Genomic DNA, 288,358 nt, shown 5'->3' on the forward strand with positions numbered 1-288,358 from the left:
GATTCTAAATAACCAACATCTTTGGTCTCTGTCCTATCCTTCACTAGAATTGCTGTACTATACACAATTTCTTGGGTTACATTTTATACTGCTTTAAAAACCAGGAACATGTAAGTTTTTAATATTAACTCTATGAACTTCATGTCATTCTGTAACCTACTTATGTCGAGCATAGTTATATTATATGTTTGTTCCAGTCATTCAGTACTTCAGTGGTAGTGAAATGGCTGAAAGTATTTAGACTGCCAACTTCATTTGGCACTCACCCAGTTGTTTGTAGCTGTGTTGTTGCACTTATAGTTTCCACTTCATGGATCTCCTCCATTTCTAGGTCCATATGTTCTCCAGCAACATCTGCCCATTGGTATTGATTGTCAGACCTGGTATGTCCATACTGAGTTCTGTCATTTCCTTCCAGTTTTTTTTTTTTTTTAATCTTGTTTGTAGTACTTCTTACATTGTTGATGTCTGCCTGACTTGTTATCAAAAGCATTGTTTCCTTGTCTTCTTCCATTGCATGGTCATCCTTTTCTCATTAACTTCTGGTTAGTTGGTGATTTCGTTGGAGATCACAATGAGAACTCCATTGGCGATCTCAAAGGCAATGTTACTGGTGACTACTTTCCATATTTCCTACGTAATGTGTAGGCATCAAAGGACTTTTCTCTCATGTAGATGGGTCAATATTCTGTACATTTTGTACTTCTGTTCCTTTGCCTTGGTTCAGTTCATGTTCTTTTGTTGTCCCTTTTCTGGTTCCTTTTCTCTGTTTCTTCATATACCTTGTTAAGATCAGGTAATTCTGTTCTTATTAACTGGTTTTCATTTGAGAACCCAGCTTGGGATAGATTTCTTGCAGTACCCTGTACTAGGAGCAGCTGCTCAGTTTAATATTCATGCTGGGGATTCATTACAGTCCATTTTGGTGAGAAAGGAAGCTGTAGTACCACTGATGTTCATTGTATTCAAGGTCTGTTGTAAATTTTATGCAAATTCCTTTACATCTTGTAATCATCTTTCAGGTCTGTTGATTGTTGTTCACAGAAATTTTGGACAGCTGTTGGATCTGCATAGGGCTGGTTGTAGGGCTTTGGCTTGGAGCCTCACCAGGGGAAATCTGTGTCACCTGCCTGCTAATCTCTCAGCATGAATGTGATCAGTAGAATTACACAACACATAGGTTCGGGCTGTCTGTCATACATTACTAGTGTGCAGTACCCACATACATTTATGAAAGATGGAGTATGCTTTTGTAGTTCTATCTTGACCGCCAAACCCCATTAAGGACAGAGAACATATACGGCTGAGACTACTTTTCTGCAAAATTCGAAGTGATTAATTCATCAGCAGGGATTTTGGCAAGGAGTTCACAAATTCTAATTGTCCAAATATCGAACCAAGCAAGATACATAGTAACAGCACTAATTGTTCAATCAGAGTGAATCAACTTAATTACACCTCAACACTGCCCATAATGCAACAGCTTAATGTCAGTGTTTAAAACAAACATAAATGAATGCCCACAATATTATGCTCAAGTATTTCAACATTTTTTTACCAACATTTTGATCTACATAGCCTTAAGTCTTACAAAATTTGGGTCAAAAGCAAACTTCTTGGTATCCTTTCATTAATAATTCAAAAAAACTCATTTTACCTTTTCCAAAAGAATGTGGTGAATCACACAGAGCAGCTACTGGCTAACCTGGTAGACAGTGACACAACTGGTGTTAACATGTGAAGATACCCATCTTGGCAGCTGGTTCACAATCACATTTTGGCTGTCCATGCATGCCCTCAGATTAACCCAAGCATCCACATGTCACATAGTCTACATGCGTATGCCACATTCCAGCTGATTCTCATCAACATAATTAACATGATCCCCATGTCAGGGAGAATGGTACTGTGAGGAATCGAGACCAGTGTAGTTGGGAAAAACGGCAATTTTCACTAGGAACTTTATTTCGTTGAATGACGCTATCTTTTTTTGTAACAGTGGGAGACCATATCTTGGAGATAAATTAATGTTAACTTCACAGTGCAAAACATTTTAAATTAAGTTAGTGAACTTGTGTGTTGACGTGGTGGCAATTTTCCGTAGGCCTACAGTGCAACTACATTTTATGCATCTCCTCATTGTCTGGAACGCTCAAAAACAATTTTTCACGAGTTTTTATAGGTGTATTTGTACAGTACGCTACTGCACGTCATTTGTAACCCATTTTCCGAAACGTAAATTCCAAAACTAGACGACACCTGTGAATTAGTATTATGACAGTATAAGCAGCGAGCTAGGCAGTGACGTCACAGGTATCACATGACTCGAATGGATCGTTTTAGAGGGCTGTCAAATTATTTGAATTTCTATTTCGTTTTCATAGAAGAATACTTAAATCCAAGAGGAAAAACAACCATGTTAGAAGCATAAAATGAAGACAATTTCCAGAAGACTGTCAAATACCCTATTGTTCGTGTCTCGGAGCCAGAACCGTAATACTGCAGTGGTTTGAGGAGCCTTTCAGTGAACTTACTTTGATGTCTCGGCGACCAAATTCGTCTGATGTAAATCCTATCGAACACATCTGGGTCGCTATCTGGCGCCATCACCGCTTACTCAAATCAGCAGCCCATTATTTATGCGAATTACATGACCTGTGCGGAGACACGTAACGCCACGTACCTCCGCACACCCACTAACAAACTGTCGGGTCCCTGATACGCAGAATCAGCGATGTATTTCGTTCCAATGTCGGACATGCAAGCTGTTACGCAGGTGGACATAATGTTTTGGCTCATCAGTGTATGTTGTTATTCTTTTGGTGATTGTGTTTTTAAGAAGTTTGTTTTGAAACCTCCTTACTGGTTTCAATTTTATTTTCTTGTCTATACTATGAAGATGATTTGTGCGTGTGTAACTTGTTAATGGGAACTTTATTAATATAATTTCCTATGTTGCAGGGAAACATGGGATTACTAATTTTTAATTGTCATTGTCTATGCTATGATGATGATTTGTGCGTGTGTAACTTGTTAATGGGAACTTTATTAATACAATTTCCTATGTTCGAAGGGAAACATGGGATTACTAATTTTTTAATTGTTATTGTACGTAGATGGCGAAGCAGTCCAAATGGGAGCCTCGATGTATAGTTCTACGTACTGCTATCAAGGGCTATAGTTGACAAATAATTTAAAACAAAGAGCCGCCTTGATGCACTATTTAATTTCTGAATGCAGTAGCTAATAGAGATATCTATCTACTTTTTTCAAGCAGCTGGCCAGCTAGTTAAATTTGCACGTTTCTACTGTATTTTTTGAATGCTTGAGCCACATTTTTGGGGTGGCCCGACCCTTTTTGATATTACCGCCATTTTCTGGTTTTATCGGTTATTCTGCCTCCCCCTCCTGCCCCAATGAGCAAAAATTAATTTAAAGATTTTGCATTTACTGTTTCTGCCCCTTCAACTTCACTAATTGTTTATTTTCTTTTATGTAATTGACAATGAAGAATTTCTTTTTGTTTTCAGAACTTTAATTTGCTTTTTGCTGCAAAAGTTTTACTTGATTTTTTAATTTGGTGACAAAAGGCATTTTACTTAAATAAATCGATTGTACGTGGACGTTGATGGCGGTTCCTTTTGGTTAAAGAAACTAAAATAAATCTTTACTGAAACTGTCGTGAGACGGTTTTCAGTCTCTAAATCTAACTAGCCACCTTCGGTGAATTTGGATCTAAAATTATTTTTCTTATACTCGGTGGGCCTCGTCTGTACTCTAGTCTGGCATTCTATGATTGTTAAGTACAATTTTGAGGTGCCCCACTTACTGCAAGCTATTAATTGGCTTTTGGCGGTAAACATTGTTTTTTAAATTATTATTTATTTGTTTACCTGTCAGAAGGCCTTGATCATTTTCAAAATTTTTGAATTCTATGTTTCCTTAATATTTTCGTGAGAAGTTTCCGTTTGTTATTAAGCTTTGTATTTGTCTGCGGCGCTAAAAGAACAGTAACCAAATGCCTTTCTAAATTATTTCTCGGTGGAAAATTGTGACAGTTACTTATCCTGCCTCGCTAGGCGTTTTCTCGAGAACCTTAAGAGCTGCTACATTAAGTGTTTACTATTTGTTTATTTAGTGACTCCTAATGTTAATAAATTGTTGTTAAAATTTTATATGCCTTTATTGTCCCAGCACCTCACCACTCACTCTAGCAGCTGCCTATCGCTTCAGTTAGCACACTGGTCTCTCATTCTGGAGGATGACGGTCCAAATCCGCGGCTGGGCATCCAAGTTTAGGGTTTCCGTGATTGTCTTAAATCTCTACAGTCAAATGCCGAGAAGGTTCCTTTGAAATGGCACGGCCAATTTCCGTCCTCATTTTTGAAAAACTCCGAGCTTGTGCTCCGTTTCTAATGACCTCGATGTCGATGGGAGGTTAAACCCTAATCTTCTTTCCCTCTTTCCCTTTCTTCTGATGTTTGTGATTGCGTGCTGATTTGAATTTTCTACTACGTGTTGTGTTGACGGAGTGTCATACATTAAAGATGCCGAAAGTGACGACAGTCTGGCCTTCCCTGGTGACACTTCAGAGGTTGAAGAAACACACCATGGCGAAGAGTTTTCACCCTGAAACTCCTGCCAAGGCAATGGTGAGGGTTTTAATTCGACAGTTCCCACAAACGTTGGAGATCCTCATAAAGATGCCAACATGTCATATCGAACAAGATCAACGTTGAATCTCTCACATTCACAACAGCCTTCTTATCACCCTGAATTCCTTGTAAATACCTTTGTTTTGGTGAAGTACAATGCCCGATATTAGCCTGGGAAGATAGTCGAAACCGATGAAAACGAAATTGTGTCTCCACCATGGTCAAAAGGGGGGAAATCTGAAGATGGCTAAGAGGATCATTTAGTTGACAATGAGCAAAGTAAGATTGTGTGGAAATTGATCCTTGTGTTCAAATAAACGAGTACCCAAGTCCTACATTTTCAACTGATTTAAAACATTGAGCTAATTCTGCTTGGTCAGCAATCATTAGTTATAATAATAATTAGATTTTATTTTTCTTGAAGAATTCATTTTTTGTTGATAGTTTAAGCTGATACTGTTGTTTATTCATTCAACCGGAATTTATTTTTGTAGAAGGATTATTTCCTCATGAGCAGTTTCTTTTTTGAAAGATTTAATGCTACGGAAGTTACTCCAAGTTTTGATAAGATAGATTGTTTTTCCTAGAACATTGCTATGTTCTGCCTGAGTATTCCTATTCATATCAGCTTATGCAAACTGACACCTGCGGGTACGCCAACTAACCGCACACTACGTTATTTTGTCGTAAAAACGCTAAGCTACCTGCAGCATTTACCTGAATTTCACCAAAAATTGCACAAAACAATAGAAAAGTCAACAACCAAAATGTATGTCAATTACATGCGGTCTCCCCTGTTTGGTGGAAATTCCACTGAGTATTGATGTAGCGTTACAGATAACAGCCGCTTGGCTCCCTCGACGCAATGCTGTGTTAATGTGTCGCATGTGCTGCATTAGATACACCGTGAATTTATTGTAGTGATTCTTATCATATAGTGTATACATTACTCTGTGTTCAGTTTTCTTTTCGCATTCTCGCTCTTCGTTTCTGATGTAGGACGCTTTCTTATTTGACACTGTTTGGAGACATGATGCTCTACGTGACATTCATTCGTTGCACCTTTCAACTTTCACACCCTGAGTACTAAACTCATATCGGGTGTTTGCTTGAAGATCGTGATTTTATCTACGAAATACAATTTAATCTTTTAACAGCTGCACGACGCATACAAACATGTGATTATGCAAATGCGACCGTAACCAAAAACAAGCTTTCACTAGTGTTGTGACGACCATACAGCAACCCTAAGGTTGGTTTCAGGCACTTCTCAATGCCGGTCACTTGCTAACTATGCTTTCCAGTGCATGATAACTTCTACGTCTTGTGTCATCAACACTCTGCATCCTGGAGTAACTTCTAGGTAGTCGCAATTGGCACCAACAATTCATGTCCCCAACCATTTCATCGTTCCATTACGTTTAATGTATAATGTAATGTAATATAAGAGTCTGATTCTTCATTATTCTTGTGCGAGATAGAATACATTACTGAGGCAGGACTGTTTCAAAGTCGTCCCATTCGATTTTCCTGTCGCAGAAGTCAGCTCTTCGCCAGTTTATGACAAGGTGCATTGTCATGCTGATGCAAATCGCCTCCGAATTGTTTCTCTACTGTGCATAGTACACAATGCTGTAGAATGCGTTCATAACATTCCAAATTTAAGAGGACCAAAATGTAATCACGAGAAACCCTCCCATACCGTAACAACACCTCCACTGCACTTCACTACTGGAACCACACATGATGGCATCTAACGTCCTGCAAGCATTCGTCAAACCAAAACCCTTCCATTTGATTGCCACAGGGTATATCGGGATACGCTACTCCAAATCACACGTTTTCAGTGTTCCACTGTCCAGCGGATATTTACTCTTTACAACATCTTGAGTGACATTTAGCATTCATTACAGTTAAGGTGGCTTAAGAGTAGCTGCTTAACCATTATATTCCATTCCTTTTATTCCCTATACACAATAGTGCTGTATCAGTGGGCATTTTGGAATGCCAAAGTCAGCACACTTCAATGTAAAATTACAGGTGATGCAATTGTGCTTTTTATATTGAAGGTCACTAGTGGGTGGGGGGGGGGGGGGCGCAGGGGAGCAGAGGGATTGGGAGAGGTGCAGAGGTTAAGGGAATGAGATTGACCAATCACATCATCATACTGGCAGGGATCATTTGAGGCCCATGCCATGTAATTAATTTGCTCAATTGGCATGATGACTGCAAATGCGTCCATTCTTATAGAAAAGAGACATGCAATACAGCTGTAACTGTACGATGTAAATAATCGTCCGTCTGACATTAAGAAACCAACAAATTAATTCCAATGCTTCCTTTTACCACACGTCGCACACATGTTGTCGCATGCACGTTGTACACCCGTTGCATGCCATCTCGCTACACTTTATGCGAGTTTTTATCTGCCTATTGAGTAAATTCGTCCAATTTATCAATTATGAACTGTTATCCTCGGCCAGTAACCGCGAAGCTTTCCTGCTCTTGGCCAATAGGGGTAATTCGTTTATGGGGTTCTACATGCATTAATAAGTAGCTGAAGGGCTGAGAAGCGATTCTTCTCTGTAATGTTGTAGCCCCGAGTCCTTTCTCAGAGCCGCTAGATCTCATGTGCTCATTTGACAAGATACATTTTGTTGATCAAGGAAGACTTTAACAACTGCATTTCCTGTAAACATCCATCAGGTAAATGCATTCACAGGCTTCTACGCCAGGAATTGGAAGACAGGATAATGGAAGAGCGTATAACAGATTATTCGGAATCAAGACATGTATACAGAGGAATATTGTTCACACCTAACAGTAATGCAACAGAATGGCAAAAATTGTACCTAGCTGCTGCCACACAGCGTGCCTGCCTGCCCAGACAAGACTACGCTCTTATGAGCAAGCCTCTCTTGGTGACAACGGCGACCTTCATCACGCAGTACACCGCTGTCATTAGAAAACAAATGTACAGCCTGCTTCAGTTTTAGGCAGATGTAAACAGCATCAACTACACATCGTCGGCTTATAATGATAAACTCGTCCCTATTGTTAGGCAATCATAGTAAGGGAGAAAACCACGCATAATTTTTCTGAGATACTAGGTTTTCATTCTACGCCTCTTCAGTCCCAAGCACATATTAAAAGTACAAGTGAGATACATTTGTGTTAATTGCATCGTGTTAATGCTAATCAGTAACGAATGACCTTCAAAATTTTTTGAAACAGTAGTGAATATTTTGTAGATAAGATACCTTGGGACTTCACCAGGACAATTAAACACACAACTATACAGATGGATGTTGCTTTTTTACCGAAAAGCTGTCATAAACATCACGCATATTGTTCATATTTGCTGGCCATTACAACATATGTCCAACTACACACTTGGCACCACAACTTCCATTAGCTGTAAGTCATCAACTAATTTTAGAATAATCATTAAGAGATAAAACCTCTCCCTTTAAAACATTGTCTGCAGTTGGTGGATACCTATTTTTCCTCTGCCAGCACATTCTTACTTGTGGTACACCTAAAAGTTCTGCAAAAATACTGACTCCCCAAAACTTCTGCTTTTCTCCTATGGTAGAATGAAGTAATTTTCCTATTCTACCGAAATACCTAATATTTGTGAACTGAGTCATATCCTCAAAACATGAACGAAGAAAGTCTATGGAAAATATTCAAATGGCTTCTTGAGTTCCTCTGTGGAAATATTCTGGAGGCATTCAAATGAGAAAGATTAAGAGTGCTATTAAAAGAGTTACTGTCTTCCAGTAGGTACTCCGCTGGACAGTGGAACACTGAAAACGAGTGATTTGGAGTAGCGAATCTCGATATACCCTACGGTTTGACGAATGCTTGCAGGACGTTAGATGCCATCATGTGTGGTTCCAGTAGTGAAGTACAGTGGAGGTGTTGTTACGGTATGGGAGGGTTTCTCGTGATTACATATTGGTCCTCTTAAATTTGGAATGTTATGAACGCATTCTACAGCATTGTGTACTATGCACAGTAGAGAAACAATTCGGAGGCGATTTGCATCGTTGACGCATTTTGGAAAAAAATGTCCATCATGTTTATGTCCCACACCTGCACCCAACTTTTCGTAAGGTGCATATGCTGATCCCCCACAGAGCGAAAAGCAGCGTGCCTCGAAACCTTCGTGTAGAATATGACCAAAAGTATCTGGACACCTGTTAGTAGACATTAACATGGGGTGCGACCAGCTTGAATTCTTCTGGAGACGCATTCAATGAGGTGTCTGAATACCTGTGGACGAATGGCAGCCCATTCTTTCTCTAAAACCGGATAAAGTAGTGATGATGGATCTGTGGTTGCTGAGTTGCTGGCAGCAGTATTACACTGGAGGTTAGCAGAAGTGCCACCCATACGAAAACTGAAAAGGCAAATAAGTTTTCTGAGTAAAGTACCTACTGGAAGACAGTAACTCTTTTAATAGCACTCTTATTCTTTCTCATTTGAATGCCTCCAGAACATTTCTTTCTATGATCTGAGCGTGAAGCACAGTTTCCTCTTCTGATGCACTTTCTTCACTTTGATCTCTTTGCGCGGCTCGGCAGTAGAACGAACAATTGTGATTCCATAAAGCCCAGTGCCTGTTGTACATGATACCACAGGCCAGAAAAACTTCAGCTGCCTACGCACCCGAGATAAAACCTGGAGATATCATATGTGATACCACTGGGCTGAAGAGGATATGAGATTGTTAGCAGAAATAGCATCAAAATCTTTCGCTTAAAATATTACAATAATTTCGCATGTTTACTGATACGTTAAACTCCAGTTAACCCTTCTGTAAAGAGAAAGGGATGTAATATTCAAGCCAGAATCGCAATTTTTAAGCGATTCTCCAGGTGCATTGTAATTCTTTACGTTGCACATAAAGCTTCCAATACCTCCAGCGTATTTCTAAATGGTACTGTCTTCTGAGGTTTAACGTCAGATGGACCTGTGAGGCATTTAGCTCAATGTGATAGTAAGAAAGATGGACACAGATCCGGGACGGCTACCCCCTCAAGAGATGCCTGGTATTCTCTTGCTTAGGACTGTGGAATCATTGAGATGGAGAAGTGTTGTTTGTGATTTCGGTCAGTCGATTTTTCTTCTAAGATCACAACAAATAGCACGAAATGTGGAAGACTATCCGTTTCCGATTAATGAAAGTCTCGTCAGGCTACATACGAGGGTTGGAACTTAAATAGTGGCAACTTTTTATTCACAACCGATACAAAAGCGTTACATGTTTGCACCTGTTACTGTCCTTCAAAGTAGTCACCAGCGTTGTGTAGAACTCGTTGCCAGCCATGTGAAAGGCGTAGTATACCGTCAGCAGAGCCTGTTCTCTCCAGCTGCTGCATCTGTGAGTATAGTGGCTTTAATGACAGTATTTCGCATGGTTTTCATCTACGAACAGGTAGGACTACGAAGTTAGTAATCAACACAGCTTTTCTGTTTTATCTTAATAATGACTGCGTAAAGGAAAACAAAGACGCACATTTTCACAGTACAGCGTGCATATTGTTTCTCGCAGCCGGTTTAACAGGAAGTTATTATTGACTAACATGTTTATATCTCTCTTGGTTTAGTCTCAGCGTCGGCAGTCTATCAATCTTAGCCAAGAATGGAAATCAATTAAATGCTTGCAACACACCAAATTACCACGAACTGATATCAATTCAATCCTTGCAACGCACCAAGGATATGATCGCCACCGCAGGATAACGCGCTGAAATGTTACTTTGAATTCTATTCTCCTTCACCGGCCGGGGTGGCCTTGCGGTTCTAGGCGCTTCAGTTTGGAACCGCGTGACCGCTACGGTCAGAGGTTCGAATCCTGCCTCGGGCATGGATGTGTGTGATGTCCTTAGGTTAGTTAAGTTTAAGTAGTTCTAAGTTCTAGGGGACTGATGACCACAGATGACCCATAGTGCTAAGAGCCATTTGAACCATTTTGAACTATTCTCCTTCGAAAAATATCAGCATTCAATGCGGAATTTGTTCTTGTTATGAAAACATGCGACAGCAGAACTGTCAAACTGAACGTCACCTGTTTCTGTTATGAAAACGTGTGACAGCAGAATTGCCAAATTGACTGTTACATTTCTTTCACTGAGATTTTCGTATAAAAATACTATACATATTTCCGACATCTCCAGTGGATTAACCAAAAGTTTTACTTCATACAAACTTTGTCCTGACAGTTACGAATAAAACAAAACAAAATAAATGAGCCATATCGGTTGAGTCATTCTCAAGTGATGATCTTCCATGCATACGATAACTGGTTTTTTTGTTTATTTAGATCGACGTGTTCCGTGCTGTTAATGCTCTCCGGTAGTTCATTCTTGATAGGAGGTGTCATCAGAGACAAGTAGAACAGTTTTTCGGTAGTTGGCCAACAGTTTACAACTTTCTTCCAGTGGTGAATGGCTTCGGCATGCTCGAGAGCATAGGGAGGTGTATATTTGTTAATGCAATAGCGCTGGTTAAGTAAACTCCAGTATTGTCACTGAACCTGTCCAGCTCTTGAAGTAGTTCTGCTTGACAATCAGTTTGGCTTCTAAGGAGCGTCATCCCAGGTGAAGCGGTGGTTCTAATGTTTCCAGTAGTGGGGTGTTCAAAAATGGCTCTGAGCACTACGGGACTTAATTTCTGAGGTCATCAGTCCCCTAGAACTTAGAACTACTTAAACCTAACTAACCTAAGGACATCATACACATCCATCCCCGAGGCAGGATTCGAACTTGCGACCCTAGCGGTCGCGCGGTTCCGGACTGTAGCGCCTAGAACCGCTCGGCCACTCTGGCTGGCTCCAGTAGTGGGGTGTGCGTGAGTTCGGTATTCTCATCCCTTCACGATACACAGCACTTCGTGCTGTTTCGCCTATTTTAGAGAGGATATAGTGCGTCACCGAGACGCAACAGAAACTACCATCATCTGCTGTGGTTGGATTACGGGTTTGTAACTGGTCGTGGACGTGAGGGTATAGCACTGTCGCAATCCATACACAAACACTGGAACTGAACGTATGGGCTAAGGTTTAGCAAGAAAATTCATAACTAAATCTAATCACGCCCGTACAAATCGAATGATTGTTTTTCAGATCAATTTTTATGACTACCATTAAAAAGATGGAAATAGATTGTACTAAAGAGGTTCGTTCATCCAAAGTGGTTCAAGAACATCGGCAGTAGATCGATGCTATTTACACGGATATTAAAATAGACAAGGATTAATTTAGACGATTAAAAAAGTTATTGCCTAGAGATTTACATCTTCACCGATAAATAGGGTCATATCAGCTCAGAAAATGCTACCACAGAATAAAACAAACTGTAAATACAAGGGACAGTCAAATGAAACCGAACACCCGCCACATTTTGACTGTGGAATGGTCCCACTCAAAAGTAATCACCACATGCCTTAAGATTTATCCCACTTGAAGATGAATCGATCAATTCCTGCTTCGCAAACGCTGCCGGTCACTGACGGATCCACAACCGCAGCCACTCTTGCACTTCCTCATCCGACTGAAACCGACGTCCACGTCGTAAAAATGACACGGTGAAAGATCGGGCCTGAAAGGAGGATGTTACAGTGTTTCCCAACCAAACCGATGAAGCACAGCCTCCGTCCGATTGTGTGCGGGCGTTATCGTGCAGTAGGATGATTCCGTCCGACATCATTCCGGGGCATTTTGATATCATGGCGCGACGCAGTTTCTGAAAAGTGTCTTCACAGCGCTGCGCGTTGATTGTGGTTCCACACTCGAGGAACTCGACGAGCAGAGGGCCCCTGCAGTCCAAGAAGAAGGTCAGTGTGACCTTATCGGAGCTTGTGTGAAAAGCTTTCTTCGGAGGGGGGAGATGTGAGATATTTCCGCTATTGGCTTTGCCGTATGCCCTCGCGCTGTTCGGAATGCTGCCGCGCGGAGTCATACTGTCGCATGATAACGCCCGCCCCCACACTGCCAAACGGACGAAGGCTATGCTTCAGTTATTTGTTTGGGAAACTCTGCAACAAACTCCGTACAGCCAGGATCTTTCACCGCGTGATTTTCGCATCTTTGGTGACCTGAAAGAGACATGCATGAACATCGGTTTCAGTCAAACGAGAAAGTGCCAGATTGGGTGCGGTTTTGGATCCGTTAGCGAGCGACCGCGTTCTGCGAAATGTCTTAGCGCGTGTGGTGATTACTTTTGAATGTAACTATTCCCTGTTCTCGATTGGGAATATCTTCGGTTTTCATTTGACTGCCCCTCATAAAATGGACTGACTATTAAATGTGGCATAAACAGAAAGGGAACACCTTTCTCCCAATGTTAGTGCGTATAAATGCAATCGTGATCTGTAATATGCCATTGTACAAGGAACTGTTCACTTCGAACCCCTACGGTCGGTGGCTGATGTAGCTACTCTGACTTTGTTCTTCGTTTCGTTATTAAACGAAATCCTGCACGCCACTTAACGTTTGTGTGAAACGTCATGAATGGTCGTTATCCAAATTAAAATAAGAAATCAGTAGTGCTAACTACTAAAATGTTTTCCGTTTTACTTTTTATTCTTGTCGTATTATAATACGTAATTTTGTATCAACATACAGATGAACTATCCACCGAAAACATATCAACGTTCAGTTGCCCAAATAACAAAGTAAAAACCAAAGAAAGTAGATATTCTTTGGCCTAAAGAGTGTGCTTAATCCAATATGTTTCTTTGGGCATTCATCCACATTGTCGTATCCAGTTCTTCACTCTGTAATCATCAATAACGGATAACTTCATCACTTTTGTAAGAGATAGCGGAATTTACTGTGGCAAGGTCGAGTCAAAGTCATCTTATTCGACTTTCCTGCAGCAGAATTCAACCCTTCGACGTTCAGGCGACACACCGCTAATGGCTATCACATTTCTTGGTCTTTTGAGAGATGAGGAGCGCAGAGTTGATAGCACCGCCACAGGCTGCACAGCCAAAGTCTGGGTCTCCCGCGGCGTCTCCGTCAACGGCAGACGCTGCCGACGGCGGCGGCGATGAGGAGGAACACGAGAGCCGCAGATAGAGGTCGGTGTCCCGCGGACATGGCAGCATGGAAATCGTCTTTGACCACTGTAACATGAGACCTTTTGTTTACAAACTGAAACTAACACGACTAGAAAGACGCAGGCCACAGTAGAAGCCAACGGCCATTGGGCAGGGCGGATCAAGTAGAAGCAGATGTACGAGGTTCGAACTTAATTCCTAGGTGGAAGCTGTGTGTGCTATAGCCTCTGGCTAGCAATGTGAAAGCAGGTAATATTAAATTCCGATTACAATGTTACCCATGTACAGGGTGATCAAAAAGTCAGTATAAATTTGAAAACTTAATAAACCACGGAATAATGTAGGCATAGAGGTAGAAATTGACACACATGCTTGGAATGACATGGGGTTTTATTAGAACAAAAAAAAAAAAAAAAAATGGTTCACAAAATGTCCGACAGATGGCGCTGGACAGAAAAACTGCTACCGTGACGGGAGAGAGATATGGCGCTAAGTTACAGAATCGCATCATACCCAGCCTGGCTGATAAACACCTGCTGGAACGTACGATGTTTATGCAGGATGGCGCTCCACCCCATATTGCTTGATACGTGAAAGATCTCTTGCGCGCGTCGTTTGGTGTTCAGCCGCCACTTTCGTCATGCTTGGCCTCCCAGGTCCCCAGACCTCAGTCCGTGCGTTTATTGGCTTTGGGGTTACCTGAAGTCGCAAGTGTATCGAGATCGAGCGACATCTCTAGGGATGCTGAAAGACAACATCCGGCGCCAATGCCTCACCATAACTCCGGACGTGCTTTACAGTGCTGTTCACAACATTATTCCTCGACTACAGCTGTTGTTGACGAATGATGTGTGGACATATTGAGCATTTCCTATAAAAAACATCATCTTTGCTTTGTCTTACTTTGTTATGTTAATTATTGCTATTCTGATCAGATGAAGCGTCATCTGTCGGACATTTTTTGAACGTTTGTGTTTTTTTGGTTCTAATAAAACCACATGTCATTCCAAGCATGTGTGTCAATTTGTACCTTTCTATCTACATTATTCCGTGATTTATTCAGTTTTCAAATTTATACTGACTTCTTGATCACCCTGTACTTTGATCTATTAGGTTGTTGCAGATGTTCGTATCGTTTTTGTTGTCATGTTGTTATTCCATTGTCAAGTATTTATGTATCGATTGCCATTTTTTTATCTGTAGTTCACTGTTGCTATTTGAATTAACATATTGTCTTTTTCAGATTTACAGATAGTTAGTGAAGCCGTGGACGCTAGAAGATGCAGTCCCAAGTGGTGCGATCGGAACATTTCCGACGTTCTTCTGTTTGAGTGCAATCGAAGGGAGAAAAATCAGAGGAAGCTACACACATTTTCTCCTTGTATGGGGCGTTGAACAGAGCATGGCAAGAAAATGGTTTTCTCTTTTTTAATGAGGTTTGTTTTGACGATAGTGACTCTCCACCTTCAGGAAGACCTTCACGGTTTGATGGAGATCGTTTAAAGGCATTAACCCACAATGATAGATGTCACTGTACTCGAGAACTGTCTAATGAGATGAAATGTAATCATTCCTCCATCATGTGACATTTCCATGCAATGGAGAAGGTTGCGAAATCGGGTCTATGGGTACAACACGCTCTAAGCCACGATGACTAAAACCGGCGGGGTGGCTATATGTGGATCTCTACTTGCTCGACGTCAATGGCTCGTGAACAGCACCGACCATTCCTACCACGTATTGTTCCTGGTGACGAGAAATGATGTCATTAAGCTAACTAAATACAGCACCAAATAGGGTAACGCAGGAGTAGGTTTAATAATGAATAGGAAAATAGGAGTGCGGGTAAGCTACTACAAACAGCATAGTGAACGCATTACTGTGTCAAAGATATATACGAAACCCACGCCTGCCACAGTAGTACAAGTTTATATGCCAACTAGCTCCGCAGATGACGAAGAGATTGATGAAATGTACTATGAGATAAAAGAAATTATTCAGACAGTGAAGGGAGACGAACATTTAATAGTCATGGGTGACTGGAATCCGATAGTAGGGAAAAGGAAGAGAAGGAAACGTGGTAGGTGAATATGGAATGGGAGTAAGGAATGAAAGAGGAAGCCGCTTGGTAGAATTTTGCACAGAGCATAACTTAATCATAGCTAACACTTGGTTCAAGAATCATAAAAGAAGGTTGTATACATGGAAGAGGCCTGGAGATACTCGAAAGTTGCAGATTAAATAATGATAAGACAGAGATTTGGGAACCAGTTTTTATATTGTAAGACATTTCCAGGGACAGATGTGGACTCTGACCACAATCTATTGGTTATGAACCGTATATTAAAACTGAAGAAACTGCAAAAAGGTGGGAATTTACGGAGATGGGATCTGGATAAACTGACAGAACCAGAGGTTGTAGAGAGTTTCAGGAAGAACATTAGGGAACGGTTGACAAGAGTGGGGAAAGAAATACTGTAGAAGAAGAATAGGTAGCTTTGAGGGATGAAATAGTGAAGGCAGCAGAGGATCAAGTAGGTAAAAAGACGAGGGCTAGTAGAAATCCTTGGGTAACAGAAGATATATTGAATTTAATTGATGAAGGGAGAAAATATAAAAATGCAGTAAATGAAGAAGGCAAAAAGGAATACAAACGTCTCAAAAATGAGATTGACAGGAAGTGCAAAATGGCTAAGCAGGCATTGCTAGAGGACAAATGTAAGGATGTAGAGGCTTATCTCACTAGGGGTAAGATAGATACTGCCTACAGGAAAATTAAAGAGACTTTTGGAGAAAAGAGAACCACTTGTATGTATATCAAGAGCTCAGATGGAAACCCAGTTCTAAGCAAAGAAGAGAAAGGTGGAAGGAGTATATAGAGGGTCTGTACAAGGGTGATGTACTTGAGGACAATATTATGGAAATGGAAGAGGATGTAGATGAAGATTAAAGTGGAGATATGATACTGCAGGAAGAGTTTGACAGAGCACTGAAAGACCTAAGCCGAAACAAGGTCCCGGGAGTAGACAAAATTCCATTAGAACTACTGATAGCCTTGGGAGAGCCAGCCCTGACAAAACTCTACCATCTAGTGAGCAAGATGTATGAGACAGGCGAAATACCCCCAGACTTCAAGAAGAATATAATAATTTCATTCCCAAAGAAAGCAGGTGTTGACAGATGTGAAACTTACCGAACTATCAGTTTAATAAGCCACGGCTACAAAATACTAACACGAATTCTTTACAGACGAATGGAAAAACTGGTAAAAGCCGACCTCGGCGAAGATCAGTTTGGATTCTGTAGAAATGTTGGAAGACGTGAGCCAATACTGACCCTACGACTTATCTTATAAAATAGATTAAAGAAAGGCAAACCTACGTTTTCTAGCATTTGTAGACTTAGAGAAAGCTTTTGACAATGTTGAATACTTTCTTTCAAATTCTGAAGATGGCAGGGGTAAAATACAGGGAACGAAAGGCTATTTACAATTCTTACAGAAACCAGATGGCAGTTATAAGAGTCGAGGGACATGAAAGGGAAGCAGCGGTTGGGAAGGGAGTGGGACAGGGTTGTAGCCTCTCCCCGATGTTATTCAATCTGTATATTGAGCAAGCAGTGAAGGAAACAAAAGAAAAATTCGGAGTAGGAATTAAATTCGATGGAAAAGGATGCAGGTTGCAGTAGGTACTGGGAGATGAAGAAGCTTGCACAGGATAGAGTAGCATGGAGTGCTTCATCAAACCAGTCTCTGGACTGAAGACCACAACAACAACAACAACAAAAACTTATTCACTGCTTTCCTAATGAAATACATTTAACTAATAGTGACTGGAGATAGATAATTGAATACAAAACACATGACTCATAATTCATCCTGGATACCAACATATAAATGTTGTCAATCACAGTGAAAACTTTACGCTACAGTAATTACTCGGCTTGCAAGTAAAACTCACTGTACATTACCTTTTTACAAAATTTTCGTCTCTCTACAAGATCCTCTCAAATTCGTCCCATTTCCTCAGTTACACACTAGACAGCCTCTTAAATAAAACGCTGCACGTCGGCCAACCAGGCTCATTACTCAGCCACGATCCAACATTCTCTCTCTCTCTCTCTCTCTCTTTTTCCGCAAAGGACCCTCTCGTTCGCCTGAGCTCTGCCCAGTCCTACAATCTCTGGTAGCAAAGAATACGCATCACTCATTTGTTACGGCATGCAAAGATACTTATAATGGCAAACAGACCAAAAAACTGATGTTTCTTATGATATTCACATCTTTCATAACTATTTCTTGTGATATGTGGACCTTTCAGATTCGAAAATAAAAGAAGGTGGCTAGCGGCGTAGTATTACATCTGTTTACAGAGTGTGAGTACTCCTGACCGCGGCAGCTGTCAACACTGCAGACACTCTCCAGGTCGAGATCCAGATGAGTATCGTAACCGTGCTGACTGTACAAAACTGATTGACACGGCGACCGCGACACTATAATCATATACGAGAGAAGTGCAAAGCCTTGTACAACCATTCAGATAAGGGTTGTCTGTTACTTAGATAAAATGATGATGGCACAATCTTGGACAGTTGCTTTCAATAACCAACGAAAGATTTATAACATTATCCTCACTCATTACAAGCTTGTGCTCCATCACTGACCTCGTCATCATTGGGTCATTAAACCCTGCGTGTAGCGGTCCGCACTGAGTTATTAACTCTACCCATATCACTTATGGACAATGGAATGATGGTTGCTTTGAAGAATAATCAAGCGATTTGTCAACATATCGTTGGCCATTCTCATCTTGTTCTCCATCTTTGGTGACATGATGAAGGGAAGATCAACCCTTATTATCCCTTATTGTGTTTGTTTGCAGTGATAGCCACTGAATTATGTCAAAATGTTTTCCTTTTTGTTTATTTCTAAAATGTGATATAAAAATTTAGGGACCAGAATACGTTACAAGTCTTGTAATAAATATTTTTGAGTAGCTACCTTTATCATGCCCCCTATGACCCCACTTAACATTTTCAAATAAAATATTTACGTTCATCTACATCAACAGACGTGTTTACAGTAAACGGCGGCATCCCGTGCAACTTTATAATTGACACTGTTATTTCCCTTATAACCTGCTGGAATTATCAATGCTTGAATATAAGTAGTTTAAAAAATGTGTGATTAATGAAATATGTTTTAAATTTTCTTTTTGATTTGTATGCATTCTTCATTTTTTATAATAGCTAGTAACTTGCTAGATACATTTGCATCAGAACATACACAATTCCACTCTGAACACCGCACAAGGAGACAAAGTCGAAAGGAAAATTATTTTTGTGTCTTTACTGTGATTACGATGATAAATTTCCAGTCAAAATTTGTATCTATTTTAAGCAGTATAAAAATTAACTATTAAATAGACTTAAAAGTGAGCGTAAAACTTCCAAAGCCTCAAAAATATTTCTGCAAGGTGTTTGGTTATCTACTCTACACAATATTCTTCCTGCTTGCTTATGCTGAATAAACACTTTAATTTAGACGCCAGTGACAGAAGGCAACTAATATACCCATCCTGATAAAAGAATTACACACATAACCAAAAATTTTGCATCACCCCGGTTCCCAGAACTCCATAAGATAGACGTTGACTTGGATATTGTATCACAAACACAGTCCCTTTGACTGTTCAGAGATGTCACTAAACCCGCCCAAAGATGTAAACAACCATGCATGAGCAGCGCCTATTAGACGGAGGGGATCCGACAGCCGATCAGTTCCAGTCATTCCATCAGGAAGGAGGTACACGGCTCGTGTTGCATGTAGTTCAACCGTACCTAGAAGGTCAATACCGCGGTTCGATAGCGTCCGCATTGTTACTTTGTGCCAGAAAGGCCTCTCAACAAGGGAAGTGTCCAGGCGTCTCGGAATGAATCAAAGTGATGTTAGTCGGACATTGAGGAGATACAGAGAGACAGGAACTGTCGATGACATGCCTCGCTCAGGCCGCCCAAGGGCTACTGATGCAGTGGATGACAGCTACCTACTGATTATGGCTTGGAGGAACCCTGACAGCAACACCAGCATGTTGAATAATGCTTTTAGTACAGCCACAGGACGTAGTGTTACGACTCAAACTGTGCGCAGTAGGCTGCGTGATGCGCAACTTCACTCCCAACGTCCATGGCGAAGTCTATCTTTGCAACCACACCATACAGCGCGGTACAAATGGGCCCAACAACATGCCGAATGGATCGCTCAGGACTGGCATCACGTTCTCTTCACCGATGAGTGTCCCAAATACCTTCAACCAAACAATCGCCGGAGACGTGTTTGGAGGCAACCCGGTCAGGCTGAACGCCTTAGACACACTATCCTGCGAGTGAAGCAAGGTGGAGGTTCCCTGCTGTTTTTGGGTAGCATTATGTGGGGTCGACGTTCGCCGCTGGTGGTGATGGAAGGCACCGTAACGGCTGTACGATACGCGAATGCCATCTTGCGACCGATAGTGCAACCATATCGACAGCACTTTGGCGAGACATTCGTTTTCATGGACGACAATTCGCGCCTCCATCGTGCACATCTAGTGAATGACTTCCTTGAGGATAACGACATCGCTCGACTAGAGTAGCCAGCATGTTCTTCAGGCATCAACCCTATCGAACATGCCTGGGATAGATTGAAAAGGGCTGTTTATGGACGACGTGACCCACCAACCACTCTGAGGGATCTACGCCGAATCGCCGTTGAGGATTGGGACAATCTGGACCAACAGTGCCTTTATGAACTTGTCGATAGTATGCCACGACGAATATAGGCATGCATCAATGCAAGACGACGTGGTACTGGGTATTAGAGGTACCGGTTTGTACAGCGATCGTCCCCACCACCTATGAAGGTCTCGCTGTATGGTGGTACAACATGCAATGTGTGGTTTTCATGAGGAATAAAAAGGGCAGAAATGATGGTTATGTTGACCTGTATTCCAATTTTCTGTACACGTTCCGGAACTCTCAGATCCGAGGTGATGCAAAACTTTTTTTGAGTTGTGTATTTACTAGAAAAATTGGCTGTAACATGGACGGCTATTAGAATGAACTCGTCTCAGAGTCATACAGATGTGGTTAGGTAGTTAAGTGATCGTCCTGTTTTTGTCAATACATTGTGCAAGCAGTTTATCACCGCAAGTTTGGCATGCAGATGTTTCATCCGTGGACGGTAAAGTGTTGAGGCTGATACTTTTTATTACTCAGCCTAAGCTATAAGGTCGTGTCGGCATCCTAGGTGAAAGCCAACCAGCAATATGTATACCTTTCTTCACAAGAAGCAGCGTTTGCAGTGCGCGGACCACCATACAGTGTGGACTGTCTATCAATGAACAGCCGTTACAATACGCCCAGTTTTTATCTGCGGAGTCAGCAGCCGCGAAGTCGAATGCACAAAAAATGGTTCAAATGGCTCTGAGCACTATGGGACTTAACATCTGAGGTCATCAGTCCCCTAGAACTTAGAACTACTTAAACCTAACTAACCTAAGCACATCACACAGATCCATGCCCGAGGTAGGATTGGAACCTGCGACCGCAGCAGTCGCTCGGTTCCGGATTGAAGCGCCTAGAACCACTCGGCCACCGCGGCCGACTGGAATATACACGTCAGCAGTTTGTTTCTAGACAGTATCTACCTAAGTATTTGTTCTCAACTGTTGCTCTAAACAAGTGGATAGTAACTATATATCTGACTGTGTTAACTACTGTTGATCAACTCATTCTAAGTATCTGTGTATGTTTCGAGCATTAGTGTCGCATGGGCTGACTTCGGTGCATAGTGACAACCAGAAGCAGCGTAGCAGCATTGCTTACAGTTCATCTGGTGACTACTTTGGCTAGTATTATATTCCAGGCTGCATGGATAAACACAGATTAAAGATGGATAGGGACTGCACCTGTTGACAATGGACACAAGAGGAATTGACAACTGTCCGGAAACAGTTGGTAGATGGAACTGACAGAGGAAACAGAGTAGATCCAAAGAAGAGCAGCGCGTTGAGTTACAGGTTCGTTAATAAGCGCGGAAGTTTGTCGGAGATACTGAGCCAACTCCACTGGCGGAAGCTGCAAAGAGGCGTTTGGCATCACAGAGTAGTTTACTATTAAAAAGGCCAAGAGCATATGTTCGTAGCAGAGTTAACCAATATGAACTGTCTAGGCACATTAATGTGGCCACCTGTCATAACCGTGAATAACCATCTGTTGCAGCGCGGACCGCTGCAAGACATTCAGGAAGAGAATGAATTGGGTTCTGGAAGGAACCGACAGGGGTGAGAAGACAAGCCCACTCCCGTCCCGTGGCCAGCTGAGTTAGGTTTGTCGGTTGAGGACCCATGGCGCTTACAGCCCGATCGATCGAGGTGGTCCCACAGATTCTCGGCTGAGTTTAAATCCGGGGAGTTTGGTGGCCAGGGGAGAACGGTGAACTCATACTGGTGCTCTTCGAACCACGCACGAGCACTTCGAGCTGTGTCATACGTTGCATTGTCCTGCTGGTAGATGGCATCGTTACGAGGTAAAAGAAACTGCATGTAGCGGTGGACATGGTCCCGAAGGATAGATACTTACTGACCCATTGTGCAGGGAGTGGCGTAAAAACATTCCGGAGATGCTCCCTCCTCCAGCGTGGACCATTCCGACGATCGTTGCATGGTGTTTGCTTTCAAACGTTTAACGCCGTACACGCGAACGGCGATGGAGCATAAAACGTGATTCATCAGAAAAGGCCACCTGTCGCCACTCAGTAGACGTCCAGTTGAGGTATTGGAGCGCAAATTCCAGCCTTCATCGACGATGAACAGCAGCCAGCACGGGTACAATTCCAGCCTTAATCGACGATGAACAGCAGCCAGCACGGGTACGTGAACCAGGCGCCTGCTGCGGAGGCCCATCCTCAGCAACGTTCTCTGAACAGTCGTCGAGCAGATACTGTCGTTAGCCCCTTGGTTCATCTGGACGATCAGTTGCTCAACAGTTGCTCATCTATTCGCCCATACATATCACCCCTGTCATCTATGGCCTGTAATGCATCGCAGTGGGCTCGTGCTGGTTTTGGATAGCGCCACTGTGCCGTGGATGGCATACTTTAACCGCGTAGGCACGGGAACAGTCTACAAACTTAGTCCTTTCGGAAATGATTCGACTCTTAGCCCAAAGGCCAATGATCATGCCCTTTTGGACGTCAGATAAATGGCTCCGTTTCCGCATCAGCGTCTGTTGATCCATTGTGGACGTGGGACAGAGGCTGGTCAAGTATTTAACAATAATTCGGCAACAGCGGTGCAGTTGAGAAGTTATATTATTTTATTTTGTTTTTGCTAGCAGTTTTGGCATTCCATTATGACATCTTCGGGCCGCTGCATAATAAAATAGTATACTTATAGTGTATATCGAGGTGTACTCCAGGAATCTTTACAGAAAGTAACGGTTAATAAAAACACTTAAAGATATAAAATGAAAGTAGCAGAGTTAAGACAAGTCTCTGTGTACATCCAGCACAACAGAATAAAATATGTACAGATACTTGTTAGTCGTGTAACTATTTGACATCACGCATTTATAAGAGAACATGCAAAACATTAAAAGCCCAGAATTAAACAGTATACAATCAGAAGCTCCACCGAACAAAGCTTGTCTCTTTTTTTTTTTTAGTACAAAGATCCTGTAAATTTCTTATAGGTGAGAGAATCCCTAGTATATAGAAGGACCTATCCTCATTTAAAGTAAACAGTCACACTGTAATCTATGAAGTACAACAATGTGCATGTCTAAGTACTATCACACCTGGTGATGGAATCAGTTTTCACAGCAGCAAAAATGCAACTTGACCCAAAACCCGAAAAAACGGACTTCAAAGAGCACGCGAAGAATAATCACAGATATCTTGCGAGTATTCGTTATACGCCAAATCGAAGTAAAAAGATATAACTTACTATCCTTTATATCACTTAACAAGCGGGCACTACCATGTTGAAATAAACAAGGATCTTAAATCCAAGTTAACTTAAGGGGAATCTTCCTAGTTCTCAGCCGACAACGTCATATTATTTCCTGGTAGTATAAGGCATCACCCTGAGGACCTATCTATCAAACGACGAACCCATAGCAAGTTATATCGCGATAGGAATGTGAGTGTTGGTAAATTCCATTGCTAAAAACCATTGCACAGCTTCTCATCTCCATAACCCCTCCGACACGATTTATATAGGCTCTCCCGGCTGGTGCTGCCACCTGCCATCTGTGTGTGTTTACTGCAAGTTGACGTCGACGTGACGGTGAGACGTGGAAAACAGTGGAGTGGATGTCCTAATGCGGAAATGGAGCGCTTTGTCTGACATCCAAAGGGCATAGGACTGAGATACATAAACGGTTCACTCATATTAATGTCAATGGGTCGCGTATATACGAATACACTCATGAGCCACAACATTATGACCATCTCCTTCTTAGCGAAGTACATCGGGATCAGATACATTCCAACGCCACCGGCAAATATAGTGACATGTACAGAACCTTATTACAGCAAATAAAAACCGGGACTGGCGCCAGACCTATACACGACTCAACGCCACCCTCCCTATCAACTCCTCCAAGTACTGGTCCGTCTTCCATCGCCCTACTGGTTCCCATTCCGCACTCAATTACTCACTTCTCCTTAACGACCGCCCCTTCCCTGACAACCTCAGTAAGGCCAACCACTTCGCTTTCCACCTTTCAGAGGTCTTATCCGTCCCTGATGATCCACACTTTGATTATTCTCTTTTTCCCCACCGTCATGGAACGCGCCGATACCTCAGTCGCTCCACTTGCTCCTAGTCTCCAGTACTTGGGGCAGTTGCACCCCTCTGACATCAACACTCCAATTAGAGCACAAGACATTACACTTATCCTCTGGTCTAAACGCAACTCGGCCCCTGGTCACGACTGTGTCACCTACCACCACCTTAGAGAAAGCCCCTTCTCGTTCCTGACTTTCCTTGCCCGTTTCTATAATGTCATCCTCTCTACCGGCTTCTACTCCGACCTGTGGAAGACTTCCTGCGTCCTCTTATTCCTCAAACCCAACAAACCCCCTTCTGCAGCCTCTTCCTACCGTCCCATCTGCCTCACCACCGTCTTCAGTAAGGTATTCTAATCCGTCCTCTCCCATCCCATCCATCAGCACCTTAATCAACACCACCTCATACCCCTTAAACAGTGTGGCTCCTGAGCGTCTTTCTCCGCTCGAGACCAACTCCTTAACCTAGTTCACCTCCTCTACTTTTAGCTTAACTCCCATCTCTCCACCATTTTTGTTTCCCCCGACCTCCAAAATGCCTACGACTGCATATGGCATCCCAGTCTCCTCTTTAAACTCCAAACCTACGCTCTGCCTACCAATTTTGTCCGTCTGGGCGCTTCTTTCCTCTCATACCATCCATCCCATGTCACCCTCCATGACACCAACTCCCATCTTTTATCTCACTGCTGGCGTCCACCAGGGCTGTGTCCTTTCCCCTCTCCTCTATCACCTCTATACTGGCTATATGCTCAAGCCACCCCCTCCTGTCCACCTCCTCCAATATTCTGATGACACCGCCTTGCTGGCTCTCTATCCTACCCTTCAATGGTCCCAACGCGCCCTCCGAACCCACCTTGACCAGTTCAATGCTTGGTGTAACCAGTGGTTCCTTTGTATCAACTCCTCCAAAACCCAGCCAATCATCACAGGCCGTACCACCCTCTCCTTCCGTCTCCACGATGTCTACCTCACCATTTATGGTCATACCATCCAGCTCACCCCCACCCTGAGATACCTTGACCTCAACCTCGACTGTCACAAACTCCTGTCTGGCCGGACATGGGGATTGCATCCTTCCACCATCCTCCACACTTACAAATCCCTCGCGCAGGCTATGCCACCGACCCATCGTTCCTTGTCGAGTTCACACCAAAGGTTTCGTCCGAATGTGAAGTGCGCAAGTGCACAATAGTGTTGTATCACACTCGCTGTTACACGTTGAGTGGGGCATGTTCCAACAACTTTTACAGAGTTTTCCGTAGCCAGATGAAGTATTAGTTTGCGTTCAGTCGACAGGGGGAACATGTAGGGACCAACCAGAGTATCGCCTGCGAAGCCGGCCCAAATGGTGACAGCGAAGCGATCCTGGTGACCACGAACAAAGGCGGCGAGCGGATTTTTCCGTGCCCATACGTGTTAACTGTGGCTGTTGAACCCTCTAGTCTAAAGGATGCCCCATTCGTAAAATGTACACGGTTCTGAAAGTCCGGTTGAATGGCATACTTTTGCAAAAACCACTGAAAGAATTCGTCTAGGGCGTGGGCCTACTGAAGGTGTACGGGTGCAAGTCATCTTCATGCTACGCGCGCCAAATTATGGAATGGCTAACACCCATTTCCCGTGAAACACACCGCGAGCTTGTTGAGGGTGTGTGTTTAAGCAGTGCTAACGCCTCCTCTTCAAGCCCCAGTGTACGCACTGTGCGTTGACGACCGCGTCCATGAGGCCCTCGCAAAATGAATACACTGCGTTTCGAAGTAGATCTTCAATGCGCAAGTGCCACTGCGAGAACGTGCCAGTGGAAAGCGTACCTCAGGTGAAGCTGTCTCTTTTAGGGACCTTAGGATGGCAGTAAATGTCGGTCTGGCGCTCGACGATTTGGAATCCGCCGAACTTACACACGTTGGGAAGCGTGAGCATTTTCATCCTCCTACCCGTAAACATACCGCATGTCTGTCCGTTCCTCCCAAGAACAGTGGTCCATTTACTGTCCGCCCATACAGTAGAAATCACAAGAACACCCACATTTGACGACGAACTGACGCAGGGCGAACCGGACTTCGCAGTGTGCACAGATGCTGCGTTGACATCCCTGCAAGAGGCACATAACACCTAGTGTTGTCCCGCCTGTAATATACGTAGCTATGTCGACTACAGCGTATGCAAATTAAGGTCATGGAACTTCAACCCGACGTCTCTTTTACCTTGATCTCACAAATGCATTGAAATTGTTGCCCTGCAGACCTGCTACATTGACAGCTCGGATGGCATGTTGCGTTCCTACCCTCTAGGCGGCGCGCGACCATGTTCAACGACGCCCAGCGCCGTACTCTAATGGGTGCTGGCATGGCTTGTTACATGAAATATGCTTGTTATGACCTTCTCTACCAACCCTCTCATTTTCTACGTTAATTTTCGATACACCCTGCTTGCGTGTTTCCTATATTTGTGTATTAACAGTCTGACGCATAAGTTCTATCAATAGCTTTACTATCAATGAATTGTACCTCGAGTATAGATTCACTAACTGCAGTGGAAGAGCGGCACAACAACGCTGTTCTGAACTATTCCCGCACCTATGGCAACAACATGACAGCGCTTTTGTATTTGTCTCACGGTTACTGCATTATACTACACTACTGGCAATTAAAATTGCTGCACTAAGAAGAAATGCAGATGATAAACGGCTATTCATTGGACAAATATACTAGAACTGACATGTGATTACATTTTCACGCAATTTGGGTGCATAGATCCTGAGAAATCAGTACCCAGAACAACTACCTCTGGCCGTAATGACGGCCTTCATACGCCTGGGCATTGAGTCAAACACAGCTTGGATGGCGTGTACAGGTGCAGCTGCCCATGCAGCTTCAACACGATACCACAGTTCATCAAGAGTAGTGACTGGCGTATTGTGACGAGCCAGTTGCTCGGCCACCATTGACCAGACGTTTTGAATTGGTGAGAGATCTGGACAATGTGCTGGCCAAGGCAGCAGTCGAACATTTTCTGTATCCACAAAGGCCCATACAGGACCTGCAACATGCGGTCGTGCATTATCCTGCTGAAATGTAGGGTTTCGCAGGGATCGAATGAAGGGTAGAGCCACGGGTCGTAACACATCTGAAATGTAACGTTCACTGTTAAAAGTGCCGTCAATGCGTACAAGAGGTGACTGAGACATGTAACCAATGGCACCCCATACCATCACGCCGGGTGATATGCCAGTATGGCGATGACGAATACACGTTTCCAATGTGCGTTCACCGTGATGTCGCCAAACACGGATGCGACCATCATGATGCTGTAAACAGAACCTGGATTCATCCGAAAAAATGACGTTTTGCCATTCGTGCACCCAGGTTCGTCGTTGAGTACACCATCGCAGGCGCTCCTGTCTGTGATGCAGCGTCAAGGGTAACGGCGGCCATGGTCTCCGAGCTGATAGTCCATGCTGCTGCAAACGTCGTCTAACTGTTCGTGCGGAGTTGTTGTATTGCAAAACGTCCCCATCTGTTGACTCAGGGATCGAGACGTGGCTGCACGATCCGTTACAGCCATGCGGATAAGATGCCTGTCATCTCGACTGCTAGTGATACGAGGCCGTTGGGATCCAGCACGGCGTTCCGTATTACCCTCCTGAACCCACCGATTCCATATTCTGCTAACATCATTGGATCTCGGCTAACGAGAGCGATACGATAAACCGCATTCGCGATAGGCTACAATCCGACCTTTATCAAAGTCGGAAACGTGATGGTACGCATTTCTCCTCCTTACACGAGGCATCGCAACGCCGGTCAACGGTGTTTGTGTATGAGAAATCGGTTGGAAACTTTCCTCATGTCAGCACGTTGTAGGTGTCGCCACTGGCGCCAACCTTGTGTGAATGCTGTGAAAAGCTAATCATCTGTATATCACAGCATCTTCTTCCTTTCGGTTAAATTTCGCGTCTTTAGCACGGCATCTTCGTGGTGTAGCAATTTTAATGGCCGGTGGTGTATGTTTTGTATTGTACATTTTGCTAATTACATGTAACAGGCATCTTCACTGCTGTGAAGGTATTTTCAGAGAAACAAGCGTCCCTGTGCTAACAAACCGAATGAATCATTATTACATTATTCTGTAATGAGTCGCCAGAGACCGTGGGTCCCTAAGTCCAAAGTACTTAGAAGGTATCTCTGAAGAACATCTGTTTTTCCCCTGTAGAAATGTGTCGTTGACAACGATATAAGTATAAAGTGTGATCATCACCTTGCATCACTTTTATTTCGACGCTGTCACTGCTGCCATTGGGGAGTTTGCAGGTGTAGGTCCCGGAGTCCGTTGGCTGGGCATCCTCGAGCAGCAGTTGGCTTATTGTGGAGGTATCCGTCTCTGTAATGATGGTGATGCGGGAGTCGTGGTCTGCGTGGATGACCTATTGATGAAAATAAAAAAAAGAAATCACATTTTATTGTTTGTGTTAACCACCGAATAGTGAATAGTACAGTACTGAATTCTAAGTTACCAATTGAATGTAGTGATTCTTATTTCATTCATCGCTGTTTACACAGTCACAAACCCTCTCACAACCCCTTTACTATAACACAGCATGTAAGAAAAATGTACACTTTACTGCTGTACATAAGCCTCATACGAACCACATGTGATGTTTGTTTATTCTTAATGCTCATATTATTCCTATAACCCAATTTGCAAACATTCAAAGCTGATGATGCAGCTAGGTATCAAGATTAGTCTTTTATACTGCAATGCTATTTTCACGTACTGTACATGCTCCGATTGGCGATAATTCATTCGCTACGTTGTAATTAACGATTTACACATGTAAGAATGTAATTAGATGTAGATATATAGCTTCGTTTTTTTAAATATCTGTCCTGACATTAAGTTATAGATACTGACATTGTTTTATACTACTCTGTCACATCATTCTCATCGCCTCCTACCCCCCTCCTACCAAATACACCCCTCCCCCAAATTGAATTTCGACTCTGTATTTTCTGTATTCTTGTGAAAGTGTTTAGTTGAAACGAAGCCTAAAATGTGATACCCGTCGACGCTTTTAAAGAGCTTTCGGTATGACGTTTCCTGCCCACTACTATTAGCATGAACTATGAACACCTTGTGATGTCTTCAGTTTACATGGTTAGATTTACTCGCAGAGCGTTGTTGTGAACACTTCCCAGTTGTTATCTTACTATGATTTAAATCGATTTAAAACAAAATAAATACTGGTAGACAAACCGTAATTTTGCACCATGAATAGCCAAAATAACATATTAGTGAAATATCTCTCACATTTCATGGCGTTTACGATTATAAACATTTATGCCACGACTATTGCAATGTGAGACTGAAACGGCTAACTTAACCGACCAGCTTAAATTTACAGGAGTTTAGAGTACGTTGTTCATTTTGAGACGTTACAATTCCATACAGAACATAAATCCAGTAAATAAATAGTTGACTGGTGAACGTATACCCCCAGAAGAAAGTAGTACATTTTGATTCTATGGCAGCTTATGCGACCTGGAAGACATTAGATCCATCCAGCGTCGCCCGCCAACAAATATCGTAGTATCGTCGCTAACAGAGTGCCATCTGTGTCTACCCTTAAACAGAGAATCCTCGCAGCCAGAAGATTCAGTGTGGTGCAGCGTGTGAAGCACGCAGGGAACCACGCCACAGAGAGACACTCGTGCTTCCTGCAGCCAACGGTGGGAGTGTGAAAGCGGTCATTTTGTGGCTCAAATGGTTCAAATGGCTCTGAGCACTATGGAACTTAACATCTGAGGTCATCAGTCCCCTAGAACTTAGAACTACTTAAACCTAACGAACCTAAGGACATCACACACATCCATGCCCGACGCAGGATTCGAACCTGCGACCGTAGCGGTCGCGCGGTTCCAGACTGAAGCGCCTAGAACCGCTCGGCCACACCGGCCGGCCATTTTGTGGCCTTCTGAGTGACGGGGCGGTCTTTTCGGAGAACTGTCGCTCAAGTTGGTCTTGTTATGTCATTTATGCAACGATGCTGGTATCATTGGTCGCGTGGACATTTGCAGACCCGTAGACGAGGTTCTGGATGTCCACGCACCACAGACGCCCGCCAGGATCGTCGTATTGTGATAGCAGCAGTGGCAGATCGTACAACTGCCGCAGCACGGATAAGAGGGCTTGAGATCCCAGACGTGTCAAAAAGAACTGTTGGGCACTGGATATTAGAAGTAGGACTAGGGGCACGCACACATCTAGCCCGCCTTCCATTCACGCAACGGCAACGACGCGCACGGTTAGGCTGGTGCCTTCAGCGGATCACTTGGAACATGGAATGGCGCGCCGTCGTCGTCAATGATGAAAGTAGATTCTGCCTTCATGCAAATGATTGTCATTTGCGCGTACGACGTAGGTCTAGTGAGTGCTGTCTCGTAGAGTGCATTGTTACAAGACACACTGCCCCCCCTCCCCCCCCCCCCCCCCCCCACGCCCCACCCCCCTAATGGTCTGGGATGCAATAAGCTACAAACCTCTTTCACCTTTGCTGATCGGTAAGTGCAGAAAATTGTTAGACCCGTCCTCTTGCCCTTTTGGACAGGAAACTGATATGTAGTTCCACCAGGATAACGCTCGCCCACTTACTGCCCGTGAAACTCAACGTGCACAGCAAGACGTGCAGCAACTTGCTTGGCCAGTACGGTCTCCGGACTTGTCTCTAATCGAGCACGTGTGGGATTTGATGCGATGACAAGTGCTTCGTGTCGCTCGTCAAGTAACAACTCTGACAGAACTACGCGAACGGGTCGAACAGGCCCAGAATAACGTATACAGTATTAGCGATGTGTACGATCGACTGGATGCCAGACTCAACACCTGCATAGCCGCCCGTGGAAGCTACACCACATACTAATATGGTTGTTTCAGCATTGGTCGATACCTGGTACCTCAGAACTGCTTGCTCTGTTGATCTACAAAGGTAATCATTTCATGCACTCGATATTCATTGTTGCAACAATAACTCTTGAGTAAAATGGCCACCTCTAAAAGGGTTATTAATTTTTGAGACAGCGTACTTGGTAAGGTAGATGGTTGCTGAGTACTCATGCCAGATTTGATGCTTTATGAAGAGAGAGTCACATCGTCAAGCTCATCAGACCTGAGCTCATGACTGCCACCTTTGCACGTGTGAAAACTACCTCTTTCTTTCTTTCTTTATGATTTTAATCGTGAAGCAACTGCAAAAAGACCATCCAGGAGCTTCTTTCTAAAATGTCACATGTCTTTCACTGTTAGATTAATCTTCCAATGCGTCACTGGGAGATGTATATGTGATGGAGCAGCAAATATTCGGTATCATATTTGATAAAATTTACTTTGCATCGAGTAACTCCGGTTTAAAGTTTCATTTCAAAGTCCGACAATTCATGTGTTCAGTCTGATACCTGTCGCTGCATCATAAGAATCTTAGTCACTTGCGAAAGATTACCAGTGGACAAATGGCATAAGCTAACTGGCCATTCTCCTTCTTTTTGTCTTAGCGCCTTGGCTCAGTGTTTGACGCTTTGTAGTCAGCATTCTTATTCGGAAGGAATGCTGTTCAGGCCTCATATGGCTAACCGTTTCAGGATTTTCGTGTTTCCACTGAAGCGCCTCAGACAAGAAAATGGATAGTTGCTTAAACAAGGTCAGCGATATCTTTCCCTGTCCTTATGCAGCTGAGCTATTACTTCATCAGATGTAGCCGACGACGCAAGTACTAGACTTTCTTATTTCTTTACCGTCCTAATTAGCTAATGAGCACGCAGAAACTAAAACCGTTGGCGTTACAACCCACCAAATCGTCGCGCATCCACAGGACGGTATCTTCTGGCTGTCGCCGGGACTGGACTACGCACGTCAGGCTGAAACCGCTGCCTTGCCAGTGCGTTCTAAAAGGCTCACCCAAAATTGTCGTCTCCGGCTCTGAAAATCAGAAACAGAATAGTCTATTACAATTAAGTGTTTAGTAAGCACCACCGTTGTATAACTCTAAGGTTCTCGTGGCCATTGTCAAAGAAGGTAAAATCTTGTAGGTTATTCGACAGCGTCATGCTCCTCTTCAGTTTCTTCTGACATAATCGACGTTTCTGTCCCTGTGCTCCGGTCTTCTTCAGGATCTTCCGGTGTTCGCAGTTATCTGAACATTCTCAAACATCGGTCACAGCTACTTGTAAAAGTGTGTTTCCTCGCGCTTACTCTGAAGAAGTGGTGTTATTGGGTGAAATGTATCTGCTATTGGTGGACCACCGTCACTGGTTAGGTAACAAAACAGGCAGGGAAGGGGAATAATTGTGAATTACGATATTGCAGTGCTTGTGTCGTTCAGAAATAGGATGCAAAGTTGTTTGGGACGTCCATGCAAGCGACTTACAATTAAAATGTCTCCCCTGTACGGGAATATACACGATGTAAATACGAGAGCAGATTGTACACCAGGACCGGCCAAGGTCTGTCGACTTCATGTTTCAAAATCGAAATGCCAGCGCTGTTTAGCCTTCGCTATTTCTTCGTGATAAGAAAAAAAATGGTTCAAATGGCTCTGAGCACTATGGGACTTAATATCAGAGCTCATCAGTCCCCTAGAACTTAGAACTACTTAAACCTAACTAACCTAAGGACATCACACACATCCATGCCCGAGGCAGGATTCGAACCTGCGACCGTAGCGTGATATGAAGGACGTTGTTTGCACAAAAGAACGCAATCTACCGATCTATCGTCTTAATCTTTTTCAAATTAATTGGAATGACTGGAGAGAGGGATAATAATTCCTGATGCGTATTATGCAGTCGCATAAGCGATGGGTACCCCAAACCTGCTGTAAACAACATTACAATACCATGCAAAAAGAATTTAAATATTTAGTTGGCAAAAAATAAATAAAACATTACAGGGATCGACAAACTGGATTCATTGTTCCTTACAACAAGAATCAATCTGTGCTAAATTTGCAGGCGTGGAGCACGTGAAGAAATTGGTGGTACGAATAGTGAAGTCTCTGAAGACGCACAAATTATTGCACTGTCAGTTGCAACAGTTTTCGATTGAATGGAGACTTTATATATTACTGCAAACTACGTTGGTTAGGTCAAGGCGCATACCTGGAACAATTTATCGATTTAAAACTCGCCGTTGTTGAATGAAGAACGAGGAAAAGAGTGCAGAAACGAAAATTAGAATATCCAGAATGGATTGCAGACCTCGTATTTTTAGTGTACTTGATTACACACTGCCCACAGTAAGGCACTGCAGGATGAGAAACCACTACTTTCTGGTTTAATGGGGATGCATTTACAAAAAGAAAATGGCGTTTTAGAAGGGACGTATTCTGACAAACACAGCCCAGTTCCCTAAGCTTACTGGCGTTAAAGAAAACTCGAGATTGAAAGAATTGCAAGGATAGTTTTAGGGCACTGCTGGTCTTACATCTGTTTCCGAGCTGTTTTTGAGACCATTTGGCGTTTCAGTTTAAAGTGCCCCTATGCATGTACAGATGTAGCTAACTGATCTGTAATGTAATTCCCGTTTTAAAGACAAATCTATTTAACGTTAGAACTGTTCAGGACATCTAGATTGCTTTCCTCAAGTAGTTTCCACGTCTCTATAACGAGGTTGCGAAAGAGCTACAATATTTCGAATAACGTATGTGTGTGAAAGACGTTGTTTGGATTTCCAAATTAAATAATTCATGGTCACATGGCAACCTGGGCGTGGAAATCTGTAGAATTGTCTGCCCGTATGTGGACAGATTGTATCAGATAAAAATTACGTCTTCAGAACGCCAAAAAGGAATTAATAATACCGAACATTTGCTTTGTTTTTTAACTATATTGAGAAATATGAAATATAACACGAAGTTGGCGCAGTGTGGTTGTATTGTCATTTAAATGCGGCGCGTTCGCTACGCTCAGAAATGGTGGCGTGGCGTGACGGTGGGGAAATGGGCGAGCCAGGCTGAGCGGCATGGCCCTCGTGCCGGGGCACGGCCCGCGAACCGAAACCTAAGCCACTCCTGTTACAGACATATGGTTGACGGCGTATGGAAGTTTGGCTCAGAGAGCCTTATGGCAAGGCGACCGCTCGCGATAAGCGGGAAACGTGGATTCGAGTCCCAGTCTGTCACAAATCTTCGTTGTCATTCCATTACACAGTTGTTTCAAGTGTTTATTAAAATAATGCCGTGCCGCAGAGGTGGCATCCTGGTCGTTGCATGTATTCCTCACCCACCTTGGCTGCGTATTTACTTCCTTAATGCTGGAAGGTCACTAAGCTGGAAGCCTCTGCCGTCATATCTATTGAAATTACTTTTCTTCTTAGCAATCACAACAGCCTCTCGGACTTTGCCTTTATAAATCTTGCATTCCTGACCGACAACAGTATGCGGCTGAAATTTGTGTCTAGGCCGCAGTTCTCTTGATGTTCCACTACCGCACGTTTCACAGTTTAATCTGTCGTTTCAGTTTCACCTGCATACACTTTGGCTCAGCCACACTTCACTTCACAGGTTCTCCCAGTACACAGGTGATCATTTGAATCCGTTTTGCGGCGGAAAATGTCTTTTATTTTGTTGTGACTGAAAAGTGTGGTTTTTATGCCATTTAACAGAAGAATTCTGCTTATGCGTCCAATAATTCTAGAAACGAGCGGTAACCTAACACAGTGAGAAGGCAGTTCCTACTTCTTATTGTCACAGTTAATAATATTTAGTCTGGAAGCCCTGCTTATGGACAAACTACAGTAGATTTGGCTTTCAGTATCTCTTAAGTACTCAAGCTCTAATTCCAGGTCATTATTGTCACTAATACGGAAGAAAAGAGTAGACAGTGTATTGAGCATTGCTCGATTCTGTGATCGGTGGTGATACAACGTGACAAATATACATCTATATGTGTTTGTAGGCTTTCTGTTTAGTGTCCCAGAATATTGCCATATCTTCTATTGATCAACACATCTCGAATGGGGGATCTACCTCCAGAGTAGCTGATTTAGGGATAAATATCGTTTAAGAAACTATAAAACCTATAAACCTCTTCTGTACTGTGTTGCCATATACAGGGGATAGCCAAAATAATGTGAACATCTGTACTTAGTTGGTTCAAAAAATGGTTCAAATGGCTCTGAGCGCTATGGGACTCAACTTCTGAGGTCATCAGCCCCCTAGAACTTAGAACTACTTAAACCTAACTAACCTAAGGACATCACACACATCCATGCTCGAGGCAGGATTCGAACCTGCGACCGTAGCGGTCGCGCGGATCCAGACCGAAGCGCCTAGAACCGCTCGGCCACAACGGCCGGCTGTACTTACTTGGGAATGGTTTATTAATAAGAGGTTGGGTTCCCATTTGTCCGTAATACAGCTGCGGTTTTTCTTGGAATACTGCCATATAATTATTGTATAGTCTCCAGTGGAATGTTATGCCGCTCTTCGATAAGAACCTCTTCTAACTCCTGTAGTGACGAGGGATGCGGAAATCTACTCCGGAGTTTGTGTTCCAATACCGCCACAAGCGTTTGTTAATGTTCAAGTCCGGGGACTTTGCTGGCCAGGGAAGACGCTGCATTCCAGCTGCGTGCTCCTCATACCACGATTGTACTGTCCTGGCTGTGTGAATGGGTGCATTATCGTCCTGAAATATGGCATCGTTGTTGGGGAACAACATTAGAATCATGGGAAGCGCCTGATCACCTAAAATGTTCACGTAACCGTTGGCTGTAACACGGTCTTTGAGAATAATGATGGGACCAGCAGAATACCATAATATGGCTGCCCGCACCATCACACTTCCACCTCCATTCGTAACCGTTGGAATCAAGCAATCAGCATTGTAGGCTTCTTTTGGCGTTCTCCAGATGTAAACCCAGCCCGATGTTGGGAATAACGAAAACGTTGACACGTCGGACCATATGACGTGTTACCACTGATCAGCCGTCCAGGATTTATGCTCCGGACATCATGTTTTACGCTTCATTGCGTTGGTTGTCGTCGCTAATGGTTTCGGTATAGCAGCCCATCCATTAATATTCGCTTTACGGAGTTCTCGACTGACAGTGTCGATAGGTACGGGGTCTCGAAGGTTCGTATTAGTGTACTACGATATCTGTCAATTATGTTAACGTCCTACGATCTCTGTCAATTAGCTTTGATTTGTGCCCACTACTAAGTTTTCACGATGATATCTTTCCAGCCGCGCGGGATTAGCCAAGCGGTCTGGGGCGCTGCAGTCATGGACTGTGCGGCTGGTCCCGGCGAAGGTTCGAGTCCTCCCTCGGGCATGGGTGTGTGTGTTTATTCTTAGGATAATTTAGGTTAAGTAGTGTGTAAGCTTAGGGACTGATGACCTTAGTAGTTAAGTCCCACAAGACTTCACACACATTTGAACATTTTGAACATATCTTTCCATGTTTTGTGTAAGCTGTCATGGCTGTGAAAGAGTTGTTCTTGAAATATTCAATAAATTGGCTGTCCTGGTTACTGATGCTCCAGCTAATCGGGCCCCCACAATCTACATTCTTTGGAACTCTTTTAGGTCTTTCATTGCACGTCGACCTCGGCCCCCGGAATGCAAATACGAAGTGTGCACTACTCGTAAACAACCTGAACACGCACAGCACAGCGCGATACGTGCCTTACCTGCGTTGTTGACCGTCAGACGCAGCCATCCCATTAATACCACCGTTCAAATTATTTTTCCTATCCCCTATACCTACTGTATTGCATTGTGAAGATGTCCGAGAGCGCCATTCTAACAAGCTTCGACGTGAAATATTTATTTACTTACATCCCATTAGCAGTTACTATGGAGATCATAGGGGCCAAAGTTGCTCCAGACGTGTGTGACCTGGTAGAACAATTTCTATGATTGAGCTATTTTAAATACAAAGGAGAATTTTATCAGCAATATGATTGTTGCTGTGGGTTCGCTTTTGCAGGCGGCAGCAGCTGACATTTGTACGGAAAATTCTGAATCACACGCATTAAGTAATGCGCCGCCACAGCCTTCTTCTTAGTTTCTTTAAGTGGATGACACATATGTTACTTGTAAACACTTTAGCACTTTATGTGTACCAGAGACCACTCACCTTAAAGCAGAAGTGTTGAACCACCGAGGGCACACTAAAAAGATAAGGAAGAACACTTCAAATGGCTCTGAGCACTATGGGACTTAACATCTATGGTCATCAGTCCCCTAGAACTTAGAACTACTTAAACCTAACTAACCTAAGGACATCACATAACACCCAGCCATCACGAGGCAGAGAAAATCCCTGACCCCGCCGGGAATCGAACCCGGGAACCCGGGCGTGGGAAGCGAGAACGCTACCGCACGACCACGAAATGCGGGCGAAGAACACTTCCTAGCTTTCGGAACGAATCCTTTCTCATTGTGTGTTCAGCCGGCCGAGATGGCCGAGCGGTTCTAGGCGCTACCGTCTGGAACCGCGCGACCTCTGCGGTCGCAGGTTCGAATCCTGCCCCGGGCATGGATGTGTGTGATGTCCTTAGGTTAGTTAGGTTTAAGTAGTTCTAAGTTTTAGGGGACTGATGACCCCAGATGTTAAGTCCCACAGCGCTGAGAGCCATTTTGAACCTCTTTGTGTGTGCCTGTCGACGACACAACGCTTCTGTTTTTCGGTGAGTGGTCTACTTTACTCCTAAGGTATTTACGTTATAGAGAACCTTCCTACTACATTTGTCATTTGGCCACACGGTAAAAAAGAGCGTCATAGATTCTACAATTTCTTAAATGACATTTATCGTCACAAGACCATCACTTTCGAAGTAGAAAGTAAGATTGGTCTCCCGTTCCTAGCCGTGTTGGTCTATTGAAGATCTGGCCATAGTGTAAGGCACAGAGTGTATAGAAAACCCCACAGACACAAATAGCTATTTAGGTGCGACTTCGTACCACTACCTACACAGAAGAAAGCAGTGCTCAACTCTTTTGTCTTCGTGTGATTTCCATCTCAGTGACAATGACGGTTTGTAATCTGAGTTGAATTCCTTAAAGGAAACACTAGAGCCAACGGCTAAGATGGTTTGTCCATCTTACTCTGTTTCGTTAGGTATCCAATGATGATGGCCGCCAATACCAATCGGAAATTTTCAGTCAAAACTTCACTTCTTCGGAACATGGGCGGGAAAATACCTGTTTACAAAGGAACGCGACACTGGTCTGTGACATTGTTCAGCTAACGGGGATCGAGACGTTGATAGCGTATGAAAGTGAAGAGGTAGATGACGCGGCCGGCCGCGCTGGCCGAGCGGTTCTAGGCGCTTCATCCGGAACCGCGCGACTGCTACGGTCTCAGGTTCGAATGCTGCCTCGGACATGGATGTGTGTAATGTCCTTAGATTGGTTAGGTTTAAGTAGTTCTAAGTTCTAGGAGACTGATGACTTCCGATGTTAAGTCCCATAGTGCTCAGAGCCATTTGAACCATTTTTTTTTTTTTGTAGATGACGCTTGTAACAACCCAGAAGATTTTACCCTGAACAACAGTTATTATCAGTGAATAGAAAAGAAGGAAGGTAGATTAAAGATTAATGCCCTGTCGAAGAGGTCATTAGCTCGGCTTGCGGGAAAGGATGGGGAACGAAACTGAGAGTGTCCTTTCCAACGGAATTACCCCAGAAATTGCTCTAAGGTAAGTGATTTAAGGAATTTGAGCAAAATCAGAATCTGTATGACTATTCGAGCTGCCATACTCCCGAATGTGAGCCCAGTAATGATCGTTCACTCTCTAAGGATGGCTGAATGTAACAGTTAATCACAGTAATTGTAAAAGGTGAAGCCGTTGGAGTCAGAAATGTCACAAAAATTTGTTAATGAGCTGTTAAATTTTATTGATATACTTATTTCACTTCATTAAAAGGTGGTATATTTCGCCAAGATGAGGTTTCCCGTTCAAAGAAAGCTCTGCAGAAACTAGAAAGACGCCTCCGAGAATCGGTTTTTTGAGTTTCTATCCGGTTTCTGCAAGGTGACAAAATTCCCTCTTCTCATCAGATACCTCGAACACCTCCCATAAGTTGAAAGATCAAAGCCCCATTGTATCCTCAGTTCTCCACAATTCTGAGATGCAACTGCACCTGCAACAACTCACCACTTGCACCCTCTGTATTTTATACCAAGGAAAATACAGGGTGGAGTACAGCAACATGCTTATTTAGAAATTCAGTTAAAGAAATTAGTGCAGATGTATATTCAATTCTTTGAGGAGCGTCAAGTGCACCATTTAAATTTTACTTTACACAGTTTTAAAGATGGTATCAGGCAGATGGCGTCAATTGTTCTCAATATACTGCGTTAATGGAACGCTGAAGTTTCGTTCGACTCTTTCCATAATATCGATGGATATGTTCGCGATAGCTTGACGAATGCGGTTCTTCAGCTGAGCCAGGGTGCTAGGACGATCTTTGTAAATAAGTGATGGTTGACAGCCTCCTAAATAATAAGTCGCAGGGGCTAAATCAGGCGACCCTGCTGGCCTATGCATGTCGCCCCTCAAGGGCGAGGCGAGACCTCCTGGGAAGTGTTGCCTCAAAACAGTCATTGACACACGCGCTGTGTGTGCCCTCCTGCTGGAGCCATACAGTTCCCAGGTGCACTTCATTGAGTTTCGGCTGGAAAAACACCTACATAATGAGGACATAACGGTCTTAAGTGACCGTAACTGCCCATCGTTTTCTCAAAAATCCATGGACCAGTTATTCCATCTCGTGATAGTGCACACCAAACAGTCACACTTTGTGACTGTAGGGGGAGCTGATGAAATTGTCTGGGGTCTCAAGGCTCCAACAGCGCATGTTCTGCTTGTTTACACATCCTGAAAGATGGAAGTCAGTCTCGTCTCAAAAGAAAACGAGTGTGTCGTGAGATACGCCAAAGTGCGCTTCATATGCATTTTCTCGCGCAACAAAATCACGTGCATTAAGCTGCCACACCACCGGCAATTTTTAGGGTCGAAATCTCTGTTCTTCATGAAGGATTCGCCTGACAACCCGGCAGCTGCTGCACGTTTATAGACAGAGCGCTGAGAGGGAGCCTTACCATGCCAACGTTTTGGGGCGACCTTACTTGTACTGGAAGCCCACGATTCCTTTTCTTCACATCACCAGTTTCCCTGAAGTTGTTTGCCTGTGAAGCAATCGACTCATGGCTAGGAACACGATGACGGGTCCAAGTCCGCCCCGGTAGCTGAGTGGTCAGCGTGACAGACTGTCAATCCTAAGAAGCGTATTGCCCGGAACGTAATCTTAAATATCTCATGGAAGCATGAGCCAATGATGGCGTTTTATTGGCAGAACACTTAGAATGCGACTCAGATCTACTAAACAGACACTACCCGTCAGTCATCTTCTGTAACATTGCACTGTGTGGAATTCCTATCACTTAGAATTTATGGCTTCTGAGAGATAAGTACACGAACGATTCAACTCTCCAGCCTAACACCGCTGTAGTTTGTTCACACCTCGTGACAATTAAATGATCGCGTACATAATTCCATGTGTTGACACTTATATGCCTCTTCCACTAATGCGATTTGAGACTGATGAGCAGTACCAACCTGCCATACGGTTCTCCTTATATTCTGTTTATGTACTCACGCCAGTTTGAGGTTGTTCCAGATGGTGAGTGACAGACATTCTTACGACTGAAACTTCCTGGTAGATTAATACTGTGTGCCGGACCGAGACTCGAACTGGGGACCTTTGTTGGCAAATGCTCTACCGACTGACCTATCGAAGCACGACTCACGCCCGGTCCTCACAGCTTTACTTCTGTGCTACCCAAATACGACTCACGACCCGTCCCCAAAGCGTCATTTCTGCCAGTACCTCGTCTCCTACCTTCCAAACTTCACAGAAGCTCTCCTGCGAACGTTGCAGAACTAGCACTCCTGGAAGAAAGGATACTGCGGAGACATGGCTTAGCCACAGCCTGGGGGATGTATCCAGAATGAAGAGCTTCTGTGAAGTTTGGCAGGTAGAAGACGAGGTACTAGCAGAAATGACGCTATGGGGACGGGTCGTGTTTGGGTAGCTGAGTCGGATACCGGCACGGTAGCTCAGCGTGTTCGTTCAGAGAGCAGGCTCGTCTCTGTAATAAAAAAACTGAATGAAGGAATCAACAACAAACTCCAACGGATGTCATGTGACGTCCGCTACGACCAAACACAACGAGGAATAAGGACCAAAAAATTAATCAAAACAATGTCGGTAGAACACTTGCCTGGGAAATACAAAGATCCTGAGTTCGAGTCTCGGTCCGACACACAGTTTTAATCTGCACTCCGCTGCAGAGTGAAAATTTCATCCTGGATTTTTTCGACTGCTGTATTTCTATTGATTTGTCGTCAATAGTGTTATCGTACAGTACTGGATTTCTCGGCCTATTTATGCACATCACGCTACATTTTCTTCCGTACCCTCCCTATTTTCCATAGTTTTTCACTGAATCCCAGTTCCATAAAAAAGAGCTAGTTTTAGTGCAGTGCACCCATGTTTAGGAACTCAGTTATCGTATTGTTATTTGTTCCTACCAACATTACATTATTGGCACAGTCCTCTACTCGCTATAGTTTGTGGAACTTGCTAGCTGAATATATGTTGAAGGATTGTTGGATGATGTTAGTTGCTTATTTTGTAGTATATTCGACACAAGATCCAATGTTCTCGGTTCAGTATTGATTGAAGAAAGTATCAGTTCATACCAAGGGAGTGAGCTTATTTAGCTCGAGATTTCATTGAATTTCGTATTATATCCGCTATTTGCATTGTTGTCACCGCAGTATTCGTTTTAAAAGCGTTAGATTACACACCTTTTAAGGTGAGGTCTATCGATACAATATTCGTTGTAGCAAGAATGAGTCTCGCACCTCAACAATACACGATGGTAATATCTCATGCAGCAAATGAGTCTTCGTGTTTACTCTGTCACTTCTTTTTTAAATAAATGAACTGACATTTCAGCAGTTGAGCTGTTAAGACTGGCAACCCTTAGACAGACTCGCAGTTTGTTATCTGCGTAAACTTCCTCCACCATCTGTTCCTCCACCATCTATACAGCAGGAATGGCTCTTTTCCAACACCAACATCCCTCAATGGTTGTGTGTGTATATCCTTCCTGGAGCAGGTGTTAATCACCTACAGATGTACATAGAGCATTGCCTCCAAAGAATTCAATTTAGATGGATGTTCCTAAATAACAGAGATAAAGACAACATTCTGTGAGGTGAGTGAAATACCTTATCTTTCCACAGTATATTAGAATACACTCACTCACACACACACACACACACACACACACACACACACACACACACACACACACAAAGCTGTAATTCGCTACAACGGAGCGCCTGAAACCTCTACTAGACAGCCTTCAGACAGTTTACATGAAAAAGTAGAATAAACACGAATTATGACGGTTTATAACCACATGCAGCGGTCGAGGCCAGCATGTGTGGACACAGCTATCCACCTGTCCAGGACAGAGCATTCGGATCAGCGCACAGTGAAACGACTAGTATAAAGATCCGTGTGTATCTACATCTACATCTACGCAGAATCCCCGCAAGCCACCGTGCGGTGCTTGGTGGAGCGTACCCTGTGTTACTACTTGTCATTGCCCCCCCTTCCCCCTCCCACCTGTTCTACATCTACACCTACATTTATACTCCGCAAGCCACTCAACGGTGTGTGGCGGAGGGCACTTTACGTGCCACTGTCATTACCTCCCTTTCCTGTTCCAGTCGCGTATGGTTCGCGGGAAGAACGACTGTCTGAAAGCCTCCGTGCGCGCTCTGATCTCTCTAATTTTGCATTCGTGATCTCCTCGGGAGGTATAAGTAGGGGGAAGCAATATATTCGCAAACAGAGCGAGGGAAAAACGACTGTTTATATGCCTACTTATGAGCCCTTATTTCTCGTATCTTATCTTCGTGGTCCTTACGCGCAATGTATGTTGGCGGCAGTAGAATCGTTCGGCAGTCAGCTTCAAATGGCGGTTCTCTAAATTTACTCAATAGTGTTTCTCGGAAAGAACGTGCCTTCCCTCCAGGGAATCCCATTTGAGTTGCCGAAGCATCTCCGCAAACTTACGTGTTGTTTGAACCTACCGGTAACATATCTAATAGCCTGCCTCTGAATGGCTTCTATGTCTTCCTCCAATCCGACCTGGTACGGATCTCCAATATTCTAGCAGTACTCAAGAATAGGTAGCACCAGTGTCCCATATGCAGTCTCCTTTAGAAGTGAACTACTACTCTTTCCTGAAATTCTCCAAATAAATCGAAGTCGACCACTTGCCTTCCCTAACACAATTTTCACATGCTCGGTTCACCTCGTATCCCCCAGATATTATTTAAACGACTTGATTGTGTCAGACTGGACACTGCTAATACTGTATTCGAACATTGCAGGTTTCTTTTTCCTACTCATCCGCAGTAACTTACATTTTTCCACATTTAAGGCTAGTTGCCATTCATCACACCAACTGGAAATTTAGTCTAAGTCGTCTTGTACCTTCCTATAGTCATTAAACTTCGACACCTTACCCTGCACCACGGCATCATCAGCAAATAACCACAGATTTCTGTACAACCTGCCGCCAAATCATTTACGTTTATAGAGAACAACAGCGGTCCTATTCGCTTCCTGCCGGCCGATGTGGCCGAGCGGTTCTAGGCGCTTCAGTCTGGAGCCGCGCGACCGCTACGGTCTCAGGTTCGAATCATGCCTCGGGCGTGGATGTGTGTGATGTCCTTAGGTTAGGTAGGTTTAAGTAGTTCTAAGTTCTAGGGGACTGATGACCTCAGATGTCCCATAGTGCTCAGAACCATTTGAACCTATTCGCTTCCTTGGGGCACTCCTGACTATACCGTTGTCTCTAGATGAACACTCGCCGTCGACTACAATATACTGGGTTCTATTGTTTAAGAAGTCTTCGAGCCACTCACATATCTGTGCACTTATTCTATATGCTCGTATCTTCGTTAACAGCGTGCAATGGGGCACCGTGTCAAACGCTTTCCGGAAATTTAAAAATATCGAGCCTGCCTGCTCCCTTTCATCCACAGTTCTCGGTATATCGTGAGAGAAATGAGCAAGCTGAGTTTCGTACGAGCGATAAACCATGGTGGTTTGCGGACATAAGAATCTTAGTCTCAAGAATGTATATTATAATCGAAATGAGAACATGTTCCAGGATTCTGCAGCAAACAGAAGTCCGGGATATTGATCTGTAATTTTGCGGGTCCGTTCTTTTACCACCTTTCTTATGTATTGGAGTCATCTGCGCTTTTTTCCAGTCGCTTGGGACTTTGAGCTGGGCGAGAGATTAACGATAAATGCGAACTAGATAAGGGGCCAATGCCGTAGAGTACTCTTTGTAAAATCGGACTGGGATACCATCCGGACCTGGTACTTTACTTGTTTTCAAATTTTTGTTTCTTTGCGCCAGGTATCCTTATTTCTGTGTCGCCCATACAGGAGTCTGCCTGGTGGCCAAATGACTGTATGTTTGTACAGTTCCCCTGTATGAAGGATTTCTTGAACGTGAAATTTAAAGCTTCAACTTTTGTTTTGCTGTCTTCAACTGCCACACCAGACTGGTCAACAGCGGACTTAGGCCCGTTTAGCGATTTTACATACGCCCAGAATTTTCTCGAGCTCTCTGTCAGATATTTTGTTAGGTTGTGACGGTGATAGTTGTTGTATGCTTCGCGCATAGATCTTTCCACAGATGCACGAATCTACTAACCTTCCCTTGTCGTCATTTGAGCTTCCCCTTTTGAACCTAGAGTGCAACAGCCTCTGCTTCCTCAGCATTCGCCGAATTTCGTTATTAAACCATGGTGGTTCATTTACATCCTTTATGCACTTACCAGGCACGTAGCTCTCCAGCCCACGACTTACAATCTCCTTAAACTCTGATTTATGCAGCACATATTACTCCAGTGTTTTTCCTACATGAGGCCACCTTAGCCAAGGAACACTTTCAAAGAGTGCTGGCAAATCCAGAACGTTTAAAAGCAAGACGCTGTTGACTGGTCAGTTCTTCATCTGTGACGGATACTCAAGTATTTCTCTATTGTTCCAGGGGGCCAGTCTTTCTTCGTTTAACGGCATGCCGTAAACGTCCTGTTCTTGAGACTTTTCTCCAATTGTGCACGACACAAAGCTTTACGCCTCGCATGGGCCCATCAACACTGACATTGGACTGTTGATGTCTGGGAACATGTTGCCTGGTCGGAGGAGTCTCGTTTCAAATTGTATCGAGCGGACGGGCGTGTACGGGTATGGAGACAACCTCACGAATCCATGGATCCTGCATGTCAGCAGGGGACGTTTTAAGCTGATGGCGGCTCTTTAAGGGGGGGGGGGGGGGGGGGGTAGGACGTCAAACGGGCCGACTTGGAGCAGGAGAGGCACCACAGGACATTTTAATTTCTACTGTCTATACTTTTACAAATAAATTCATAAAACTTTGTCGGCACGACCAGAAGGATTGAGGACTCACACTAATAGCAGTGGAAGTTCAAAAACGTAGCAAAATATCTTTTTTTTTACATGTGAAATTTCATCATTTTTTTCACTTACTAATGCCTGCATTTGTTTCTGTAGGTACACTTTTCTTCCTAAGTAAGAGAGATTCTTTGATGAATTTTGCACAGCATACAAGCAGTACTTACAGGTGTATGAAACTCTAGAATTTTCCAAATCTAGTAAAAACTGTGGTAAAAATTGAGACAATAAACTATAAAATTTGAGTTTTTTCTAAACATGAAGTTTAAAATGTAACAGTTTATTCATTTTTTCATAAATTAAATAAACCCTAGAGTTTCATACACATGTAACTACAGTTTGTATGCTGTGCAAAATTCATGGAAGAATCTCTCTTACTTAGGGAGAAAAGTGTACCTGTAGCAACAAATGCAGTCAGTAGTAAGTGAAAAAATGATGAAATTTCACAAGTAAAAAAATGTGTTTTGTTACGTTTTTGAACTTCCACTGCTATGAGTATGAATCCTGAATCCTTCCTGATCATGCTTTCAAAGGTTCATGAATTTATTTGTAAAAGTATAGACAGTGGAAATTAAAATGTCCTGTGGTGCCTCTCCTGCTCCAAGTCGGCCCGTTTGACCTCCTACCCCCCTTAATGGTGTTGGGCGTGTGCAGCTGAAGTGATAAGGGACCCCTGATAATTCTAGATACGACTCTCACAGGTGAGACGTACGTAAGCATCCTGTCTGATCACCTACATTCATTCATGTCCATTGTGCATTCTGGCGGAGTTGGGCAATTCCAGCAGTTCAATGCGATGCCCCACACATCCAGAATTGCTACAGAGTGGCTCCAGGAACACTCTTCTGAGTTTAAACACTTCCGCTGGCCACCGAACTCCCCAGACATGAACATTATTGAGCATATCTGGGATGCCTTCCAACGTGCTGTTCAGAAGAGATCTCCACCCCTCGGATTCCATGTTAGGCAGGTGTAACAGTTTCTTTCGCTCTTCAGTGTAGTAATTAATAAGGCCCCATAATAGCAGATCCCAGTAGAATATGTCGTTCTCGTTAGTACGTAAACACCCAGTTACGAGTTTACAGGCTTAGAAATGAATATCATCTGCTGATCTGAGGTGGCGAGCAAGCTCAGAGTGGGCCATCGGTTCTAGGCGCTACACTCTGGAATCGCGGGACCGCTACGGTAGCAGGTTCGAATCCTGCCTCGGGCATGGATGTGTATGATGTCCTTAGGTTAGTTAGGTTTAAGAGTTCTAAGTCTAGGGGACTGATGACCTCAGATTGTTAAGTCCAATAGTGCTCAGAGCCATTTGAACCATTTTTTATTAGCAAGCTCAGACCTACCCTCGTGACGTCACGCCGCAGCCTGCCTTTCTCGTGGGCCTCGCTGCAAACTAGGATGTGCGGCACCGCCGTGGAGCACCCCAGTCGGCCCTGCTGGTGCTAAACGTACCCGCATCCGACGCTCGCTAGTACTCCGTGGAACGGTGTCTGACGGTACGGAAAAGCGTAGTTGTACGGTAGTATCATGTTACCGTATTCCGCAAACGCGTAGTTCACCATGGTCAAAATCGATGCACTAAAAACACTATGTGATCAAAAGTATCCGGACATCTTCAAAAACATACATTTTTCATGTTAGGTGCGTTTGTGCTGCCCCCTACTGCCAGGTGAGCCGTGCGTGGCTCGTGTTCGTGCCATATCTCATTTGACATCCTGTTCTTACTGTACTACCACCTCGTTATGTTAACATCGAGTATAGATTTAAGTGTCAGGAAGTCGTTTCTGAAAGTATTTGTATGGAGTGTAGCCATGTATGGAAGTGAAACGTGGACGATAAATAGCTTAGGCAAGAAGAGAATAGAAGCTTTCGAAATGTGGTGCTACAGAAGATTAGATGGGTAGATCACATAACTAACGAGGAGGTACTGAATAGAATTGGACAGAAGAGAAATTTGTGGCACAACTTGACTAGAAGAAGGGATCGGTTGGTATGGCATATTCTGAGGCATCAAGGGATCACCAATTTAGTATTGGAGGGCAGCGTGGAGGGTAAAAATCGTAGAGGTAGACCAAGAGATGAATACACTAAACAGATTCAGAAGGATGTAGGTTGCAGTAGGTACTGGGAGATGAAGAACCTTGCACAGGATAGAGTAGCATGGAGAGCTGCATCAAACCAGTCTGTGGACTGAAGACCGCAACAACAACACGTTAATTTCAATTACTGGTGTCACTGAGTTGCCGCCTTGCCTGCCCGTGAGCGGCAGCAGCAGCGCTTATCGATATAGGCCCTGCCGTATTATCTTTGCTGACTGCTATTACTTCCCGGTTGTCGTGTGTTCGGAGTGAGTTCGGATCTGCCAGTGAGTTGGGAGACGCTAGCAGTCCAGTTCAGACCTGGCAGTGTTTGACTTAGGACGCGGCAGAAGTTCAGTCAGGGAGCAGCTGCAGTGAGGTCCGGACAGCCATGACTCGCCCGACGGTTGCCGATACGTATCACCTGAGTGCGGACCACCTTGGTTCATCGTCGGTCGGTCGTCTTGTCGACGACGTGTATGTTGGCCGGCGATGGCTTATGGGTTGCCTGCGTGTGCCGACTCGTGATTAGTCCTTGTTATTGCACAGTCACTGCCGTTAGTATTGTGTAGTCCTTCGTGCAAGTGTTCGTGTAACTGTGTGTAGCTTGGGATGTCGACTGCTCAGTTGTTTTAGTGCTGTCTCCGTGCTGATGTGTGACAGTCGGTCAGTTGGTGTGGGTCGCGCGGGATTAGCCGAGCGGGCTAAGGCGCTGCAGTCATGGACTGTGCGGCTGATCCCGACGGAGGTTCGAGTCCTCCCTCGGGCATGGGTGTGCGTGTTTGTCCTTAGGATAATTTAGGTTAAGTAGTGTGTAAGCTTAGGGACTGATGACCTTAGCAGTTAAGTCCCATAAAATTTCACACACATTTGAACATTTTTTTGAGTTGGTGTGGATGAGCCGAGAAATCTCCGCGCGGCGCAGTGGGCCGGGCCCGCTGGCGGTCTCTACTCAGTGTCGGAGTGTGTGGGAGCTGTTCCGATTGCTACGGGGTTCGCGGCTCACCGACTCAGGACATCAAAGTTGAGTGGTGATTTAATTACCGAAGGCAGACTGTTCACATTGTGCCGTTGGTTTTCATGGTTGGCTGTTGGGAGTATCCTGTGAGCAACAGCGAGTGTTTGAATCGGCGAAAGTTTGGCCACCATCCAGTGGAGTTTTACTGTATTTTGGTTATTTGAAGTCCAAGTGCACCAGCGGAATTTTCTGCCTCGAGGCCGTTAGCGTTCCGGTTACCTGCCCTGGCAGCTGACGTAAAATTCAGGCAGTGTCCTTTCCTCACCGTGTTGTCGCTGTCCAACACGTGTGTGTAGTTTTGACAGCTGTGCATACGTGGTTGTGGGCGCCTACGCCTTTTACGTTTTGACTTTCGAGTTCCTTGAGCACTAGTCAGGTGGAAAGCAAGTCGTCTTGTCGGCGGGTCCGTTGACTGTCTCTTGGTTGGGTTGCCGGTGGATCAGATATAGATGGGCCGACTACATGTCTCCCCTAAGCGAACGTTAATATTTCAAGTGCAGAGCGATCTCCAGGAAACTTCTGAGCGCAGCTGGCTGTACTGCCTTTTCTTATTGGTGTTTGATTGTGTATTTTAATGGCTTACAGCCGATGGTTTGAATTTGTATGCTTTTAGTTGGGTTTTAAATAATGGGCCTTCAGCCTCTTTAAAACTGAAAGTTCCTTACTTGTCAAGTCTTGCATTGTTTGGGCCTTCAGCTTCATTTAAAATATTTTTTTTTGGATAAAGCTTTGGGCCTTCTGTCTTTTGAAAATTTATTGTAGTTGTGTTTTTCAATAATGGGCCTTCAGCCACTTTAAAATTTAAATTCCTTACTTGTTAAATCTTGGATCGTTTGGGCTTTCAGCCTGTATAAAATACTGTTTAAAGATAAAGCTTTGGGCCTTCTGTCTACTAAAAATTATTTTTATTGTTTTAAGTAATCGGCCTTCAGCCGTTTTTAAATTAAAGTTCTTGTCTTTCGAGTATCAGACTGTGTGGGGCCTTCAGCCTAAACGAAGATAAGGCCTTCTGCCTTGCGTTTTGGTTTTAAAATTAATTTTACCTGCAGTCTTAAATCATGGGCCTTCAGCCGTCTTTAAATTAAACTTGTTTGCTTTTCAAGTGTTAGATTTGTTGGGCCTTCAGCCAAGTTATAGAACTTACTTACGTGAGGCCTTCTGCCTTCTAAATATTCTGTTTTGAGTCTGAATTTTAAGTTAATGGCTTTCAGCCGTCTTTAAATTTAAGTGGTTGTGCCCTTAAGGCATAAGACAGTGTGGTCTATTCACCCGATAACTAAGTTTAAAAAGTTTTGCTGTATTGTTTGGACAGCTAAATAAAGTTATATGTGTTTGAGTGTAACTGACAGCCACATTTTGGCCCCTTTCCACAATTCTACTACCTGTTCTGTCCTGCGGACTTAAGCAGAGAGTTTCACCAGGTACTCCATATCAGCGACCTCAGTAGTCATTGGACATGGTGTGAGAGCAGAATGGGGCGCTCCGCGAAACTCACGGACTTTGAAAGTGGTCAGGTGTTTGGGTGTCACTTGTGTCATACGTCTCTATGCGAGATTTTCACACTCCTAAACATCCATAGGTCCACTGTTTCAGATGTGATAGTGAACCAGAAAAGTGAAGGGACACGTACAGCAGAAAAGCATGCAGGCCGACCTCATCCGTTGACTGACAGACCGCCGACCGTTGAAGAGGGTCATAATGTGTAATAGGTAGACTTCTATCTAGACCATCACACAGGAATTCCAAACTGCAACAGGATCCACTGCAAGTACTATGACAGTTAGGCGAGAGGTGAGAAAACTTGGATTTCATGGTCGAGTAAATGCCAAACGACGCCTCGCTTGGTGTAAGGAGAATAAACATTGGACGATTGAACAGTGGAAGAACGTTGCGTGGAGTGACGAATCACGGTACACAATGTGGCGATCCGATGGCAGGGTGTGGGTATGGGGAATGCCCGGTGAACGTAATCTGCTAGCGTGTGTAGTTCCAACTGTAAAAATCGGAGGCGGTAGTGTTATGGTGTGGTCGTGTTTTTCATGGAGCGGGCTTTCACCCCTTGAGGTTTTGTGTGACACTATCACAGCACAGGCCTACATTGATGTTTTAAGCACCTTCTTGTTTCCCGCTGTTGAAGAAGAATTAGAGGATAGCGATTGCATCTTTCAACACCGTCGAACACCTGTTCATAATGCACCACCTGTAGCGGAGTGGTTACATGACAATGACATGCTTGTAATGGACTGGCCTGCACAGACTCCTGACCTGAATCCTACAGAAGACCTTTGTGAGGTTTTGGAACGCCGGCTTCGTGCCAGGCCCCACCGACCGACATCGATACCTCTCCTCAGCGGAGCACTCCGTAAAAAATGGAATGCCATTCCCCAAGGAACCTTCCAGTACCTGATTGAACGTATGCCTGCGAGAGTGGAAGCTGTCATCAAGGCTAAGGGTGGGCCAGCACCATATTGAATTCCAGAATTACCGATGGATGGCGCCACGAACTTGTAAGTGATATTCAGCCAGGTGTCCGGATATTTTTGGTCACAAGGTCTACCTACAGCTTCATCCTGTACGGTAGTAAACAATTACTATTGTATAGAAGTGTAGTATGAACAAAGATTTGTTGATTTGGGGGAGGGGACCAACGTGTGAACAAAGACCACAAGAACAGCAGCAGGTACAATTCCCTCTGGGCAGATCACAAACCCAAATGAGTGGCATGTAAAGAAAGCTGTAATGCAAATAGAACATCAGGTGATCAAAGAATGATGTGCGTAATACCCTACTCAGTGACGCCGAAAATGCGGGAGATTTGAACGTGCATTGTGGTATTTTGCGTGTAGCGAGAAATCGGTACGTTTACGGACATGAGTTCCTATACTGAACTTACCGGTATTGGTCCTCATACAAGTCGTCAACATCCGTAAAGCGAATTTAGTTCCACACTTATTTACTATACTCTTTTATATAATTTTTAGAGATGTAATTTTAGCTATTTAGTTGCATAATGGATTTTTAAATGATTGCTTACTGTAGTAATCCAAAAACTCTTACATCTCTGAGGAAACATAAAAATGCAAGCCAATGGCATTATAATCATTATTCTCAAAGCATTCCACGTTCAGCATATAACTTTCCTATCTGAATACTTGGTTATTATACAGGATGGTAATAAACGGACTGAAAAGTTTAAGGGAGTTGTAGGGTAGGTTGCGCTGAGAAATAATCGTTAAGGAAAAAATTCGATACTTTACGCCGTTTCTGACTCAATTAGCTTTGAAGTTAGCCAGTCAGGTCGTTGCACGTGCCTATTCAAACAGCCAGCCAAGGACGGTGTTGCCAAATGTGTTCTTCGTTTGATTTCCTAAAACCGAACAAGAGAGTGGTCCAAAATTGGACGTGGAGCGGTAGCAAAGATTGAACCCGCGCCAAAGGGAGACCAGTGTCGTGCGCTGTCACCTACGCTAAGAAATCAACTGACACTGATTGGCCGGCCGCGGTGGCCGTGTGGTTCTAGGCGCTCCAGTCCGGAGCCGCGCTGCTACTACGGTCGCAGGTTCAAATCCTGCCTCGGGCATGGGTGTGTGTGATGTCCTTAGGTTAGTTAGGTTTAAGTAGTTCTAAGTTCTAGGGGACTGATGACCACAGCAGTTGAGTCCCATAATACTCAGAGCCATTTGAACCATTTGACACTGATTGTAAAATGTGGCAGGCTCTTTGAGTTTTCACGTAAAACAACCTGATCGGTTAATTTCCATGATAACTAAACGGGAGATGGTGCAACGTATCTAATTTTTTTTCTGAACAGTTATTTCTCACCACAGCCCACCCTGCATCACTCTTACAAGCTGTTTCTCACCACCCTGTATAACTGTTAGGGGGCTCTTATGTGTTTAGAAATTAAAGTATTCTGGATCATACAATAATAAATAAATGAACACATATGTACAGTGAAATAAGAACATAGGTAGACGCGTAGGGTGGATAAAGTCAAATATAAATAAAAGCAATAATTTTTTTTCCTACTTTGGCCACACCATCTGTTTGCCCTTTACGTCGGTTCCTGCTCAACGCTTTGAGTTTACCTGTGCAGGACATACACCCGGCAACAACTACGATATTATGCCGATAACCTAAAAGTAAGTGCGGTTAAACAACGTCTCTTAGGACGCAGGATACTACTTACCGGAAACAGAGAGGTACACGAAGCGTCGGATGGGCGGTGTGCTGTCAACCCCACAGATATACAGTCCCGAATCGGTCTTCCGAACATTTTTGATCGTCAACAAACAGACGTCATCTTGATGCGAACAGGAAGCTCCGATGCGGTCGAATCCCGTGGACTCTTGCCTATAATGTCTCAAGAATACTTTGTCCGCCTCCTGCCGTGCCCAGTACACCTGTATACAATGGTCAGACAAATACGCATAAAGGATGAGGCCTCAGAGTCTCGTTACTATGCTCCAAGCATAATGAACAGAAGCTGTTGAACAAAAAAAGCTTCCTTCAAAGTATCACTAAAAGGAAAGCTCCTCGAATAGGTTAAATACACTCCTGGAAATTGAAATAAGAACACCGTGAATTCATTGTCCCAGGAAGGGGAAACTTTATTGACACATTCCTGGGGTCAGATACATCACATGATCACACTGACAGAACCACAGGCACATAGACACAGGCAACAGAGCATGCACAATGTCGGCACTAGTACAGTGTATATCCACCTTTCGCAGCAATGCAGGCTGCTATTCTCCCATGGAGACGATCGTAGAGATGCTGGATGTAGTCCTGTGGAACGGCTTGCCATGCCATTTCCACCTGGCGCCTCAGTTGGACCAGCGTTCGTGCTGGACGTGCAGACCGCGTGAGACGACGCTTCATCCAGTCCCAAACATGCTCAATGGGGGACAGATCCGGAGATCTTGCTGGCCAGGGTAGTTGACTTACACCTTCTAGAGCACGTTGGGTGGCACGGGATACATGCGGACGTGCATTGTCCTGTTGAAACAGCAAGTTCCCTTGCCGGTCTAGGAATGGTAGAACGATGGGTTCGATGACGGTTTGGATGTACCGTGCACTATTCAGTGTCCCCTCGACGATCACCAGTGGTGTACGGCCAGTGTAGGAGATCGCTCCCCACACCATGATGCCGGGTGTTGGCCCTGTGTGCCTCGGTCGTATGCAGTCCTGATTGTGGCGCTCACCTGCACGGCGCCAAACACGCATACGACCATCATTGGCACCAAGGCAGAAGCGACTCTCATCGCTGAAGACGACACGTCTCCATTCGTCCCTCCATTCACGCCTGTCGCGACACCACTGGAGGCGGGCTGCACGATGTTGGGGCGTGAGCGGAAGACGTCCTAACGGTGTGCGGGACCGTAGCCCAGCTTCATGGAGACGGTTGCGAATGGTCCTCGCCGATACCCCAGGAGCAACAGTGTCCCTAATTTGCTGGGAAGTGGCGGTGCGGTCCCCTACGGCACTGCGTAGGATCCTACGGTCTTGGCGTGCATCCGTGCGTCGCTGCGGTCCGGTCCCAGGTCGACGGGCACGTGCACCTTCCGCCGACCACTGGCGACAACATCGTTGTACTGTGGAGACCTCACGCCCCACGTGTTGAGCAATTCGGCGGTACGTCCACCCGGCCTCCCGCATGCCCACTATACGCCCTCGCTCAAAGTCCGTCAACTGCACACACGGCTCACGTCCATGCTGTCGCGGCATGCTACCAGTGTTAAAGACTGCGATGGAACTCCGTATGCCACGGCAAACCGGCTGACACTGACGGCGACGGTGCACAAATGCTGCGCAGCTAGCGCCATTCGACGGCCAACACCGCGGTTCCTGGTGTGTCCGCTGTGCCGTGCGTGTGATCATTGCTTGTACAGCCCTCTCGCAGTGTCCGGAGCAAGTATGGTGGGTCTGACACACCGGTGTCAATGTGTTCTTTTTTCCATTTCCAGAAGTGTATTTTCAGTTCCTTGGCTAGTATGTGATGGAAAACGGAAACTATGTGGAGGAAATAAGAAGACTAGCTAGGGGTAACATGTTTTTGCATAGGAATCAGACAGAATTTTCGTAGAGCAAAGAAAAAAGATTCACAAATTATTTTATCTGGAGTTTACAATTATATGGTTGCAAATCATGGGCAATAAAAAGGCTTCTATAGTTTTGAAGTTTGTGGAGAAAATTGGTTAAACTGACAAGGGCAGATGGAATGAGGACCACGGAATTAGGAGAGAGGACTAATGGAAACGATAAAAGAAAGAGAAATAGCCGCTGATTTAAACATTACAAATAAATTGCCTCCTGCGACGATTCAGCGAACGAAAGGTTGCAGGAAATACTGAGGTAGAAGCCGGAAGTTTGGAATGATGGACTACATAAAAAATGGATGAAGGTATCGGCAGGTTAAGGAAGAAATGAAGGTAGTAGGAAAGCGGAGAGCTTCTAAACATTGTGCTGACAAAAGTCTTGGGACGGCGATGTACACATATATACCACGTGATCAAAAAGTCAGCATAAATTTGAAAACTTAATAAACCATGGAATAATGTAGATAGAGAGCTAAAAATTGATACACATGCTTGGAATGACATGGGGTTTTATTAGAACCAAAAACAAAACAAAGTTCACAAAATGTCCGACAGATGGCGCTAGACAGCAAAATGTCAGTGACTGCGCATGACAATCGTGTATATAAGGAGCTGTAATGAGAGAGAGAAAATCAGATGCGTCAGCAGTCGCAGCATGTTGACGTCACCTGAAATGGTGCTTTTAGTGAAGCTGTATTATCAGAATGGGAATGTGCTAGTTCAGCGTTACGATCCTATCGCCATAGGAAGGGGATTCGAACGGGTAAAGGTCCGTTGACAAATGCAGCTGTGGCGAGAATGATTTAGAAGTTCGAAGCCACGGATTGTTTCGACGATAGACCCCGTAGTGGCCGACCGAACTCAAGGCGTAATGCGGCTGAGACTGTTCAGGAAGAAATGGAGACTGTAGCGGGTTCGTCTATGAACGGGGAAGCCAGCGCTCGTGCTGTCGCACGTCGCACCGGCATTCCATACACTACTGTTTGGTTGGCACTTACGCGTACCCTCCGATACTATCCGTACAAAATCCATCGGCATCATGAACTGTTACCTGGCGATTTGGTGAAGCGGAGGGCATTTGCGGTGTGGGCGTTTCATAAGATGGCGGAAGATGACGATTGGTTGAGTAACGTGTTGTGGACCGACGAAGCTCATTTCACGCTCCGAGGGTCTGTCAACGCCCACAACTGCAGAATTTGGGCTACCGAAAATCCTAGAACTGTTGTGGAAACTCCACTGCTCGACGAGAAAATCACGGTATGGGTTGGATTTACCACTTCTACCGTTTTCGGGCCTTTTTTCTTCGAGGAAATACGTGGTTCTGGTTTTGTAACTGCTACCGTGACGGGTGAGAGGTACGGCTATATGTTACAGAATCGCATCATCCCCAGCCTGGCTGATAAAAACCTGCTGGAACGTACGATGTTTATGCAGGATGGCGCTCCACCCCATATTGCTAGACGCGTGAAGGATCTCTTGCGCGCGTCGTTTGGTGATGATCGTGTGCTCAGCCGCCACTTTCGTCATGCTTGGCCTTCCAGGTCCCCAGACCTCAGTCCGTGCGATTATTGGCTTTGGGGTTACCTGAAGTCGCAAGTGTATCGTGATCGACCGACATCTCTAGGGATGCTGAAAGACAACATCCGAAGCCAATGCCTCACCATAACTCCGGACATGCTTTACAGTGCTGTTCACAACATTATTCCTGGACTACAGCTATTGTTGAGGAATGATGGTGGGCATATTGAGCGTTTCCTGTAAAGAACATCATCTTTGCTTTTTCTTACTTTGTTATGCTGATTATTGCTATTCTGGTCAGATGATGCGCCATCTGTCGGACACTTTTTAAACTTTTTTATTTTTTTTTGTTCTAATAAAACCCCATATCATTCCAAGCATGTGTGTCAGTTTGTACCTCTCTATCTACATTATTCCATGATTTATTCAGTTTTCAAATTTATATTGACTTTTGATCACCTGGTAGATGGCAATAATATGGCTACGGAAGATACCAAAGGGCACTGCATTGGAGGTACTGTCATTTGTACTCAGATGAGTAATGTGAAAAGCGTCCCGACGTGATTATGGCCACATGCTGGGATTAACAAACTTTGAACGCGGAGTGGTAGTTGGAAGAAGACGAATTGGACAGTACATTTCGGAAATCGTAAGGGAATTTAATATTCCAAGATCCACAGAGGCGAGAGTGTGCCGAGAATACGAAATTTTAGGCATTACCTCTCACCACAGACAACGCAGTGGCCGATAGCCTTCACTTAACGACCAAGAGCAGCGAGTTGTCAGTGCTAACAAACAAGCAACACCGAGTGAAATAAGCGCATAAATCAATGTGGGACGTAGGAAGAACGTATCAGTTAGGACACTGCAACGAAATTTGGCGTTAATGGGCTTGGCAGCAGACGACCCACGTGAGTGCCTTTGCTAACAGCATGACATCGCCTACAGCGCTTCTCATGGGCTCGTGACCTCATGGGTTAGCCTGTCAGATGAGTCTCTATTGCAGTTGGTAAGAACTGATGGTAGAGTTAGAGTGTGGCGCAGACCCCACGAAGTCAATAAGGCACTGTGCAAGGTAGTGGTGGCTCAATAGTGGTGTGGGCTGAGTTTACATGGAATGGAATGGGTCTTCTCGTCCAGCTGAACCAATCATTGACTGCAAACGGTTACGTTCGGATAGTTGGAGACCAGTTTCAGCCACGCTTGGTCTTCGTGTTCCCAAACAAAGACGGAATGTTTATGAATGACAAAGTGCCTTGTCACCAGGCCAAAATTGTTCGCTATTAGTTTGGAGCCCATTCTGGACAGTTCGAGCGAATGGTTTAGCCAGTCATATCACCGGACATAGATCCCATCGCACATTTATTGGGCAAAATCGAGAGGTCAGTTCATGCACAAAATCCTGCACTGGCAACACTTCCGCAATATGGACATCTATAAAGGCAGCATGGCTGAATATTTCTGCAGGAGGCTTCCAGCACCTTATTAAGTCCATGCCACGTCGATTTGCTGCACTACGATGAGCAAAACGAGGTCCGACTCGATATTAGGAGGTACTACTTTTGTCATCTCAGTGAATATACGTGTCCTAAAATATATGTACCCCAGAAGAAGATGAAAAGGAGGTATAAAAATCATAAGACAGCTATAAACTGAAGCGCCAAAGAAACTCATACAGGCATGCGTATTCAAATACAGAGATATGCAGGCAGCAGAATGCGGCACTGCTGTCGCCAACGCCCATATAAGACGAGTGTCTGGCGTAGCTGTTTGATCGGTTACTGCTGCTACAATAGCAGGTTATCCAGATTCAAGTCTGATACTGCTGCTACAACAGCAGGTTTTCAAGGTTTAAGTGAGTTCGAACGCGCGATGGGAGACAGCATATCAGAGGTAACGATGAAGTGGGGATTTTCCTGTACGAACACTTCACGAGTGTACCGTGAATATCAAGAATGCGATAAAACATCAAATCTCCGACATCGCTGTGGCTGGAAAAAGATCCTGCAAGAACGAGACCAACGACGACTGAAAAGAATCGCGCCCGGGTTCCCGGGTTCGATTCCCGGCGGGCTCAGGGATTTTCTCTGCCTCGTGATGACTGGGTGTTGTGTGCTGTCCTTAGGTTAGTTAGGTTTAAGTAGTTCTAAGTTCTAGGGGACTGATGACCATAGAGGTTAAGTCCCATAGTGCTCAGAGCCATTTGAACCCATTTTTGAAGAGAATCGTTCAAATTGACAGAAATGCAACCCTTCCCTTGCGGGAAAAAGCTAAATGGCAGTTGTTCTGGAAGAATGCAGCTATGACATTTATGTGAAGTTTTGGAAAGGTAACCAGCGGTGATTTGAAGTGATATGGAGTCGCTCGAAGAAATTCATGTTTTGGAGGACAGTTATGACATTGAAGCACGATAGAAACTGGTATAGGCATGCACATTGAAATGCAGACATATGTAGACAGCAGAATACGGCGCTGCTGTCGGCAACGCCTATATAAGACAAGTGTCTGGCGCAGTTTTTATATCGGTTACTGCTGCTACAATAGCAGGTTATCAAGGTCAGTTTGAACGTGGTGTTATTGTCGGCGCACAAGCGATGGGACACAGCACCTTCGAGGTAGCGATGAAGTGGGGATTATCCCGTAAAACCGTTTCATGAGTGTACCGTGAATATCAGGAATGCGGTAAAACATCAAATCTCCTACATCAATGCGACCGGAAAAAGATTATGCAAGAACGGGACCAACGACGACTTAAGAGAATCGTTCAACGTGACAGAAGTGAAAGCGTTCCGCAAATTGCTGCAGATTTCAACGCTGGGCCATCAACAAGTGTTAGCGTGCGAACCACTCAACGAAACATCATCGGTACGGGGTTTCGGAGCCGAAGACCCACTCGTGTACACTTGATGACTGCACGACACAAAGCTTTACGCCTCGCCTGGGCCTGTCAACATCGACATTGGACTGTTGATGACCGGAAACATGTTGCCTGGTCGGACCAGTAACGTTTTATATCTAGTGGATGGACTTATACGGGTATGGAGACAACCTCATGAATCCATGGACACTACATGTCAGTAGAAGACTGTTCGAGCTCGTGGAGGCTCTGTAGCGGTGTGGGGCATGTGCAGTTGGAGTGATATGTGATCCCTGATACGTCTAGATACAACTCTGACAGGTGAGACGTACGTAAGCATCCTGTCTGAACACTGCATCCATTCATGTCCACTGTGCATTCCGACAGAGTTAGGAAATTCCAGCAGGACGGTGCAACACCCCACATGTCCAAGAGCTACAGAGAGGCTCCAGGAATACTCTTCTGAGTTTAAACACCTCCGCTGGCCACCGAACTCCCCAGACACGAACATTATTGAACATATCTGGGATGTCTTGCAACGTGCTGTTCGGAAGAGATCTCCACCCCCCCGTACTCTTACGGATTTAATGGACAGCCCGGTAGGATTTATGGTGTCAGTACCTCCAGCACTACTTTAGACATTTTTCAAGTCCATGCCATGTCGTGTTGTGGCACTTGTCCGTGGTCGCGGGGGCCCCACACGATAGTAGGCAGGTGTACCAGTTTCTTTGGCTCTTCGGTGTGTAATCTGATTGGAAATTGTACGTCTGACTCACAGAGATGCAACGGCTGTTAAGCAGCAACTAGTCATTGAGTAACAAGTGAAGGAAAGTATCTGGAGGAAGTGTGAGCCACATCACCTAAAAAGCTACGATTGCACATGCGAAGGAAATTGGACGTGAAAACATCTCACCAACACAACTAATAAATGGCGCGTTTAGTTACCTACTGGGCATATTTCATTCATAAGTAGTCGTACGAAATTTTAAGGATGTGCATGAAATAAAATTTGTGTATATATGGTCATATTACCATGAGATTAAGAGTGCGGTAACAGCATGAAGGACTACATACCTGGAATGGTGGAACTATACTGCCCGACAAGAAAACTGAAGACCGAAAATGGAGAAGAAAACGAAATGAACACCTGGTGAGAATGTATGTTACGTTATTTCAGTGATCACAAAACAGAGCAAAATTTATAAAGAACTTCTCAGTATGAGTCTACTTATCAGAATGTGTATGTGTGTGTATTGAACCGGGGACCCAGAAACGATGGAGAGACTTTGCCGACCATAGCCCTCAGTGGTTCACAATCCCACAACACGCCACAGCAGTCCACCCACTCCACCACCGCCCCCAGTGGACTACCCCGGGAACGTCTCATACCAGACGAGTGTAGCCCCGAATGTTTGCATGGTAGAGTAGTTATGGTGTACGTGTACATGGAGACATCGTTTGCGCAACAATCACCGACATAATGTAACTGAGGTGGAATAGGGGGAACCAGCCCGCATTCGCTGAGGCAGATGGAAAACGTTCTTAAAAACCTTCCACAGGCTTGCCGGCACACCGGTCCTCGACACTAACCCGCCAGACGGATTCGTGCCCATTCGGGAAGCAGTGCGTTAGACTGCGCGGCTAGCCGGGCGGGCCGTATCAGTACGACTTTGCTACCCCTCCAGCCTGAATGCATTCACTCATTCGGCTGGGAAAGATGTCCTAAAGTAGTTGTATCCTCTCACGAAGCACCAGCCTGAATGCATTCACTCATTCGGCTGGGAAAGATGTCCTAAAGTAGTTGTATCCTCTCACGAAGCAAGCTTTGCCGCAGCTGTTGTAAGGGGTCTTTGATATCACAGATATTGACATTAGTACGGAGTTGACGTCTGAGCCGCTTCCACACATATTCTGTCGGGGATAGATGTGCGGGTCTTCCTAGCAGACGCAGACAGTTCATAAGGCAGGTGCCTTGTGTGAAAGAACATTGTCTTGTTGAAATATGGCCCCACGATATTGTCATGATGTGCGGCAATACATGAGGGTGTAGGATGTCCGTGACGTATCGTTGCACCATCAGAGTTCCCTCAATGACTATCAGTCGTGAAATGAAATCCTACCCTATGGTTTCACATACCGCGACGCCAGGAGCAACGTTACAGTGCCTCTCCATAATATTAGAAGAACGGATCACGTTGCCATGCTCACTGGCAATGGTCATCCTAGGTTGTGAAGAAATGGAATTCATCGCGGAACACAATGCGACTCAATTCAGCAGCAGTACTTACTTTCGGTCACGGCCGTCTGTGTTGCGATGTCAGCGCCTGATGACACAACGAATGATAATTCCTTAGTGATACTCCCGCTAGTCTCCAACCAATGGTGCACGATGATACAGAGTGATGCACAGGGTCCATTACTTGTTATCAGACGGGATGGACAGATGTGAAGGGGTCTCGATGTGCTTGATGCGATCCTCCCTTGTGTTGGTTAGACGTGGTCGACTAGAACCTTGATGACGAGTTCACCTGCTTTCACGTTCCCATGTTGTCCAACATCGGTTTACGGTCACATCCGACTGACCCATAAATTTGGATACTGAACAATTCTAGCAATCAGCCAAATGGAGACCTACTATGAGGCCCCCCTTTCAGGCTCTGAAGTCCTGATAACACCGTCTCACACGAGTACGCGGCGTCTGCGAGTCATTCACAACGATCACTAAACAACTGAAGCTGTTCACGCCCCTTGTATTTCCTAAAACGCACGGTAAGAACACTGAACACGAACAATAGTAATTCACTCTGGTAACACTTCTACATGTCACAGAGAAATGCAACACTAACCATTCACATCCAGACGATGATGTGCACCTGTACGAAACTATACTGACTTCCGACAATGTCTTCTGAGTGCTTCACTCTTTTTGTCAGGCTGTGTATTCAGGAGCGTAATGTTGGGCAACACGTTGTGTAACTAAAGATAAACTCTAAGAAAGACAACACATACCAGGAGGAATTATCCGAATGGGATGGAAATCGGTAAATTTGACGTACATGTATAGACAAACAAATGATAGCAATATCAAAAAAAAAAGTTGAGAAAAATTGGATGAATTATTCAAGAGAAAGAGCTCCACAAACTGAGCAAGTCAGTAACATGTTGGTCCACCTCTCACCCTTATGCAAGAAGTTATTTGGCTTGGCATTAATTAACAGAGTTGTTTAATTTCCTCCTGAGGGATAACGTGCCAAATTCTGTCCAGTTGTCGCGTTAGAACGTCAAAATCCCTAGATGGTTGGAGGATCCTGCCCATAACGCTCCAACTTTCTCATTCGGGGAGAGGTCGGCGACCTTGCTGGCCAAGGTAGGGTTTGGCAAGCACGGAGACAAGCAGTAGAATTACAGGCCGTGTGTAGAATGTCGTTATCTTGCTGAAATGTAATGTAATGCCATGAAGGGCGTAGAATATCTTCGACGTACCGCTGTGCTGTAAGGGCTGCGGTTAACAACCAAATGGGTCCTGGTTGTCGGGCCTTATGACCGGCTACAGTTAGGTTGGTATCCCACCGCTGCCCAAGGCATCTCCAGACCCGTCTTCGCTGGTCACGATGCTCAGTTCGAAGCGTGAGTCATCAGTGATGACAGTTTTACTCCAGTCAATGAGGCTTCAAGTCCCTCTTTCTCTTCAATAAGCATCCAGTTTTGTTTGTCTGTTTATGTACATCACATCTACAGATTTCCGCTCCATTATAATTCCTTCGTGGTGCATATTTCATCGATTTGTAACGCTTAACGAAATTCATGACAGCGTTTATATACCATAGAAGTTTACGAAGTAATATGTATAATGGGGCCTGTGGAGTAAATACCTTCCACAATTTCGACTCAATGGGACTCAAGACTTTGCACTCATCAGCGAAATCATGCATAACTGAAAAATGTATTGCTTTAAGATAGGAATATTCACGATAAAAGGGTGTTTGTTGTGACGTGGAAGGTCTAAAACAGTATGCTATACAATATCAATAAAATTTCTAACAAATTATTCTTTTAATAAGATGAACAATTTGAGCTGGTGAATAGGATGTAAGTACACAGCGAGAGGAAACAGAAACGTTAGGAGAGATGAAGATACTCCAACTACATTACACTGTTAGACCTGATGGAATGTAGTTTATCATCTGTGGATTGGCTTATCACGCTTTTGGTCATGGACCTACAAGGTGATTATCGGTTGGAGAAAGTTTAGTAGACGCCTACCCGAGTTTGACTCAGCTGCTAAATGCACTCTCGGGCACTCTTGTCACACCATTGCTTCACAGGAGATGACATCCTGTTTGTACAGCACTACAAATCTAACACCCTCTGCTCACTGTCCATGCAGTACGTGGTAATGGATTAAAATAATGCACCCACGTATAACTTCAAATACCAATTTCCTGTTTGTGTAAAAGTAATAACTAACAACCACGGAAACTACTCTGAGATAATTATTAAGGCAGTGGACACACTATTTTTGTCTTTGTTTAGTGTTATTAGGTGAAGGAGAGATGTTAATTGTTTCAGGATAACATCAATCGATTTAAACATGGAGGAGAATAACAATTGTAGTGAAATTAAAAAACATATGCAACAAGCTCTACTTACATTCGTGCATTGGTGCACGATATCATTTTAAATTCTGTGCTTTAAATGATGCACCCAGTATAATTTTTTATAATTAATAAACAGAATAAAAAAAATATTTTCTCAAGCAGGGTATTATTACGAATTCGTTGCGAAACACAGGATGTAACAGGTATAAGAGCAGAAATATTTATATGTGGTACTTCATACACACACAGATAAGTGTGTAGGTTTTTTTCTGCATCGTACAGTTTCGCCACAAAAGTTTCACAAACTCTACGGCCTCATGTTTTCTGCATTGGCCGTACCTGCACCGCGAAGTTAACGACACCTATCCGTGCAGACTTATCGTTTTGTATCCACATTTCCACAGCTTAACATCTGACCTGCTGCCTGGGGGACAACATGCGCATTAATGGCGTCCTCTTGCCACATGTACTTGGAGGTACTAACCAACCTAAAAACATGCTATTCGTAATATCTATAATTATTTGTCGGAAAATGCCATAAATATTGATTAGTGTTGTTAAGTACACCGTCCTCAGTCACCAACAGAAATATCTGCACTTATACCCGTTACAACCTACGTATTAGCTTACAAAGTGGCGTGAACAAGAGCACCACTACATAAAATGGCTGCTAGAGATGGTATAACTAATTGAAAATTAGTTATGCTTTCTATGGATCTTAAGTACTCATTTTGTGCGAATTTATATGATATGAACGTAGAAGCAGAAGTAGCATTTCCTCTGCCAGAGGGAAATGTTGAAACGTTTCGTTCCTCTTACACTCTCAGGTATACTAGTGACGTGTGTTCGTAATGGCGACAAAAGGATAAATCGGTGGCACCAATGCAACAGTGGTCATGGCTAAAAATTCATGTCGAAGGATTGGGGACCTCAAGTGCCTAAATTAATTATTAGCCTTTCAAAACTGGACGACGGAAACACACTACTGGCCATTAAAATTGCTACACCACGAAGATGACGTGCTACAGACACGAAATTTAACCGACAGGAAGAAGATGCTGTAATATGCAAATGATTAGCTTTTCAGAGCATTCACACAAGGTTGGCGCTGGTGGTGACACCTACAACGTGCTGACATGAGGAAAGTTTCCTATCGATTTCTCATACACAAACAGCAGTTGACCGGCGTTGCCTGGTGAAACTTTGTTGTGATGCATCGTGTAAGGAGGAGAAATGCGTACCATCACGTTGCCGATTTTGATAAAGGTCGGATTGTAGCCTAACGCGATTGCGGTTTACCGTATCGTGACATTGCTGCTCTCGTTGGTCGAGATCCAATGATTGTTAGCAGAATATGGAATCGGTGGGTTCAGGAAGGTAATACGGAACGCTGTGCTGGATCCCAACGGCCTCGTATCACTAGCAGTTGAGATGACAGGCATCTTACCCGCATGGCTGTAACGGATCGTGCAGCCACGTCTCGATCCCTGAGTCAACAGATTGGGACGTTTGCAAGACAACAACCATCTGCACGAACAGTTCGACGATGTTTGCAGCAGCATGGACTATCAGCTCGTAGACCATGGCTGCGGTTACCCTTGACGCTGCATCACAGACAGGAGCGCCTGCGATGGTGTACTCAAAGACGAACCTCGGTGCACGAATGGCAACACGTCATTTTTTCGGATGAATCCAGGTTCTGTTTACAGCATCATGATGGTCGCATCCGTGTTTGGCGACATCGTGGTGAACGCACATTGGAAGCGTGTATTCGTCATCGCCATACTGGCGTATCACCTGGCGTGATGGTATGGGGTGCCATTGGTTACACGTCTCGGTCGCCTCTTGTTCACATTGACGGCACTTTGTATAGTGGACTTTACATTTCAGATGTGTTACGACCCGTGGCTCTACCCTTCATTCTAGCCCTACGAAACGCTACATTTCAGCAGGATAACGCACGACCGCATGTTGCAGGTCCAGTACGGGCCTTTCTGGATACATGAAATGTTCGACTGATGCCCTGGCCAGCACATACTCCAGATCTCTCACCAATTGAAAACGTCTTGTCAATGGTGACCGAGGAACTGGCTCGTCACAATACGCCAGTCACTACTTTTGATGAACTGTGGTATCGTGTTGAAGGTGAATGGGCAGCTGCACCTGTACACGCCATCCAAGCTGTGTTTGACTCAATGCCCAGGCGTATGAAGGCCGTTATTACGGCCAGAGGTGGTTGTTCTGGGTACTGATTTCTCAGGAGCTACGCACCCAAATTGCGTGAAAATGTAATCACATGTCAGTTCTAGTATAGTATATTTGTCCAATGAAACCCGTTTATCATCTGCATTTCTTCTTGGTGTAGCAATTTTAATGGCCAGTAGTGTATTTGCGAGAGCGAGCTGTAGTGGGCGCCTCACCTCTTTTCCGATGTTGGGCAAGTGGCACATCAGGAATGCCGTCCCTCCGACGCTCGTTCTCACGGTCGACGTGTGACTGCGTTCCAAGTCGGAGTCCTCAGAGACGCCCGTAGCGAACACTGGGTCTGGAAACAAAAGGACGCTGCTACAATTTTCCAAAAACAGACCCTGCTGCCAAATGCACAACATTAGTTTCTATGGTTTTAGCTTCAACAGAAAGCGCCCAGAGATATTTGTAATGTATGATGTTGTCACCAAAAACCTCGAAAGGTTTTTGACGGATTCACTTCAAATTTTTACACAATACTCTAATAAATGTTAGGCTACATATTTGTTTATATATAGTGTGTTCCAGTTCCATTGTGAATCCTTGTGTGAAATTCCAAATTGCAATCCTATCTCGTGGCGAGTTGCGGTGTTACGATCTTTACAGTTTCAAAAACAGCCGTGTAGAAGGTCGAAGTGCTAGCTCACTGGCTCACACTGCCATTAATGATAAACGCCCTTCTACGAACCGTCACTTCATTTGTTCCATCAGATAATATCAGACTGCCCACTGTAAAATTTGAGACGTTTTCTGGAAATATTGAGACTTGGGATCGTCCTTGAGTTCCAGCAGTCGATAGATCAGGAGCCTACGATACCCACCATTCACGAAAATAAATTTTTGTGCTTCTGCTTAGAAGGGGAGCCAAAGTATTTAGTTGATGGTATTGCTGTGATTCCTGATACATATAAAGGAACCAAGAGAATTATCACAACACGCTATGGAGAAAAAGATAGAATTATACTAGCTCACCTGGCTTACTTGAAATCTATTAAGCCCATAAACGCTCCAATCTCATACTAGATTCTCGGGGCGGCGCAGCCCTGTTAGTTTCTAAATTAGAGAAGTGTGGACAAATTCTGTGACTTTTGTCAACGTTTATGGAAGTAATCACTGCTTCACGCTCAGTTAGAGTGAATCCGTTGGTACGTTTTCGGTACGCATCATCATTCGGTCCGTCCGTTCCATCGTTGCGGTTGGGTGGGAACGACGTATGTGTAATCGGAACGCAGTTGGATAGACGTCTCTATGCTCCAGCCTGCTAAGCAGGTATTTTATGTTGGTTCCCGGGGTTTCACATACCATTAAAACAGCCGTCCTCTTTGTTGTGTTGGTATGTGTGTGTGTCTTTGTGTCACTGTGTTTTTCATCTCCACAGTTGTGTTGTTCAGCACTGCAGTACTCAATAAGTTTGACATTGTCTAATATAATTGCCGTGCATCTTTCTTCGCAATTGAACTTTGCTCGTCTCGCATTTGCTTATAGGGCGATTGTTTTTCGTCACACGCATTGTTGCCACTCTTACCATTCAGCTAATCGTTGTTTACCTTCTCCTGTTTGACAGACATGTCGTCAATCGCATCGCTAACTTCTCTGCTGAGTTTTGTTTACATCCGTTTTTCCACATACATTAGTTTTCTTGTCTGTCATGGGTGTGTCCAAGCTTAGATACTCTCCTGATATGAAGGTCACTGGTTTAGCTTATATTTTGATTTTTGCGGTATCGTATACTTTGTATTTGCTTTGCATCTTGTTCGTTGGGATTTGTGGTTCTCCTGTGAGATGCGGTCTGCTCCCCTAGACTCACTCTGGTGGTGTTCTTTAGCTAGCTGTTTGTTTCTCAAGTTCTTCTATTCAGAATATGAGGGTGGTCTGCAGCGTTGCTCATTGATATAAACAGTGTTTCATCTGTATGCTTCTCCGCGTTCTGTTGATCCTGCAAGGCACATCTCCTCGGTATAGTCAGTAATGTTACGAAACTAAAACGAAAAACGTTATTGTGTAATAATAACGTGATTGTGTTGCTGACGCTATTGAGCATTTTCATAGGGAAACAGCATTTGTGTCGCCAGGATACTGTTTGACGTCAGCTTCGCGTTGTGTTGGCGGTCACTTGGCGTGTGTGTCTTCTGGATGGTGTGTTGGTTTCGACGTTCGCGTACAGGCCACGTTGATCTTTGGGATTCGAAGTATTGTAGTGCTGTGTTGAGGTTTGCTTGTCGCGCGACAGTGGTTGGTGACAAGTTGATTGGATGGTCCTTTCCACCAGTACTGCCCCTTTCTCTCGCCTTGGGCCAGAAGGCTAGTAAATTCATATTCCAACCTTCGTTACTCTAGTCCTTCTGTCTTTATCATATGTTTAGTCCGTAGCGTCGCCCATTGATACAGCTCATAATTTCTGTGCTGTCCTATGTTCTATGAGCACTTCATAGGACACGTCTTAAATATATAGTCCTTTGTGTTGAGGAAACTAAGTTGAACGATGTCTCGAAAGACTAGCGAGAGAATTACGCTGCCTTCGATATTTGGCGTTTCTAGAGACAGGCCATGCTGGCGGCGCCAGGACATCGCTCGTCGCCAGCTTGTCGTTCTTGTGGAGGTACATTTGTGTTTGTTTTTGCTTTGAGTTGTGTTGGCTGTGGAATTCAGAATTCGCACCAGGGATTATGCAGTCAACCGTTTTTGAGCTCCTTATTGGTCTAGCAGCCAGTACCATATCTATTTTTTGAAGTTGCCTGGAGTATAGTCGTTTTATAAGTTTGGCAGTCCACTCCTCCATTTTTGTTGCATGATTTTCGTTTGCCTTTTCTTGTGCAGGTATTGCATCCAATGGTGTTTTGTTCTTTCTAGGAGTCTAGCTTTTTATGTTCTTATTCCCAGCAATTGGCGTAAACTACTTGTTTCCTCGAGCTGTCTTTGATTGTGTGCTCAGGATCGCAGAACTTTTTGAGGCAATAGGGTATGGACACAAAGTCCTTGAAATACAGAGATTTGAAACCCAGGAAACCATGTCTTAACCAAGCAGAATGTTCCTGAAGCGAGGGTTGATTTCGAATACGTTTTTTGAAAATCCTTTTCCCTTTTAGCCAGTCTTGAATCTGAATTTGGCTTCTTGTGCGTTTCGTTCTTTGGTCACGTGTTCAGACATGATTAGATGGCATGACCCTTCCGGTAATACTTGTTCAGTTTACGTGTCTGGAAATTATTGTATTGTTAAAGGTGGCTGGCGTTTCTTTGTTCTTTCGCATTTCATGTCCTTGACTTAACTGTCTTTCTCTCAAGTTTCCGGCAATCTTCCTGGGTTTCTGTTTTAATGATCATCACTGTTGGCGTGGTGCGCTCTGCTTTTATTTTCATATTTTCTTTGCATGGACTTATTTGTGTCGTATAGACTTCCCTGATCTGTTTTGGATACTTACTCGTTGTCGATTTGACAAGTAAGGCTGTAGCGTGTTTTGTGTTGGCGTTTTTAGTTTTCTCCACAATTGTGTTCATCCCATTGTTGCTTGCAACTAATGCTGCGAAGAGGCTTGTGGCAATGTCGGCGCGGTTTTGAGCTTCTCTGTTTCTGTCTTTAGCTTTCCGGTTTCCGTCTTAAGTTTTCTGTTTTCCACACAAAGATGGATTTTTTCTAAGTTTAGCCCTTCTACAAGAACACTCCGCCTGTGATTTTCATCTTTTAAAATGTCCATCTGCTACCATTCGACCTGACATACAGTCTATTCTTGTTTCCGCAACAGTGGAAGAACACGTTTCTAGATATGAGACTATACTTCTCGTCGCCACGTAACTACTAGTCAACAATATTTTCATGGACTACTTCGCGTTTGACACAGATGACGACAGTAAAACTCTCTCGAGCTTCTAGAAGGACTTGTGGGAACACGAGTACTAAGATTTTCTGGACAGGTACAGGGTACGACATTACTCTCAGCGACGTAGACGAATGCTATAGTGACGTTAGGTAGGATACGCAGTGATGTTAATCGATGGACGACTTTCACTCTAACAGAGTAACGGAGACAGTCCTAGACATGATAATCCAGCGGATCATCTAACACGGGGACTTCTTGGCAATCAAATCCAATCTGTAGATTTGTGGTGGAAAGAATTGCTACAGCTAGCACGCCCAGGGAAATTTTTGCCATTCAGTACGCCAAATATGCTAACGACCTCTCAGATGAGGAGAGAAACATAAAACATGTGATGACAGCCTCATACACATTTCCAAACTCAGTTCCTATACAATACTAATTCTTACAACTGGGTGGAACCTTTGCTTAACAAATAACATTCGTCACAAAGATAAAGTTGGTGGAGAGTTGGCAGTAGTCGAGATCGTAAACGCACGTACTTACTGCACCAGAATAGTGCAATGACAATGTTTCACACGGGAAGTCCACGCACTCCTAAGCAGTAAACTAATACCGCAAGACTAAAAAATCGGATGGTTTGATTTATTGACTGAAGGTGGACTCCTTCGTCTGGGAGATAGGCTGTAGTTTCCGGACCTCAGCAGCGAGCAACCACAGTCAGTTCTGCATGATGAGTCACAGCACTTCACGAGACTCCTCGGCTTTCAAAAATATATAAAAATAGGCGTGTGTGTGTGTGTGTGTGTGTGTGTGTGTGTGTGTGTGTGTGTGTGCGTGCGTGTACATGTATGCGTATGTGTGTGTGTGTGTGTGTGTGTGTGTGTGTGTGTGTGTGTGTGTGCGTATGTGTGTCTTCAACATCTCCTCCTAAACCAAATTTGGTAGACATACAAATTATTGGCAAGGAAGAAGTTCTGTGGCAGTAAGTTGCAGTTGATATCCATCATCTTAATGTTCGAATTATGTTATCCGAACATCAGAAAAAAGTTTTGGATACATCGAAGGTTGTCAAGCCATTGAAAAGGTCCTGCATACATGTTTACAATGCAATATTATGGAGGCTCCAGGAGGAAAACAAATTGAAGCTGCTCCATCTGCAGATCGAATGAGACCATCCAAGTCCTTTACTGTCCCTGGCATAGGCTTTGCAGGCCCTCTCTACATCAAGTTAGCCACGACCATGGTAAAGGCCTACATGACATTCTTCACTTGCGCAGCAACAAATGCAGTACATTTACAATTCTGATCCATTATGAACACGAACACATTTTTGATGGCGTTACAAAGATTTACTAGTAAACATGGATTGGCACACACGATCTACACCGACAACGCAGAGACCTTTTACACCACAAGTGCACAATTGTCTGAAGTATGAAATTCACTGACTATCTCAGAGCCGCATTGCTTCCCCCCAAAACCAGAATCACTTGGAAGTTCATTGCCTCGTTGACGTCTTGGTGGGCAGGATGTTGGGAGATGACGTGGGTACAGTCAAGCGATGCTTACCCTACAGAAAGTGTTGGGACGATGAAAATTAGTTGCATAACAACTCTCCCCCACCATGGTCAGCATCGGAGCTATGGTAAACTCGAGGCCTGTCCCCCCTGAAGATGACGGAGAACCTGTGTTACCGGCACATTTCCTGGATTGTGATGGACTACTAAACGTGTCCATTGGGCCTAAACATACCATCATACACAAACATACCAAGGTATTGATACTACGTCAAAAGAAAGCAGATGGCCTCCGGAAAAGATTGAGGAAGGAATATCTCATGGAGCATATGCTCTTCCACGTAGTTAGGGGCACGTCTGGTGAATGTGCCGACTTCCGAACTGGTAATTTGACTTTGATGCAAGAGAATGGACACGCGCGATACTTCTGGACGGGAGCGAAAAGAAAAGCATATTGATGACAAGAACAACAAGATCAGGAAGGTAATACTGCGCACTTGAGAAGAACAAAAGATAGCGTTTCAGGTTCAGTTGGTCATCCTCTGGACATTAACAAGGATGGTGGCGGTGGCGGTGGGGTGGGGGGAGGGGGGGTATTGGGAGTTGATGTTAGAAAAAGACACTTTTGAGTTGACGTAATGCTATTGCATACGATCTGATTTATTGTGAACTCCTTGTAACATAAGTTCAGCGATTGTAAATGAGTGACATAAAAGTAGATATCTCAGGTGTTGCAAAACAACTCAAATCACTTGAGAAAGGCAAGTCTTCCGGTCCAGATGGTATACCAATCAGGTTCCTCTCAGAGTATGCAGACACAGTAGCGCATTTCTTAGCAATCATATACAACCGTTCACTTGACGAAAGGTCTGTACCTAGAGACTGGAAAGCAGCACAGGTCACACCAATATTCAAGAAGGGAAATAGGAGTAACCCACTGAATTACAGACCCATATGAATGACCTCAATTTGCAGTAAGATTTTGGAGCATATACTGTACTCGAACATTATGAATCACCTTGAAGAAAATGACTTATTGATACATAACCAACACGGATTCAGAAAATATCGTTCTTGTACAACACAGCTAGCTCTTTATTCCGATGAAGTAATGAGTGCTGTCGATAAGGAATCTCAGAACGATTCCATATTCCTAGATTTCCAGAAGGCTTTTGATACCGTTTCTCACAAGCGACTGTTAATCAAATTGCGTGCATGTGGAGTATTGTCTCAGTTGTGTGACTGGATTCGTGTTTTTCTCTCAGAGAAGTCACAGTTCGTAGTGATAGACAATAAATCATCGAGTAGAACAGAAGTGATATCTGGCGTTCCGCAAGGTAGTGTCATATGCCATACGCTGTTCCCGGTTTATAGTAAAATGATCAAGGTGATAATCTGATCAGCCCCTTAGATTGTCTGCAGATGACGCTGTAATTTACCGTCTAGTAAAATCATCAGACGTTCAATTCCAATTACAAAATGATCTAGAGAGAATTTCTGTATGGTGCGAAAAGTGGCAATTAGCACTAAGCAAAGAAAAGTGCGAGGTCATCCACATGGGTACTAAAAGAAATCCGATAAATTTTGGGTATACGATAAATCACACAAATCTAAGGGCTGTCAATTCGACAAAATGCCTAGGAATTACAATTACGAGCAACTGAAATTGGAAAGACCATATAGATAATATTGTGGGTAAGGCGAAACAAAGACTGCGCTTTGTTAGCAGAACACTTAGAAGATGCGACTAAAGAGACAGCCTACATGAGACTTGTCCGTCCTCTGCTGGAATATTACTGCGCAGTATGGGATCCTTACCAGGTAGGATTGACGGAGGACGTCGAAAAAGTGCAAACAAGGACAGCTAGTTTCGTGTTATCGCGCAATAGGGGTGAGAGTGTCACTTATATGATACGCGAGTTGGGGTAGCAGTCACTGAAACAAAGGCGGTTTTCTTTGCGGCGAGATCTACTTACGAAATTTCAATCACGAACTTTCTCTTCTGAATGCGTAAATATTTTGTTGACACCCACCTATGTAGGGAGAAATGATCATCATAATAAAATAAGAGAAATCAGAGCTCGAACGGAAAGATTTAGGTGTTCATTTTTCCCATGCGTCATTCGAGACTGGAATGGTAGAGAAGTAGTATGAAAATGGTTCGATGAACCCTCTGCCAGGCACTTAAGTGTGAATTTCACAGTAACCGTGTAGATGTAGAAATAAAGGAATTCATACAGCGGACGCACTCCCCACTACCGACGACACGACAGCGTTAACAAACCGCTTCCGGGATTCCAGGAGGCGAGACTGTCTGTCCTCGGTCGAATCGGATCGCGGATTAACGACACGGACTGTTGAGTCTGGCCGCATGGATGTGGTTTTATGCAGTTTTCTACATCCAGGTAGTTTAATATCAAGCTGGTACCTCAGATAAACGATGCATAAATATTTAGAAAACGTTCTCACACTTGAAAATTGAATTCAGTCTAGAAGCAGACAGCTGGGCTACAAAGATTCCATCTTAGGGAGGGGCTGCGGTGGGGGTGGGGGGTGACATCAGGAGGGGCATCCAGTCGCCAACTATCACTAACACTAACATTTCTTCAGTGTGTACAACAATTCCGATCCCACAGAGAACCGGGAAAACACAGGAAAGAAGAAGACACGGCTATTCTTTCCCCTAAGCTTATCAAAGCCACATTTGTTCAAAACATATAAACAGAAAATTTTTGATTTTCTGTACATTGTTGCAGCAGGTATTTCACAAGTTCAGTTCGACGTAGGATATCTCTGGCTGTAATACCTGCACCTCCTGTAGATGGGGCTGCAACTGTTGTTCATATAGAATATTAGTTGAACAGCTCTTGATAGTCATTGAGCCACTGTTCCATTACATCTTGCGTCCCATTACTCAACTACTTCTCAACCTACATTTTGTGCTGTAATGTGACAATATTTTGCCTCCATACAGTTCCTTTGCATACGTTATTCGATACGAGATTGCTATTTACGATGGGGCAAAGGATAATTGATCGTTTTAGTGGTTGATATTCGGTAGCAGCACCGCGTACTAACGTTTCCTGTAATGTAGCATGTCTGGGAATGAATCTGAGTTGGACGCCGATAGCGAGGAGCAGTGACTGTTACGCGGCCGTGCTAGCAGTCTCCCCTCCGGCGAGGCTAGTTAGTGGACGCAAGACGCACCCCTGCCGTTAATAAAATCGACGAAAGCAGCCGGATGTTGGAAGCTGGGGGTGAGGGGCGATATCATCTTAAAGAGAAGGGGGTATACTTTTAGTACGAAGGAGTGTACGGGGATCACGAACAGCGGACGCGAGTTGATCTTTCGCAGACCTTCTCACGGGAGACAGTGAGCGACATTTCCCGCCAAAAAGCAGAGACGTGAATTTCATTATGTCGTAGGTAGAGTTGTAGAATACTCTACAACAGTCTTCTAAATGGAGTATGAACTGCAGGCGATTGGCTGACAGCTACATTACCCATGTAATGGGAGGCACTACTTTTGTAACATGTGCATGGGTTCGTTGTAGCGAGCGCATACGCAGTAGCAGCGAGCCTCGGTGGAAACCAAATGGCGTGTGGCGGACTCCCCTGGAGGTGTCGAAACAGGACACATCACAGGGGCAGCAACTTACTGACTTCAGTGACTTAAGCGTCAGTAAAGAGTCTCGCTTGTAGAATTTGCGAAGTGTCTGTTTCATCTCTAAGAGCGAGTTAAGTCGTTGCTCTGTAAGTAGAGTGGCGATTCTTTGCTTCTCTGTGGAGTCTGAGGCGTACAGAAGTGCTTCTTCATGGAATAATACTTGAGCTCAAATTCTGTTCCTTGCTTATGAGCAAACAGAACTCTTGACTCGTGTTCTATGCTGCACCGAAGTAGTTTCAGCTTTAGGAGTTAACAGGTGGCATATTACGTCCACAGTATAGGTAGAATTTATAGGTACGCATTACACACCATCTACAGGGTGTTACAAAAAGGTACGGCCAAACTTTCAGGAAACATTCCTTACATACAAATAAAGAAAAGATGTTATGCGGACATGTGTCCGGAAACGCTTAATTTCAATGTTAGAGCTCATTTTAGTTTCGTTAGTATGTACCGTACTTCCTCGATTCACCGCCAGTTGGCCCAATTGAAGGAAGGTAATGTTGACTTCGGTGCATGTGTTGACATGCGACTCATTGCCCTACAGTACTAGCATCAAGCACATCAGTACGTAGCATCAACAGGTTAGTGTTCATCACGAACGTGGTTTTGCAGTCAGTGCAATGTTTACAAATGCGGAGTTGGCAGATGCTCATTTGATGTATGGATTAGCGCGGGGCAATAGCCGTGGCGCGGTACGTTTGTATCAAGACAGATTTCCAGAACAAAAGTGTCCCGACAGGAAGATGTTCGAAGCAATTGATCGGCGTCTTAGGGAGCACGGAACATTCCAGCCTATGACTCGCGACTGGGGAAGACCTAAAACGACGAGGACACCTGCAATGGACGAGGCAATTCTTCGTGCAGTTGACGATAACCCTAATGTCAGCGTCAGAGAAGTTGCTGCTGTACAAGGTAACGTTGACCACGTCACTGTATGGAGAGTGCTACGGGAGAACCAGTTGTTTCCGTACCACTTACAGCGTGTACAGGCACTATCAGCAGCTGATTGGCCTCCACGGGTACACCTCTGCGAATGGTTCATCCAACAATGTGTCAATCCTCATTTCAGTGCAAATGATCTCTTTGCGGATGAGGCTTCATTGCAACGTGATCAAATTGTAAATTTTCACAATCAACATGTGTGGGCTGACGAGAATCCGTACGCAATTGTACAATCACGTCATCAACACAGATTTTCTGTGAACGTTTGGGCAGGAATTGTTGGTGATGTCTTGATTGGGCACCATGTTCCTTCACCTACGCTCAATGGAGCACGTTATCATGATTTCATACGGGATACTCTACCTATGCTGCTAGAACATGTGCCTTTACAAGTACGACACAACATGTGGTTCATGCACGATGGAGCTCCTGCACATTTCAGTCGAAGTGCTCGTACGCTTCTCAACAACAGATACGGTGACCGATGGATTGGTAGAGGCGGACCAATTCCATGGCCTCCACGCTCTCCTGACCTCAACCCTCTTGACTTTCATTTATGGGGGCATTTGAAAGCTCTTGTCTACGCAACCCCAGTACCAAATATAGAGAGTCTTCGTGCTCGTATTGTGGACGGCTGTGATACAATACGCCATTCTCCAGGGCTGCATCAACGCACCAGGGATTCCATGCGACGGAGGGTGGATGCATGTATCCTCGCTAACGTAGGACATTTTGAACATTTCCTGTAACAAAGTGTTTGAAGTCACGCTAGTACGTTCTGTTGCTTTGTGTTTCCATTCCATGATTAATGTAATTTGGAGAGAAGTAATAAAATGAGCTCTAACATGGAAAGTAAGCGTTTCCGGACACATGTCCACATAACATATTTTCTTTCTTTGTGTGTGAGGAATGTTTCCTGAAAGTTTGGATGTACCTTTTTGTAACACCCTGTATACAGCGACCAATGGCACCGGCCACATCGATGATGCAGTACAACTTCTTCCAGCGCTGTAATAGGTGATATACGCACCATGGCACGGCAAATAGGGAAAAAAACACATTAAATCTGTTGAGCTCCATCTGTTTTTTCTCTGATCTATTTACTACCAGTGCCGTTCAGTCTGGAGATCTTCTGTTTCGCGGGGCTAATCTGTATCAGCCAACTTAGTGTGCACGGCTAATAAACGGGGGCGCGATTTCTAAGAAATTCACAGATGTTCTCCCAATCTCAGAACTAGATTAAGGTTCAAATGGCTCTGAGCACTATGGGACTTAACATCTGACGTCATCAGTCCCCTAGAACTTAGAAGTACTTAAACCTAACTAACCAAAGGACATCACATACATCCATGCCCGAGGCAGGATTCGAACCTGCGACCGTAGCGGTCGCGCGGTGCCAGACTGACGCGCCTAGAACGGCTCGGCCACTTCGGCCGGCGAACTAGATTAAGGGTATGTTTTAACGTTCTATATTGACTTCATACATTTTTGCATTTTTCTCTTGTTCCAAAATAAATAATTTTATGGTATCTACTTTTATTCATTCTCGTAGGACATGTGTTTAACATGTATGTATATATGTATTAAGCTGCGGACCTAGAACGACGGAGAGGTTTCGTCCCACTGTAGCCGTCAGTGGTTCACAACCCCACATCAGGCGACAGCTGTCCACCCACCCCACCGCCGCCCCCTCACCGAACCCATGGTTACTGTGGTGTTCGGCCCCCAGTGGCCCCTCCCAGGAACGTCTAAAACCAGAAGAGTGTAACCACAAATGTTTACGTGGTAGAGTAGTTATGCTGTAGCCGTACATGGAGACGGTGTCGGACCTCGACACTAATCCGCTGGGCGAATTCGTGCCGGGGACCGGCACGCCTTCCTGCTCGGGAAGCAGCGCGTTGGACCGCACGGCTAGCCAGGTGGGCTCTATTTAACATTATCGATATCCTAGTTGAGCTAGAGCAGAATTCATGATGATTAGATACGTCATCTGCTGCATTCCTCTGGTAATTATTGTAAATGGTAGGGCTGTTTTCAATTCATTTATAGGTGTGATATTTCATTGTGGACACAACATCAGGCAACCACTCACACATGCCGTATGTAAACCAACACCTGGGAGTTTACAGTACGTAAACCAGTACATATTGTTGTTCATATAAAATTCTATGTTCAGCTAACGTAGTCGAAAACAAAACTCGAGACACAACTTACTCGCAGTCGAATACATTTATGTAAAGTCAGAGCCTAGAGAGAAGAGATCGTTTCTTAACACTGAATATTCTTCTACAGCGAGTCGATGAAGTACAGGCTGTTTCAAAATGAATGTACGGGTTTTAAGGCTTTGTAGCATTTAGTACATTCAATTTAAAATTATGAACAAAAAATCAAATAAAAGAGCATCTCAGGCCATTTTTATCGCAATTGTTCAATGTGAGCACCATTTGTCGCTCATCGAGTCGATAGGCGAGCTCTTCCCAAACCTTGATCAGTGTGTCTGGAGAAATTGTTATAACTTTGCTGTCTCTAAGATCGCGTGGATCAACTGGTAGGGGAGACACATACACATGATCCTTCATTAACTCCCTAAGAGAAAAATCACATGGCTTAAGACTTTGTGTGAAAATGGAGGTCATGCAAAACAAGCCCTGTCATCCTTCCACTTGCGGCCAATCAAGCGGTCGGTTACAGCGCCGTTTAACCAATCGCGTACTGAGTCATGGCAGTGCGGCGGCGCATCATCTTGCTGCCGAGTAAAGTTCTGTTGAATTTTCTTTCAGCTGAGGAAAGAGCCGTAGTTCTAGCGTACGGAGATAAGAAACATCAGTTACAGTTGCTTCACCGAAAAAGAAAGGCCCATAAACTTTCTGTCTGGATACGGTAAAAAAAAAAAATCAATTTAGGGGAGTCTCGTTGCAACTATACAATCTCATGGGGATTTGCTGACCCACAGATGCGCGAATTACGTGTATTACCACTTAGGTGAAATGTCGATTCATTACTGAGGACGACACGATACAGAAAATCTTCATCGTCATGTAGCAACATTTCGTTTGAAAAGCTGGCACGTAAATCGTAGTCTGTAGGCTTTAGAGCTCTTAACAACTGCAAACGATCAGGACGTAATTGTAAATGTTTCCTTAAAAGTCTCCACACAGACGTCACTGGAACTACTAATTCACGATTGGCCTTCCGAACTGATTTTTTGGGGCTAAGCGTGAAAGAGTCTCACCCGGTCAACAAGTTCTTCAGGTACTCTTTGTCGTTCCGTACTCTTCACTTTGTGCACAGGCATACAGACAAAACTGTTTGAGTTGTTCTTTCATCTGATGTACTACTTATTAATGTATGTTGAATTTAATAAATGCTACAAAATCGTAAAACCTGTATATTCACTTTGAAACACCCTGTATTACTAACATGACACACATACGGCCTTAGACCAAATTGAAGATAGTGACCAACGAATTACTCTGCAGCCAGACACTCAAGCAAACAATCCGCGGCATGAAAGTATATCGAAAGAGATACGCTGCACACACACACACACACACACACACACACACACACACACACACACACGGTCAACTATATTTTGTCATATCCGGGGCTCTTGAGTTGTGTCCCCAAAGATATTCGCTATGGTGTGCGGGATATTATCGCTGTATTAAGATTCGAACGGGGGGACACGACAGACGGTTTTGGTTGGAGAGTGATCTCTGGTCAGCGACAACGAGTCCCGCTGTGCGCGCAATGGGAGAAGAGACGTGAAGTTGATCTGCAGACGAGGCAGACACAAGAGCGTTTGACTGCGTGCGTGTCTCGATAGCGGGTCCTTGTTGTGCCAAAGAAAGCTTATGGACTGAGTGTCTGCATCGTGAATGAAGAAGATGGGAAGTGGTTGCCGTCTACAGTGTACAATCGTACTGTTTTATGTCCATCTTCGAACTTTTGCTCACAGTCACCGTTCCAGTCTTGAGTTCTGGGTCCCACCAAACGAAGTTGTCATGTTTAAGATCATGATAGGACTGTGTTACAAACGCGTTTTTGTTAGAAGCCTGACGGGATATTGAGATCGTGGTTGATCGAAAGATTTTTGGAAAAAGCTGTTTGGAGGAACTAGTGCGTTCATTTACACATATTTCAATCTAATGACCCTTTGAGGTGTGAACGAGCTGATTCGTACCTTGTGATGTATTGCTAATGGTACAGTGTTGATGGTGAGGTCAGACGGAGGTGACATTAGTAATTTGGAAAGCTTACACATCAAGTGGTGGGGGAGTAAATATTGAGTAAATATTTCTTTGTCCCAGGTAGGATTTGATATAAGTTGTGAGACGTGGAAAAACAGAATGTAAAAAGCTGTGTAAGTTGTTGTCAATTTGTACACTGTGTAGAAGTCTTGCCACAGCCAAGTTTTCTAATGTTAAGTTAGTGATAATTCTTGCCAAAATTGGCTGTAGTTACAGAAAAAGTGTAGGTGGTGTTGTGTGTAGGCGCAACTGATGTATGTTTTTAATGAATGTTATATTATGTAATTAATTTTTCTCAAATTATGATCTGGAAGTTTAAAACTTCTGCGCTTTTAAAATGTTGGAAATTCTGAGCTGCTAAGATGGTAACGAACATTGTAAGTTTTTCATATTAATGATTTATAATTGATAGTGGAAGGTTTCGAATTGTATCTGCCGAAAAATTTTGATGTCTTTAGCTCAAATTAACGTATGATGCTAAAAGAAGCCAAATGTTGGCTATACAGTTCGACATTGGACGCTATTAACATTGTGTGTAGAACTGGTTACATAATGCCTTTGAATTGATTTTGGAAAGTTTTCTGAAATTATGTCCATGAAATATTTATTTTAATTATGAATTATTTTTTAGTTATGACAACCAGTTCCCTTGATAGAGCATTTATGAGTAGAACTGGTTACATAATGCCTTTTAATTGATTTTGGGCAGTTTTGTGGTATTATGTCTATGAAATATCTTTTTTAATTATGGCTGTCAGTTGCCTTGATAGAGCACCGTGTGATTGTTCAGTCACTGGTGCTTTGTGTGTTGGGCTACTGAGTGTCAAAAAGTGGTAAAGTTTCTTTTGGCTTCCAGTATACCAACAGTTCGCACCATCCCACACAATTCCGAATCTCTACGCTATCTATAGCACATACATGTTTAAAAAAATGGCTAGGTGTGAGTAGGACTCGCGCACTGTGGCTTCTGTAAAAACCTGACTATGTATATAGACAGTTCCTCCATTTCGGAAATCGCGAATTGATGATTTTTGCCTTTTATCGACATTGGTACTGGCGAGGTATTGGTCCCAGGGATTCCAAGACTTCCGAGAACGTTTTAATTTACTGTTCGAAGTCGGACAACAAGTGACAAAAGAATTTTTTCATGTGATACAAACACAAATTAACAATTTTCTGATTTTATTCCTCGTTTATACCGTGAAACCTTATTTCTTGCTAAGTTTCTTGATTATACGTCAAGGGGAGGTATCCTATAGGTTTTAATGAGTGAATTTGTGAGTATCAAAATATGTGAGATATATAGCCGTATCTTTTGATTGCATTGACTTAGAAGCTAGAGTTTATTATGCCGCCAAGAGACCATAGATCTCAGCACATGGCCCTTCATACGCCTACTTGCTCCTGAGAAAAAATGGCTCTTAACAGACAGACAGGCTGCTAACAAGTGACAAAATCTTAATAGAGTGATACAGATTAACAATTTTCGGATTCTTTTCTTTTGATTGTAAAGGGAAAACTTGCTTCTTGGAAATTTGATGATGCTAGACCAACGGTGAGTATACTGTAGGTTTTGATGAGCGAGTTTGTGAGAATCAAAGTATGTGACATATTCAGGGTGTTACAAAAAGGTACGGCCAAACTTTCAGGAAACATTCCTCACACACAAAGAAAGAAAATATGTTATGTGGACATGTGTCCGGAAGCGCTTACTTTCCATGTTAGAGCTCATTTTATTACTTCTCTTCAAATCACAATAATCATGGAATGGAAACACACAGCAACAGAACGTACCAGCGTGACTTCAAACACTTTGTTACAGGAAATGTTCAAAAAGTCCTCCCTTAGCGAGGATACATGCATCCACCCTCCGTAGCATGGAATCCCTGATGCGCTGATGCAGCCCTGGAGAATGGCGTATTGTATCACAGCCCTCCACAATACGAGCACGAAGAGTCTCTACATTTGGTGCCGGGGTTGCGTAGACAAGAGCTTTCCAATGCCCCCATAAATGAAAGTCAAGAGGGTTGAGGTCAGGAGAGCGGGGAGGCCATGGAATTGGTCCGCCTCTACCAATCCATCGGTCACCGAATCTGTTGTTGAGAAGCGTACGAACACTACGACTGCTCCAGGAGTGCAGGAGCTCCATCGTGCATGAACCACATGTTGTGTCGTACTTGTAAAGGCACATGTTCTAGCAGCACAGGTAGAGTATCCCATATGAAATCATGATAACGTGCTCCATTGAGCGTAGGTGGAAGAACAAACAAAAATGAGCTCTAACATGGAAATTAAGCGTTTCCGGACACATGTCCACATAACATCTTTTCTTTATTTGTGTGTGAGGAATGTTTCCTGAAAGTTTGGCTGTAACTTTTTGTAACACCCTGTATAGCCATGTACTCTGCACTGACTTAGAAGCTCAACCTTTCTCCACGTCAAAAGACCATACACCTTAATATGTGAGATACATTTCAACTTGATATGTCTACCAGTTCCTGAGAAAAAGGGTTTCGAACAGTCGGACGGACAGACAGATGGACAACAAAGCAATCCTATAGGAGTTCTGCTTTTACTGACTGAACCACAGAATCCTAAAAGTGGATGGTGATCATGATCGTGTTATGTGTGTGTGTGTGTGTGTGTGTGTGTGTGTGTGTGTGTGTGTGTGTGTGTTTTCAGCGTCTCCTCCTGAGCCATTCGAACGATTTCAAGCAAAATTAGTAAACATCTATTTATTGCCTGGAAAGAAGTGCTATGGGGGTAAGAACCAACTAGCTTCCACAGGAGTAGATAGGAGTAGTTGTGGGAGTTTTGTAAGGCCTATCTATGCTTCCCAGCAAGACATGTGCGTTTTGTGGGTAGTATCAAAATACATCCCTGGCACAATATGTGTGGATGGACATGATTGGGAAGGGAGAGATAGGAGAATGAGAGGTGTAGAGAGAGAAGATTGGGTGAGGTGGACATAGAAAGGAAGAGGAGGTAATGTCCCAAAAGAAAGGATAGGAGTGGATGGACAGAAAGAGGGAGATGGGGCAGGAGGAGATGGTTAGAAGAGTTGGAGACGGACAGAGAGGGAGGGAGAGGGAGGTATAGGAGGCACGTGGAAGATCGGTAATGAGCAGATGGGAAAGGAGAGGAGGAGATGGAGAAGGTTGGAGATTGACAGGGAGTGTGGGATGGAGGAATTGGCCATAGAGAGGGGGAGGATCAGACGATAGAGGGCGAGGGGAAGGTGTGATGGATAGAAAAAGGGAGAGGAGGAGACATATAGAGAGAGGTGGAGAAGGAGATGGTCAGATAGGGAGGGTAGGCAGGGGAAGAGCAGGAGGCAGGTGGAAGATGGAGAGGAGTAGTGTGCAGGTAAAATGAGGAAGAGAGAGGAGAAAGAGATGGAATGAGAGAGGAGAGAGGAAGATATGTTAGGAGAGAGAGGGAGGAGGAAAAGCACAGAGAGTGGGGGGAGACTAGGGTACGCAAATAGACAGGGAAGAGGAGGAGATGGACAAAGAGATATGGGAAGAACAAGGAAAGTCATGGACAGAGAGAGAGGAATGTGCAATAGGCAATGTGTCCAAGAAATGTTGTGACAAATTTTAAGGGGTTGTGGGGGATGTCTTGAGCAACAACTCGAGGACAGGAACTCGATTCCGGAAACGTTATCCAACGACGCTACAGAGCATCGAAGTTGTAGGCGCCGGCACTTGCCACTAGGCCAACCCTTCGACAGCAAACGTAACTTTGTATGCTGACGGATCTTAGGCAGAACGTCTCGAAATGTTGACTGTAATTCAGTGATTGGGACTGACTGCCACAATCGCCAGTGGAGAAGACGGAGTTAGCTGCTGCGCAGAAAGGCATTGTCTGCTATGAATACGATACTCTGTTGTCTCAGTACATGACGGTCTCTGACATGGGTTTCCATCTGCAGGGTATCTTTTTCTTGCAATCTTCCAAAATCTCCAATGTTTTTCAGTGTACAGTAGAAAAACTAACTGCAGATGGAAACCCGTGTCCAAAACAGCCATCCACCAAGGCAACAGATCATCGCATTCGTAGAAGACAAGGCCCTTTGTACACAGCATCTAGCCCCTTATTCCCCATGGGCGATCGTGGCAATCGGTCGCGATAAATTAATTACCCCCTACGGTCCGTCAGCGTGTAAAGACACATTTGCTGTATGTGCCGCACGGGTGCGCGAGTGAAGCAGAGGGGAAAAGGCTAGTACATACCGGGTTGTCCCTCTTAAAGCGTCGCCAGGAGCTATTTTCTCTGCTGTTTACTATTTCGTTTTTCGAATGTGCAGCTGAAGTCAGCCCAAACAAATATTGCTCATCACGTCTTTCATGCGACGCCCTGTGTCAACGGTAAGTGCCGGTTGGTTTCCCCTTACATGCGAAATGATTTTTAAAGTGGAAACGACGAAGCGGCCCTGCTGCAGAGCGGTAGCAGTCAGCGCGCTCCAGAGCGGTGGTGGAGTATTAATTATTCTTCGTGTTTTACTGTCCGTGTTAATACATACCGATAAAACGAATATCTCGCTATACTGAAATGGGACAGCTCTATCGAACGCATACAATAAACTCCACTTTAAAAATCATCATGTTTGTAATGGGAAACGAACTGACGCTTTCCGTCTGCACTGGGCGTCACATGAAAGACTTGATGAAGTGTATTTGTCTGCGCCGACATTAGCTACATATCGCAAGAACGAATCTGCAGATATCTGCCGAAATGTCGGACACTCTTGGACACTGCAAATGTGCTGCTCCAGATACGATCAGATTTCACTTATGTCTTACTTGTGCTACGGCCCACCGATGATTGATTATTATCCCGTATTACTCGCGGTGTATAGCTACAAGCTTCACAATTTATTAGACATGCTTCTTTTAACAGCTTCAATTGTCTTGGCCCGCTTAAAATCAATGAGTTTTCCCACTATGTTTCACCTCTGTACGGACAGTTACAAAAGCGAACATGAACCACATCATCTAGCATACTGCAGACTTTTCTCATTTTCTTATGACTGACGTAGAGAATGAGTGCTTTGTGTACTCGTATCGTAAAAAAAGTCGGGTTCGGGCGATAGGATTTTCTGTTACTTTGATAAATATTTGTGTTCAGTTTGTCCAACTTGATGGACCAATGATCCTGTGAGACTCTAAAATATACAGGAGTTCTCAGTTTTAACCTTAGGGTGCAAGTGATGACTTTAACGTGTAGCACTTTCACCATTCGAAACTAATAGATTTAACAATGGGTTTATTTGCAACTTATCTGCATTTAAGATATATAAATTGTATGTATACTAATTCTCAATTTGAGAACATTTGTTTCATTCACAAGATTGCTGGAATTACAAATGGGAGGGAGCGCATTGCGACTTACCTTAATTGAGACACGTACAGCGCGTGGCGCGGCGAGTGGGATCGCGCAAACTGGGACGCGACGCGATGGTGACGCGACTGGCGGCTGCGCGTGGTCGCTTGACTTTGTTGTGGTTGTGGCACATTTTCTCGCGCCGCGCCGCGAGCCACTGCGGGAGGGGTGAAGCGGGGAGCGAGGAATCTGTCCATCCATATCCCCTCTTCACCACACTGTGCAGAGGCAGTGGCGGTTCAGTAGTTTTGGTACAGTACACAAATTACGTAGTGAATGGTGGGATTACCGGTGGTGATGCTAGCATTGATAGGGAAAGAAACACAAAGTAATGTGTATGAGAGGAACTGCGAACCAACGACTTCACTTCGTTTTTTTGTTTGTTTGTTATGCTCATAATTAGAACCGTACATCATTCAGTGCTAGTCCATTGTGTATTTTACGAGTGTTGTCCAGAAAGTAAAATCTGATCGGTCGCGAAATGGAAACCACAGTGAAAACCAGAAACGTTTCATTTGCAACAGTTAGGTACACCTTCCGTCTACTTCTCTACATAGTCGCCGCTCCAACTTCGAGTTTTGTCGTAGTGTTGTATCAACTTTCCAATATCCTCGTCATAGAAATCAGCCGCCTGTACTTTCGGCCAGTTATCTGCACTGGTCTGTCTGTCTGTCTGTGCAAAAATTTTGCCTTCATAGCCAGCGGTTCTTGTGAACAGAGATGAGACTCAGGGGGGAGCCAATTACGGACTATATTGCGGTGATCAAACACTACTCATCGGAAACGCTACAGGAGCGTCTTCATTACCCCTGCAGTGTGCGGCCGACAATTAGCATGAAGAAGGAATTGCTCGACAGTTGTGTTATGTGGGCTGCATGACAGGCGAAATCTCTAACCAGGCCCTCATACTCGGCGGGAGAAGCTGTTCCCTACGCATCTTTAAGTGCTCACTTTTCACTCACAACTGAAAAGAGCGACGCGACACGATCGACGGGGCATACTAGAGACACTACCCAACACATCTGTGCAAAGCTTTACCGGATTTTCCCAGTGGTTTCCATTTCGCGATCGATTGGAACTTACTTTCTGGACAACCCTCGTATATCCTTAGAAACATAAGTCACGTTTTATAAGTAATAAAAATTAGCTGATGTAGTAACTTCTGTGCTTTCACCTAACCAAAGCAGTTATTTTTTATCCAAGCACAGTTTACATACATAAAGGATTTATATAATTATCGTTGTTATATTGCACTGAATCGAACGTTCTTCATCATAATGAGAGACAAGAGTCTTCTTTTATTACTGATAATTGTTTATCAATAACAAAAATCTGTTTTAGATAAGCTAGACGAAGTATTGAAGCGAAGTTTGATGTGTATTTGTTTTGCAGCTTTTTTAATTTGCTTTTCTTTGAGGAAACGGTGTTTTCTAGCGCTTCATGATAAATCTGTATTTTTAAAAAAATTTTACAACGACATCTCTTTTCTTCATGTTACAAACCAACAAATTTCGAAAAAAACCTGAATAAACATTGACAATTTCAATTTTGGTATAAATAATGTTTATTTCTAAATAAGAGACAGGAGGATAACTACGTACAACAAAAATGTTCCATATGTTACGCAGCCCTTTATATATCCTCACTCAGTTTCTAGATACACTCCTGGAAATGGAAAAAAGAACACATTGACACCGGTGTGTCAGACCTACCATACTTGCTCCGGACACTGCGAGAGGGCTGTACAACCAATGATCACATGCACGGCACAGCGGACACACCAGGAACCGCGGTGTTGGTCGTCGAATGGCGCTAGCTGCGCAGCATTTGTGCACCGCCGCCGTCAGTGTCAGCCAGTTTGCCGTGGCATACGGAGCTCCATCGCAGTCTATAACACTGGTAGCATGCCGCGACAGCGTGGACGTGAACCGTATGTGCAGTTGACGGACTTTGAGCGAGGGCGTATAGTGGGCATGCAGGAGGCCGGGTGGACGTACCGCCGAATTGCTCAACACGTGGGGCGTGAGGTCTCCACAGTACATCGATGTTGTCGCCAGTGGTCGGCGGAAGGTGCACGTGCCTGTCGACCTGGGACCGGACCGCAGCGACCCACGGATGCACGCCAAGACCGTAGGATCCTACGCAGTGCCGTAGGGGACCGCACCGCCACTTCCCAGCAAATTAGGGACACTGTTGCTCCTGGGGTATCAGCGAGGACCATTCGCAACCGTCTCCATGAAGCTGGGCTACGGTCCCGCACACCGTTAGGCCGTCTTCCGCTCACGCCCCAACATCGTGCAGCCCGCCTCCAGTGGTGTCGCGACAGGCGTGAATGGAGGGACGAATGGAGACGTGTCGTCTTCAGCGATGAGAGTCGCTTCTGCCTTGGTGCCAATGATGGTCGTATGCGTGTTTGGCGCCGTGCAGGTGTGCGCCACAATCAGGACTGCATACGACCGAGGCACACAGGGCCAACACCCGGCATCATGGTGTGGGGAGCGATCTCCTACACTGGCCGTACACCACTGGTGATCGTCGAGGGGACACTGAATAGTGCACGGTACATCCAAACCGTCTTCGAGCCCATCGTTCTACCATTCCTAGACCGGCAAGGGAACTTGCTGTTCCAACAGGACAATGCACGTCCGCATGTATCCTGTGCCACCCAACGTGCTCTAGAAGGTGTAAGTCAACTACCCTGGCCAGCAAGATCTCCGGATCTGTCCCCCATTGAGCATGTTTGGGACTGGATGAAGCGTCGTCTCACGCGGTCTGCACGTCCAGCACGAACGCTGGTCCAACTGAGGCGCCAGGTGGAAATGGCATGGCAAGCCGTTCCACAGGACTACATCCAGCATCTCTACAATCGTCTCCATGGGAGAATAGCAGCCTGCATTGCTGCGAAAGGTGGATATACACTGTACTAGTGCCGACATTGTGCATGCTCTGTTGGCTGTGTCTATGTGCCTGTGGTTCTGTCAGTGTGATCATGTGATGTATCTGACCCCAGGAATGTGTCAATAAAGTTTCCCCTTCCTGGGACAATGAATTCACGGTGTTCTTATTTCAATTTCCAGGAGTGTAATTCACCACCTCCAGTTTCTGGGGGAGTCTAGTAAGGCACTGATCGCGTACTCAAACACCCAATAGATATGCAACATACGTAAGGTGCGGGTAATGCGCTTACGATCTTATCTGACCCAGCTACAGTCTATGCTTATTTCTGGTTGTCTACGGCAGCCTACGGTAGTTTTGTATCTCTACCTACTATTGAAGTTTATTGTCATTGAGTAGTGTTTCGTTTTTCGCCATTTAAGCTCTCGATCTTTTTGTATTAATACATTATATTCAAAAGTTATTACACCTGTATGGCTTTTCTGTTTTGTTTCGTTATTTTCTTTTGTCAAGAACAATGTGCACTGTCGGCAGTCACTTTTAGTTTATCTAGATAGTTATAAAATACGTCTGAATGGATTTTCATCAAAGATAGTGAACAATACTCCCGACTAACAAGCTTTGAAACACAAAAAGCTCCATTAAAATCGATCCATTAGCTTCACCACTACGACACTACGCACGACACACACACACACACACACACACACACACAAATGCGCGCACAGATGGACATTTCTGTCAAACTTATATAACATTCCTCCATTTTACTTCGGGAATCAAAAATAAAATTGATAGATGCTTGCAAATTTTATAATTCTTAAAATACAGAAAATTAATGTCAGTGTTCATCACATACCTCAAAAGTGCTACCAGTTTTCCTTCACTTACAATCGGGACTTATGCATTACATCCGTTTGAGTCTATGCCGTGTTGTATGAGCGCATGTACTTCATGAAACTGCTTTCTAGTCATTCTGAAGTAATATGTAATATCAGTATCACTCGTCGTCATCGTAGTTTCAAATTGTCCACAGCTTTTCCTTTCAAACAAAATCTATTTACTTGGTGATTTGAATTTTTTATTCGTTAATGAATCAAGCAGCAGTTCCTTCGTCTTCATCATTTGTATCCGAATTTGTTTCAGAACTCGAATGTAACAATAGTGACCCTTTCATTCGCGAATCACACACTGTCAGTTTGGCAACCGTAGGTGAGTGACCAGTACCTGACATGTGTACGTCACTCGTCTTACGCGTCTCAATATGCGGATGTGCGGATGACACGACGAGACGCGTGGGACGTGCACGTCGTGCTGTTAGTGTCACTTCTACGTGTCTCAGTTTGCGATTAGATGGTATCCCGTAAAAGAGCAGCGTTTCAGAAGAGCTGACATCTATCCGAAATCAGTTGTACTGGTTAAACAGTGAAAGCATCGTAGATGTGACTTTCATAAAATTAGTGCCTAGCCACTAGTCAAACAATCATATTATAATTGTTATAACTAGAAAAGTACAGGATAATGTTTATTGGTTTCGTTGTCGAGAGAATACTGGTGACATTCGCACCAGCTGCTGACAGTTGCTTCTTTTACGTATTTAAAATGGATAGACGTAAGATTAGAAGTTACAGTTATGAGGTGATAACTTATGCCAAGTAACTTGTTATTTTTTTAGTTTTTTGAGTAACATTCTGGTTAGTAATTTCATTTAGAATTCATTGTGAGATTAGATTCAAAATATAGGTACCAGGCTAAGATGTTTAAGTAAAACGTAGGAGAAGCGGTACTAAATTAAACGTAACTCAGATTTTTGTTGCATTTCTTTTCGACAGTGAAAGAATAGATTATACTCGTGATTTGTACTGTTGAGAAATGTAAAATTTTGTTTGCTGGTTAAGACTTAGTTTGATCTACGAACAGATTTTTATATTTATTGAAGAAATGATATCACTGAAGGATAGATTGTTTAAGCTTTGTTAGATAGATTAAACTGTCTATTATTGCAATAAACTTTTACAGGCACGCTGTGTGCCATTTTTAGTCAACATATCATGAATCCATGCTAATGGAAGCTTTATGGAAGCAGCTATACTTCTATTATTTACGTTCATTACAGGAATTTGAAAGTAAACCTGCTCTGAATGATCGTGTTGCTGACAATAAAATCAGTCACCATCGGATTTCGAATATTTCTTTTACGAAATGTAGGATCCAAGAGAAAGCCCAAACATAGTAACAAACTCTAAACAGCAATTATCGCTTACAGCAGCCATTTGTCAAATGTTTTGCTTAAATTTTGACGTAAATTTTATTTCGAAAACAAATGAGGTAATAGTAATATGTCATAGCGGTAAAGAGCTACGCTATTACAATTCAAAAAACATCAGATACATTTCTTGCCTATGGATAATTTAATCAAACGACACTAGAGCTATGCTTTCATTCTGTGTGGCAGTCCATTTTCACTCACTCATTCTCCCCACCCATTATCTCTTTGTTTCTCTCTAACTGTCAATGTCTCCTGTCTCACAGCCACAGTGTCCTTCGTTCTGTTCTGCTACTTCTATTTCCTCTCACTCTCACAGTTTCCCTCTTGCTCTCTCTTGCTGCTACTATCTCATTCATTCTTTTCATTCTTTCTTACTGCTACTGTGGCTTCTCACTGTCACCATCCCTCTCTTCCTTCTTATTGTCATAGACCCTGTCCCTCATTATTACTGGTTGTTACCCAATTCCACTTTCTCTTTCGCTTTAATCCTCTCCCACTCGGACTGTCTCCTTTCTTTTCCTAACACTCTTTTGCATCCGGCAACTACGTCACTCACACAGTGTCCCTCTCTCTCTCTCTCACACAATGCGTTTGTCTCATTCGCTCTGTTCGCAGCTCGTGGTCGTGCGGTAGCTTTCTCGCTTCCGGCGCCCGGGTTCCCGGGTTCGATTCCCGGCGGGGTCAGGGATTTTCTCTGCCTCGTGATGACTGGGTGTTGTGTGCTGTCCTTAGGTTACTTAGGTTTAAGTAGTTCTAAGTTCTAGGGGACTGATGACCATAGATGTTAAGTCCCATAGTGCTCAGAGGCATTTGAACATTTGAATCATTCGCTCTTCCTTCAGCACAGCCACTATCTACTATCTTCCAGTACTTACTACCTTTCCGCCTCTTTCCCACTGCCTATGTCTCCTTCTCTCTCAGCATAAAAAAGTGCGAAAATATTCACATACCAAAATTTTTGGATAAAATTTTAAAAGAACTGAGGAAGGCGGAATGAGGCAGGTGATACCACACTTTCTGGTCAGAGTCTCTTAAACAGGAAAATATTTACCTTTCTTGTGCTCCAAGAGGAGCATTTTTCCGCTGATTCCCTTCTTTTTCCTGCCACATCAGGGCATGTCACTCACATGAAAAGAAATTTATTTTATGTGCACAAATATTTTGCATGTGCTTCAACATGGAGTTCCAAGAACCCTTCTGATAATAACAGAGGCACTTTACAGCTTATTTCTCCATGCCATATCACTTTATAAACTGCGTTTTAGTCTCACACCGCATTTTACGTGTACAAGTAAAGTAACTTTGAACATATCTATCTTGGAAATGGCTAAATCTAGCAAGAATATTTTCAAGGTTGTTCGAGATCTGGATCTTGGGTATGTACCGTAAAAGTTCCAGCTTTCTTCTGTGCATAACCGTCTTGGAATCCGCGACTAGTGTTTTATCCGCTGCTGATGGCGACAAAATGGGGAAACACGACTTTTTGGAGTTTCCTAAGTAACCGCCCACGAATTTACGCAAATGCATCATTCGTTCAATCAATAGTATACGCGTCCGTTAAATTAAATCATATGATTGACACTGGTATACCCGTCGTCAATCAACTTATTTAATTTTACGTGCATATTTTATTTTCACGGCTGGGGTAACTTTGAACCCCCTGTATCAGGGGAAGGGATAAACATATAAAGAAAATTTTTAAGGTTGTTGGAGAGTGTGATCTTAAGAATGTATTGTAAAAGTTACAGCCATTTTCTGAGCGTAGCCATCTTGGAATCCTCGACGGGGTTTTGGTCCGCTGGTGACAATGAAGATATAGTGAAAAACCCCTTTTTTGTATTCCGAGGAACCACCCATGAACTAATGGTGCCTTCTTAAGTCCCATCACGCCCAGAGACGACCACATGAAACGCAAAAGGAACCTACCTCTGCAGGAGGGAGGGTGTGATAATACTTTAACCATGGACTATAGGATATTAGGCCTAACACTAAGACGATCATTCCGTTGGGTATACAAATGGCTCCTATCCTATAGAAACAGAGGTATGAGCACCGAAGAATCTCTTTTTAATGCACGACGTTTTCGAACATATTGGTAAGCATGCCATCGTATGGATACCGATGTCTATTGGGCATAGCGAAATCGTGGTCTGATTGAAGTACATATATGAAAAAAAGTTTTGCATCGCCTCGGTTCAGAAAGTTCCGGAACCTGTACAGAAAATTGGAATAGAAATCAACATAAACACCATTTCCACACTTTTTATTCCTCATGAAAACCACACATTGAATGATGTACCACCACACAGCGAGACCTTGAGAGGTGGTGATCGAAATTGCTGTACGCACCGGTACCTCTAATACCCAGTTGCACGTCCTATTGCAATGATGCATGCCTGTATTCGTCGTGACATACTACTCACAAGTTCATCAAGGCACTGTTGGTCCAGATTGTCCCAATCCTCAACAGCGATTCGGCGTAGATCCCTCAGAGTGGTTGGTGGGTCACATAGTCCATAAAATGCCACTTTCAATCCATCCCAGGCATGTTCGATAGGGTTCATGTCTGGAGAACATGCTGGCCCTCTAGTCGAGCAATGTCGTTATCCTGAAGGAAGCCATTCACAAGATGTGCACGATGGAGGCCCGAATTGTCGTCCACGAAGACGAATATCTCGCCAATATGCTGCCGATATGGTTGCACTATCGGTCGGAGGATGGTATTCACGTATCGTACAGCCGTTACGGGGCCTCCCATGACCACCAGCGGCGTACGTCGGCCCCACATAATGCCACCCCAAAACAGTAGGGAACCTCCACCTAGCTGCACTCGCTGGACAGTGTGTCTAAGGCGTTCAGCCTAACCGGGTTTCCTCCAAACACATCTCCGGCGATTGTCTGGTTGAAGGTATATACGACACCCATCGGTGAAGAGAACGTGATTCCAATTCTGAGCGATCCATTCGGCCTGTTGTTGGGCCCATCTATACCACGCTGCATGGTGTGGTTGCAAAGATGGATCTCGCCATGGACGTCGGGAGCGAAGTTGCGCATCATTCAGCCTATTGCGCACAGTTTTAGTCGTAACACGACGGCTTGTGGCTGCACGTAAAGCATTATTCAACATGGTGGCGCTGCTGTTAGGGTTCCCCCCGAGCCATAATTCGTAGGTAGCGGTCATCCACTACAGTAGTAGCCCTTGAGCGGCCTGAACGAGGCATCTCACTGACAGTTCCTGTCTCCCTGTATCTCCTCCACGTCCGAACAACATCACTTTGCTTCATGCCGAGACGCCTGGACACTTCACTTGTCGAGAGCCCTTCCTGGCACAAAGTAACAATGCGGACGCGATCGAACGGCGGTATTGACCGATAGGCATGCTTTAACTACAGACAACACGAGCCGTGTACCTCCTTTCTGGCGGAATGACTGGAACTGATCGGCCGTCGCACCCCCTCCGTCTAATAGGCGCTGCTCATGCATGGTTGTTTACATCTTTGGGCGGGTTTAGTGACATCTCTGAACAGTCAAAGGGACTGTATCTGTGATACAATATCCACAGTCAACGACTTTCTTCAGGAGTTCCGGGAACTGTATTGAATCAAAACTGTTTTTGATGTGTGTATAACGTCGTTTGCTCTTTTTTGCATTAAGACGAAAACTGTAATACTACTCTTACGTTCTTGTTTTTACATATGTATTAACTAATAACTGCAAACGTGCGTACTTTTTCGTTTTGCGGTTGTAAACTTCTAGGAGAATGGAGGCACGCTTAATTTTGATAGGTAAGCATCAAAAACTCACGTGACGTGGAAGGCAATGTATGTGTCCAGTAGTACTCTCTTGGAATCAGGAGTAGTTGACCACTAGGTAATGTCCTTGACATTTGCTAAGCAGTAACTGCCACTTGCTAAGGAATAACTGTCAATTGCTATGGAACAACGAGCAATTGCTGCGGAACACCCGATCAATTATAGTAAAAGAAAATGTAGACGTGTTGTTGTTGTTGTTGTCTTCAGTCCTGAGACTGGTTTGATGCAGCTCTCAATGCTACTCTATCCTGTGCAAGCTTCTTCATCTCCCAGTACCTACTGCAACCTACATCCTTCTGAATCTGCTTAGTGTATTCATCTCTTGGTCTCCCTCTACGATTTTTACCCTCCACGCTGCCCTCCAGTACTAAATTTGTGATCCCTTGATGCCTCAGAACATGTCCTACCAACCGGTCCCTTCTTCTTGTCAAGTTGTGCCACAAACTCCTCTTCTCCCCAATTCTATTCAAAACCTCCTCATTAGTTATGTGATCTAACCATCTAATCTTCAGCATTATTCTGTAGCACCACATTTCAAAAGCTTCTATTCTCTTCTTGTCCAAACTATTTATCGTCCATGTTTCACTTCCATACATGGCTACACTCCATACAAATACTTTCAGAAACGACTTCCTGACACTTAAATCTATACTCGATGTTAACAAATTTCTCTTCTTCAGAAACGCTTTCCTTGCCATTGCCAGTCTACATTTTATATCCTCTCTACTTCGCCCATCATCAGTTATTTTGCTCCCCAAATAGCAAAACTCCTTTACCACTTTAAGTGTCTCATTTCCTAATCTAATTCCCTCAGCATCACCCGACTTAATTCGACTACATTCCATTATCCTCGTTTTGCTTTTGTTGATGTTCATTTTATATCCTCCTTTCAAGACACTGTCCATTCCGTTCTTCCAAGTCCTTTGCTGTCTCTGACAGAATTACAATGTCATCAGCGAACCTCAACGTTTTTATTTCTACTCCATGGATTTTAATACCTACTCCGAACTTTTCTTTTGTATCCTTTACTGCTTGCTCAATATACAGATTGAATAACATCTGGGATAAGCTATAACCCTGTCTCACTCCCTTCCCAACCGCTGCTTCCCTTTCATGCTCCTCGACTCTTATAACTGCCATCTGGTTTCTGTACGAATTGTAAATAGCCCTTCGCTCCCTGTATTTTACCCCCGCCATCTTTAGAATTTGAAAGAGAGTATTCTAGTCAACATTGTCGAAAGCTTTCTCTAAGTCTACAAATGCTAGAAACGTAGGTTTGCCTTTCCTTAATCTATTTTCTAAGATAAGTCGTAGGGTCAGCATTGCCTCACGTGTTCCAACATTTCTGCGGAATCCAAACTGCTCTTCCCGAGGTCGGCTTCTACCAGTTTTTCCATTCGTCTGTAAAGAATTCGAGTTAGTATTTTGCAGCTGTGACTTATTAAACTGATAGTTCGGTAATTTTCACAACTGTCAACACATGCTTTCTTTGGGATTGGAATTATTATATTCTTCTTGATGTTAACCGCAGCAAAGCCTCTGCACGAAAATGATTATTCTTTTACCGTCGCAAAACTAGACTCTAAATTATCATTGCTATTTTATGACTGGTTCAGTACTTTCATTAATGTTGTTATAATCAGTATCTATTTTCCGTAAATGTATACATGGAAATGGGTGTATGCTGCTGAAAATCAATAAATAATAATAAATTACAATTTTGTATATCTGAATATTCCCTTTACAGATATTCCTATTCGATGTTCCCCTTCGGAGTAACTGACTCCAATTAAATAATGTAGAACATCGCTAATACTTTCCCTCAAGGGTGGAGGATACGTATGGGGGGGGGGGGGGGGGCCGCCCGCATTGTCACCCGCGCCGCCCCCGCCAGTCAGCCCGCACGCTATTCGTTCGTTTCTTTCGCCAGTCGACTGAATCGAGTTATCGAGTAGTTGTACTTTCCTATGTAGCATGCGCGTCCGCGTCATCGTATTTTATACGTTTCTGTCTGGCACGTAGATAGCTAACACATACCTACGAGAAAAGTCGCAGCCATTCTAGTGACCTCGATACCTTATTCTGTCTGGCATTTGTTCGAGAAAAATTGCGAATGTTCTACTGTTTCCTTGTACAGAGAACCTTTGATACGTAGAGTCATAAATACGGACTATTAGCCAAATAGGAAGTTAGTTTATATTAACAAACAGAAATATTAAGACTGAAGAATGAATAAGTAAAAAGTCCTAGTTGTAGCAAGTGCAAGTGTGAAGATTAGTCAAGAGTGAGAGTGATCAGTTGATTGTGAAGAGAAACACAATTGTTTTTTATATCATTAGATAGAATTGTCTTGTATATATGTATAATCGTTTAAATAAAACTTTCTTAACCTTTGCACTTGATTATTCTTTATTATGGTAAAAGTAAAGGCAGCACAAGATATCTTTAGCGCCCCCTCCTTGAGGTTTTTCTGTATTCGCCTCTGTCCCCTACTGGTCCAAAAGCATGGTCGGAGTGCAAAAAAAAAGTCCGATTATCAGAGGAACACTTTTATTGGCTCGCAACATCACAATACAGTATAGTAAAACTTTAATTTTCAACTGGGAATGCTGTCTAAAATATTGTTCCATATTAAAAGAGTAGCAAATCGAAAAGGAAACGTCGACACACTTAAAAAATCTTGAACGAATCTGTAATGTAATGTAGAGTCTGGACTATAAAATACGTCTGTATCGTACGGCAAAAGAATGCTGCTGTGAGTGAAAGTTTAACCGGTAGGCATATCTTATTACAGTACCAAAGTGAAACGCAACTAATTTTCAATTAAGTGTTTAAATCTTGAGTCATACAGTAAAAAAATGTTCTATTCTTAAGCAGGAAGAAAGAAATCTATAATCAGCGTTTGCTTAGCAACCAAAAACCTTGATTTTGCCTCGATGTTGCGTCATTACCTGTCCACAAAATGTCTTTCGGGATAAACGTAGAGTATATTTAGATGTATTGAAATACTATATCAGATGCAATTGTAGCATCTGTATGTGATACTCGTGCCATTGGTTTACTGTCTTCGTTGCCGTGATCATCTTTCTCGTTCTCATCGGTTCTTCAGTTTAAAGCGCAATGATATGATCGTCAGTTGATTCTTCTTCCACTGGGCAGTCGACGTCAGATTCCTGATGCACTCAATTACGTCACTGGGCTCAACGATCGATTGTAAGGTTTGCAAATGCCTCAAAATCGCTTGAGTGTCTACGTCTTCACTTTCATCGCTTGTTGCATGGTCTGTTTCATCTTGATTCTCACCAGTCCTTTCTTCTGATGTTTCATCTTTAATTTCATTCATTTTTGGCTACAGTTCGGGTCAAGATATTTCAAGGGTTTATGCCGGCATTTCTTCCCACACTTCGGCAATTGTATAAATCACATCTTTTATATTTATTGATTTCATCGCTTGAAACCAGCTTTTGCCTTCTTTAGTCCTCTCTAAAATTGATCAAATGTATTTTCGACAATATCACTACTTCAGCTACTCACTGACTCCTGATCCATTGGTTGGACTAGATCTATCACGTTGGCAGGAAGAAATAAAGCTTTTATTCCACATTTTAAAATTCAGGTTCACATGGATGAGACGTCGCATTTTCGAGTATAAATATGATAAGTGTATGGAGTTTCTTCTTTGCTTTTAGGTCTTCTGTAACGTCAGGGACTAATTGATCGTAAAACTACTCCTTAAAGAGGCCGAATTCCATCCATGTTGACTCCTGGTTACGATGATATACAGGTAGTGATGCGATATTAATATATTTAACGCCTGTTTTTCTTTTGCATTTCCGATCACAAACAAAGGCATCTTTTGACTACCATTAGCGATACTACAGAGAGCAATAGTAATTCTGTCTTTATCAAGTTTTGTACCTGTTACGAACTGAATACTTATGGGAACATCTTTTAGTTCAGGCCAGACTCATCGGCGTTATACGCCTGGTCAAGGGTCAAGTTAAGCTCTTTAACTAAGTTTTCAAATTTCAGAACTAATTCATTGGCAGCTCTTTAGACAGCAGAAAGCTTCTGGCCCGAAATAATTATATTTTGCATGCCATGGCGTTTTTCGCGCCAATGTAACCAGTCTTCGCTCACTGCAAACATTTCATATTTAAGTAATTTTTCGTACAAGAACAGTACCTTTCCTTTTATGATTTCCCCGAACAACGCTGGTCCTTTTCTCCTCTCCTGCTCAGATCACACTCACAAAGCTTTGTCTCGAATTTCACTTTTAGCTTTCTTCAGTCTTGCGTTTTTTTAGTCCTTTCATGTCACCGACTGTCATTGTATGACTTTCAAGTGTTTTCGTAGTTTTTCCCGTCTTCTACAGTTGTTATGCCAACCTCTGGCTCACACGCAATGTTTTGAAGAGACTCGCCTAACCTAACTTTTTAAGCATTTCCAAATTCTCATCTAAAGACATCGTCACATGATTACGTTTAATACATATCAAGTTTAGTTTCACACGCTTTAGCACGTGAAAAAAGCACTGTTACTAATTTACGAAACAAATGCATTCACAATAAAATTACTGAGCGATTAGAAACAAGTTATTTCCTACTAAAACTTATCGAGCTACCGCACCTATGAGTGGTCAGCTGGCTACTGAACCATGTAGTGGACGATGTGTCATCGAGAAGTCCTGACGAGCACCGGTAAGTATTTGAAAATGTATCGGGATATTAATTTTGTTTCAGGATATATACAAAAACCAGTGCTGTGGAATTATCATTCGGTATCATACAAGCAGAACTTAAACATAAAAGTAGTTTAGCGATGGCCTACGGTGGTGGCCGAGCGGTTCTAGGCGCTACAGTCTGGAACCGCGCGACCGCTACGGTCGCAGGTTCGAATCCTGCCTCGGGCATGGATGTGTGTGATGTCCTTAGGTTAGTTAGGTTTAATTAGTTCTAAGTTCTAGGGGACTGATGACCTCAGAAGTTACGTCCCATAGTGCTCAGAGCCATTTTTTAGTTTAGCGATGGATCGTGGTTCACCTCTGAGACCCCTCTGGAGCCCTCCTTGCACCTTCCGGTAGGGCAGCCTCTAATACTGTACATCTACATCTACATCTACATCTACATCTACATGGATACACTGAAAATCACATTTAAGTGCCTGGCACAGGGTTCATCGAACCACCTTCACGATTCTCTATTAATCCAATCTCGTATAGCGCGCAGAAAGAATAAACACCTATATCTTTCCGTTCGAGCTCTGATTTCCCTTATTTTATCGTGGTTATCGTTCCTCCCTATGTAGGTCGGTGTCAACCAAACATTTTCGCATTCGGAGAAGAAAGTTGGTGATTGGAATTTTGCTAGAAGATTCCGTTGCAACGAAAAATGCCTTTCTTTCAATGATGTCCAGCCCAAATCCTGTATCATTTCTGTGACACTTCTCCTATATTTCGCGATAATACAAAACGTGCTGCCCATCTTTGAACTTTTTCGATGTACCCCGTCAGTCCTATCTGGTAAGGATCTCACACCGCGCAGCAATATGCTAAAAGAGGATGCACAAGCGTAGTGTAGGCAGTCTCCTTAGTAGGTCTGTTACATTTTCTAAGTGTCGTGCCAATAAAACGCAGTCTTTGGTTAGCCTTCCCCATAACATTTTCTAAGTGTTCCTTCCAATTTAAGTTGTTCGTAATGGTAATACCTAGGTATTTAGTTGAATTTACGGCTTTTAGAGTAGACTGATTTATCGTGTAACCGAAGTTTAACGAGTTCCTTTTAGCACTCATTTGGATGACCTCACTCTTTTCGTTATTTAGATTCAACTGCCAATTTTCACAACATTCAGAGATCGTTTCTAAATCGTTTTGCAGTTTGATACACTGCTTGACAAGTGCTAAGGAAAAAATGACACTTAGTAGAATAACTGTCACCTGCTACGGAACAACCGACACTTGCTACGGAACAGTCGGCCAACGATGGTTAAAGAAAATGTAGAAGGCGGGACGAGTTAACTGCAGCAAAGCCTGTGCACGAACGTTCTGCGTACATTCGACAATTCATGCAGTACGGTATTTGACGAAGATTGTTGTGGAACCGATTAGTGCGACATTCCGTGTGGTACGGCAACAAGTCTGCAAGACGTCATTTGACTGCTTACGATCGTGGACGGGCAGTTGGACGACTCGAAGCCGGCCAAAGTGCCACTACTGTGGCCACAGTGATGGGTATGTCCAAAAGTGTCATCTCGCGATAAAAAAAAAAAAAAAAAAAACCGCAGCTGAAAATGGAAATGCAATGTGAAAGCATGTAGGTGGTCGTAGACGGTGTAAGTAGGCTGTTTAGGTTTTTGTGTTGGTAACGCCACGTAGCTCTCTGTATTAAGATCACTGACTTTGCTGTGTGCCGTCTGTGGCTGGTTGAACTCATTGTTGGACTATTCGCTTGTGTAGTGTTGGGCAGTTGGATGTGAACAGCGCGTAGCGTTGCGCAGTTGGAGGTGAGCCGCCAGCAGTGGTGGATGTGGAGAGAGAGAGATGCCAGTTTTGAGAGGTTACTATAAGCGAACGATCTGGACGTGTGTCCGCCAGAGAAAGGAAATATATATATATATATATATATATATATATATATATATATATATATATATATATATATAGGGCTATTACAAATGATTGAAGCGATTTCATAAATTCACTGTAGCTCCATTCATTGACATATGGTCACAACACACTACAGATACGTAGAAAAACTCAAAGGTTTTTTCGGCTAAAGGCGCACTTCAGGTTTCTGCCGCCAGAACGCTCGAGAGCACAGTGAGACAAAATGGCGATAGGAGCCGAGAAAGCGTATGTCGTGCTTGAAATGCACTCACATCAGTCAGTCATAACAGTGCAACGACACTTCAGGACGAAGTTCAACAAAGATCCACCAACTGCTAACTCCATTCGGCGATGGTATGCACAGATTAAAGCTTCTGGATGCCTCTGTAAGGGGAAATCAACGGTTCGGCCTGCAGTGAGCGAAGAAACGGTTGAACGCGTGCGGGCAAGTTTCACGCGTAGCCCGCGGAAGTCTACGAATAAAGCAAGCAGGGAGCTAAACGTACCACAGCAGACGGTTTGGAAAATCTTACGGAAAAGGCTAAAGCAGAAGCCTTACCGTTTACAATTGCTACAAGCCCTGACACCCGATGACAAAGTCAAATGCTTTGAATTTTCGGCACGGTTGCAACAGCCCATGGAAGAGGATGCGTTCAGTGCAAAACTTGTTTTCAGTGATGAAGCAACATTTTTTCTTAATGGTGAAGTGAACAGACACAGTGTGCGAATCTGGGCGGTAGAGAATCCTCACGCATTCGTGCAGCAAATTCGCAATTCACCAAAAGTTAACGAGTTTTGTGTTTAAAGTTTACGGCCCCTTTTTCTTCTGCGAAAAAAAAGGTTACAGGACACGTGTATCTGGACATGCTGGAAAATTGGCTCATGCCACAACTGGAGACCGACAGCGCCGACTTCATCTTTCAACAGGATGGTGCTCCACCGCACTTCCATCATGATGTTCGGCATTTCTTAAACAGGAGATTGGAAAACCGATGGATCGGTCGTGGTGGAGATCATGATCAGCAATTCATGTCATGGCCTCCACGCTCTCCCGACTTAACACCATGCGATTTCTTTCTGTGGGGTTATGTGAAAGATTCAGTGTTTAAACCTCCTCTACCAAGAAACGTGCCAGAACTGCGAGCTCGCATCAACGATGCTTTCGACCTCATTGATGGGGACATGCTGCGCCGAGTGTGGGAGGAACTTGATTATCGGCTTGATGTCTGCCGAATCACTAAAGGGGCATATATCGAACATTTGTGAATGCCTAAAAAAACTTTTTGAGTTTTTGTATGTGTGTGCTAAGGATTGTGAAAATATCTCAAGTAATAAAGTTATTGTAGAGTTGTGAAATCGCTTCAATCATTTGTAATAACTCATATATATATATATATATATATATATATATATATATATATATCTCACGACTTTTGAACATTATTAGGGTAAATTCATTGTTTCTCTACCAAAATCTTTCATTTGCTAACTATGCCTATCAGTAGTTAGTGCCTTCAGTAGTTAGAATATTTTATTTAGCTGGCAGTATTGGCGCTCGCTGGATTGCAGTAGTTCGAGTAACGAAGATTTTTATGAGGTAAGTGATTCACGAAAGGTATAGGTTATTGTTAGTCAGGGCCATTCTTTTGTAGGGATTATTGAAAGTCAGATTGCGTTGCGCTAAAGATATTGTGTGTCAGTTTAGTGATGATCAGAATAAGTAAATAGAGAAATATTTGAGTACGTTCAGTTTTACTCAGCTGTCTCTGTATCAAATAACGTAGAAGTTTACCAGCACAGTAATTTAATTTTTCAAAGGGGACGTTTCAACGGACCACCACACCACGAGAGGACCGACACGTAGTCCTAGTGGCGAAAGGGAACCGACGTTTCACTAGTAGGCAGATTGCTGCAGACGTTGAAACTAAAAAAGATATATGTGTCTCTGGCCGAACTATTTCGCAGCGATTAAATCCGGCTGGTCTGCATGCTCGGAAGCCTACTAAATTCATTCCACTTCAACCACATCATCGTTGAAAAAGAATCCTTTGGTGTAGGGAGCATGTTGGTTAGGACCAGCAACTGTGGTTCTGAGTGATGTCCCACAAATCCGCCGTCACCGTGGCAAGGGATTCTGGCCGACAGTTAGGATGGAGAGAGAGGGGAACACATTAAATATCAAAGAATGTTGACGAACGTCATCAGTATGACATAGGCGTTACGGTGTGGGCAGACATTATGTGCAATGGTCGATGCCACTGCATTCTTTGTGCGAGGTACTGTTACAGCACAGCGGTGTTGCAGGGAGGTTGTTACTCAGGATCATCTCCGTTTGTTTAGTGGTCGGCAGGTCCAGACTTTCTGTTTATTGACGACAATTCCCACCCACACAGGATCGCTGGGGTGTTACACACGCTAGGAAGTTAACGTATTGGAACCACTTCCTCTCCGAGCCGTGAAAGAACTGAAAACCACCTTGAGAGAGGAGTGGGACAGTAATCCGTCAAGGAGTCCTCAAAAGTTTGGTAGCCAGCATGAGTAACACGTGCAAAATAGGTATTGCTTCCCTAGTAGTGCATGTTCCTTACTGAGAGTACGATGTCGACCTTTGTGTCGGTAGTTCAATCTATGTCAAACGTTATCTTTATTTTCATCTACTATCCTGCTTTCCCTCGTGATGAAATCTGTACCATTTCAAGTTATAAATACACCATCATACATGTACATCATACATGTACTGTGTTTGATGTTTTCTAAAGTTGCTTGTGATTATTTCTGTCCAACAATATCCCTGTTCCCTAGCAATTATCAAGCAGTGTACGTCGTCTCTGACCCGGCATTTCAGAGTCTCGGAAGAGATAGCAAGTGACGCAAAATTTCTCGAAACTGCCTGTAGTTAGAGCAAGACAGCTGAGAGGAAAAGAACGTGTGCCGCTTCTCCGAATGGCTCATGTTTTGCTTAGATAACCTTGGAGTTAATCTACAGCGAGCTAGTAATGCACAACACCCACTGTATCGGTTTCCAGGTCGGCTGTGTCAATGGGAGCGGCGCCCCTAAAACGTCTGGTCAAATGCGGCAGTCAAGAAGTTGCATGAGGATTAAATGCAAATGAATAGAGGTCTGAAATATACTAACTGCTTCTCCATCTCTCTCTTTTTCTCTCTCAATTTTTCTATCACTCTATGTCAGGTGGTTATGATCGTCTCTGTTGACGGCAAAGAAAGTGGTAGCTGTAAGCTATTCCACGTCTCTCTCACCACTAGTTCATGGAGACAGTTGAAAAGACGCTATTAGTTTGAAACCTTATGTATTTGGCCATTATGATTAACAAAACGACACAAACAGATATGAACCAGGCAACGTGTTAGTTGTTAGTTGTTCATATACTAAGTGATCTACAGTATCTTTGTATGCCCATAGGCCGCTGACATTTCCATGAGGTTAGCTCGTGGGAACATGTAAGATGGCCGCTGTACATTGTATGCCATGCTCCCCCTGGTAGCGCAGATGTTGTTGTTGGATGCAGTATAAATAAAGTAATGAGTGTTGGGACATTATAGCCATCGGACTATCAACGAAGATAAAATCCCGCCCAAACGGTGGCAATGTTGCTAAAAGACTTCTTATAGAAATAACAGATACATGTGCTCCATCTGGAATAGGCGTATGAACTATTACACAAATATTAATAAGTTTCTAATACGTGTTTCATGTCGTGAAGATTAACCATCATCCGCGCCATGAGTGTTTCAGGAAACGCGAGCAAGCACGAACTTGATACTTGCGTGAGTAATTTCAATGTAATACACAGCGTACTTTAAACACGAATATTTCGCGGGTGGCTGAATATTCGCTTCTCATCATGTCCTGGACATTAAACTCATCCGCGATGCGACACATACGCGCGCCCTCGGCAACAGGAACTGAGTTTAAACAATTATTGTGAACTCTCCACACCAGGACGAAAAATGCCTGTTATAGACAAAACCCCATCTGTGAATAATTTTTATACCTGTATACCAAGTACAATGACGCTCACATGTACGGATGTTGTTTCTAGTCTCAATAGAAGCACAATTTTACCTCAGTTTCACGTGATTATCTGCCCCCCTCCCGAGTAGATATTAATTAGTTGCTGTAACGCATGCTGTTGATAAAATTGTAGTGCCTTGCTGTTTGCAGTATATCAGGTACATGGACATTATAGGTACCGGTCATCAGCGTAGTGAATGAATGCTGGGCACTTATATAGGCCGTTCCAGAAGCGTTGCGACAAACTTCGAGGGACTGTAGAGGGTATTTTGAGGAACAAAACGAGGATAGCTACCCATGTTCGGATACGCCACCTAACGACGCTACAGAGCATCGAAATCTTGCATGCCGAAAAACTTGAGATTTTTTAGGGTTCCAAGAGAAAAATAAATTGCAGGTAGAAACCCGTGTCCGAAACCGTCATCCGCCGAGGTAGCAGAGCATTGCATTCGTAGGAGACAATGCCTTTCTGTACAGCAGCTAGCTGCATCTTCTCTACTGGCGATCGTGCAATCAGTCACGATAACAAAATAACAAACAATATTGCAAGATGTTCCTCCTACAGCCTGTCAGCTACAAAGTCGCGTTTGCTGCCGAAGGGATCGTCTCTACAGCGTCGCGAGATGACGTTTCCGGACACGAGTTCCTATCCTCAATTTGTTCCTCAAGACACCCTCTACAACCCTTCGAAGTCTGTTGCAACATTTCTGGGATACCCTGTATACTTGCTGGGCCACTTACAAGTATCTTGTAAGTAGTGGCTCTAATAATACTCGATCTATCCTCTAGCGGCGTGTAAAAGAAGCAGGCACACTCTTGATGAAGTGGATCAAGGCTTCTTGTAGCAAATGTTTCGTGAGGGTCTCAGCAGGGCTGGTTTAAGGGCGAAGCGCCACAACGGCCGCTTGGGCGATGCGTTGAGAGGTGTTCCACAGACACCCAAGTGCCAAATTTGCTAGCAGGGTGCATTATAATTAGTTGCGAAAACTAACGCTGCTGGAAGTATATGATAATACTTGTCCAAGTAAACTAGGACAACATTACATACGCATTCGCAGTTACCTCGCAAACGGCTTATTTGTGGATCCAAGTTTACTGGCACGTTTTTTCCTCTGTCACTGAATACTTTCAGATTGTCAGTTATCATTGTAACTTGTGATCCATCATCATCACCATCATCATGATCATCATGATTTCCTTTCAGCGAGCCGGGTAAGAACTTTGTGAACAACATGCCTCCAATGATTTCTATCCCAAGTTACTCTTCTCCCCTTGACGTCATTAATCTGACCTGGTCACCCCTTCCTAGGCCGCTCAGTCGATCTTTTTCCTAGTACCCCCACTCCATATACTGACGTGAACAACCCAGTACACATATAATAAAAATATTTCTTTAAACTCTGTTAATGATCTCGAAAAAGTACCTTAAATGTAAATGAATTCTTTGTTCTTCTAATATTTAGCACTGGAATAATATTTAGAATTTTGTTTCTGCTACAGTGGAAAGTTTTTACCGAGGAAGCGATGAAACACAAGTAATGTCTGAGGGAGGCGGGGTTAAGTGTGGGGAAGGAAGGGCGAGAGAGTGACACCAAATGATATGTTGCTGGGGGGGGGTTTCTCGAACCGCCCCTGGGTCTCAGTGGAGTAGCGTAAATTCGACATTCCAAAAGAACTCATTGATGCTCACTCAGATTCAGATCTGGATAATGAGATGATCTTACTATAATCGTGCCCCAGTTTCTATGTAAGGTACCTCGTCGCCTATTGCCACCAGTTGTGAGCTTCCGATCAACATGAGTGAATTATTTCAATCTTAAGTGGCTGCACTTCTATGACTCTTTAACGCAAGGACACCGTCACGATACATTCACGGTTGCTACTTTTTTTGTCTGCGAAAACACAATCTTGAAGATAAACTACTTTGGTAATTTGAACGGCTGTTCTTTCACACGAATTCACGGATGTCCTGATGAGTACGTCATTTGTTCACATTCATACGTGCCTGACAGTTTATTGAACAATGTACGTGCTTTGTGTTACATCATTTATATAAGAACGGACTGCTGATATGTTCCTGTCAGAGCATTACAGTACAATGAGAAATACAACAAAATGCTGAAATAAGCCTGGAAAAGCAAAGATCGTTAAAGTTATCAGAGTTATTATTGTTATAATTTACTATTGTGTTCTGTTTATCTTTCTCCATATCTCGTCAGGTTTTATGCCAAATACGAGTAGTTGTCTGTTGCTGGTACATCCCTAAATCAATGCAACAATTCAAAAGGTACGTATTCAGGGTGATTACTTGATGATGTTACAAACTTTCAGGGACGATGGAGGAGGGTACATTTATCGATCCGGGGTAAGGGACCACCCTGATCCGAAGACGACCAAGTCGAAAGACACGAGCAAAAATCGTTGTCATACCTCTGATGGGAGAATACATGTTCTGGTACTGTCGTTACTAAGACTGTATAGTAGGCAGCTTTCAGAGGTGGCAGTATGGACCAAGACAAGAAAAACATGTCTAGTAAATATGGGTTCTAGAAAGCATACTTTAAGAGCTATGACCACCTGTTCATTTTCTCTATTGTGGAACACATCTCTTCCACTAAACACGTGCAAATAGCTCTTAAGTTATGTATTTTAGAATCCATTTTACTGGACGTTACTTCCTTATTTTGTTTCATATTACCCCCTACAGAAAACAGAAACAAAAGGACTCGCAGTAAAGGAGACGTGTTTGACATTACGTAGATGAACTTGGGCTCGTGTATCTTAAGGTATGCATTTTGGAGATGATGTTTACTAGACGTTTGTTTCTTATTTTAGTCCAGAACACCACCTCTGAAAGTTGACTGCCCAACAACATTAGCAACAACAGTAAGGTACACGTATTCCACCGTCAGAGGTAGCAAAACGGTTTTCGCTTACAGCTTTTGATCCTGTTGTTTCCGGATCAGCGTCCCTTACTACATATTGATACACTTACCCTTCCCATCAACCCTGAAAGTTTGCAACATTATCACGGAATCACCCAATATACTGGACACAACTGAACCTAGAAACTTCTGTGGCAGACTGTACCTGTGACGAAAAGCAGAGCGACGACTAGAGGCGCCCAGGGTATTAGCGAGCTGCGGCCCATGGCGGTCGTGTTGCGACTGACACATCGCGGCAGATCTGCACAGAGGCGCCGTCTGATCCCTCCCTACAAGGCTATCTGCAGACTGACCTCGACCACACCGCAAGTCGGCAACATCAGTGACCGTCACGGTGCAAGGGGCTTCACATGTAAGGGGGCAAACGCCGGCCGTCCACTGTAATGTAGGTATCACACAAGCAGATCTGTCAAGGTATACGTACATGGAGGTGGGAGTCACACCTCAACGAGTCTTAATACCGTACCTGGTCATTGTACACTGTTCTCATGTTCTGTCTGGATGGTACTTAGAGACCTGCACAAGTAATCAATTATCTATCCGCAGTTTTTGGTTCAAATGGCTCTGAGCACTATGCGACTCAACTTCTGAGGTCATCAGTCGCCTAGAACTTAGAACTAATTAAACCTAACTAACCTAAGGACATCACACACATCCATGCCCGAGGCAGGATTCGAACCTGCGACCGTAGCGGTCACGCGGGTCAAGACTGAAGCGCCTTTAACCGCCGCAGTTTTTCAAACAGTTCTTACGGGACAAACAAAAAATATTTTACTGTTAATGTAGACACACATTAATTAATACGGATTGAATTGGAAACATCCCAAATGTGTACCAACAGCGTTTTGTCATTTTTTCAGTGTGTTACCAGTAGAATTTTATAGCGTCTCACCTTTGTTTATACAGTATGGAACCGCGCGACCGCTACGGTAGCAGGTTCGAATCCTGCCTCGGGCATGGATGTGTGTGATGTCCTTATGTTAGTTAGGTTTAAGTAGTTATACGTTCTAGAGGACTGATGACCTCCGAAGTTAAGTCCCATAGTGCTCAGAGCCATTTGAACCATTTTTTTCAAAGCTCTGTTTATCGTTTGTTACATTATTATCTTGTTTACTCGTTTCAGTATACTGTGGATGTAAAATTTGTTTAATTTCGGTTCAAATGGTTCAAATGGCTCTGAGCACTATACGACTTAACTTCTGAAGTCATCAGTTGCCTAGAACTTAGAACTAATTAAACCTAACTAACCTAAGGATATCACACACATCCATGCCCGAGGCAGGATTCGAACCTGCGACCGTAGCGGTCGCGCGGTTCCAGACTGTAGCGCCTAGAACCGCACGGCCACTCCGGCCGGCTTTAATGTCGGTATCTGTCCTTTGTTAAGCCTATGTAGTTTCGTTACTAAGGTATCGATCAATGTATACTCTGAAATGTCCAAAAAAACTGTACAATCATATTTCCAGTTTTGAGATGGCAGCATGGGCATGTGAGCAAAAAAGTGTCTGCAGGGAAATAGAGTAGGATGTGCTCTTGGGAACTATCTGGCACTAAGCGACAGCGTCGCTTCGTCAGGGAAAGATTTTAAAATTATTCGTGTGACGAATTTTTTAATGAGCTGTGCAGGGCGGTTGAACTAATAGGGACGCAGGAACGTTTCGTAAAAGGGGAACGGATATTCTGTTCTTTGAGAGTGTGGCCCAGGAGATACTTGTTGGGATGAAAGGGATAAATATGCCCTCTTTGTTCTTCGTTTGTAGAGTACTGTAATCTTGATGAAAGGTTTCGAGACTGTTTGAAAATAAGTGTATTTTCGGAAGCATATGGCATGATGATGGTGATGTAGACAAGGAAGACTATATTGACGGCGAAATATATTTTGTGTATTATTTCGATTCCATAAAATGAGGAGTGACGTGCCTAATGTGTTCTACAGTGCGGCTGATGGATTTTTTTTTTTTTGCCGCTGCTGCCTCCATATAGACGGGGACAATTCTGTCGGCAATAGAAGTATCCCGGTCTTGAGCCAAATGGATTTAATATATATACAAACGAAATAGTATAATTAAAAAGAGTGAGGTATTAAATACATATCTAAAATCATTAAGAGACGATTTACATGTCTGTTGATTAAATAATAAACTGTTGACATATTTTTGGTTAGTTGACACAGAGAATGGTTACGATAAGGAAGTTTAGGTGTAGGTGTAGGTATAATGGAATGTGTTCGGTGTGCTATGATCCGTGAAGATGAGGGTAATTACGACTGGAGGAGGTTGGATGTGAGGAGACAGATTTGGAGTATGACAGTTGCGTATGGGTGATGGGGAAGGCATAAGGGAAGAAGGAGAAGGAGTTAGAGATCCCTTACTGGATATGGTATGGATGGAAGAGTTAGTGCTGATAAGCTGGATAAACGTCAGGGCGGATTTCCGGGACCCTATTTCATTGGAAGTGGGTATCTCAGTAACGCGTATCTACAGGACACATCGATAATGACAAATGTAATGTAAAAGGAAAAGTAGCAAAAATCGTTACCGCTACTCAGTTCCCAAAGATAGACTCTGTGACTGACACAGTCAGCATCTGAGGATTTGTGTTTCTAATAATAATGCATGTTTCATTTTAATTAAAACTGCAAGGTATATTTTGAGCAGAATCATCGTTAGCCATTGGACCTCCAGTGTGTGATATGGAGCCCTCTTGCCTTTTTCACTCTTTACGGCCTTTTACCACCAACATCCAAGTTGCTCTTCGGTGTTTTTTGATGTTATCTACCTACCTTCCATTACGCTGTCTTCTCGGTATTTTATTACCTCCTGGAAATGAGCAAAAAATTCCTTGGTTGTTTTGTCATTTATTCCCCTGGCTACATGTGCCACTTCCATTTCATTTTCATTACTTTCTGAATTATATCTCTCACTCCAGTATGTTCTCTCATCAATCTGTTTATTCTTCTAGCATAGGAAATGACGAAAAGATGTTATAGATGTAAGTCACATCCATAATAATTTTGCGTAAGTTTTTTTTTTCCAAAATAAATTCAATTGTGTTTTCACAATTATATGTTCATGAACTTCGGGAACGTAGGAGATTCAGTTCAAAATGGTTCAAATGGCTCTGAGCACTATGCGACTTAACATCTGAGGTCATCAGTCGCCTAGAACTTAGAACTATTTAAACCCAACTAACCTAAGGACGTCACATACATCCATGCCCAATGCAGGATTCGAACTTGCGACCAGAGCGGTCGCTCGGATCCAGACTGTAGCGCCTAGAACCGCACGGCCACTCCGGCCGGTCGGAGATTCAGTAATACAATATGGAAGTGGCCAATGAAAATAATAGTATGACGTGATACAGGTTTTAGTAAAATATTGGAATTTTATGTTCGTAAAAGGCATTACGTAAACATAATTATTTGTATACAGGGTGAATTATAAGTACATCGGAGGTTATTCGCAGATACCTCCTGATTGTTATGGTATAAAGGACACACGATCTCCGGCGGCTCGCTACAGAGTTATTTCATTTCGTTTCGTTTCTTGCCCCAAATTGGCTTTGACCTGTATTGCATTGTAAATAGCGCACAACAGGGCAAATGTCGAAGACTGTCTTACTACCATTCGCTCACAGTACCTGGTGTCTCGTCGCCCCTCAAATTTGCATTGAGTACTGCTCGGTTCTGTCCAGGGTGTTGTGTTTCGGCAGCGTTAGTTGTGCAGTAACACTGACAGACAGCATTATGGATATGCTTACTGATGAAGAGTTGGCGAATATGCACGCCGTGTATGGGTTCCCTGAATGCAATAGAAGAGCGGCACAAAGCCTCTATGCTGAACTGTTCCTGCACCGACGGCAACCACATCGCAGCACTTTTACATCTCTTTTGAGGGTTGTTGCATTACTCTGTGATGTGCGTTGTACCTTTTGGTTATTGCATATTACAGGTTTCCTCACAGTTGTGAAGATATTTTCACAGAAACAAGGGTGATTGCCGAAACAAACCGAATAAATTACCATTACATTAATACACTGTACCGACCCTTAGGATACTTTGGGTCCCTTATACCAATATACTCATGAGGTATCCCGGAACAACCTGTCAAATGTTGTCGGGGGAGTTCTGGTGTACGCTGAATACAGAGCGATTCTCATTAACGTTTAAAAATTAAAAATGTAGACGTCGCAACGACCAATTATTTAATATAAGACAAATGCGGTCGCAAATGTCGGGAAATACTCCAAAAGTGGATGACAACATGTGACGTCACTAGATGACGTACCTTGCCGCGCGTGGTTGCCGATGCTGCACTCGCCGGTAGAGCCAGTGCTCCACATCGCTGCACAACGGTGCAAATTTCGAACACCTTTTGTAAATGTGATCTGTTGTAAACGTCAAAGTTACAACAAAATTACTCATCTGACTGTAACCAAACAAAAGCTAGCCCGACATTTGCGATCCCTTTAGTTTTGTACTATAGTACTTGTCTTAGCGTCATCTACATTGCTTTGGAGGTTTTTAAACGATAGTAAAAATCACCCTGTATAAAAATGTGTATAGTAGTATGCGTAGGAATAATGAACACTGACGTGGACTTCTGAAGAAGTTCTGGGTGTCGAATTAAAGCTTCAGTCGTTGAACCAAGCTTCACAGAAACGGAGTGTATGAAAACATGCATTTTTTTTCTATTACAAGAGACAGGCTGTAAACCTTTTATGTATTGTGGGCTCATTGAACTTTCGTGTGAATATTTAAATGTGTGCACGTGCAATCTATTCTAGGCAGCCTGCTACACTACCGTCAATTATAATCTTCAGCGCTAATGAGTGCCTGAAGCTCCTTAGCTAATACTATGTGAAACAATTTATTAGCACTATTGTATACAGTGCATTCGTGCATTGCGGAAGGATATGAATGAAATGTTGGAAGATTGTTGAATAGCCTACGTAAGGAAATTTTTGTAGTGCGTCACAGACAGGCAAAAACACAGGTAACATTTCGTCACTAAAAAGCGTGGCATTTCAAGTAAAGTGTCAGTTAGTGAAATATTTGGCCTAATACCTCACGAAACATTTCTGAAAGCACGTATGTCCGAGTTCAGTTAAATTAACGAGAGCTGTAAGAATACATGCTCAATAAGGCGATGAACAGTGTTTTGCTAAAAGCTGAATTGTTTCTTAGTTTTTCATATGTGTTGATTCACCAGCATTGAATGACATACTCAGTACTTTTAAATTTGCTCTAACACTAATTCAAAATATATATTGGCGCGATCCAAAGACAAAATTTGCGTTAAGTACTCTGAACCGTATATTATTATTTCACATCTGTAGATATTGTTTAACCGCTTCTATATGTATATGTGAGTGCACAGTTCTCTTCATGGTTCTTTCCTTGCAGTGCAGGTGTTGTAGACATGTTATTACTATCCGTTTTATTAATCAAAAGTAGCGTGTCACGTTGACTGTTTTTATTTTCGAGATACTCCCTCGTATTTCATATATACACTCCTGGAAATTGAAATAAGAACACCGTGAATTCATTGTCCCAGGAAGGGGAAACTTTATTGACACATTCCTGGAGTCAGATACATCACATGATCACACTGACAGAACCACAGGCACGTAGACACAGGCAACAGAGCCTGCACAATGTCGGCACTAGTACAGTGTGTATCCACCTTTCGCAGCAATGCAGGCTGCTATTCTCCCATGGAGACGATCGTAGAGATGCTGGATGTAGTCCTGTGGAACGGCTTGAATGCCATTTCCACCTGGCGCCTCAGTTGGACCAGCGTTCGTGCTGGACGTGCAGACCGCGTGAGACGACGCTTCATCCAGTCCCAAACATGCTCAATGGGGGACAGATCCGGAGATCTTGCTGGCCAGGGTAGTTGACTTACACCTTCTAGAGCACGTTGGGTGGCACGGGATACATGCGGACGTGCGTTGTCCTGCTGGAACAGCAAGTTCCCTTGCCGGTCTAGGAATGGTAGAACGATGGGTTCGATGACGGTTTGGATGTACCGTGCACTATTCAGTGTCCCCTCGACGATCACCAGTGGTGTACGGCCAGTGTAGGAGATCGATCCCCACACCATGATGCCGGGTGTTGGCCCTGTGTGCATCGGTCGTATGCAGTCCTGATTGTGGCGCTCACCTGCACGGCGCCAAACACGCATACGACCATCATTGGCACCAAGGCAGAAGCGACTCTCATCGCTGAAGACGACACGTCTCCATTCGTCCCTCCATTCACGCCTGTCGCGACACCACTGGAGGCGGGCTGCACGATGTTGGGGCGTGAGCGGAAGACGGCCTAACGGTGTGCGGGACCGTAGCCCAGCTTCATGGAGACGGTTGCGAATGGTCCTCGCCGATACCCCAGGAGCAACAGTGTCCCTAATTTGCTGGGAAGTGGCGGTGCGGTCCCCTACGGCACTGCGTAGGAACCTACGGTCTTGGCGTGCATCCGTGCGTCGCTGCGGTCCGGTCCCAGGTCGACGGGCACGTGCACCTTCCGCCGACCACTGGCGACAACATCGATGTACTGTGGAGACCTCACGCCCCACGTGTTGAGCAATCCGGCGGTACGTCCACCCGGCCTCCCGCATGCCCACTATACGCCCTCGCTCAAAGTCCGTCAACTGCACATACGGTTCACGTCCACGCTGTCGCGGCATGCTACCAGTGTTAAAGACTGCGATGGAGCTCCGTATGCCACGGCAAACTGGCTGACACTGACGGCGGCGGTGCACAAATGCTGCGCAGCTAGCGCCATTCGACGGCCAACACCGCGGTTCCTGGTGTGTCCGCTATGCCGTGCGTGTGATCATTGCTTGTACAGCCCTCTCGCAGTGTCCGGAGCAAGTATGGTGGGTCTGACACACCGGTGTCAATGTGTTCTTTTTTCCATTTTCAGGAGTGTATAACAATTATTCGGCCACTGTTAACTGTACTAGTAGTTGTGTAACAGTACTTCGCTTCAGGTAGCCTGTAGTTACTTCCAGCAACACTATCCCAAGATACGATACACTCCATTGAAATCCCTCGTTCAGAAAATTATTGTGTGCGTTATAATCTTAGTAACTCGACAAACTTGAATGTTTTTCACATTAAAAGTACACATTTAACTGCAAGTAATCAGAACTGGTAATACACACTGATTTAAAATTTTCTTTTTCACACACAAGAGGAAACTTAGTTTTGAAATCCCTATTTTGGTTGACAAAAACATCCCAGCCTACTTTCTTCTCTGTTATTTATTTTGTTTGGTCGTCCATTCAGTGGGTGACTTCATCTAACTTGAATAAAAAAAAAAAAGCTCTTCAAATCGTTCTATGACGTTCTTGCTGATCTTTGCGATGTGATGATGAAATATTACTTGAGTCCTACTGTAATTGATTTTTAGGCCTACTTTGAAACTTTTACTATTATTTTCTTCCATTCGTTTTTGACTATTATCTGCACTAATGACTAGCAGTAAAACATGAACAAGTGAACGAAACGCTTAACCAGTTTATGCCTCTGAAAACTTGCTTTGGGTTTTGCTCACAACTGTTTTGGTCTTAAAAACCTAAATAAAGTCTGGTAATATGTAAATGTATTAAATTTAGTGATGGATGACAAAGGAACGCTAACTGAAGGTAGTTAATCAAAAGAAGAAATGCTGAATTTCGTTTACAAATGCCCCTTTGTAAAGGAAGATTCAAGAGTACCGCCACAGTTAAATACTTGCACCATTGTAATGATATGAGTGGGCGACCTCGAGAAACGGCTGAAATCACTGAAATTAAACAAGATCGAGGTGGTCTTTGTCAGTTTCTACACAGAATTTTGGCTGATATTGCTCCTCTTTTAACCATAACTTACCACATGTTCCCAGAAATTAAATAAAAAATGGTACCTACATTTGAAAGAAACGGCAAGTTACAATAGTTTACAAGAAGGGTAACAGAAGTGATCCGCAAACCTGCCATCTGCAGTCACTGGCACCAAAATGTTGTAAGACTTTCGAACGTATTCTGAGCTCAGATCTAATGATGAGCCTGGAAAAAATGACCTGTTGCATGTAAACCAACACGGATCGCAATAACGTCGAGAGCAGGAAGGCTAGGTGCTTCCAGCACATTTTGGCTAACTCTGAACCCTAGTGCTGGCATGTGAAGTCATTGACTTTAAACGCACAATGTCGCACGTACATCTTGCCTAATCCCAGGGGCGAGATGCTGAGTCAGCAGTGAACTGATACTCAGTTAGGAAAGAAAAAATTCTGCATCATCAGCAAAAATGCTGTTCCTTCGACAGAAATCCGTCCTCGACAGTAACACACACAATTCACTCTCCCAATGAGAGGTTAGTATCTGACCAGCAATTGAAATGAAACACACAATTATAGCGAGTACTGTACCACCTATTAAAATGAAACAGCCAACCACTATGTAGCCATAATATTCAGAAATATCAGAATGAGCCGAATATTTTGTATTATATTCAAAAGTATCCAAATGACCTTTATTTATTAAAATATATAAAGGTAGTGACTTACAGTATTTCCACATTAATATACGTAAGCTTCCCTTACTTATAAATTTAGCAGTACTTCTCAGGGAGCGTAGTCTGATAAATGTACCACACTTGGTGCAAGACAAAATAGAGCCCTAAAAAAGTATTTTCATGTCTAATATACACGAGACACTACTGGTGATATAAATTATAGGTTAAGCAGCACTTCGCTGTGAGCTTAATTCGTTCTCTGTATGCCACTTGGTGTTATGCACTATGGAGTCTCAAGTCAAGTATTTCCACATCTGATTTATCTGTATTATTTACCAGAAATATCTTCCTGGGCCAAAATGAGACTATATTATTGGTAGGACAAAAACAAGATATGATTTATCAAAAATATGTAAGTTCATACACAATGAAACTGTCAATGTTATTTCTATGTCAAAACATACAAAGTGTATAACTTAAAGTATTCCGTGTCTACAATGTATGTCAGAGAGGCGTCAGAAACAATTTTTATGTCAAGTTTCACGAAATTATTTTCAAGTGAGAACATGTAGATGATGTAGCTTAACCGTAATGTCATGTCGAAATAGTTCTATAGCAGTCTACATTTCATCCTAGGCCTAATTAACTATATTACTGCTAGCATAAAAACAATGTATTGTTTATAGAAAGTATCTTTAAGGCACACACAGTGGTTAAGTCAATGTGATTATCATGTCTAAATTTTTCTGTAACACTCATGTTTACCTAAATAACTGGTCAACTACTGGAAGAGTTTAATTAATGTGTAACCTACACTTGACACCAAAAACATGATTGTGAACTCCAAATTAAGTGCCATACAGCTATTTCCATGTGTAAATTGTTTGTAATATTTATCAAAATATGTATACATAATGATATATCGATCTTAGATATGCCTTATTTCTTGATAATCGTAGCATTTGTTTGGTGCTTAAGTTCGTAGCATTTTTCCATAAGTTAATAAACACAACAGATACACCTGACAGAGACTTTAGCCTTGATAATATATATTCTGATTCACTATTTACAACAGTCTGTCAAAGGTGGAGAAAATTTACGATTCCGTGTCTGTAGAAATCACGTGATTTTGCGGCGAAGAAATCGTCGAGCCATGTTCAGAGCGCAGTTTCATCCGGCAAGGAAATTCCTTGAAAATTGTTCGATAGAGAATCCAAAAAGTGAAAATTTGAGGGCGCAAGTTCGAGAGAAATAGGTGGGTGCGCAATGACTTTTCATCCCAACTCTTGTACAGTGTTTTTGACAGTCTAAAGGAATGCAGGCAGGAATTATCGTCGAGTTGCAACACTTCAATCAGTCTTCATGGTCATTGTTCTTAGAGTGCGTCTGCAAGACGTCTCAGTTGTTAACAATAAATGTCAGCAGTGATGGTTACACCTCAGGGTTCGGAGTACACCACACCGTTGCTGTTTCAACAGATGTACCTAACATTATCTTTTGTGGATGCACACTTTGTACGGGGAACTGCTGACTTGTTTGGGCTCAACCATTCCGTTCTTTCCCTTATGTTAGCATAAGACACCACCTCTCGTTACCAATAGCGATACAGGTATTAATGGCCGGTGTTATACAAGAGTCAATTGATGAAGGGCAAGCAGAGATGCACATTTAGCTTAGAGCATGCCTTAGCAAGGCGCCCCATTTTTTAACTTTCCTCATCCCATGCAAACGTGTCACACCAATTTTTCCACTTGTCACTCCATTTTCACCGACCACAGCTTCACTCATTATCTCCAGATGTCAAGATGACAATATGTAAACTCGAATAGCAACAGTGAACTACAAATAAAAAATGAGAATCTATAAGCAAATGCACAGCAATTGGAATATCAACATGCAAAAGAAAAACGCCACTATATTATCCACCAACCTAATACAAAGATTGCGCTATGCTCACCTGATATTCTTAGATGTTTTTCAGTAACGCTTCACCTCACCAAATACCCTTTTAGTGGAGAATGAGATAATGCACCATTTTCTGAACTAGATAAATATAATCAATATTCTTAATTAGCTAATGTAGATTTTCAATTACTTTTTGATCTTGGGCATACTTGCAGTAGTACCAATGCTAACTTTCCAACACTTTAGCACAACGCACCATACAAAAAAATGATGCATTTTGATTAGATGTGTAATCCTTTTTATCACTTAAACTACTTATTTTTGTAACACACGGCTATACCTCAGTAACGCATGAAATACGAAATGTTTACACAACACAGTATCGCTAAAACAATCAAAGAAAATGTCAGAACATCCTTCTACATAAAGAGGAAAGTATGATATCTTGAAAATTCGATCTTTTCACCAAAATAAAATTATTTACCAAACATGTAAATATTCTGAGCACAAAACATATGCAGGTTCCTTACCACAATAGGCAAGTATAAGTTCAGATCTCTGATTGTGAATGAAAATTCGACCTTCACACCAAAATAAAATTATTTACCAAAATATTTAATAATTTTACGTACAAAACACACGTGACAATACTCTTGTTATTTAATTTTCTGTAACATGATGCTGTATAGGGTAATTTATTACAGTTTGCCGAAGAGGGAATTTGTTACAATTTTTAATGTAACATGTGGCAGTTTGTTCCAATTTTGCTGTAACTAAAGAAATCCTTTTACAGTTTTCTTGCAACTATTGAAGTATGCAGGTGAAGTGTCATGTAGTCTCCACTGTGTGATAGGATATGTTAGCATTGTCAGCAGAAGAAGACCAATGTTTTGTACTGTAAGATAAAGTTAATACTATAACTTGGAGTCACTATAATATTTGACTGACTCTGAAATTAGTTGAAAGTCAATTACTGAACGCATGCCTAACCTTTATTCTTATCTACTTGTTCAGTACGCTATTTCGCTGAAGTTTTATGTAGTCTCCACTGTGTGTCGGCCTAAGTTAGCATTCCAAAAACCGCAGTTACTGTAGACGGCTTTGCGACACAAATGCCGCTGCCACACCAACTTTCACTTTAATAAGCACACTTTGAGCACCCACAAAATTCTGACATCGCCGGACATGGCACACCTATAACGCACTCCAGGCTATCCTGTCTGCAGCTACTATCTTTTCGTTTCGTTTCCTCCTTTCCACACCACTTAGCACCAAAGTGATCCACACAAAAGCAGTTTGAAAACCTAAAGTGGATTCCCGACTTTTCCTTTGCTTTGTCAAAACTAACATACACATTCAAATAATCTATGAATATTACAGTCGTGATTGTAGAAAATATTCATTATTAAACTTCTACTTTCTTTAAACAGTATCTATCACATAATTTATCCTTAAAAGATTGTCGAACACGTTTAACGACTTTAAAAGACATCGGTTCGTGTAACATAGTTTGAAAACATCATCGGTACCTTTATATACCGATTTTTATAGTCACAGTTTAAACAAGAAATTTTAATTAATTCTTTGGTCAAATTTAGGCTGTTATGTTACAAGTTGATCTTTTCAACAAACTTGTCTTTACCATTAATGGAGGAGCAAGTCAAATTCATACAGACGTCAGAAAAGTTGCAAAAATATCAATGATATGTTTTTCTGAAGCAACATGTAGCATTACTGAGTACAAGGCACACAGCACATTGAAGCCAAATGCCGTGCCTAAATTTTGCAGAGCACGTAACACTCCCTTTGCGTTAAAGGATGAAATTAATCAGGAACTTGACCGCCCTGAACAGAGTGGTATTATAGAATCCATTACAATTAGTCAATGGGCAACGCCAGTCGTGGTAGTGCAGAAACCACGAAGTCACGTCCAGACTGTGGAGTTGGGCGGCCTTCCCTCATTACAGATGTCGGACATCGTAGACTGGGCATATTGGTAAAACAAGACAGTCGGCGAACTGTGGTAAAAGTTCCATCAGACTTTAACGCTGGGCAGAGTACAAATGAGTCTGAATACGCAGTGCACCGGAAACTCCCAACGATGGGTTTCTGCAGCGGACGACCCATGCATGTGAAAATGTTAACACAACGACATCGACAACTGCGACTTAAGTGGGCACGTGACCATTAGCACTGGCCTTTGGCGCTGTGCCAGAGCGCTGTATGGTCTAATTAATTCCGATGCCTTCTTCATGTTGATGGGAGGCCGCAGATCCATCGTCTTCCGGGGAAACAACTCCTTGACACCTGTACTGCGGGACGGAAACAAGCTGGAAGCAAAGGCACAGAGCAATCAGTCGCGACACCGTTAGTTTTTATTACTCTTGCACATCTAGATTTCGGCTGTAAATAGCCATCTTCAGTTAATTTGAGTAACAATCCAACAAACTCGCGGCAACGCATATCGTAGTAAGATCTTATTGATGCATAGCTCGCAGAGACTCTCTTAAGCTCTGGGGAATATTCACTTGGGCATCCATGGATCCACTGCAGCTCGGCAAGGCACCATGACGATCAAGGAGTAGTGTATACGGGCTGCAGACCACTTACACCCCTTCATGACGATCATGTTCCCGACGGCAGTGCCATGTTTCAACAAGATAATGCGCCAGTTCATAAGGCCGGCAGTGTTATGGAGTTGTTCGACGAACACAGTGGCGAACTACAATTGATGTGCTGGCCCCCCAGCTCACCAAATTTGAACCCGATCGAACACATCTCGGATGTGACTGAACGTGGCGTCAGATCTCATCGCCCACTCCCTGGAAATTACGGAGATTAGGTGACTGGTGTTTGAAGATGTGATGCCAACTCCCTCCAGCGACCTATCAAGTCCTCATTGGCTCCACGCCGCGACGCGACGCCGCTGTTATCCGTGCCAAAGGTGCACATACAGGCTATTTGGTAGACGATCATAATTTTCTGGCTGAACAATGTACAAATCCATTTGAAAGACGCCACACAAAGATTTATAATGATAAATTCTCCATTCAATCTCTGCCGAAATAAGAGGCTACCATTTGGGGGTTTTCTGCTCCTCTGAGTTTGTTTCAGCGTTAATTAAAACAATTACTTGAGAAGCCTCCTGTCAGTTGCAGCATTGAGGTGGATGTACTGGTTCCCGTCAGGTAACCAAAGTCAAGCACAGTTTTGGATGTGGTCGGTCCTGGGGCGAGTGAACGTCGGTGTATACCATGTTCTGTTGACGATTTTCCCTTTGCCTTTACGGCAGAGTTAACAGGCTGGGTGGTGACGTAAAGTCACTGATCTTTGGTCCTTGCGCCAATACACTGGATTAAATTCCAAACCTCTCCGCAGTGTTCCATGAAGCGAGGGCATGTGACACTGTTGATGGTGGTCCATCCGTTAGATGGGAACATTAAGCTTGGCAGCCACTGACTATTCGAGAGGAGTAGGCAGCACACACACACACACACACACACACACACACACATATATATATATATATATATATATATATATATATATATATATATATATATATAATTTTACAGTCACCGAAACTTAGCAGCTACACTTCCCCACACGGCTCTCATACTTCACAATGCAAAGGAGCCTGCAAATGTAAAGGATAGGAAAAATCTTTCCCCTTAGGTGACTGAACCAGACCGTAGGGTCTCCCAGCCATTCGTGCCATACGACCTGATTTTACTTTATAAGTGTCCTCATGCTGTGAACTATGTGGATGACATCAATGTCTCACGAAACACTCCATATGATCTGTTTCGTAATTCGAAGCCGTCTTCAAAATTTTGAAAGTAGCTAATTTAACATGTAGTAAAGGCAAATGCATGTTCTTCTAGTATGAAGTGGAATACTTAGGACACTTTCTGTCTGTCACTCGGAATCAGGCTTATCCCACAATATACTTAAGCAAATACAGACCTTCTGACTCACAAAGACATCAAGCAATTACATGCTGTAGGCCAAGAAAATTACTGCGTGGAGTTTATTCCACATGCTGTGTCCGTAAGTAAGACACTTCACAAATTGTTATGCAAAGGTATAAAATGGAATTTAAACAGTGAATGCCAACGTACAGCTAACAAATTAAACGAAGTATGCTGGATGCCAAATGTTTCACAACATACTAATTTACTATTTCACAAATGCAAACGTTTTTCATCCTATCTAATCAACATCAAATGTACCGGAACGTACCTGCAATTTCGGTTACAGGAGTAACCCGTCCACACACAGCATGCTGCGTCACATTAAATTGGTTGGCAGAATGCACGTCATTTATGTTAATTATAAAACTCTTACCGACAGGTGGCGTCTGGTACATTTGCTACATTACATATGCACATACTGTATTAAGTAGATTTTTGTAATTTACTTTTATCTCTAAAAATACTTAATTAAAATCTGTAGATGTCAAAGTTAAAATCTGTGCTTGTCAATATTAAAATACACAGTAAAATTATCATTTTTATACGATCTAAAAACAAAGGGCAATTTCTATATCCATGGTGCTGGTGTAGAATTGTTTTCCTCCATGGTCTGCTTCCGTGGTTTCCGCTATTTCAGTGTTGTGCCGCGATCCGCCCAGTCGTCTGACGTCCATCGCCGTGGGCAAGATGGCCGCGCAGGAGGGCCCCGTCAACGACGCCAGGCGCTGCACGCATCTTCCAGCTTCCCCACCACGCACCATCTCTCATCCCTTGGCCTGGACCTCCACACGCAACAGTTGTCATCTCAGTAAGTCGTCATAAATACTAAAATAGGCGTTATGATTGAACCCGCTTTGCTCGTTGAGGATTAATTCTGGATCTTTCTTTTTTTTGGGTGTATATTTCAATTTCTTCCAAAATGCTAAGAAACCGTCCCTTATGAGCTCTATGCAGGATGTCTAAATTTTGTTCAATGTTGGTGACTGAGTGCTTTAAGGCAGCCACATGCGCCCCAAACGCTGTTTTATTTTGAGAGTAGGTGTGCTTCCTCAATCTGGTCTCAAAGTTCCTACCAGTCTGCCCTATATATTGTTTATAGCAGTCATCAGATTTGGTCTTATATACACCTGAATCCTGAAATGCATTCCTACTATTACATATTTTCTGCCGGAGCTTCAATTTTAGCGTGCTATTTGTTCGGAACCCTATTTTAACGCCAGATTTACGAAAGCATCTTTCAATCTTATCTGTAATTCTTCCGCTGTAAGTGAGAGCCACGTATTTTTTTCTTGTTTCTCTTAACTACAACTTGACTTCCTTCTATTTGTTTCATTTGCCTCTTCTTTATCTTATTATAAATATTCATCACCTCCTTACACGTATATCCGTTCGCTACTGCCACTTGTTTTAAAATACTTAGCTCCTTTTCTACTTCCTGTTGGTTTAGTGGCAATCTTAGTAGGCTGTATACCGTCGAAGTAAAATATTCCCATTTGTATCGCGGTGGGTGACAAGAGCACTCATTGATAACTAGATCTGTACATGTATGTTTTCTGAATATGCTAAATTCATGCTTCCCATCTTTCTTTGTTAGTGTTAAATCTAAGTAATCTAAAGGGTTGTCTTCTTCAAAATCCATAGTGAATCTAATTTTCGGGTGTTGAGAGCTCGTTTTTTGTGCTACGTTTTCGATATCATTTTTATCTCCTTTGTATAATAAAATACAGTCGTCAACATATCTCCTGAATATACAATTTGCTCAGCGATATCTGGATTTTCATCAAAGAATTCGTTTTCCAAGTGATTTACAAAAATGTCAGGCAGCGTCCCAGCTAAACTGTTCCCCATTGCCAACCCGTCTTTCTGTTGATAAATTTTACCACTGAAAGTAAAGTAATTGAACGACAAGACTTGTTTCAACATTTCCACTATTTCAATCACTTCCCCCAATGCCAGTTTACCATGAGTGAGGAGATTGTTCTTAACGATCTCAATCATTTCTTTTACGGGAATGTTTGCGCACAGATTGGTGATATCCAATGAAGCTATAGTGTAACAAATGTACCAGACGCCACCTATCGGTAGTAATTTTATAATTAATATAAATGATGGGCATTTTGCCAACCAATTTTATGTGACGCAGCATGTGAAGTTTGCTGTGTGTGGACGGGTTACTCCTGTAACCGAAACTGCAGGTATGGTCTGGAACATCAGATGTTGATTGGATAAGATGAAAAATGGTTTGCATGGGTAAAATTGTAAATTAGTATAATTATCGTTACAGATCTGAAGATGTTTCTAGAGGAACCGAAACCGGTCATGTGAATAAACATTTTTTGCAATCAAGACGGATTATAAGTAACAATGGAAAATGTTATCCCCTTCAGACATTGTCTGTTTTTGCAAAAAATGTTGCTGATGTGTCGGACTATTGCATTGTCGCATTGTGTTGCATGGTTCTGAATGGCCAACAGCGTTTATGTCAGTCACTGGCAGCTCCTCAAAGGAACTACAGCCGGATTGAGAAATAACCACTTGTGATTATTTTCGCAGTGAAGAGGTTTCATGAATATATCTACAGCTGTAAATTCATTCTCCTCGTAGACCACAAGCCCTTGGTGGCTATCTTTGGAACAAACAATACTGTTTCTTCCAGTCGAGTTCAACCTTTGCTCCACTGGAAGCTACTTTTGTCCATTTATGATTACGAGATAATTTTCAAGTCCACAGCGCAACACGTGAACGCAGATTTGGTTTCAAGACTGTCAACATGTTAGGATAATACTTGTGATTCTTCAGAAGATGTACGTTTTATTAGATTTAATCAGTCAAGATATCGTGGAAAATTTCCCTTTGAATTCAAATTCAGTTGCAAAGCTTCTGCCTAAGGATTCACTTTTATCTAACATTAAACAGTACATTAAAAGAGAGTGTCCTTGAAATAAAAAGCTGATTGCTCAGTCTGAAATTAAATTACACTGCCAGATGAAAGACGCTCTCACAGTTTACAAAGGTGTCATTCTGTTACATTCATAACCAGGACAGGCACGGAAGTGCTTCTATCCAAAATATTTCAAATGTTACACCATTTCTGCTAGGGCATGGCACACACCAAACGCATTGCCAGAGATCATTCCTACTGGAAAAACAGAAATAAAGAGAATGGTACAGGATAAATGCAACTTATGCAAAAAATACCAGTCAGCTCTTCCTTGACAATGTTTTCCGTGGCCACAGGCATCGTAACCTTGCTCACGTTTGCACATCAGATTTGCTGGTCCACTTTCAGAAAGCTACTAGCTCATCGCCATGAATGAATTTTCAAAATTTTCATTTGTTATGCAAGTTGTAACACCTATTTTCGACCTGTTTTGTATCTGTATCGATATTACTATGTCGTATTGTAGTGTTGCTTATATAGAATGTTGTATCTGTCATGGAAATTCTTTGACTACGTATACATGTTTCAGTTACGTGAAACTTTTGAACGATGTTATTTAAAATGTGCTTGTGAATTTAAATAACTATTGGACTGATGGTTATATAATGTACTGTAAATGACTTGGTCCACAATTAGAGAACGTAGTATTGAATGTAAAAGATGAAGGGAAGCCCCGCAGCTACGGAAGTAGCCTGGTGGAGTGGAAAAGGTGTAGTTGGCGCGCAGGTTGCAACTCGTCCTTTGTGACGGGTAAGGAATCTGAGCTGAGCAGTGCTGTGGTTAACATCTCGCTAAGAGTAGAGGACCATTGTGGCTCATATTCTTGGACTTTTGAGGCCAAAAGAGCTTAAGAGCAGAATTTATGAGCCTCTGATGCTGTATTTGGCATTTTTTTTTTTTTTTTTTTTTTTTGGGCCCCATGAAATTATAATTCCGACGGCAGTAAGACCTACAACAGGGTGAGGCCAACGGTAATCCATGCCTGCATCGCCGCCATGTTAACAGCCATTGCAAATTGCACCACCAGTACCACCAGGTTTCCACTAAATTGTTTATATTCGGCACTCTCTAAATGGACCAGGTATTTGTGAAATTTAGTTGATTTTAATAAAAATCGTGGTGCTACATCCGTGATTATCCCAAATCACTTACCTAGACAGGAATCCTATCCTAGTGAATTTAATTCCAAGTGCCCTAATTTATTATGAGAAAGTGGTTGAAATTGAATTTAGTGTTGTGTTGTCATTTACACAGCCAATTGTACTTTTGAGTAGGTCAAAAGACTGCTTATCAAAGCACATTTGTTATTCAAAGAGTTATAGTTCGTTGTGCTTTACTTAATTAATATTTAATGATAAGAATACTTACCATTTCTCATATATACTGTTATAGTTTTGTTAATGAGCATGATTCTTTAAACCATGAAAGTTTAAGAGACCTCATGTACTAGGCTAGTTAGTTAATGAAGCAATGTAAAGGCTCCTTCAGAGCCAGTGTGATTAGATTTGCATTTTGTTTAATTGCTTCAAACCAAGCTTACTGTGCTAACTGTTCTAATGCAAATTGGTTAATGCACAGTCATAGAGACCCTGCACTCAGTAATGGTGTTATATAGTATGACCATTAACAGACCCACTGATTTTAATCAGAATCTTTTCATGCTCTTCCCAGTTCCGCATTGCTACTAGTTTCATGTGTGATGGTGAGTCGTTCCATAAACTGTTACATCTAGTTCATTTAAGGTACGTGTTCTTGAGAGGGATATGTTACTTTTTACTATATCATTGGCCATTTGTTTGTCTGAGTTACTATTTCGTAGCACATTTATCTGCAACGCCAGGTTACTGTACGAACAGATAAAAGGGAAGAGTTTAGTCTGTGTATCAAAGAAGGTTAGGTTAGCCCTAGCACTGCCTTCTGCTGTATCATTTTTCTTGACACAAGAATGCCAAATTAGGCTGGCGACCGGTTTTTCTATGTAATGTTACAACTTGCTTTTGCGCTGGGGAACGTCTGTTCCTGACCCACCGTTTACTGTTGGTTATACTCTGCTGGAGTGTTTCGGGAACGAATTCCAGTTTCGTTTATCTGTTTCCGTTAGGTTATCTCACAGTCACAACTTCTTAAAAATTCCTCGCAGAGGTATAACGTTAGCATCGATTGCTATTTAAGACGACCGGTTGTACCGTAACAAAGTCATCGATAATTATGTCTACGAAAAGAACGCAAGTTCTCCGTTGAAGGATTGCGGAAAGCTACAGGTAATCGCAATGACACTCAATTTCCTACTCAAGAGTGCAGTCTTTTTTATGAAAGGAATAGCATTTCATAGTTTTAAACTGCACCTTATCGTCCTGAAGCCAACGAATTTGCAGAAAGATTTGTTTGGATTTTGAAGTCGCATATGACGAAGATCACTCAGCGTTATACACTACTGGCCATTAAAATTGCTACACCAAGAAGAAATGCAGATGATAAACGGGTATTCATTGGACAAATATATTATACTAGAACTGACATGTGAATACATTTTCACGCAATTTGGGTGCATAGATCCTGAGAAATCAGTACCCAGAACCACCACCTCTGGCCGTAATAACGGCCTTGATACGCATGGGCGTTGGGTCAAACAGAGCTTGGATGGCGTGTACAGGTACAGCTGCCCATGCACGTTCAACACGATACCACAGTTCATCAAGAGTAGTGACTGGCGTATTGTGACGAGCCAGTTGCTCGCCCACCATTTACCAGACGTTTTCAATTGGTGACAGATCTGCAGATTATGCTGGCCAGGACAGCAGTCGAACATGTTCTGCATCCAGAAAGACGCGTACAGGACCTCCAACATGCGGTGGTGCATTATCCTGCAGAAATGTAGGGTTTCGCAGGGATCGAATGAAGGGTAGAGCCACGGGTCGTAACACATCTGAAATGTAACGTCCACTGTTCAAAGTGCCGTCAATGCAAACAAGAGGTGACCGAGACGTGTAACCCATGGCGCCCCATACCATCACGCCAGGTGATACGCCAGTATGGCGATGACGAATACACGCTTCCAATGTGCGTTCACCGCAATGGCGCCAAACACGTATGCGACCATCATGATGCTGTAAACATATCCTGGATTCATCCGAAAAAATGACGTTTTGACATTCGTTCACCCAGGTTTGACGTTGAGTACACCATCGCAGGCGCTCTTGTCTGTGATGCAGCGTCAAGGGTAACCGCAGCCATGGTCTCCGAGCTGATAGTCCATGCTGCTGCAAACGTCGTCGAACTGTTCGTGCAGATGGTTGTTGTCTAGCAAACGTCCCCATCTGTTGACTCAGGGATCGAGACGTGGCTGCACGATCCGTTACAGCCATGCGGATAAGATGCCTGTCATCTCGACTGCGAGTGATACGAGGCCGTTGAGATCCAGCACGGCGTTTCGTATTACCCTCTTGAACCCACCTATTCCACATTCTGCTAAGAGTCATTGGATCTCGACCAACGCGAGCAGCAATATCGCGATACGAAAAACCGCAGTCGCGATAGACTACAATACGAACTTTATCAAAGTCGGAAACGTGATGGTACGCATTACTCCTCATTACACGAGGCATCACAACAAAGTTTCACCAGGCAACGCCGATCAACTGCTGTTTGTGTATGAGAAATCGGTTGGAAACTTTCCTCATGTCAGCACGTTGTAGGTGTCGCCACCGGCGCCAACCTTGTGTGAATGCTCTGAAAAGCAGATCATTTGCATGTCACAGCATCTTCTTCCTGTCGGTTAAATTTCGCGTCTGTAGCACGTCATCTTCGTGGTGTAGCAATTTTAATGGCCAGTAGTGTAGAAATGATAATGCTTTATTAACAAAGGTCCCCTCCAGTATGAAGTCGCAAGTTCAAAGCGTTATGTTAACACTTATGACAGGTAAAGTATTAGCTGCTAATGACTCACCATGTGCATCAGGAGGGCAACAGAAAATGAGTGTCTGGGAGGTGCAGAGATCGAATTTCTACGGCATGCATCTATTAGACTACACAAAACGGACATCGTGAACATTCAAGAATTGTTCAGAGGAAACCATTAACTTGCACCGTGATCACCGCAAGCAAAATGGAGCGCCACATTGATCGCAAAGGTTCGCACCATCAAAGTCGAAGTCGAACCACTTGGGAGTTGCAAACCGTGCAGGACGTTCAACTACGTATCCACTCTTAAAGAATGCACACAGAGTAATATTGGTGTAACAGGAGGATGAGAACTGACGGAATGGATGGCATGCAACCGAATGGGAAACAGTCTCTCGTGAGACTGATTATCCTTTAAGGCGTAACTGCAGCTAGTGCGACAATGTGTTTTATTAGCACGAAAAAAAAAAACAAATACCCAGAAGTTGAATTTGTTCTGTGGTTCCAGGTGGTATCAATTGCAATGTCAAACACCCTTCAGGAGGGATAGTCTGCTGTAAAAAGAGTATGATTTTTATACGCAGACCAGGAACCAGGCGAAAGCAAATAATTTTGACCAGCTATTGGCCAAAAGTTGAGCTCTTAAGCCCATATTCTCACTCTTGCTTGCTGTGACGTAAATATTCCCTACTGCCCTTACAAGATCACGCACACGAGAAAGAATCGTAGGGAGCAGAGCACCTCCAGCTTCTCACAACACAATAAATAACTTTCCAGCCAATTTACCGTTCAGATTGACAGTCGGCATAATTGTATACGAATACGATAGGCAATGATGTTAGTGATCTTGATACAACTCTCTTAGTACCTCTAATTTCCAGTGTTCCTTCCACATACATTTCCTCTTCAAATCCCGACTGGTCAGAGTTGAAAACGAATTCCTCATTAAACGATAGGGTAAGTTAGTTTATATCTTCTACAAATTTTCAGGCCAATGCCACAGTTTTCTGTGCATCGCTAAGTTGACGCTTCGTTTGAAATTTATTTCTTCCAATTCTGTAGCAGTGTTGAAGTTGTACAATCATCAGCTGCTTCCCTTGAAATCACTGTAATCTATGTCGCGCACAGTTTGATGTCTACAACGTAGCAGCTGACTGTCATGCACATCCTGTAAATTATATCGAGCATCCATGAAATGCTCAAACTTCAGTTCTTGTAACAAGTGCGCCTTGTCCTCCTTTGCACATCCGAAGTTTTCTTGAGCACTACATGGCCATATTGCTGCAGATTTGTTCAAAATATGTTCATATTCGCTTTTTATTACGCTGCAGATGGTCTTCCATGTACGTAATTACGTTTAGAACCCCCTCCTTGGATAAAGATTATCATTTACTACATTGCACTGAAGACGGGGTTTGTGGCTCCCCTCCGACAAGGATGATGAACTACATGGCTCGGCATCTATTGGTTCACTTTTTAAGCACGTATCGTCATTATTGTACTCCTTATGCACATTGTTCACACAGTCGAGCGTACAAGACACCACACGATCCACTGACTCGTTTTGCAGAAACGCTAACATTCATCTGCCACTTTCTTTCTCACTCTGCGAAATGCCTTGGGTTCCTTTCTGACGAAATGTCGACTTCGGCAACTTTTGCTGTAGATACTCACATAAAGAAAAATTTCTCATCACCCCGGTTCCCAGAACTCCTGAAGATAGATGATGATTGTGGATATTGTATTACAGACACAGTCCCTTTCAGAGATGTCACTAAACCCGCCCAAAGATGTAAACAGCCATGAATGAGCAGCGCCTATTAGCGGAGGTGGTCCGACAGCCGATCAGCTCCAGTCATTCCACCAGGAAGGATGTACACGGCTCGTGTTGTCTATAGTTCAACTATGCTTAGACGTTCAATACCGCGGTTAAATCACGTCCGCATTGTCACTTTGTGCCAGGAAGGGCTCTCAACAAGGGAAGTGTCCAGGAGTCTCGGAGTGAACCAAAGTGATGTTGTTCGGACGTGAGAGACAGGAACTGTCGATGACATGCGTCGCTCAGGCCGCCCAAGGATTACTACGGTTGTAGATGACCGCTGCCTACGGATTATGGTTCTGAGGAACCCTGACAGCAACGCCACCATGTTGAATAATGCTATTCGTGCAGCCACAGGACATCGTGTTATGAATCAAACCGTGCGCTAAAGGCTGCATGATGCGCAACTTCACTCCCAACGTCCACGGCGAGGTCCATCTTTGCAACCACGACACCATGCAGCGCGGTGCAGATGGTCCCAACAACATGCCGAATGGACCGCTCAGGTTTGGGATCACGTTCTCTTCACCGATGAGTGTCGCACATGCCTTCAACCAGACAATCGTCGGAGATTTGTTTTTGAGGCAACCCAGTCAGGCTGAACGCCTTAGACACACTGTCCAGCGAGTGCAGCAAGGTGGAGGTTTCCTGCTCTTTTGAGGTGGTATGATGTGGGGCCGACGTAAGCCACTGGCGGTCATGGATGGCGCCGTAACGGCTGTACGATACGTGAATGGCATATTCCGACCGATAGTGTAACCATATCGGCAGCATATTGGCGAGGCATTCGTCTTCATGGACCGTAATTCGCGCCCCCATCGTGCACATCTTGTGAATGACTTCCTTCAGGACAACGACATCGATGGAGTAAAGTGGCCAACATGTTCTCCAGACATGAACCCTATCGGACATGCCTGGGATAGATTGAAAAAAGGGCTGTGACCCACCAACCACTCTGAGGGTTCTACGCCGAATCGCCGTTGAGGAGTGGGACAATCTGGACCAATAGTGCCTTGATGAACTTGTGGATAGTATGCCACGATGAATACAGGCATGCATCAATAAAAGAGGACGTGCCACTGGGCATTAGAGGTACCGGTGTGCACAGCAATCTGGAGCACCACCTCTGAAGGTCTCGCTGTATGGTGGTACAACATGCAATGTGTGGTTTTCATGAGCAATGGAAAGGGCGGAAATGATGTTTATGCTGAGCTCTATTCCAGTGTTCTGTACAGGCTCCGAAACTCTCGGAAACGAGGTGATGCAAAACTTTTTTTGATATATACAGTATATAATGAATGTTTGCTTTGTCTATCGTTGCCATTATTCTGCTTTGTATCAACACCACTAGCACTGTAGCACTGTTGTGAGTTACTCGTCGACTAAGCAGTTCAACAACGCTCCATAGCCTCTTACTGCGTTGATCATTAGATACTTCCATTCCCGCCCCCCTGTTGGCACTAGCAGGTTGGTCGACAATATGAGGGGCGTCAAATGCCGTAAACATCACTGGCCTTTTGCGACTTCGCACTCAAGGTATTTCTTGTAATATTTCTTTCTTGGTACAGGGCTACTCTATGTGACGTAAAATTTGTAGCTGAATGACTTCATGTGAAGACGCATCAAATTTCAAGGACAATTTTAAAGCCACTCGTGTACCTTCAGCCGAAAATCGACAACAGTCGTGACGAAAGTCTTTTTTTATTTTTTTTCCTTTTTCTTAATAAATAGTCCGGTACTCACTACTCTGTAAATAAAATCCTGGGTGCCTCGAAAAGTCATACAGAGCAGCTCGGAAATATTATGTATAAAATAGAAACTTGTTCAGGTGTCTCAACGCGCAATGCGACCGCAACACGCTCACACACATACAGGCAGAACTTCAAGGCTGTTCTCTTTTTCAGCTTCACAAGGTTGGGAGACCCACAGAAGCAGCCTGCAGCTGTCCCCGACCTCGCCCCCGTCCATTGGGGCACAGCTACAGTCGGCAACGAGAAAATGGCGTGTACATCGCTCATCGCACCACAGACGAGCCTGTGGACCTGGACGTGCGCAAAGCTTGACCGACTTCAGTCTCATTGTTGTTGTTTGTCTGGATTCTCAGGGTGCCACAGGCAGAGGGAGAAAAATGGAAGCACCAACCATATACGCACCTCAGCAACAACGAAGCAAAGAAGCTAATGAATTCAACAACCTCTGTCATCCCGGACACACAGAGAGTATGATCAGTCACCTCCTAGAGAGTGCTCGAATCAAAAACTACTTAAAACTTCCTAGCAGATTAAAACTGTGTGCTGGGCTGAGACTCGAACTCCGATCTTTGCCTTTCGCGGCCTAGTGCTCTATCAATGAGCTACCCAAGCACGAGCATCAGCGACACACCCACCTGAACCAAGCAAATCAGCTATGCCGAGCACTGCCTCGATTACAGTCATGAACCGAAATATGACGAGACTAGTATGGTAGTGCAAACATCTAGTTTCTGGAACAGAGTAATTCAGAAATAAACAGGGATGGAGACGTTAATTTAAACAAGGCTCTGGATCCAGCACTCAGTTTATGAAGATCCCGGCAGCTAACGCATCTACCAGAGCTGGGAAACTCTGAGAATGTGTGTATCACGGAATACCAGTGCTGCATCTTAAAAACAAAAGAACATCAAAGGACATAGTGGGCGTCGGGAGTCGAATTCACGATCACCTATAAATAGAGGCGAGAAACCAACAACATTTCACAGTGTTACTGGAGTCCCCACAGCTGGTACACGTAACAGCACGACTCCCAGCACCTGAACAAACGGCTAGGTCGGTGGTCGAAATATTGCGCTGAAAATAAAAAGCATCAACCCTGCTGAACACCTAGAAGCACACCATTAAATTTTAAAGCGATTGCAAGCTATAATTTCCACCTAAACAATTTCATAAACCAGATCGTTACCGTTATCGATCCACAATATCGGATCGTGCGTTAGTTCTTAGTCCATCGCTGTCTAAACACTTTTTACTAGTGATCTTCTCCATTCTTGCAGGGAAAAGCATCGTGGATTCGCAATTGTCAATAATTTATCATGGGCTCAATTTTTCTCAGCATCAATTGGCTTATTTACTTATTTTGTCATAATTAGATTCGAGACGAAAACGTCATTAACAAAATAATAATGAAGCTTTACCCTTGATTACGTATATTATTTCTCAAGTCAACATTCATTTTTTTGAACACGTACTAATTGTACAGAGATGAGTGAGGTATCGTTAGAAAGGTTTATTAGCCTGTCTCTGCCGTAGAATACCGAGTTTGTCCTATTTGTGGAAAATTTTAACATAAAAGGGACTTTTAACTATGACAGGCAAAAGGGCATCATTAATGCCGAGCTTCATATCCATATTTTACGGAGTTAACTCATTAATCACGAAGAAGAAACTCCCTTTTCATATTATCTTATTACGAATATCATTTTATTCGTTTTAAAGTACTCATTAACTGGACAATTTTTGCACAGCATTGTAACACATAGAAACCTTGACCACTGCAGTGGTCCATTATCTCTATCCGCCGTACAGGTTGACTTTGCTAAACAAGTATACTTTCCAAACGATAAACATATTTGTCACTGTCACTGTGAGTTTGATTTAGCTATTGCTATAACGGCATAAAGTACGACGTGTAATTAACATCTCAAAATACATTTAGATGTTATTGTGGCCTTAGTGATATACCAGGTAGGAAGCATATACTACGTTCTAACCAATGTATTTAACATTTATTTACTTCTTTATGTCTTATATTCATATTTCTCACTAAACTTCTCTTCAGCAATAGGTAAATATAAATATTAAGGTCGAAATTTACAAATTACAAGCAACTGATGACAATCAATCATCCTCATGAGCAGTGAATTACGTTTCTTAACGTCGTTTGTTTGTTGTTTTTACTTGCTCATTAAGAATTAACTTTTGTCAACAATAGGGTGGTGTAAATACTACTTTAATAAACAACAAATGACAAGCTTACGACGCCAAGGAAAAGACCATTAGAAGCCGTTAATGTGAAGCGTTGCTCCAGCTCAAACATCTACTCAAAGAGAAAGGCGGCATTCCCACAGTTACCCTTCTTCCAATGATTATACTGTCGGTATTTAAAACTATAGAAGTGCGAAAGTTTCACACGGTCCCCTGGTGAGGGAATGATTTAAAAAAGAAGTCGTCTGTAGCTGTGGAAAGTTTGTAATCTGAAACAATTTTTTCTACCTCAAATTTCTAAGTGTCGGACGCGTAATGTAGTGGGTCGTTGATAGACCTCCATTCGTAGTGCTGGAATCTTTTTCTTCTCGTGCCACTGTCATTACCTCCCTTTCCTGTTCCAGTCGCGTATGGTTCGCGGGAAGAACGACTGCCGGAAAGCCTCCGTACGCGCTCGAATCTCTCTAATTTTACACTCGTGATCTCCTCGGGAGGTGTAAGTAGGGGCAAGCAGTATACTCGATACCTCATCCAGAAACGCACCCTCTCGAAACCTGGACAGCAAGCTACACCGCGATGCAGACCGCCTCTCTTGCAGAGTCTGCCACTTGAGTTTGCTAAACATCTCCGTAACGCTATCACGCTTACCAAATAACCCTGTGACGAAACGCGCCGCTCTTCTTTGGGTCTTCTCTATCTCATCTGTCAACCCGATCTGGTACGGATCCTACACTGATGAACAATGCTCAAGTATATGTCGAATGAGTGTTTTGTAAGCCACCTCCTTTGTTGATGGACTACATTTTCTAAGGACTCTCCCAATGAATCTCAACCTGGCACCCGCCTTACCAATAATTAATTTTATATGATCATTCCACTTCAAATCGTTCCGTACGCATACTCCCAGATATGTTACAGAAGTTATTGCTACCAGTGTTTTTTCCGCTATCATATAATCATACAATAAAGGATCCTTCTTTCTATGTATTCGCAATACACTACATTTGTCTATGTTAAGCGTCAATTGCCACTCCCTGCACCAAATGCCTATCCGCTGCAGATCTTCCAGCATTTCGCTGCAATTTTCTAATGCCGCAACTTCTCTGTATACTACAACATCATCCGCGAAAAGCCGCATGAAACTTCCGACACTATCTACTAGGTCATTTATATATATTTTGAAAAGCAATGGTCCCATAACACTCCCCTGTGGCACGCCAGAGGTTACTTTAACGTCTGTAGACGTCTCTCCATTCAGAACAACATGCTGTGTTCTGTTTGCTAAAAACTCTTCAATCCAGCCACACAGCTGGTCTGATATTCCGTAGGCTCTTACTTTGTTTATCAGGCGACAGCGCGAAACTGTATCGAACGCCTTCCGGAAGTCAAGAAAAATAGCATCTACCTGGGAGCCTGTACCTAATATTTTCTGGGTCTCATGAACAAATAAAGCGAGTTGGGTCTCACACGATCGCTGTTTCCGGAATCCATGTTGATTCCTACATAGTAGATTCTGGGTTTCCAAAAACGACATGATACTCGAGCAAAAAACATGTTCTAAAATTCTACAACAGATCGACGTCAGGTCTATAGTTTTGCGCATCTGCTCGACGACCCTTCTTGAAGACTGGGACTACCTGTGCTCTTTTCCAATCATTTGGAACCTTCCGTTCCTCTAGAGACTTACGGTACACGGCTGTTAGAAGGGGGCAAGTTCTTTCGCGTAATCTGTGTAGAATCGAATTGGTATCCCGTCAGGTCCAGTGGACTTTCCTCTGTTGAGTGATTTCTGTTGCTTTTCTATTCCTTGGACACTTATTTCGATGTCAGCCATTTTTTCGTTCGTGCGAGGATTTAGAGAAGGAACTGCAGTGCGGTCTTCCTCTATTAAACAACTTTGGAAAAAGGTGTTGTATTTCAGCTTTACGTGTGTTATTCTCTGTTTCAATGCCATTATCATCCCTGAGTGTCTGGATATTCCGTATCGATCCACTTACTGATTTAACGTAAGACCAGAACTTCCTAGGATTTTCTGTCAAGGCGGTACATAGAATTTTACTTTAGAATTCACTGAACGCTTCACGCATAGCCCTCCTTACGCTATCTTTGACATCGTTTAGTTTCTGCTTGTGTGAGAGGTTTTGACTGCGTTTAAATTTGCAGTGAAGCTCTCTTTGCTTTCGCAGTAGTTTCCCAACTTTGTTGTTGAACCACGGTGGGTTTTTCCCGTCCCTCACAGTTTTACTCAGCACGTACCTGCCTAAAACGCATTTTACGATTGCCTTGAACTTTTTCCATGAACGATCAACATTTTCAGTGTCGGAACAGAAATTTTCGCTTTGATTTGTTAGGTAGTCTGAAATATGCCTCCTATTACTCTTACTAAACAGACAAACCTTCCTCCCTTTTTTTTATATTCCTATTTACTTCCATATTCAGTGATGCTGCAGCGGCCTTATGATCACTGATTCCCTGTTCTGCGGTTACAGAGTCGAAAAGTTAAAGTCTGTTTGTTATCAGTAGGTCAAAGATGTTATCTCCACGAGTCGGTTCTCTGTTTAATTGCTCGAGGTAATTTTCGGATAGTGCACTCAGTATAATGTCACTCGATGCTCTGTCCCTACCACCCGTCCTAAACATCTGAGTGTCCCAGTCTATATCTGGTAAATTGAAATCTCCACCAAAGACTATAACATGCTGAGGAAATTTATGTGAAATGTATTCCAGATTTTCTCTCGGTTGTTCTGCCACTAATGCTGCTGAATCGGAAGGTCGGTAAAAGGAGCCGATTATTAACCTAGCTCGGTTGTTGAGTATAGCCTCCACCCATAATAATTCACAGGAACTATTCACTTCTATTTCACTACAGGATAAACTACTACTAACAGCGACAAACACGCCACTACTGGTTGCATGCAATCTATCTTTCCTAAACACCGTCTGTGCCTTTGTAAAGATTTCGGCAGAATTTATCTCTGGCTTCAGCCAGCTTTCCGTACCTATAACGATTTCAGCTTCGGTGCTTTCTATCAGCGCTTGAAGTTCCGGTACTTTATCAACGCAGCTTCGACAGTTTACAATTACAATACCGATTGCTGCTTGGTCCCCGCATGTCCTGACTTTGCCCCGCACCTTTTGAGGCTGTTGCCCTTTCTGTACTTGTCCAAGGCCATCTAACCTTAGAAAACCGCCCAGTCCATTCCACACAACCCCTGCTACCCGTGTAGCCGCCTGCTGTGTGTAGTGGGCTCCTGACCTATCTAGCGGAACCCGAAACTCCACCACACTACGGCGCAAGTCGAGGAATCTGCAGCCCGCACGGTCGCAGAACCGCCTCAGCCTCTGATTCATACCCTCCACTTGGCTGTGTACGAAAGGTCCGCAGTCAGTCCTGTCGACAATGCTGCAGATGGTGAGCTCTGCTTTCATCCCGCTAGCGAGACTGGCAGTCTTCACCAAATCAGATAGCCGCCGGAACCCAAAGAGGATTTCCTCCGATCATAGCGACACACATCATTGGTGCCGACATGAGCGACCACCTGCAGATGGGTGCACCCTGTAACCTCCATGGCATCCGGAAGTACCCTTTCCACGATTGGAATGACTTCCCCCGGTATGCACACGGAGTGCACATTGGTTTTCTTCCCCTCCCTTCCAGCCATATCCCTAAGGGGCCCCATTACGCGCCTAACGTTGGAGCTCGCAACTACCAGTAAGCCCACCCTCTGCGACCGCATAAATCTTACTGACTGAGGAGCAACCTCTGAAACAGGACAGGCAGCCATGTCCGGCTGAAGATCAGTATCAGCCGGAGACAGAGCCTGAAACCGGTTCGTCACACAAACTGGGGAGACCTTCCGCTCAGCCCTCCAGAATGTCTTTCGCCCCCTGCCACACCTCGAGACGACCTTCTCACTCTACCACGGGTGAGGGGTCAGCCTCAATGTGGGCAGTATCCTGGTCAGCCACAGCCGTAGTCCGATCGGGGGATGCGTGGGACGAGCTGGCCGTCCATACCCCCACAGTGATGCCCATTGGCAACAGCCTCAAGCTGTGTGACCGAAGACGACACTGCCTGAAGCTGGGAGCGAAGGGATGCCAACTCAGCCCGCATCCGAACACAGCAGTCGCAGTCCCTATCCATGCTAAATACTGTTGTGCAAAGAACGTCTGAACTAATCTACAGAGAGCACAAACAATCCGACACAAAATTTAAACGCTTATTAAAATACAAGACTGCCTAGTAAATGCAGTAATGCTGCTACTTGCACACTGCTGACACACTGCTCGGCGGCAGAAGGCTGACTGTACTGTCAGTAACGTAGAAATACTATTTGAAAGAAATAAACAAATGACAGACGACTACGCGATTTTACACATCACAGATATTAAAATTCAAATGTGCCCCTGCTCAATAAGAAGCTACACAATGATTTGACGGATTTAACTAAACAAGTGCCCTAAGAACACTCAAACAAATTTTCAACTTGACTACAACCCTTATATGAACGCTAAATAAACCACTTGCTGCTACTTGATATGAGTTTCACAAGTGACAAACCACGATCTTCGCTTTAAGTCGCATCCTAGTTACGATTTCGCCTTGCATTATAGGCCACCACCTCAACTGATTGGGTAAGCTGGTTGTCAGGTTGGAAGGACCTACGCACATAAAGGCCACTTGTAACGAATCAGTTGAACAGTTTACTCGTACAAGTAAAATAGCATGTAGGACATGGAAGTACTGTAACGCAACAGTTTAGAATTTAATGTAAAGTAAGTGACACATTCTAATTTAGCAGCTAAAGCACTCGGCCGAATTAATGGTTACTATTACACTCGGTGTTACACTATTTACTCTGCAGAGCTAGAGCACAGATTAACTGACTTTTAAGTGGGTCAGGATTGTTACAATTTTAGGCATTAGATCCTATCAGCAAAAACTCCTCATTTCCAGCTGCTATACGTCGTCTTTCGAATGGCGCAGGAAGGACAAGGACTGTGCTCATTAATTTAGATAACTTTCAAGTGTCAGTCACTGAACCTACGTTACGTCTATGAGAAATCTTTGCAGAAACAAATGATACCAGAATACAAAAAACAATGTTCTCCCAGTTTTGTAGAATGGCAAATTTTAGCATAAGACGAACACCAAGAGCTAACGATAATAAATAAGTCGCCTGTCACAACGCAGCAACAGGCATGGCAGTCATAAACAAAATACACTAGTGTTCAATATTAAAGCAATAAACGGAAATTTTTTGAGGTTGCGTTTATTTTACCACAAAACAATATACACAATTTATAGTAAAGTAGAAACAATGTACAGAATACAGAACGTAAACAACTGCAAAATGCATAACGGTAGACAAATATGTTCTTCGCTTTTTCCAGCTCAACAAACTTAACCACACATTCTGACTATTGGTTAATGTGCTTAGTATGGGGTATGACCATCTCTGCCACCAGTACAGGCATGACAACGACGGGTCATGCTGCGAATGATGTCATCAATCTCATGTTGAGGCAATAACGTTCGTTCCTCCTGCAGAGTTGCTCACAAGTCTTGGAGGGTGGTTGGTGAAAGCTGACGTGATGCAGCCCGTCTCCTTGTGCGTCACAGACGTGATCTATGGGATTCAAATCGGTAGAGCGAACAGGCCCCGCCATGGGTGCAACATCTTCCGTTTCCAAGTAAACATCAACGACCCGTGCTCTATGAAGTCGAGCATTATCGACCATCAATACGAAGTCTTGGCCCACAGCATATCGCAATAACCGCACATGAGGTCAGAAAATCTCGTGAGCAGTTAAATCTTACCTATTCACCCGCATAATTTCGTGAAGAGGTTTTCGTGTGGTTAACACAATCCCTGCCTACACCATTCCTCCTCCATATCGGTCTCTTTCCACAGTGTTTGGATCCCTAAATCGAGTTCCACGATCCCTCCAGATGCGAATCCGTCGGGAATAACTCGCTAGACTACATCGGGGCTCTTGTGTGAAAAGAACATTGGCCCACTATTCCACCGTCCAGATGGCATGCGGACGACTACACTCTAGACGTTCACTTCTGTAAAGACGCGTCAGAGGTACAGATACAGCAGGTCCCCGACAATAAAGGCCACTGTGCCGATTCCTTCCATACAACGTTTGTCTCGATACATGTTGCGGGGCCAGATGCCAGTTGCCGTGCACTGCTAAGGTGGTATTGTCGTGCCCTGGCGGGCTACGACTATTCTTCTGCTATATAGCTATCTAAGTTCGACGCGGCTGAACCGAAAGTTACGAACGGAAGAATACAGTAATGATTTTACTGAAACACAAGATCGTCATGTTACGTGGTGAACGTAGTGTTGTTGTTCTAATGAATGACGGTACTTCTGTAGGTAGACCAGCGGATGACGTGGGGTAGTTTTATGACCATCTGCAGGTAAATTAGTGGTTGCAATGGAATAATGAGAACCTGAGGAAGAAAGTGGAAGTGGCATAAAGATGTGGAGTTAATGCTGCAGAGGGGGAGGATGAAGGGAGGGAGTTAGGAATGTACACTACAGGCCATTAAAATTGCTACACCACGAAGATGACGTGCTACAGACGCGAAATTTAACCGACAGGAAGAAGATGCTGTGATATGCAAACGATTAGTTTTTCAGAGCATTCACACAAGGTTGGCGCCGGTGGCGACACCTACAATGCGCTGACATGAAGAAGGTTTCCAACCGATTTCTCATACACAAACAGCAATTGACCGGCGTTGCCTGGGGAAACGTTGTTGTGATGCCTCGTGTAAGGAGGAGAAATGCGTACCATCACGTTTCCGACTTTGATAAAGTTCGTATTGTAGCCTATCGAGATTGCGGTTTAACGTATCGCGACGTTGCTGCTCGCGTTGGTCGAGATCCAATGAATGTTAGCAGAATAAGGAATCGGTGGGTTCAGGAGGGTAATACGGAACGCCGTGCTGGATCCCAACGGCCTCGTATCACTAGCAGTCGAGATGACAGGCTTCTTATCCGCATGGCTGTAACGGATCGTGCAGCCACGTCTCGACCCTTGAGTCAACAGATGCTGACGTTTGCAAGACAACAACCATCTGCACGATCAGTTCGACGGCGTTTCCAGCAGCATGGACTATCAGCTCGGAGGCCAAGCTGTGGTTACCATTGACGCTGCATCACAGACAGGAGCGCCTGCGATGGTGTACTCAACGACGAACCTGGATGCACGAATGGCAAAACGTCATTTTTTCGGATGAATCCAGGTTCTGTTTACAGCATCATGATGGTCGCATCCGTGTTTGGTTCAAATGGTTCAAATGGCTCTGAGCACTATGGGACTCAACTGCTGAGGTCATTAGTCCCCTAGAACTTAGAACTAGTTAAACCTAACTAACCGAAGGACATCACAAACATCCATGCCCGAGGCAGGATTCGAACCTGCGACCGTAGTGGTCTTGCGGTTCCAGACTGCAGCGCCTTTAACCGCACGGCCACTTCGGCCGGCATCCGTGTTTGGCGTCGTGTTGAACGCGCATTGGAAGCGTGTATTCTTCATCGTCACACTGGCGTATCACCCGGCATGATGGTATGGGGTGCCATTGGTTACACGTCTCGGTCACCCCTTGTTCGCATTGACGGCGCTTTGAACAGTGGACGTTTCATTTCAGATGTGTTACGACCCGTGGCTCTACCCTGCGAAACCCTACATTTCAGCAGGATAATGCACAACCGCATGTTGCAGGTCCTGTACGGGCCTTTCTGGATACAGAAAATGTTCGACTGCTGCCCTGGCCAGATCTGTCACCAATTGAAAACGTCTGGTCTATGGTGGCCGAGCAACTGGCTCGTCACTTGAACTGTGGCATCGTGTTGAAGCTACATGGGCAGCTGTACCTGTACACGCCATCTAAGCTCTGTTTGACTCAATGTCCAGGCGTATCAAGGCCGTTATTACGGCCAGAGGTGGTTGCTCTGGGTACTAATTTCTCAGGATCTATGCACCCAAATTGCGTGAAAATGTAATCACATGTCAGTTCTAGTACGAGGTGCATTCAAGTTCTAATGCCTCCGATTTTTTTCCTAATTAACTACTCACCCGAAATCGATGAAACTGGCGTTACTTCTCGACGTAATCGCCCTGCAGACGCACACATTTTTCACAACGCTGACGCCATGATTCCATGGCAGCAGCGAAGGCTTCTTTAGGAGTCTATTTTGACCACTGGAAAATCGCTGAGGCAATAGCAGCACGGCTGGTGAATGTGCGGCCACGGAGAGTGTCTTTCATTGTTGGAAAAAGCCAAAAGTCACTAGGAGCCAGGTCAGGTGAGTAGGGAGCATGAGGAATCACTTCAAAGTTGTTATCACGAAGAAACTGTTGCGTAACGTTAGCTCGATGTGCGGGTGCGTTGTCTTGGTGAAACAGCACACGCACAGCCCTTCCCAGACGTTTTTGTTGCAGTGCAGGAAGGAATTTGTTCTTCAAAACATTTTCGTAGGATGCACCTGTTACCGTAGTGTCCTTTGGAACGCAATGGGTAAGGATTACGCCCTCGCTGTCCCAGAACATGGACACCATCATTTTTTCAGCACTGGCGGTTACCCGAAATTTTTTTGGTGGCGGTGAATCTGTATGCTTCCATTGAGCTGACTGGCGCTTTGTTTCTGGATTGAAAAATGGCAATCACGTCTCATCCATTGTCACAACCGATGAAAAGAAAGTCCCATTCATGCTGTCGTTGCGCGTCAACATTGCTTGGCAACATGCCACACGGGCAGCCATGTGGTCGTCCGTCAGCATTCGTGGCACCCACCTGGATGACACTTTTCGCATTTTCAGGTTGTCATGCAGGATTGTGTGCACAGAACCCACAGAAATGCCAACTCTGGAGGCGATCTGTTCAACAGTCATTCGGCGATCCCCCAAAACAATTCTCTCCACTTTCTCGATCATGTCGTCAGACCGGCTTGTGCGAGCCTGATGTTGTTTCGGTTTGTTGTCACACGATGTTCTGCCTTCATTAAACTGTCGCACCCACGAACGCACTTTCGACACATCCATAACTCCATCATCACATGTCTCCTTCAACTGTCGATGAATTTCAATTGGTTTCACACCTCACAAATTCAAAAAACGAATGATTGCACGCTGTTCAAGTAAGGAAAACGTCGCCATTTTAAGTATTTAAAACAGTTGTCATTCTCGCCGCTGGCGGTAAAATTCCATCTGCCGTACGGTACTGCCATCTCTGGGACGTATTGACAATGAACGGGGCCTCATTTTAAAACAATGCGCATGTTTCTATCTCTTTCCAGTCCGAAGAAAAAAAATCGGAGGCCTTAGAACTTGAATGCACCTCATATAATATATTTGTCCAATGAATACCCGTTTATCATCCGCATTTCTTCTTGGTATAGCTATTTTAATGCCCAGTAGTGTAATTTACTAAGTCTAAGGCTTAGGGTAATAGAGCAGGATTTGACACTGTTTGTGTCGGAGATTAGGTATAGTGCGATTGGAGGAGCTGCGACGGGTGGGAGTGAGATGAAACAAGAGTAACGTTGCTGGCGAGAATGAGGCTGGTGATCTGGCAGTAGGCGATGGCGGCATTCAGGTGAAATATGGAACCGGCAGCCAGCATGATTCCCTGAAGGATGTGGGGTCGTTCAAAGGACAGACATTGAGGCGCGTCGAATCGCAACGTACACCGACGAAGTAATGAGCAGCTGCTTAAAAGCGTGTTAGTCTACCTTTTAACTGCAATACAGCAGCGATTATGCATGGCAGGGACTCGACAAGTCCTTCGTACGATTCCAGAGGTGTATGGCATCATATATATATATATATATATATATATATATATATATATATATATATATATATATATATATATATATATTGTGTGTGTGTGTGTGTGTGTGTGTGTGTCACGCATTTCCCGTAAGTTAAGGATCAGTGGCATGTGGCCGCGGAACTGGGGCCAGATACCGTTCTAGATATGTTCCATCGCGATCAGATGAGATGAAATTGGTGGCCAAAATATCAACGTGAGTACACAATCACACTCCTCAAACCACCGTTGCACGATTATGGCTTTGTGACACGGACAGTTGTCCTGCCGGAAATGCCATCGCCTAAGACATCAAACATGAATGGCTGCAGGTGGATCCCAATGACATCCACGTAGTCCACAACCTTCATATAGCTTTCATTACTACCACAGGTCCGGTGCAATCGTAGGTGAACGTCCCACATAGCATAATACTGCCCCCACCGGCCAGCGACTGCTGTGCTGTTTCTCGTTTCGAGCAGAAGTTCGCCTGGATGGCGGCATGTTTATTTACTACCATTGATCTGGTGTAACAATAAACATGATTCACCCGACAAAGCGAACGTTTCGATTGATCCAAGATACAGTTTCGACGATCTCGTGCCCACTGCAATTGTAATTTACGATGTAGTTGGGTCAATATGGATACACAAACACAAAATAAAAATGCTAGTTGGCACGTTCTTCACGATAAAGATCTGTTTTTGTAGTTGTATTTTATGCATGACTGTATCAGTCTGCAGGACTTAGACTTGCAATGAAGATGATCACTCTGTAATTGAAATCGAATTGCAACAATAATAAAAAATTTCAAATTTATACAACCAATGCCGGAGCTTTCATTGTTTGTAACACTTGTTGTGTGGTCGCGGTGCACAAACTGCCTAATGGAATCATATCTCCATTCGCCTCCATTCTCTTCATTTCGTATCCTACCTTACCTAGTTCAATGCAAACATCTCGTGTAGTCCATTTCCACAGTTCTAATTTTCTCCATAGCTTCCCATGTTTGGGGCTACGTTTCAGCTCCAAATAGAACTATGTTCTCCATCACACTGCGAAATCTTTGTAAGCGTATTTGGGACAGCAGGGATCGCAATGAACTAGAAATAAAATATTATATACAAGTCTTCATCCCATTCTGACGTCATGAAATCTACAACAAAATTACAAACCGAGCATTAAACAGTTTTACAGACATTCATATGAACATTTCCTGGGTTTTAACGAGTATCCAGATGTCACTATCAGAAAGGAGAGGCGATAAAAAAATAATGTGCTTTCTCTTAAATGACACAGCACAACTGTTCTGTAAAATGTTTCATTTCACTGTGAAATGTTCTTTTCTTAGTGTCTTATCAAATATTATTACTCCGTATTATTCGATGCGAAGCTTTAGTAGTTCTCGTCCACATTGCTATTCTGGAACTAATATCATTGTCTTGTTCATAACTCTTTATAGGCTCTATAGGATTTTATTTCACCGTCCTCTGTGTCAGTTTTTACCAATCCTGTCACACACACACACACACACACACACACACACACACACACACACACACACACTGCCGTGTCCACATTTATTCCCAAACCGCAATTGCTGCACCCCTCCTTAACTTTTCTCAGCATGTAATCTGCACCCTCTTCACATTGAGAGAATATGCCTGATCATCCGCAAAAATAAAAGAGAGTGATGAGTATCGTCATCACTTTTTATTCCCATACCTGTGCTTTTACTGTACTAGCCATTCAGCGCCTGTTCCAAATAAATGTTAAACAAAATAGTTGGCACTGCACAACCCTCCTTTAGACCTTTGTTAGTAAAATTATTTAGCATACCCTTGTTTCCTATTTTAATCCTCATTTTTGTGTTCTGATATAGTTTGTTAAACAGATGAATCCATCTTTATCCCACATTAACCCTTTCCATTGCCTCCCACAATTTTACTCTACCGGTAGTGTCATACGCTTTCTGCAGGTCTACAAAGATCGTGTATATGTCTTTATTTTTATTTCCGCATTTTTCTAATCACTGTGTGATACAGTGAATGTTATCAAGACCTGATCGTTCTTATTTAAAATCAATTTACTCTTCACTTTAAGCCGACACATCCTTTTCCATTTTCTTACACAAACTACTGGGCGTTTAAAAATATTGCACCTAGCAAAAGTGACCCTGCGATTGTAAATAGAGCAGTTTGACTAAACAACTAGTTGCAAATCCCTCCTCGACTAAGACTGCGATTTTGTGAAAGCAAGCCTTTCCAGTATCCGACGAGTGACATTTATTTGCAGGGCGCGCACGAATCTTCTACTCACAACAAATTACAATATAACGGTTCTAGCTCACACGTTATTATTGTAAGAAACTTTCGAAAGCTACTGAGGCAGCGGTGCAAAAATGTTTCTGTCCCCCATATACCAGTGGATTTTTCTTTGAACGTCAACAAAAGTAAAACAAAGGTCAAGGAATGTAGTAGGATTAAATCAGCAGATGCTGATAGAATTAGATTTGGAAATGAGACACTAAAAATAGTAGATCGGTTTTGCTGTTTGAACAGCAAAACAACTGACGACTGTCGAAGCAGACAAAATATAAAAAAAGTAGACTGGCAACACGAAGAAAAGACTTTCTGAAAATGAGAAATTTATTAACTGTAGCGGTAATAAGTCTTTCATGAAGGTATCTGTGTGAGGTTTAGCCTTGTAATGAGCAAACAACGTGTAGAATAAACAGTTCAGACGAGAAAAGATGTGAAGTTTTTGAAATGTGGTGCTAGAGAAAAATACTGAACTGGTTAGATCGAATAACAAATAACGAGGTACTCACTCTAATTGAGGAAAACATGTAATTTATAGGAAAACTTGATTAAAAGAAGGGATCGGCTAATAGGATACAAGATGGGGTATCAAGGAATCGCTAATCTGGTAACGAAGAGAAGTGAAGGAGGGGGGGGGGGGGGGGGGGTTGGCTTAAAATTTTAGATAACAATGTTTGAATACCGTAAGCAGTTTCAAATGAATGAAGGTTCCAGTGGTTATGCAGGGATGAAGAGGCTTCTACAGGACTGCCTGTCGTGGAGTTTGCATCAAACCCCAAATATTTGAATGTAGTTAAAACAACGACAAATAAACTCTAAGACAAAAAAAAGTGACGCACCACGAAAGACTTATCCGAATAGGACGGTATTCGGTAGATGTGATGTATATGTACAGACAAACAAATGATTACAATTAGAGAACAACTGGATGATTTATTCAAGAGAAATAGTTTCACAAATTGAGCAAGTCAGTAACGGGCTGGTCCACCTCTGGCGCTTATGCAAGCAGTTGTTCGCCTTGGCATTAATTCATATAGTTGTTATAGTTGTTGGATGTTCTCCTGAGGGATATCATGCCTCCAACTGACGCATTAGATCGCCAAAATCACGAACTTGTTGCAGGGCCATGTCCACAATACTCCAAATGTTCTGAACTGGGGAGAGATTCGGCGACCTTGGTGGCCAAGGAAGGGTTTGGTAAACACGACAAGCAGTACAGACTCTTGCTGCGTGGGAGTGGGAGTTATCTCGTACTATTGTGCAGTAAGGGTGCCGCAGATGACAACCAAAGGAATCATGCTATGAAATGAAATGGCTTCCCAGTCCATCAATCATGGTTGTTGGGCCACATGGCGGGCGACAGTCAGTTTGGTATCCCACCAGTGTCCGGCGTGTCTCCAGACACGTCTTCACTGGTCATCGGGGCTCATTCGAAGCGGGACTCATCACTGAAGACAACTCTACTCCAGTCAAGGAGATTCCAGGTCGAATGTGTCCGACACTACTGCAAGTGGGCTTGTTAGTGTACAGAGGTCAATGGCAGTCAGCGGAACGGGAATTTTGAGCTCAGTCCCCTCTCTGTGGGCTGCCTGAATCACTAGTTGCACGTCGGATCGATGATAACAATGAATCCATGCCTTTCTGACGTTTGGTCGTTTCTCACTTTCCGTCTTCTCTCTGGGTCGACCGCTTCCTCCTTGGCGCTGTTTTCGGCAATAGTTCACCCATTCTTGCCAACGTCGTCGAATAGTGGCATTACCCCTACTCAAATGTCGAGCGATTCGCCGATTACTGCAACCGGCTTCTTTGAGTCAAACTATACGTCCTCTCTAAAATGCTGACATTGTGTATATTGTTCATGCGCTTGTCTGGTAGGCATAGTTACTGTCCATCTGAGTGAAGGGAATGAAATTCGGAAAGACTTTCTGTTCTGGTATCATCATTTCTCCTGTTTACTATCCCTGTCAGTTGCGCTGTGAAATTGCACTGCAGCGTCATACATTCATTCATCGGTCGCCAAAGTTTATAGTCTTGCATTTTCCGTGGATACCTGCATGAATATCAGTTTGTGACCAGTTCGCATAACTCCTTCGTGCTGTACCATTTCATCTATTTTTTGGGCGCCGGTATTGGTCATGAGGTTACACTACGAGGGGCGTTTGAAAAGTCCGTACAAAGTCCGAGAGATGGCACCACCGGCGCGTATCGAGGTCATGTTTAGTTAGTAGCATCTTTGGAAAGAACGCACACCAAGTTCCAGCCATATTGGTCTATTTCTTTGTGTTTGGCATTCGTATGAATCAAGAGAGTCGAGTGATTGTCAAAAAATGGACGAAAAAGAATTTCGTGTGGTGATTAAACACTACTTTATGAAAGGCAAAACGCCTCAGGAGACTAAAGAGAAGCTTGATAAAAATTACGGCGACCCTGCACCTTCGATTAGAACAATTTTAAGTGGTTTCAAAATTTTCGGAGTGGCCATATGGGCACAACGATGCTGAACGTTCTGGACGTCCTGTGGAGGTTACGACTCAAGAAATCATTGATAAAATCCATGATATAGTGATGGATGACAGAAGAGGTAAGGTGCGTGAGATTGCTAGTGCTGTGGGCATCTCGAATGAATTGGTACATAATATTTTGCATAAACATTAGGACATGAGAAAGCTATCCGTAAGATGGGTTCCGCGATTGCTCACGCTTGACCAAAAACGGAATCGTGTGAAGTGTTGCAAAGATGGTTTGCAGCTCTTCAAGAAGAGTCCGCAGGCCTTTAAGTGTCGTTTCGTCACTGTGGATGAAACATGGATACATTACTATACTCCTGAAACCAAAGAACAAGCTAAACAATGAGTTACCAAGGGAGAATCTGCACCAAAAACGGCAAAGACCATTCCTTTGGATGGAAATATTATGGTGACTGTGTTCTGGGATTCGCAAGGGATAATCCTCATAGACTATCTGGAAAAAGGTAAAACTATTACAGGTGTACATTATACAACGTTAGTGGATCGTTTGAAAACCGAGTTGCAAGAAAAACGCCAGTGATTGGACCGCAAAAAAGTCCTTTTCCATTACGACTATGCACCGGCACACACCTCAGAAGTTTTGGTCGCAAAATTAATGAAAATAGGATTCCAACTCGTTTCACATCCCCCCTATTCTCCAGATTTGGCTCCCACGGACTACTATTTGTTCCCCAATTTGAAGAAATGGCTGGCGGGACAATGATTTATTCAAACTGGGAGGTGATTGCAGCAACTAATAGCTATTTTGCAGACTTGGACAATTCCTATTATTCGGAAGGGATCAACAAATTAGAACCAAAAAAATGTGTATTAAATCTTATGGGACTTAACTGCTAAGGTCATCAGTCCCTAATCTTACACAGTACTTAACCTAAATTATCCTAAGGACAAACACACACACCCATGCCCGAGGGAGGACTCGAACCTCCGCCGGGACCAGTCGCACAGTCCACGACTGCAGCGCCTAAGACCGCTCGGCTAATCCCCCGCGGCACAAATTAGAACAGTGTTGGATGAAGTTTATAAGTCTAAAAGGAGATTATGTCAAAAAATAAAAAAGGTTTACCCCAAACAGGTAAGTAGTTTTTATTTTTGCACGGACTTTTCAAACGCCCCTCATAATAATGCCATATAGACTGAAAAGTTTACGACATTTAACCGTGGGACTGAAATGAGCGACCGAGAGAACTACGATCAATGAAAAATGAGAGTGGGAAACGGTGACATGTTAGCCAGCCCGTCAGCAGTAAGCGTCTACAAATACAGTCGCAGACTGCCGGGCGGAGAGTCATACTTTGGTCGTGTAAATTACACAGGCAATTTAGTCCTCATGAGCGGTGACCACCACTAGAGTGTATTCTGTTGTACTCTTCCTCTGAGTTCGTGATCTGTGCAACACAGCGCGTAGCACAAGGTATATTGCGGTGGACATTAACTACTCTAAGTGGCCGTTGCGTATACGCTGGTGGAGAAACTGGCAAAGTCAAAGCAGTGTGAAGCTTCCAAGTCCCATTTAAACACTGGGTCCCATCAAGAAAATCGTCAACCATTGTGACTGGCACAATTTTTCCGAAAAACATTAGGTCAATTTTGCAAGATATTTCTGAAGAAACTCTAGGCCTGTTACATCATCATTACCTGGTTGGTTCTAGTTACCAACCACCTCCCAGCTCAAATATACTTATTCTCAAGAAGACGACATTGATCTTAATAAGCACTACTGGAAAACATAGTCATCTCTGTGAAACATTAATAACTATAAACTGAATCCAGTTAGACCGCAATCCATACGATCCAAAAAACACTTCAATACACAATGAATAACATTATACAATTACCGCTCTTTCTAGTTTCTGGAACACACAGTACACTGTCACGTAAATTTTAGCACTTAACAATTAACCACTCTTCATTTTAAGCAAATGTTCCAAAATTATGGTTATTCAGTTACATTAAAATTTTCATTCTTCTGGATGTCACAATGCATAAAATGAAGTGTAGAAACCACGAACCATAGAAGATATGCTGCGCAAAACCATGTGGAGTCATTGTCTGTACGGCCTGTGGCTGTAGTTCCGATGGGTACTGACACAGTCGACAATGTCCTGGAATCCCTGAGCAAGCAGTGCTCCGTACATTGAGGGACACTTACGTTTTTGAAATTATTTCGCTTTTACTACTTTCTAAATACAAACTTCACCTCGCTGGAACCTCTAGCGGGCTCAGAAATTCAACAAAGTGTTGTTATATGGTTCACAAGCAGGCGTTTGTGTGCATGAAAGAGAAAAATAATTCAGTAATACTGAGTAAGTGCGAAACATGCCGCTAAACTTTCAGAGGCTGATCGAGATTGCATGTTGCGTGTTTTGACACAAGAAGCCGTTGATCTACAACTTCCTTTGTGACTCTGAACCGAGAATACTTGTACGCAAGAGGAAATGAGTATAATTAGGAAGTGTCTGTCATATTGTTAGAGAACAGTATATAGAGTTGTGTGGTATGAGTCTCATTTGCGGAAGCGCGGAATTGCAGTACGTGTGTGACACGCGAAAAGAAATGAAAGGCTAAGAAAGGATAGCAAAAATAAAAGAACAGCGGAAAGATTTTGCTGAAGTTATTCCTCCGGGGTTCGAGCAGCCGTCCGCCCTGATGATGGCGAATCGCTTCACTATACTATCGACGTGGTGTACCAAGAAACGTGATTCATCCACGATCCAGTCTCGATGATCCTGCTGGACCCACTGCAATCATAGTTGGCGATATCACTGGGTCAACATGGGTCGTCAGCTACAGAGCCTCACGTTCAAAAATGTGCGGTGAATAGTGCGCTTCGGAACACTTGTGCCTGCACCAGCGTTGTGCTGTTTCCAGATCCCACACAGATCGCTTCCTGTCCTGCTTTGCAGAGCACGCAGGCGTCCGACTTCCATTCCCCTGTGTTCAGGCGTGGACGTCTTATAAGTGGCTGTTTAGGTTTTTATGTTGGTAGCGCTCTGTATGAAAATCACTGACTGTGCTGTGTGCAGTCTGTAGCTGGTTTTCATTGTTGGAATTTTTGCTATTGTAGTGCTGGGCAGTTGGATGTGAAGAGAGCGTAGCGTTGAGCAGTTGGAGGTGAGCCGCCAGCAGTGGTGGATGTAGGGAGAGAGATGGCAGAATTTTGATGACTTTTGAATATTATTAAGGTAAATACATTGTTTGTTCTCTATCAAAATCTTTCATTTGCTAACAATGCCTGTCAGTAGTTAGTGCCTTCAGTAGTTAGAATCTTTCATTTAGCTGGCAGTATTGGCGTTCGCTGTATTGCAGTAGTTCGAGTAACGAAGATTTTTCTGAGGTAAGTGATTCATGAAAGGTATAGGTTATTGTTAGTCAGGGCCATTTTTTTGTAGGGATTATTGAAAGTCAGATAGCGTTGCGCTAAAAATATTGTGTGTCAGTTTAGTGTTGATCAGAATAAGTAAAGAGAGAAATGTCTGAGTACGTTCAGTTCTGCTCAGCTGTTTGAAAATCAAATAACGTAAGAAGTTTATCGGTATAGTAATCCATTAATTTTTCTAAAGGGATGTTTCAGTCTTTCGCCAGCCTCCTTCAAACAACGTCCATAGATGCTCAGGGCACTAGCACGCGTACAGTCGGCAAAAAATGGTTCCCAGACTCCGGTCCATAGCGATCTGCCCTTCGTGACAATTTCATATGTCAGTGGATTTCCCCAGTTGTTTCCCTTATCATCTTTCAGCCGTTGGCAGACCATGCATTCTAGCGCTGACAGTTGAGCATGCCGAGATTCTGATATCCCAGCGTGAAAAAAGCCTGTTGGGTAGTCTTTCCGAACGTAAAACAGAGCGAAGATGGAATGAGGCGTTGAAATGAGTTGATGTGACGTTAGTATCAGTAGCACAAAATTCTTCTGGCTATACCAATGTTCGGCCTCTTGAGAAAATGAGAACCGTCGTCAGAAGAAACGAGACTGAAAAACAGAAACATAAAAGTGGACTATTATTTCCCGAAAGTAAACTTAAAGCATTTGAAAGACTACCGTCAAACCTCCTTGCCTAGGGACGCCAGATGAACGTTGATGTCGTCAAGCACTGAATGAAAATTGCGCAACGGATAACTGGGGAGCGGAGCTTCAGAGCGCTACCTAGAGAGCGTGCCCTTTCTGTACGATACTAGGCAAGGGGCTGGAGGGCTCACACGCTGATGTGTGGGTCCCTGCATTCTGTATCTTTTATTTTAAATGAATTCCTTTAACTTGACTCCTATGTGATTTTTAGGGTATGTTAAAGATTGTTGACAATTGATAACTTATTTATTTTAAACATTATCACTCGACTTGACAGCGATTGCATCAATTGATCCAGTTTACAGATATTACAATTTTACAACTTATAGCTCGGGTATATTATATACTAATATGCAAGCACATTTCTACGGGCAAGACGGACTTGCGTTAGCCAAATGTATACCACCAAAGTCTCCCTATGTTTTACATGGGACATCCACCATGCGAGGAGGAAAACCATCAAGCTGGGGACCAGATACATTAACACAGGGGGTCAAATTTCCGAAATTAAACGAGAACATTCATTTCCCTACACAGTCCGAAGCTGTAAATAAAATAATTAGTGCAAATATTCAAATACCTCTCTTCCAAGCGTGAACATCGAGACAGAAGCACTGAGGGCACGTCTACTCACTTACCCATCTTCTGTAACAACCCCAGAATATCGCGGGCACCCGGATGTCTTCCTGGGCTCCGGTGGAGGGGATGGTCGAACCACTTGGCCGTGACCAACCTTTCCACCCCAAATCTTGTGACACTGGAACGTCTTTCACTTTGACCTGCCTGTGCTATCTGGCTCTGAGCACTATGGGACTTAACTGCTGTGGTCATCAGTCCCCTAGAACTTAGAACTACTTAAACCTAACTAACCTAAGAACATCACACACATCCATGCCCGAGGCAGGATTCGAACCTGCGACCGTAGCAGTCGCGCGGTTCCGGACTGAGCGCCTAGAACCGCTAGACCACCGCGGCCGGCCCTGTGCTGTCTCTCTGAGCCCCTACCCAGGAGTAAGGTTGGCGCTACTATACTACAGAACTACTTACCAACTAAGATTTGGCCATGCTTTATGGAAAGGTGTGAGGAGGATTAGGAAAGCTCATGTGCAGATTCACATTCACGTACAAGAAATGCATAATACACGACACATATAAAATGTATTATGAAGCCTGACACATTTCTTTCCACCCGTCCACATGGGTTCTGTTGCACCCGCGGCCGGCCGCGTCGCGCAATAAAATTGGCGGCGGAGCCCGGTGCGAGCGAGCAGCGAAACCTGCTGTTTATGGAGCGGAAACTACAGTACCGTTTCACATTTAGTACGGTATACAGTGTGTTTTTATTTATGTACACTCCAGACTGAACGACCTGACTAACATATAGCCAACGGAGGAAATAAGTGTTTCAAAAGAGCTAACGTAGGAATTTTACCCCCATCCATTCCCTAACCAGCGTGATTTGCGGACCAAATACAGCCGACAACTGCCGCTGGAGTGCGCTGCTACCGCTCGTACCAAGTCGAGGCACACGTACCGTATGAGGTTAGATTAGATTCAGTTTTTGTTCCGTAGACCTAAGAAATGAGATGATTCTCGTGAGTGTGGAACATGTCAGAAAGTATAACATAAAAAACATAAAACATTTGAATGTAATACTTACTACCCTGGTCATTTGTCAGGAGATTGTCAAAATAGGTGAATACATTACAGTAAACTAGCACTACTAATAGTTACAAGAATTAATACGCTGAATGAAACACGGTTAAACACTTTTAATAAATTTAGCATACACAAAATACCTAATCTTGACTGTTGTTACCAACAACTGTCAAAACTGAAATCTAACACATAGTTTTACGTAAGCTGGTCTAACAGTCCCTGTTAAGATATTCATCTATCGAACAGAAGGTGTTGCCTATCAAAAAGTCTTTCTAACTCTGTTTAAAATGTGCTTTATCTGAAACCAAGTTTTTAATGGTTGCTGGCAATTTATTGAAAATGTGTGTTCCTGATTATTGACCGCTTTTTTGACCAAGGTAAGGGATTTTAGGTCTTTATGTAGACTTCTCTTATTCCTAGTACTGATATTATTTACTGAGCTGTTGGTTGTAAATAGAGATATATTACTTGCAACAAATTTCATTAAGGAATAAATATACTGAGAAGCAGTGGTTAGAATACAAAGTTCCTCGAACAAGTTTCTACATAATGTTCTTGAATTTACACCACAAATGATTCTTACTACACGCTTTGGCTCACTAAAAACTTTTTCTCGATTTGATGAGTTACCCCAGAATATGATCACGTATGACATAATAGAATGAAAGTAAGCAAATTATGCAAGTTTTTTTCTATTTATATCGCCTACATCTGATATCATTCTCTCTGCAGATGCAGACTTGTTTAGGCGCTTAAGCAATTCTGTGGTATGCCCTTCTCAACTGAATTTATGGTCGAGCTGTAATCCCAGAAATTTAACACTGTCATCCTCTTCTACCTGCTTGTCTTCATATGTTATACACATCCTGGAAGGAAATCTCTTACAGGTTTTGAACTGCAAATAGTGTGTTTTTTCAAAGTTTAATGAGAGTGAATTAGTTTTAAACCATTTATTAATGTCAGTGAAAATTTGAGTAACAGCTATTTTTAAATCTGTACTTGACTTGCTACTTATTGAAATGTTTGTATCATTTCCAAACAAAACAAACTTAGCATCTGGCAATGTAACAGACGAGAGGTCATTAAAATACACAAGACAAAATAATGGACCCGAGATGGAAGCTTGAAGAACACCACAAGTAATTAAATCCCAATCAGATGAAGACTGATTGCTTACTGCACAGGTCTATCGCAACGACACCTTTGTTTCCTGTTAGTTATATAAGACCCAAACCATTTTGTAGCATTGCCGATGACACCATAATATTCTAATTTACTTAAGAGAATGCTGTGGTTCACACAGTTAAAGGCTTCTGACAGGTCACAAAAATGCTACTAGCCTCTAATTTAAGTACATTCTCACTGTTAGTGTAAATAACTTTCTTTATATGAGAACCTATAAGAAACCCAAAATGATTTCAAAAAGATATTATTTAATCAGATGCTTAAGGAGATGCTTGAACACAACCTGTACAAATATTTTTGAAAAAGCTGGTAAAAGTGAAAATGGTCGATACTTTGATGGTATCTCTATCTCCCTTTTTGTAAAGAGGCTTAACTGCGGCATATTTAAGCCAGTCTGGAAATGCACTGATAAAAGATTGATTACACAAATAATGTAAGATAGAATGCAACTCGGAGGAGCACTTTTTGATTAACTTCGTTGATATGTTATCATACTCACTAGAATACTTAGATTTTAAGTATTTTATGATTGATGCTACTTCTTTGGGAGACGTGTCATTTCCATTTCACTGAAGTTATTTTTAAAAACTGGTCTCAGATACTCCACTGCACTGTTCAACGAACCTGATAACCCCAAGCTGTCAGTAAGAAAAATGAAGTACTTGTTTAAGGGGTTTGCATCACTACATGCACTTGTTATCAAAGTCTCATTTACTTTTAAAGCTATCTGTTCCTCTTCCTTTTTTGGCGCCCTCCTGTCTCTCTCTTCACTATATCCCATACTGTTTTTATTTTGTTGCCTGATGTAATTATCTTTTTCTCTTTGTTTTCTGAATTACTTGCTCAAATATTTTGCAGTATTCTTTGTAATGCATTACAATGCTGACATCAGAGCTGTTCCTAGATAGTAGATACAGTCTCCCTTTTGTCCCACATGATATCTTTATTCCTTTTGTAATCGATGGTTTATTTTTCGACTTCTGTGTGATTTGAGTTACCTTTAGTGGAAAACATCTTTCCAGTTCCTATCTTTGAGCAATTTCCTGAATGTTTCAATTTTTTTCTGATTTATTACCTCCTGTACTCAGATTTAATAGATTTTTTATCCTGACAAGTTTCAACATTTAACATAAGATGCTGCATGTCACGATGAGATAGCCAATCTACTATTGATTTTGTGATATGACTTTTTTCCCTAGATTTGTCTGTGAAGATATTATCAATAGCAGAGCATTTGCATATCCTAGTTGCAAAGTTCACAGTAGGAACTAAATTGAATGATAGTGTTACCGATTGCAATAATTGTTCACTGACAGAGCTTTTCAACAAATCCACATTAAAATCACCAGCAACCACTATTTACTTGTTTTTTCCTGTGAGATGGGACAGCTGAGATTCCAAACTTTTTATGAAGAGGTTAAAATTTCCTGAAAGTGCTCTGTATATACTTACCATTATAAAGAACTTATTATTAAATGCTACTTCTGCTGCACAAGATTCTAAGTGCTGCTCAGTATTCTTGAAATCAAAACAGCTTCTGACAAACGGGGGAAACCCCCCTTTCTCCTTATTTTCTCTACAGAAGTAAGAAGCTAATTTGAATCTTGTAATATTTAACTTATCTATACCAGTGGTCACATGATGTTCAGAGAGGCGGGTTATATCAACTGCTTTGCTCAACTCTAATTCTTCAGTTCAAATAAGCAACTCATTAAGCTTACCCCTTAGTCCTCAGATATTCCAATGCAATAAGGATAACTGATTTTTTGCTCTGGCTGAATTACAACTGGATGAACTTAATTTTCCTATCAATTTTTGAGAACCTTTAGTTTCTATCAGAGGCTGTCTGCATGAATTCTGTGCATTAAAATTTGGTTTCTGGCAGCCTGTGTTATCAATGTGAATGTCATTTTCAACCTATTTCTGAACATATTTTGTTTCTGCTCTTCCTACCCTAAAATACTGCTGTTCTGTCACTTGTAACCGCTGGTACTTTTCCACTTGTGACAGTGTTCCCCTCCGCCCCCCCTTATGTTATTTGCTATTAGCCCATACAGTTTTCCCTTCCCTTTCCTGTTGAGGTGACGACCATGCCTAGTATAGTCCCACCCGCTGATAGAGTTCACAGTAACTGATATGAGACCCCATACCTGATCCAAGCAGCTGTTCCACCTGAAAATTAAATCTCCTAAGAGAAGAGTTTAAATGAGGCTTGTCACGGTGCCTCAGAACAGACAGAAGCCCAACACTAGTAAGTGTCGTTGCTGAAGCTATCTTTACCAGGTCGCTCTCAATTGAATATTAGGGTACCTGTCTATGCTGTTGCCCGGCCCACCCACTATTACCACGATGTCTTCCTTTGTGAAGTCTTTGCAAAGTAAGGCTACATCCTCTATCACCAGATCCAGACTTGCAATAGGTTTAAAAAAAACTTGTTACCTGGTAAGCTGACCCTAATCCATCCTGCAACAGTTGGCCAACACCTACACCATGTGAACTCCTAACAACAAAATTTTCTTCTTCTTTGGAACTTGTTCTGACTTCTTACTCTTCAAAGACTTTTTGAAAGTTTGTTGCTTCCTGTCTACTCCTACATCTACTTGTGGCTCAACGGTTTCCAACTGTGAAAACACTTCAAACCTGTTATCCACATTCACAACAACACTGTCTGAGAAAGTCATATTCCTAGTTCTTCTATAACCTGTTGTCACTTCCCACCTCTCTTTTCCCCTCTCCCCCCTTAACCTTTGAAGATCTTGTTTTATTTTATATAGTTCCGCCTGAAGGGTAGCAATCTTCTCCTCCTGTTCCACTACGTTTCTATCAGTAAATCCTACACAGCTAATGAGCCTTGTTTATTTCCCCAATTCCCACGTCGCTAGTCACCCGCATGAAAGAAACTGCAACCCTCACACCATACCCCTGAACTAACAATCCTACGGCAAGTCATACATTTGTCACTCATGGTAAACAAATTTTACTTTAGTCTAAGTTAAACAAGAATAACTTCCTTGACTACTCAATTAATATATTATATTTCTTAGAAACTTTAGACCTAAAGTTCGGATACTAATTCAGAACTCTCGGACAAACAAAAATGATTTAACCTGTATCGTTTACGTGACGAAACAAAAAATAAACGAAGAACTGAGCCTACACTATGTAAGCTTTTCACTTATTTCGGAACTTTTCACTTTGGCTACTTACTAGAGAATCAAATGGACTGCGTGTAAGAATACACTAACACCACAAACTTCACTTTATTGAAATAATCACGTAACTTACAGCATACGATAACGTAAGCAAATTGTACTCCAAAATTCGAGCCTATGATATGTTTTCTTTTTTCTTAAAATATGCAAGAATGTGAAACCTTCAATTGATAGCTTACAGTAGGTGTTAATTTACTTATATATGATGTAATATTGCCTTGATTAATTGTTATTACTCAGTTGAACACTTATCTTTACGAGAGCTCTGAATGTTCACCCCTCGTCAATCAAAGCTGCGCAAGTCGCATCGTTTCTGAGCGCTCAGCATCACTTTGAACTCGGCACGCTCAATGTTGACGTTCGAATGCGCGGTCGGTGTGCCGACGGCTTTAGCGTGACCCCCCCTTTTCGTCTCTGCTCCGCTTGTATACTTCATGAAGGCGTCAATAGCACAAGGTGGTATGCAATTTTCCGATGGACACAGATCATAATGCATGGCTCACAGTGTGTTAACAAACGCTGGCATCTCTTGCAGTAGACACAGCGACCCTTGTATATAACGTACAGGTAAAGCGCCATAGGTCGCGTGAGACTTGATTTAATGACTTACTTTCTCTGAGACACGAGCATCCTCAGATGAGACATGAGCATCCTCAGACATTCACTGCCTGGTGACACCACGTCAAAGTGGCGTGCGCTGGATCTACATTGCCCGCAGGGCAACGAATTTGTGGGGAATTTCGCTTCCGATGAGCGAAGCTACTCATTAAATACTAAGTGAACTAGGAGGATAATCTATACATTAAGGGAAATTTATTTCTCTTACCAATACCTTAACGCAGTTGCATTTCGAACAGCGAAGTGTCGCGGTGAGATTTCAGTTTGGTAATCTTACAGTGAACTAAGCATATCAAATAAGGACAATTTCATACCGTTAGCAAGTAATTATTAAATGCGTCCATTTCGGGTAAATAGCCGTTACACGACGTATATCACGTCTGTAGAAGAACAAAGGAGTTTTAATGTGCTGAGTTAAACATTATGCTATTTAATATAGACGTAGATTAACAAGAAAAGTCCCTGCCTAGCAATATTGAGGAAAGGAAGCACGACAAATACTTAAGTGACATTTGAAATTAAAGATTAGAACCACTGTGATTTACAAAATACCTGAAGAAACTCAAGAGCGCGCGTAACCTTCATGTCGTGTCCGTACTAAAAGTCATAACAACATGTCTTACCTCGGAATTGCTCCTTCGATTCCACATGACAAATTATATGGCCAAGTAGGTTATTTCACGTGGCGTAATCACAACTGTTTTATAAAGCTACTGCACAATTAGTTCGCTGAGATAACAAATACAAGCCCATCTCTTTTTAAATGCATCGTATGACAAGTGTGATCTACTTTTGAGAACGTTTCCCAGATATGCATGCAGCCAAGTGTGAACACAAATCTGCAGTTCGAAGAATCGATTTAATCAAGTCCCGTCCTGTCAATGGTGAGACGGTGTATGCGCGCGCACGCGCGCGGGTGTGTGTGTGTGTGTGTGTGTGTGTGTGTGTGTGTGTGAAAGAGAGAGAGAGAGAGAGAGAGAGAGAGAGAGAGAGAGAACACGAAGGGGGCAAAAACGCAAGCGTTAACATATTATGAAACCCTTCCGCGAATAATCTTAAAGGTGTAATAATTGCGTGCAGTTGATTAGTTTGCCGTCGTTTCATTAAATTGTGTGCCAGTTTGAGCAAAGTCCTGTATAAGGCGAGCCACTCTGTGTCACGTAGGCTTCAGGCAAAGGGCGGGGCCGTTAAAAGCGGCCTATAGGCATATGTTCGACTGTCTGCTGTCCATGTTCCAGTTTTTAGACACTGCAGACCTTTATTTTCTTCAGCAAAGACCCATGCAGCTGATCTGAGAAGAACGAGGAGGTACTAACCTTAACCGCGTTTCACATTCATGTCACGCAGGCTGACGGAACCTGCTCATATCAGTCTCTTTGAATGATTTAATCAACTAGAACACAAAAATATAGAGTACTAACCTTTTTGGTATTGCTGAGCGTTATTTTGATCATCAGACGACCACTAAATCATCATCACTAGGCGATGTGGCTCAGTGGTTAGCACACTGGATTCACATTCGGAAGGACATCGGTTCTAATCCGCGCTCGACTATCCTGATTAGGTTTTCCGCGATTTCCCTAAATCGCTCCAGGCAAATGCCGAGATGATTTCTATGAAAAAGACAAGGTACTTTCTTCCCCAGTCTTTCGAACTCCGAGATTGTGCTCCGTCTTTAATGAACCCAATGTCGACGAAAGGTTAACCTCTAATCTTCCAACCTTCCTTAATCATTAGACATAGTCAGGGTTTCCTCCTGTGTATATCTGCCTTCTTTCAGTCTAAAATTGACTGTGGGGTTATTAGAAATCGAATATTTCACTTACAAGGAATTACCTCAGCTCAAGTTCGGCCGTCAGCCCTCGCAGTTCCTCTTTCATTTCAATGTCTGATAGAAGGCATCAACAAGGGGCTCCACATACAGGGTGTTTCAAAAATGACCGGTATATTTGAAACGGCAATAAAAACTAAACGAGCAGCGATAGAAATACACCGTTTGTTGCAATATGCTTGGGACAACAGCACATTTTCAGGCAGACAAACTTTCGAAATTACAGTACTTACAATTTTCAACAACAGATGGCGCTGCGGTCTGGGAAACTCTATAGTGCGATATTTTCCACATATCCACCATGCGTAGCAATAATATGGCGTAGTCTCTGAATGAAATTACCCGAAACCTTTGACAACGTGTCTGGCGGAATGGTTTCACATGCAGATGAGATGTACTGCTTCAGCTGTTCAATTGTTTCTGGATTCTGGCGGTACACCTGGTCTTTCAAGTGTGCCCACAGAAAGAAGTCACAGGGGTTCATGTCTGGCGAATAGGGAGGCCAATCCACGCCGCCTCCTGTATGTTTCGGATAGCCCAAAGCAATCACACGATCATCGAAATATTCATTCAGGAAATTAAAGACGTCGGCCGTGCGATGTGGCCGGGCACCATCTTGCATAAACCACGAGGTGTTCGCAGTGTCGTCTAAGGCAGTTTGTACCGCCACAAATTCACGAAGAATGTCCAGATAGCGTGATGCAGTAATCGTTTCGGATCTGAAAAATGGGCCAATGATTCCTTTGGAAGAAATGGCGGCCCAGACCAGTACTTTTTGAGGATGCAGGGACGATGGGACTGCAACATGGGGCTTTTCGGTTCCCCATATGCGCCAGTTCTGTTTATTGACGAAGCCGTCCAGGTAAACATAAGCTTCGTCAGTAAACCAAATGCTGCCCACATGCATATCGCCGTCATCAATCCTGTGCACTATATCGTTAGCGAATGTCTCTCGTGCAGCAATGGTAGCGGCGCTGAGGGGTTGCCGCGTTTGAATTTTGTGTGGATAGAGGTGTAAACTCTGGCGCATGAGACGATACGTGGACGTTGGCGTCATTTGGACCGCAGCTGCAACACGGCGAACGGAAACCCGAGGCCGCTGTTGGATCACCTGCTGCACTAGCTGCTCGTTTAGTTTTTATTGCCGTTTCAAATATATCGGTCATTTTTGAAACACCCTGTACATACATACATACATACATACAGTGGTTGCTGCTTGGTTTACAATTCCTCAGTCACACTCTTAGCCACATTTTCACCAACAGATATCCTTCACGCATATCTCCCCCTCCTGCTCAACTCAGTGGGGTCGGCACTAATAGCATTGTTCCATCTACGAACAACGTTCCTTTCACAATCATATGTGGCTCGCAACTGTCAGTTGAAGATGTCAGCGGGCGCCGAATCCGAAATACAACAGTGAAGAACTGAGGAAGTGATGCAACTCGTTTGTCTCTACCAACCAGAAATTCCACTTGTAGTTCTTTCTAGGGCAAAACTTAACTCTCAAGTCGCGTGTTGTAAAAAATGGTTCAAATGGCTCTGAGCACTATGGGACTTAACTGCTGAGGTCATCAGTCCCCTAGAACTTAGAACTACTTAAACCTAACTAACCTAAGGACATCACACACACCAATGCCCGAGGCAGGATTCGAATCTGCTACCGTAGCGGTCGCGCGGTTCCAGACTGTAGCGCTTAGAACCACTCGGCCACTCCGGCCGGCCCGCGTGTTGTAAATAATATCTCTTCCCTCTACAATATGAATACTGACGGTAACCAATTAGCGTTCTATTTGAATCGCTTGATTCAACCATAGGTTGTGAATCATAAGTGGTGACCGACCGAGGTGGCGCAGTGGTTACACACTGGACTCGCATTCGGGAGGACGACGGTTCTATCAGCGTCCGGCCATCCTGATTTAGGTTTTCCGTGATTTCCCTAAATCGCTCCAGGCAAGTGCTGAGATGGTTCCTTTGAAAGGGCACGGCCGACTTCCTTCTCCATCTTTCCCTAATCCGATGAGACCGATGATCTCGCTGTCTGGTCTCTTTCCCCAAACAACCCAACCCATAAGTGGTGAGACTCCACTATTGGTGAACTGTAGTAAGGCCGATAAAACCTGATTATAAGTAGTTATTTAAAAAGAACAAAGCTTGTTTTACGAGCAAGAAAACGTGGAAACTGCACTATGCACATAGTTAATACAAATTTATCGAATTCAAATTCATTCCATTTCTCTTTCTTGTCGTCTACATCTTCGTTCCAAGGAAGTGTAAGCCTACAGGAAAGTTTTGCCGTTGGACAGCCTTAAGGAAATTCAGAAAAACTTGGAAAACATTTCCACTTGATGTAGTTAGTGGCAGTGTGTTCAAATGTGGATAAATGTTACATTATGCCTATAATAAAGAAAAAGAACCCGATAACATCTGATTGCAAGATTGGTGGAGAAAATGTTTAGCACTTTGTCTAAGTATTCAGGGGTAACGTTAACGAGTGATATGAAATAAGTAAGGAAAATAGACGATTTAGATTTGCTGTAAGGGTACTGAGAAACTGCAGTGTACCTGTAAACTGACACGACACAGAGACAGAGAGACAATACATCCGAGTTGCTTTCTTTTTTTCTTCTGGAACTGTCAAAGTCGCGTGGCGGTTTTAGGCGCTCTGTTTTTACGAACTCAGATTTGCGAACTTAGTATAATGTCACTGTGGGTCGGTCGGACTTCTGATATGCGAGTAAATTCGTAGCGATTCAGTCTGTTCAATGTGGACTCAGTGTTTCACGACTATCGAATCAGAATAATTTCATTATTGTCGGCTGGATTTGTGCTCTCGGCAGTAGTGTTGGTCTGGATTTACAATATTTCCGGACTGTGAACAATTGTACTTGAAGTACTTGTAGTTTTGCACTGTTACTAGATTTAATTAAAATTTCTAGTGAGTTTCTAAGTACTGTATAAGGGCTCGGGTCACTTACAGATCTAATTAGCTACGTCAATAAGGTTTCCACCAGCGTCATTTGCTGTGTGGAAGTATTGAATAAATAGTGGATAGCTTTGAACTTTAAACTCATTGTTGGGGAACATTATTTACATGTTGCAACTGTTATTCAATCTAACAGATATTTTATTCTGATTATATGTATCAGGGATAAAAAATTGAAAATTTGGGAAAGGAACCAGCTCAACTACAAACTCTACGACGCAGAGACGACTTCAACAAGTGGCACCATGCAATGGACGTATAACGAGGGGAGATGGCGGTATACACTTACGCCGTACACTGCTTTGAAGCCGGCACCGTCATTGTTGTAGTAAATCGCACAGTGCGTTCGTGAATAACACAGTGTTAGGTAGGTATTTTCAGACGTTGCTTTGGTCTTAAAGCATATTTGACGCAGTAATATGACGCATTTGGCCTCTTTAAGGTACGTTTCTTTTTATTACATGTTTAGAATAACCAAGAAGCGAAGTGTGTGATGCGAAAAGGGTGCTTTCGTTAACTAGCGTTTTCCATAATACGGAATAAACGAAACTGATGTTCCGTCTACGAAGTGCGATAATAAAGTAACGAGACTGATGTGAAAAAAAATGTTGCTTACCGTTTTAGTCAAGTTTACTGTTGTCTCCTTCAAAGTAGTTCCCTTCTGATTGCACATACTTTTTCCAGCGCTTCTGCCATTGATGGTAACATTTCTGGAACTCATCTTCTGTAATATCCTACAAGATCCTCGTCACAGCTTTTTTGACATTTTAGGCTGTTTGAAAGTGGTGTTCCTTGACCGCTGTTTTGACTCTTGGAAATAGAAAAAAGTCGCACGGAGCGATATCTGGTGAATAAGGTGGCTGTGGTAGTACTGAAATTTGCTTTGAGGTTAAAAATTGATGTACTGAGAAGAACTCTTTTACGAAGTCTTTCTAAAATATCTGTGTAGTAATATTGGTTAACTGTTTGTCCAGGAGGCACCCACTCTTTATGAACAATTCCCTTGGAATCAAAGAAGCACACAAGCATGCGTTTCGCTTTTGACTTTGACATGCGAGCTTTTTTTGGTCTGGGTGATTCCTTTGAGCACCACTGCGAACTATGGCGTTTTGTCTCTGGATCGTACTGAAAAAAACAACTTTCATCACCAGTGATAACATGGCTCAACAATTCTGGATTTATTTCAGTTTGCTCTAACAGATCGGCTGCCACATTTTTCTGTGTTTCTCGCTGTGGTGCTGTGAGATTCTTGGGGACCATTTTTGCACAAATCTTTCTCACGCCAAGATATTCAGTTATTATTAGACCGTTTCTTGATTGATGTTCAGTTCTTCTGCAATCATTTTCACGGATAAAGTTCAGTCAGATCGTACGAGTTCACGCACCCTGGCCAAGTTGGCATCTGTCCGTGAGGTTGATGGTCGTCCACTACGGTCTTCATCTTCAACATTCGTTCTGCCTCCAATAAATATTTTATGCCAACGAAAACCTTGAGCTCTTGACAAAACCTCCTCTCCAAAAGCCTTCTAAAGCATACCGTAAGTTGTCGTCGCGTTTTCACCCAATTTAACGCAAAAGAAGTGGCATACCGTTGCACAATATTATGCGGTTCCATTTCCGTGATGAGACACACAAACACGTTTTAACTTATTACAGTACAACTCACGACTGAGCAGTTGCATCGATGTGCTGCTTGGACTAGAAGCAGCTTATAGACCAAGGTCAAAGATATTGTGCCTACGCAAGCCTTGCAGGGTTGCCACATCTTGCAAAGAAAATCAGTCTCATTATTTTATTGTGGCACCTCATATGTCCTCTTCCCGAAAATGCTGAGAAGATGTTTTGCTATGTTTGGGCATTTTGGAATATTTCATTCCCACAGGGTTTAACCACAGCGCACTTTGAGTTGTAATAGGAAATCTAAAAGTAAATTACAGAAATGAAACTGCTGCAGTAAAAGTAACAAGCCCACTAATACTGAGATAAATAAAAGAAAATATTGCTTGGACCAGTCCACTCACGGACGAAGTATGATTCCTTTACACTTTAGACTATCATCATAACGATTACTAGGCCTACAACTGCAGATGCTGCATGCTCGCTTTCTTTCTTTCCTTTTTTTCAGAACACCTCCACAAGCTAATGTCCGCCCCTGGTAGCTGAGTGGTCAGTGCGACGGAATGTCATACCTAACGACCCGGGTTCGATTCCCGGCTGGGTTGCAGACTTTCCCCGCTGAGGGACTGGGTGTTGTGTTGTCCTTATCATCATCATTTCATCCCCATCGACACGCAAGTCGCCGAAGTGGCGTCAACTCGAAAGACTTGCACCAGGCGAAAGGTCTACCCAACGGGTGGCCCTAGCCACACGGCATTTCCATTTACAAGCTAATATTTGGCGCTACTAAGTTCGCGGGCGATGGCTTCAAGTCTGTGACGTCTTGGTAACTTCCTGTATTTCAAAAAAATGGTTCAAATGGCTCTGAGTACTATGGAACTCAACATCTGAGGTCACCACTCCCCTAGAACTTAGAACTACTTAAACCTAACTAACCTAAGGACATCACACACATCCATGCCCGAGGCAGGATTCGAACCTGCGACCGCAGCGGTCGCGCGGTTCCAGACTGAAGCGCCTAGAACCGCTCGGCCACACTGGCCGGCCCTGTATTTCATCTCCATGGTTATTACAGTACAGACGGAACATGAAGCTAGAGTGTGCAGTTGCAGAGCATAGTCATACAGTTTTAAAAATCACCTCGAAACATGAAGTTACATAATTAATTTTTTTGCTTGTCGCACGAATATCTCTACAGTTCTGGTGCACATTGTAATTCCGCGCCACAGTGGCGTAGCACGCCGATAGAGGAACCAGAACAAAACGGTGCAGTTTATTTATGAAGTGTGGTAACGAGCCATAATTTGTCTACAGCAGCAGCGGAAATGTTAAAGCTGCTTCAGGAAAAAACAGCCAACGAAGTCATCCGAATTGGGCTGATATGTCTGCAACATCTTCGCTGGTGCCGAAAACGAATCGGCGACCCATACTCGACTTTATAAATGTGCTACGCCATTTTATTTTCGCTACTCTAAAGGCGAGCTTCCGTACTGTGCTGCGCGACGATTCCGAGGTGCACCGGAACTGCAGATATATTCGTGCAAACAAACAAAAACTGCGTTACATAATACCATTTTTTTCGAGATTGTAACTAAGATTTTATGATTAACTCTCGTTTGTTCCGGCGTTTCAAATATTTATCAAGTAGGTATGCCAACAGACATGGAATGGATTCAGAGGCAGTCAGCTATGATCGTAAACCCGGCGGGCCTGTCAATATGAAGGTGTAACAAAAATTCTCAGGAACTTAATGGGATCACCAGAAGATAATACAGTTATCGCGAAACCTTGTAGGGTAAATGCAGAGATCATGTATCCCGGTAAGGCTGTGCGACCGTTATGCTACCTCCGCGAAGGGGTCGTGAGAATAAGGTAGGACAGTTCAAGGTGCGTACAGAGCCATATACACACAGTCACGCTTCCCTCACACGATAGACAAAAGATGTGGGATACGAAGTCATTAATATTTGTACTTTTTAGTGGCTTTCGTAGTACATACGTTTTTTCAGAAGGAACAGCGATTTTTGTTACGTGGTAGCATATACTAATTCGAATAAAGTATTCCGTGTGGCATGTGCTCCGTTTTTACTGGATACAAAGACACACGGAGGTAGCAAAAATCATGGGATACCTCTTAACACCGTGTCGTATCTCCTATTACAGGGTGTAGTGCAGCAACTAGACGTGGCATGGAGCCAACAAGTCGTTGGAAGTCCCCTACAGAAATATTGAACCATGCTGCCTCTAAAGCTGTCATTAATCGCGAAAGTGCTGCCAGTGCAGGATTTTGTGTACGAACTGATCTCTCGATTATGTCCTGTGTTGGGCGGTGTGGGTGGCCAAATCATTAGCTCAAATTGTCCAGAACGTTCTTCAAACCATTTGCGAACAACTGTGGCCCGGTGACATGGCGCGTTGTCACCCATAAAAAATCCCATCATTGTCTGGCAACATGAAGTCAATGAGCGACTGCAAACGACCTCCAGGTAGCCGAACATAACTATTTCCATTCACTGATCGCTTCAGTTGGACTGGAGGACACAGTCAATTCCATGTAAACGCAGTCCACACCATTAAGCTTGCACAGTGCATTGTTGACAACTTGGGTCCACGGCTTCGTCTGTTCTACGCCATATTACGACCCTACCATCACCTCGTACCAACTGAAATCAGGACTCATCTAGCCAGAGCATGGTTTTCCAGGCGTCTAGGGTCCAACCGATATGATCACGAGCCCAGGAGGGGCGCTGCAGGCGATGTCGTGTTGTTAGCAAAGCCACTCGCGTCGGTCGTCTGCTGCAATAGCCCATTAACACCAAATTTCGCCGCACTGTCCTAGCGGATACGTTCGTTCGTCGTACGTCTCACAATGATTTCTGCGGTTGCTTCATTCGGTGTTGCTTGTCTGTTGGTACTGATAGCTCTACACAAACACTACTGCTCTCGGTCGTTAAGTGAAGGGCGTCAGACACTGCGTTGTCCATGGTGAGAGTTAATGCCTGAAATTTGGTGTTCTCGGCACGCTGTTGACACTATGGTTCTCGGCGTATTGAATTCCCAAACTGTTTCAGAAATGGAGTGTCCGATACGTTTAGTTCCAAGTACCATTCCGCGTTCAAAGTCTGTTAACTCCCGTCGTGCGGCCACAATCATATCGGAAATCTTTTCACATGTATCACCTCAACTAAGTACAAATCTCAACCTCGCCAATGTGCCGCCGTTTTATACTTTGTGTACGCGTCACTACCGCCAATAGCTACTTAAAATAAGTTTGCATTTCGCTTGTTAGTGTTATATCCTAGCCAGTAATGCCACCCGAGCCCGCTGCCAAAAGGTTGGCAGCATCAAAGTCCGGACGCCGTCCGCATAAGCAGCGCCAGCGAGACAGGAAATCGCCGCAAGTCTGCGCGCGCCACCGCTGGCTTCTGGTTTCTTAATTGCTGGAGTCGCGAGCGCTAGGACAGTTCTGTATTCGCCGCTCAGTTGTATACTCGCCACCGAATTGTGTACTTGCTAGTCAGTTGTGTGTTCATCGCAGCAGAGTTGTTGTTTGTCGTCAGCCGACGCTGACCTAGCCGCTCCGACTCGAACTAGACAGATCTCTGTAGACACGGAGTCCACTACTGTGTTCTGTATCTTCGTTAATAAAGATAAGTACCGACTTTTATTTAATCAGAGTGTTTGGGTTTTCATCTTTCTGTTCACTGTTCCAGCGGACCGGTCGGCCCGCTATTAAAAGTGTGGCGGTGACTTCGTAAGCCGTTTCTACAGCGAATTGCTTGTCGCTACGAACGCCGCCACAAAAATTAGTACTCCAATTGCTCGACACCTGTTTCATTTTCACTTGTTGAGCATGTGATCGTCATCATTGTGCTTCTGATGTCCATGTCCGCACAGTCGAGCACGTACGACACCACAAATTCCACTGCCTCATCTTGCAGAAACGCTAATATTTCATCTGCCACTTCTTTTTGATTCTGCGAAATTCCTTGAGCTTCTTTCTGACGAAATGTCAGTTTCGCCATCTGTTGTTGTAGATATAATGCGATGTTTGCTTTGATTATCGTTGCCATTGCTCTGCTTTGTATCAGCACCACTAGCACTATAGCACTGTAGCATTGTTGTTACTCGTCGACTAAGCAGTCAACTACGCTCCGTAGCCTTATTCTGTGCTCACCATTGTATACGTACAGTCCCACCCCCTCTTGCCATTAGCAGCCAATATTGTGGCTGCGTGGTAAACGATATATGGGGCGTCGAATGCTGTAAATATGATTGGCCTTTTCCGACTTCTCACTCAAGGGGTTTCTTGTGAGATGTGCTGGACACTACATATTCATGGCCTGTATCCTTATCATTTACAGCAGGTTCAAAAGTTTCGAAAAGGAGATGAAGGTAGACGATACCTGTTTTGTTGCTGGTTAATCGAAAATCGCAGAGTAATTCCACTAATACTTTTTCCTGATAAAGCCACTTTTCCTCGCGTAGTATCAATAACACTTGCAATTGACATGAGTTGTCCGACGAAAATCCACATGCATTTGTGTAGAGACATTTTCAAGAATGTGCACAGTGTCGGAATAATACAGACGTCTTACTGTCTAAAACCTACTCCTGGCTGCTGACACTACTCTATGCACCGAGTATATACGGTAATATCTCAACAGTTCTCATCAGTTACCTCACACAGTGGTGGGCAGCTAATCCTAGTAGCCGTGAGGGGTAGCCGTACGGTATGAGGCCTCTTGTCACGGTTCGTGCGGCTCTCCCCCGTCGGAGGTTCGAGTCCTCCCTCGGGCATGGGTGTGTTTGTTGTCCTTAGTGTAAGTTAGTTTAATTAGTGTGTAAGCCTAGGGACCGATGACCTCAGCAGTTTGGTCCCATAGTCCTTACCACAAATTTCCATTTTTAATCCTAGCAGACACGAAAACTTCATGAAGTGAATCAGAACACAATGCTTAAGATGTGCTTACGTTTACGAGGAAATACACTGCCGTCAAAAAAAATTAAAAAAAAATAAAAATAAGAAAATAAAAGAGAACAACCGGAACACCGAAAAATAATTAAGGAAGAGTAATGAATTTTCTGGAATACATATGTCTGAGTTACATATTAAGCGTTTAACAATGCGAGACCACAGGCTAATGTAACAGCAACATTAATCATTGCAAATTTGAGATGCCGGTACATTAATAATCTGTGTAACCGCCAGAATGTTGAATGCAGGCATGCAAACGTGCATGCATTGTGTAGTACACGCGCCGGATGACAGTTTGTGAGACGCAGTTCTGTGCCTGTTGTACTTGGTCGGTCAATACGGGACGGTTAACGCTGCTTGTGAATGAGGCTGGAGTTCTCGTCTCATGAAGTCTCATATAAGCGCGATGGGAGAAAGGTCTGGTGATCGAGCAGGCAAAGTCAACAAGTCAACACTCTGTATAACATGCTGGATAACAACATCGCTATGTGGGTGAGTGCTATCCTGTTGGGAAACACTCCCCGGAATGTTGTTCATGAAAGGCAGCTCAACAAGTCGAATCTTTAGTCTGAGGTACAAATTTGCAGTCATGGTGCGTGGGATAGCCGCGAGAGTGCTCCTGTTGTCATACGAAATCAGCTCCCCAGACCATAACTCGAGGTGTAGGTTCAGCGTCTCCAGCACGCAGATAGGTTGTTTGCAGACCCTCAACTGCCCCCCCCCCCCTTCTAACCAACACACGCCGGTCACTGGAACCATCTTTCATTGCAAAACACAACACAATTCCATTCTGCTCTCCAATGATGAGGCATGGATCTTAGGGAAAGGCAGGATTCGGTGTGGACGAGGCCTTACTCAGTTACCGTTGGTGACTCAGTTTTTTTTTTAATTACATGTACTTTATTTGGAACCAATTGCAAATGAGGTTGACAATAAGCAGCACTTATCAACTTTGACTGTTAAGACACAATGCCTAATAAAAATTCCTAAGCAAGTTGCACTCTCGGCTGAAGGTCTTATTGACTGAAAATACAAATTATTTGTCACCGAAGGCCCAATCGTAATAATAATGTTACTTAAAATCCGTCTTGATTGCAAAATTTTTTTTGTTCGTAAGACCGGTTTCGGTTCAATCAGAACCATCTTCAGATCTGTAAAAATAATGATACTAATTTACTATTTCACGGAAGCAAATCTTTTTCATCCTATCTAATCAACATCAAATGGAACAAACAGAAGGAAGTCAAGTAGCAGTTAAGAAGAAAAACAAGAAAAAATATGTAGCTCTCACTTACAATGGAAGAATTGCAGACAAAACTGAAAGATACTTTCGTAAATCCGACGTTAAAATAGGGTTCCGAACAAATAACACGTTAAAATTGAAGCTCCGGCATACAATATGTAATAGTAGGAATAAATTTCAGGATTCAGGTGTATATAAGATCAAATGTAAAGACTGCTGTAAACAATATATAGGGCAGACTGGTAGGAACTTTGAAACCAGATTCAGGGAGCGCATCTACTCTCAAAACAAAACAGCTTTTGGGGCGCATACGGCTGCCACAAAGCACTCAGCCACGAATATTGAAAACAATTTAGACATCCTGCATAGAGCTCATAAGGGACGGTTTCTTAACATTTTGGAAGAGATCGAAATATACGCCCACAAAAATAAAGATCCGGATTTAATCATTAACGAACAAAGCGAATTCAATCATAACGCCTATTTTAGCATATATGACGACCTACTAAGATGACAACTGTTGCGTGTGGAGATCCAGGCCGAGGGATGAGAGATGGTGCGCGGTGGAGAAGCCGGAAGACGCGTGCAACGCCTGGCGTCGTTGACGGGGCCCTCCTGTGCGGCCCTCTTGCCCGCGGCGATGGACATCAGACGACAGAGCGGACCGCGGCACAACACCAAAATGGCGGGAACCACGGAAGCAGACCGTAGAGGAAAACAAGTTCACACCAACACCATAGATATATAAATCGCCCTATGCTTTTTAGATCGTATAAAAATGATAATTTTACTGTTTTTTTTTAATTCTGACAAGAACAGATTTTAACTTTAACATCTACATATTTTAATTAAATATTTTTAATATAAAAAAAAGATCTACTGAATACAGTATGTGCAAATGGAATGTAACAAATGTACCAGACACCACCTGTCAGTAATAGTGTTATAATTAATACAAATGACGTGCACTCTGCCAACCAATTTTATGTGACGTAGCATGTGAAAGTTGCTGGATTTGGACGGGTTACTCCTGTAACTGAAATATCAGGTACGTTCTGGTACATTTGATGTTGATTAGATAGGATGAAAAAGATTTGCTTCCGTGAAATAGTAAATTAGTATCATTATTTTTACAGATCTGAAGATGGTTCTGATTGAACCTAAACCGGTCATATGAATAAAAAGAATTTGCAATCAAGACGGATTTTAAGTAACATCATAAAATCACTGATTGCTGTTATCCCATAAGACATTATGTCTGTTTTTGCAAAGTTTGTGCCACGTCAGGCTTCGGGGTACATTACGAAGTTCTTACGTATTAGGACAAAGGTAATGAAAGAAAACTTGAAAATAAAATTTAACAAAACATGCTTAGACGCAGGGATTACTCCTAGTTACGCAAAAGTAAAAATCAGGAATATGTCAAACATAGCACAAATAGTAAAACGTAAAAGTGAAGTATTATGGGTTAAAATTCAAATTCGAGAAGCATATAAAATGAAAGACAAGTTAAATAGAGAAGCTTTTAATCTTCACTTGAGTTTAGGTGACATTTTATCTCCATTACAGTTCACATACGTAAGCAGAGAGATTGAATATAGAGTTGTCAGGGAGCGAGAATTAACTCTAAACAGACATCAGAAGAAGCTTTTTAACCTACGTGTAGATTTTAATATTGATAACGAAACGGCGCATAAAAAGTTGCATACTTTCTGTGAGAGGGTCGTGAACTTAACTGAGATAGAATTAACAAAGGATGAGCAGAACATTTTAAATAAAGGGTTGCAATATAACCTAAATCCCGCAATTAACTCAAATACAATAAAAAAGACTGTCGCAGAAGTGAAAATTGCATGTAATATCGCAAATATGAATAGATACGAACAGACAAACACGGCAATTAAAGTAAAGAAGTCGATTATAGATGAAACGCATTCTGCTCACAAGAACGGAAACGAACTACTAACTCTTAAGGGCTTGAATAAGAAGTTAGAATCACGTAAGGCTATCGTCACAAAGGCAGATAAGGGCGGCACTATGGTTTTAATACATGATACAGACTATATAGAGAAAACTGAAAAGTTGTTTATGAAAAACGGAATAGTAGAAGTCAAGAAAGATCCAACCAAGAAATTTCAAACAGAAATAAGGAAACGAACAGATAACAGTGTGTTTCTATTTACAGAGGAGGAAAAGTTTAAAATGAAAGTAATGAATCCGCGAATCCCCGAATTACGGTCACAAATGAAGCTCTATAAAGTTGAAAAATCGATTCGCCCAATCGTTAATAACACCAGCAGCCCAAGTTATAAATTAAATAAAGAGCTAAATAACAGTTTGAAGGCGGCATATACATGTCGTCGGACTTTCAACATTAGCTACAGCTACGCATTTGCCGAGCAAATTAAAGACGTACTTATACCTCAGAATGCGTCACTAGCTTCATTGGATATCACCAATCTGTACACAAACATTCCCGTAAAAGAAACGATTGGGATCATTAAGAACAATCTCGTCACTCATGGTAAATTGGCACTGGGGGAAGTGATTGAATTAGTGGAAATGTTGGAACAAGTCTTGTCGTTCAATTACTTTACTTTCAATGGTAAAATTTATCAACAGAAAGACGGGCTGGCAATGGGGAACAGTTTAGCTGGGATGCTGGCTGACATTTTTGTAAATCACTTAGAAAACAAATTCTTCGATGAAAATCCTAATATCGCTGAGAAAATTGTATATTACAGGAGATATGTTGACGACTCCATTTTATTATACAAAGGAGATAAAAATGATATCGGAAATTTAGCACAAAAAATGAGCTCTCAACACCCGAAAATTAGATTCACCATGGAATTTGAAGAAAACAACCGTATAGATTACTTAGATTTCACACTAATAAAGAAAGATGGGAAGCATGAATTTAGCATATTCAGAAAACCTACGTGTACAGATCTAGTTATCAATGAGCGCTCTTGTCACCCACCGTGATACAAATGAGCATATTTTACTTCGATGGTATACAGGCTACTAAGATTGCCACTAAGCCAACAGGAAGTAGAAAAGGAGTTAAGTATTTTAAAACAAGTGGCCGTAGCGAACGGATATACGTGTAAGCAGGTGATGAATATTTATAGGAAGATAAAGAAGAGGCAAATGGAACAAACAGAAGGAAGTCAAGTAGCAGTTAAGAAGAACAACAAGAAAAAATATGTAGCTCTCACTTACAATGGAAGAATTGCAGACAAAATTGAAAGATGCTTTCGTAAATCCGACGTTAAAATAGGGTTCCGAACAAATAACACGTTAAAATTGCAGCTCCGGCATACAATATGTAATAGTAGGAATAAATTTCAGGATTCAGGTGTATATAAGATCAAATGTAATGACTGCTGTAAACAATATACAGGGCAGACGGGTAGGAACTTTGAAACCAGGTTCAGGGAGCACACCCACTCTCAAAACAAAATACCTTTTGGGGCGCATATGGCTGCGACAAAGCACTCAGCCACGAATATTGAAAACAATTTAGACATCCTGCATAGAGCTCATAAGGGACGGTTTCTTAACATTTTGGAAGAGATCGAAATATACGCCCACAAAAATAAAGATCCGGATTTAATCCTTAACGAACAAAGCGAATTCAATCATAACGCCTATTTTAGCATATATGACGACCTACTAAGATGACAACTGTTACGTGTGGAGATCCAGGCCGAGGGATGAGAGATGGTGCGCGGTGGAGAAGCCGGAAGACGCGTGCAACGCCTGGCGTCGTTGACGGGGCCCTCCTGTGCGGCCCTCTTGCCCGCGGCGATGGACATCAGACGACAGAGCGGACCGCGGCACAACACCAAAATGGCGGGAACCACGGAAGCAGACCGTAGAGGAAAACAAGTTCACACCAACACCATAGATATATAAATCGCCCTATGCTTTTTAGATCGTATAAAAATGATAATTTTACTGTTTTTTAATCCTGACAAGTACAGATTTTAACTTTAACATCTACATATTTTAATTAAATATTTTTAATATAAAAAATATCTACTGAATACAGTATGTGCAAATGGAATGTAACAAATGTACCAGACACCACCTGTCGGTAATAGTGTTATAATTAATACAAATGACGTGCACTCTGCCAACCAATTTTATGTGACGTAGCATGTGAAAGTTGCTGGATTTGGACGGGTTACTCCTGTAACTGAAATATCAAGTACGTTCTGGTACATTTGATGTTGATTAGATAGGATGAAAAAGATTTGCTTCCGTGAAATAGTAAATTAGTATCATTATTTTTACAGATCTGAAGATGGTTCTGATTGAACCTAAACCGGTCATATGAATAAAAAAATTTTGCAATCAAGACGGATTTTAAGTAACATTATAAAATCACTGATTGCTGTTATCCCATAAGACATTATGTCTGTTTTTCCAATCGTAATAACTCAAAAAACAATTTAATAGCTGAAGGCCTGAATGGCACATTCTTAAAAACAGTTAAACTTCTCCAAGAGATACTAAAATATATATTTGAAAAAAACACAGATGTCTAATTTCGCTATTAAGAGACAATATGTAATTAAAAATTTAAAAAAAACATCATCAAATTTTCACTATTAAGAGACAATATCTGATTAAAAAAATTCTTAAGACAAATTGCATTCACAGCTGAAGGCCTTGTTGACCAGAAATTCAAATTATTTGTCGGCTGGAGGCCCCAATAACAATAACTCATAAACAATTTAGTGGCTGAAGGCCTGGATAATAAATTCTTAAGAACAGTTAACTTCTCCAAGAGATACTAAAATACTTTTTAAAGAAAAACACAATCATCACAATCTGATCAAACTAAGAGAGAAGTGGGCCTCGGACAGTGCTCCAAGGATCGGCCTGGGAAAGTCGCTCCACTTCGTAACCGATGAGACAGGCAGCCAAGAGTTGTATTCACTTAACTGGATGGCAACTCAAACTAGTAACAGTTTAAACACAGACCAACACTCTTGCAAAATCTACCTAACATCTGGTAACCAACACAACGATGGAATAACCCAGGCAAGGCGGAAACAGACAGCACTGCATCTTCAGAATCCGTTGTTTAGAACATCCTGCAACCAAGCTAGTCCAAAAGAACAAAATATCCGAACCACAATCAGGGAGGCTGTCAAACTACATGCCTTACCTGACAGCAGCGGCAACGCGAGGAAAGGTACACTGCCACGAAAATACGCTAACCTTCAGGGCAGGTAACTGTGGCATTAGCGGCCACTAGGCAGAAAAATAGCGCTTGTTGAACTTCAGCACTAAACAAAAGGAATTCAATGATAAATAATAAGTGGAGGACGGCTAATTAATTTCGCCAACTCCAAACACTCCACGTGTTGCTCTTTATGTCAGCTACCCTGCAAGCAGCAACGCGTGAACAAACGGCGTGATCTCAAAATAGTGGAGGTTTCACTACTGGGTTAACGTTCACTCAGGTCAAACGTCCTGGGCTCGGTGGACAACGAGGTTGTGGCCCTCAAAACTACAGCCCCTCTATCCGGCAGTGCCTACGTGCCGCCAGTGGTCCCAGCATGTCCACGCGCTGCCGGACCTCACTGTTGCTCCGTTCCAACCAAACTACTCGACACACTCCCTTCCCAGAAAACACTTGACGTTCATCCAAAGATAGTGCCACAGGACTAGATATCGATAACCGCTGCTGCTGCCACTCGTGGACAGACAACGCTAGCAAACATACTGGCACCAGTAAACACAAGAAGAAAACGAGACGCCACTATCGTTATTACAGGATGCCAACTTACCAACAGCACCAACGCGAGCCGCAACACGGCTCAAATTAGCTCTCACTTGACACCACTAAAGTCGCAAAATCGGTGGTCTGAAGACTGTAGAATGCACGCTGCGGGACATCTGGCTCTATGCTGTCCTTGAAGAAACCGATTTGTAACAGTTCGTAGTATCACTGTGGTGTCAACTGCTGCTCAAATTGCTGTTGCAGATGCAATACGGTGCGCCGGAGCCATACACCGAACTTGATGATCTTCCCTGTCGGTAGTGCCACGTGGCCGTCCGGTGCCAATCTTCTTGCGACCGCACATAATCGTGACCACCGCTGTCACCAGTCCTGTACAGTGGCTACATTCCTCTGAAGTCTTTCTACAGTATCGCAGAAGGAACAGCCAGCTTCTCGTGGCCCTATTACTCGGTCTTGTTCAAACACAGTGAGTTGTTGATGAGGGCATTTTTGTTGCCTTGAAGGCATTCTTGACTAACATCAACTCACAATGCCCACTCTCAAAGGTAACTAACGCTCAAGATCGTTACATCGTGTATTTAAAGCAAACCATATTTGTATCCTCCTAGTGGCTCCGCTAGCGCACTCTGTAAGTAGGCTGTTTAGGTTTTTATGTTGGTAACGCCATGTAGCGCTCTGTATGAAAATCGTTGACTGCACTGTGTGCAGTCTGTGGCTGGTTGGACTCATTGTTGGAATATTCGCTAGTGTAGCGTTTGGCAGTTGGATGTGAACGGCGCCTAGCGTTGGGCAGTTGGAGGTGACCCGCCAGCAGTGGTGGATGTGGGGAGAGAGATGCCAGAGTTTTGAGAGGTCACTATGAGCGGACGATCTGGACGTGTGTCCGTCAGAAAAAGGAAATTTGTATCACTGGATGTCATGAACTGATTATATATATACTTTTGAACCTATTAAGGTAAATACATTGATTGTTCTCTATCAAAATATTTCATTTACTAATTATCCCTATCAGTAGTTAGTGCCTTCCCCTCAGTAGTCAGAATCGTTTATTTAGCTGGCAGTATTGGCGCTCGCTGTATTACAGTAGTTCGAGCAACGAAGATTTTTGTGAGGTAAGTGATTCATGAAGGGAATAGGTTTTTGTTAGTCAGGGCTATTCTTGTATAGGGATTATTGAAAGTCAGATTGCGTTGCGCTAAAATATTGTGTGTCAGTTTAGGAATGATCAGAATAAGTTAAGAGAAAACAGTCTCAGTACATTTAGTTTTGCTCAGCTCTTTGAAAATCAAATAACGTACTGTCATCCTTAATTTTCAAAGGAGAAGTTTCAACTCTAATGCCACTGGCGCGAAATTTGCATTGATATCATTTTCCAGGCTTAGAAACACGTCCTACCGATTCTCGTTGTATGTCGCACAACTCCTTGCTGGTGTTGTGATTTTTTTCCCGTAAATGTGTATACAGTGTGTGCCCTGCTCACAGAACGGATATTACCTCGTTCCAGCACAAAATTAAATTTCTCTAATTTTCATACTTACGAGCAGCTGTGCTCAAGACCTCAAATGGTTCAAATGGCTCTAAGCACTATGGGACTTAACATCTGAGGTCATCAGTCCCCTAGGCTTAGAACTACTTAAACCTAACTAACCTAAGGACATCACACACATCCATGCCCGAGGCAGGACTCGAACCTGCGACCGTAGCAGCAGCACGATTCCGGACTGAAGCGCCTAGAACCGCTCGGCCTCATGATCTCATCTGAACTGTTTATAAACATCACTATTAGCATGTGCCGTTAAGTATTTGCTAGTTCGTTGCTGTACTTTTTAAAATACTGGTGACAGACATGCAGTACAGTGTAATTAAAATTCACTGTTAACATGTAAACCCCTTACGTTCGTGCTTCAGTTAGACAGTCAGTTTATATTTTTGCTCTCGTGTGCTGAAGCGTACTACGTTTTGGGAGTAATACGTATATTTTTATGGAGAGATATGTCTTCTCCGTATACAACTAGCGTTGCCCTCACTTGATTACGTGTTAATAAACTTTGGGTGACTTAACATAAACGAAGCCCTATTTAATTTTCTTGTAATAATAGCCCATTTTAATGATATTCAATTTAATCATAGATATTAATGAAACATAATGAAACCGCGCATCATGTTGCGCAGTTAGAACACGATTACATAGCTGACCACTGTGAAGGATTCAGTCACATAATAATGTTCAGTCTCTCCCTCCCTCCCCCCCCCCCCCCCCTCTCTCTCTCTCTCTCTCTCTCTCTCTCTCTCTCTCTCTCTCTCTCTCTCAACTATCTTTCTTATCAAGAAAAGGTTAATTACTTCGGGAAAAACCTACCGCCGCTTAAGGACTTTGTTCTACTTAAAGTCTTTTGCAATTCCTAATGGCGACAGCTTCTCCTTAGTTTGCCGAGTAGTCGATATCATATTATTTTTGTTTTCTTTCCAATGTGAAATATATGTCTTTCTTTCCTTCCTTTTCTTTTCCAGAATATTTGCTATGTAGTATTTCTGTTGACTCAGGCACTTACGCAAATAATACATTTCCTCATTTATTTATTTTCATTTACAAAATTTTAAACAAATAATATCTCCAAGCTGATGTATTACTAATGAATGGCAGTTCTGAACTTTGTTTTTCCCTTTCAAGTTTGTAATATTTTTGCATTTATGTTTTTTTTTTCTTTTGCTTACGTCTTGAAGAATCATTTCTTTGATATTCGTCTTCTTTTCTTTTAGGACCCATATTACTTTGGGATTAATTGTAATTTAATGATCGCTGGCCACTTCAAAGCTGAAAGTAATTATAATACTGTGATGTACTTGCATAAATGATTCCAATGGATTACTATTTAACTGGGTTACTATTTAACTGTTACTGGAAAGAGCTTGACAGTTTATGGACGATCGACACTGCATGACCGGTGTACAGTTCAGTTCACAAATTTTCTAGTGTCTGTTCGGTAAAATATTTTGCAAATTGAGTAACTACCGCTCAGTGCACATCATCATTTAACCCTTTATATAAACAAGGCACCCACACTGTCACCTTAGTGTGCGCCAGTCCTCCAAATAAACACAGCAAACGCAATTCTCTTAGAGGGCGCAAAACAGAAACACTAGTTAAAATACACAGAGCAATTCTGCTCATTATCTGACCATAGCTCTATTAACTTACCAACAATAAATGCTTGGTCTAAGTACAGTTCTCTTAGTGACATGTTGCTATCAACCAAAAAATTATATACGCCCGCTCTTTACATCACTGCTTAGCTAGGTCTCCCTCTCTAGCAGTTCAATTACAAACAGGGGAACTCACTAGCCAGTAATTCAGCGGAAGAAACTCGCAGAACTGAATAGATCGAATGGTAGTCACTCATTGTAGCCGACTTACCAGACCCGCAAATATATTTCCGACTATATGAGATCAGTAACCATTATGACCTGTAAGTACCCCGAACTCTATTACCACTGCACGTTGCATCAACCTGATGTAACTATCCGCCCAACGGCTAACTGTGATGGATAGCACGACACCTCCACTATAACTAACTATATGCCCCATGTTGAACCATTTTGGAACCTCTTACGCGAACACACGTACAGCGCTATGATTATTCTTAATAGTTGAATTATTATTTCAGATGGCCGTCATATCTTCTCCTCGTGGCCAGCTTCCACGCTCAGTAGCATCTTTGCCGCTCGAACTACTATTGCTGTCAACCAGCGATTCCAGTATCACCTTTGCCGCTCGATTCGCAATTGGTAAAGGTCATCGCTTCTGCCTTGGTACCTTATAACAAATTTTAAACCCATTTAAGCAATTACAAATAATAACATACGATCGATACCCCACACATATCATCTAAGTCCAGTTTTTTTTAATTTTTTTTAATTTTTTTTTATTTTTTATTTATTTATTTATTTTTTTTTTTTTTTTTGGTAGTGTGTGGCATGGTATGATAAACAGTTGATTGAGTCTGTAGTGATACCGCTGTGCCTTATGGGACCCTGTTATCTAGACTTTTTACATCTCCAGCTTTATTGGAGGAGGTTCCTTTGGTTACAAGGATACCCTTCCATCACGACGGAGCCCCAGCACATTCCAGCCTTCACGTGATACATACTCTAAGCCTAACATTCCACGGAAGATGGATCGGCAGAAATGGTCGCATTTCTTGGCAACCAAGGTCCGCGGACCTTACCCCTTTAGATTTTTACCTGTGTGGGAGCTTGAAAGGACAAGTCTACAATGAAACAGTAAACGATAGAGACGAGTTGATCACCCGGATTACGAATGGTGTTACTCTCAAAAAAGAACACAAAGAAAACATAAATGGTTCTGTCAATAGAATTCGATAGTGCATTCAAGTTGGAGGTAAAATTTACGAAAATCAACTTCAAACATAATTATTTGCTTCTGCTTATCTTCTGTGAGTGTTAGTTTGGAACAGCTGTATCTCTGTAACAAATAAAATTATTTACTAAAAATGGGTCGGTGTAATCTATAACATTAGTACGTTCGGTCCACCTACGCAAACGAACATTGAACGACAAAGCCGAGTCATTACAATTGGATACAGGTACAGCATCATACTTAGTAATGTAAATGAGTGCGGATTTTCGACTACGGCAATTCTGAATATCAAAAACACCGTTAATACTACCGAACATAAACTCAAGACCACTCCGAACTTCGTTCAAAAGTTTCTTTTCCTGCAACTTAATGTAACAGTGCAAATGGGTTGAATTACCTTGAGCAAACGGTTCCTCAGAAACACAATACTCAACAATATTCCAAATAGCAAGAATAGTTTCAACAAAGTGTTGCTTTCCTCCAACACTACCAGCATCAACTGTAATGAGAAAGCTCTCGCCGCGCCTCTTATATCCCTGGCGGCGAGTGGTACGAGAAAGCTCTGGACGACCTGCGCCTCGCCTTCCTTGTTCCTGGCTGCAGTATTTTCTGCAGTGTAGTGTCCAATTTTTTCATACAGTTATTAGTTACTATTTAATTGGCAGAGAGTTTATTCTTCATTGACCATTACTATCAGCTTTCAGACCTAAATAACTACACGTATAGTTTGAAATGATATGTACTAGGAGAAGTATCTTTGCAAAACCTCCAAAAGTATGCCATATCTATATACATATCATATTCTTCATCATCTCGAATCAGCAGCTTATGTAAACAAATGTATCCACCATCTTGTACGTAGTTGGCTCGTGGATCAGCATGGGTCGAAAAAGACAATCAAACCTGTCTCTTACAATATGTAAAGGAGAGCTTTTCTTAAAGCAGGTACAATGCACAGAGTTTAAATACAATGTGAAACCACTTGTAAACTATGCAGTCATTGAAACTTTGTTATATTTTAGGACACGAATGTAAAAGTTGCCAAGAAATCAACGAACCCTACCGTCTGACGAACGGCTCAGGCCCGAACCAGTAACGGTAAAACAAAATTACTTCTAAAGAAACTTGTGGCTGATTACAGTATTTCCTAATGTTTGATTTACGAAAACAGCTGCGCTGATCTGTAACCAAAATGAATAAAAAAGGAATATCGGACACTCGTTATATGGAATGTTTTATTCAAATTAGTCTACACTACCGCTTCCTAACATATTTGCTATTCCTTGTGAAACACGCTGCGTGACAAGTAAATGCAGATGTACAGGGTGGCCCAAAAGTCAGTTTTAACATTTGTAAATGCACCAATTCACGGAATAATGCAAGTAGAGGGGTTAAAATTGACACACTTACCTGGAATGACAAGAGGTTTTGTTGAAAGCAAAAACAAGCGCAAAAACTGGCCAACAGACGTTGCTGGACAGCAACACGTCAGTGCGGCTCATCAGAATCGTGTACAAAGTGAGCTGTGGTGAGAGAGGGAGTCATATCATCCCTAGCCGGGCTGATAAACACGTGTTGGAAGGTACGATTTTTAATCAGGATGGCGCCCCACCCATATTGCTACACGTGTGAAAGATCTCTTGCGTGCGTTGTTTGGTGAGGATCGTGTGCGGAGCCGCCACATCCGTCACGCTTGCCCTCCGAAATCGTCAGACCTCAATCTGTGTACGGATGCTAAAAGATAAATCCGACTGCAACTTCTCACCGTACCCACTGATATGCTGGGTACAGTGCTGACAAAACATTTCCCATCAACTACAGTTATTATTGATGAATGATGGCCGGCATGTTGAAAATTTGTTATATGGAATATCGTCTTTGCAAAAAGTCAATTGTTATGCTAATTATTGCTTCTGTATCATATGAAGCATCATCTGTTGGCAATTTTGTGCACTTTTATTGTTTCGATAAAACCTCATGTCGTTTCAAGCATGTGTGCCAATTTTTACCTCTCTACTTACATTATTCCGTGAAGTATTCAATTTTCAAATGTTAACGTGCTCTTTGGGTCACCCTGTAGATGTAGGTTCTCGTGGACTACAATAAACCTCTAGAACTACAAATAAATATTATGAGTAAATATTTTTTGTGCGTTGATAATATTACTGCATGAATGGTCTAAATGCCACACTCTTTCTAACAGGATAAACTGTTTATAATTCGAACGCTATTTGTATTACGATGTCGGTAACGTTCCAAAACTGCTTCGACTGGTAATTAGCTCCAAGGAGGGGCAGGCCATCACGGTTTATCATTCCGCGGATGTCGAGGTCATTAGAGACGACGGGCCAAGTTACGCAGAGGCGCCGTGCCGTGGTTTCCCCAGCAGGCAGGCCCTGACTCCATCAAGGGAACAATCAACAGGCCAAGTGATGAATGGGCCGGCGCGGTTGTTATTCGGCGCGATGAGTGAGGCCCAGCGAGCGCAAGGCCTCCCCCCTCCCCCACCTGGCTGGCTGACTGCCCATGACAACTAGCAGCACTGCGACGCGACGTGACTCCCATCCTCAGCTCGCTTCTCCTCACCTGAAAACTAACTATAGCACTACTCCCGACGTACCGTCTCGGTATTTATAACGCGCTTAAGGAATGTCCCTGACCCACAGGAGTCGCACCGCTACGTGCTAACGTGCACCTAGTACATAAGGGGGCTCTGAGCACTATGCGACTTAACTTCTGAGGTCATCAGTCGCCTAGAACTTAGAACTAATTAAACCTAACTAACCTAAGGACATCACACACATCCATGCCCCAGGCAGGATTCGAACCTGCAACCGTAGCGGTCGCTCGGCCCCAGCCTGCACCTAGTACAGTTGTGTAGAATCGTACCGAGACGATCCTGTGTCCATAACACAACTGAAGATTTATTAGAACGGAGTACCGTTGTTGAAAAATTTTTCTTAAATGAACTACGTTGATGAAAAATACTGTACACAATAAATTTAATTTTGTGTAATAAATTTAATTTCGTTTTCATCTGATATAATGGATATAAGTTTATCGTTACTCTCTACACACATTCTCCGTATTCCTGTGGGGCGGCGTCATATACTACGGTGTCGGTCACTTTGATTCATAGATCTGTAGTATGAGCCGTAAACTTGTCATGACGACGCTTTAAGCACCTCGACTATGTTGTAAACATGCCCTGGGTTGTGTTAAGAGCGAATAAGCGTAAACACAGGTAACGCGTGACTCTCCTACGATTTTATTCCTTATGCTACTCTGCAACGTACAGTACAATTATCGATATATTGTAAAATATCTATTGGTAGTCTTAGTCGACCATGAGTTGCTACCTGACTTAAGTTGGCTCTGTTTCAACGCGCGGTTATGCCCCCAGTATCATTTGCATCGAAATTACCATTACACTTTAATTATGAAACAAAAATATGGTGATTGCTAGCTACGAAATCTACACTCCTGGAAATTGAAATAAGAACACCGTGAATTCATTGTCCCAGGAAGGGGAAACTTTATTGACACATTCCTGGGGTCAGATACATCACATGATCACACTGACAGAACCACAGGCACATAGACACAGGCAACAGAGCACGCACAATGTCGGCACTAGTACAGTGTATATCCACCTTTCGCAGCAATGCAGCTGCTATTCTCCCATGGAAACGATCGTAGAGATGCTGGATGTAGTCCTGTGGAACGGCTTGCCATGCCATTTCCACCTGGCGCCTCAGTTGGACCAGCGTTCGTGCTGGACGTGCAGACCGCGTGAGACGACGCTTCATCCAGTCCCAAACATGCTCAATGGGGGACAGATCCGGAGATCTTGCTGGCCAGGGTAGTTGACTTACACCTTCTAGAGCACGTTGGGTGGCACGGGATACATGCGGACGTGCATTGTCCTGTTGGAACAGCAAGTTCCCTTGCCGGTCTAGGAATGGTAGAACGATGGGTTCGATGACGGTTTGGATGTACCGTGCACTATTCAGTGTCCCCTCGACGATCACCAGTGGTGTACGGCCAGTGTAGGAGATCGCTCCCCACACCATGATGCCGGGTGTTGGCCCTGTGTGCCTCGGTCGTATGCAGTCCTGATTGTGGCGCTCACCTGCACGGCGCCAAACACGCATACGACCATCATTGGCACCAAGGCAGAAGCGACTCTCATCGCTGAAGACGACACGTCTCCATTCGTCCCTCCATTCACGCCTGTCGCGACACCACTGGAGGCGGGCTGCACGATGTTGGGGCGTGAGCGGAAGACGGCCTAACGGTGTGCGGGACCGTAGCCCAGCTTCATGGAGACGGTTGCGAATGGTCCTCGCCGATACCCCAGGAGCAACAGTGTCCCTAATTTGCTGGGAAGTGGCGGTGCGGTCCCCTACGGCACTGCGTAGGATCCTACGGTCTTGGCGTGCATCCGTGCGTCGCTGCGGTCCGGTCCCAGGTCGACGGGCACGTGCACCTTCCGCCGACCACTGGCGACAACATCGATGTACTGTGGAGACCTCACGCCCCACGTGTTGAGCAATTCGGCGGTACGTCCACCCGGCCTCCCGCATGCCCACTATATGCCCTCGCTCAAAGTCCGTCAACTGCACATACGGTTCACGTCCACGCTGTCGTGGCATGCTACCAGTGTTAAAGACTGCGATGGAGCTCCGTATGCCACGGCAAACTGGCTGACACTGACGGCGGCGGTGCACAAATGCTGCGCAGCTAGCGCCATTCGACTGCCAACACCGTGGTTCCTGGTGTGTCCGCTGTGCCGTGCGTGTGATCATTGCTTGTACAGCCCTGTCGCAGTGTCCGGAGCGAGTATGGTGGGTCTGACACACCGGTGTCAATGTGTTCTTTTTTCCATTTCCAGGAGTGTATTAGCATATGATACCAAATTAAGATTTATTCAGAAAACAGGATGAGCAATATTTCTAGCCTAACAAGACAATCCAATACACTCACTAACCTAACTAGCCTATCATTGGCACAATGCATCCTCTTTTCCTAACTACGTAAGTCGACACTGGACCCGCAAGTGACGCTATTGAAGTTCTGCCTGAACGGACACAGACTCAGAGAGCGCCAGTCAAAGAGCTAGCGGAATACGAACTCATTTAGAATTACAGTGCCCTACTTTGGCTGATGATTGCTAATATCACCGTAATTCTCCGTGGTGATTACGACGGTCGGCCCAGCCAACATCGTGATGCCGTCTTTCCCGTCAGCGAGCTTGGCTTTAATCTCCAACGTGGACGTGGTTTGCGTCCGTAAACTCCTGTACGCAAGTGTTCAATTGCGGAGTCCGTCACTAGTCAATACTCAGGCTACTTGCACATATGCCAAGAGTTGTTGGTCGACTCAAGTGCGCGGCAGCAATGGTACACTTCAGATTGCATATGCACACCACAAGTTAGTACAAATCTGTTTCTCTCCACAGAGGAACAAATAGTGCTACGTGTGTGGAGTTGTATGCTCTACACTATTCAGACTTGGAAAGTAACCACTGGACTCAATGCCGGTAACTTTTCCAACCTACTTCTCTCCACGTTCTCCAAGCACGGCAGCCAGACACCGCGACTGCCGACCCCAGAGTCCTCCTTCAGAGTTTTCGGAAACCTGGCCGTTCTTCGCCGCATGGATCCGTGCGCGTTGGTAGCCAATCACGACACAGACTACCATGTATCCGTGCGCGTTTGTACCCAACCACGACACAGAATTCTCCCGCGGTTACTGTCAAACTTTTAATACGTATCTCTACGCACTCTGCGCCAATCCCGTCACAGTCTTACGCAAATTTTCCACTGTGGCGCGAAATCGTCTTTCTCTCTTACGCATATAGCTCCTTCTCACTTCTTGTTGTGATGGCCCAGCCTCTTCCAACGTTTTTGGTGGTCTGAAGTGCCGGCCGACAAAGGGGTCCGGCCGCGGCCATCGCGTTAGTTTGACATGACATAAACACCTTCCTTAGGGGTTCCGGCCGTGTTCCAGCCTCTGCGGCTATCTCGTTTGTTTGACATGACACACACAACTTCCTTTTCTGTGTCCATTCTCTCCTACCAGTGGACCAATTATCAATTATTATTCGGTATATTATTACTGATTTAGCATCATGTAAGGTGCAAAATCTGCTACCTTACAACTCACATACTCAGTGAGCCAAGGTATCTTAGCCCTTAATATTTGTTCCTTTATCTCCAATATTATTTACGTGCTTTCTTATGTTTTTTTTCGCTTACCGCTCTTCGCCTTGAAACATATTCTTATTTATTTCCGTAGATGGATGTGTCCTGCATATTTTATTGGACGACGTGACATTTTTAGTGATTGCGGGACTTTCTCTACACTTGACAGCAGTCCTGGAGTGTTTACCCGATGAGTTTGTCTTTGGTTACGCTCCTTACACAACTCAGGTGGATGTTTTACAGTTGCTTTATTTAAGTGACAGTGTAGCTTTGAGAGGTGGCATGAGCCCCCTCTCATATTTCTATCTTACGATTTTCCTCTCTAATTGCATGCAGTGGAAAGTTGCTATTCCTTCACACGCGGACTTCCCACGCAGCGTCTCTCGTCACCCGGGTGGTCCAGTGACAGGCGGGCTCTGCTGATTTTGAAAGGGTGTGAGGGAGTCGAGTGAATGCTTTCCAGACGCCGACATTGTCAAAAGACACGCCTGGAGGGGCCTGAAGTAGCGGCTGGGCTAGAGGTTCCGTTACTTCGCAGAAACTTAGCGAAAACACTTTCTGGCGGGCTACCAGCGAGGCGTGGGAATGACTTGTGTACCCAGGCAGTTGTGGCGGGAAAATTCCTGCGCTTTCTGCAAAATAGTAACTGTGATTGGCTTGCTCAGGGCATAGCTCCGTGGCGTAGCAAAATCAGCGCAGAAATTGGCGTCAAGAATCTCCATTGGTGGAATGGTAGTGCTCCGGCAATAGAGTGGAATTTTCCGCCGGTTTTCGAGTTGCTGATTGGAAGTTTAACCACGGCCACTGTCGTGGGGGCAGGAATGTTGTGTGTTCGGCCTGGCTCTAGGTAGTTGGCTCTCGCCTTTCGGCCGAGGACGTCGAAGCAACCAGCCATCGCCTCCGGTACGCCAAATCGTGTTCTTGCAGTTAAGAAGACAGATTGGTAATGTATGTCCGCAGCACCGGCAGACAGGGATTTTCCTAGGTGATAACCAGAGCTCAGCAGAGCGCGCCTGTTCGTCTTTTTCTTTGGTCTGTCTTGGGTAGCAGCAATTAATGTTGGGTTGGCTATGTGTTTTCTCTTAAGATTTGAGTTGCAAGGAATTGGCTCCACATACCACTTCGTCATAATCCTCACAATCTAGTTTAGGGACAACTTCACATTCACAGCGTTTGTTTGAGTATCCAATTTGAGCCAATTTGATGTATTGTAAATGTTTCATGTGTTTTTGTTTATTATTTTGTGTTTAGTCTTAATAAATCATATTGTTATTTTGGACAGAACTTTCATTCTGTTAATCGGTAGAGCAACCCTATCATTCCTCACTATGTTAATGAAACCTTCGTTTATTTAACTTATTTATCAAATTAAATTATTGCAGGTGCCAAACTCTCTTCTACTCCACTGGCAGGGTTGATTAGAGTCAGTTCGCGTTTTTTTTTAATCCTTGTGAACAGCAAAAGTCGGAGTTAGAATAGGGGGGGCTTAGTGCATCATTTACATATGTAGATTCTAGAAGAATTTAGTGGTTGGTTGGTTGGTTTTGGGGAAGGAGACCAGACAGCGTGGTCATCGGTCTCATCGGATTAGGGAAGGATGGGGAAGGAAGTCAGCCGTGCCCTTTCAGAGGAACCATCCCGGCATTTGCCTGGAGCGATTTAGGGAAATCACGGAAAACCTAAATCAGGATGGCCGGACGCGGGATTGAACCGTCGTCCTCCCGAATGCGAGTCCAGTGTCTAACCACTGCGCCACCCCGCTCGGTAAGAATTTAGTGTTAAATACACTGCTAGCCCCGGCATCTCGCAGCTTTATAGCTGATCCCTGGATCATAATTTTGTACTGAGGAAACTCACTATTTTCCCCAGTTGTCTGATGATGCTCCTGTGAGAGTGAAACGCGTCACAAATTAAATAAATGTAAAACCGTTTTGCAACTGAGTATTCGGGCCGCCCCCGGTGAACGGCGTGCACACCTCTCTAGGGTTTCTGGGAGTTACGTTGATCACAAGTCGAATCCGCCCAGCGCATAAATGACGAGGGCTGGCGTGCCGGCGAGTCTGGATGTGGTGTTTAGGTGGTTTTCCACATCCCAGTAGGTGAATACTGAGCTGGCACACACGTCCCACATCAGTTATACGATTCGAGAACATTCGAAACCGTTTTCGCAATTTCACATTCGATTAAATGCCGATGAATAGCGTACACACATTCCATCCCAAGTGAGACAGGTCGGTTACGTGAAGGGCATCTGGTCACCCTCTACCGCAAACATAGCCAAATCTAGATGAACACGCCGACCAAGTAAAGACTGGCATAACCCAGGAAAAAGAAGAAGAAGATACATTCTATAAGGGGAGAAAAAATTTCCGTTTGAGGACGTTGCTGCAGCGCATATCCAACATAGCACGACTCCAAAGCAGGTATATAGGCACCGGCATGTAGAAAAGGAATAAGGGTGGCACTCATGTCTTTCCGACGAGCGTGCGGTAAATACGCAAACGTGAACTATGGAGACTTTATTACCAAATGCGTTCCTTAAGCGATGGAAGCTGATGCCACCACTGGGATCCGAAGCCGACAGTATCAACGATGCAGTGGTGTCATCCATTGTGCCCTCGTCCGAAGAAGTTCAAGAGTCAGCCATTTGATGCAAAGGCTATGTTAGACCTGTTCTTTGATTACCGGGGTACCTTGATTATTGATTTCAAGGAACCTCGTGTCTCCATCACTGGGGAACGATACTCAGCTACGCTGGAGAAATTACAGTGTGCAATTAAGGCGAAACGTCCGGGAAAACTGCGAGAAGGGGTGCTGCAGCTTCATGAGAATGCAAAAATTTTAATGCAAAGGTTACACCACCTCAAGATGGAGACACTCGAACACCCGCCCTCTTGTATTAGTCTCTCCCCACGCGATTATCACGCCTTCGGACCCTTAAAAAAGGCCTTGAAGGGTCGAAGATCCTGTCGAAGGAGGATGTGCAGCAGGTAGTTAAGAACCTCTTCATGCAGGAAACCCAAATGGGTTTCTTCAACTGGTGCGTGGGTGGCAGCATTGACTCAGTGATCAAGGCAATTTTACCTGATTGGCATACCGATTCTGCACTGCACAGTCTTCGAACGGAAACTTCCTGACCGTCCCCTACACTATCATGCTCGAAGGTATCCGAACGGCCTAAATTGTGTACCTCCTGAGTTGCACGCAGTCTACTTAACAGACGTTTCTTCCGGATCTTCTGATCTGTTTTAAGTACAATCATTTGACTATAAAAAATGTTTACAACTGGTGACCACAACAGAACTCTGTCCTATATGCCAGTGAAAAATGGTTCAAATGGCTCTGAGCACTATAGGACTTAATATCTGAGGACATCAGTCCCCTAGAACTTAGAACTAACTAACCTAAGGACATCACACACATCCATGCCGGAGGCAGGATGCGAACCTGCGACCGTAGCGGTCGCCCGGTTCCAGACTCAAGCGCCTAGACCCACTCGGCCACACCGGCCGGCAATATATGCCAGTCAGTCCAGATGTAATGTAATACAATGACTCTCAAAATAGGATACACATAGAGAGAAGACAGTCTCTAACGTTTGTGAATTCAAATTTGTGACAACGTTTTGAACATATTACCACTCTCATTAACTGAGATAACTAATACTGTAATTGTGTCACATAAATCATTTAGTAATCCTTAGTCAAAACCAATTTTTTCTATAAGAGAGTGGTATGTTAATTCTAAGTATTCTCGCCCACCAAAAGGTTTTCCAGCCGCCTAATAGATCGCCGTTCACTTGGGAAGTCATTTTACAAGAATTGGTCAATGAACTATCCATTTAGAAGAACAGTGATTAACAACGTCGAGCGCTCTACGGAAACCTCAACATCAACTGGTAACTTGAAAGTGTTCATATTGTGATGTGGATCTATGTGCACTTCGAAAGTCACCTATCGGTCTTCTTCTCTAGCACAATGGCATTAAGCCTCTAAGGTATTCATGAGCAGCTAGTTGTGCACGTGTCTGAATGATAAATAACATGAAGAACCGTTTTGTTCTGAAAATGGATTCAAACCCAACACCTGTGGCCTATGCTAACTAAGCAATACGTTTCTTGTATGAGCGAGAGTCGAATACAGAATCACTCCTTATTGCTGACTGAGCTTAAAGGGACTTAAAATACCTGATTTTTGGCTGGTATCAATTATCATACCACAACCTGAAATTAAATGACGAAATTTTTTTTGCTGGACTAAGGTTCCTATCCAACAGCAACAGTCCTTAATTAACCTCGAAAAGTATTATGTATGGTTTCATTCGCAATTAACGAAGTGTAGCGTTGTTTGCACCTGAAATGACGTGATGTAAAGTTTGTGATGGACAGACATTCGAATGCAGGACCTAATCAGATTGTTAAATAAGCTATCGAATTTTCAGCGGCTAATAGTTGACTCCCAACAAAACAAATCTCAAGCAAAGGTCAGTGTGACACCATAAAACGAAATGTTAAGTGTCTGCTTCCCCGGGGGTATGTCCATTGCAGTTGGCTTTTGTTGCTAGCGACTGAGAAACCTTGGGTCGCCGGCCGGAGTGGCCGAGCGGTTCTAGGCGCTTCAGTCTCGAAACGCGCGACCGCTACGGTCGCAGGTTCGAATCCTGTCTCGGGCATGGATGTGTGTGATGTCCTTAGGTTAGTTAGGTTTAAGTAGTTCTAAGTTCTAGGGGACTGATGACCTCAGTTGTTAAGTCCATTAGTGCTCAGAGTCATTTGACCCAAACCTTGGGTTGCAATAAAAGAAGAATGGCTAAGAAGACTGTTATCAAGTGATGCTACAGCTCGAGAACACCCGCTTGCAGTTGGCTGTTTTTTCAAGTTATCTGTCCAGAAGCTTGGTTGAGGAGCAACCCTTCACTGCACTTATTCTTGTAGTCTTCCGTCCCCATATGTTTACCTTTCTCGCTCCTTATCGAACAAGCATCAAGAAAAGCGTTTGCGGACGAAATTTTGTTTTTATTTGTGGCGCCATTAACCTCAAATCACTCCATTGCCTCAGGGGCATTCAATACACTGAAAACTCATTGCCCTAGTGACCGCTGAGGCCGATAATTTACTACATAAAAGAAGAAAATAATTACATGGAATACACTCCTGGAAATTGAAATAAGAACACCGTGAATTCATTGTCCCAGGAAGGGGAAACTTTATTGAGACATTCCTGGGGTCAGATACATCACATGATCACACTGACAGCACCACAGGCACATAGACACAGGCAACAGAGCATGCACAATGTCGGCACTAGTACAGTGTATATCCACCTTTCGCAGCAATGCAGCTGCTATTCTCCCATGGAGACGATCGTAGAGATGCTGGATGTAGTCCTGTAGAACGGCTTGCCATGCCATTTCCACCTGGCGCCTCAGTTGGACCAGCGTTCGTGCTGGACGTGCAGACCGCGTGAGACGACGCTTCATCCAGTCCCAAACATGCTCAATGGGGGACAGATCCGGAGATCTTGCTGGCCAGGGTAGTTGACTTACACCTTCTAGAGCACGTTGGGTGGCACGGGATACATGCGGACGTGCATTGTCCTGTTGGAACAGCAAGTTCCCTTGCCGGTCTAGGAATGGTAGAACGATGGGTTCGATGACGGTTTGGATGTACCGTGCACTATTCAGTGTCCCCTCGACGATCACCAGTGGTGTACGGCCAGTGTAGGAGATCGCTCCCCACACCATGATGCCGGGTGTTGGCCCTGTGTGCCTCGGTCGTATGCAGTCCTGATTGTGGCGCTCACCTGCACGGCGCCAAACACGCATACGACCATCATTGGCACCAAGGCAGAAGCGACTCTCATCGCTGAAGACGACACGTCTCCATTCGTCCCTCCATTCACGCCTGTCGCGACACCAGTGGAGGCGGGCTGCACGATGTTGGGGCGTGAGCGGAAGACGGCCTAACGGTGTGCGGGACCGTAGCCCAGCGTCATGGAGACGGTTGCGAATGGTCCTCGCCGATACCCCAGGAGCAACAGTGTCCCTAATTTGCTGGGAAGTGGCGGTGCGGTCCCCTACGGCACTGCGTAGGATCCTACGGTCTTGGCGTGCATCCGTGCGTCGCTGCGGTCCGGTCCCAGGTCGACGGGCACGTGCACCTTCCGCCGACCACTGGCGACAACATCGATGTACTGTGGAGACCTCACGCCCCACGTGTTGAGCAATTCGGCGGTACGTCCACCCGGCCTCCCGCATGCCCACTATACGCCCTCGCTCAAAGTCCGTCAACTGCACATACGGTTCACGTCCACGCTGTCGCGGCATGCTACCAGTGTTAAAGACTGCGATGGAGCTCCGTATGCCACGGCAAACTGGCTGACACTGACGGCGGCGGTGCACAATTGCTGCGCAGCTAGCACCATTCGACGGCCAACACCGCGGTTCCTGGTGTGTCCGCTGTGCCGTGCGTGTGATCATTGCTTGTACAGCCCTCTCGCAGTGTCCGGAGCAAGTATGGTGGGTCTGACACACCGGTGTCAATGTGTTCTTTTTTCCATTTCCAGGAGTGTATATTCGCAATTCCTAATACGAACAATCATCAGCTGTATAAGGGAATCACGACAACGAAAATTTGTGCCGGGCCGGGACTCGCTTTTCGCGAGCGGTCACCTTCTCTTGTCACAACCTGTACTCGTACACACGTTATGTAATTCCCGTACGGGGGAGTACACTTTAATTGAAAGTCGCTGCCCAATATTGGCGGATAAATACGATATTGCAGCACGTCTATTCACTACACCGTTCTTCTCAACAATTCAGGCACTGCAGTATTGTAAGAAATTGATTATAGTTTCTATGCGGAACGACCTACATTGACTCAAAAACATAAAACTGATAAGTTGGTGACAGAGTGTAACTGAAAATATATCAGGATATTCAATTAAAATGCCAATAAAAATCAAGTGAATTTAGCAAGAAAAGTCTTTGCCACTCCAGGAACTGCTGCAGAGTTATCAGTCAAATTCTACGACACTGTATAGTCTCGTTCATAGTAACAGTAGAAATAATATATTTAACATAGTCAGTGTATTTCTTGAGCGGGCTAGCAATACAGGACCAAAGCCTTTGCTTCCACGATGTGTACAGTCCGGAAGCCAGTGAGTATAGCCAACTGGAGCACCATAAATTGAGAGCAGGGAAATCAATTGCCCGCTCTCGTCTACATTATTTGTAACATCTTTTTTCTTTTTGTTTTAGCTACTAGGTTATCACAATATTCGTTCGAGCGTCATCGAGAGTAAATGATTAAATAAACTGCTACATTAAGTTTAAAAAACTTAGTGCTAATTCTGTTGTAGGGTAAACTGACAGCAAGTGCCTAAATAAAAAAACTCAAATAATATAACTTTGCATGCGTTTATACAAGTGTTCCATAGCAACTTCTGGTGATACGAATGCGATGTAATACTTGTAGATGACAAGACAGTACTGGGATGTAAGGGGACTATCCAGGCGGTGCTGATTCGTTTTGTGAAGCCAGTCAGATTATAGTTCAAACTGACGTGGCAAGAGCTCCGTGAAATAATTATTAAGGAATGTCGCTGTTGAAACTTACGTTCTCGTATTATTTTCCTCTATAGGCACAGCGCGAAGTATACATCACCTGGAGAATCTACACATGGAACAGACACAACTATGTAACATCTGGCGTCCTTGCAACATTGTAGAGATACTGGAGTGGTGCTCAAGTTTACTGTGAACAAACTTCATTTACCATCTGCTGGACTAATCTGGGTATGAATCGATATTCAGAATAAAACTGCTCTTCATGTCATTCAAAGTTCAAATATGTGCACCACCTTAGATTTTTAAAATCATGTTGTCCTAGATGACAAGAGCGATAGATGACTTTCGAACTATATGTAAATCCACATATCATCATGAGCACATTCAAATTATTACTGGGAAGCTGTTGATGTTGAGGTTTCATTGAGCGCTTGACGCTGTTAATCGCAGTTCTTCTAACTGGTTAGTTCATTAACCACTTTGTTCAAAATTACTCTCCAAGAGTATGACGATTTAGAGAACGAGTAGAGATTCTCGTTGTCATTTTTTTCTTGTAGTGTTTATTTCAGAGTGGTTTAGGTGGAAAGTATCAGGGGTAGATACACAGGCGTTTACTAAATAACACCATTTTCGTCATCCATTTGTAAGGAGTATAATGTTTAATTTATTCCACAATTTATTTCAGTATATAAGTCTTTCTCAAGATCATTTGAGACTGTTTCACATGTCGAATTCAATCTCCAGAGGTTTTCAGAATGGCACAGACGTCGACATCAATTGTGGAGTAAATTTAACGTCTTAGCCTTCACAGTTGCCTGGCGAAAATATCACTTCATTAGCAGCCAATTTTCTGGCGTTTCATTTCGTTTCTTCCATTGCATATTCTCCCATAACAACAAAGAAACTACACTACATTGCACAGGGAGTCATCACAGCCAGTCACAAGTCACTTGATATAGATACACAGTGAATCGGAACAGCGATCCTTCAGGTTGATTCATGGGCGGCAGTCTACTATGGAGCGCCGCAGTGTTGTCCCAGTGGTCACTAACAACTGGAATAAATGACAGCGGGTAATTATTTATGTTCGACAAACTAAATGTTACTCAAGTTCCATTGACGGATGTGTGACAAGGAAAAATGACTGCTAGCCGGACGCGGTGGCCGTGCGGTTCTAGGCACTTCAGTCTGGAACCGCGTGACTGCTACGGTCGCAGGTTCGAATCCTGCCTCGGGCATGGATGTGTGTGATGTCCTTAGGTTGGTTAGGTTTAAGTAGTTCTAAGTTCTAGGGGACTGATGACCTCAGATGTTGAGTCCTATAGTGTTCCGAGCCATTTGAACCATTTGAAAATAACTGCTAACCCCCCTATATTCGAGTTGTGAAATGGGTAGAGTGTGTTGATTGCATCTATATCTTGATTCATCTGAGATATTGTTTATTCAAGTATTCTCATATTTTCAGAAGGTAGCAGAGTGTCTTTCTTCAAGCTCAGTATGTTCCTTGTGTTGCCCTGGCATAAATCAGAGAAAGTACTCCACACGGTCATGTTCCATATACCTCATAAGGGGGATATCGCGGCCTGCATACCACGTAGAAAAATGCCGTTTTCAATAACACCTAATTCGTTATCTGTCTTTCCCATGGCGGAACCTATTTTGTGACCAATACTGTATTTTCCATATAAGTATATTGCAACCTAGTAAGTGCGTTTTGCCGGCCGAGGTGGTCGAGCGGCTCTAGGCGCTTCAGTCTGGAACCGCACGACCGCTACGGTCGCAGGTTCTAATCCTGCCTCGGGCATCGATGTGTGTGATGTCCTTAGGTTAGTTAGGTTTAAGTAGTTCTAAGTTCTAGGGGACTGATGACCTCAAATGTTAAGTACCATAGTGCTCAGAGCCATTTTTAAGTGCGTTTTCCTTAGCATTTCCTTATAAACTAGTTTATGCAGAATCTCCGAATATTACAATATCTGTTGATCCTATGTTCTCCGCAACTAGAGCAGATGGCCCATGCAAAAGCCACATTTTACGCATATTCTGGGTTTCATCTCAACAGACAGCTCTTCAGTGTTAGTCATCGTTTCCAATGCAATGTTACCTGACCGTCATTCGATTCATCTCCTCACAGTTTTTTTTTTTTTTTTCATATTCAGTTGTTTCATTAAAAGTCGACTGATATGCTTTTGGTAAATAACAGCGCGAGGCTAGAATTCGGAGTCACCATATCATCCCAGAAGATGAACAATACCCATTTTGCATTTGGCGCCATTTGTAACTGTCATCTGAGGTGGCGGTTTATAAAGACACATAGTATGTCTTACAGTGAACAAAATGCATCGAACAATCCTTGCTCACATTCGCTTCACATATTTTGAAACGCCAATACCATATGACTCTCGAATACTCTGGATAATTTTGTTCGTTGTAAACATTCGAGTCCTGTACATTGAAAACTAGACCTGCAGGTAAGTTAACACCCTTACACATTAATCTGTTTTTTTGTTCTTATTATAGAATATCTGATATGCACAATATCCTTGTGAAGGTGAGCCACGGATTATTAAAACTATTTCTGCTAAAGAACTGTTAGAAACCGTTAAAATCTTAAGAAAGAACCTAACTTCGACTACAGAGATCATTGTTCAGCGCTTGCAGCTAGAGCTGCGGTCGCCACCATTACAAGTTGGCGCTTTGTAAACAGCGGCTCAGGCATACGTTGTGATATTGAGTGTCTAGCAATAATGTACTGAGAGAATACACTAGCGTTCGCTTAAACTGCATCAGTGTCTCTCAAACTGACTCCTCGTCTCTGCTACGAACATTTAGCGGAATTTGGAAGATACGATCTGGTAGTCAACTAAATCACGCAAATAGTTTGCCTGGGTCGTGATATTTCAGTTTTACTGCATACATTCACATAATACACGTCTTTCAACAGATGCCCTCTTCACTGCGTCACTCTAAAACACTGTTTAATTCGACCAAATTCTCTTTCCTCGCACTACCTTGGCGCCTGGCTAGAATGCAACCTTGCCAACTTGGCAGCGTGTACGGCTGCGTACCCTACGTAGCGCCAACGTTGTCGAACTAACGCAGCGTTACAACCGGAACAACATGCAGCAGTGCACTCCAGTCAATCGTGGAGAACGCATGGATATTGCGGCTATGGACAAAGGAGGAAGTACAAACCACTGATCGTTGTATAGCGTGACTGCGAGCATACCGCGTCTTTGTGCTGAAACGAATGTAATAGTGAACGTGTTTCTGTTTCTTTGGACTTACCGCTAGGTTTCGTTTGCTGTGATATTGCTGCATTGTGGATGAATCGGCGTTGTGGTTCGGCGTTGCAAAGACATGGTTCATATAAATTACCTTCTTATGGTGGCAGTTTTATAAATGTGTTTCTTTTGTTTTTATATGTTTTTGGTGCGCGTTATTTTGGCGGAAATAATTTTGTACGATTTTTATGTCTTGTGTGAACATCTAATGATGAAAGACAGGGGCACAACCATTCCAGACAATTGATGGACAGCGTTCAATAATTAACTTTTAGGGTGAGAAACAGAATCTCATATATGTCGCTGCACTGCAGTAATTGCAGTTTTCGACACACAAGTAGTTGCAACAGCTCACGATGTTTAATTTTGAGGCAGTTTAGCGTTACTGTAACACGTTCTTACTTTTGTTATATGAACCGCATGTTAACGCAATTTTCAATAGAGATTTCAAAATTAATTCTTATAGTACTTAATACCTGGTTTGAGAGCTGTTCTGCTACAATGGCCATAAAATATTAGCCTACGTTTATTCCTGTTTGCTCTTTTCCTGTACCTTGTTAAGTGCATTCGGGCCTAAAATTTTCTTACTTTTTTCTCATTCTCTCCTGGATTTCTTCAATGTGTGTCTGTTTAATATGTGTATTTTTTTATGGGGATATAACTGTAACGTGGCAACTCGCGTTTTCTAAAGCTTTTGTGCCTACTACGGTCTACTTTCAGTAAAAAGTTCCAGGAATTGCACTGTGTACCTGGGAGCGAAATTATAGCGTTCTACATCTACATCTACATCCATACTCCGCAAGCCACCTGACGGTGTGTGGCGGAGGGTACCTTGAGTATCTCTATCGGTTCTCCCTTCTATTCCAGTCTCGTATTGCTCGTGGAAAGAAAGATTGACTGTATGCCTCTGTGTGGGCTTTAATCTCTCTGATTTTATCCTCGTGGTCTCTTCGCGAGATATACATAGGAGGGAGCAATATACTGCTTGACTCCTCAGTGAAGGTGTGTTCTCGAAACTTCAACAATAGACCGTACCGAGCTACTGAGCGTCTCTCTTGCAGAGTCTTCCACAGGAGTTTGTCTATCATCTCCGTAACGCTTTCGCGATTACTAAGAGATCCTGTAACGAAGCACGCTGCTCTCCGTTGGATCTTCCCTATCTCTTCTGTCAACCCTACCTGGTACGGATCCCACACCGGTGAGCAGTATTCAAGCAGTGGGCGAACAGGTGTACTGTAACCTACTTTATTTGTTTTCGGACTGCATTTCCTTAGGATTCTTCCAATGAATCTCGGTGTGGCATCTGCTTTACCGACGATTAATTTTATATGGTCATTCCATTTTAAATCACTCCTAATGCCTACTCCCAGATAGTTTAAGGAATTAACTGCTTCCAGTTGCTGACCTGCTATATTGTATCTAAATGATGAAGGATCTTTCTTTCTATGTATTCGCAGCACATTACACTTGTCTACATTGAGATTCAATTGCCATTCCGTGCACCATGCGTCAATTCGCTGCAGATCCTCCTGCATTTCAGTACAATTTTCCATTGTTACAACCTCTCTATATACTACAGCACCATCCGCAAAAATCCTCAGTGAACTTCCGATGTTATCCACAAGGTCCTTTATATATATTGTGAATAGCAACGGTCCAACGACACTCCCCTGTGGCACACCTGAAATCACTTTTACTTCGGAAGACTTCTCTCCATTGAGAATGACATGCTGCGTTCTGTTATCTAGGAATTCCTCAATGCAATCACACATTTGCTCTTATAGTCCATATGCTCTTACTTTGTTAATTAAATTACTGTGGGGAACTGTATCAAACGCCTTGCGGAAGTCAGGAAACACGGCATTTACCTGGGAACACGTGTCTATGGCCCTCTGAGTCTCGTGGACGAATAGCGCAATCTGGGTTTCACACGATCGTCTTTTTCGAAAACCATGCTGTTTCCTAGAGAGTTGGAATACTGAGTGCGGAATAAAATGAGAAATGAGTATGAAGCGAACGTGAAATTGGTTAAAGTGAATTTGTACATGCCGTGCACGTCTGCAGAGCTGGTTTCGGTGATTACCAGTTGCCAGTTCAGTGTCTTCTTGAGCAAATGAAAGTTTAGGTGAGAACCTATTAGCAACCGTTAACTAGGACGGACCAGAGAGACCACGTAGCCATTGTGTTTACTAATGGTAAACTCCGCAATGAAGCGCACAGAACAGCCCCACCCCGACTGACCAGCATGTCGTCTTCTGCCACACGGCGGCATTCACCCACGCTATGCAGGGACATGGCGTCAGCATGCAGCTCTCCCATCTTTGTCGTCTTTCCAGGCCTTTGGGAAGCTATTTTTCATTGAAGACGCCACTCAGTTAGTACCATCAACCTAAGTGGACCCCGTTCCAGTCCTCCCACTGTCAGAAAATCCCCAGCATTTCCCAGAATGGAACACGGGTCCTCCGCAAAGCAATCAGACGCTCTGACCATTCAGCTACGAAGAAGAACTGTGATGTCCAGAGCCGGCCATTAAAACGGCAACACAGTCAAGGTGGAATGCAACAAACGTCAGATCGGTATGTAGCATTGGTAGGGGAAAAAAACATAAATGAATCTGTGAGAGAGACACTGGGAGCTTGTTTTGCACATAATTAGCGCCGCACACGCTCAATGTTAGTTGATTGTGTATTTTATAGCCTTACGAAGTATACTGTACTTCTTACTATTAATAAAAATTAGATGATTGCATAACTTCTGCACTGTTATGTACCCAAAGCAATTACTTTTGACGCAGATATAGTTTACATGCACAAACATAAAAAACTATGTAATTGTTGTTGTTATTTTGTGCCCAACAGGATCAATGCCAAGAGTTTCCTGTTATTATCGGTAAGTACGAAAGTTGTTTATAAACAACAGAAACATCTTTTATATAAACTCGGCGAAATATTGAAGCGATATTTGATAAATTTTTGTTTTGTGTGTTTGTGTGTGTGTTTTTTTTAATTTTGCCCATTTTTGGGGAAACTGCATTTTCTAGCGCTATGTGAAAAATCTGTAATTTTTTTTTTATTTTCACTACAACATTCCTCTGTTTCACGTTGCATATCAACAGTTTTCGGATAGAATCAAAGTTAAACACTGGCCATTTTAATTTGGCTATAAATACTGTTTATGTTCAAATAATAGAAAGGAGGATAACTGTGTAGAACAAAAATGTTCCATAATGACGTAATACCAGACAGATGTGCAACACACCAGACGCACACGTAACGCGGTTGCCGTCTTAGGCGAAGAAGGCCTTTAGGAAAACTACCATAGTCTGTGCTTAGTTATGATAGTCTGCGGTAGTTTCGCAGCTCCAGTGGAAATGGTTAATATTTCAGCTCGACCGGAAGAAAAGCAAGGACGCCACCTATATTCTCTAAAAACGAAACAGTACGCAGCGCGTTTATCATTCACAAATCGCATTTGAATCTATGCTGTTTGTGAGAAGGTCGTGCTAATGTCTGTCTCCACCTGTCGGAATTCGGCAACGGCAGGAATATGGAATCTATAGTTGCAGGAGGACCATACTCAATGGCAAGACAGACATACTGTACATTCGGTCCTACAGAACTGTACATCGGCGTCGTGAACGTTTAGGCAGAAAATGGGCTTGTTTACAACACTACAACAGCGACGTCTGCAGCAACACGGATTGTCAACACAAGCGAATTCCACGGATTTACACGTAGCTGATTGTGTGTCCGCTTTTACACTAATGTACCAAAGATGAACACTGAAACGTGAGTGTATCTCACAAAAACGACGTGAAATGTGGAGGCGCTTGGGTCGGCTAACACTATTGTGTGGAACCGCATCTCAAACTCTCCGATCGTCTTCCTTTCTGGTTGTCCTACAAACCATGATTCATTAGCGTACTATGCTGTGCTTCAAACTTCCATTCTCAGAAATTTATTCCTGAGATTTCGGCTGCTGTTTGAGACTAATAGACTTCTCTTAGTGTTAACGTCCTCTTTGCATGTTCAAATGTGGTTTTTAAGTCCTTCCTTCGTATGTCGTATGTTATTTTGCTTTCGATGTAGCAGAATTCGTTAACATTGCCTATTTCGAGGTCCCCAATTTTGATGTTAAGTTTATCGCTAATATCATTTCTACTACTCTTCGTTCCTTTCACCAGTCTCGGTACGTATTCTGTACTCATTAGACTGTTCAGTCCGTTAAAATCGTCCTGTGATTCTTCACTTTCACTAAGGACAGAAATACCTTCGGTGAATCTTATCACTGATATGTTTTTATACTGAATTTTAATCCCACTTTTGAGCCTTTCATTTATTTCCAAAACTGCTTCTTCGATTTATAGATTGAACAATAGGAGTGAAAGAGTACATGCCTGTCTTACGCCATTTTAGTCCGAGCATTTCCTTCTTGGTCTTCTATTCTTATTGTTCTCTCTTGGTTCTTGTACATATTGTATATTACCAGTCTCTCCGTACAGCTTATTCCTATTTTTTTCAGAATTCCGAGCATCCTGCATCATTTTACATTCTCGAATACTTTCTCCAACTCTACAAACTCTGTAAAGCTGACTTGATTTTTCTTGAGTCTTGCATCCATTATCAGTCGCAACGGCTAAACTGTCTCTCTGGCGCCATTACATACCCGAAAGCCAAGCCGATCATCATCTAACATATCCTTGTTTTGTTTTCCATTCTTCTGCATATTCGCCTTTTCAGCAGCTTGGATGCATAAGCTGTTAAGCTGATTGAACGGTAGTTCTCGCACTTACCTGCCCTTGCTATCTTCGGGATTGCGTGGATTGTATTTTTGGCAAACTGGTGGTACGCGTCCAGACTCCTAGATTCTACCCACTATGGTCTATGAACTCTGGCTTTGAGTTGAAGCAGCACGGAATGACGTACTTGTATCTGCCATCCAGAATAATTTCGACTTGATGTGCAACAGGGTTGAAGCCGTTAAGGGGGTAGTCTTCTTTGTTCTTTGTACGAATGAAAAATAGATGATTTTCCAACTAAAATAAAAAGTAATAATTTTATTCTTTAGGCTGGCCGGGGTGGCCGAGCGGTTCTAGGCGCTACAGTCTGGAACCGCGCAACCGCTACGGTCGCAGGTTCGAATCCTGCCTCGGGCATGGATGTGTGTGATGTCCTTAGGTTAGTTAGCGACTGCTACGGTCGCAGGTTCGAATCCTGCCTCGGGCATGGATGTGTGTGATGTCCTTAGGTTAGTTAGGTTTCAGTAGTTCTAAGTTCTAGGGGACTGATGACCTCAGAAGTTAAGTCGCATAGTGCTCAGAGCCATTTGAACCATTTTATTCTTTACACGTTTGTCTTTCAGAATTCATTTTTGGGTCCACGTCGGACACTTTCCGTAACCACTGCATCAAGTGCAAAGAGTCCCTACAGCCGGAACGTTCTCATCGACGGGAATTCTTGAAAACCTCCCATTGCACTTTTAAGAAAATAAGTTTCTATCAGCATAATTTTTTATCAGTGTACACTTGCTAATTGAAAAATATTAAGTTGTAACAAAATGGTGACTTGAACAAAATGCCAATTTCTTCCCACAAAAAATCGACACAAAAACGTGCACCGAAAATAGACCTTTAAATATCTAGCAAAACAGCTACGTCAACTGCTCACTCGATACGCTTTTCGTCCACTTTTGCACCGAAGCAACCACCTATTGGTCCGATCTCAAGACCAAGCATGTTCATAATGTCCATAATGCTTGTTAGACCGTCGCTGAAATTACGTCGACTGAGAATGAAGCCTTTTAGTACGACACTGTTGTATAAAACATTCTCGAACCTCTTGTCCTGACAGTGCCGGGTAATACGTCGAACTTTAGTCTATTACCTTCACTGTCTTCGTCAGGAGCAACTGATTATCGGTGGTTCACCATTTCAACGTTCAACACTTCCACGTTTCATTTTCTAGGAGAAGGTCGGCTTCGTTGCACGTGAGCCGCGGCCGTTTTTTTGGAACAAGTATTTCAGATGATTAATTTTGGAATGCAAATGGGTTTCTTAGAAGCCATTATATGTGTACGAATATATTTAAAACTGCTCTTTTCTGGATTGGATGATGAAAGCTCTGAGCGCCACAGATCGCATTGCTTCCTTTTTGCGCCGTTATATCCTGCAAAATAGGTAGAGTCTTGGGAAGACGACGTCTAAGATCTATTTTTAGAGCTCCTAAGAAGACAAAGGAAGCGCTACGTCCTATTAAGGGCAGTCTCGTCCTCAGGATCTTTGGGTTTTGTAACATCCCTTGTGAGTGCCGAAGCAGTTACATCGGTCAGTCTATTCCTACCATTTCCGACCGCTGTACAGAACATCAATTAATGCACCGAAAATAGACCTTTGAAGATCTAGCAAAACAGCTACATGAACTGCTCTGCACTGCCTCATAAACCGAGGAAAAATATTGTTTGACGAAACGAAATTTTATAGGATATTCCAGTGCCTGTGTTGTTAACAGAAAAATGGTTCAAATGGCTCTGAGCACTATGGGACTTAACTGCTGTGGTCATCAGTGCCCTAGAACTTAGAACTACTTAAACCTAACTAACCTAAGGACATCACAAACATCCATGCCCGAGGCAGGTTTCGAACCTGCGACCGTAGCGGTCGCGCGGTTCCAGACTGTAGCGCCTAGAACCGCTCGGCCACTCCGGCCGGCTGTTGTTAACAACAATGCATGTACTGTGGCACAGACGTTGTGAAATAATGAAATGTAACATCAACTTTTGGAGTCCTGTCGTCCTCAGTTGTGTATAATATTACGGTAAGATGACAAATTCTACTTTTGGACCGTCTAATTACAACTGGGTGAAACACAGTTATCGTGCCTTAAGAGTTTCGCCTTTTCAGTGGCCTGGAATGTGTACGTATTTTTGTTCATACTATTTAGTTTACATTTCAAGGCGATATATATTACATTGGTGTCCACAATTAAAGCAGCAAACGGAAATTTTGCGAGGTTGCGAGTATTTTGTCACAAAACAGTATAAACGGGTTGTAATGAAGTAGAAATAATGTAAAGAATGCAGAACGTAAACAACTGCAGCATGCATAACGGTAGATAAACTTAGGGGATTTGCACCTGTCATCAGTCTCATGTTGATGCAGTAATGCCCATTCTTCCTGCAGAGTTGCTCACAGTCTTGGAGAGTAGTTGGCGGATTCTGACGTGATGCAAGCCGTCTCCCTAGCGCATCCCAGAATTTCTCTACGAGTTTCCAATCAAGCAGCCAACGCCATGCGTATAATATCTTCCGTTTCCAAGAAAACATCAAGAACACGTTCTCTATGAGGTCGAGCATTATCGTCCATCAATACGAAGTCCGGGCCCACACCACCTCGCAGCAACCGCAAATGAGGTCCGAAGATCTCGTCACGATACCTGACAGGTAGTTAAACCTAGTCAATTCATCCGTACAATTTCATGAAGAGGGGTTCGAGTGGTAAACAAAATCCCTGCCCAAACAGTTAGGGATCCTCCTCGATATCGTTCTCTTTCCACAATGTTTTGGTCCCGAAATCGTGTTCCATGTTCCTTCGAGATGCAAATCCACCGAGAATCACTCTCCAGACTAAATCAGGACTCACCTATGAAAACGTTGTCCCACTGTTCGACCGTCCAGGTGGCATGTTGATCACTTCACTCTAGACATTCCCTTCTGTGAAGATGCGTCAGGGGCAGTCATACAGCAGGTCTCCGACAATAAAGGCCACTCTGCTGAAGCCTTTTGTACATCGTTTGCATCGATACAACACGTCCAATGGGATGCTGCGAGGTCAGATGCCAGTTGCAGTGCAGTACTAAGGCGGTACCATCGTACCCTTACAGCCAAATCAAGGTCCACTCTTTCTGAAGTCTCACGTGATCGGCCCTGTCCTGGTCTCCGGGATACAGTTTCGGTCTCTATAAACTGTTGCCTCATCAGCGAAACGACTGAACGATTCACATTAAGCCATCGGGCCACATCAATTTGCGGCTCTCTTGCTTTCATTCTTCCTACAATCTTCCACAGCAGAGAGTCTGTAGGCGTCTTTTCTGTGCTGTATTGCACCGTCTATGGCTATGTACACACTACACTACCCAGCTTGATAGGTGCACTGACTTCATTGTTGGCGTGGTTGTCCGTTGATCGGGATGCCATCTGTCGTGCAGAACACGATCGTAATATTTGTTGGCAGTCTGTATGATTACATCATAAATTAGACAGAGGACGGGGAAACAGCATTTTGTTGCTTTAATTTTGGACACCACTGTAGATTATAACCAGTTCTGGCAGTTTGTATTTCTGTGATGTAGTAATAGTTCAAAATTCTATTTATAGGTTTCGTGGATGTTGTTCTACATCTTGTGTTTTTGTTCCATTTCGGGCGTTGTTCTTCTTCTTATAATAACTGCCATTCGAAATTTTGTTTTTCAGACTTCATAGCACTAGGGACTAAACACTTGTTTTGATGTTATGTTTGTTTTGTATCACCAACGGTCGAATGTTACTGCCAACTGTTGAGTGTATTTTGTGATAATATAAAGTGTGTGTGTGTGTGTGTGTGTGTGTGTGTGTGTGTGTGTGTGTGTTTGTGTTTTTGCGTGTGTAGAAACAGGGAGGGAGGAAAAGAGAGGGAGAGAGAGAAAGAGAGGGAGCGAGAGAGAGAGAGAGAGAGAGCGAGAGAGGGGGGGGGGGGGTTTCAAGTGTTCAAGTCCAAGTGCTGTGAAGTCTTAAAAAATTTTTTTTTGAAGTGGCAATTATAATAAGAAGAATAACATCACCAAAAATTGAGCAAAAAACATGTACAACAATATCCACGAAACCTGAGTAGAACTTTAAACTATTACTACAACATAGAAAAGAACTGTTTATAACCTTTACACATGTCGTCCCAAAATGTAAACTAAATAGTATAAACAAAAAATATGGACATATTAGAGGCGACTGAAGATGCCGTGCAAAGAAGAAAGGCGAATCGCGCGTGACACGAAAATTGTGTTTCATTCAGTGGTAATTAGAAGGTCCAAAAACAAAAATTATAAACATACCATAATACATGAAATGTATTCGCAGTTGCGAATACGAACAACGATCAAGAACACTGTATTGCTCTTCTTAATAATACAGGCACTGCAATATCGTATGTATCCGCCGATACCAGGCAGTCAATTTAAATTAAAATGTTCTCCCATGTACTAGGATTACAAGTATAGGTTATGACGCAGGAACGTCGACATATCGAAGTTTAGGGCCGGCCGCGAGTCGCGCACGGATAGCCAAAGCGGTTAAGGCGACCTCTCGCGCTAGAGGGAAATCCGGGTTCTACTCCAGGTCCGCAAAAAGTTTTCATTGTCGCCATTCCCTTACACAGCTGAATGGTTGTTCGTATTCCCAACTGCGAATACATTTTATGTAAAACAAAAGTTTTGTCCCAGGGTCCTACAAACCGGGACACTGTAATGAAAGCGGCAGCAGAAGTAGGAATAAGCGAGAAGAGCTTCAACCGTGACTCCGCGTACGATCTCATAGGTGCATGGAAGAGAGCTCTCTTTGCAGACGAGACGCAGATATATTCGTCACAATGTTTACACTACTACTGGAGCGGTGACGCCAACCGCGCACGCATTAACGCTGTCTGTGACAGCATTATGCAATTACCGGCCAATCAGAAGCCGTACATGGGCTACGTAAGGCAACCACAGCAGCAGTTTTGACAGTCAGTTGCTCCTGACGAAGACGATGGAGCTAAACGTTGAAGTTCGAGGCTTTACCCTGAATTGACGCGGCAAGAAATTCAAGAATGTTTTGTGCTACACTTACACTTTGTTTCTTTCTGTGTATGGTTTTCGGAGACACTTTTTCAGAAATCGCCTTGCAGTTCGATAACGGGGTTTCTGAAGAACTTGGTATGAGCACTGCAATGAAGTAGGCATCCCACATAACATTTTAAATTAACATTATTTTTAATTTTAGAACAGCTCTATCCCCTTAAGCTGCTGCTTGGTAGGGTGTGTATTAAATTTCGTACCCCAGACATTTAATTACATATTCTTCGTTTTTTTTTTTTTTGTATATCCACATACTTGTCCTTCTTATCGCAGTTTTAACTGATAGCAGTATATATGACGTACACATCGGCATATTTGCTCGTTGTGATGACAGCTTGCCATTTCAGCATCGTCTTGAGCAGTTAAATCATTGGGTGAGTAACTGACGCTAACGGTTAACTAGGACAATCGTCTGTGTCCACGTGGCCACTGTGTAAAGTAGGTCGCAATGAATCATTGGCCGCGCGGGTGAAGGTGGGGCAGCATTTCCCCGCAGACGCCACACTCGCTTCGAAGTGAAGACACGTAGCGATGCGGCGTGTAGATTTGGCGCTGGCGCCGCGGCCAGCCAGAGGGTCGGGCTGGCCCCAGACTCTGGACTAGAGAGCAGCCCGCCTGGCTGGCAGACACCTGTGGCCGGCGAGGACGGCCTCACAACCCGACACCCGAGTAGCAGCCAGAGCCGCTTCTCTAAAGGCGGCCGGCGAGCGCAGCCGAGGTCATCAAGGCACGGATAGGCTTCGCACCTACAGCCTGGTTCAGGAGGAATAGTAGAAGTTCTGTGATCAGGTGCTTTACACTAACTCTGATAAAACGTTCCATCTTACATGTGTCGAGTTTCTGTAAGTGTCAGAGATACAGTTGGTAGAATGTAACCCAAACAAATACTCACAGAAGAACTGATTTTCATAAATTCCTCTTCTAATATCTAACAAGGAGACTCCCCATCTCATCCCCTCTGATTTAGTGAGAAAATGACCCAGTGGCCGCAAATGGTCTCCAAGTAACCGAATATAACCATTCACAGTCAATGATCGGTTCCGTTGGACGAAAGAACCCGGTCAATTCCATGTAAACACAGCTCACACCTTCATCTAACCACTACCAGCTTGCACAATGTCTTACTGATGACTCGCGTCTATGTCTTCGTGGGGCCTGCGCCACACTCTAACACTACGATCAGCTCTTACCAACTGAAATCGGGATTCATCAGACCAGGCCACGGTTATCCACTACTCTACGGTCCAACCGATAAAGTCACAAGCCTAGGAGAGACGCTGTAGGCGATTACGTGCCGTTAGCAAAGACACTGGCATCGGCCGTCTGCTGCCACAGCCCATTAGCGGCAAATTTTGCCGTCCTAACGTATTCGTTCATCGTATGTATCACATGTATTTCTGTGGTTGGTTCGCAGAGTGTTGCTTGTCTACTACCGCTGGCAACTTCACAAAAACGCCGCTGCTCTCGGTCGTTAAGCGAAGGCCATCGGGCAGTGTGTTGTCCGTGATGAGAGGTAATGCCTGAAATTTGGTGTTCTCGGCACACTCTTCACATTATGGATCCGAAATGGACTGTCCCATGTGTCTAGCTCCAACCACTACTCCGCATTCAAAGTCTGTTAATTCCCAGCATGCGGTCATAAACACGTCGGAAACCGTTCCTCATGACTCATCTAAATGTAAATGACGGCTCCAACAACGCACTTCCCACATGAGCGCTCGTGCTCGCCTTGCCTTCTGCTGGACAGTCCTCGTCTACAGCAAGCCAAACATTTCTCGGAAGATGGATCTGCAGAAATCATCACGTTTTCCTGGCCACCCGTGGAACACATCTGGGCCGCTATTGGGCGTTAGCGCCACGTTCACAAACGCCGGCCAATAATTTACGGGAACTGCGTGAACTGAGCGTAAACCTAGCAAGGGCTTTTCGAATTCCTACCATGCAGGATCGTTGTAACAGTCGGTTCCAAAGGTGGACCAACACGCTATTAAGCGTCATATTCTGACTTCAATGTACCTTCAGCGACGAACATTATAAAGCGGTTCCTACTTACGACTGTCGCACAGCTGTGGAAATGACAGATGTTGCGGTGAGCGTGGAATTGAAAACCCCAGGTGGCTCGATAGTGAACACACCATCATACCTGCTGGGGAGCCAATTAGGTTCCGTAATCAGACAACTGCAGTCACCCGGCCGAGTAGCCGCGCTATTTAACGCGATCGCTTCCGGAACGGAGAGGTGTGCCGCCTGGAAATGATTTTTAGACGTTTTCCCACATCGCACTAGATGACTACCGCCTGAGATACATGCTACGCAAAGAACACTTTCTCATAGTTGCACACAAAATTTGCTCTATACGCAGAGAGGTTTGGTACACTGCTTCTGACCTGGTGGAGGAGCGGACGATGAATAGGAGACTAATGACCTTAACTGTTTGGTCTCCTCAGACACTTACTCAGCGTCAGAACTTCAGTTTATCGTAGGAATTTACTGGAGAAGTTTACTTCCTCCTTAACTTAAGTCAAATAGAGTCATGTGGTCTCACTGGCTGGGAGACTCCGAAGGCCAGATTCAGCAACGTAAATTGGAATGGTCGTTTCGATCCTTCCGATCTGTAGCCACCTTTCCTTAGCAAAGTGTGAGCGTTATTTGTTGTTTAACATTCGTGTGTGGATGACCTCAATGGGTATGTGTGTAGCTTTGTGTCATGCATGTGTTGGTTGATGATGAGTCAAGGGAGTGGATAAAATCCGGTGCCGGCAAATACCCTACCACTCTCGAACAGCACCAAGGGGAACCCTGTGCTTAACGTCCCCATCCGACGGATCAGTACCAACAGTGTCGCATGCCCCCACTTCATGAGACACTGCGGAGAGCTTTGGAACTTAACCCAAGAAACTGGCGTCGGGGATTGTGATCAGTGAGTTCATGCACCTACCTCTCCTATCTCCTCTGCCATGAAGGTAAAGAGAAAATTGTGAATAGCGTATCACCAATCCAAATACCGGTCATGTCCGACACGGTGCATAACTTCTGTGATTTGACGGAACAGGTGTATCCAACGCCGCACGATTGTGGACTGCCCCGTAACTGAGGTCTATAATGTAAGCAAGTTCGTGGAATTCGGGCGTTTTAAACATTTAGTGACGTATGTGAATTTTTTTAATAGCCTCTTGTGATAATTCGGCCTTCCATCAATTAAAGATGTCGACCAAGCTTTTAACAGGGTGTCCCACTTAAATGTTCCACCTCATATATTTCCGAAATGAAACAAAATGTGAAAACTGCTTTCAGGATTATACCTATATCAGGTGTTCATACAATGGGCAGAAATGTACAGTCCTTACAGGTAAACAAACATCACTTTCAAAACAAAGTTACTTTTTAAAATGGCATTATGTATGTTTCCAGAATGAGATTTTCGCTCTGCAGCGGAGTGTGCGCTGATATGAAACTTCCTGGCAGGTTAAAACTGTGTGCTGGGCCGAGACTCGAACTCGGGACCTTTGCCTTTCGCTGTCAAGTGCTCTACCAACTGAGCTACCCAAGCACGACTCACGCCCCGTCCTCACAGCGTCACTTCAGCCAGTACCTCGTCTCCTACCTTCCAAACTTTAATGAAGCTCTCCTGCGAACCTTGAGCACTTGCCCTTGAAAGGCAAAGGTCCCGAGTTCGAGTCTCGGCCCGGCACACAGTTTTAATCTGCCACGAAGTTTCATTATGTATGTTATATCTACCGAAATGAAAACTACGGGTACAACTAGTGATGACAGACTTGGTTTCACAGCTCTGATCTGGATTACTTAGACTTTATGTAATGGAAACGGTGCCACAGTTTCTACCGTAATGCTGTAATGCCTGTTGGCTGCACTGTTGGGACGATTGCTCTCAGCTACCCAAGCTTTCCGCATTATTGCAGACACTATGGCGCAGTTGCCATCCCTGAAGGTCTACTATTTCAGGAGGTATGCGGTTTAGAACAGTGAAAATAAGTCTGCTGTCACTAATTGTACCTGTAGTTATCATTTCGGTAGAAACACACACACGCCATACAAAAAAAAGTGGCTTTGAGTTGAAAGTTGAAGCCTAGCTCCTCTGCATCATCGTACCTGTTTAAGATGAGACATTACAGCAGTGATCAGACCTACAGTATGAGTCACGCGCTGGACAGGTGGCGTCAAATTGCTCGAGTGTATGTAGTTTCTATACGACCCGAGAGAGGTCACTACCTGATGGACGCTGTTTGGGCTGCAATCAAAATACCGTCAATTTTATTTCCGATTCCGTTTGTTTAATTCTATAATTGTTTATTAATCACTGCTACAATTGTGCTTAGTTATGAGAGTGAATGAAGGTGTGAATGTGAAATGCTGTTTTATGTAAAGTTTTTACGCGATACAGTGAAGTAATTGCTAATGGAGGAATGTTCGAGAATGACGTGGCATTCGTACCGGGGAACTTGTTATATAAACTACCTAGTCAGTATTAGGGAAATTAGATTATGATTTCGGTAAGGTAGTTTTGTTACGAAAGAATTACTTTTATATTCGTGGGTTTTCAAAATTTACTTATGGTAGTTTATTGTTCTGATTCAGTGACGGAGTTTGATTGGTTCTGTATATATGCGCGGGATTGAGCGGGTTTGGTTCTGCTTTCCGATTGGCTGTGATGTTTCTCTGCCAATTAGAAATTACCATTTTCACGCGTATGTAGGGAACGAGAAACTTCTTTTGTGTAGAGAGATGGATAGAGTCGGGGCTTGAATCTCATAGTGATCACACCTATTGATATGTGCTCCGTTGAAAATTATTAATATTGTAATATATCGCTACCAAAGTATTTGAGAAGTGCCATAAAGTGTGGAAGGGAGTTCGATTTAAAGCACAGTGTGAAATTCGGGACATTCAGTGGCATTTAAATAACTAAATTCTGCGTGCTGTGTTGCTTACTCTCGAACTTGATACTGATTAAAACAACATTTGAGCGAGCAATTCTAAAAGAAACAATCCGTTGTAACTTTGCGGTACAGGATAATTACTATTTACCATAAACTGGCTAAGGTTATGAATGAGGTGTGCGTGTGGACTTTTCAGAGTTTGTACAGTTTACAGTAATGCGTGGTAGTGATTGGTGCAGGTAAGCTTATCTTAATAGAATGAAATATTACGCACATAAATACGATTATTTAACTATTCCTTGCACCGATAAAACGGTTTTAGTGCGACTTGTAGTTACGACGTGTTCATCTGTTTTTCCTATAGCTTTCTGTGGCTGAGATCTGCATGCGGGTAATTTCAAGAAGGCGTGCGTGTTAGAAGAGATTCACCACGAGGTGAGCTGAACCGTGCAATGCAGTGCGCCGCCGCAATGTGATGCTTCTTTACATTTATGGATTGTGCATTTCTGACCACTGTGTAGCCCCTGACACAGGTGCATGTGTATGAAGCTCTTTTTATCTCATCTAGCTTTTTTCTGTTAGTTCTATCTTCCTGAAAACTTCTGAATTTCTAGTCTGATGTGGCTCTGTTGAGTACGTTATCCTTGTCAGTCTGCATTTTTTCGAGTCCTTTTTCTCCTACCCATTTTCTATGTCTGTTTTTCTCTTTTGGAAGAATGTGTGGATTTCCTTTGTTAATCTGTCTGCACTCTCAGTAGGTGTAACACATGTTTGCCTGATCTCGTCTGTTATTGTAGAGCAGAATGAATACGTTACGTTATTTTATTTGTCCTCGACACTCAGTTTCCAGCTTTGTTCTTGATTGGACTTGACATTTTTCGCAAGATTTTTTTTCCTTTCCTTTACATATATTCTAATGCCATTGTGCATCCAGTTAAAAGTAGTGCTTCCGACCTGCAGAGAATTTCTGGTTTTACGGCTGTATTTATAATGCCTTAATTTAACATCTATAGTAAAATTTTAATATTAAGTCTGTCAAATTTATTTTACAGGTCCGTCTTGAACACACAAACTTTTAACTTTACTATTATCAGTTTCGGCTACTGCCATCTTCAGACCTGTTACAAACTAAAACGGTGGCGTAACCGTAAGTTCGATTTGATGAAGAAAAACTACATCAGAAAAATAAAAAGTATATTCGTGACTAACAGCCATGAATACCAGCTATAGACTCTATAAAATATTCAGATGTAGGTATCAACGTCAAATTGCACATGTAGGTACATAGTAAGGACTGGTGATGACCTGGATGCGTCTAGTATTGAACCATTGATTTAGTTACTTTGTCATGCTGAAAGATCTCGATTTACAGACGAGATTTTATTTTTAAGCTTTTCATGTTGGCTTTTACACAATTGTGTGTTTTACTTTGCCAGGCTAGGAGCTTCCCGTTATTACTATTTGCACCTTGGATTTTAAGTGTGAATGTGATTCCACATATTGCGTGTGATTACATGTTTTATTGTTAGACGCTCATTTTGCCAAGTGAAGTAATTTTATTTGATTACTACCGATACAGCATTTTAACTATTAAATTTTCGACACTAGTTGCTCATGTGCCCTAGATGTAGTGCCCTCTGCTAGTCTCAGTTATATGTATAAATACTAGACGCATCACCAACCCTTACTGCGTACCTAGCTCTATAATTTGACGTTGATACCTACATCAGAGTATTTTGATATGAATGGCCTGTATGCATGGCTGTTAATCGTGTATACATTTTTTATTTTTCGTATGTAGCACCAAGCCTTTTATAGATTTAGTTTCAGCAAACTGAACTTTTTGTATGAGTCAAAAACAAATACAGAATCATTTGTTCTGCCCAATATTACGGATGCCAACAAACAGCAAGCATAGTATTCATAATGCAATTCAAAACGTGCAGTACACACATGTCGTCTTGGGCAACACTTAAACACAATGGTATGAAACCAGGTTCTGTTTTTAACGAAAGCAAAACAAAATATGGAGAAGTTCCCAATAAGAAAGCGAGATGATGAACCAAGATAATATTGTTGTAAGTCCCTATTAAGAGTTTCTCCCCCGTGCTGGCCATTGCAAGTTTTAGTCGGGTCGTGACGCGTGTTCACGAGCAACACACCTTTAATAACTGTAATGTAGAAGAAAATTGAGAATGTATCTTCATAGGATATGGAGGGAGAACATAGTAGGGTCAATGTTTATTATAAATGCTTAGAACGTAAAATCATTCTGTGGTGAGATGAACTAAATGTAATAAGTTTCCACTTTCGTGTTTTCAGCATTGTTTAACTTACATGAATGCTTCAAATCGTATGATAAGTGATTTCGAGAACACACTGACGGGAAAAAAATCCCTACACCAGTAAGGGGTTGTCCGACATAAACGAAAGTTCACTGGAGTGTTTGTACATCTGAGAGATGTCTGTTCCAATTTCGCGCTAGTCGCATAAGAATGGCGTTAGTAGCACCACTACGAGTATTTAAATGAGGTTTGTCTTAAATACTCTCTGTAACGGTCGTTAGCGTTGGTTATCTTTTAGACTGGACGTGGTGAAAAATGGTTCAAATGCCTCTGAGCACTATGGGACTTAACTGCTGTGGTCATCAGCCCCCTAGAACTTAGAACTATTTAAACCTAACCAACCTAAGGACAGCACACACATCCATGCCCGAGGCAGGATTCGAACCTGCGACCGTAGCGGTCGCGCGGTTCCAGACTGTAGCGCCTAGAACCGCTCGGTCACCCCGGCCGGCAGTGGACGTGGTGAGCTCATGTCAGTCAGGAATGCCTTTAAGCCGACAAAGATGTCATTGACAGCGTCTCATTGGGTTTGAACGACGTCGTGTAATAGGGCTACAAGAACCGGGATGTTCCCTCTGCGGTTTGCAGAAGACTTGGCAAGAGAATGTTCGGTCACGAGAAGGCCGGGCTCTGGATGGCCACGTGTCAATACCGAGAGGTAAGACCCTAGTGCTCGGCGTATGGCTGTGGCGCATCGTACTGCATCTGCTGTTGGAGACACTACGAATACGAACTGTTACTAATGGGGTACTTGAAGGGCAGCCCCGAGCCTGACGCCCTGTAGCACGCATCCCACTGACACCAAACCACCTCCATTTGCGACTTTATGGTTTCAAGCGAGAGTGCATTGGGGGCAGCTGGATGTCTGATGAGTGTTCTGATGAAAGCTGATTCTGCCTCGGTGCCAGTGATTGCCATATGCTGGTGAGAAGGAGGACAGCTGTTGGCCTGCAACTAACCTGTCTGTATCCTGGACTGACTGGACCTACAGCTGGAATTACGATCTGGGGTGTGATTCCGTACGACAGCAGGAGCACTTTCGTGGTTATCCCATGCACGCTAATCGCAAATTTGCACATCAGTCTTGTGACTAGATCTGTTGTGATACCATTCATGAACAGCATTCCAGGGGGTGTTTTCCAACATGATAACGCTCGCCCAAATACCGTCGTTTTAATCCAACACGCTCTACAGTGTGTCGCCGTGTTGCCTTCGCCTGCTCAGTCACCAGATCTCTCTCCAGTCGAGAACATAAGGGACATCACCGGACGACAACTCTAGCGTCATTCACAACACCATTAACTGTCCATGTTTTGACCGACCAGGTGCAAGAGGCATGAAACTCCTTCGCAAAAACTGACATCCTGCACCTGTACAACGCAATGCATGCACATTTGCACGCTTGTATGCAATATTCTGGCGGTTACACAGGTTATTTATGTACCAGCATTTCATACTTGCAATGGCTTATATCGCTCTTACATTAACCTGTGAGTAGCAATATTAATCACTTAAATATGTTACCCAGACAAATGTGTTCACGGAATTTCATTATTATTTTTTTGTGATTTTTTTTTTTTCGACAGGGCAGTTTATACACTGCCGAAAAAAAGAACAACAGATTTATGATGAGAAAGAATCCATGCAGTTCCTTTACCCTCGGAACAAGCACCATGCTTTTTATTCAATGAGAGTCAGGTCCACTCGCAATTCAAACATCGTAGCTTACTTAGGTGCTGTTCAGTGTACCGGTTCTTCTGTAGTACTTCAGCTTTAACTGATCAGCGAGAATGTCAGTAGGACGTCATTTTCACCTAACAATTTTAGATCACCGGTGTTGGGAGTGAAATTTGTGTTCAGTTCTTATGTACCAAAGATTTTTTGCAGTATGACTAGAGACGTAGCCACATTTTTAAGCTACTATGACAATTATATTATTTGGGACTTAATCCTAGTCGAGTTAAGATAACTATACATTCAAAAGGAAAGTTGGTGTTAGAGTGACAGGGCGTTAAATACCGACCCTAAGTGCTCGAGTTAGAATACCCCCCCCCCCCCCTTTGTTTTTTCTAAGAGAAATTAAATAAACATACACATTTTTTACTGCAAACGAAATAATCTCTTTTCGTTTCCGACAACAAATATCGTCTCGCTGTTGAGTTAGTGTGTTGCCTCCACCTGCAGTTAGCACCTCACGTTCTAGGCTTGCGAAACGAAGAACCTAACAAACTCACTATTTGGAATAACACGATATTTTCCCGAATATTCTATTTAATAGTAGATCTAAAAAAACAATTCGCTGCAGGCTGCAGACGACATTAGCGACTTTGGTTTCCGCGCACGCGTTCGTAAACGTGGTAAACGACCATTGCACTCACAATCCAAGAACAAAGCGTAACCGCCCCTCCAGTTCCATCAAATTGTATTGGTAGTGGCGTTTATACTGTAGACATGCAGTAAATATGTTGTCGGGGGTATAGCTCAGTGGTAGAGCATTCGACTGCAGATCGAGAGGTCCCCGGTTCAATCCCGGGTGCCCCCTTTCATTTTAAATATTAACATCCTTACGGAGGCTAGGAGAGTATTATAGAAAGATACTCGTTATTTGTTGTACACACTTGAATAATTTAAAACTATCGATTCCTGGTACACAGAAACTACGCAGTTAGAGCGTTGAAGATTCAAAGTAGTCGCTAATTCGCATATTCAACGGAGTATGTATCATCTCTGTACATTCAGCAAAAAGGAATTTTTGGAAGACTATAGCATCCTTAACATAAGACGGCGCTTCCGCGCTTGGAGAGCGTTCATAGCTTCAAGTTGTTTTTCTACTGTTCCCCTCTCGAACAGCGCGCAGGAAACACGAACGCTTTTATCTTTCCTTACAGACTCTAGTTTCTCTTATTTTATTGTGATTCACATTCCTCCCTATGTAAGTGGGCGCCAAAAAAGTATTTTCACACACTGATGAGAAAGTTGGCAACCGAAATTTCATGAGAAAACCCTGCCACAACGAAAAACGCCAGTTTTGACGATTGCCACCCTAATTCGCGTATCTATCCGTGACACTCTCTCCTCTATTTCGCGAAAATACAAAACGAGCTGCCCTTCTTTGAACTTTTGCGATCAATTCTATCTTCTGTGGATCCCAACCTGACAACAATACTCCAGAAGAAGACTGAAAAGCGTAGTGTAAGTAGTCTCTTTACAGGACCTGTTGTATTTTGTAAGTGTTCCACGAATAAAAGGAAGTCTTTGGTTGCTTTCCTCACAACGTTATCCCTGTGATAGTTGCATTTTAAGTTACCCGTTTAGTTGAATTAACCGCCTTTACAATCGTGTGTTTTATCCTGTAAACCGAATTTAGTGGATTCCTTTTAGTAATCATGCGGATGACTTCAGACTTTCCATTAGAGTCAATTGCCATTTTTCTCAGCATACAGATATCTTGTATAAGTCGTTTTCTAATTTGTTTTAATATCAGATGACTTTATAAGACGGTAAATCACAGCATCATCTGCACACAGTCTAAGAGGGCTGCTGAGATTGTCTCCAAAATCGTTTATTAGATCAGGAACACAGGAGCACCTATAACACTCTCTTGCAAACGCCAAATACCACTTTATCACTTCTGTTTTACTCGATGATTTCCGCCGATTGCTACATACAGTGATCTTTCTGACAGGAAATCACGAAACCAGTCGCACGACTAAGCAAGCAATTTAAATAAAGTTGCTTGTGAGGAACTTTATGTTTATTGCCGTCACATGACATTTTCATTTAGAAATCACACTAAAATGTTTACAGATACATACGGCTACAAGAAAGTAACATCGACATCTGAATGAATAATTAGGTCGCTCTGTGAATGAAACTACATTGTCGCAAAATACGCCAATAACACAGCACGTGGGAGAGAGATTCTCCAAGTCCAGTTTGTAACTCGCAGCTAGCTGCTCGGAAAGAGAATGAATCTTATTGGCTACTAGCAGTTAATGGTGGAGGATGCGCAGAACGGCTGAAAATAGGGCCGCTTTCCAACATGACGTGAACTGAAGTGAACATGTTGAAGACAGTTTCTCAGAAAATTACCTGTCGCAAGGAAAATCACCTGTCGCAACGGCATATGAGGCAGGCCAAAATACATACGCCATGTGAAATTTTGCTACTTACAAAGGCATCTGTAGATAGTGTAGTAACAGGTTCAGAGAAATTAATTTAGAAATCCCAACCTGTTGTTTCCCCAGGTTCAGAGATGGGTAATCTAAACATCCCTGGAAATTTCTCGGTTATACGTCTATTAAGAGTTATTTACGTATTGAAGACAAAGATATAAATAAAAGGCTTTAGGTAAAACAGCTATTAAATGAGGCTGAAGGCTCAAACCGCCTGACAGCTTAAGAGCGGAACAACTTTAATTCAAAATCGGCTGAAGGCCCAAAGAATCTGACACTTTAAGACCAAAACAACTTAAATTAAGAATCAGCTGAAGGCCCAAAACTTAAGACTTAATAACATTAATTTTAAAAATGTCAAAGGCTTTACATAAAACAGTTCACAATTAGGCTGAAGGCCCATATCATCTTACACCTTAAGGGCAAAACAACCGTAATCTAAAAATCAGCTAGGAGCCACACAAGTACAAACAACAAGAACAAACGAGAAAAGGCAGTACACCCTAGGATGCTCAGAAGTTCCAAGGGTAGGCCTGGAATTCAAACACTAATGCTCGCTTAGGTGAGACAGGCAGTCGGCCCAACCATTGTCGATCCGACGAAAACCCAACCAACAGACAGTCAACGGACGCACCGACAAGACAACCTCTGCTTACCCGACCAGCACACAAAAGGGAGGTCAGTGGAACAACGTAGAAGGTGTTGGCGCCCACAACCAATTATACATTGAGCTGTCAAACTACACACCGTGCTGGACAGTGACAACACAATGAGGAAAACACACTGCCTGAATTTACGTCAACGGCCACAAGGCAGGCGCTGGACAGCGACAACACAATGAGGAAAACACACTGCCTGAATTTACGTCAATGGCCACAAGGCAGAAGATTCCGCTGATGCACTTCAATTCAAAATAACCAAGTACAGTTAAATTCCACCAGAGTGTGGCTAAAATTTGCCAATTTGAAAACACATGTTGCTCCTGGAAATATCCCAACAGCCAACAACGAACTCCAAACGACACAATGTGAACAGTCGTGACTTACTGGTAGATTAAGTCAAAACTCAACTTTCATGTCCAGGATCGGTGAGCCACGAACCTCGTAGCAGTGGGAACAGCACCACACACTCTGACACCGCATAGAGGCCGCCAGCGGGCCCGGCCAAGCCACACGTCACAGAGATTTCATCGCTGCTCCACGCCAACCAACCAACTGCCCAGGCCTAGAAACGGTGAAGGGACCAAATATACGACGGCCGATGAGACGAGCAACCGAACGTCCAACTAACGGTCGTTCTGCTCCAATCTCCCTCTGTCGGACAGTTCATGTGTGTCGCCAGTGGGTGTAACAAAGTCAGAAGACGACACGGAAAGTCTTAAATCCATGGCTTTTATGCCATACGTGGGAAGCCTACCATCATAAATAGAATGCATCCTCGATAATCCAAAGTGAAACTGATTTTTCGCCCTCCATCAAGGACAGCAGCACTCCTGGGTTCCGTTAAAGATGAGTTGGTGCTTCGGTAGCCTGGGGTTTACAAGGTCCCCTGTGAGTGCGGCCATTCATACATCGGACAGAGGACACGTACAGTCCAGGAGAGATGCACAGAGCACTGCAGCTACACCCGTCTCTTACAACCTAATAAATCAGCGCTGGCAGAGCACTGTATTGACACTGGGCACTCTATGGTATAAGATAACATCAAAATTTTAGCCTTGGCTTCATCTTTCTGGGACTCAGTAGTGAAAGAAGCAATTGAAATTCGGTTGGCGACGAATTTAACCAACAAATGATTCAAATGGCTCTGAGCACTATGGGACTTAATTTCTGAGATCATCAGTTCCCTAGAACTTAGAACTACTTAAACCTTACTAACCTAAGGACATTACACAGACCCATGCCCGAGGCAGGATTCAAACCTGCGACCGTAGCGGTCGCGCGGTTCCAGACTGTAGCGCCTAGAACCGCTCGGCCACTCCGGCCGGCTTTAATTAACAGAGATAGCGGCTTCAGCTTGGACAAATCTTGGAATCCGGCAATTTCTGTAATAAAATCACAAAGACGTCGCGACGGAGCAGCTCGCAATGATACATCGATATTACCGTGTGTCAAACCTCTTTGCCGCCGATCAACGTCTCTGGCGCCTTGTGTATCTGCGGCCGCATGCGCAGTGGTGCGGTCCGCGTGCTCCGTGACGGAGCAAGTGCTAGAACGTCAGTCACCTCGGATTACTCTGATGATGAGTGGACGGTATTCAGCCGAAATATTAGAAGGAGAAGAAGTCGAATCTACGCGGCTGCACGCTCGAAATTTTATACAACAATATTAATAGTACACTCAGACTTCTTGCAGAGTATGCACTTATCTATAATGAAGTACTATCTGTAAGAAGCTTTATAAATATTCAGTCAGACATTGATAAGATTTCAAAGTGTTACAAATATTGGAAACTTGATTTAAACTTTCAGGAAGGTCAAATTGTGCGCTTCACAATACGAAGAAACGTAGTGTCCTATGACTATAACATCAATAACTCACTTGGAATCGACCAACTCATACAAATACCAGGGTGCAACACTTTGTAGGGATATGGTCTGGAATGTTCACATTGCCTCAGTCGTGGATAACCCAGGTGGTAGACTTCAGTTTGCTGGTGGGATACTGGAGAAGTGCAGTTAGTCTACAAAGGATATTGCTTACAAATCACTCGTGCAACTATTTCTAGAATATTTCTGAAGTGTGTGGGACCCGCTCCCAGTAGGACTAACAGGAGATACTGAACGTACGCAGTGAAGGGCGCACGAAGGTCACAGGTTTGCTTAATCCTTGAGAGAGTCCCAAAGAGGTACTGAAGGAACTGAATTGGACCACTCTTGAAGAAAGACGAAAACTCTCCCAAGAAAGTCTATTAACAAAACTTCAAGAACCGGCTTTAAATGATGATATAAAATAAATAAAATAAAATAAAATAAAATAAAATATTAATTATTTTTATCTGTATGATTGGCTCTCCTATGAGTCGTCAGGTTTTGATTATTCGGTATCAGACGCTTGACAATGGCTTTTTCGTAAAGGCAATGTTACTCGTAGTTGACCGTGAAATAAAACTGAAATAATCGGACTTCGTAATTAAATCGTTTCCAAAGACTGCTGCGGTAGGTGCGGACTCATAAACTAAATCTCAATATTACAATAATTTGCCAGCCATGCCAAAACGTCGTACAGAGGTGATTGTCTACTAAACAAAAAATTACACAGTTAGTTAAATCAGATATATTCAATGAATAAGCCAACAGTTCATAATCCTACTTACTTTTATAAATATAAATTCTTTACAGAATCGAGTGCCTAGTATGGTTGCAACTCGCAGTAATTTTCTATATCATGAAATATGGCGGTGTGCCAGACAATAAACTAAAATACGTGCTTCTCGCACCACTTCAACCAGGGCTCTTCCTTTTTTTAATCAAACATACGAGTAACGTAAATGTACTTTTGTTTTATCAGCGACACAGCGCTGCAGTTGTGTGCCATAGGCTTTATTTATTTCTCACAGATTAATTATTTAATTAAGATTTCGCGTTTCCGAGGAAACTCACGCACGGCATGCAAATGTGCCTTAATATTGCCCCCTGAATTGCGAGGCGAAAGGACACACCTGCAGGCGAGCAATTCACCTAAAGGCACAAGAAAATCTAAGTTATCTACAACTATTTACATGACTTACATTATACTGTATATTATATACAAAATTTGAATGACGCGCGTGCGCCGAAAAAGTTCTTATGTTGGCAAAACAGAGTGCGCGCATGCGCAGAAGCGTCTGTGTAACTACGGCACTGCCGTTATTTCGTAAATTTAGATCACGCGGCACAGTATTGCAGTTCATATTGTTCGTGTGCGCGCGCATTTCTTAGTCGTTGCACAAAGAAAATATTCCACCAAGATTACATATGAAGACTACATTCTATGACAGGTAACTTAGTTTTAAAATTACAATATTTGTTATAATACAATACAACTTTAGATTGTTGAATGTTCTTAGTTACATAGCATTGCAATGAAATGCTTCAACGAAAAATGTTCTGTTGTTTCAGGTCCGTTGACCTATACACATGGTGTCGTTATCACAGGTCATATTCATCTGCTGCACAATAATTTTTTACAGGTTAGTATCGTCGTGGTAAAGTTTTTTGATCACAGTAACATCGTTGTATAACAACGTGATTAATACATAAGCGTGTCCATTTCCTATTTCCATTATAGTCGTTGTGATGCAGTTCGTTGTGACAAAAAGCATTGTTTATTACAGATCAGACGTGACCCGTCGAGTAATTGGTCCACGTGCAGTTCGTTTTTTTTTTTTCATTCCGTGGAAGCTTGGTTGCAGAACCTCGGACGGAACATAGCTGGCGTCGATCCTTGGACAGTCCAGGTAAGAGTGTCCGTCACATTTCGAGAACATTTCATTCCCTGAAGTTCCAACCAAAACTCTTCCACCCGTCGTGTTGTTTTCTGGACAGGCACTTTGTGTCCATTCAATCCAGTTAACATCTTGAAGTTGGGTACTGTAGTAATGTCACTAGACGATGCACGAATTATTCACTTCACATTTTCAGTTTTTTGCTGAATATAGCTCACCTAAATGTTCGTTAATGTCCGTGAACAGAGGTTCACTATGCAATGTCTTTTTGGCACTCGTTTTGTTCAAATCTTTACATGATACATCAGTTAAAAAAAAAAAAAGTAATTATACATACACACGTCACATATTTTCTTAGTATAAACATAATACAGTTGCACATAAACATGTTTACATCATCATTACATAGCTATAGGTTATTACATTGTGTCACATTTGATTACATGAATTGCAGATATTTACATCCTCTTTAGCGGTTTTGCTGGGATATTATCGATGTTTTTTTTGTGATGTCATCTGAAATTAAGATAGGCTAGACACAACATTCATTACATCAGTAGGCAAGACCAGGCGTTTTCGCTACTCAATAAATATTCAGAATAGTAAGAGAGAGAAAATGTTCGATTCCTCGCGTTTTGTGCGTGTGTGTAGAGTGTCTGTGTGGCCTTGACTACTGATAGATGCTTTCCGTGTTGAGAGATGTGCGTCTAATCTATTTCTCAAAGTAAAAGATCGCTTCACAGATGACGTCTGTCAGTTCGTCAGGTGTCATATCAAGTCAGTGGTACCTACAATAACAAATGTTCCGTGAAAAATTAATATGTCATTCACTGCTACGTAATCATAAATTTTACTTTAATATTCAGTCTTCTCGGTGGAGCCGCGGCGTTGAAAGAAAAGTTCTTCTATCTTCAACTGCGTCACTGGAACCGCTGAAATGAAAATTTCTATACTACTTATAATCTATGTTGTAATTTGTTTTAGTTCTTGCCACACAGCAGGTCGTTGAGATAACGGTACGTTATATGTCTTATGGTAGAAGATCTTGTGAGGCTTAACTTCAATCTTGTACACATACGTGTTGATAACACCTAATCGTTTGGTAAAAACTTGTAAATATTTGGATAACACTTCCTGTAGTTTTATACGTTCATGTACACTGAGAGCTGTAGCTTCACTTATCTTATGATCAAGCAATGTTTTCAAGTCCATTAGCTCTGTGTCAGATGAGTGTGTTTGCATGTCTTGAATGTCTTTGTCAAGTACTAACTGAACCTTGTACCCTGTACAGTGTTTGTCATGCTTTAGAGTTCTCCTGTCCAAATCAATAATAATTACCCTGCTTTTATCATTTAAAATACATTTACCTTTGGAGAAGTCTATAATGCAGTCCTTCTCGCTCATAATATCTATTCCTAATATGCAATTAGTCACAAGGTTTTGTACAACCAGGAATGGCCATTGTACGGTTCCATTACCTATTTTAACGTTTACAAAAACTTGCTTCGTAACCCTACATGACTTATTACCTAGTGCAGTAGTTATTTTACAGTTTTGGGCAGGAAACTCAGGCACAGGTTCCAATTCACACATCTTTTTATAAAAATTAAAAGATAAAACGCTCACAGCTGCACCTGTATTTAGGATAATAGTAGTTGGAATCCCACCTACTACACCAGTAGTGGATGCTAAAACAATTTCATTTGTGTTTAAACGACATTGTGTACTGTCTTGTAAAAGTTCATCTGATATATTGTTATTGTGGTTGTATCTTATAAATAAAACAGGTAGTTTTTGTTTAGAATTACTCGGCATATCATTATTCTGTTGTTCAAGTGTGGTGTCAAATAACTGATTAACATTGAAGCCGCCCCCCAAGGATTCTTCAGCCACGACCTGGGGCAAAGTAGTGACTGTTTCTAGTTTGTTGGATTAGCATTTGTACTAGGTACTGACACAGATTGAGGTTGTGCATCAGGTGTCATTTCTATTATATTCACATTCGGATATTGCCTATTATGATCTCCAAACTTTTGCGGTTGTTGTTGCTGTTGCGCATTATAACTTACCTGTCGGTCGTAAGGTATGCTCCAATTTTGTCCTGGTGGCTGCTGTGGTAAAGCAGAGTTTGAATGAAAGTACTGATCGTTACGAGTCCAACCTTGATGCTGTCTTGGCTCGTAGTTATTATTATTTCTATTTCTGTTTGTGTTTTTGTTATTACCTTTGTATCCGTTGTTACCGTTGTAGTTATTACCGCGGTGCCTTTTGTATGGATTGCCGCATGAAATGTTATTACTGTTGTAACTATTGTTCGTATTGGAATACGCGTGTTGATTTTGATTTCCGTACTGAGACGGCATGTGAGTTTGCTGTTTTTGTTGTACCGCGTATCCAACTGTGGGCGCGCCAGAATTGTGTTGGCAAGCCTGCATGTTTTGCGTACCACTAGTGTAAACATTGTGGCTGATGTTTTGCCGCGCGAAGCGCTGATCTTCAAGTAACATGTCAACCGAATCTAAAGCTGTTAAAAAATAATCTGAATCGTCATCCGGGATATGTAGAAGTTTTTCCTTAATGTTGAAAGGCAATTTGGCCTTCAACGCTCGGAGTATATCACGTGTTGCGACTGGTTCGTCTAAAAAATGTCCCATGTTCAAGTATTTTTCAAAATATCTGCGTAAGTTACCATTTTTACTGTTAAAAGTTTCAGGTTCTAAAATTTGTCTTCTGAGTCGCTCCTGGACGGATTGCGACCAGAATTTGTTCAGAAAAGCACGCTCAAACTCACTGTACGTGGTACATACGTCAGCTTGACTGTATGCCCAGACAGCTGCATCGCCTTGGATGTAACCGACAATATATGAAATCTTTTTCCGGTCACTCCAAGTGCGTGGAAATGCGTTACTAAAAGATTTGAGAAAAATCACCGGATGAATGGTTCGTTTTTCTGGGATAAAAATCTGAAATTGCCTGTGTTTCATTAAGCTTTCTTCTTCCTTTGCATTATGATATGGATTTGTACCACTGTAATTACTGCAATGCTCAGCTGGCGAGTAATTACGATAATGTTGCTGTGGTTTACCATGATAATACCTTGTGTTTGTGTTTGCACGTTGTGGTATGTGTTGTTGTCGTGGTGTGTTTTGTTCTTGTGTGTATGTTGTGTGCGGTATGTGTGCGTCATACTCGAATGTATATTGATTTCTGAACTGTACATTTTGACTGATATTTTCGTTACATTCAGACTGTGGTTGATCGGTGAATTGTCTCATGGGTGCAGTGACGGATTGTACTGCGTCACTAATCAGCTGTTTGTTATTAGTGATGTATTCCGCTACGGAGTCGTGCACAATTGTTGGTAAATTTTCACGTATGCATCTATCAAAATGTTTGTCTTTGTTCTCTACCCAATCATGAAATTCTTTATTAATATTTTGAAAATGAGCTGTGGCATCAGATTGTAAGATGTCAGTCAGGTGTTGTTCAACATCGTCAAATTTATTCTGCACGTCAGTAATTCGTTTTTCAAGGTTGTCGTGTACTGAAGGATATGTTTGAATTTGTTCAGTAAGAGCTTCACACGTGACATTAAGGTTTTTTAATTGTGTCTGTAAAAGTGCTACGTCATTTGTAGTCTTTTCTTGTCTCGTATTAAGCTTGGAAAATTTCGTACTGAGTTCAGTCATCTGTTTGGTCAGTGTGGCGTCTATAAGTTCCACACGCTTACATAAAGTGTCATTAGCTGTCTTGAGTGCTATGAGATCAGATTTGATTCCGTCATTTTGTGTCTTTAACTGTTCATTTTGCATCTGTAAGGTTGCCATGTTTTCGGCGTTTTGCTTCATTAGCATTTGTAACATGTCGGCAATGTTTACCGTTTGCAAGGTCTCTGCCCCCGCCGCGTCATTAGCTCATTGGGAACTTTTCACAGAGGACCTTGATAAGGAGATCCTGGAAATTAAACCAGAGATACAAACATATGAAACTTTTATAGACCTTGTCAAGAAAATCTCTCGTCGGCGCATACCTAGAGGGTGCCGCACCCAGTATATCGCTGGACTCAATGGTAGCACCAAGGAAGCTCTGAAAAAGTATGAAGAACTGTACAATAAGGACCCCTTCTCAGAGGAAACGATCCAGGCAGGTGAGGCACTGATGTCTGGTATCTCCGAAGCGAGAAAGGAAAAGTGGTGCAACCTCCTACAAGAGACGGACATGAAGCACAGCAGTAGGAAGGCATGGAAACTGGTCAAAAGTCTCAACAACGACCCAACAGAACCACAACCAAATTACAGTGAAGTTACACCTGATCAGATAGCTCACCAACTACTCATGAACGGAAAAACTAAAAGGAAGATCAGGAATGGCAAAATTAAAAGAAAATTGAACGAGGAGATTAGCTTCCTAGCTCACCCGTTCTCCATTCAGGAGCTACAAGATGCCATCAAAGATTTGAAAAACAATAAGGCCGCTGGCCTCGACGATCTGAGATCTGAGCAAATAAAACATTTTGGACCGGGAGTACAAGCATGGATCCTAGAGCTAATGAATAACTGTATTACAACAATGCAAATTCCTAAACTGTGGAGGAAAGCCCGGGTTATTGCGTTACTAAAACCAGGGAAAGACCCAGCTGAAGCTAAAAATTTCCGGCCTGTCTCACTGCTTTGTCATTTATTTAAAGTGCTGGAGCGAATGATCCTCAAACGCATAGCTGATTATGTGGACAAAGTCCTCATTAACGAACAAGCTGGATTCCGACCAGGAAAATCATGCTGTGGCCAAATCCTGAATATCACACAGTACATCGAAGACGGCTATCAGAGAGGTGAAGTAACTGGGGTCGCATTCCTGGATCTCAGTGCTGCATATGACACAGTTAACCATAAGTTGCTTACCCAGAAAGTGTATAATGTCACTAAGGACTACACCCTTTCTATGTTCGTGCAATGTATGCTACAGAACAGACGCTACTATGTAACCTTACAATCTAAAAACAGCCGATGGAGGACACAGAAAAATGGACTTGCACAGGGCAGTGTTTTGGCTCCAATATTATTTAACATCTATACCAATGATCTTCCCATCAGCCACCAGACACGAATGTTCATATATGCTGATGATGCAGCAGTGGCCACACAGGATAAAACCTTTGAACAAGTGGAGGAGAATCTCACAGGAGCCTTAACAGAACTTGCTACCTATTACGACGGCAATAATCTCAAACCATACCCCAGTAAATCACAAGTATCCGCCTTCCATCTTAGGAGCAAACAAGCCAAACGGAAACTCCGAGTCATGTGGCAAGGGGAAGAGCTGAAACATACAAACAGCCCAAAATACCTGGGAGTAACATTGGACAGAGCACTTACTTTTAAGCAGCACTGTCACAACACTAAAAAAAAGGTCTGTGCCAGGAACAACATACTGCGGAAGCTAACAGGTTCATCGTGGGGAGCTCAACCACATGTTTTGCGCACCACAGGTCTGGTGCTGAGTATCTCAGCTGCGGAATATGCGGCGCCAGTTTGGAGGAACTCTGCCCACGCTAAGCAAGTTGACGTCGCCGTAAACGAAACTGTACGTATTGCCACAGGATGCCTCAAACCAACTCCCACAGACATCATTTACCCCATCATAGGCATAGCACCACCCACTATCCGCAGACAAGTAGCCGCCGAGATCGAAAGATCAAAACAAAAGAATGATCCTCGACACCCGATGTATATGCACCGAAAACAACGTGTCCGGCTGAAATCCCGCAGGAGTTTCATGGAAATTACTGAAGAGCTCGCCACCAAGCCCGTCGCAAGGCGGCTATCTCTCTGGGAAGAAATGGTGCCACACTCCACAATGGAACTACTTGAGGAGGGCTCTGCAGGATTTCAACTACCTTTTACAACTTGGAGGTCATTAAACCGGCTGCGCACTGGAGTAACTGGGTGCAAATCAAACCTATTTAAATGGGGTTACAGTGATAGCGATAGGTGTGAATGCGGAGCAATACAGGACTTGGACCACCTACTGATCTGCCCAGACATGTCTATGACATGCACTAAAGATGATATTTTGAAAGTCAATGACAAAGCAATCTACGTTGCTAATTACTGGGAAGGGAAGATATAATTGGTGCATCCGGACACGGAAGAAGAAGAAGAATTAGACGTGACGTCATGCATTAACATAGGCTCTGATTGAGACTTTGAAATTTTTGTGGTGGAAGGCCTATTGTCAAAATTTTCGTCAACACTCGCGTCAATGTTTGATGAATCGTCACTACCGGTTGCTGTCGTAAAGTCATTTTCTAACATTTGTCTCTCGTCCGAGTCGGATTGCGTCTGAATAGTACGTCTTTGCTGTTCCATTTTTGCGTATTGTTTTCTAGTTATTACCATGCCACACGTGATATATGTTTCAAGAAAATATTTGACACTGATTTTAAAATAAAATACAGTTGAGTATGAATCGGTCGTAGCAACAATGGCTGTCTGTTAATTTAAAAATATAAACTGAATTTGAGATTATTGGTAATGGCTGCTGGCCATGTTACATGATATCGTACAGAAGTCGGCCATATTGTACACTCGTGTATTGGTATTGTTGCATACGTTATTGTTTAAGGAAAAATACTGAGAATGGAATTTATCACTGAAACTGTTATGCGGAAAAGAAACACTACAGAATTTTACTGAAAAGCTAATACACTGAATTATACGTCTGGTCAAGCCTGCTAATGCAAAGATGCTGCGTCTTACCTTATTTTGCTGGAAGCTTCTTTGCGTCTTCCCGCAAAATTTTATAATTGGCAAATATCTTCTGATTTTTTTTTTATTTCTCATATAGTCAAGTCCAGGACCAGAAGGTTGATTTTTCACATGAAACAAAGAGAACAATGTAACAAATGACAAAATAACAAGTCCTGTCACGGTCGCCAATATAAAATAAATAAAATAAAATAAAATAAAATAAAATATTAATTATTTTTATCTGTATGATTGGCTCTCCTATGAGTCGTCAGGTTTTGATTATTCGGTATCAGACGCTTGACAATGGCTTTTTCGTAAAGGCAATGTTACTCGTAGTTGACCGTGAAATAAAACTGAAATAATCGGACTTCGTAATTAAATCGTTTCCAAAGACTGCTGCGGTAGGTGCGGACTCATAAACTAAATCTCAATATTACAATAATTTGCCAGCCATGCCAAAACGTCGTACAGAGGTGATTGTCTACTAAACAAAAAATTACACAGTTAGTTAAATCAGATATATTCAATGAATAAGCCAACAGTTCATAATCCTACTTACTTTTATAAATATAAATTCTTTACAGAATCGAGTGCCTAGTATGGTTGCAACTCGCAGTAATTTTCTATATCATGAAATATGGCGGTGTGCCAGACAATAAACTAAAATACGTGCTTCTCGCACCACTTCAACCAGGGCTCTTCCTTTTTTTAATCAAACATACGAGTAAGGTAAATGTACTTTTGTTTTATCAGCGACACAGCGCTGCAGTTGTGTGCCATAGGCTTTATTTATTTCTCACAGATTAATTATTTAATTAAGATTTCGCGTTTCCGAGGAAACTCACGCACGGCATGCAAATGTGCCTTTATAATGACTCTAGGAATATACTACAGTTCCTTGGGTATCGCTCACATAGAGATCGTGAGGATAAGTTTAGAATAATTACTGCACGCACAAAGGCATTCAGACACTCATTTTTCCCGCGCTCCAAACCTGAATGGAACAGGAAGAAGTACTAATAACTAATAGAATGGGGCGTATCCTCTGCCATCCACTTCCCGGTGGTTTGCAGAGTACAGATGTAGATGTACACTGATGAGCGAAATCCATTATGACCACATACTTTAATAGCCAGTATGTCCACCTTTGGCACGGATAACGGCGGCGACGCGTCATGGTATGGAAGCGATGAGGCCTTCGTTGTCGCTGGAGGACGTTGACACCATATCTGCGCGCACACACACACACACACACACACACACACACACACACACACACACACACAAGTTACCTAATTCTCGTAAATTCCTGGGAGGGGGGCAATGAGCTCTGACGCCACTCTCAATCACATTCCAGATGAGTTCGATCGCATTCACATCTGGCGATTTTGGGGGCCAGCATATCAATAGCAACTCGCCACTCTGTTTCTCGAGCTACTCCATCACACTCCTTGTTACTGAAACACGTATGTATTCATTACCAGCGATAGCGAGGCATGACAGAATCTCTGACCAGAGAGTTATTTATCGTTGCTAGTCTGCGCTTGACCACGCAAGACGACAGTGCTAGTCAGTTGCGTGTAGTCAGTCGACAGTAGTAGCGAGTGGACGGTTGTACTGAGCAGAAGTCGTCATGCGTCGGCGGCGTGCTCTTCTCGCGACTCTGGTCACAATTCGGGACGATATGTATTGTTGTAGAAGGTAAAGACGCAGCATTGCGCACATCTAATAATGTTTGTTAATTGTAATTAATTTGTTCAAAAAATGCCCCAATAATAATTTTTTATGAAGTAACTCTTTTAAAGAAAAACATTCATTTCAATTTAAAGAATATTTCCTCCAAGAATCAAAATTAAATATACGCCAGCATTGCACGAAGCTGTGTCGATAGATAGGAGCAGATATAGATGCAGTTTTTATGATGCAGTTTTTTTTGAGGTAAGAATTTTTTGCTTTTTTTATTCAGAATACAGGGCCTAAGGTCAGCACTGCTGTCCTCATAAAATTTATCAGGTTTAATTATTTTCACAGGGCCGAAGGTCAGCGCTGCTGTCCTTATGAAATTTATCAGGTTTAATTATTTCTGTTGAGATGTTGGATACAGTTCATGGTTCATTATCTAATTAATATTATTGTGTGGTTTTTGGTCAGTTATCATTTATCAATTTTGTGGGGATTTCACGCTTGGATTCATTTCAATTTAACGATATTTTGTGGGGAGTCAACATTTGGCTCATTTCTTTTCATTATCATTGACTTTTATTTCTGCGGGGAGGTTACACTTGGCGACATCCGGACCAGGATCGTATTTCGTTGTGAATCTTCTGAGAAGTAGTCATATATCTCCTCTTAATTACTTAATATAATTGGCATTTGGCGCAATGCATTTACTAATTTTGTCACTTTCTTTCACAGATCATCGACAATTCGTTGCTGTTTGTTATTATAGTGTTTGTTGGATTTTTCATTGTCTTTGTTTCATTTGTGAATAATTGTGATTTGTGTAAAAATGCCGCGAAAGACTGTTAACAGTACATCGCGATGTACAATGAGTGAAATAGTCGATCCTAACAATTTGAACGATAGTACTTGCGACACGCAGTGCAATGATGACAATCCTCCGTTTACTGACAATCAGTGCGTACCGACCACTAATAATGATTTTTATCTTGACGATGAACAAACGAATTTAATTGTGTCCTCTGTTAATTTTACGACAATTGATGACGCGGGGCGTTCTGTTGCAATGAGCGATGCCCAGCTTGACACACCAGATTTGCAGGATTTACGTGATGAACAGACAAATTTTTCCAACGAAAAGGAACAGTATACTGAAAGTAGGACAGATTTATTTGATTCCGAGGTAGTGACTAACAGTGCACATCCGATTGTCAAACATTTTCGAGAATCACAAAATGAGCAAATGGTCACACAAAACGTGACAATTGCAGGTATGCCATCAAACAGCACAGAGAATAGAGTAGGTAATTTTGGCACGGATCGAGTTGAGGCATTATTGCTAAATGAAAAACAAGATAACCTTAATGAATCGAATAAACCACTTAATAAAAAACTTGACGACAATTCCAAACAGTTTAATGAAATAATAGACAAGTATTTCACACAACTTATTGAAATGCTCAAACAGTTGTATGAAAAATCAAACAACAATTCCAAACTGACGAACGAAAAACAAGACAACCTTAACGAACAGAACAAACAAGTTAATGAACAGATTACAGCCGTTACCGTGCAACGTCAAGATACTAAAGAACAATTACGTGAGGATACTAAGACTTGTGCTACGAACAGTAGTGAAGAAATTAGAACTGTTGCACAAGAATTAGGTAATAGACATGCAGCCACAACAGAATCACTTAGAGACGAAATTAATGCAGTCACTGAACAATGTTCTGAAAATGCAACACAGATACGCGACGAGTTTAATTTAAAGTCACCGGAACTTCCACGCACTCTGAATACGGAAGTCGATAAGAAATGTGAACAGCAGATCAGCCACAGTGACGAAAGTATTAAAGTAAAAGAAATGAAAAATGTTTTTGCCTTAGCGACAACAGAACCAGTTAGAGATGAAATTAATGCAGTCGCTGAACAATGTTCTGAAAATGCGACACAGTTACACGACGAGTTTAATTTAAAGTTACCAGAACTTTCACACACTGTGGATACGGAAGTCGATAAGAAATGTGAACAGCAGAATAGCCAAATTGACGAATGTTTTAAAGTGACAGAAATGAAAATTGTTTCAGTCACTAATACGTCACAGCAGACGCCACGTTGCGAACACAGCCAGTGTAACTTAGGCAATTTACAGAGACTACGTGACTTAAAATCCGAAAAGCCACGCGACTTAAAATCCGAAATGACACAGACAAACAGATTCTTATGCAATCGTGAATCTGTTCACACATTCAGTGACGAGAACGTTGATTATTAGCAATTTGTATCTGTAATAAAATCTAAGGCATTTGAAAAAGACAGAGCACAGTTACACGCATTGAACTGGATACATCGATTTATTTTTGTACTTTTACCAACATTTCGTGTAATGCAGAAACTACAATTAGCATGGATACAGCAATTTATTTTTGAATTTTCACCGGCATTGCCTGTAACGCAAAAGCTAAAATGTATTTGTAGCGCGTAATCAACCTCAGGGGATTCATTACGCTTTAATGAATATGTGCCATAGCGTGCACGGGGCCCCGAGCCGTAGTAGTGCTGTTTCATCTTTAGTTTTCTGCACTGCTGCCTTCTCTTCTACTATCCTTTATATCTATCAGAACAGCTCTTCAACTGTCGCCCTATCTGGGATTAAGAAAAATGACTAAAGAAAAACCGATAAGACAAATTTTACCGAAAGTGACAATTTAGACCTCAGGTGATTCATTACGCTTTAATGAGTATGTGCCGTAGCGTGCACAGGGCCCCGAGCCGTAGTAGTGCTGTTTCATCTTTAGTTTTCTGCACCGCTGCCTTCTCTTCTACTATCCTTTATATCTATCAAAACAGCTCTTTAACTATTGCTCTACCTAGGATTAAGAACAGTAAAAAAAACCGATACGACAACTTTTACCGAAAGTGACAATTTTTCATTAGACACTCTCGAAATGACAACTATCGCCATAACATTAATAACAGAAAAAACTATAATCATCAGTATGTGTAAAATTTTCAGCAGTCGCTAACGCATTTTTGTAACAATAGAGGTTTTTCTCCGCAATAGCAACAAAGCCAGCTGGTTAGCATACCTAACCAACAATGCAGTCTACAAGGTCAACCAAGCTTTAATGTTTCGCCGCGTGCACGTATAGTCTCAGCTCCAACAAATAGTAACGCACAGCAACAAGGAAATCAGTACGTACAGAAAACATACCATTTCAATTCCTATCGCAATGCACCATAAAGAAATGACTATCATGACAGAAGTAAAAGCAATGAGCACAATTTTCAGCGTACATTTAATAACAGTCGATCTTATCAGCAGCAAGAACATCAGCCACAACATATAATCATGAATGACCGAGACAGTAGGTATCATCCAGAAGGTAATACGTCAGGAAGAAATAATAGAACAGTACAAATAGTGGAACTGCCACAGAATCCTCCTGAAAATAATAACACGTCAGATGGAATTTGACCAAATACAGTACAGGTTGCATATTCCAGTAACGCAAACAATACTTTTGACACGCAGAATCTTGTTCACGAGAATGTTATTTGAAACATGCTTTGTTGAATGCACCACTTTTATCGCACCCAGATCTAACTAGAAATTTTTCTATTGCCACCGACAGTTCTAACACCGCTTTAGGTGTACACATTTTTCAGGAAATTGAAGAAGATGTTGTACAGTAATTAAAAACATCGCTTTTGCAAGTCGCATTCTGTCACCTGCTGAACGAAATTATTCCGTTACAGAACTCGAAACATTATGTGTTGTTTGGGCTTTTACGAGATTTCGGCATTTTCTTTATGGAAGACACACTACCGTTTACACAGACCATAGAGCGATACAATTTTTACTTTCGACTAAATTTACACACGACAGATTAAGCAGATGGAAGCTTTACTCGCAGGAATTTAATTTTACAATTGTTCACATTCCCGGCACACAAAATGTTGTAGCAGACGCACTATCTCGTTCTCTCAGCAACAATCAGCAAGACATCGCAACCAACTTCTACAAAGCAAATTTCAGCGTCATGTACATTCAACAAGTTGCATTTGAAAATTTCATTTCGTCGTCATTACAAGACATAGCACAAGAGCAGAGTAAAGACAACGTATGGAAAGAGATTAAACACCTTTGGCAAGATAGGAATAATGTTACCATTAGAAACCAATGCACTGTACGCAATGACATTCTGTTTCGCCGCTCTCATCCTGATAGCAACAATTGGTTATTATGCATTCCTGACGAACTTGTTAACAAATTAATCTGGTATACTCATTTAAGTTACGCACATTACGGAGCCATAAAATGTTTTCTTATACTGAGACAGAACTGTTATTTTACGAACATGGAGAAACGTATTCGACGAGTTTTAGCGTCATGTAAAATCTGCCAGAAAGCTAAATCAGATACGACTTCACATATTCCTCCATTACATCCCATTGTACCTGTTAAATTGAGACATATGGCCGCTGTGCTGTAGACATTTTTGGTCCGATTCCCAGAACTAATAGAGGTTTTTGCTACATCTTTGTCGCTGTTGAACTCACCTCAAAATTTGTTACCTTCACTCCGTTACGCAAAGCTACTGCTAAAACTGTTTCGAAAGCATTTGTAAAACATTTTCTATTTCATGTAGGGCATGTGTTGAAGTAATTTCCGACAATGGACCACAGTTTCGATCTGCTATATGGACACGTATGTTACGAGCTACAAACATTTCTCCGATCTATATATCCAGGTACCATGCTTCTTCGAACCCTTGTGAACGATTAATGAAAGAAATTGGTAAACTGTGTAGAATATACTGCCATAAAAGACATATTGATTGGGACACACACATACTCTCATTCCAGGATGTAATTAATTCCATACCAAATGAATCCACTATGCTATCTCCGTCTGTTATACTGAAAAATGTTGAACCACCTAACAAAATTAAAGAATTAGTAATCTTTCCTACATCTCGTCGACTACGACACCATGAAATAATTGACATTGCGCTGAACAACATCAAACGTGCCGCAGAGCGTCGGAGAAGACAGCAAAAACAGGGTTGTACACGCCGTGACTTTCACATTGGACAGAAGATACTAGTATGTACGCACTATTTATCCAATAGAGTAAAAGGTAGGTGTAGTAAACTTGAACTTCTATACGCAGGTCCATATCGGATTCGCAGCATTCCTCATCCCAATGTTGTACACGTCGAAACTTTGAGAACCAGAAAAACCAAAGGAAACCACCACATATCGAATATCAAACCTTTTATTGAATGAAGATACTTTATGATTTAACATGCTGTAATGCCATTTGCTAATTTTTATGACCACTTATGCAATTATATTCACATGAATACATACTGATGATTGTCGTATTTTTTCTTGGCAAGTGCCCGGCAAGGTAAAGTTAGCAGGTCGCTCTTCTTGTCGTTACACATCAGACCGTGCACATTTTTCCAGATGAACTTACACATTTTATGACCATTTATGCAATTATATTTATGTGACTACTTACTGATGATTGTCGTATTTTTCTTGGCAAGTGCCCGGCAAGGTAAGGCTAGCAGGTCGCTCTTCTTGTCGTTACACATCAGACCGTGCACATTTTTCCAGATAAACTTACGTATCTTATGAATAATTATGCAATTTTATCTAGTGACATATTAATTTTATTAAATTCTCTCTCCATTAAAGTCTTTAATTCTCGCTTCTATTAACTACACAACATACAAGTTGAACACAAAGAAAGTCACATTTCTTGTCATCATTTTTTATGTATGTACGATTGTTTTCCTGTTTTGTTTGTATGTTCTATAAAATATTTTAGATATAACAGACACTAGTTGACTTTAACATTTTGCCTTATGATAGCTAAACATCGTGACTACTTTACTTTTTTTTGCTGCTACATTGTGATACACTGTGTACATTTTGCTTCTGAACACTGTCAATGTTTTTGACATATTACATTTTCTGTCATGCTATGCTGTATGCTCAATTATGTTACTATAAATCAGTTTTTATTTAATGAGTATATGATTTAAATGCAAGACATTAATCTTTGTTCGTCATTTTCAGAAAGAAATAACGTGTAAAAGAAATAAATTAAACAGAAATGGGAATTTCACTTTCGGAATGAACGAAAGAGGATACAATACTTCGTGATGAAGAGTAAATGGATCAGGATTAACAAGCATTGACAAGAATATACTATACACATCGTAGAATAGCAGTCTTAACTAATTTTTTCTTTCAGAATACAAGGCGATTGATGCAGGCTGTCAGACAGAACTACGCATCTTAGTTTTAGTGATGAAATATGCTAGAAATAAGGAATAGTTGTGTAATGAGTAATGAAGTGATTTTTTTTTGCAGATGATAATGAATGGTGATGAATAATGATGAAGAATATGCTACTATGGATAATGAAGTTTTTCTTTACAGGTGATGATACTAATGGAGTTATGGTGATATGGATAATGAAGTTTTTCTTTGCAGATGAAAATAATAATGAAGTTTATATATTTGCTATTAGTTAAGAGATGGTATGTAGTTATTTAAGTATTTGTTGCAGTTCGTTTTGACAGTATGTGTTATATTGCATAGTATGATGACTGAAGGTTTTGGAAAGGACAGCTAGGGAACACATTTTTTTTATATACACATTTCACTACCTGTTAATTCGAAGTTCACTACTTTTCAGCATAAAATGCGTTTCTTCTTTCAGCTTAATAATCCATTTTTGTATTTTGCAGGAGAAATTATTTATGAAATTAATGTGCTATAAGCAGTTGTTCATTAAACCTATGTCATTTATGAATGTGATTACATATGATCTACTTGTTTCATAATCTTGCTACAGCTGACTCATGACGAATGACGTTACACATCTTCATTTGCAGCAACAACTCAAAAGCAAATATTTTAATTCTTCAGTAAATACCCAACGCAATTCATTGCTTAATATATATATATATATATATATATATATATATATATATATATATATATATATATGTATATAATGCTTTGTAATTAGGCAATGAGTGCCAATGTTCTCTGTAAAACGGTTTATGTACATTATTCTGTAATACTATGTCATTTATTTGCTCTTGTTTTTAATGATGACTTCTGATGGTTTATAATTAGGCAATGAATGCCAATGTTCTCCGTAAAACGACTCATGAACATTATTCTGTAATGCTATGTAATTTATTAGCTCCTGTTTTCAATGATGACTTCTGATGGTTTATAATTAGGCAATCAGTGCCAATGTTCTCTGTAAAACGACTCATGAACATTATTCTGTAATACTATGCCATTTATTTGCTCTTGTTTTCAATGATGACTTCTGATGGTTTATAATTAGGCAATGAGTGCCAATGTTCTCTGTAAAATGACTCATGAACATTATTCTGTAATACTATGTCATTTATTAGCTCTTGTTTTCAATGATGACTTCTGATGGTTTATGATTAGGCAATGAGTGCAAATTTTCTCTGTAAAACAACTCATGAACATTATTCTGTAATACTACATACATGGTACAGAAATGTTCAATAACTGGGCAATGAGTGCCACCAACTATTAGTGTAATTCTCAATGAAGACTGGTATGTGACTTAATGTCCTTCACATTCTGACCTAATTACCTGAAATTACTGCAATATCCATTTGTCCTGTATATCCTCATGATCATGCAGCACTATATTTGGTTTTTGCACTAATTCTACGTTGGTGTACCTTACAAGAACGTGGTGTTGACACGGCATGCTGTCCACTACCGTGAGTGATGGAGATGGTATTATGGTCCCACTGTTTGGTGTACCTAATGTACTACCAAAAAGATAACATGGAATATTACTACGACATTTCAGTGTCTTGGCTACGCTGATTAATACATCTGGGAAAAGAACTTCAGATTGTCTCACTTGGTGTTTCGCTTCTGTAGAAAGATATGGACTTTCAGTGCAGCTGCGTGCAACCTAAAGTGCTACAACCATGATGCAATCCTTCCCTTTCCTATCCTAATTCTTGTAACATAGTGAAAATCATTTTTGCTAACATGATTTGTATTCATAATCTATACATTTTTTGATTTGCTGATATGTTCTGAACTACAGTGCGTGTGCATTTTTGTCATTTGTTAACATGATTTCTACTAATTGCATATACAATTTTGATTTGCTGATATGTTCTGAACTACAGTGCATGTGCACTTATGTCATTTGTTAATTTGATTTGTATTCATTGTATATATATTTTGTCATTACCTGATATGTTCTGTACTCGGTGCATGTGCACGATATTTACTTCATGTTCTACACCTATATATCTGTATATTCTGTGATTGTAAAGCTAGTTAGTTAACAAAAATTTGTTGCTCATGGCAAGTCCAAATGACTCACCATCGCTGCCAAATTTTTGCCCCCCCAGTGGAGGGTTATGAAACACGTTATGTATTCATTACCAGCGATGGCGAGGCATGACAGAATCTCTGAGCATAGAGTTATCTATCGTTGCTAGTCTGCGCTTGACCGCGCGAGACGACAGTGCTATTCAGTTGCGTGTAGTCAGTCGACAGTAGTAGCGAGTGGACGGTTGTACTGAGCAGAAGTCGGCATGCGTCGGCGGCGTGCTCTTCTCGCGACTCTGGTCACGATTCGGAACGATACGTATTGTTGTAGAAGGTAAAGACGCAGCATTGTGCACATCTAATAATGTATGTTAATTGTAATTAATTTGCACAAAAAATGCCCGAATAATAACTTTTTATAAAGTAACTCTTTTAAAGAAAAACATTCATTTCAATTTAAAGAATATTTCCTCCAAGAATCAAAATTAAATATACGCCAGCATTGCACGAAGCTGTGTCGATAGATAAGAGCAGATATAGATGCAGTTTTTATGATGCAGTTTTTTATTGAGGTAAGAATTTTTTGCTTTTTTATTCAGAATACAGGGCCGAAGGTCAGCACTGCTGTCCTCATAAAATTTATCAGGTTTAATTATTTTCACAGGGCCGAAGGTCAGCGCTGCTGTCCTTATGAAATTTATCAGGTTTAATTATTTCTGTTGAGATGTTAGATACGGTTCATGGTTCATTATCTAATTAATATTATTGTGTGGTTTTTGGTCAGTTATCATTTATCAATTTTGTGGGGAGTTCACGCTTGGATTTATTTCAATTTAACGTTATTTTGTGGGGAGTCAACATTTGGCTCATTTCTTTTCATTATCATTGACTTTTATTTCTGCGGGGAAGTTACATTACAAGGCGGATTACTTTGTAGAAATTGGCACTGCCGTCGGAAACATGATCGTCATGAAGGGGTGTGCGCAGTCTTCAACCAGTATACGATACATGGTGCCTTGCACGAGCTCCACTGGACCCAACGACGCACACGTGGATGTTCCCCAGAGCACAATAGAGCCGCCGCCATCCTGTCTCCTTCCCACAGCACAGGTGTAAAGGAGCTGTTCCCCTGGAAGACGACGAATGCGCGCCCTCCCATCGGCATTATGAAGAGGGTATCGGGATTCATCGGGTCATGCAACGCTCTTCCACTGCGCCAGTGTCCTGTGCCGTTGGTCACGTACCCACTTCAGTAGTAGTTGCCGATGTCGTGGTGTTAACATTGGCACATGCATGGGTCGTTGGCTGCGGAGTCCCATCCCGCCCTCGGTAAGTCGTTCAGTTTTCGAAATGCAGGTGCCGAGCTATCACAATATACCCTCGGTCAAACTCAGATAGAATTCGTGTCTTCCTCATTCTACACATGAACAGCATGCTCACTGATACTACATGCTCCGTGCGTTTGGCTGGCTAGTTGCCATTCCTCGTCAGGCGAGGCTGCTATCGCCTGCCCGTCTTTTTATCAATAGTAGGTCGTTGGTCATAATGTTCTGGCTGATAAATGTAGATATAGATGTAGATGTAATTTTCACCCTCAAACTTGCACTCAATACAGTTCTGTTCTGTCTCGACTTTGTATTTCCGGCAGTGTTAATTTTACATTAATTTACATTTTTACTTTTACATTTACAATTTACATAAATTTACATTAATACATGGCAGTTTGGATAGGTCTACTGATTGAGAGTACAGCTCATGTATGGGTTTCACCGAAGGCAATCACGCAACAGCGGCACGACGACGATTATTTCCACAGCGACTACGACCACATCACTGCACTTTTGCGAACCTTTCTTTCTTTTGTGCGATAAACTTGTAACACTGAAAATGCAGATAAAATACCTTCAGCATCATCTAAAACTTTTCGCCGTTTAATATCCGTTGATAACTTTTACTGTACTTCTGATTCTAATTATGTAAGCTTTATTACAGAAACTACATTTAATACGTAATCGATGTGATAGTGTATTTCTGACTGTATATAACTGATTGTAATTATAACAAAAATATTGTAAATTGTTGGGTAATAGCCAGGGGAACTTTATTTCAATGTATCGATAGCAACGACGAAATGGCAGTAGCTGTGCCGTTTTTTATCTTTGTGTATGGAGAGTTTCTGTCGCGTTGCGAAAAGAGAGGAGGCAGAGCATCTTGAGTCATGGAGTCCGGAAGTGTTTGTTGGGCGCTCCCGCAGACGCGAGGTGTAGCTATGACCACCCCAGTAGGCGCGCCTAATTCGTTAACCCGCGAGTATTGAGAGCACGGTAGGATTGGACAGGCGCGGGAAACTGCAATTCTAACTATTTCCTGTCCCGTAATTATCCGTGGCTCTGGAGACGACTCGGGGTTCTCATCCAGTAGCAGCACCAGCGGCAGCTCATCATTGTCGTCAGCTACATTCTTCGTCGTCCGCACAGCTACAGCATTGTAAGACTGTTAAATGAAAAATTATAAACGTACGTAGGCATCACCCAGGGACATTTCTCTCACAAAGTATGACTAGCTTGAATATTAACCCGCAATAGTTAAAACTTGTAGGGCAGCTGCGTTGTCATTGTCCACAGACATTATTACCAGGCAAAGTCCCTTTCCTTTCCATGCACTGACCGAGTTTCGTAAGAATATGAAAATTGATTAAATATTTATTGCCAGTTTTGTGTGTTTGCTAATGACCAGTTTCAGTCCAATTTTTCTTCCTCAGTAACTGTTCAAATGCTTCAAATGGCTCTAATCACTATGGGACTTAACATCTGAGGTCATCAGTCTCCTAGACTTAAAACTACTTAAACCTAACTAACCTAAGAACATCACACACATCCATGCCCGAGGCAGGATTCGAACCTGCGACCGTTGCAGCAGCGCGGTTCCGGACTGAAGCGCCTAGAACCGCTCGGCCACAATGGCTGGCCCTCAGTAACTATTCGTTCTTGTATTACGTAACAGAGATTTAACTTGCTTACTTTGCAGTTTTGAGTATTAACTTCATTCACTTAAAGTAACTTAAAATTTCACTGGCAAAGCTATTCACTAAAGATATAGCACAAATTAAGAGCGCAATTTCATTTATTCTGTCCATAGATTAGCGAGTGACTTCTGCTGGCTTGGTATGTATTTTATTGTTTCTATTTCAAAAGTAAAATCAGTTGCTTATTTGCTTAAAGTAAATTCAATTCAATCTTTCAATAATCGAAAGTAAATTTTTTACCTTTTCCTAAATTTTGCATTACGTTATACTGAGGTTACTGAAAATGATTTTTTTTACATAACAAAGTTTAAGTTAAGCCAGTCATTTATTTAATCAGTAACTCCATTTAACTTTACTTTCAAAATTTAGTATTTGAGAATAAGTAAATGCAAACTCAGTGCTTTCTGATTCATTTGTTTTCTCGTGATCTGCCGTTGTTTATCTTTGCGTATGGAGAGTCTCTGTCGCGTTGCTAACAGAGTGGAGGCAGAGCATCCTGAGTCATGGAGTGCGGAAGTGTTTGTTGGGCGCTCTTTGCCATTATCTTTCGTAAGATTCTCGAGATTCATTGCCCTAGCGGGCTGGCAACCGTTTAATTATCCCAGTTTTAGCTAATCAGTCTTTTCTTTGTATTATCAGTAAATGCTGTAGTAAATATTATGTGGTACCCTTTTCTCTCGTGTGTGGTTCGTGAGCGATTGCACCTACTTCGAAATCATCATCGGTATTTACCTTAAGTTTAGAATAGATTCTTCCTTCAGAAGAATCTGTTGTACACTTTCTTCCAAATAACCGGTGAATTTTCCTCCGGTAACGATAGCCTTACTCACTGTAAAATTCCATTAGGCATATGCGATCACAGTCCGTTACATTACAATCCAGTAGTCCGATTAGGAAGGAGGAGGTTACAAGCTTATGGAATGCTCTGAAATTTTCACTCTCGTGAAGGTATTTGCGAGTTGAATACTGGGAAGTATTTCGGGACACCGAATTTGGTAGGGAAACAATTTTCAAGACTGATTCTTTTGCAACCCCGCTAACTTTAAGTGTTTATAAAGAGCTGTGAATTTAAGTGGTTCTGTTGCGTTGTGTGATTTCAATCCCACGCTGTCTGTAAATACTCTGCTTGCACTACGTAACTACATTTTGCTTTGCTACATTTTAATATTATTCAGTTGATTTATTAATTTGATGTGAGGCCACCAGCCACATATAATTGTGTCTTTATTTGTAATAAACTTAGAGAAGTAATCTGAAAACACTGGTTTGGACAACATCATTATTCTACGGAACTTTTTCAGGTATTTACCTTCCCTTTTAACTATTTATTTATTGGTCGTTTCTTGTTATTGTTCCCTAATTTCTATACTAGTAAGGAGGATTCAGGATTAAATTTGAGTTGGGTTTTGGGATGTAAAGCAACGGTGCACTTCCAGTCCCTACTTATTCCGCGAGCCATGCTAAAATATTAGGTCGTGTATTGCCCACAGCAGTCTGGTGTCCAGTCGCAATTGAGATGTGAGACGTGAAAGGCGAAAGCTTGTCCCGTTACACTTTGTGTCAGGAAGCCCTCAGTTGCTCCTGTAACGGCTGCTTTGCGTGATCACACTCCATGGAACTCTTTAAGAACTCATGATGGTGGTGACACTTTTAATACATCTCAAAGCGACCAACCCCCCTCCTCTTGAAAATCATCACATGAAACTTTTCAACATAATGACACTACATGAAAACTGCAGCGGATTTTCCTTTGCAGGTGCTATGAGAGGCCTGCCGCTGTTTTCTGCGTCAGTTAGTTCATGTTCATATGTTGGTGTATCATCTCCATGCTGAAATATCGTTGTTTCGCAGCCATTGTCAGGAACTCAAGTACTTCAGTGATTTGATAGTAATTTCTATTTCAGTTCTTCTAATCATCTTACAAGTTGAGTTTCGACATTTTTCTGAAATCCCAGCATCGCATCAAAAAGTAAGTGCTTTAACTGTAGCTGCCGACAATAAAAGCCCTTCCACTTCAGAGGAAACGTTTCGTCACGGTTCACGTAATTCCAACCTTGAAATTAACATAACCCTGCCATACATGCTCATATGGAGAGTAACTTCCAGCGAAAATTTGCGTATACAACACTAGAAAAGAAAATATGAATGCTCCTAATCTATAGTTCTAAATGATGGTTTACTCACACACTACACAGATTGTGTACTGTGTGTGAACATACTCGTAGGACCGTTCAACAATGTACTTGTTGTATTCGACAAGAATTCTGTATGTTATTTCCTTGAATGTTGTTGCAAAGTCAACACAGTGGACACTATGATCTGTACGTCTTATAAAATGCTCACTCTTCGTTTAACGGACATGGTACGATCCTTGCAGGATACAGCTTCCCATAAAACCATGGCCAGAGTTCGTTCTGTATGTTGCTCCCTGATATACACTGAGGTCATAGAGGTCATGGGATACCAATATGCACGTATACATACTCGTATGACGATAGCATCGCATACACAAGGCCAAAAGGGCAGTGCATCGGCGGAGCTGTCATTTGTACATAGGTGATCCATGCGAAAAGGTTGCCGACGTGATTATGGCCGCAAGACGGGAATGAATAGACCACGAAATGGTAGTTGCAGATAGACCCATGAGACATTGTATTCCGGAAACCGTCATGGAATTCAATATTCTAATATCCACAGCTTTAAGAGTGTGCCGAGAATACCAAATTCCAGGCATCACCTCTCACCACGGACAACGCAGTGGCCGACGGCCTTCACTTAATGACCGAGAGCAGCGGCATTTACGTGTAGTTGTCAGTGCTAATAGACAAGCAACAGTCTGTGAAATAACCGCAGAGATCAACGTCGGACGTATCTGTTAGGACAGTGCAGTGAAATGTGACGTTAATGGGCTAAGGCAGCAGACGACCGACGCCTTTGTTCACGGCACGGCATCGCTTACAGCACCTCTCATGAGCTCGTGACTATATCAGTTCAACCACAGACGACTGGAAAACGTAAGTCCCGATTTCAGTTGATAAGAGTTGATGGTAGGGTTCGAGTGTGGCGCAGACCTCACGAAGTCATGGACCCAAGTTGTGAACAAGGCACTGTGCAAGCTGGTGGGGGCTCCATAGTGGTGTGACCATATTTCGATGGAATGGATTGGGTCCTGTGGTCCAGCTGAACTGATTATTGACTGTAAATGGTTATTTTCGGCTACCTGGAGACCATTTGCAGGCATTCATTCATTTCATGTTCCCAAACAAAGTAGGAATTTTCACCAGTCCACAATAGATCGCGACTGATTTGAAGAACATTCTGGAAAATCGAGCGAATGATCTGACCACCCAGATCACTGACATGAATCCCATCGAACATCTATGGGACGTAATCCAGAGTCAGTTTGTGTACAACATCGTGCACTGGCAATACTTTCGCAATTGGATGGTGTAGTGCAACGACGTAAGTTTTGTATAAATGATTTTCTTTTGACATATGACCATGTGCAGACTTCGTCACCTACGCCAGTTACAAAACACTTCAAAATTATTTAAATTATTTTTAAAGTTGTCTCAGAATGGTTCCTGAACGAAACTGTAATTAAAACATCATCATTTGAGTCGTATGCGCAGAATTACGTCACTCAGTCCAATTGGTTTGCGCAAACTTTTTCAATTTAGATGTCGTTTGTTTCTTCTCAGAAATTATATTAATGCAAGTTATCTGCTTTAATAAATATTAAAACCACATTGAATAAACGTTTAAGACTCAAACTCTCGATGAACGTTATCAAAAATTAATAATCTTGTCAAATAAATCGGTAATACTTCTTCCTGAATATAATTCTTCATAAATAAATTCTCGGAACACGTATTTAAACTCTTGTAGTATACACTAGTTTATTACCTTCATACATACTACATATAGACGTGAACATGAGCCTTGACAAGATAGGACTGAACATTTACAACATGATTAAACTTTCTACGACGTCATTGTTGTAGAAACATTACAAATTCTTATTTTTTCAGTTTTTAGAAGCACGACGCAACAACTCGGTTTCAGGATCTTCTGTTGCTCTTTGGCTGTCGACCCGCGACGTATAGTGGCCAGCAATTTTCTCTCTGGTCCCGGCAGTGAAGATGCTGTCTCCGTTCGTTGCGCCGCCCTCTCCGTACTTGAAACATAAAAATAAATACAAAACTTTAGATAATTCACAAACATTACAAATATTACAAAATACATAAACAGAACACTAAATTAAACTTATATTCACCTGCAAACTGGGCTGACGCTGGTGGATGGGTGACGCTTCAATTTCGCGTCCCACTACAATGGCTATAGACGCAGCACGGTTCAATATTTCTGCAGAGGACTTCCTATTATCTGTTGAGCCCATGTCACGTTTAGTTGATGCACTACCCCGGGAAAAAGGAGGTTCGACGTGGTACTGGGAGGTATTCTATGACTTTTGTCAACTCAGTGTCGCTCCTCTGATCAACGTCCCAAATGGCTGAAGAACCTCACGACTCCAACCGGGTCCCATCACCAAACACATCTTTGAGCTATTCATCCCCCAGTTTCTTGTTTCACTACATCGAGCGGGGTAGTCTCTACATAAGAGAGGAGCCCTAGGAAGCAGCATCATTACTCACAAGCATCTTTTATTTTATATTTTCTATATTCTGCCGTTTCCAATGCCATCTTATGGTAACATTTCTGTTAAATTTTTTATTTCCAGAACGATCTCCCTTCTTCAGTAGTATTACGTTCAAATTTGACATCATTTTAAAGAGTGGTTCGTTGTTTTACAGCGTTTTGAAACTGGAACTTTAATCACAATCACCCTGTACATGGCGATGGCGCCTGGAACCTAGACAACGGTCTTATGCTTCTGTTTGGATACTCAGCACTAACAGTGACACACAGCAAACAGGTTGTGCCTATCAAATTGGCCATTCCTTCGGAAGGACTATTCAACGTTTGCAGTCTCCGTACTACCTGGCATTGCGGTTGTTGATTCAAGGAAATCATGAAAACCTAATGGTAGGTGGCCTGACTGGATTGTATACTGAGCTCCTCCTGAATGCAGATTCAATGGTAACCTTGGTGCCACTTCGCTCGATGAGACACCAGCTGACAAGACTGTCGTCACACCATGTACTAGTGGTCAATTTTATGGTCGAAAGCGAAGATAGCCGAGACGCGCAACAACAATTTTATAGCGGTCAGACGATGGGTGTCCGACACCTGAGATACTGCATCTTCGATATCTTGCAAAAACTGGGCTTTGCACGTGCTATCCCACTACGGGGAGTGCCACGAGCACCTCTGTTCGGGAAAAATCATTGCTACCAATCAACCGCCGTGTTGATACAAGGGCTCTTTGTTGTCTACAACAGATTGTAAGCGCGAATTGACAAATCTGAGTGTAGTAAATCACTCGCCCATTCGTTGCTTGACGACGACGACGACGACGACGACGACGACTGTTGAGCAGCCATAATATCCAGAGCCATCATTTCGCAACAGTCAGTGGAAGCCACCATCCCGCTTGTGTATCTAAACTCACGGGACAGAGAAGTTATACGAACCAATGATTACGAAAAAAAAAATGGTACAAATCCATTTATCATTTCTCAAAACATTACAATTTAAAACAGTTCACATACTTTAATATGACCAATTGTGGAAACTTCTGTCCCACTCTGATTTTGGTCTCTCAAAAACAGGATTTTGGTAGTTCCTGGATTTTTTTTCACATAAAGGTAACAAAAAGAGGTCGTTGCATGCAGTGAGGCATTAATTGAATGTTTTTCTCTGACAAATAATCAAAATTGTTTTTCATGCTGTGTGAGAGGTGACGTTGTCACGGTGAAGTACTATGTGACATTGCCATTTCTATCTCTTCATTTCGTTGATAACTAGTGGCAAACAAACCGTTGTTTGTCATTCAGCCTTAACTGCTGTTCTGTCCTCTAAAGCAATGGTCGTAAGATGTCCAGGTTTACCAAATAAACGAGCTCTCCGCAGCTAGAAGTCATGTGCCCTTCCGCACTGTGGACCCGCCACTATTTTTGGGCAATACTGCAAACCATACGCAGCCGACGGGCAGTGAGGTCACGGTATGAAACTTGCAGCAACAGGATTGCTTGTACATCGCGAGAAGGGTCAGGCCAAGAACGGCAATCCAGACGACACAGCGAAAGAAGAGGATCTTGTAGGACGAGCTAGGCAGTTACTACACTGACGGCCCACGGATTTGTTGTTCCGAACGCGGCTGGCAGCCTCACATGAGCACAATAAATGAGCTGCCAAACCATGTGATTGACTATTTTAGCATAGACATCAACAGTATTGGAGTTGCATACGTCTGTGAGAGGAGTTTGTTAGGTACCGGAGCGACATGGGACAGCAAGTAACCACAGCGGGGATGCGCCTCCGCCTCCACCACAACGTCACTTTCCTAGACTTGGCGCCTCTCCACTGAAAGGCTCATTCTAGAAAGAAACTGTCCCCTGCCTTGAGGGGCAGGAGATCGAGACCCAGGCGGTACACGTTCTCGCCCTCCTACCCTGTTGCGGGAGCTCTGGCTCCACACGCAGGCACTAGAAAGAGCGAAATCCACTACCAGAGGCTTTCATCCCTTGCAAGCATTCCGACAGTCTTCCGCATCGCTGGCGCCTACCGTGAGCAACTAACTAGAGAATGCGTTGCTGAGAGGGCTTCCGTCTGTCAGCATTTCTAGCCGCCGACGTCACTGTCGGCTTACCGGCTGCCAGCCGGCTATCTCAATATACCACGCACCATCCTCACCACCCGCTACGAGGGGGCCTGGCAGCCCCGCGGAACTGCTACGAGTGTAGCAGCGCAAATTCTACTAAGATATTTGACTTTATATGATTTCTCTCTGAACTGTCATCGGCTTGTATCCCCACGGCCTACCGCCGCTTCCTATTTATGCACGGAACCAACTTCAGAACGTAATCCACTGTTGCGTGCTTATGAGTGCCGTGATGTCATAGCTGAGAAGGTTGTAATACTTTATTGGTAGGAAGAGTGGTTGGGCATGATAGATAAGGAGACAAATGAACGGGATTTTAAGGCACCTTTTACCCTCCTTTTAGAAGGGATGAGATCTGTAGTCTTCGAGTAGGACACAGAGCCACAGGTCGCATGGCTTCCTACTCAGATATGAAGAACCACCTATGTGTGATTCATGTGGTGCTTTTTATAGCTCGCCACCTTTTAAATAAATTGAGTGTAGTTTACATAATGACGAGAGAGCAAAAGCGGTTTATTAGCAGACCCCCCCCCCCCCCGCCCCCCAATTATAAGTGCTAAGACGAATGAGGCACATGTTCTATGATGTGTTTTGCCTGACCTACCTATACCTGTCAAGAGAAGATTTTAGTGTGTATAGAGGATTGTTAGTTCATCCAGTTATTATGTTAGTGATCAGCCAACCATCTTTTTTGGTTTGGTAAGAATATTTTAATAGTTCGTCCTGAGTCACTACCGCTTTTGTACCGTTAAGAGTGACTGCGCACTAGTGTGAAAAATCATACGAGAGAGCGAATGTTACCTTACGTATTTTTTTCGTATATCTTAATTTTATGTGTTTTAAAACCATTCGTCTCTTGCGGTAATAAGTATTCGAAAGGCTCTGATAACCATAATGTTGAGCGCCCTAAACAAAGACACAAATAAGAACATCAACAGCGAACATCTTTTGCTTGGAAATGATTCACGTGTTAATAACTTTTATTGTTTTCGGATCGTCTTGAAACATCCAAACAATTAACTGCTGGTTATTCTTCGGCTCGCACCAATATAGGCCTATCGAAGGTTTTCCTCTTATTGCGAAGATTTTTCCAAGCGTTTCCATATACGAACTTCTGTCGAACTGTGTGGAGTCCATTCAAACTAATTTTTTTCACAGATAACTATTCATGCGAAATCTTATGTACTGCCCTGTCTAAGATACTTTTCAGGGTGCCTCTGACTCACTAAGTCAGAAACAGAATTTTCTTCACTCACACGGCGCACAGCAGCCATGGTTTCTGAACAGTTACTGATTTTGACAGACTTTCATGAAATTATTCGGTGACGGAAACACATCCACTACTAAATTCTGCGAACCGATTGCCATATCTTCTGTAAAGCTGAGAGATAACCATAAAGTGAAGGAAACGAAGCGACGGATATTGAATTCGGCATTTAATTTAAAAAATTGTAAAAAAATAATCCCACGAAAACTTTCATCTGAAATTTCCATTTTTCACAACATTTTTTCTTTACACCGTAGTTGCAAGCGAACCTTTGGTCCAATTTTTAAGTTACTATTGTTTTAACACTAACAAATTTCACAACAATGTAACCTTACGTCCCAATAGCACTATCTAGCGATTGTTTGTAAAATCTTAAAAAACTACCCTTGTTATAGTATGAATAGATCGGAAAACACACGAGTCAACGCGCACCGCTGTTGTCTTTCGATAGCGAATGATACAAGAACTTACCTTCCGATCACGGGTATCTCATTGTTCGGCTACACGACAACACAGGTTATTTGAATACTCTGGGTGATAATGCACTAACCCAGGGCTGTTATGGTCTGAGTACAGCTCCTAGACATCCGGGTACCTGTATGTATGTCTCCTCCCCCCCCCCCCCCAAAAAAAAGAAACAAGGTCACGTGACATCAGTCTTATTAAGCTTGGCTGGGACGCCATGTAACAAGACGAGCGTACCCGCTCCATTCACGGCGCTCGAATGTTTTACACCCGTTACTACCATCTGTATAGGTGCCCAAAAGCAAATGTATGTTTTCTACGCCACCTCTTTCGAGGTGTTTACATTTTGTTTTCCATTAGTGTAATTCCAGGAGACTGGATGATTCAGTGGACATTGTCAGCTGTCAGCTACTCAGAGTGTAAGTGACGTCCCACACACCGCCTTAATGTACAGCAGGGAGTAGCAGAGCCAGTCATAACGAACTGTAGGCTCGCCGAAGTGCCGCAAATTGCCTCACTGATTACACAGCCTGTCGGCAGGAGTGAGTTAACGGCTGACTATAAACTGTGACGGTAACCATCGCCTGCTGCCACCGCCATGCAGAAAGGTGACGTTAACACTTTCCGTTCAAGCGTATACCACTTTTCTACTTTCGGCTCGCAAGACCGTATAAACAAGCTATTTTTACGACGTGAACAGCACTGCACTGCAGCCAAAAGGGCTTAGTGAAATACTGATTAATTAATAGAACAGCACGAACGAGGACCTGTGCAAATACCGCAGAGTAGCTGTAGAGGCTTGGATTTTGTTAAGTGATTCGTTCGATTCTTCAAACACGTCTTTCTAGAATCACGCATCCCTGGTTGCGATACGTCGTGTACAACAACTTCTGAAAGAAAATTTACGACTCCACGTTTGTAGATTTTCTACAAACCAGCAAACAATTACCTCTTAAATAAACGACACTTCATGTGTAAAACAGCTTCAAAATTCCGATTACTTTACGAAAGAGTTAATGTGTTAAATATAAAGGGCTTATTTCAATAGTGGTACAAGTCCATAACCTCCAATTTTCTGTCTATAATGCTTCTGATATTAATGAGCCAAACAAACAAAAGGAAAGGTTCATCTCTAGCAAGAAGCCATATGCTTGAATATTTCTGGTACCTCAACTGCAGATTTTTCAGCGCTCCTTTAACTTTAGGACTCGGTATCTCAATATGAACAAAGATGGACTTATACCACTATTGAAATAAGCCCTTCATATATGACCTTAAGCATGAAAGCGAAAAAAGGAGAAATTGTGGATTCATAAAATGTATGAAATGATGTTGTTTTAAGTTTTGCTGGAAGTCGCTAAGTGTATTCGTCATGAAACACTGGACGAGTATTGTCTGGTTAATTTGCGCAAGCAAGCAGAAGCCATGTTCCGCGTTCTGTCCCTAATGGGGCAATCGGGACCGACAGACCACCGTTTCATCCTTTGCCAATGGCGTTATCGGATGCAGTATGGCGGGTCGGGGAAGTCAGCACACCGCTCTCCCGGCCGTTGTCGGGTTTGTTGACCTTGGAACCGCTAATTCTCGCCCAAGTAGCTCCTCTTACGGCATCACGAGTGTGAGTGCACCTTCGAGTCTTTCCACCAATGTAATATTCCTGGCAGTACCGAGAATCGCACTCAGTTTCTCCGCATAGTAGTCTCATACTCTGACCACCGAAATACGGAGGTGTGCGCCATGTTTCAGCAGAAGCTAGTTTCTCACACATTTCAATGTTTACGAATTCATGTCTCCTGAACTAAGTATCGTACAATGATATAATTTTGCAGGCGCATTCACTGGTATATATGGATACGGTCTGTAAAATGTGCTGCAAGTTGAATTGATAGTAAAGAAGTAATAGATTAAAACGTAATCCCTTAACTCTGAGGTTTTACTGCATGAACAGCGAAAATGTGGTAAGCCATTAACTGTTATCCTTTCATCATTTTGTGGAGAGAGGGGTTAAAAGTTTCGTAAAGGTTTGAAATTATGTACAAAGTTTATTGGAAGTCTCTAAGTGCACTCTTAGATACTGGATGAATGTAGTCTGCGTACTTGGTGCTCAGTGAGTTGCACTGCCCACGAACACATACACGCCGGCCGGTGTGGCCGTGCGGTTCTAGGCGCTGCAGTCTGGAACCGCGTGACCGCTACGGTCGCAGGCTCGAATCCTGCCTCGGGCATGGATGTGTGTGATGTCCTTAGGTTAGTTAGGTTTAAGTAGTTCTAAGTTCTAGGGGACTAATGACCACAGATGTTAAGTCCCATGGTGCTCAGAGCCATTTGAACCAGCCAAACTCATACACAGTTCCTAACACTAGTAATTGTCTTAGTATGTTAAACCTTCAATCTTAAAGGGGGGAGGGGGGGGGGGGGTCGTTCACGAAAAACACATACAGTTTAAAAGATGCACCAAATCCACAATTTTGAAGATACGGCAATGAAATTTCGTACCACACTTTATATGAAATTAGCCCATTTAGCGTTAGGTTCCTTGGGTAATATATATATATAAAAGTTTTGTATGGAATTCAAAGATGTTATTTTAAAAATTTTAAATGTACATTTTTCTCAGAAACTATAAACAGATTTCTACAAAAATTTCTCTGTTTAATCTCTCTGCATATAGTACGCTTCTCTCATGAGCTTTTTCAATATATGAAATAAGAGAATTTTAATAATTTTTTGATTATAGTTCTGAAATATAATAGGTAACTCATACAAAACTCCAAGCACTTTGTCCCACATCTCGGCTCACACGAACAATTTCAAAATCTATTCTTGTGGCAATATGCATTGGGTTTATGGCAGTAAGTGTACAAAATCTCATAATTTTAGCCTACATAAACTTAAAAAAAAAGAAAAAAAACATTATTTTCGGAAATGGAGTTTGAAGTTCAACGTAACTATTTTTCATACGTCACCTCTTCAGTAAGCTCCAGATTTGTAGTAAGGGTCCTCCTTCCTTTCGAAGCTTCTCTTCTGGTTTCATGTTTTCGTCTTCTTTCCTGTACCAAATCTTCAACTGACATTTTGGCTGTAGAGGCGCTGTAAATCTATTTTCTCAAGGCGTCTTTGAATGAAATTTCCTGTCGTAAAGCCCAGTCTCTCGAATGCCTTCATGCTCCCTACGTTCCCACCATTGAATAGAAGAACTTCGTCATAAGTTGCAATTATGACAACTGTAGGAGATGAAAATTTGGTTTTAGGGTCTCATTTCATTTCCATATGGCCGAATTTAACGAGTCATTTGGATTCTGCGTTTTGCCACCATGAACATGATTTTTTTAGAAGTTCAGGGTCGACCAGAAACCTATACGTTGGCTTGACAACATCCAGGATACAATTTAGAAGCCTCATCTTGTGAATGTAGCGATTATTATCCCTCTGACCCTGTAGATATTGAAGTGTTGCTTCAAAAAGTGGGCGTGGCAGGAAGGTTTGAGGCACATTTCATTATTTTTCAGGCACTTTGAACGCGATTTCACCACTGAAACTTCGGGAACTTATAGCACATGAGCTCTACTAATAAATAAAAAGTAAATTTAAAATTGACACTTTTGGTCAATTTCATGAACGTTCCCCTTAGTGACAGGATTGCGACAACGTTTGAGATTTATAAATTCGGTCAATAACTGTATAAAATATTGACAATCGTATTCTTGTTGCCTCTAAAAGCCGTTAGATAGGCAACTTGCTACAGGGCCTTGAACCATGAACCGGGTTGGCCTCTTAGTAACGGACACTACTGTGCAAAACTTACGGACGAAAGTATCCTAGGTGTGACGTGTCACTGGCAAGTAACATACCTTAACGTATTTTCATGTGGCGAGAGGTGTGAACAGGTATGCGATGTGTTGGGATTACGTATTGCATCACTTCCATATGCACAACTACCCAGCGATTGTGTTCCGCACTGGTGGAGCAATGGAACGGCCTACTACAAGAACTCCTTACCAACCTTGTGGGACGTTGCACAGCATGCTTTGCCACCCATGGTGATCAAACATCATATTAAATACGACCTCTTGCCTTTAGTAATTTCAAAGAGACCATCGTAAATCGCGGTGACTTCAGTGTCATTACTGTCTTTGAATATAAGTGTCGTTTCTGTATGTCTCGCTGTGTATTTCTTTCAGTTACCTTCTGCTTTATACTGTAGTAGTTCTTCCTATGTATGGTCCACGTTACATCGAGCTACGTTACTTGGCAGCGACACATCATACCAAAGTTATTTTCATCCTTAAGTTCTGCTCACCAGTGTAGATCTACGAGGATCACTCTTAATTTTCAGGTGATTCTATTCTAATGAACTTAACCATCGATTGGTCACTACTCCTCTTGAACATTCATGTGGGAATGACCTTCAAAGGTCATACAAGTGCACGAAACAACAGTCTTCTCACCCGAAAAACAAGAAACGTTGGCGAGTGATATTTCCTTTGTCTTAGAGTATACGGAGTCACCAGGTACTAAGTCATGTGGACAGTCCGTATGGCACACTGCCTACACGTGTTCTGTTTGCTTAAAATCGACCTTTCTCGCTGCTAGAGTGAGTTGGAACATTTTCGTGGTTCCATCGCTAGATTCCGGGATGGTTCCTTTGAAACGGAAGCGGCTCATCTTCTTATCCATTCTTCTGTATTCCGAGTGAACTCGGTCTAAAAAGACGTCGTCGTCGAGCGGATTGTAAAACCGATTCTTCCGTCAGGTTTTGGAGTCTCCACACCAATACCAGATTTCCGATTTCAGTGAAGACTGACGTGGGCATTTTATTTCTACATTTCCGATCTCTTTTTGCCATGATGAGCACCAGTTACTCAATAATTGACTAAAGAGCGGTTTGTCGTTGGATTAGTTTTACTGTCCCGGTTCAAGACGTTGTGTAAGCATTTCGATTTTACGCCGCGTCAGAGTCTATCGACCAGAAAATATCTCGTTTATCTAAATGATAAACGAGATCCGGAGCGTGAGCCAGTTACGACATTTGGCACGACAGCTAAATAATGGGGTAGAGATGTTGTCTTTGTAATGGCATAAATACGATTCATCGTCAGTTGCTACGTCGCACTCTTCTTAGAGCATGGACCGTTTCAGATATCCATTTTTAGCAATCATAAGCAACCGCTCGCTCGAAAGAAAATCCGTACCTTATGACTGGAAAGCTGCGCACATACCGCCAATACACAAGAGAGGAAACAAAAGTAATGCGTTGAATTAACATCAGGTAAAACGTCGAAGAAAACGACCTATTGACACACAGACACCACGGATTTAAAAAATGTCGTTCTTGTGATACACAATCGGTTCTTTAATCACGTGAAGTAATGAGTGCAATCAACAAGTTGATTCCATGTCTCTAGATTTTCAGAAGGCTTGTGAGACACCGTTTCCCACAAGCGGCTTCATATCAAATTGCGTGCATGTGGAGTATCGTCTCAGTTCTGCGACTGGCTTCATGGTTTCGCGTCAGAAAGTTCACATGTCGTAGTAATTGACAAGAAGAAGACATCGAGTGAAACACCAGCAGTATCTCAGGTTCCTCCAGCGAATTCTGCTGTTCCTAGTCTTCATAATAGATTTAAGAAACGATAAATCATACAAATTTAAAAGTTGTCAATTCTGTTAAATACCTATGGATTACAATTACGAACAACTTAAATTGGAATCAAATCACAGAAAAGGTTGTGTGAAAGGCGAACCAAAGACTACGCTTTATTGGTAGATACAACAAGTCCACTAAAGAGACTGCCTACACTGGCGCTTGTCCGTCCTCTGCTAGAGTACTGGTGCGCGGTATCGAATCGTTATAAGATAGGATAAATGGGGACTTCGAAAAAGCTGAAAGAAGGACAAGTCGTCTTATGTACTATCGCGAAATATGGGAGAGACTGTTACGGGTATGATACGTGAATGAGGGTGGCAATCATTAAATAAAGGTATTTTTCATTGCGGTCAGATATTTTCAGGAAATTTAAGTCACCATCTTTCTCATGCGAATGCGAAAATATTTTTTGACACGCATCTACGTAAGGATAAATAACCATCGTTATAAAATAAAAGCTATCGGGTCTCTCACGGAAACTTGGTGTTCGTACTTCCCATGTGCTGGACCAATTGAGCAGTGCTTTGAAAGTGGTTCTATAAACACTCTGCCAAGCACTTAAGTGTAAACCGAACAGTAATCATGTACACGTACATACACTACTGGCCATTAAAATTGCTACACCAAGAAGAAATGATGATGATAAACGGGTATTCGTTGGACAAATATATTATACTAGAACTGACATGTGATTACATTTTCGCGCAATTTGGATGCATAGATCCTGAGAAATCAGTACCCAGAACAACCACCTCTGGCCGTAATAACAGCCTTGATACGCCTGGGCATTGAGTCAAACAGAGTTTGGATGGCGTGTACAGGTACAGCTGCCTATGCAGCTTCAACACGATACCACAGTTCATCAAGAGTAGTGACTGGCGTATTGTGACGAGCCAGTTGCTCGGCCACCATTGACCAGACGTTTTCAATTGGTGAGAGACCTGGAGAATGTGCTGGCCAGGGCAGCAGTCGAACATTTTCTGTATCCAGAAAGGCCCGTAAAGGACCTGCAACATGCGGTCGTGCATTATCCTGCTGAAATCTAGGGTTTCACAGGGATCGAATGAAGGGTAGAGCCACGGGTCGTAACACATCCGAAATGTAACGTCCACTGTTCAAAGTGCCGTCAATGCGAACAAGAGGTCACCGAGACGTGTAACCAATGGCACCCCACACCATCACGCCGGGTTATACGCCAGTATGGCGATGACTAGAGGTCTGCGCGCATGCGGATATCCGCGGATATATCCGCGGGTCATCTGCGGGTAATGAGCAAGGCATCTGCCCAGTACGTATGTTGCAATATTAGTTGAAACCTTCAAGTCTGTTGACATTCTTGGAATCTTGCAGCGCCCAGGTAGAGCGGATGTCTGTTGTCCTCAGCCCCTGGCTACGACCGACGTAGCTGTACCCAGGAGACTTGCGCCTAATCCGTTTCCGCGACCGTGTCATTGTGTGGCCTGTGAAGTGCTCTCTGGGTGGCAAACCTGCCCACTGTCTGCCAGACAGGTGCCCGTTTCAGTTTTCCGCTGCCTTCAGTTAGCGCTTTGTAGTGACCGAGTGACAACGTGCATCGTAGCAAATATCAGTGAGAGTTCTTTCTTCAAACGAACACCATATCGATGGATACAATTTCGTGTGAGGTGACAAAAGGTAATTTTACATTAGTGAAGGAAAACAAATTGAAATCGTAATATGTTACCAATATATGTAAACATTTTGTATGCTCCCCTGTCCTACTAAGAGATTGTGTGTGTTTTTTATGACCCTTAAGACGGATTTTTGCTTCGCCTTCTTCTACTTCACCTTCTTTCCATTTTTCATGCCTCAAAAGATATCAGTGTGCAAATGAGTACATCTACGGATGTAAGCTGTGAAAGAACTTCCGCTTGACAATTTCTCAGACAATGTACCAACGGCTAATACACAGAAAACTTCGTCTACAGCGTCACAACAACAGAAGTAAATCAATTTCTAAATGACAAACCACCATTACTCTCTACTATAGAGCACGACCAACGATTTGTTTACAAACTGTGAATACATTTTCATGAATTTATTACTCTCATTCTGTTCCTCACCATGTAAGAGTACTTGTACACTTTTTTTTTAATTTTAATGATTGTCAGCTGTCAGCAATGGCATAACAGCTTATCAATACACGTCCCTTAGACATTAATAACGCTGAAAAAACCATGACGTCGTGATTTTCACATCCATGTTAGCTGTGAGTAAGCCTCGCGGATGCTCCAAGAAGTGAAGAGCAGGCATCAACTGACATGAAATTCGTTTGCAAGTTGATGAAAAGGGTGTAATTACATCTGAGCTTTTAAATATTTTTGTATTTACAGAGAAAAGGTACATTAATTGCCGTTACATAAATATATTTTGGCCTAACGTAACTTCGCGTGTTTTATGTATCAACTCTTTTTACGCGTACGCTAATGCGGATTCTACTTTCACAGATACATGGTAATGGAATCTCCACACTCTTCTGTGCTATCACAAATTAACGAACGCACCAAAATGAAAACAAGCAAAGATCGCGAAACTGTAAAACCAAAACAGAACCACAGACGATTCATCGACGTGATACGTTGTAATGCAGCGATAAAATGGCCGTTGCCCCGATTTTTATTTCAAACCATAAAGTAAAAATGTTCATATCCCCATCCGGTCAAGCAGTTTTAGCGTGGTTTCCCTATTCCGCTTAAGGCAAATGCCAGGATGGTTCGTTCGAAAAGGAGAGTACTACTCCCTTACCCTGTACTACTTCAGTCCTAGCCATTTGCTCCGTTCCTAATGACATCGTCGTCAACGTGATGTTAAACCCTAATATTCCTTTCATCGGTAACTCAAATGGTTCAAATGGCTCTGAGCACTATGGGACTCAACATCTATGGTCATCAGTCCCCTAGAACTTAGAACTACTTAAACCTAACTAACCTAAGGACAGCACACAACACCCAGCCATCACGAGGCAGAGAAAATCCCGGACCCCGCCGGGAATCGAACCCGGGAACCCGGGCGTGGGAAGCGAGAACGCTACCGCACGACCACGAGATGCGGGCTCATCGGTAACTCCAGGGCCGCTCACAGCTCCAGATAATTGATCACAGCAGGTTCCAAGGCATGTACCGGTATTCGTCGGTATTCTAGATGTGTTTAGCTGGAAAGAGATCAGGTGAATTTGGGAGTGGTGGTGGTCACAATCACCGTTATCTTCGCAGAATAGCGTGTGGAAGAGGGGTCACCAGTTCATTCTTGAGTTTTGGAGGCGTGGAGAGATGCTTATAGACTACATAAAGACTATAAAGACTACATCCAGTGGTGTTTCGTAGAAGTTGTGCGGATTCTCCACTGCCCAGAACATGCGATTCTGTGAGTTGACATAACCACTGAGGGGAAACCAGACTTCATCATTCACTGTTATCTCAGTCTACAGCCACTCACAAAACTAGAGGCACTGAGGAGCATCTTCTGGTAGGGATGCATGTGCTAGTCCAGGTGTTAGTATTCATGTACATGATCGACACGGTATGCCGTCCTCTTGTGACAGTCGTCTGGTTGGTTTGGTAGGAGCCTGAAGCATTTTCTGGTGAACAGCAGCCACATTTTCTGGTGTGCAGGCGCAATTCGGATTTTTTTTTTTTCCGACGGATCTTGTCTGACGCTGTTTTCGGACCAAGTGTTGCACAGTACTCTTTGCTGACGCTTTGACACCATAAGACTTCTCAGCAAACAACTGACCACACCGTCGCCACGACATTGTTGTCATGTAACTTTCCCCAACGAACAACCGCTGCTCCACTGTTAGTACCATCGTCCCCTATGACTAGCTCCACTCACACTGACACTGCCCACACTACGCTCTGAACCGGTGTGGAGCACGTTGCGGGCGTACACGTGGTGTGCGCGTCACGGGGGATGTTTATATGTATACATTAAAGTCCAATCACATCCCACGTCCGGGACATTTTTATTTGCCCCACCCAGTACTTGTCGCAGAAACGACTGTTTTGTATCCAATTTGAGATATGATACAAAAGGAACAGTACTTTATCTTCCTAGTATTGACTCCAGCATGCAACTCTGTATAAGTAAGATGTATAAAATCTAGCTACAAATAACTCATGTTTTTGATTGGGTGAGATGACAAATATGCAGTGGGTAAGGCACTGGATTCGCATTAGGGAGAAGGGGTGTTCAAATCCCTGTGTGACCATTCGGGTTTAGGTGTTCTGTAGTTTCTCCAAATCCAGTAGGTTGAGTGTATCATTCTTATCCAGGATTGGATTCTGGTTGATGGTAGCAGAGGGAGTGTGCCATGGCTTGTTACTGCTCCCTCCCCAATATATCACACCCCCACCCCCAATTTTAACGAGCCAGAGCTGTATACCATACTATTAATAACAATAATAAAATATATTCAATACTATAATAATAATAATAACTTACAACATTGCATGATACTTGTTTTCCACAAAGCCTTGGCAGACATCCTCAACTTGAAAATGGCATCTGTATATTTTATGAAAGACGCCTACGACCGTTTTCATGAGCAAATATCACTACAAAATTTCTGATTATTGGTTAACTTTAAGTTGAAAGTTTGAACATCTTAACTGGAATGGTAACGGAAATAAGACGTTGCTGTGAGACAAAGAATTTTATATAAAAACAACATTTTATTTAATAAAATCATGAAAATAACTCCTTGATCATTCACTATATTTAATGGTACGGTTGTAGGGAATGCTGGCCCGTCATCAGTGATACCCAAAAAAAATAGCAATTTTATGCAACCTGACTATCTGACCTAACTAAGATGACTATAGGAGCCATCACGCAGAGTGTCTATACTCACCAGAGTCTCAGCAGGAAGTGCCTAACCGTCTCCCCTCACACGGTGGCCGGAAGGGCTCAATGTCTGCACAGCGGCTATTTGCCAACCTAACGGGACCTGCTAACGCGCGGGGGGAACTTACGTCTCTCTCCGGTCAGGTGCAGTCGCACTCTACTTGATACAATGGTTGGCTAAACTGCATCTCCACATTCACAGCACACAGAACACGCATACGTCAGCAGACGATCCGCATTCACATTTGCACACTATACTAAGAGTGATAATGTAACATAATTCCGGATTAAAATTCCCGAAGTGTCGGAAGAGCACCCAGGTGTGTTTTGAGCATGTGACTCTTGTAACAAGCCATATAGCGGCACAGTTGTGGCGCAGGTGGTTGGTTATAAGTATCATACAGTAAGCTTAGGCATTTGTAAACATAACACGATCAAAAATTAGTCGATTTGCGATTGCACCATAAAGTCATTCTCGATCGAATATGTCAACTTACGAGCCCAATTCTCGTCTTCTGAAAGACGTTTCAATTTTTTGTTTTAACATGAAGAGATCTGCAGCTGAGGCCCATAAAACGCTGGCTACAACCTATGGTGTGAGGCACCTATTAGTGAAAGAACGTGCGGAGGATGTTTCAATGCTCTAAGAACGGACATCGAAAAAGTTGTTCGAAGCCGTTGAAACCAACGGGAACGACCACAGGAGATCGTTATCGAAAGCAATCGATGAGTTTGTCAGAGCACTGGAAGACAAACGGTCACAATACAGCGACAGACAGAGAGAAGTTATTTTGCAGCATGACAATGCTGAAGCCCACGTCGCGTAACCTGTTGAAATACTACTTGGAAACGTTGAAAGGCAGTTTCTAGCCCACCCGCCGTATTCTCCAGACATTTCGCCCCTGACTACCACCTTTTCCAATCAATGGCACCCGACCTGATTGACCGGTCTGTCTATAAGGTGATGGAGCGCATGGTCAACGCTCGGTAGGTTTGGATTATTGAATCTCGACGGCTACTTACCAATGTTCAATGCGGCTTTCGTCGACGCCGCTCCGCTGTTTACCACCTTGTGACCTTGTCGACGTTCATCATGAATAACTTTTTGCGAAAGCGCCAAACGGTAGCTGTGTTCTTCGATTTGGAGAAGGCTTACGATACCTGTTGTAGAGGAGGTATCCTCCGCACTATGTACAGGTGGGGCCTAAGTGGTCGCCTGCCCCTTTTTATTGATTCATTTTTAACAGATCAAATGTTTAGGGCACGTGTGGGTTCCGTATTGTCCGACGTCTTCCTCCAGGAGAACGGAGTGCCTCAGGGCTCCGTCTTGAGCGTAGCCCATTTTGCCATAGCGATCAATCCAATTATGGATTGCATTCCACCTAACGTCTCAGGCTCTCTTTTCGTCGATGACTTCGCGATCTACTGCAGTGACCAGAGAAGATGCCTCCTGGAGCGCTGCCTTCAGCGTTGTCTTGACAGCCTATACTCATGGAGTGTTGCTAATGGCTTCCGACTCTCTGAAGAGAAGACGGTTTGCATCAACTTTTGTCGATGTAAAGCATTCCTTCCACCATCCTTACGTCTCGGTCCCATTGTTCTCCCATTCGAGGAGACAACGAAGTTTTTAGGGCTCACACTGGACAGGAAACTTTGTTGGTCTCCGCATGTCTCTTATTTGGCTGCCCGTTGTACGCGTTCCCTTAATGTCCTCCATGTTCATAGTGGTTCATCTTGGGGAGCGGTTCGCACTGTCCTCCTTCGCTTATATCGGTCCATAGTCCGATCAAAGCTGGATTATGGGAGCCTCGTCTACTCGTCTGCCCGGCCATCCCTCTTACGCCGTCTCAACTCCATCCATCATCGGGGGTTACGTCTTGCGACCGGAGCATTCTATACTAGTCCCGTCGAGAGTCTTCATGCTGAAGCTGCCGAATTACCATTGACCTACCGGCGCGACGTACTGCTTTGTCGGTATGCCTGCCGGCTGTTGTCAATGCCCGACCACCCGTCTTATCAGTCCTCCTTCGCCGATTCTCTCGACCGTCAGTATGGGTTGTATGTCTCTGCCCTGCTGCCCCCTGGAATGCGCTTTTGCCCTCCCTACCACCTTCAGAGAGGGTGAGAGCCCGACACCACCTTGGCTCCAGGCCCCGGTTCACATTCATCTTGACCTCAGCTCGCTCCCGAAGGAGGGTACTCCGGATGCAGTGTATTGCTCACGGTTTGTCGAACTTCGTGCGCGACTCGCCAATAACACCTTTATTTACACTGATGGCTCCAAAACTGACGATGGCGTCGGCTGTGCCTATGTCGTCGGGGACGTCACCTTTAAATACCGGCTCCTCGACCAGTCTTCCAGCTTTATGGCCGAGCGTTTTGCTCTCAATCAGGCCGTTCAGTATGTCCGCCGCCACCGCCATTCTCCGTATGTTCTCTGCTCTGATTCACTCAGTGCTCTTCAGAGCCTTGGAGCTCCATATCCGGTCCATCCCTTGGTGCAACGGATCCAGCAATCCCTCCATTCTTTTGCTGATGATGGTTCTCCTGTTAGCTTTATGTGGGTCCCAGGCCATGTAGGACTGCCTGGGAATGAGGCTGCCGATGCTGCGGCCAAGGCTGCAGTCCTCCTGCCTCGGTCAGCCTCCCTTTGTGTCCCATCGTCTGACATTAGTGGGGTTGTTTGAAAGAGGCTTGTGTCATTATGGTGGGATACTTGGTCGTCACTTCAATAAAATAAGCTCCGGGCCATAAAACCGTTCCCAACAGCTTGGACAACCTCCTCCCGACCATCTTGGCGAGAGGAGGTCATTTTGGCCAGGTTTCGGATTGGGCATTGCCGGTTTAGCCACCGCTACCTGCTATCCGATGACCCCGCCCCGCAGTGCCCTTGTGGTCATGCATTGACAGTGCACCATGTTTTATTGCCGTGTCCTCGTTTTAATCAATCTCGTGTTGTCCTGTCTCTGCCATCTACTTTACAGGAAATTTTTTTTGTAAGAACTTTCTGGTGTCCCCCCCCCCCCTTGAGTTTTACCAGATCATATGTGCACTTACATTTGTGACTAGGCGCTAATGACCTCAGTAGCTGATTGACCGGCGCCTGCGGTCATATAAAAAAGTGAAAAATTGGATCGATTCATCTATCTTCTCAAGAGAAGAACAGTTCTTCACCCACGGGATTCGTATGGTGCCCGAAAGATGGGAGAAATCTGTAGCCAGCGATTGCTAATACTTTTAATCCTTAACTTTTTGTTCCTTCTTTACAATAAAGCTTAGAACTTCGAGAAAAAAGCGGCGGGAACAAACTTGTTGAACAAATATATTTAAAAATTAGCAAACATAATTCGTGAAAGTCTGACAAATGCAATATTTAAAAGTTAAAGTCAAGGGAGAAGTATCACGCCTATTTAAAATGAAAACGTGTTTGACAAGAAGATGGCTTATCACCTATTTTGCTCAACTACGTTTTTGTATAAGTTCACGGGTCTGGAACTCCTACCTAAGAAATCACAAAATTGAACCAATAATTTGGAAAGGAAAACAAATGGAAATGATAGAAACTGCCTGGCTTTTACAGACGAGTTTGCAATACTTCAAAAAATCTGACTGTAGCACTTACTCATATAAATCTACTATATTAAATAGCGAATGGGATTGGTCTCAAAATTTCACCAGAAAGAAACAAAATTCGTGACAAATACAAAAAATGCACAAAATTATATAGAAACACAAACAAATGAAAATTAGTAAATTTAAATATGTTGGAGAAAGTATACAACAGAATGGACTAAAAAAAATTTTCCAGTAGGTGTAAGAGATAATAAAATGGAAAACTCGTATTGTTTGGCGATATAAAGCTACAACGAGAAATTCGTATGTATAAAAACGAAGCACTGTATAACAGTGGTAAGAACAGAAACTTTACATGCAGTTGAATGCTTAACGGTAAACTATATACGCTTTACAGAACAGAGATACTTGAAAATCGGATTATCAGAAAAATTATAAGTGTTTATACGAAGTACAGATGTTTGGATAATGAGAAGTAACGAGGAGATCTCTCAAACTATAGAGAAAATATCAAAAGTAGTGCCAAAGCCAAGATTAATCTATTTTGGGCATCTCTACCGAATGAATGAACAGGCTAACGAAAGAAATCGACAATAACATGGATTGCAGAAATAAGAAAAGAAGAAAGAAACAACGTCAAAGAATCGGAAATACAGAAGGAAACCTTTCAAAAAATAAAATATTTAACTTAAAAGGTCTGCAAGGCAGAAGAAATAAGAAATTGGGAAGAACATGGGCAGAAGATAGGACAAGATGGGAAGAAGATGGAGTAGTTGAAAAATAGGAAACAACAAAGAAAGAAGGGGAACTGAAGTTGTTATGTGATCCTAGCTGGTCAATAAGAAGGTAGTGTTTACATTAGTGATTAGTAACCTAAACCGCTGTGTAGTAACTTCCAAGGAATTGAAATTCAGAGAAAAACATTTTTTGTAAGGCATTTGTCTAAAAATTTACCATGCATCTGTGCCATATAACTGATTTAAGAACTATATCGGTATTAGAATTTCAGGGCATGACAGCCTAACAATTTATACGATGTAAAATCTAAGCGTGCATTCGCGTCAGCAGTATTTCACATCACACTAGGTTTGTGAACAAACGTCTGCTAACTGTGGGTGTGCGAGCATTTGAATCAAGAGAATGCCTACATTTGGGAAGTCAAAGATTTTCTGTTATTTGTCCCTTGGTGAAGCACGTTTTCCTCTTCTGTTGTCTCTCACGGTAGATGGAAGGCTCCACCCGTCGACCCACAATCTGCGCCAGCTTTGTCGCCGCCAACGGGTACGGTCAGCGTTTGAAAGGGCGCCTGTTCCTGACGGGGACTGGAATGTTTGCTGCAGTCAGTCACTCCGCAAAACAAGCATATTCCTCAGGAAAGTAGCTAAAAATTATCGAATCGTAAACATGGCTCTTAAGTTTTTCACCATTTGTTGCCTTTTTCGAGATTTTTAGCTTTCATGCTAGTTTATTCTCCGAAAGTTAGCTGAAAATTTTGGAAATTGATTTATTTAAAAATGTAAATGCTGTTGGTACAATGTTGGAAAGTTATAGTGGAAGTTTTCATAACCGCCTGTTCCTATTCGAGCTTCAACTCTGTCACTGACGACATAGTCGACGGGACGATGAACCCAATGTTCCCTTTCTTATTAAGCATTTGTAGTCGCATTTCTGTAGCAGGGTTTCTTGATCATGTCTACCTCAGGTAAAACATCTTAGTTTTTTCAAGCACTAACGCTGCCGCAACTCATCATCGGTAATCCAGTTTTTTAAGGTAATAACTTCTTCTTCTTCTTCTTCTTCTTCTTCAGTTCACGGTGTATATTATTCTTGTATTTGTCTGTAATTAAAGCCAGATATACGTGGTCACTGCTTCAGCCACGAGCAGTCATAATCGCGGAAGCGTCCGACGAGCGAACAGTTCGCCCTGTGTGAGAGCGTGTTGAGCCGGAGCTGAAGAGGAAAAACGAGAAGCAGGGAACGACAGAGTGTCAGCTAGCCGGCGTGGCGTGGTGTGTGTCACTCAGCTGTTTGCGTGCTGTTCTAACCGGCGAGGAATCCCTGGCGACCCACACGCTTACCAACGAAGCGTATCTGCCAGCACGGGACATGGACCGCAGATTGTTTGTTCACAAGATAATTCTATTACAGGCGAGTCCCGTCATCTGTTCTTCCGTCTACCCATAACTAATCTCTACTACTGAGAAAGAGTAGTTAATTAAAATAGGTGCTAAATATGAAAAAAAAAATATTACACTACTGTTTTGATGCATAAGTGTAATAGATATGCTCCAATTGAAGAGTACAGTAACAAGCTGTTTCCGTGGTGTAGTGGTTATCACATCCGCCTAACACGCGGAAGGTCCCCGGTTCGATCCCGGGCGGAAACAGAATTTTTATCTTGGTCTTTCACACTCTTTCTAGTCCCCAGATGCAGAAATTATAAATCTGAAACGATTCTACCCATCAAATAAACGATCACGCGACAAGGTGAAAGCAACTCCATGATAAACTGAAGTAGGTAGAAGGACACTATGCGCGAACGGCACAATAATTGTTACTGTGGGTGTCAGCTATTGTTACTATATAGAAGAGAATGTGTGATCCGAGTGTTCTTTGACGTTGAAATCGCTAGACGGAGCTTAATTGAAAACGGGGGAAGATTACACTGCTGTATGAAGTACCGTCCGCCACACACTGTAATAAATGTGGTGGCTCCCGCAGCACAAATGTAGATGCGTAACAATAGTTATGGAAGGAAGGGGCGGAGGATCTTATTTTAGTATTCACTACCGGCATTCGTCTGATATGATGGTAAACAGTTAATATGAAGTTGGTTGCCTGTCGAGAATTGTAGCCCGTTACCTCTGGACGAGGAGCCATTTTCGTAAGCTGCAGGGTGATTACAATTAAACTTTCAAACCGCTGTACAAATAACACCACTGGTCAGAATAACGTCAAATTCCAACGGAATATTATCGGAGAAGGGGGGAAAACGTATGTCAGAAGAAAAATAAATAGTTATAAAATTTAGCAGTAGACGGCGCTGTAGGCATCATAATTTAATAGTGATCGACTACAAATGACAAATGAATCATACAGTAATGCCTAAGGTCTATGTTTGACATTAAACAAACTGAACTGACAGTGTGTATGGGTGTAGAGGTATGATACTCTTAGTTACGTAAGCCCATCCACCAAGGCAAGGTCATATCACATCCAATAGGAAAAATCGGTTTTTAATTGTCCTGAGGCCAAAAACCGCAAAAAAGCATCAATCAAAATCAAATCGTATTATCAATTTCCGTGTGACTGGCTCAAAACTTGTTTCATATACTGTCCACCGTTTACTGCAACAAGTTGAAATCGAGAAACAGCATGTTCCACAACTGATCGAAGTGTGAATACGTTGCGCAATGCATGCCTTCAATCGGAACACAGAACGCATCTTTCAGATAGCCCCACAGCCAGAAGTCACACGGATTAAGGTCAGGTGATCGGGATCAATATCTCCTGTTAATCCGTTTTGGTATGGGTCCCACACACAAGAGCAATTCTAGGATGGGTCGCTTGTGTGGTTTGTAAGCAATCTCCTTTTGTAGACTGATTGCATTTCCCTAGTATTCTACCAATAAACCTAAGTCGTCCATCTGCCTTACCGATGACTGAGCCTATGTGATCATTCCATTTTATATCCTTACGAAGTGTGTTCCACCCACGTATTTGTATGAGTTGACCCATTCCAACCGTGCCTCACAGATACTATAGTCATAGGAAACTACGTTTTTTCGTTTCGCGAAATGGACAATTGTATTTAAAGCAAGTTGCCCATCTTTGCACCACTTTGAAATCTTATAAAGATCTAACTGAATACTTTCGCATCTTCTTCCACACTGTACTTCATTATAGATGACTGCATCATCTGCAATTACTATTGTGTACAAGGTCATTAAAATACAACACGAACAACGAGGATCCCAATACTCTTCCCCCCGCACAGCCGAAGTTACTTCTACATCTGTCAGTGACTCTCCATCCAAGATAACTTGCGGCGTCTTCCCTACAACAGAATCCTCAGTTTAGTCATAAATTTCGCTTGATATCCTATTCGACCGTACTTTTGATAGTAAGCGTAGATGTAGTACCGAGTCAAATGCTTTTCGGGAATCAAGAAATACTGCATCTACCTGATTGCCTTGGTCCAAAGCTTTCAATAAGTCACCTGAGAAACTTGGAGGTTGGATTTCACGCGATCGACATTTTCGGAATCCATGCTGGTTGTCATGGAAGAGGTCATTCTATTCGAGGTGTCTCATTACGTTTGAGCTCAGAATATGTTCTACGATTCTACAACAAACTGATTTCAATAGACTGGTGGTTCATAAGTGAGGAAGACTAGAAGATCTCCAAAGTTTCCGAAAAGGTATAAGATGTTTCACATGAAATCACATAACGAATTAACTGTAGGCCTAGTCACTCATGGACAAGATGGTTGTAAAATGCTGAAGCCCACTTTCATCTACAACACAATTAATGAAAAAGACATTAGTTAATCATAGTAACACTACAGAGATCCTGAAAAAATAATATTTTTATGTACTTTTAGTATATTTCAACAACTTGTGAAAACGGTATGGATATCGATGTTTACAGAGAAACAACCGACAGGGCGAAGCACATAGAAACAGCGCATATTCACTGTCTTGTCTACGTATACTTCGTATTGCAAGGCCTCAAGTTTTCTGTAAAGCATAGTGTACATTAAGATGTTTTCTTCATACATCGTAACTATAGAAGCACTCGTTATTATGTCGTCTGTGGTTAGTGCCCTTGCAGCTAATGCAGTTTGTCACGAAAGCACCTTCAGCTCCCAATGCGTGGCCATTAAACTGATGCACAGTCATTTCGCATTTCGTAAGAAATTTTCATTTCTGTGTCTGGGGATGGGAAAGAGTGTCGTACATGAAGATAAATAATTTGTTTCCACCCTGATCGAACAGGGAACCTTCTGCGTCTTAGGCGAATATGATAACCACTACACCACAGAAACTGGTTGGTCGGAGTAGAGAAGATACAAAATACAGACGCCAGTAGCAATGAAAGCATTTGAATATAAATTTAAATGTTAACAAGTATGTCATCTGTAGTGCGGTTTGAACGGAAATGAAACGTGGAGATTTGATGCTACGGAAGGATTAGTTGGCTAATTCGATAAACCACCGAGGAGACACGGAATCTTACCGGAGAAAACAAAATAGCACAACTTCACTAGAAGAATCGATCGGTTGATACGACACATCCTGACGCAAAAAGGATTCACCCACTACCCACCTGGTAATGGACGGAAGCGTGGATATGCAGGATGAAGAAGCTGGCACAGGACAGACTAGTGGGGGGAGTTGCAACAAAGCAGGCTAGAGTAAAGATGACAACGGTGAAGACGAAGACGACGATGACCACCGCCGCCGCCGCCGCCGCCGCCGCCACCACCACCACCACCACCACCACCACCACCACCACCACAACAACAACAACAACAACAAACAACGTATAAGTACAATATTGCAGTGCAAGTGTACTCCCTTGAAAGTCGCAGTCGATGGAATCTTTTTCCATTATTAATGATATATTGTACTCATTTATTTTGGCAGTTTGTTGAAAATTGACACAAGGAGGCCATTAGTATGTAAGGATTCAATTCAGTTCTTATAGAAAGCAGAAGTAGCAACCAGCCAGCGTTAATAATGTTATTTATTAAGAACAAATGGTATCATTAGCGTTTCTGAACTGAGAGGTTCATTGTGTAACGGCTGTTAGTGGTCATAATTAAAAAAGAAAAAAATCACACACACAGAAACATCACGGACAGTATCTAGCATGAGCTAACTGAAATGATAAAACATGGGCAGCATTCTGATGATGAACCTGTCGGTTCGAAACTGGTAACGGGCATATTTGTTTCTAATACATAGCACTATTAATACTAGATGTTTCCTGTTTTTACTTTTTGAATCCTTGTGATCAACAGCTTAATATGATAAACACGGTATGTAATTCAGTGCATTGTCTCAGACATAATACAAGGTGTCCCAACAGGTACCTCGCTACTTCAATGTTATATCCCCAAACTTGTAATTAACTTAGAGAAAAAATTGAAATTTATTTGCTGCACTAACTCAATAAGTTTTATGCTGGTTCTTTAATTAAGTTCTACACGCGCTCCCTTTGTGGCACGCACAATATCTAGTCGATATTCGAAGCTGGTCCAAATCTGTTCTAACAAAAACTGTTTAATAGCTGCAGTTATTCTTGACCTCAAATCACAAACCATTAGCTTATCATCATGTCTGATTCGTAGTAACAGCTGTAGTCTGTATGGAAACAGATGAAGACGCTTTCGTAGTATTTTGATGTTACGAACAGTCTTATGTGGTGAATGCTGGAAAATCTATCGAATTCTCCCCGAGTCTTCCTTGGTCTACCTACGTGGTACTTCAAACCCACGCTCCCCTTTCCATGAAGTTCATGCGAGGGTGGTGGTTTCCCGTATGGCTTTCTGAGATTTCTATGAACTTGGGTATGTGACTCCTTTTCCGTTATAGACCCCTTTCTTTGATTCATTTATGGTACTCCTACCACCCTTCGATAACAAAGAAAAAAACTTTTTTTTCAGTTATGTTGCTCTTGTTACCCAGAAAGACAAAACATATATTCATTACCTTACATATAACAAACCGTTTTTGAGTTGGTGCATCAAACAAACTTTACTATTACTGTGTATCTCTGAGTTAATTACAAGTCGAGTTAAAAATGGTTCAAATGGCTCTGAGCACTATGCGACTTAACTTCTGAGGTCATCAGTCGCCTAGAACTTAGAACTAATTAAACCTAACTAACCTAAGGACATCACAAACTTCCATGCCCGAGCCAGGATTCGAACCTGCGACCGACTGTAGCGCCTAGAACCGCACGGCCACTCCGGCCGGCCAAGTCGAGTTATATGACACTGAAGTTGTAACATACCTTTTGGAATAGCCCGAAGTTAAAGTGAACCGCCAAGGAGGAGAGCGTTGCCACCTTGATTCAAATATCTTCACTTAAATTCAGAATTTCGTGTGTTTTTATAATAGCGCGAAGCTAGCGTAAAATATATTGGATGTATATTCGGCAGCTTCGTGATTCAAAATTTTCTCTAGTCATGCTGCTATATGTTCGCGCATGTTGTCCTACTTAACACGGCGAATGTTCGCAACATCAGGTGCTTGATGATCTCATCATCTGTCCCGCTCTCCAATTACGATCCCAGATTCCTGTGGCAAAGAAGCACAGTTCACAGGAAAGCCTGGAATGGACATTGCGTCACGTCTGAAACCCACTCATGAAGCGGTAGAGGGAAGAGCTGACAGTCACGGTGACCACACCGCAGGCGCTCCCTCTTCCTCTGCGAGGCAAACACTAAGGAGACGAGACACCGACAGCCGAAGTGGAAACCACGCACGGAATTGTGGGTATTCATTCGGGCGATAGCCAGTAAAACGAAAACCATCACTCCATACATATTACAAAAATTTATGCATACATGCACGTATGTATGTTCCACAACGCCTCCTAAACCACTGGACCAATTTCAACGACACTTCGTACACATACCACTTCCTGTCTGGAGAGGAATCTGTAGGGTTTAGAACCACCTAGCTACCAAAGGGAAGGGGGAGCGGGGGTAGCAGTGTAGCTCACGATGTGCAAATACTCAGTCTTTCTACGTCCAATATGTTAGAATAAGAGCACTTAGTGACTTGCAACAAATTTTACACTCAATTTCAAACCTTTAAGTAACACTTTCTCGCTGACAACACTTCACAAAATGATGAAAAGAAGGAAGTTTATCGTTTACTACATTTTCGCTGTTCATGCAGTAAAACTGCAGCATCAGGTATGACGTATCGACTTATTTCATCTTTACTGTTAACTGTATTCGCGAGACATTTTGCACACAGTATTCACATATACCTGCAAAATCATATCATTGTACGACATATACTTCAGGAGTATAACGTCATAAACATTGAGATTCGTGAAAACTTAACTACAGCGCGAAATTTGCTAGAGATACAGGTGAAAAGTGTTAATTATATGTGAAATATATGTGACATGTGCGTACGCAGGCGAAGTCATGGGTAAAAAGCTTCTCGTAAACCCCTCAATCGTTTGCAACCAAATTTGCTATACATATTACTTACTGTCTGAAAAGAACTACTGGATCGGTAAGAACCAGAAACATCAAACCTCGTGTTGGGGAGGGAGTGATAACGTGGAGAAAGGTGGGGGAGGAGAAGATGAACAAACAGAGAGGGCGAAGGATGAGATGGACACAGATAGGGGAGAAACGGACAGAGAAATGGAAGAGGACGAGGTGAAGAGAGGGAGGGAGGAGGCGATGGACAGAGACGAATGGTCGATGAGGTGGACCTAGAGGGGTGATAGTTGGGGGGGGGGGGGGGTTGTAATGTAATTTAATAAAAATTTTAATTTATTATACATGTTTTGATATCTTTTAATAAAGTGACGTAAAAACAAAAGCGAAATAACTAATAATACTATGAACAGTGTAATGTATTTTTAATTTAGCCCGGCGCAGATCAACAATCACCAAACTAGCTCAGCACTCAGGGTGGTTACGGGATTATAAATAATTAATTGCCTCTCTCTTGAATCATCACAGATATTCCCCAATGTACGTATGTCAAAAGTATGGTTAAAACTCATGTGCTTATAGCACCCGATTATATTTCGTATGTCAGTTCAATGTGAAGTAATGCAACCTGTCAAGATCGTGGTTTCGTCTCGAATACCAAGATAAGATAACAAGCCTAAACTTTTGCAGATGAAATCTCATTCTAGAACTAGAATCCTGTGACCAGGCCTTTCTGCCTGGGATATTATCAAGCAACCTAGAGAAAATCTGAAAATGAAATACACTCCTGGAAATTGAAATAAGAACACCGTGAATTCATTGTCCCAGGAAGGGGAAACTTTATTGACACATTCCTGGGGTAAGATACATCACATGATCACACTGACAGAACCACAGGCACATAGACACAGGCAACAGAGCATGCACAATGTCGGCTCTAGTACAGTGTATATCCACCTTTCGCAGCAATGCAGGCTGCTATTCTCCCATGGAGACGATCGTAGAGATGCTGGATGTAGTCCTGTGGAACGGCTTGCCATGCCATTTCCACCTGGCGCCTCAGTTGGACCAGCGTTCGTGCTGGACGTGCAGACCGCGTGAGACGACGCTTCATCCAGTCCCAAACATGCTCAATGGGGGACAGATCCGGAGATCTTGCTGGCCAGGGTAGTTGACTTACACCTTCTAGAGCACGTTGGGTGGCACGGGATACTTGCGGACGTGCATTGTCCTATTGGAACAGCAAGTTCCCTTGCCGGTCTAGGAATGGTAGAACGATGGGTTCGATGACGGTTTGGATGTACCGTGCACTATTCAGTGTCCCCTCGACGATCACCAGTGGTGTACGGCCAGTGTAGGAGATCGCTCCCCACACCATGACGCCGGGTGTTGGCCCTGTGTGCCTCGGTCGTATGCAGTCCTGATTGTGGCGCTCACCTGCACGGCGCCAAACACGCATACGACCATCATTGGCACCAAGGCAGAAGCGACTCTCATCGCTGAAGACGACACGTCTCCATTGGTCCCTCCATTCACGCCTGTCGCGACACCACTGGAGGCGGGCTGCACGATGTTGGGGCGTGAGCGGAAGACGGCCTAACGGTGTGCGGGACCGTAGCCCAACTTCATGGAGACGGTTGCGAATGGTCCTCGCCGATACCCCAGGAGCAACAGTGTCCCTAATTTGCTGGGAAGTGGCGGTGCGGTCCCCTACGGCACTGCGTAGGATCCTACGGTCTTGGCGTGCATCCGTGCGTCGCTGCGGTCCGGTCCCAGGTCGACGGGCACGTGCACCTTCCGCCGACCACTGGCGACAACATCGATGTACTGTGGAGACCTCACGCCCCACGTGTTGAGCAATTCGGCGGTACGTCCACCCGGCCTCCCGCATGCCCACTATACGCCCTCGCTCAAAGTCCGTCAACTGCACATACGGTTCACGTCCACGCTGTCGCGGCATGCTACCAGTGTTAAAGACTGCGATGGAGCTCCGTATGCCACGGCAAACTGGCTGACACTGACGGCGGCGGTGCACAATTGCTGCGCAGCTAGCGCCATTCGACGGCCAACACCGCGGTTCCTGGTGTGTCCGCTGTGCCGTGCGTGTGATCATTGCTTGTACAGCCCTCTCGCAGTGTCCGGAGCAAGTATGGTGGGTCTGACACACCGGTGTCAATGTGTTCTTTTTTCCATTTCCAGGAGTGTATAATTAATTATTCTTGGCGGCTGCATAGATCGTGGAATCTGAAAGATTCCGCCTAACTGGCGGCACGTCTCGAAGATGAGCTGAAAGAAAACTAGTAATTACTTTGTAGTATGGTGCCTAACAATGGTCAATATTCCGTTAAGGCCACCTCTATCCAAGAAAACAAGGTTGAAGAAAACGCATTATTCAATCCTGTACACAAATCTCAACTTATGAACAACTATATTTTTTCTTCGTTTTTAAACTTACATAGACAATTACAGCAAGATGAACTTCAGACAGTCATTCTTTTCTCTTCAAATCCAATAGCAGAAGAAGACGGCCAAAGAACAGAGAGTTCAGACACAGAATCTCTAATGTCCATGTAATACATTGCAACGCAAATCATTTGATTACTCTTTGGTGCACTGCGCCAGCAATTCATACAATAACTATCACCACATGGCACTTATAAACTTAAAATTCATGACCACCCCAGGAAATACAATACAGGGGGGAGGGGCGAGAGGACAGAGAGGGGGCAGCCGGAAATCGAACAACAGAAGATTGGTATAAATACATACCCGGGCAACACTGGGTACTCTGCTGGTATGTAATACGTCTGTCGTCTTAAAGCAGTGCTCTCGGAAACGATATGAATTGTGTGCAGACGAATACTCCACTTGAGTCTCACATTAAACGAGAACAGCTTCCTCTTATTCTCCTTTTAAACAATGAACGTGCGTAACATAGGAAAAACTTTGAGGTTCGCCGATGACATTGTAATTCTGTCAGAGTCAGTAAAGGACTTGGAAGAGCAGTTGAACCGAATGGACAGTGTCTTGAAAGGAGGGTATAAGATGAACATCAACAAAAGTAAAACAAGGATAATGGAATGTAGTCGAATTAAGTCGGGTGATGCTGACGGAATTAGATTAGGAAATGAGACACTTAAAGTAGTAAAGGAGTTTTGCGATTTGGGGAGCAAAGGAACTGATGATGGTCGAAGTAGAGAGGATATAAAATGTAGACCGGCAGAGGGAAGGAAAGCGTTTCTGAAGAAGAGAAATTTTTTAACATCGAGTATAGATTTAAGTGTCAGGAAGTCGTTTCTGAAATTATTTGTATGGAGTGTAGCCATGTATGGAAGTGAAACATGGACGATAAATAGTTTAGACAAGATGAGAATAGAAGCTTTCGAAATGTGGTGCTACTGAAGAATGCTGAAGATTAGATGGGTAGATCACATAACTAATGGTGGTGGTGGTGGTGGTGGTGGTGGTGGTGGTTAGTGTTTAACGTCCCGTCGACAACGAGGTCATTAGAGACGGAGCGCAAGCTCGGGTTAGGGAAGGATTGGGAAGGAAATCGGCCGTGCCCTTTCAAAGGAACCATCCCGGCATTTGCCTGAAACGATTTAGGGAAATCACGGAAAACCTAAATCAGGATGGCCGGAGACGGGATTGAACCGTCGTCCTCCCGAATGCGAGTCCAGTCATAACTAATGAGGAGGTATTGAATAGAATTGGGGAGGAGAGGAGTTTGTGGCACAACTTGACCAGAAGAAGGGATCGGTTAGTGGGACATGTTCTGAGGCATCAAGGGATCACCAATTTAGTACTGGTGGGCAGCGTGAAGGGTATAAATCGTAGAGGGAGACCAAGAGATGAATATTCTAAGCAGATTCAGAAGGATGTAGGCTGCAGTAGGTACTGGGAGATGAAGGAGCTTGCACAGGATAGAGTAGCATGGAGAGCTGCATCAAACCAGTCTCAGGACTGAAGAGAACAACATCAACAACAACAACAACAAAAAAACATAGGAAAACGTCCTACAGTAATGGGCTGCTTCTACGTGCGGTATGTTTGTTACTGTTTTATGTACAATAATAAAGATCACGAAAATCTCACACTGTGGGAATTCAGTGGCGGGAGTTTCACGTTCTCCGGAGACAAGTCGATCTATGCTGCTGAGCCGTACCGATAAAAAACGAAACAACGCCCTGAGAGGCAAGGAATGAAACTGAAATAAGTCACTGTTTGGCGATCTCCATTAAGCACGAAATATTCTAGTCTTACAGAGTATCGGCAAAGCAAGTGGTACACTATCTGCAGTACGATGTCTATTAAAAACTTCTGGCGCACTTCGAACAGCAACCGTCGAGTCAGACTGGCACTTCCTTTAAAGTTTACACACGGCTGGTTGGGCCATCAGTGAGGAGTTTGGTGTGACACTGACCCTTTGATAAGACGAGAGAGAGTGCCCCTGTGAGTCATCTCTCTGGAATCCTGGTGACTCATTGGCGATGCGCATTTCTACGTATCACGCCAGTTTTCCTTCATTCTACTATGTAGTTATGGTTGCTGAAAATATCGTTAATGTTTCTGTGGTTCTCTTAACTCACACCTGTTGGGCTGCATTTGCATGTAATGCGCCAAACCGTCTTCAGTCCGAACAAGGCGCATCACTTGTTTGTATCGCCTCAACTTATTACCGATTTTTATGTTCTAGGAGAAATAAATAAGTTGTTAGCATAGTTTTCTTATTTTTTGTGTTAAAATGTTGTAGATATGTGAGACCTGATGGTCGAGAAAAGCTTTGTCCTGTCAAGTCAGCGAATTTGCTACGCCCAGCCCATTGCTGAATAGCGGCGTGCGGCAAAAATAACAACGATGCAGCTGGTCACTACGAACGTTTGCCGGCGCCTGCTAAGAGAAACACTTATTGTCAAAGAGAGAATTAGCTGATATGTTTGTTCGTAGAGAATGATTCTTGGGGCCGGCCGTAGTGGCCGTGCGAATCCTGCCTCGGTCATGGACGTGTGTGGTGTCCTTAGGTTAGTTAGGTTTCACTAGTTCGAAGTTCTAGGGGAGTAATGACCTCAGAAGTTGAGTCCCGTAGTGCTCAGAGCCATTTGAACCATTTTTTGATTCTTGGGTTCTCCTTTTAGAAGTTCAATTTGGTATTCGGGTATTGTTCGTGTAGTGAGCCCCGAGAGGGATTATCTCAAGACTGTGATGAGATCGGCTCACACGTGCGATACGCAAATTAGTCTGCATCGGTGATAGAACTCAAGTGTGTTCAAAGCAGTTCCAAGTCGTTTAGAAAGATATTTTGAGAATATTATCGGCTTGTGTAGAAAATGATTATGTCGCAGAATTTGGTCTCACAAAATCAATATTTTTGTGAGCTTTTCCGTTCTATGGCGTATGTTAAGAGACGGTTTCGCGCGAAGTCGCTTAGTTGCATAAAAAGTTCTCGGTTTACTTGCCGCGTCAAATCTGGATAAAATCCCAAGCTTTCGATGACTACCTCCGTCATCTTCGTCAGGGGTAAAACTGACGAAGATGACGGAGGTAGTCATCGAAAGCTTGGGATTTTATCCAGATTTGACGCGGCAAGTAAACCGAGAACTTTTTATGCAAGGACTCCGTCGCGAAAGACTTCGTAGTCAAGTCGCTTAGTTGTTTTACGGTTGAGGATTAACGCACGCACTAGGGGATAATAGCGTTGCATTGCGTTACTGTGGTTGTATGGGTATATGTAAGCACTGAGGAATAATGACTTAGCGATATTTGGTTAGAATTTATTGTGGGACTTCAGCGTGAGCGTCGTAATATAGTAAATTCTGGAAATCTCGTTTGGATGCATCTGTCGTAAGGAGAACGGTCGTCCTACGTAACAGATATTTACCGAGAAACAATGGGTAGTTTATTAAGAATTTGATAGCTTTTCCCCTTGTCTCTAACCGACAAATCGAGAACCATTTATTGAAGGACTCGCTACTTCTCTCTGAAAGAGAAGAGAGATCATCGAGTGCTGTATTTTGAGATTTAATTATTAGTGGGTCGCAGAAGTCAACGCATGAAGTGATTTGTTTCTTTAATGAAGTTCATATGGCTGAAAAGGGTGATGCCACTCTTTTTTTTTTTTTTTTTTTTACGTTTCTGCTTAGTGGGGTTTTGAATCCAGAACCAGCACTCGTAAAGTAAATCGCTGACTTGTGCCTGTAAACGAATTAATTGTAGGAAATAAAGAATTAACTGTTTCAAACTGAAAAAGTCTGTACATGACTTGTCCTTTATCCCTAAATTATTACAAGAAAAATATTCTAAAGTTTATTTCAAAGGAGACTAATATCTCGAGTATATCTTTTCGTATCAGAGTAGACTCAAAGCCCACATTGTCAAAAGCAAAGTTCAAAGAAATTAAAACCCTAAAGAGAAGGACTAGTATTTTTCAATGAATAGCTTGCAACGAAAAGAAAGATAATTAATCTTTATTTAGGCAGAGAAAGCAAGTTTACGTTTTATTGAAAAGTGATTATTGTATATGGAAAGTTATTATATTTAATTCTGAAAGGTTGAGATTGATGAAATACTTTAGTACGATAAAATGTATGTAGAGTCAAGGCGCTACTTATATCGTTGATTGAGAACGAAAGATAAACAATATTAAATTATATCTTTGCCTTGTGAACTTATTCTACAATTTATGTAAAAATTTATAACGTTCACACTGATTGCTTGCATATACGATCATTCGTTGAGGCTTTACAACAGGATCAACTACAAGAGGCTACGGATCTATACGACGTACTTATCGGTTATATACGAAAGCTGTCATTTCTGGTACATACTTTGTTGAGAAAGTGTTAAGTTGTGTTGTCATAATATGCAGAGTAAGCTGTGCTATAGGTTGCTGTTATTGGTAAAGTAAATATCATTCCCACTCCCCGTAGACTCTCCCTTTTAAGATTTTTCTGGTGACTGATACTAGCTTTTGTGGTAGTTTATGTTTCGAACCTACTGAATCCTGATAGTCACATGCGTTGTCGTAATTAATATCCAGAGATATACCATTGACCCATTATACCACGAAACGTGTTAATTGTCTATTTTGTACATAGTGATGTCGTAGCGAGCTGTAATGTGATTTGTAGCGTGAGAAGCAGAACATCAAATCTTATGTGACGTTTTGTGTCAGTTAAGATGATTATTTCAAGTCACACTGATTACATCGTTGAGTGAAGGCAAGGTCTTGTCAGTACAACTTATTTTAGTATTACGAGAGTGAGCTACACTCTCCGACGTTGCTTTTCACCTACGTATTGCAGTGCTGTTAGATCCTGTTCATACAGTATATCTCCTATGAGTTAGTGGTATCTAAAGGGTTGCGGAGTACAAATACGTGCGTGAAAATCATATTCTTCAGTTTTGCAGATAGTGATAGTGTCGCTATTGTATGAACAACGAATGCTCAGGAGATCTGTTGAACCAACAAAATGTCTAATTTTAAGAGAATGTGCAAGAGAAGTGGGAGAAGTGTGACTTCTAGGGTGTGAGATTACACAATATAGTCCAAACAAGAAGGACGTAAGGGGTAAACTTAATAGTTCGGTCTAGTACTAGCTAAAAAAATGAGGAAGACTGGTGTTTAAAGTCTCCTCGACAACGACGCCATTAGAAACGGGGCACAAGCTCATACTGTGGAAGGACGAGGAAGGGAATTGGCCGTGCCCTTACACAGAAACTATCCCAGCATTGGCGTTAAATGATTTAGGAAAGTCACGGTAAACGTAAACTGAACTGCAGGACGTGGACTGAAATCTCCATCTTGCCGAAAATGCACCGCCTCGCTCTGTTTGATTTAAGGAAACTGACTTTTGGTGGGGCTTACTTTTCTTCTGAGACTAAGAAGCTTCTATTCAGTAAGTGAGTGAGTAGTCAATTTACGGATACCCACCCTCAGTTTCATATGCCATCTTGGAAACTAATCCGGTACCTCACTGAATGGGGGCGGGCACTTTGAAGATTACCTTCAGCCACCGACCAACAAACAAAGCCGTAGACTAGCGTCCGCGGGGAAGCTCGTGGAAGTGGCTCCGCAGTAGGATTCAAACTGGTTACTCGAGATTTCGTAGTCAATGACTACGGTGCTGATGGTATTCGTGCCGGCGGCATATCCTTCACCGCCTTTGACAAGTCGCCAGCCAGGACACTGAAGCGTTACCTCCACCGCATACCTGCTGCCAGAGTACACTACTTACCTTCATACGTGCGAGTGCGTTCTACAGAGATGACGTTGGGTATAAACACAGTGTCATCTGCCCATTCGTCAGACACCCAAACGGCAATGAATATTAGTGAATAGCAACGCCACAGCGATCACCCTAGCGTTTACCTACAACCTCGTTGCAGTATCCAGTTATCTCGAATAGAATGACCTAATCCACGCCAAAGAGCATGGATTGAGGAAACAATGCGAAACCCAGTTCGCGCGCTCCTCACATGACATTCTAGAACCCATGGATCAAGCCATTCAAGTAGATGCTGTATTTCCTGAGTTCTGAAAAGCATTTGACTCTGTAACATATAGACGCTTATCAGCCAAATTCGTGACTGGAAATTTGTGATACAGCATGTTATCTTGGATGGAGAGTCATCGATACATGCAAAAAGAAAAAGGTCACTACCGATGTCTCCCAGGGCAGCGTGTTGGGGAACCATTGCTGTTCTTGTTGCATACGAAGGGCTACGCAAAAGAAACCGAAATAATTTTTTAATGGGCAGAGCTTCTGTTGCACCGCATTTTGCCGACAGGAGCGCATAGAACGAACATTCCGTTGTCAGTAGGTCGAGTTCCGTTGCTGAAGGAGGTCAAGACTAATTTCGGTACAGTTTATATTGACAACTGTCTTGTGTGATTGTTATTTTCGCAATGGCTGATTTTCGTGAGCAGCGTGAAGCGGTGAAATTCTGTATTTGGCTCGAAAAAATGGAACAGAAACTCTTGAACTGTTACAAACGGCATACAAGGAAGGTACTATAGGGAAAATTCAGGTTTTTGGTGTTTTACCGTTTCAAAAATGGTGAAATGTCGATTGATACAGATCTCGTTCTGGTCGTCTTTTCACTGCCCGAACACCTGAAAACGTTGGAAACATTCGTGCAATCTTCAACGAAGATCGACGACGGACCATTGAAGAAATTGTGGAGCTATCAGGAGTGACTTGGAGTTCAGTGCAGCGAATTGTGACAGAAGATTTGGGGATGAAAACGGTGGCTGCCAAATTCGTGTCACCACTGCTGACTGCTGGATAAAAACAAAGTCCTGTGGAGGCACGCTGTGCTTTGAAAAAAGAGCCTCGAAATGCTCCAAACTTTTTTCCAAAAATTATCACGGGTGACGAAACTTTGTTGCTTTGATTCGACATCTTAAGCATCCCAATAAGAAGTGGCGAAAGTGACACGAACTACTACAGCCGTCCATTTACCATCGAAGAGGCAGAGTCCGCACTTAAATCTCTGAAACCTGGCAATGCAGCAGCGCTAGACGACCTTAGGAATGAACAGATCCTTAAATTTGGCGAGTACACGAAAAACTGGCTGCTCCTACTTTTCAAACAATCTGGAGAAAGGGCAAGGTCATAGCCATTCCAAAACCCGGCAAACGATTGGACGAGCCAAAAAATTTCAGACCGGTAACATTACTTTGCTGCTTGTACAAGGTGTTCGAGCGCATGCTGCTGAATCAACTTGTGCCTAATATTGATCATCAGATAATTCCGGAACAGGCGGGGTTTCGCCCTGGGAAAACTTGCACTGGACAGGTCTTGAATCTTACCCAGTTCATAGAGCATGGGTACGAGAACCGTCTAATTACTGGAGCCGTACTTGTAGACCTCTCATCCGCATTCGACACTGTAAATCACAAACTGCTGCTCACTAAAATATACGCGATGACTAATGATTTCGGGCTGATTCAAATTATATCAACTCTTCTCAGCAACAGACGGTTCATCGTAAACCTAGGAGGGATGCGAAGCCGATGGTGTATCCAGAAAAATGGACTACCCCAAGGCAGTGTCCTCGCACCCACTCTTTTCAACATATATGTGAATTATCAACCAGTTGCACCAGGGACTAGCAGCTTTGCTTACGCGGACGATCTTGCAATAGCCGTGCAGGGTCGGAACTTTAACGACATAGAAATTAACCTTACGAATGCCCTCAACGGTCTAACGCCATACTACGAAGCCAACTGCCTACGCCCGAACGCAGCAAAAACATTATCCTGCCTATTCCATCTTCGAAACCGAGACGCCAAACATACCCTAAACATCACGTGGAACAACCAACGGATCGCGTTCAGCAGCACTCCTTGTTATTTAGGCGTCACCCTTGATCGCACACTTACTTACAGATATCATGTAAACAAGGTCAGGGGCAAACTATCAACAAGAAACAACCTCCTGAGTAAGCTCACCTCCACAAAATGGGGTGCCGACCCACATACTTTACGTACGTCGGCACTTGCACTCTGCTACTCGGTTGCTGAATACGCTGCCCCAGTTTGGGAAAGATCAGCGCATGCGGAACAAGTGGATCCTCTGCTGAACGATGACTGTCGCGTAATCACGGGATGCCTATGACCCACCCCGGTTAGCCAACTTTATTTGCTTAGTGGCATAGCTCCACCCAACATCAGACGAGCTATAGCAAGCGAAGCAGAGCGCCTCAAGCAGCTGCGCGACCAGCGCCATCCTCTCTTCGGACAAAACCCTCCACACACACGTCTAAAATCAAGACGGAGTTTCCTCACCTCAATTCAACCGCTCGAAACCTCAAAACAAAAGGCCAGATTGTCAAAATGGCAAACAACACTGCCTACGGGAGACCAGGCACCTCTAATCTCACCCAACGAACAATTGGCCTCTGGAAATGAACTACAATGGCCATTATGGAGAACCCTCAACCGCCTACGAACTGGGGTGGGCAGATGCAACGTAAACATGTGTAAATGGGGATACCGAGACAGGACGGACACGTGCCAGTGCGGACAGACCCAAACAATGGACCTTCTGGAATGCAGCAACATGGGGGAAGTGTGCAGGAAAGA

At 42.9% G+C, this 288,358-nt stretch overlaps 1 protein-coding gene and 2 non-coding genes across 3 annotated transcripts; 2 read left to right on the forward strand and 1 right to left on the reverse strand.

Annotated features, from left to right (window-relative positions):
• Nucleotides 1-13,209: 13,209 nt before the first annotated feature.
• Nucleotides 13,210-108,966, reverse strand: LOC124595487. The gene is made up of 6 exons (XM_047134248.1): nucleotides 108,836-108,966; nucleotides 66,724-66,848; nucleotides 53,419-53,632; nucleotides 32,396-32,523; nucleotides 28,813-28,978; nucleotides 13,210-13,790 (listed from the first exon to the last, which is right to left on the reverse strand). The coding sequence occupies exons 1-6, from the start codon at nucleotides 108,894-108,896 to the stop codon at nucleotides 13,684-13,686; spliced, it is 801 nt and encodes a 266-aa protein (XP_046990204.1). The 5' UTR covers nucleotides 108,897-108,966; the 3' UTR covers nucleotides 13,210-13,683.
• Nucleotides 108,967-220,528: 111,562 nt separating this feature from the next.
• Nucleotides 220,529-220,600, forward strand: Trnac-gca. The gene has a single exon. It is a non-coding gene; the product is annotated as a tRNA-Cys (tRNA).
• Nucleotides 220,601-271,395: 50,795 nt separating this feature from the next.
• Trnav-aac lies at nucleotides 271,396-271,468 on the forward strand. The gene has a single exon. It is a non-coding gene; the product is annotated as a tRNA-Val (tRNA).
• The last annotated feature ends 16,890 nt before the right edge of the window (nucleotides 271,469-288,358 follow it).

Source organism: Schistocerca americana, chromosome 2 (genome assembly GCF_021461395.2).
Source record: "Schistocerca americana isolate TAMUIC-IGC-003095 chromosome 2, iqSchAmer2.1, whole genome shotgun sequence".
Lineage (NCBI taxonomy): Eukaryota > Metazoa > Arthropoda > Insecta > Orthoptera > Acrididae > Schistocerca > Schistocerca americana.

Excerpts from the sequence above, each read along its gene's own strand:
- LOC124595487 (XM_047134248.1), bottom strand. The coding sequence starts at position 108,896 with ATGGGCCGCAGCTCGCTAATACCCTGGGCGCCTCTAGTCGTCGCTCTG. Across the intron at positions 66,849-108,835 it reads CGCTCTGCTTTTCGTCACAG|ACCCAGTGTTCGCTACGGGC; the intron begins GTACAGTCTGCC and ends TTTTGTTTCCAG. Across the intron at positions 53,633-66,723 it reads TGCCCAACATCGGAAAAGAG|GTGTACTGGGCACGGCAGGA; the intron begins GTGAGGCGCCCA and ends CATTGTATACAG.